Here is a 226289-nt window from a genome sequence, read left to right as displayed (position 1 = left end):
TCTTTTTTTCTATTTATACATGCTTTTGCCTGCGTTACGGCAAGCGACGACAGCATATGACAGCCCAGGCCCCTAAAGTGCTCCGCACTTAAAATAAGAAAACATTAGTTTAACAGCCCACGATGGCAGCGTCCACATGTCTTACGTAAAATAGTCTCACTATTCTACGCAAGACGTGTGGGCGCCGCCACCATGGGCTGTTAAACTAATGTTTTATTATTTTTGTATTTTGCGACATGAATTGATAACGCCATCAAACGTCGAATGTATCAATCCAACCGTGGTAAAATTGTCACTGGATTGCGATTATTCCTTCCATTCCTATACAATATCCTCATGTAAGGACAGAAGAAGGTTTTTGAAGTATATCGTAGATGGCACTACCTAAGTGTCCCTGTCATATTTAATTTAATTTATCCTCGCAAAAGGTCGGAAAACCTCTCGGAAGCAGTTGCAGTAAAACTCAAAAACGGCAGATGCGCCCGTTTGTCTGATATTTATTTGTGTTCAGGATGGTTAGTCTTACTTTAAGAGCAGAAACATGTCTTCGGCCGTCTTTAATGAAATCTGATGGCAGAAAAACACCAGTGCAGATGTCCTCATTTGAGGACATTATGCGGCAGGCGTTCTGTGTGCAGTGGCAGTGCACGAAGATTTAGAAGCAAGTTTTGAAAATCGTTTCAGATGTTAAATTGAAGCCCCTAAAAGTGTGAAGGACAAGGAAGCACTTCCATGCGCACTTTGAGTGATAATGCATCGCAACAAGATGGCTAAATATCTCCCTTGATCATGTTGTGTCCAGCTATGCTGACTGAGAGGCTGAAGGGACGACGATGCGGTACAATCACAAAGAAATATTCATAACTGAGATGCTGAGACTTTTATTCAGAGGCTTATAAAAAGCACAAGGGTGGAGTGGACCGCACAGAATCAATAGTGGCCCGATACGGGAACACAGGAGGGGCTACCATGTATTCTGTGGAAGTGGCTCAAAGGCACTGAAAAGACAATTAACCACCTTGAGTTCCGTAGCCAGGTAGCCAAAGCTCTTGCCTATTGCGGTGAAGTAGCTCAAGAACGCAAGCGTCAGGGACGTCCTAAAAAATGTCATCGTCCTGTAAAAGAAGAGGTCTGTGTATGACGTGAGCATTGAGAGATTTTATGGTGGTGATCACTTTCCAAATAACATCAAGCAGAAGTATGCCTAGCGTTGCCGCACTGCATTTTGTGGCAGCAAGCACACATAGTTCTGCAGTCAGTGCAGTGTACGACTCTGTTCTGAATCTTTCACATCTTTCCACACACGCTAATTGCAACTGAGGCAACATATATTGCACAGGGACAGCAAGGAATATCGCTGCAAAAGAAATAGCTTTGGCTGTCATATTTGTAGTGTGGTATCTATTTTATGTGGTCAGTTTTGTTTTGTTGTCACGAAAGAACGAAAAAGTCTGTTGAAGAAATAATTATCATCCTCCCTCTTTCTATGTATTTATTTCTCATTTCCTATGATTCTGTGTTTATACTTCATTACATTTTCCTTTTTTGCAACGAATTTCTTGAAGTGCAAACATGAATCCTGTGAAGCATTTCTGTAGCTTAGCTGCATGTTGTCCTCATAGGGGAACACATCATATTAACTTAATAAGAGTTGTAAAAATGTGGAAAACTTTTTTTTTTTATAGTTTGGATTATGTTTATCAATATCTGAACCAAAAAAAATTTCCTACCACTCAATATTCATGCACGAGAGGGTTAACTGGTTATGTCATAAATAGTACGTACCATATCACGGTTATCACCGTGACTCACTACCCTTGCATTTTGTAGCACCTACCACTTTCCAGAGAGTCGCAGTTCCACCCAGAAGGCGAAACACGGTTAGTCAGTTGAAGTCAGGAGCATAGCCTGAAATTTTTTTTCGGGCAGGGGGGTTCATCACCCTTTAAGTATGGTCGTGCACGAGTTTGTTGCGTGTATGCATAACACCTATGCAAAGCTGAAAATTTTCGGGGGGGGGGGGGAGGGGATGATGTCATCACATGACATCATCGTTTGGTCATATGTACCAATCCCGCACTGCAAAACCACGCGAGGCGCAGAAAGCTTGCAACGCCTACGATTCCTGAGGTGGTGCAAAACCACGTTAGGTTCAGAAAGCTTTCAATGGGGCAATAAATGCCATCGACTGCAAAGAGAATGAAGATGATGGATTTCGCCTTCTATTCGTGTTAGGCGAATGCATAAGGGACCATGCGACTTTCTTGGTCCCTTGTCCAACAGGTTACCGACACTCTTTAGAAGGCTAGAGTCACTGAAGCAGTTACATCGTTTAAGGTCATTCGTACTTGCTTCTGCCTTGGCAAACGGTTGGGACATGTATGATGCCACAAGAACTCTTGTGTGGGCCGACTAGCTTCTTATACTCACCGAAGCATCAATCACTGGAAATCTTCTGCATTCCTTCCACCTGGATGATGTGCAGGTAGTACTGAAATAACCGTGCTTGTCACCGGTAATCTGCCTTAAGGATCTTCGTAATCCAGCAAAGGTGTCCCCATAAAGGGCTGGTAATTCAAACAAGGTTTGCACTACCAGTGAGAGCAATTTTCTTCGCAGGCAGAAAGCCACGATCCTAGGCTGACAGGCCGCCGCAGTGATGAGCTGGACAAGGGTGATGGCACTCTTAAGCTTATCTTGTTACAGTAGTGAAATATGGCTTAAGAAATCATCTCGTTAGTGCTGTATTATTTTTCCTTTTCAAGTCGCAAACCAACTCACCTAACAAAACATCTTTCTATCAGCTGTGTGGAATGAAATGAAACAACCAATGAAACATGTCACATGTGCACAGGCAAACATGAGCAGATCTCGCACGATGACCACAAATACGAACTCACTGTCACAGCGCTAGCATGAACAGCATAGCCAAAGATGAGCAAACTGCTTGTGCTGCTCCCTGTTTCCAATGCGTTTCTGAAACATAAAACACTAGAGATGCAGGACAGCGCAATCAAGGCACCACCATGACAGCCCAATTCATGCTCGACTGTATCCGGTGGCCCACATTAGCTGAAGGCTGGGCTGAACTTGGGCGCTGCATGCCAGATGCTGCAGGTACAACAGAGTCTGGTCGGCAGCACGCAAGTTCTGCATAGAGCGCAACCGAGCTTGTAGCTGATGTGGGTCACCCGAGACCAGTGGCGTAGGAAGAAATTTATTTGGGGGGAGGGGGGGGGGGGGGCGTGCCCTTGATCCGACATGGGGTCCCGGCAGGTAAGTGTTGTCGAGCGTCATTTTGTGTGCTGTATCCCACGGGAGAAAAAAATTTCGGGGGGGGGGGGGGGGGGCATGGGCCCAGCTTTCCACCCTCTGGCTACGCCCCTGCCCAAGACCATACAGCACGCATACAGCCATCATCCTTCTCTGCACAGCTTCGCACGCTTTTCATGACACCCATGGCATACTGGGCGCAATAGGATCTTGTACTTATACGAAGCATTGTGAGAAAGGCAATGGCATGAAAATTTGTCAGAAGTGTCCCTACCATCAATACTGCAATAAAAAGCCAAGCTGGCAGGAACTAGTACAATCCAACACTTCTCTTTATTTTCACCATTTGCATACGACTTTCCAAGCAAACAATGATAATGAAACAAAAATGTTCAGCAGTCTAATGACACAACAGGACTAAAGAGATGGGATACAAGTCTAAACCCGGCATGGCCAAATAGTGGCCCATAGCCAGGAGAAAAAAAAAGGAAGTGTGTGTGTATATATATATTTATACTTATGAACATACATATATATGCATTTAAACTGGTATAACTAGCCCACTGGGAAATGCAGATGAACATTGGCTAATTACGATGAAAGAACCAAGAAGAGTGCAAGAGTTGTGGGAATGTGACCACAGGTAGCAGAAATGCCCTGTTCCTAGTGACAACCACATCTGACAAGGCATATTTTTCAGACTTATACAAAAGGTTAATCCTGGGATCACCTCAAAAGCATTGCAGGCACTTCTGATGGCACAGCAGCAGCAGGTCACAACAGCTTTGTTTGCTCTTAAGTCAATAGGGGCTTCCTTTTACCATCACAACACAGGACTATCAACAGTTGAAGCTAGAGTGCATCTATCATTCGACAAGCAGCACCAAAGAACCACAACATGATGGGCAACATGGAAAAAAAAAAAAAAACCTATACACAAGTACAAAGTAAGCATTAGAATCTTAATTGTCCATGAGACAGAAGAAACACCTCACTGTTTATACTCGCTATATGCATAGGGACGTGATCATAGAGGCAACAACAGGTAAAAACCAGACAGAGCACCTCGGGGCTAGAATAGTTTTAGTAATTTTCAGTCACGACTGCTCCAAGACGTGCAACCCGGCTATGGAAATGCAGATTTGTTAATCTCAATCATGACTGCTAGAAGTCAAGCGATCCAGCAATGGAATTGTAGATTTGGTAATTTCAATCATGACCGCTCTGAGCCACATGACCAGGCTGTGGAACGGCAGTTTTGTGATTTTCAATCATGACTACTCTTAACCACATATTAAAGCTCTGGAATTGTAGTTTTGGCGATTAAAGGGGAAAATAAGCTTAACTGCAACACTTGAATGAGTTGAGCGCATACGAGGACACGGACAGAAGGAAGAGACGTACACACAAGCGCCAGTGTGTGTACGTCTCTTCCTTCTGTCCGTGTCCTCGTATGCGCTCAACTCATTCAAGTATGACCAACCAACAAGCCCGCATCGCCACCCTCGTTAACTGCAACACAACACAAAAAGGGGCACAAAAATACAGATAAACAAGTTTCCATATACTACAGTAGACTACAACGTACGGAAAAATGTCAGCTCCGCCCACAGCTATCACTGTCCCTTCCATAGAGAATCTGCATAAATGCTTTGTCCAACAGTGCTTACCCATTTTCGCGACATCAAGCACTTCTCGAGTGTTTCAGATAGTTGACTTCCCAAACCAGCGACGACACATGTCTGTGTCGTCGCTGGTTTTAGGTCGGAAACTTGAACGCCCTGGTAAATTTTGTCGGGGATTCTGACATCGCTGCTCAGCCAAACGTAATGTTTTTGGTAGTAATGACGAACCTTTCACTCTTAATATGCGTAGTATTTACATCAGCCGGGAAAAGTGCTTACGGTTCAAGTGGAAAGCAGCATGCTTAGCATGACTGTCTTTTAAAGGTGAAGGGCAGGCAGGCCGCGGTTCTGTGGGCAGAGCTTAGACTTTTTCTTAGGTTGTAAATGACTACAGTCAAACCTCGTTAATACGTACCCGCTTTAAACGTACTAACGGTTAAAACGTAGTTGCGACAAATCCCCGACCGAGTCCCATAGAGCCCAATGCATTCGCTGACCGCTTAAGCCGTAGTGGTTCGCCCTATGCCTACCGGTTAGTGCGTACCCTGCGTACCGCGATAACTTTTTGTGCCATAAAATTTTACTGTGCGGCTCAACTTCCCGACGCCAGAATGTGCCGCTCTTTGTCCTTTTTGAGAAGTGCGCAGATCAGTCGATCCCCGATTCCGACTTCCGCGCGATTGCGGCGACGGCTTTGCGGTTAAGCATCGGGAAAGAATGAAGGCGAGGTGGCGGCCACCGACGAACGCGCCGACATGACTTATCGCCGACAACCTTATCACAATAAGTATCTTCAGCTATCTGCTTGGGCACGCGTGCGGCGCAGCGCTACTTTTAAGCCTACTGCACGCTTTTATTAGGCGACAACCTGAACGCGCTGGGCCGCCGATCGCTGCCGCTTCGTTGTGCGCGGCCGTCTTCAAGGTTGAAGTTGAATTAATGGCACAAATGCTCGGGCAGGGACGAAGAACTTCAGCCATGTACGAACTAGCCCGACAGCAAACGCTACTAAGCCGTCATCAGGCGTGCACCGCTGTTGCGTAGTTAGCGTTGCGGGTCGTGGGCGCCGAGAAACCTCGCTGCATTGACGCTATCACACTAAACGCACGTGTACGATACAGCAAGCGTAGCGCGGTTGTAACCGTACTGCACGCTTTTATTAGGCGACCACCCAACGCGCCTCCGTTCGCTGCCAGGACCGCTAGAGAATCGCGGAGTGCGCATCGCTTGCATGAAGCTCGTCATCGCTGCGTTAACCGAACAAGCTACTCGCCGCATCTGTGCACGATCTGGAGCGAAGTGGGTACGAACAACATTCCCACGATAAATGGGCGCGTGCGGCAAGCGGCCACGGCGTGAGCCGAGTAGGCGACGCGCTGCACGCAACTAGCCGTGAGACGATCGGCTCCACGCGGCCGTACCGCGTTTCACTGGAACTGCGTCAGTTTTCGTTTAGTGGCAGATCGCGGTTAGACGCACACACATATACCGCGGAAATCATACTGTCCGTTCTGTCGCTATGTCGGTCACTGCGTTGACCGCGTATCAGGGACCCTGCAATAGTTTCGAAATGCTCTTCGGCGTCGCCACTACGCGTTATCGGGCGGTCGTGCGAGTGTGCCAGGATCTTTTCTCCAGATTGGCAAAAAGAAAGAAAAGGCTTTGCGGTGGGTACTTTAGGCAATATTTGCTGTGGCACTCTATTTATTTGCTGGCGGCGATGGCGTACGCTAGGAGATGCAAATTTGTACTTGGTGTTTAATGCGTACTACCGTTTAGTGCGTAGTTATGCCGCGTTCCCGGCAGGTACGTATTAACGAGGTTTCACTGTATAGCACAATTGTAGCAGTTTTCTAGACCAGAACCTGACCAATTATGCATGACATGAACTTGCAACACCACAAGTGCAAGCTGAACTTTGAACACGAATAGTTTTCCGGCGATTTCCCGAATGCAAAGTTTAGTACCTAATACCATAAAACTATTGAATATTAAAAAAAAACATACAAAAGCTTCTACAGAAGAAAGAGAGCTTTCCAGCACTGTACAGTAAGGACACAGGAACCAGCAGTGTATATGGGACACATATTTACATATAGGCAAAAAGGCATAACACAGGCTACTATATTTTTTTACACAACTATATGTGCTTAAAAAATGTAGTGGCATGTAATGCTCAATCAGAACAAGTGGAATACAGGACTTATGTTAAATGTGCAACATAAAATGACCAGTCATGCAGATTTTCCCATCTTCTAAAACATGTCCACACTTAATTTTTGCAGTCTGATTACACGAAAACCTGTGCCGTTTATATACCTATAGATATACATTTCAAACTGCAGTAAGAAATTATTTTGATGCTACCGAGCAATAAAAATAGTTTGTTACAGTTATCTGTGCACTCAAAGCGATTGCAAATTACATGCTAACACACAACTTGAAGATGAATGACTGCTTTGGGAGAAACATGCCAGTATATGAGACTGGGATAAATTTTTTTTTTTTGTTGACATGACAGGACAAACATGGTGACATGCTTGCAAGGATAGAGCACAAAACAAACACAGGGTCTAAGCTATTGTTAAATGGCAAATTAAAGTAAATAAGCCATATGTCCTGAAAACAGTGTTCCAGTTTAGAATAAAACACTAAAGTTTTTAAACTCTAAATGAGCATAAAATATTACAGCACTTCCTTATACTGGTCAACGACTCAGTCTCCTGGAGACTCAAAACATAAAATAATATGACAGGCTCGACCAGAAAAGACAACAATAAACAATAGTACAAGCTCACATGACAAATGTGAAATATCAGTCGCAAGAAACAGGAGCAGTAAGAACTCGCACCAGTAGTGCAATGAGGCATTTTGTGTGGCAACAAGCGATAAATGCGGATGCACTACACTAACTCTGATGTGCTTAGTGCCGGAGAATTTCAAGCAAATGGACCTTTTGTTTCTGAAATGCTATGAAAAAAAAATTAATGATTATAGACACAAATATACTACGTTTCCTCCTGGGAAAGCCACTGAGATGCAAAAATATACGAAATCTGCTCACACAACAAGACCAACAATTCTGCATTTCAGCTTCTCATCTTAAGGATAACTCCACTTACATGCCCCGGCACATGTAGTTGGTGCAGCCATGTTCGCGCAATGCTTATACGGGGCCACGCACTGTTAGTGCAGTTACACGTGCACCAGAACAGCCCCCAAATGTGAAAATGATAGCAACTGTGATCGAGAACACAGATGAGGGATGTCAGTCCAGCAGAAAATGAAAATGGCATATTAAATATGTAATGGGTGGATAGCTTCATCTTTACATTAGCACCTCCCTTCAGTTGTCTGTGCTGCTGCCTCCACCACAGATGTCCTGGCGCTCCTTCATGACCGTCTGAATCTTCTTGAAGAAACATCGCTTTGTCGCAGGGGTCTCATCCTCCGAAATATCATCCTCATGCAAGATACGCTTGCTCACATTCTCACTGCTCTGAACCATACGGTTGATGACACGTAGATCCTACAGATGATAAATGAAAACATGACTTCAGCTCTCCTTGAGCAGCAAGACATTAAGACATACATTACACTTCAATATCTAACACCCAGCAAAGCTCATACACTTAAGTTCAGCTGGTAGAGATTATGGACTATCCTCTGAAATACTGTCCTCATAAAATACACATCTTCACATTCTCGCTGCTATGAAGCATACGGTTGATATCATGCAGCTCCTGCAGTTGGTAAATGAACATTAATGACTTAATTAATCATATTTCTATAAGTTGTAAAACACCATAATGCACATGACACTTCAATAACCAGCAATCAGCGAAGCTCCTACACTCTAATGTTCTTCTGGCAGATGTTCTTATCTTTCTTACACCCTATGCATAACAGTGCTAAAATAATGGTTACAAATTCTAATCAAACTTAACCAGGAAAAACCTCGCTAGATACAGATTCTGCTGGATAAATACAACAGCAACAAAAACAGTTATTAGTGCAGTTAACAGCTACCTTACCTTGGCTGGACTTTGGCTAAAGTGATAAGTATGGTGCTTGGGCGACACAGGATAGCAACCAGCTTTGAGCGGTGATACAAAAACTTTTCTGTTGTGTGACACCTGCCGCCGTGGCGAGTTGACCACACATTTCGCTCGAGGCAATGGCGTCAGGCCAACACTTTCATTCTGAAACAAACAACATTTTTTTACTACAAGCACACGTGCATAATCCAGTTGTTTCACAAGCTGCAATTCCGTGTTATCAGATTGCCACGCAGCAGCCATATGGATATCGCCAGAATCAAATCTCACCATTCAGTTCATTAGTTTTGCAGTGGTGGTCCAGACAGTACAAAATTTAGAGCGATTATTTAAGCAGAAAAAAAAGTTAATTTGGAGTAGATATGGAGCAGAAAAAAAAATTGTGCTTTGGAAGAATGCCATACGCTAGCTTAACCACAATATAAAAGATTTGTGTTGCGGTGAAGCACTAGTGACAAATGCGCACCTACACAGCTCCTGCAAGCGGCAGGTGTCAACGGATCACTCCAAACAGAAAAATCAACCTATTAATAAAACCTGCAACTGGCATTCAATTAAATGTATGTAAATATGTGTTCATTGCAAACAACCTTCTATTTGTGACTACCTATGTGCAAAGTACTTGTAATTGCCCCAACTTAGTATGTAAAGCCCATTGCATTCAATAATTCTTGTTACGCAAGCAAATAATTGTAAAATGCTTACATGACATGCAACAGAGAGTACACGCTCAAATATTCAACACCAACTGGACCATGTATCACGACCCCACAGACACTCTTGGGAGGCTTCACCACAATACACAATTCTCTATTGCTGTGAAGCACGTACAAGATAGAGCGAGATGGCGGTTTGATGCTGGCTGCAGCACAAGATATTTCTCGGGCTCTCAAAGTGGGTACAGCAAAGAGAACTTTAAAGTTCTGTGATCACTCGGAACTAATGCATCCCCATCCCACTATACCCTGACGAATTAATAGGAATATTGACATAGAAATTGTCTCTTTTATTCCTGTGCTGCAATAAGCAGCTACAGCCGAACCTCAGTCATAACGAACTCCGCAAAATTTGCAAAACGGTTTGTTGCAGCCAAAATGCGCTGTACAAATTTTAAGCAGGAAGTTGCTGAAGCACTAGCACGAATTGGTCAGTAGCTAGGCTGGAATGGACAGAACACTTGAATAAAAATACATTTATTGGGCCAAAAAGAACATATCCAGCGTTGCTTGTTTCTTCATGTTGATGGCATGCTCTATAATGCCTTGCTCCATGCTGTCAAGGCATGTTACGAACTTAAGCCCAGTGCCTTCCATGGTGCTGCAACAGCGTCGTACCAATGCAGCCACGGCCTTGCTAGAAGTTGGCGGCAGCATGTTTTCGGGGTCCACAGCTCCCGCCTCCAGGGCTTCCTTCCTGGGTTTCTGGCGGGTCACCTTTGCAGTAATTTTCACATCAATCAGTCTGGCAACCGCCTCTGACGCGTCGTCGTCACCAACGAAGTTATCCATCATCGGCGTGTCCGACCTGTCGCCTACAAACTGCGAAAAATTGCTCCACATTCATTAAGCTCGCAAAATTCATCAGAGCCGTCAACATCTCCAGTGGGCTCTTCAACGGCCTCAGTGCCAACAGTGAGGCCAGCATGTCGAAAGCAGTCAGCAACTGTTTCTTTCTTGACACTTTCCCAAGCGGCTTTTAACATTTTTATTGCGCTCAACAGATCAATGTTTAGTCCTTCATTCATTTGAAGTCGAACAAGAAGCCACTCAATAGGCCTTTGCACGTAGACCGCTTTAAAAGCACGAATGACGGCTTGATCTACGGGCTGGAACTTGGAGGTGGTGTTTGGCGGCAGAAACTTGAGCTCAATGTTGCTCAACGGCACGCTGGCGTAGTGTGCTAAGAAACTGTCAACAAGGAGGCACACTTTCCTGCACTGATCCCCAAGCTCTCTATCCCAGTCCCTCAACTATTTTCCGAACAGCTCACGTGTCACCCATGACCCTTTGTTCTAAGCATAGGTGACTGGGAGGTCACGTCAATTTCTCATGTAGTTTGGGGTCTAAAACTTGCCCACAACAAACAGACGAAGCTTTACTGAACCATCCATGCTTACGGCAAGCAGGACCGTGATCCAGGCTTTGTTTTGCTTCCCGCCGTGACATTTCTGCCCACGGGTATCGAGTTTGCACGGCAGCATGTGCCAGAAGAAGCCTCTTTTGTCTGCATTAAATACGTCTCTCGGCTGGTGCTTGGCAAGAATCTAAAGCCACTCTCCTTTTAGCCACATGTCCATTGCTTCGGCATTCACAGACTCGCTTTCACCCAAGATGGCTTTTCCTACGATGTCGTAGCTGTTTTAGAAACTCTGCAGCCACCTCACGCTGACATTAAAATCTTATGTATCAAGAATGAATGCGAAGTCTCTCGCCTTTTGCTGAAGCACTAGCCCCAACATCAGAATGTTACAAGCCCTGACGTCGAGAAACCAAACATTTTTCCACTTGTTCAAATGCGGCAGCTCGAATACACCGTGCGTTTGAATGCTTCCCTCCATGCTTCTTCACAATCACCTTCTTCTACTTCAGAAGTGTGCTTAACTCTTTCGGGACGGCCTCCTTGGAGCATCGATCATATAGTATGATCGACGGCTTTCCACGTGCTGCGGTTCAAATGTTTGCACGTTTTTACATGTATTGCTATCTAACGTGTAGTTCTACCACTAGACTTTCGGTTTCGGCATAGTTTGCCATTTTTCCGGAAAGCAGTGATACATCAGAGAGAGATTTCTGGGTAGCGGCAGCGAACATGGCAAACCATGGCGTTGGGCTCGCGCTAGGCCGCATAAAGAAACTGACTAGAACTGCGTGATTCCGCTGCTTCGACGGCAGATGAGCAGTGAGGAGTCCGAAGATCGACCTGGTACTTCAGAGCCAGTACTCATAGGCGAGTGTAGTTTCACATTCACTTCTCTCGTGAGTAGCGAAAGAGGCTTGCTGTTTGTTCACATTATTTTATTTCTGTTTGATAGCCTCAACAAGCTTTTAGTGAAGAGCCCATCCATCACCTTCCCAATCTTGACTATGCCAGGCCAGCCCGCACTGCTACACCTCATCCACCCCCATTCGCGAGGCACGCGCTCCACAAGCCAGAAAAAGTAGACAGGCGCAAGAATTGCAAGCTCTGTTATCAGCAGAAGAAAACCGAGCTGAAAAATGTTTTTTGCAGTACATTTAACGTACATTTGTGGTTTACTACTGTACGGAACTGTTTCGTTCAGTGGCACAAGCGTTATGGGCATGAGTACTGCGCTTGTTTTGAAGTACACCAAAAAAAGTGTTGTAGATATGTATACCAAACTTTTCAAAATAATAAAGAGGCAATGAGCCATGTTTTCTATATCTTGGATTTTTTTTTTACTGTAGTATTTTTGCTCAAGTATCTATGTTTATTCCAACTTTCTTATGTTGTCCTTGCAGCAAGTGTTCAATAGGACATTTTTTTTATTATTACTATATATAACCATTATGTGTAATATTTCGGTCTGTATGAAAGACTATTTCATTATTTTCACTTCGATGTATGTAACAGAAATATAGCGCTTTGACTTGATTAAAAAAAAAAAAACTTTCTGACACCCTTCTCCACTGCCTCTTTTTTACGTGGTCACAAAAGAGTCAACGTGCATACTTGTTTCTCCTCTTTCAACACGCCGAATAATTTCCATCTTTGTCGCATATGCCATGCAGTCCGTTTTTTCAGGTTTTCCGCCATGATAACAGCACACAACACTGCCAAGCTATCGACCACCAGACCAACACATGCTTGCAACTGGCAGACATTGGCTGTTTGTATATGGACAACACATGCTTGCAACTGATGATATTGGCTGTTTGTATATGGACTGTTTCAGTAAAGTAACTTGCACTGTGTGCCCCTATCGCTTTCATTTATGCTGTATTTATCAGTCCATCATTGTCTACACAAGCCAAAAATGGAAAAAAGAAGGAATAGAAAAGTGTTAGAGGGTTCCCTAAACGAGACAACGTGCATCAGTGGAAAGAGGAAGAAAGGAGGTGTTTCACGGAATTTGGAAATGCTGTTGTGGTGTTTTGGTGTGCTATCAAGAACATGTTACACCAAAAACACTCCGCTGCTGTTTAAACAGGCAAAAAATTGTGAACTTTGGCGTAGTTGGACCACCACTGCTTTTCTGCCATTGGTGTACAAGAAAGTTTGCCTACCTTGCTTGAATCTGGAGAGAATTTTATGGCAAATGTCGTCATTCTTTTCCTGTATATCTGCAAAATGAAACATAATACATCAGTGCTGCACTAGAAGAGAAGCAAGCAACAATGCAAAACTGAAAACCCACACCACAATGTTATAGGGACACTAAAGTGAAACACTACATCCATTAATATTGATAAGTCAATTTCCAAGAACTCTATTGTCATTAATTGCATCATCATAAGTTCATCGTAAAAAAAAAAAGAAAAAAAAATGAGGCACAAAGTTTCAGTTATTAAACTTGCACTGCAGCTTCAGCACCTGAGTTTCAGCGTGACAAGATGGATTTTAATGTCCTTTTTCGTATTTTGGTCAACTGTCTCAGCAAAATTTTATTATACTTCCTACCGTATTTACTCAAGAAATGAACGCACCCCTAACTTTAGTTGTCAACAATTTGGATTTTTTGTCACCCATGTAATAAACACACCCCCAACTTTTATCCCCTGCAGTACCGCAAATGGTCGCGCTGCAGCTTTCCCACTTCACTCGATCTGGCGGATGTCATAGCAACTGTAGCAGCAGACACATGCCGCCTTCTCACCACAGTGCTCTTCTTTCTTTCTTTATTATGCCGACCCCTCCGGTCGCTTTCCTAAGGCATCAATGCAAACTTTGCGCAATGAGAGCCCAAAATTTACAAAGCTGTGAACTAACTGGTGATCCTCTCTAAAGATACGGGGTACGGCACACACGACCCTGCTCGGTCAGTTAAAGCATGCATGTCCTGCTGCACCCGCGCAGCCTCCCATCCGGCTCCTATCTCCATGCACGACGGAGATGGCTGGGTCATTTCATCTCTGCTTGAGCGGCATTTGTTGGTAGTGCTCGTGCGCTTTCACTCACACATAGAACATACAACGTGAGGGGCGATGCTATCGATTTGGATTTTATATGGAACATGATGGTGATGCCAAAAATGTGCTTGGGGTATCCATATAATTGCTATTGCAATACAACCTGTTTGCAAATAGTGTACGTGCTTATTTACTGCAAAAGTAACCTATCTAACGCTTTTTTTTTTTTTGCATTACTGCATTTTTTGCTCATTCCAAAAAAGTTTTTGTAAATTTACTCCGCATCATAAATGCACCCCCAACTTTGCTTCAACTTATCAGGAGGGGGGGGGGGGGCACCCATTACACGAGTAAATACAGTATGTTAAGCCTCTGGCTACCTTAGAACACAACGTGATTTAGCTTCAGCGATAAAGAATTATGTATGTCCTAGCAAACACCAACAAACCTAAGATGTTACAGTAAGTTGGCACAGGAACCTCGAGGTGGTGATGGCATCTGTAATCTTTTTTCCGAGTTTTACCAGCGTATTCTTGCATAAAGAGCTGTTTTTTGGTCTAGTAAAAGAGTAATTTACTAATACAAGAGAAATAATTCTAATCTTTAGTAACACTTTTAAGTATACAGAAAACAAAGATGTGCTGCAGCATGCAGTATCGTTAACATTCAAACAACAATTACAGTGTAGAGGCTGTAATTGTTGTTGTGTGCACCTTTCTACCTGTGTCGCCATCTTTCATACTATGTTCATTATGACAAATGGAGTAACTAACAAAAGTGTCCTCAACGTCACAAGATACTGGCTGGAAAATGACTCTAAAGAGGATATAACACCAAGAAAAGCATAGAGGGCATTATTTTACTTTCTCACAGAAGTGTAGTAATCGTGAGATAAAAAGAGAATGATCTAAAGTGGACAAAAAAAAAGCTTGGTCCTGGTGGGAACCAAACCCACAACTTTTGCATTATGTGAAGGTTGCATACGCTTTAATTCACATTCCTTTCATTTCGTAACTAAACATTAACCGAAGAGCTACAAATAATGCCTCTTATGCTTTTCTTGGCTTCATTATCTGTTGGCATGACATCTTTGCGTCTAACATAAATGCCTCCCCCATCAATTCCCTTTCTTTTGTTCCTTTCATCGCAAGGGTCCAGACCCGGCAGGTTTTGTTTTTCTCCATTATTCATACTCTACTGGATTATGAAATTTAACTCTTTGCACAGGCCTACTTAATGTTTCTTTCAAACATGTCTCATAATTTAGTTTGTTTACAGACAAAAATTATGATGAAAGTTGCTGGGTTCAAATCCATTTATTCCGAGCCAGAATTTCAGCATATGCAAAGTTCTTTCTCTAGCTACTGGAAATTCACGAATACACTAAACCTAGATATAACGAACACGGATATAACAAATTATCGGCTATAACGATGTAAACGAAAAATACCCTTGGTAATAGCTACAGTGGTTTAAATGTACGCTTATAACGAATTTTTGGATATGACAAAGTTATTTTCGTGTCAAATGCAACTTTGTTATAATGAGGTTGCAGTGTATTACGACTATTATACACTAAAAAAAAGCGACCAGGCTTACTTCATTGTAAAACTTTATGATGTCACCCCGTTCATCAAACTCAAACTGCGTTGCAGTGCCGGCCAAGCGAGTTGGAGTTGGAGGCTGACTGTTGGGAAGCATCATGGGAAGTGTGCTGGATGACCGTGTGGAGCTCAATTGTTCAGTCCGTTTGTTATCTGAAATTCACATAAAACAATGGCCCACCTGGCTGAAAATTATGATCATTTTGTTTTCTGCAAGAAAATCAATTTCATATATCAGGATTCCACTATGTTTACCAGCACTCGGGGGCAACACAAACAAAATGAGCTTGTAAGCTACCTTTTGATGCCAAAAACTGAGAACAGCATCTACAAAAGTGCACTCCAAAGGCCTATTCTGCAGTGATCTGCTTCGTTCAACATTCTTACTGCTATGTCATGCTCAACGCCTTATCCCAGCAATAACAATGATGCAAACATCTGAGCCAATGACAAAGCTCAGGGCAGGGGAGAGAAAAGATAGGATAAAGATGAAATAAATCACTACAATATACAACTTGAGGTAACCATCTCAACTTTTCTGGTTTTTTTTTTTTGCATAACATATTTACTCACATGATTCGCACACTCTGCTTCCCTTATTAGATGTGAAGCATCTTATAGCGGAGTTCAATCTGGTGGTGGTGTGCGGCGTGACCACCCTTACTGCGCATGCGCAAGCCCTCTCCACTTCCCATTTCCCCTTCCCCTCTCCCTTTCTCTACTTCCCCTCTCCCATCTCCACTCCCCCTCTGAAACGCGGGCTCTACATACCGAAACGCTGCTTCGCATCGCCTCATGGTCCCCTTTAGCGGGAGATGGTGTGATTTTTTTTCTTGTTTTAAGGCTTCAAAAAGAGGGTGAGCAAGTCGCACAAAAGATTTTGCAAGCATGCCCTCAGTAATGTCTACTAAGGTCAGGGTATGCAAAATATCATGCTTACTTGATGCTAAATGAAAAATCTGCCTATTGTAACCAAGAAATTGGCTGACCAAAGGTGGCAGCGAGCGACGATAAGTGCCTAACAATAAACTTCCAACCAAGGTGGTAAACATCCCTACAAGCATGCATGCACTACCGTAAAACCTAGATAACATGTATCTGTTGGGAACACATACCATAACAACACACTAACTGCAAAGTACTATACAGTCTTTTTTCTTTCATTTTATTGAAGTGCAAGAAAGGAATGCTTAAAACTTGAATAGGTAAGAAGCAGCCACCCACCTCCATCATCTTTGTCCACTGGAACAGGTGAACTGGAGTTAGAGCCTGTGCGACTGCTGTTGTCACTATGTGTTGGATTCTTTCGTAACAGTACGCTGCGATACACCTGTGGTATAAGAAAAATTAAAGCATGCATGTCAAGCATATGCCAAGCAAAGAAGCCAAAAAAGCAAGCACTCACATGGCTCTTGTTCTGAGGCTGTTGCCGGTAACAGTGCAGAATTTCTTGAAAGCTCTTCTCTACCCGGGTCACCTAAAGAACAATAAAACATTGTCACCTTTATATCACCTTTAAATGGGCCACTCAGAGGAAACAAAACTAATTTTTACAAAGCAGCTGTACAACTGCTTATAACTTTAGTCAAATGCCATGAAAATTCCATTGTTACACCCAATAATTACTGTAACCTGGTAGCACAAAGAAACAAAAGGTGGATGGGGAAGGGGGAATAACAGAGTTGATGTTACCATAATATATCAGCACAGAACAAGTGGCATATGTGTAAAATATGACGACATACGCCATTTTTTGTAGTCTTTTGTAGACAGCCAATGTCCCTTTTCCCCTCCTCCTGGCCATCGCTGGGTTGGATTGATCCACTTGATAAGTGGCCCTAGCTTCATGCACGACAAGTTGCATGCGCAGCTTTCCTTACTATACAATTTTAATGACCAACAAATGTGCCTCAAAAACGTGCAATAAGTGGTGAATATCAGCATAGAACAAGTGGCATATGTGTAAAATATGACGACATACGCCATTTTTTGTAGTGTTTTCCCTTAACTAGGTTTCAGCTTCACACAAATGCGGCTCGCCACAGCTAAGAGCATTAGTACTTCTTCCTAACACTTTTTCTGTGCATAATGTGGAAGCCTTGACAGATTTCTTATACTAAAAAACACAAGGAAATATATTTCTAATAAAGGTACCAATCCTGCATCGAGTTTTTTTTTTTTTTTTTTTCACAATCTGCAGCCGCGATATAACAGCATTCCCAAGCCCTTTTGACGGCAAGCACGTACCATAGTCACATAGAAAAAGACATGGGGGGGGGGGGACTCTGGAATGTTTTTACTCACTCTTTCTCAGGGTTGTCGCAACGCCATAGACAGCTCTGAATGATTGCCAATAAAGTTCTTATTAAACCTATGCGATTTTGCTGGAACTCGTAATTATAAGGTGCGCAATTAAGAGATGAAATGTGCTATGCCCCATGACAGCTGGAGGCCTCTTGCCACGCTTAGTATGCTTTTCTGCATGACACCTATGTACTATGGCAAAGTTTGCTGAAGAACCATTTCACAGCATGATTGACAGTAAAACTTATGTGCGTACAACTCTTCATTTGCATGAAGAAACTGTTTAAAGGGATACTGAACAAAAATTTGAAAAAGCTACGAAAACACTTACATTCGACTCGGACGACACGACTGTTCCTGTACGCAGCGTTTATTTCAGCAGTTGGCCGTATTTTTAGTGGATTGTGAGAGCGCGGCGGCTGCATGCCACTACGCTTGTCGGCGGACGTGACGTCGAGTGCTCCAGCAAGAGGGGGGCAACCGGCACGCTCTCTCCTGCCCTGCCACTTACTTCCCTTTCTCCACCTCTCCTCTCAAGAACCGAGGGTGGCTGGTGTGGCGCTGAGCCTTGTCCTCTTTTCCCCACATAGGAAACAAAATAGCGCTTATTCCTCAAAAACCGCTACAACTACCGAGCGTGTCGCGAGAGCGCAATGATGCAAGGTGTGAGTGACAGTGGTTCCACGAGCGGTCATTGCGACTCCGAGTTCGACAGGGCTCCAAAACGGATGCGCCAAATACAACCATATGCGTGTGACCGTTCTGCTGTGTCAAGCGACAGCAAGGACGACGATCCAGACGAGCCGCCGTAGCCCAACGTGGGTCGGCAGCCGGGACCAGCAATTTACACAGTAACTCATAGTCACTATCCTCGAAGTGTTCGGAGCACAAAAAGTCACGCTTTGAAGGCACCCACGTTGGCTGCGATGGGCGCGCAGCGCGAATCCATATCCTTCGAAGCTTCGGCTCTGTTGGAAAGGTATGACAGGGCACACCCTAGCGCAGAACAGCGTTGAGGCATTCTGCGTTGTGTCAGGTGCTTCACCGTTCACATTACGTAGCAGCACACAACACAGACGGCAAATTCGTAGACGTGGGCGCAAGCTCCGCTTGAGAAAACAAATATACGGCCGAGAGCGCGGCAATGGCGTCGTTGGCTGCCGGTTGAGAACACGCACGGAGAACACCTTTCCGACCGTGAAAACACGTTTTGGCAGAGACGCGCGGCAGCGGGTGGCGGCTTGCGATGGCGATTGGTAAGCGATTTTGCTGCGAGCACGGTTGGCGAGTCACTATCCGCGGAGTTTCGCGTCACTTCCTCTCTAGTTCGCGGCGCGGCCGCTAGACGCGCCAATTCGCGAAAAATGCATTAAATTCATTATTTTCTGCTAGTCTCTGGCTGAAATGAAGGTTGTTTCAACAAATTTCAGCACCCAATCTTTCAATTGAGTCATTTATCTCGGCGGCGAAAATTTTGTTCAGTATCCCTTTAAGTGCTGCGGAGATGGGGGGGGGGGGGTCCTGTGTCTATTTGTTATAGCGAGTTCTTCACTGAGATTAAAAAAAACATGCAAGAATCATAGATAACAAAGGCCACACACAAACACGACTGCAGGGCTGCAGTGAATAAACGTAGGACCAGAAGTGCTCCACCCTTTATATCGGTGGAGAGCGGGCAGGGTCTTGTGGTCACTCCGGAAAGCTGTTGGGGTTCCTCAAGGCCTGAAAGCTTTAGAAACACTCTACCTTTTCTTTTTTTTTTCTCTCTTTTTTTATCGCAGTGGGGTTAGGGCTGTTTTTTGAGATATTTATGGTCGTGCCCATACAATTGGGGGAGTGGCAAGTACTATATCACAGTCTTATTTACCCCCTGGCTAAAGTAAATCTGGTATCTTAAAGGGGGTACTGACACAAAAATATTGGCCTCGCGTTTTTTTGCTGCAATGTGTTGCTGGGGGCCTGTCAGTCATAACACGGCACATCTTTTGGTGCAGTGCGCGACAGATAATTAATTACAGGCTCCTCATTACCGACCAGTGTCAGTTTCGGTTTCAAAAATGACAAGCCTCCAGGTGCAACTATCCCCAGCTAGTGGGTGCAGCGCTCGATCACGTCAGCACACAGAACTGTGACGCACTTCCGCGTTGTACGGGAGCAGCCACCGAGAAGTAGGCTGCTGGAGTGAACGCAGCAAAAAACCATGGCGGCTATGACATCATCATAACTTGTTGCAGCACGGTCATGTGAGGGAAGTAGCAACTTCAAAATTCATTTAAAATACCTTCCAAGCTATATTTGCTGTTGATATTTTGCAGATTATATACGCATGTTCATGGGAATCGATCCCCCAGGCTATCTCAGCCGCGAATTTTTTTGTGTCAGTACCACTTTAAAGACATGACACATAGGCACCTCTAACTATTGTCTTCCTACTTTCACTTGCTTAAAGGGACACTAAAGGCAAATAACAATTTATGTCAGAGTGAAAGCCCAATGTATGACAACTTCTAAAACGGCAATATTATCAACAGCAGTGCCCTACTTACCGAGAAATTAAGCTAAATGTGTCACATGACGAGCGCCACGAGTGGGACATTTTCGAAGTGATCCCGATGACGTAGGGAAGTCGGCTTACAATAAATCCCTAGTAATCAAACTAGCAGCAGTAAAAAAAGAACATTCCGAGCATCAAAAGACGTAATAAAATGCTGTTTGTCCGTTTCCGCTTGATTCATGGAAAACAAAACCTCCGTGGCGTTGCCATGGGGAACGGCGCGCGTGGTTCAAAGGTTCCGTTTTCGCCGAACTGTGCCTCGCCCGTCTCAGTGGTAGTTTCGAGATCGCGTACTGCCGTGCGTGTTTTGCGCGCCCGTGAAGGTCGCTCTGACAGAAAGTTCGACAAAATGCCGCATGCATGTGATATTGCCGGATGCCCGAATGGTGCACAACGCCAGTGCTGCAGCAAGGAAACCGGTGTGTCTTTTCGCTGGGTGCCGCGGAATGAACCCTTACGCTCGAAGTGGCTTAGTGTCATGCCATTGCGCCAGTGTGCTAAACAGTCAAAACCTCTGCGTGTGTGCTCGCTGCACTTTCGTACTGAGGATTACGAGACCAACCGCAACTTGGTGACGGCTTTGAATGTGCCCATCCGAGCAAGTCTTTGCCGCAGCGCCGTTGTTGCTACTGTGGGTCCCGCTACTTCCGCTCGGCTGCTACTAGTGTCGGCGGCCGCGCAGTAAAAGCGGGCAACGTTGGGCATGGCAGCAGTGACGTATGAGAGTCGTATTTTCAGGCGGGAGATTTGAAGCGCGCTAACGCGATGCGGACCACTAAAAACGTGATTTTATTTCAAAATAAGCACTTCCTTGGCACAAAAGCAGCGTTACGAGGTTTCTGGACCGCTATTTCAACAATCAACGTCGACTTAATATTTGCCTTTAGTGTCCCTTTAATTGACCCAAGCCTTCATCAGTGCCACTGCTCCCTCACTCCAGACATACTAAAGAAATGTGAGTGGTCTAATGCCTACAACATATTTCATACTGTTGTTTTCAATTATCCGTTAGCAAGCAAAGATCTTAGGATTGACACAAAGCCCCACAGAAGAAAAAAAAAAAGGGAGCTAAAAAGTTCGATTGCAGCCTTACTTTAGTGATGACATAAACTGCACACAAAATGAGCTGGTCCAAATGTCGGTCCCTCATGAGATCAATGTGGCAGACAATAGAATGCTCAAAGCATGTCCATATTTTGAGCTGTATGTCCTTCTGCAGGATTCCCAGCCTTGCACAGAGGTCTTGAAAACGCACACCTGCCAAATGGTAAACCTGGCAAAAGGAGTAAAATAAAAGACTTTAGGAGAAAAAATCTCATAAATGTTCCGTTATTCAGTTGAGACGTGCTAACAAAACAAACATTTACAAGAATGTTTTGCTTACGTCTTCATTAAATGACAGGGTACACCTTCATACACTATTAGAAGTTAACATAACCAATTAAAAACAAAGCTCAGTGTGTAAACCATGTGGTGACAACTAAAAGAGGGCATCCATGTGCATTATGAAAACTGCTCATTAAATATTCTGTGGCATTACTTGCCAGCAAATAATATCGCGGGTTTCACCTACCACGTCGCAGGTCCAATGTGAATGTCAGAAGGTCATGGTGCAGGACACGAATAGCCAGCAGCAATAAAGCAACACAAGGATTGCCATGAAATGCATAGCACATAAAATCACTATTTGAAATGTTGCCCGCAACAAAAAAGAAAGAAAGAGTGTGCGGGGAAGGACTCATTACGTAAACATTTTATGAGCTGTTTGCTACAGCATAGGTGGAAACAGAGGAGCACTGCTGGTTGAGGCAACGGAAGAAGCCATCAGCTCCTGTAATCATAATTGTCATTCGCCATTACTTCACCCATTCAATAAATTCCAGAAGTAGAACATTCCCATCGTGCTTCAGAACTTCTATTTCATAACATAAATTTCTTATGGAGTTCTGGTGAAGCGTCCTTTGAAGGAGCATTGAGAGAAAATTTTGTCTCCTTCATTCTTTATAGGATTGATAGATGTCGATCCAGTACTTTCATTATTCTTTGAGAATGCAACAAATATATCCTACTAGTAGTTCATATTCTGTATTCTTGCTCAGTCCCATTAATTTCCTTGCAAACTATATAATACTCATATTCTGTTTTAGCAGTATTGTCTTGTATTGTTGCAGTAATTTTGTACGATTCATTGACGATTTATTCATGCTTAAATTTTTTTGTATGTTTTACAAGTTTTTTTACCTTGCTGCTCAATACTGGTTTATGCACTAACTGACCGGAGGTCCCTTACAGTCTCGTATTCTGGAAAATCCTTCTGTAGCTTCGTTTACACACTACACTTTGTAGCTCAATCAACCCGATTCCTCAGAATAATTATGTAAATGTGACCAGTTTGAAACAAGTGCCAAGTGCAGTGCAACTTAGGATGTGAAAAAAAGAAAAAGATTATCCCCGTCCAAAAATCTGACCTGGTGACCCCTAGCTACCAGACAAACCCAGCACATGCACACACACACCAGGACAGTGGCACCACAATTAAAGTCAGCTCAACACTCGATATGACAAAATTGAAAAATGGGTCTTCCCCTGTATTTCCAAGAGCACTGCGCAATGAAGGGATAATTTGGCAGCTTTCCACAACACAGTCAACCTTCAACCATTAAACTAAGCTGAGCGACATGGTGTTGAATGGTTTGTGATACCACATAACTGCAACCTCTGCTATTTGTGGCATGAACAATCTCCCTTCTTCATGTCTGAAGCCATGCTTCAAATGGCACAATTTTTGAACAGGCTGCATAACAGGTGATATAATTTAATATTCATGGTTCTGCCTGATGAGGCTGTACTGATGAAACTGACAGTTAAGAAAGCAAAATAATAATAATAATAATAATAATAATAATAATAATAATAATAATAATAATAATAATAATAATAATAATAATAATAATAATAATAATAAAGTAAGACAAAGAACAATCTTAGTTTAAGCATCCTGCAGCTTCATTTGGATGCAGCCACTAGAAAAGGAATGCTCTTGCCTTAAACAAGTTGTTACCAGTTTGAATAGGTGACTTATGCAGAACACTTGGTTTAACATATCAAAATGTAACCTAGTGTTGGATACAAGGTTTGAGATTAGGCTAGTTGGTAATCCGTTTTCAACAACCAGTGCAGTAGCGGACAACGGACAAGAAAGGGAATAAAGACGAGCGCTGACTTCCAATTGAGGATTATTGAAAAACGCACATATATGTATGTCGGCATACTAAATACCGTGAGCGCACGCATAGGACGGCAAGCTCACTCAGACTCGCACTGAGTCACGAGTCTGAGTGAGTCCAGATGAGGAAAATTTGGTAAGTCTGAGTCAGAGTGAGCCCAAAGTGCGAAATATATTTCTTGTGTGAGTGTGAGTGAGCTCCACATTTTTTTGCCGAGATATGGTCCAATTGACTAACTTCAACATTGCCTTATGTCGGCCCATGTTTATAGTACTCACAGCTACTCACACATACTTCAAAGCATTAGCTTTCATACACCATTTCAATATTTATTGATCTAAGGCGCGAGTTACGGAGGAGGGGGGGGGGGGTTCTTTTGACCTTCCTCCGGCAAAATCTTTCACGGAAAGTTGTTGATAAAGATATCTTGTGTAAGTCATCTCTTTCAGTAAAATTGTTCTTACTGGATTACAACCATTGATAACTAGTATTTTAAGGTACAAGATTAAAAGGCACCAAGCAGAGCACCAATTATGAGATTTTGGTGTTAAAAAAGCATTGATGCTATGGTTGAAAAAGTTGAATATACGATAACAGACTCATGAGTACTCAGACTCGCTCAGGCTCAGATCAAGACATGAGTCTGAGTGAGTAATGTTTTGGTGAGTTTAAGTCCAAGTGAGTTCAGATGAGGAAAACTTTAGTGAGCCTGAGCTCGAGCGAGTCCAGATGAGGAAAATTTTGGTGAGTCTGAGTCCGAGTGAGCCCTAAGGACAAAATACATTTCATGAATGAGTCTGAGTGAGCTCCAAATTTTTTGCTGGCCTGTGCACGCATAGTCGCGTAAGTGTCAACAAGTTAAGCAGAAAAATTTTATGACATAACACAATACACGATATACAAATGCACAAGAAAGCAACGAAAAGCATGCCACAAAAGGTAACCATGGTACACACCTCTCACATGCTTTTCGTTGCTTTCTTCTTGTGCATTTGTATTTTGTTACATCCGATAAGATTTTTCTACTTCACTTTTTGCCGCTTGTTGCATGACCTCATGCGCATGCGCTCATGTGACGTAGTATGCTGGCATATATAGTACAGTGCATTTTTCAATAAATTCTCAGCTGGAAGTCAGCGCTTGTCTTTGTTTCCTTCTTTATCCATTGTCCGCTACTGTGCTGGTTGTTGAAGATTTTGGATACAATTTAACTGAGGCTTTCCACAGGTCATACTCATGGAACTCTTAATGCTGTAGACACCAAAAATGTAAGGTTTGATTTATCATACACTACAAAACTAATATCGGCCTACTCGAACAAAAAAAAAGCATCCTGGTAGCAAATATTTATAATCCTCAGCAGAACCTACAAGACATTTTCCCAAACATTAGTTTATCTATGCACCAGAGATTTCCAAATGACGGTGGTAGGGGAAATGCCACTCACCACTTTGACTGACCACCCACCACTTTGCATGATGATTCTTTAACAATTTGATTAATTTTTCCAGTAAAAAAAAAATTTTTTTTGCCTGCAATTCCAGGTATTCCTTTAATGTGCAGAGAAACTTAAGAAATAAATCTAAGTATGAGAAAATTGCACTTTCCAAGTGTGCTGTCAATGAAAAACGAGTCGAAAATCTGAATTCGGAAGGTTCTATCCCACTGCATTGTGTAGCTTTGTGTTAACCCAATGGAACCACCTCAGTACCTCAACAAGTTTTAGCGAGGCACAGCACTGTACTTTGCTGTACCAAATTTAATGAATTAGTGAAAGAAAAAAGGAAAAACTGGCTTCACAATTCTTCATTGTCACATATGCACAAGAAGCACTCCCACTGACTAGCCCATGCAGACTGAAATAACTGGCTGGCATTTCTATCGTTAATACGCACAAAACGCAAAATTGTTTATCGTGCCATTCAAAATGACTGAACGCTTCTACCAAAGAAAGAAAAAAGAATCTTATTTGAGTCTGCAAAGGCTAACAAAGTGAAAATGACACAGACGAAAGAAAGGAACTAACACAACAGACGAAGCACTGATGTAAAACTGAGGTCTACTGCAGAATGCAAGAAAAAATAGAGAATGTGATGTAAGGGAGCATAGGGGACAAAAAAGCAAAAAGGATTTTCAATGAAAGCTTGCATCACTTGTGCTGGTCATGTGCACAGGACAAATAATGAAGTTCTTTTTCCGTCAAGGCAATGATGGATGCCATGCTCACACACATTTGTACTTATACTAAACAATGTCCGCTGCCTAAATTATTTCTCGCTTTAACTAGGATCCATTTCTCCCCACCACCTGGCACTTATCGAATAGGGGTTCGCAATCTGCAGTGTCACACGTGCAGCAGTGAAGGGCTAAGTGCCCACTGTTCGTTTGGCGAATATTGCTGCTGTGTCCACAGAAATGGTCATTCATGCATCTGCCGGTTCGTCCGACATACTGTTTTCTGCAGGTTAGCAGGATGCTGTATATCACACACTCTGCACATTCGGTGTATTGGTGGTGATGCTTTGCCTGGCACCCAGTGTCCTTCTCGAGCGACGTGGTTTTAATGACAAGCCGGGATAGGCTCTAATAATTTGTGTTGTTATACGTCCCAAAACCACGATATGATAATGAGGGACGCCAGAGTGGAGGGCTCCGGAAATTTCGACCACCTGGGGTTCTTTAACGTGCGCCTAAATCTAAGTACACGGGCCTCAAACATTTTCGCCTCCACTGAAAATGCAGCCGCCGCAGCCGGGATTCAATACCGCGACCTTCGGGTCAGCAGTCAAGTACCATAACCACTAGACCACCGCGGCGGGGCGTGTTCATTTATAATACATAAGGAAAGACACACTAGGTGTGCATCACCTCCAACAAAGCCTGACAATGAAAAGGTTAAACATCACATGCCACTGACATTACACATCATGACATGTTGCTCAAAACAGTGCAGAGGAATTCAGACATTCCTAATACCAAGTCTACTTGAAAATTTACCAGAGAAATATCAACAACTTGCCAGAATATTTTAGAAGAAAGCCAAGGCAAAATAAGACAGTGACGTTGCATAGCATTTTACAGACTAATTAAATAAACCCACATAGACCAATTATTAACTGTACATTTTCGTAATTTAGGATGATAAGCTGTCATTTAATACCTCAAGAAGTTCAGGACAAAACAAACACCACTGAGAATATTCATCTATATGCCAATCCACAAAACTAACTTGGTACATGATTTCTCTGCAATTTGTCCACTCTTTAACTTCAAGAGAGACGTCCACTCTAACTTCAAGAGAGACCAAAGAGAAAAAATGTAATTTATTTACAACAAATTACCCTTCACATTATCAAAAAAAAAAAAAAAAAGAGACTCTTACAGAAAAAGAAAGGAGATAGGAAAGCCACAAGACATGCAAAAGCTAGAGGAGTGGCGACACCTCCTTAAAATTCCTGCACCAGCTTGCCGTAACACCAAGACATTCGGCAGCATCTATTAGGGCCTAGTTATTTTCTTTACAGATAAAGATTAACAGCACTGTACTAAAGAAGAGCCAAAAGCATGAACTTAGCAGGTTTCCAAAAATCTACAGCCTCCAAACTCAAGTATGGAAGAAATACATTAAAATGAGTGACGTTACACTGATGTGTTCGCACTAGAGTTTTGGCTCGAAATTTTAGAATCTTAGCTCTGACATTTGTTCTCCTCTTCTAATTATTCAACATATCACTGCAATATTAACCCTTTGAGGGTCGAATTTTTTCGCGAAATCCAGTCCAAAAATGTGTAATTTTTTTATTGCTGAAATAAATTCTTCAGACGATTCTATTTAAGAAAAAAATTGTCTAAAATTTTTTTTCGTGACCGTAAAGTGACAAAAAATCTGTTTTGTTGTTACATACACATGGTTTATTCGTAGTAAAATCAAGCAGAATCCTAAAAATAAAGCTTCACAGTTTTTTATGAATAAAAAGTATGCATTGTAATAAACATAGCTCACAAACATACAAAAATAAGCACACCAGAGTATGTTTCCGGTTAAAAACGCTCGTGCTCTATACACTAAAAACTTTTCAGCGTGTGATAGCCTTTGAAGCATGGCTCCCCGTGCACGCGTTTCAGATGTCGCTCCTTGATCGTCATCGGAGTCTGAACTCGTCAAAAAATCCTCGTCTGACGAACTGAAATCCAATGAATCGGATTCTGATTGGATTCTGATTCGGCACTTGGGGAATAGTCCACATCGGAAGAATCGCTGCTCGACTCACCGGCAGCAGCGCAACCGGCGCGCGCTTCCATAGCGTAAGCGAACTGCGTCAGTGAGCGCACGTGCGGAAGAAAAATATGGTTGTGCGCCTGTCCGGAAAGGAAAACGAGTGAAAAAGCTACAGTAATACTTCGTCTTATCGCCAACAAATAGTTAGTTTTTCCGAGACCCCAAAACAGGAAATGCAATCACGGCTGCGTCGTTTGTGTAATTTAGCGCCGCATGGAAACAGATGTAATCGCGCGCCGGGGTGCAATAAACGAGAGAGTAACAAGCGGTCACCCTTTGAGAGATTAGAAACCAAACAGCCATCAGCTTTGCGGGCGCAAGAAGCGAAAACCACCCGAAGGACGAAACCGAAACCAGGCCGAACCGCGTGCGCGCGTTCTGATGCGAGACTACAAGCCGCCGCGCCTCTTTGGAAAGAAAAAAAAAAAGATGGAGAGACATTGGCGCATTAAAAAAAATCACACGTATTCCCGAAGCGTGGCAGCACATTCCAAGCAAGAGAAATGGGAGAAGGCGCGCGTTTGAAACCAGAGCGCGCCGCGGGCACTCTCGGTTGCGCAAGCGATAGCCGGCGCGTGGCGCGCCATTTTGCGAAGCATAAAAAAAGTAACAACGGAGAGACATCGGCGCATGAAAAAAATTCCACGTGTTCCCGAAGCGTGGCAGCACATGCCAAGCAAGAGAAATGATCGAAAAAGGCGCGCACTTTAAACCAGCTGCACCGCGAACGCGCTCGGATGGGCAAGCGATAGGCGGCGCGGCGTTTTGGGAAGCGAAAAAAAAAATACAACGGAGAGACATCGGCGCATGAAAAAAATTCCACGTATTCCTGAAGTGTGGCAGCACAGGCCAAACAAAAGAAATGATCGAAAAAGGCGCGCGTTTTAAAAATAAACGCTACGCCGTACATGTACGACAAAAACCCTTTGGTACCAGGAAGCTTCTGCCGTACATGTACGGCGAAAACCCTGAAGGGGTTAAAGCAACAAAAAAGGAAGAAATGAAGGGACACTTTATTGGGCTGCACAGATTTAGCATTTCCGTTTGGAGACCCTTTATATAAAAGAAAGTGCATATCAACTATTTCAGCCTTCAATCAGTACCAGTCATGCTCACCTTTCGGAAAAAAAGCGCCAGAGAACCAGAACGAAGTGGCTTGTTTTCTTTGGGGATTTCAGGTGCCGATGTCACCGTAACAATGTTTGGCCTGGTGCCATCCGACGTTGGTGCTGCAGCACTCTTGCTATCTACAGTAACATACCTAGTGGTGCAGCCAGCTTGAACAGCTGGAAAGAAAAGCAAAACAGAACATAACTTCACAAATGTAATCCCTCAGAAAGCATTTTGATAGAATATATCAAGTACAGAAGCACCACGCTTACAACTCAGTCAAACCTCAAATGAAGGTTATTTCATGTCTTCACGCAGGAATGATTCCCTTTAATAGCTAATTAACTATACTTGGGGACAACACTAGACTCACACCAGCCAGGAAATACAGAACGCAATGCAAGACAGAATTTTTCAGACTGATCTAGCTCAACCATCACAATGACGACCTTATTTTGAGAGAGGTTTTTTAAAACACCATCTAAACATGATGTATAGACACTCAGATTTGTGACTATGCCACCTGTGTGGTAAACAGGGGAGGGAAGATGTTGAGGATGCCCAGGTGTCGGCTGCTATCCCCTTGAGATGAATTATGAGAAATAAATTTTTTTTTCTTTCACCAGTGCTATCGTTGGCTGCACTTGGAACATCGCATTAAATGGGGCAGTGTCTATACCAAAGTGATCATCTTTAACATTATGCAGCACACCGCAAGTTCAATTTTTATGGAACGTGTTAAATTCAACTAAAGCTCAATGTCTGATGACTTTTATTTGCCATCACTAGTCACTGAAAGCAAATTCTGTACAGCAAAAATAAATTGTTTACACAAGCGGGTACAAAGCATCTGAAGGAGATGCGAGCTGATGCTGCATTTTATGTGTTGCCGTAGCACGCTACATCATGGAATGGGTTTCACATACCACTGACGAGTGCAAGTATCTTTAGTGCACAAAAATATTCAGATGCATACAAGAAAACTGGTGGGACATGATACATCACCCTTGACCTGATACAAGCAGTGGTTTAGTTGCATTCTTGGCTGCATATCTGGCCTATTTTATGGTGTGCTCGATACCACAGTTGCTCTCTGGCAGCCAGACGAAGTGAACATACAGTTTATATGCATTCTATTGCTTGTCAAGTGTAGAGACTTCATGTAACCTCTCGCGGGATCGAATCCCGGCCATGGCGGCTGCATTTTCGATGGAGGCGAGAATGTTTGAGGCCTGTGTACTTAGATTTAGGTGCACACTAAAGAACCCCAGGTGGTCGAAATTTCAGGAGCCCTCCACTACGGCATCTCTCAAAATCATATTGTGGTTTTGAGACCTTAGACCCCAGATATTATTATATTATTATTCAAGTAACCTCGAAAGTTGATATTTGCCAAGATTCGAGTTGGAGCCTTTTTGTGCACTGAACATGCCTTTCTGCCAGATTTTGAATGCGTAAGATAGCAGCATTACTTCTGCACATATTGTACCTCACATCAAGCAATCGTGACATTGCCACAAAGATTTGCTCAGTTCACTGCAACCTAACTGGTACGGTGCAAATGTTGTTGATGGCACTTCATAGACAACTTGCAAAATTTGTTCAATCATCAAACAGGTTCGCATTATGTGATAGCTTACTCTAAGCAGGCTGTTATGAATAGGGGCAGGTGTATGCCAATGCAAGACAAATTTACTGCCAGTAATGTATAGCCAGGATTTCATTTTGGGAGGAATTTTCAGGCGTGCAACCTGCATCCAAATCATACATATGTACATAAGGCAGCCTCCAATCTTTACAGCATGGATGCTGATACCTTCATTCAAATCATGTGCTACTGGTTGGTAGCAGTTATAAATTATTAGGGGCTTTTAGCTTGTACGTATACTTCTTTATGTTACCGTGTTACCGGAAACCGGAAGGAATCTGCGCATGTACAGGCCTTTACGAAACGTAAACTACTCGCCGGATAGACTTTAGGTTTATGCCCTATCTCGCAAATCCACCTTTGTTCGTGGCTACTCGCAATATCCGCTTTGCGGAGACTCCAGCCGTTGAGTCAAAATAAGCTGAAGTGCGAGCACCAATTGCGATCACCTTGCTTCAGCCAGATTATCGAAGCTAGAGCGACCTATAATGCCGAAGCCGTAAACGTGAGAAGCCTAAAGCCCCTGACAGGCTGGACAGGTGGTGCCATCTAGCAGGGCCAATATGAACCAGGCAAGCACAAAATTGTTATTGCAGAAACATCGTGCGTTCCACTTCCAGTATTTACACTGCAGCGGCATAATTACGAATGAGATGCCCTTTTAATAATTTTTTTCACTCAAAAACACTAGGCGAAAACAAACGCGTCCATGACTGTAGTTGCACGAAGCGTCACAAGATGTCGACACCATCGTCTGGTAACCCAGTATCCCTACACCCTTTGCGTATACCGAGATACTGCACACGCTAAAAACCTCTCATATGATTTTTCCGTAGCGGTAATTCAATATTATCTACATTAAATATAGTTTGAATGCAGTCGCAATCACCATTTAGTGGTTTGTGCAAACGTAAAGGTATACGTTTACGTACGTACGCAAACGTTTACATATGGGGAGCGAAAACTTTTCTAAAACTTGCGTTCTGGTAAAACAGTAAACGCAATTCGGTATTCCGGTAACACAGTAACATTAAAAAGTATACGTACAAGCTAAAAGTCCCTATTGCTGAAAGCCCAGCAATACTCAATGATGAATGTACCCTAAAGCGACCAGAGATCAAGGCATTTTGACTAAGACAAGGAAATGGTCAGAGGAGAGGAAAACTATCAAATCCTTCACACTGTTGCACAGAGGGAGTGTTTCCTGCAGCATAATTAAGAATAGACTTGGCAAAATTAGCTACAAAATTTGGCTTGCATTAGGATAGAAAGCATAGCGAGTCGGTAGGTACATTCATCCTTGGGTGTGTGAATCGCTTCAAGGATTTTAAACGAAATAGAGCAAGTTCTCTTACCTTCCTTGCCACCTTTCATTTAAAAAGACATCGTGAAGTGCAGCACATACCCAAATATGAATATGGTTAGCCCCCAAAAAGTTATCTGAGGTAGCGTGAAGGAGTTAAAGTAAATTACTTTCCCAGGAGTTTCATTTCGTCAGCTAACACTGTCATAGGTATACTCTTTGATCAAACACGAGCAACTACTAAAAATTTTCAAATACGAATCTTGGTAGAGATTCAAAAATGAAAGCTATCAATTGATATATAAAATCTCAAATATTTGCGTGCAACTGTCATAGCACCAGAGATACTGTGCTTGACTCCTGTTGCAAAATAATGATGCCTCTAAAAGATGCCTAAGTGTTCACCATAAACACAAAATACTCTGTCAGGGGGGTATCTAGCAACCTAACACTTTCAAATCTCCCAACTATACAGTAAACATTTCCAGAGAGCTACAGAAGAATGAAAGGAAAAAAAAGGATGTAGCTATAATAACTGTTGGGGCTTTATGTCCCAAAACAACAATATGATTATGAGAGATGCTGTAGTGAAGGGCTCCAGAAATTTCAACCACCTGGGGTTCTCTTTGAAGTGCACCTAAATTTTAAGTACACGGGTCTCTAGCATTTAGCCTTTATTAAAATGTGGCCGCCGCGTCCTGTATACTGAAGTGAACAATCCCTCAGTAATGAACTTAACAAGCGTGGTGTCCGCACATGCACGCAAACATGAACACATCTCTCTCTATGACCACGAGCACTTGCCGTCACAAAGCTGGTGTGATGAATAGAATGAATATGAGTGATAAAATGCATAATCTCATTATTCCTGCTTTCACTAGACAGCAAGCCCTCAAACGAACATTAACCTAATGAGATAGCACACACGAAATGACCAGCCAACTGAGCTCATTTCAGCCTTTGCACTTACGGCTTATCTACATTTTTACAATCACTGCTGCCAATTTATGAGCCACAGCACTGGCTAGAGGAGGAAATGTTCACTCCATCTACATAAGGCCTCCAGAAAAACCTAAAGGTATCAACATTCTTTTACCACTCCGACAGAAGTGATAAGAGAAGGCAGGCAATGCATTCTGCATGTCCCTACTGGCAGAGCGGAGTCATGTGGTAGCAATCACGCCATCTCCCCCAATGACAAGCACGCAAGTGTCTGTACCTCTTGTTTTTTTTTTATTCCTAGTTTTTAGTTGCTTTGGCAGCAGAAAAAGAAATGTTTTTCCACTTATGGCCTGCTAAGAAAGGTGTATGGTTCTGTGTTAAAAGCCACTCGCAGAATAAATGACGAGAACATGCCAAAACAGCAGGTGGAAAGAACATTAATCGTTTATACACTAAAAAGTGCTCCCCACAAGGAGCTGCAGAATAGAATGTCTTTTTACTACATTCATTAACCCCCTTCTCCCTCCCTCAGATTTTGTCAAGGATAACTTCTGTGAGCTGCCAGGCTGGCTCACGCAAGGTGTGTGACACGATCAGGCAAGAGCCAAAAACTGTTCCTTTTCAACCAAAGCAATCTGTGGCAGAAGAAGAGAGATATCGCTACATTGGGAAACGGTAACAAGAAAAGTGATCTTTATTTTGCCTTTGTCGGGCACATCCATAACTAGTCACACTGCTTGTGTTTCATCATAGGCTTAATGGTGCCGCTATAGATATTTTCTAGACTTCTCACCCTCCCTTTCTTCATCATTGGCTCACAGGGCACTGCCACTGACTGTTTGGGACCAAATAAATTGCTGGTGTGACGGGACCCAACACAGAGCCGTTACCCCCTTCCATACCCTGACTTTTCCTGGTGCCTTAAAAATCTTTAATTTGCAGTTTTTCCAGGAAAGATGTCAGTAACAAAGTTAATGAATGTGTCATGCCATTAAATGACCATATGAGGCCCTATTGGTTTACACTTATGCACATTAGTTATGTTTTTGTGACATATTTCTTTTCTTATTGCTCCATCATAGCTTATCCAAAACTTATGTCTGAAAGGTAAACTAAAACAAAGATTCACTTAGCGAAATTCATTAGGAGTGAGAAGTATATACTGCTAAAACAAACTTGGCGAGACCATAGAACTAGCAATGACACAGTTTTCTTGTTAGAAGCCTTCAAACAGCACCTAAGCAGACATTGCATGTACCTGGTGGTTTTTGCTGTGATGTAGGTCTAGGCAAACCACCTTCGAGGTGTTTCAGCACTCCCTTTTTGGTATTGAAAATGGCTATTTTTGCGAGCTTTCTGTGATGCATCCAGTCACATTTGAAATGTAAATTTAGCATTGAGGCTCCTTAGCATTGATGCCATCTAACACTAGGCTATGTGCTCTAAAATTGCGTTGCACTTCATTCACAAGGCAAAAAATGAATAAACATGAAAAAAAATAACTCAGCAACATCACATTGCATACGTGATTCAATCGTGTGATAAGGCTGTACCCCAGAAAACTCTCCAGATATCAGAAACCAGCACTGTCACATACAACTGCTGCCACTGTAAGCCACTACCAATTAGCCGTTTCTGGTAACAACATAAATTAAAATTGTCTATGTGAAATCACTTTCCACTACAAGAGCTACACATGGCATTTATTTTAGAAACTAGCTCTGGGCGCTGCATTTTTCGGTTCTAAATGTTGTCCCCAGGTATAGAGTAGCTATCTGGTGACTACAGTAAAAGGAATGTAGCCGTCACGTTTATGCCAAAGTAAGGACTACCCAAATACAGATGTTTTATTCTGTTACCTTTCAGAAACCATAAAAATAGATCACCTCAAGTGTGTCCCATAAACCCACAAAGATCAATTTATTATTAATGATACACTGATTTTGTTACCTTAAAAAAACCTGATTTTAGCACCCATAATTGTACAGTGGAATCTCGTTGATACGATTCTGCATAATACGTTTTTCGGCCCAATATGTTTTTCAAGTTTTACTACCAGCCAACGTTCCCTGGAAAGAATGCATTTTTATGCCTTTAACACCATCACATTTTTGCCCAAGATTGGATAATACGGCCGCGAGCGTGGATCTTCACCAATATATCTAGAAATCAGCATTTATTCTTCGGTATACTGCATTACAACAAGCCACGACCTGCAAGTTGCAGAGCTGCTGAGAACGCAGCAGCGTCGGTCTTGTGGCGAAAAGATCACTGCCAGGCAATCTTTTCATCACAAAGCGCAGCACAAATTGCGCAGCTACTTTAATGTTCCTCAATAAAAGTGAGTTGCTGACGAAGTATGCATAATTTCCTCTTTTTTTTTTAAACCTCTTTGGTTAATAGGATTTTTGCATAATACATTTCATTTTTAGTTCCCATGAAAAACGTATCAACGAGATTTCACTGCATGTGTGTATGTATGTGTGTGTGTGTGTGTGTGTGTGTGTATATATAAAATATGCATGCCAAAGGTTTTCGATTGCACACAGTGGAGCAAACATATTACTATCAATTACCATGAGAATTACTAGCCAAAGTTATACATGTATTTTTTGTATTAATGTACTCATCATGGCCAGAAAAAAACAGCAATTTGTTTTAAATTTCTTCGATGCAGAATGTTGCTTGGGTTTTGTCAGGTTAAATATGCCAACAAAATTATTAGTAGCAGTAAAAAAGTGAGCTCAAAAGCAAACCAACATGCAGTAAAAAAACAAAAGCAAGCTCAACAGCCATAGGCTGCTTTTTAGTTATTACAAAGCAAGGCTTCCATTCATCTGTACAATAAAGGCCGCATTGAATACTGATAGTATGGTTTTTCAGATATACCGAGAAAGTTAACCCTTTGAGACGCTATGTACACAATTGTGTACACCACTTGTATTTGCTCTTTGTATTGACTAGGGGCTACGGAACAGCCAGATACATTGAGGTTTGGATGAATTGAACCTCCTGCATAATAAAATTGTCCTCATTTAACTTCATTTTGCAGTGCGCTCTTGCATACGATTATTTTTCTGAAGGTACTACCACGGTCGACGAGTCGTTCGATGTGCCGATTCCCGCAAGCCACGTATAAAGTATAATTTTTCTTTGCACAAACCTGACATAACTGAAAACGAATTCGCACTATATTTCTAGCCAGAGATTTGATTCTGTTTATGTAAAAACAAGGCATGAATAGGTTCAGAATAAATAGATATTTAATTACCAACCAATTAGGAATGATTACTATAACACGCATAAATTAACGTGTTACGACATTATTTTTGTTGCAATAGAACATCGAGTGCCTTGAAACAACGTCGCATAGATTTGGCGCATTTACAGACAGTTCTTCATAGGTGGCGTCTGAAAGGGTTAATTGAGCTTTCGTAGTTTGCCCATTTCACGACAGTAATCAACAAAACTCTTTGCTCAGGATTCAGTTTCACAGAGGTAGACCAAAAGTTGAATAATGGTAACATTGAACTCAACCGTTGCGCTCTCACTTGTCCTCATATTTTTTCTACAGCGTTTCGTTATTTATTTTGCTATCTCTCTTCCCCAAAAGCTGAACCTTTCAAGAAGCCATAATGGAACCACCATATGGCTTCCTGCACATGCCTTTCGGTCAACTGCTCCACTGAACCTACAGCAAGCACCTCTTTCCACACTGCTGTCCCACCCAGGCAGATTTCTTTAGTTGAAAAGTTATTTAAAAAAGGGAGCAAGATTTACAATAAAACATGGGATGGTTCGCATGAGCCAAGCAGACGCTGTGTAAGGCCTGTCAGAGCAGACTGTTTTCTTTCCAACCAATTAGATGCCCTTGTGACCTGTGTCTTTAAAGCTAGTGTTGAAGCATTTACAGCTGCATTTTTGCGATTGGTCAATTTTAGCCTGAAACTACCAAGTTTTTAGTCAACCTGTTCAGCAAATATGTTTCCCTTAACTGACCAAAATATCCGAGACTTGAGTGACAAACTTTAAAAGGCATTTTTTCCCTCAATACTAAATACCTCAATTGCAAAATGACAAAAAAACAAAAGCCAGAGCTTGAATACAAAACCATGACTGATTCTTGCAAACTCTTTACTATGTGAGCACGCACTATTTGCGATAGCAATGCAATAGTTTCCATCGCATCACCTTAAAATTCAAGTGGACAGAAAAGTTTGCTGTCATCCGTTCCATTTGACTATTTTCCTTAGCACAATCAATATTTTGCCAGTTTTACCAATGATTACACAGTTTTTACAAGTGTTTAAAAGTTTAATATTTCTTGTCCACATTTTTTTTAAAGTTCAATAGACTGCGAAACTTCAAGAAGTAGATAAAAGCCAAATGAATTTCTATTTATTTGCCGTAAAGTTACTATGTCAGTCAGAATGCAAAGCTCCATTATTTTTAACAATCACAAAAATTAACGCACGGAGCTTAGGCTTTAATAACAGATCATTGTACATTGTTTAGACAAGCAGGATTTCAAATGAATGCTTAGTACATGAAACTTATGCATAGGACAATAGCATCTCAAAGCTAACATAGAGCTAAATAAGCTGAAATTTTATTAGTTTTCTAGCCACTGGCTAACATCACAGCAAATTCAAGAATAGGTGTTTTGATAAACAGAAGGTTTTAGGAGACACTACAAAGATGTTAAATAAGCAAACGTTTGAGTCCACACTATGCTAGAAAAAGGATAAACAAGCAAGCAGCACAGGCATCTAGTGCCAAAATTTTCTGGCTGTGCTTTACATCTAACACAGCAAGTACAAGAATAAAATGTGTGTGACAATAACGGTCTAAAACAAATGTGCTTATGAAGTGTGCATCAAAACAATAGAGGAAACAATAACCATCTTCCCTGCACATATGTAATTTGGTCAACACATAAGATACCATAAGCAAAGTAAGGAACAGAAATGCGAGACTTGCTGTCACTAACTGTAAGCATGAATGCCAACAACAGAAACCAATGTGTGGTGTGTCCAGTTTAGCAAGGAATAAACAAAGAATGCATAGTCCCAAAAAGAACCCCCTTCCCCCCACCTCTCCCGGAAAGGCTATTTGCTTTTAGCCTACGAACAATACAAAACACCACCATGGAGTGGCACACTCACTCACAACTGCTGAGGCTCACACTCGCTGCACAGTGGTTTCAAAGACATAGGATAGAGTGCCAACGAGCGCCAAAGGTGTACGTGATTGGACGTAGATATGAAGAGGAATGAGTTACGAGTTTGCGTGGACGTAAGTATGAAGAGGTGGAACATAAAGTTAACACGGGAAGTATTTACGATGGTGACAGTGAGTGAGTGGATATGAACATGAACTTGAATGACTGCGACAATGCCAGCAGACATGAATGAATACAAACGTGGGTGCTTCTGAGTATCAGTGGATGACAGTATGATTATTAGTGGGTGCCAGTAGGTATGAATGTAAGCTACTCTTGCACAGTATATGTGGGCACAAGTGGGAGCTTAAGTGAGTGTCAATGAATGTGGGTGTGTGTGAGAATATAGCCAGTAAAACCACTGCTGAGCAGGTATGAATGAGAACCCACTTAGTGTACCAATCTACACTCAAACCACATTATAACGAAGTTACATCTCGGGACACACGCAAGCCATGCGTGTGTCCCGTTCAACTATCAGCATGCACACTTATTACCTTCATAATATTCCCCTTGAATTTGTTGACTCTTATAAATATCTAGGTGTACATATAACTACTAACTTATCTTGGAACACCAATATCGACTATGTAATTCGGAATGCTAACCAAATCCTAGGCTATTTACGCCATAACTTTTCAACTGCACCTTCATCTCTAAAAAAGCTTCTTTATACTACCCTTGTACGACCTAAATTAGAATATGCATGCGCTATTTGGGATACTACTACTGCCAAGTTGATATCTTCATTAGAACTCGTGCAAAATAATTCAGCTAGCTTCATCTTATGTAACTACAATCGAACTGAAGTGTATCTGCTATAAAAAACAATCTTTCACTCACATCACTATCTTCTCGTCGTAATGTCACGCGTCTGGTCCTTTTTCACAAACTATTCCACCATCCAACTCTCCGTAACTAACTCATTTCACAGCCGCAATACATATGCCTCGAATCGACCATCGTCACAAGATTGGTCTTGAAACGTGTCACACAAAAAGCTTCTTTCAGTCATTTATTATCCGATCATCCATTGAATGGAACCACCTTCCCGATGGCATCATATCAATTCATGATAATCAGTTGTTTAAAGCCGCTTTAACTAATATTCTATAAACTGATTCCCATTTTTTTTTCTTGTTTGCTTTTGCAACATGAGTGCTTGTTAGCCACCCAGGACTTGATTTCTTTTTTTTCTACATACATGTTTTGCAACCTTAGTGCACTATTTATTATTGTTTATCACTTGTCTGTGAACACGTTACCTGTGTTTGTTAATTTAGCTAAAACTGTATACTAACTACATGCCTTTTACTGTGATGTTCTATCTGCTTTTTGTTCTTCTGTCGTTTGTTTTCTTATTTGTAACCACTCCCCTCTTTAATGCCTTTGGCCCTGAGGGTTTCAATAAATAAATAAAAATACACGAAAATAACTTCGTTATATCTGAAAATTCGTTATAATCATATATTCCTAACATAGTAAATCTTGCAAGACCATTCTTCATTCACTTCGTTATAACCGATATTTCGTTATATTCGTGTTCGTTATATTGAGGTTTTAGTGTATTAACAATGCCAAAAGAAACAAAAAGTAGTATCAGTAAGAATGACTGTCTCTAGTGGTCAAAATGATCTGACAAGTTACAGCGGAGTTTCAAAAAAAAAAAAAAAAAAAAAAAGAAGAAGAAGAAGATTGGACACCCTACTTAAAACTTTTGTCAAGTTCTTCACGACCCATAGTAGAGACTGATGAGATGTGACCTAATGAGATGTGACCTAATGAGATGTGACCCAGTTACGGTAAGACTGTGCCATGTGGAATATTTCTAGCTGAGTTCGCTCTAACAATTAATAAAACTGCAGTAACGCTCTTGCTTGCTAATTAGTTATGTTGTGTTTTATGGTGCAAAAGCAATAGTGGCTATGTTGCATCATCTTGTTTACTAAGTTATGCATGTTAAATGCTGAGCAACAAGTCAAAGGTGCTTTTTATTTTGCGAGGACGAAATAATATTAACTGAAATGATCCAAAATATCTTGACACTTCAAGTGATATTCCCTTGGCTTCAGTAAGTATCACATCTGCAGGTATACATCAGTCCCAGAAGGCTGACACAACTAATGATACTGTTTATAATTGTGAAATGTAGAGCGCTATACAAGGAAAATCTCTGTTATTATTGTTCTGCAAGAACATTGTTTTTAATGAATAACATGCCAAACGCATAAGAACCATTTCTCTGAAAAAAATGTTTTATACAGCCCAAAGTTGGTCTACAGCTTTCATTTTTCCTTTCTGGCACGCACAATATTTCAGATAATTCTGGTATGCATATTTCTTTTTCCATAGCAGTATCTACAGTTCAGTAACAAAGTTGTGTCTAAATTAACAATATGAAGTTCCTAATACCTCAAGAATTACACGCTGCACAAGAAAAACAACAAAGTGGAACTCATGACATCAAGATACATACTGTGTAGTGTAGGTTTCAATTTACAATTCAAAAAAAAAAAAAAAAAAAAGCTACGAACACAGGATGTCTCTTTAAAAAAATTTACTGAAGGAAAAAATCAGGAGGGCAAGAAGAGCCAGTAATTATGGCTATGACATCCACAGCAATGTAAAAATAAAAAGATATGGGGAAAAATAATGACCCTACTATGAACTGATGCGTAAAGCCGAAGGGATGAGCTGCTGCACTAGAATTTGACTGTGGTGAAGGGCAGTGACCTGTAGCCTGTGCCAAGGTATGAGCACAAAGAGTTACACAGTGGAAATTAGAATTATGAGGAAGCAAATGAGTGTATGAGTGGCAATTATGAGGGACACTAAAAGAGAAACATTAATTCAGCTTAGATTGATAAATTATCCTTCCAAAACCTTTCTGTTAATTTAGAAAAATGAAACTGACAACTAAAGTAAAATATTGAGGTCACATTTACATTTTTACAACTCTGTAGTGAAAACCCAAAACAAGTACAGAGATGATGTCACAAATTAGCGTGTTATAAAGCGCGCGCGCAGCCGCTTTCAAGCAGCTGCGCGACAGAACAGCGCGAACCGCTCGCCCAAGAAGCGCGAAAAGACGAAAAAACAAGTATCAAAAGACGCCGGCGCGCCGCATCCTCCTCACCCAATCGAGCCAGGCGCAGACGACGCGATCAAACGCCCGGCAAATCCTGGATGTTTCTAGAAGGAAGGGGGGACGCATCCGCGAGTGATGCTGCCGCGATTCGAACCTACGAGAAAGCTCTCGCCCTTTCCCCAGGCTTAGCTGTACTGCACGCAGAAGAAACATCCCGACGCTTCTAGAAACCGGGGGGAGAAGGGATAAAAGCGTGCAATCGACGGTAGTGAGGTCAGTGAAGGGAGTCGACAGTCAGTGAAGGAGTGAGTCAGTCGGGCCGGTGATGGTGAAGTTACGCTATGTGTGGCTCCGTTAGCCAAAGAAGACGTGTTTATAATGGTGTGCGGTCAGTCGCTCGTCGAATTGGAAGAATCCGATGACGACACCGTGTGAGCCGTGACAAGTCACGACGACGGTTGAGCTACGACGATCAACGCTGGAGCTGGCGTGAGTGTTTCCTTGAAGAGAAGCATTCGATTACCGTCCAAGTATTGTGGACTGGATACGCCATTATCTATTCAGGACTTTAACTGTCGTTGAATAGTTGTAATGCATGCGATTGCATTCGTAGCGTGTGATCTGTTTGTTTAGCTCCCGTTGTGTAAACACCATCTGAATTATATTGTGAAGTTGTAACTGGTACCAGCCGAGTGTGCACGTGTTTGTGTTATTTGTATTGCCTTAACTGAGAACATATTTCGTTTTCGTTTGTGTTATCGACTCTCGGCTCTGACTCTGTCTTTGGACCACAACCGGCGTCCGCTGGCGCACCAAAGGGCTAACCCTAAATTGTCCGCGCTTTCGTGGTGCGTTTTCGGAGGGCCGTGACGCCAGCCCTTAGAATCCGCCCGGCGATTGCCAACCCGATTAACGGGACAAGTGACAGATGACATCACAGGTTTCAATATACTTTCTTGTATTTGGGCTATTGCGACGCAGTAAAAGTGAACAAAACTTGCAAACATGGGACTTTGGCACGTTCATAAGGTTCATACTACCGTATATTGCCGATTATAAGTCGACGTTTTTTTCATAAAATGACCTTCCAAAGTTCAGAGGTTGACCTATAATCGGAGTCGACCTATAGGCGGAATAGTGTTCGACTCTGATCGACGAAAGATCATCATCCTCGGATTTCCTGCTATTCGACGCATCGATAACATCAGCCGCAGAGGCAGCGGAGTCGCGGCAACAGCTATCTCCCAACACGCGCGCGCTGCTTCCGAAGCCGGACATTTTTGCGATCTGCCACGACGATCGCGAAACTATAGCGAAACCACGCGAGACGAAACTACAAAGCGCGTTTACAAAATACCGCCGCGCAGCATTAATGCGAACTGCTTGGGAAACACGGTCTGGAAAGCAGCATTTCAAACCTTTGATAGAGGGCAAACGATGCTCTATGAATAAGGAGGAATTTACCTTGCGATATGCCCTGCAGTTTTGTTTTCATACAATAGAAACGATTTGTTGACAAACCATAGGCGTCCGTGTGGGCTGGCAACATTTCGCGGGGAACTAAACCACATGACCAGTCACATGCGCCCACAAGCGTCTTCGAGTGTTTTTGCACACACGCCTGTTCGCCATTTCTGCATTTCGCTTCACTTGCGAGCAGTGGTGTGCACGATTTGCGACGCTGCCAAACAGACGCCAAGATGCCATCGCTACGCCGGCAACAGTACAGCGCTGCTTTCAAGAGGAAAGCGATCCTCTACGCAGAGTCGGAAAGCAACGTTGAAGCAGGGTGCAAGTTTGATGTGTTGGAAAAGTGTGTGAGGGAATGGAGAAAACAAAGGACCAAGATCTTCGCGTGCGCTGCTACACCTCGTTCCTTTCGCGGACCGAAGTCTGGACGATACCCTGCCATTGAGGAGGTGATTCGAGATTGGGTTCACGACCACCAGCCCCCGTTCCGACGGCGAGCGGCAGTAGTGGCTCACACGATGAAAATGACTGTGACTGCGTCCTTCTCTCAAGCGACGACAAGTCGTAAGCAATGTTTCACGGGCAAATAAATGTTTCCTTGCATCACTCCCTCTTCTGAAAAACTTGCTCGTGATATATGGCCGCAGCATGAGGCTGTGTTCGGAGTCAACTTTTTTTTCCCTTAGAAGGGGTTGTAAGTTGGGGGGTCGACTTATAATCGGCAATATACTGTAACAGCACCATAAATTTGGGATAGGCATACATGATAGGCATCAAAATAAGCCCCCGCCCCTATGGTTTTAGTGGAATATAAATGTTGTGTTCTATACAGTACTGCAGCAGAACACCACTAGGGCATCGAAACCACTAGGGCCAAAAACCCACCAACAGAAAATTGTAGTCATGGACATTTAGGCCATAAGCAAGTGCAAGTCCATGCATAAAGACATTGACGAAGTTCAGCCATATTCCCGAACAATCATGTTCAGATTTCTATTACGCAATATTTCGCAATGAGTGGCACCAAGCATGTCTACAGAAACAGCATTTACGCCAATGCGACAAGACAACGTGCTTCACTCTATGGCAAGAATGGCTTCCTCATAAATAAAAATGCGCCTTGCGCCAGTCATGTGAAATTTAAGCTATCGGTGAAAATGACGATCTGAGTATACTGCACCTTTTTTGGATACATGTATAATGAACTCGCAAATTTTTTAAAGAATCAAGTGTTTTAGACTTTCGATTATTCCGACTTTTTGGCTGTCCCCTTCGAGTCCACGTTATCGGTCAGCCAAACCATGCTCCAGTGTATCCTTCATTTCGATTGAAGTTTTGTATGGTAGTTTATATGTCCTGCTTCGCATATCACTGGACGTTTCTTTAGCCAATCCTAGCTCAGAAATCTTTCTTCTTTTTTTTTTTTCCAGGCTGACTCAAACAAGTGGTTCTACGAAATCCTGGTTCACTTCCTATAAAATGCTTAGCGTTAAATAGAAAATTACCAATGCTACTCGATCGAAGTGACACATGTATCGGAGCATGCTGCTCTTCGGCATGACCTCCAAGATCATTAGGTAAAGCTCGCAGCTGCACAACAGGTGCTGAAAATGCTCATAGGCAACACATTGGAATGTATGTCACATTTGCAAACCACCAGATACATGCATCGTCTCCTTAGGTGCTACTCCAAGGCTGCTAATAATAAAGCTCAGACATTTCTTATACTTTGCTCATTAATAGCCAGTTTGGCTAGTGTGAAATTCCGCTGCAGTAAACCTTTAACTAGGCCCAAGTGGACAGTCAAAATCCATATCGTGGCAAGTAAGCTGGCGTGAGAACTTCAAGGTGATATCACTACCCACCCTTCATTTTTGTTTCTTTTCTAGCTTACCAAGGCTCCTAACTTACCAAGTGAATTTTCCAGGGGCGCAGCCAAAACTTTACTGCGGGAAGGCGTGGAGAGGTGGGTGCAACCTTTCTATATGTATGCGTTCATATGCTATATTTATACACTAGACTCTCAACAATTCAAACTCGTAAGGACCTCACGATTTTCTCTGAATTACTGAAAGTTCGAATTATCAGAAGTTTTCATCAATATGACTCAGGGCAAAATACCAACTAGCGTTACGATGTTTATTGTTTCTCAAGGTTGCAGCAGCATCATACACAGCTCTGCATGATTGACAGTGAAGTTTTTAGCCAACAGTGACCATACTAGTACTCATTATTATACAATGCTTGCACATGTGCATTATTAAGGGATGAAATGTGTTGTGTCCCGCGAGTGCTGGTAGCCCCTTCTCAATCTAGGATGCTTTCCCACATGACACCAGTGTATTGCAGCGAAAGGGACCTTAAGAAGCTTTCGACAAGTGCTAGATTAAGACCAGATTATCTTGCTTGTTTTTTCCCTCTCTCTCGCTTTCTCAGTCTGCATGCGATGGTTGGTATGCACGATTTGGCCAGTTCGGCGGTTCTGTAGGCAGGTACTGTTAGTGGCGTTTATCTGGGACTGTTAGTGGCGTAAAAACGTGAAACGCAAGTGTTCGGCTAGAAGCAACAAAGGCAGCAGATCTTTCCAGGCATGGACAAGCAAAAAGTTTCGATTAAAGGACCAGTAAACGACTCTACGGTCCAAGTTGTGTGATGAAGCGATAACTGCCACAAGAAGTTTGTGAATAAGTGCTGTAATAAAAAGTTACAGGGTATAGAACAACCCACTTCGGCTGGTTTCAGTTTCTCACTCGACCATCCAGCCCTTTTAGGCAGCCAAGAGGGGTAGGCGTAGCCCGCTGTCGTGACTACGACCACTTTAGCAACGCAACGCGACATCAGCGAATAAGTCATCGGCACGCAGCCGACGACCGAGCAAGGCTTCCTCGACGCGTTCACAGCAGGGCCAAGGCGCCGTTTCATAGTGCAGAGGACCAATCGACGAAGTCAGCACAATGTAATGTAGCCCATGCGCAAGATTACGTCACTTCGCATACGAGGAGGATTCAACAGGCGCTGGAGTGGGGCGCAGGAATTGTTTTTCGAAATGGAGCGTTGGCGAGGCGTGTAGCGCTGTGTTATTCATAAAATGTGATCATCACAGCTGTCTGCATAATTGGCGAGCTTGGTTGGGAGATGTAAAAAAAAGGCCGGAGCCTGTTCACTGGCCCTTTAAAGGGACACTAAAGAGAAACAATGAATCGGTTTAGATCGATAAATTGTGCTCTGAGAACTCTAATGCCGTTAATATCGCCATCATAGGTTTATTAATAGAGGAGAAAATCAAGTCCAAAGTTTCATTTTTAAATTTCGCGCCGAAATCTCCCCGCAGTGACGTCATTGATTCCAAAGTGTACTTATCGTATTTTGGCGCCATTGGCTCGACAAAATTACCCCAAACTTTGTATGTTAAGTCTATGGCCCCCTCAGAGGACAATGTACTTCATTTTTACCGAATACGAACTACGTAGTCCCTAGTAGGCGCCTTCAAAACATGTGACGTCACGGGAAATAGTGCGGAAACTTCAAGGTGGCGTCGCCACCCACATTTTGTTTTTCGCTATTTTCTCGCTTACGAAAGCTCTGCTTGCCGTAACAATGGTACCGTTATAATCGTAATAAGATAATATACCATCGAAGATCAACTTCCGGTTTCTCTTTAGTGTCCCTTTAACCAAATTTATGCAATAGGGCAGTTTGAATTAAGTGGCTTTAAAACAAATTGAAAACATAGCAGGCCAACCAAAAATCTAAGATCTGTTTGAATTATAGAGTCTACTGTGTGTATGTGTGTATACACATACAGACATGCACATACACAAACTAAAAATTTCTGGAAAGAGCCAGAGGTTGAAACCCCCCCCACCTATGGTAGAAGCACAATGTATTTATACAGCTCAATTTATTTTTCTCTTTAGCACATTAGTATCCCTTTAGAAAAGCACCGGGCGCTTTTTCACCACATAAGGTACATCCACTTGTCACTTCGAGGCGTCCTGCCATGTCTCTTGACTAGAGATATAGCTCTTTTTTTTCATTAGTGTAAAGACCAAAGGGAAGAATAGATACATGAGTGTCTTCACCCTGATTAGCATAGCTTAGCTTTAAGGAATTAGTGCACAGCCACTCAGTCAGCTAGGAAACGCAATGTGTCATGAGAAAAGGATCGATAGGTGGGCTAGTTGATACTTCATATTCGTTCAGCGAACTGGGAGCACAGGAACGAATGGACAAGTTGTTAGTGAGTGGAACAGTATGGACAAGTTGTTAGTGAGTGCTCGTGTTATGTGGTTCTTCCTTCGTCCATTCCCGCACTCCCAGTTCGCTGAACGAATAATGGGTCATGAGCCACATGATGCCCACATTGAGAGAATGGCCACAAAATGCACTTGATACTTCTGCCATAGTACGTTCTCCATGGAAAAGTCATATTAATATGCCGAATTATATAAGTTGTGCTACTATCGAAGGACATACAGGAAACATCAAGCATTATATGCATTTCCAACAAGATGCTATGATTACACACAAAGAGAAAAAGAAGTAAAGGCACAGATCTAAGCAAGGTCACATTCTAGTGGCTGCTGTGTATATATACTTGTGTTCAATATAAACTGCAACACAATGGTCATGGTCAAAAGGCCACCAAGACCACACAAGAGCACCAATATAAAAGAAACTTGTTTATTAAATGTATACCCGAGACCAGTTCAGCAATTACAGTGGTCCATTTTTTTTCTATCCTTGCACCGCTGTGCAGTCTTGGTGGCCCTTAGACCACAGACACCATGTTGCACCTCATACTGAATGCGACTGTACAAGGTCAGTATAACGGCAGTACTACATTTCCTTTAAACCAATTAAACAGACACCAATTTCGTACTAAGAACAATATGTCAGAAGTTACTAGAACAACAGAAACAAGCGAGAATTAGTTTGTTACAAGACGCAACACACATATTTTGTACGTCAGCAACAATAACAGTTAAAGCTTCAACAAAGCACTGTTTCACTTTCGTCAGCACCCAGATTACAAGACACACAACTTGCACAGCAGAACATTGCATTAAAAAAAAAAAGCCTGCGATATGAAGCGCACTTTCCAGCACCTACACAGCATGAGCTCAGCAAAGCATTAATGCCTAAATAGTAAACAGAAGCTTCCCATTGGTTTGCTTGCATTCAAAGCACCCTCCCTGCTTTTAGTTAAATTGTCAGTTCTTTCTCACAGCTTCAAAGCTTGCTTTGCATCTCTAAATTCTAGCATAGGCGGCAAAAAAGGTACTGTGAGCTGGATCCCACATGTAACCTGCTAACAAAGGTTTTACTTTACAGCAAACAGCAGCATGGCCTGAATGGCGGCCTTGCCTGGCCCTGAATGGCGGCATTATCAATAGCTTCCACCCATTCGCTACCATGTACAAAACTATGCACTAGATTTCACGATCTACTAAACAATGTTTACTTTTGTATGGGTCACACCTTGACTAGCAGTGTCATGCAAATAAACCCTCTTGAAGGCTATCTACAACACTAAATTTTCTTGCACACATTTGATCAAAATTTTGCAGCAAGAAGTGAAAATTTGGGGTAATGGATGCAATAATAATAATAATTGATGGTGTTTTAACGTCCCAAAACTACAATATGATTATGAGAGGGGCCGTAGTGGAGGGTTCCCGGAATTCCGACCACTTGCAGTTCTTTAACGTGCACCTAAATCTAAGTACACAAGCTTCGACCATTTTCGCATCCATCGAAAATGCGGCCGCCGTGGTCGGGATTTGATCCCACTACCTGCGAATCAGCAGTCGAACCCCATAACCACTAGACCACCAGGGTGGGTGGTAATGAATGCAAATCAGATGCTTTAGTCACTCACTGCCCACTTCATTAAGGTTTCATAACAGAAAACAGTGCAGGGCAAATGGGACAAGAAGACAGACAGGACTTGGCTCTGCCTTTCTTGTCCCGTTTGCCCGCGCTGTTTCCTGCTTTGAAGCCGTGCCACAAGCTCAAGTTCAAACCCTTCTAAGTTCATTAAGGTGCCACAAATAAAATATATTCACTTGCTTCACCATGAAAAATGAGCCGTTTCGCAGGGACTGCCAGGTTTCATTCCTACATCACTATAGTCTCATCATAAGGTCAGCATACTCACAAGTACACTTACTCACTCACTCTACATTCATTTTAAGAATATTAGTGAATGATGGAGGCTATCAGTGGTTAACAGGACGAACAAAACAAGTGCCGGTTAAAACATGTGCAAGTGACCGTAAGTGTTAATGAGTACTTGTGAGTGAGAAATGGTCCGAGTATGAAGGCATGGGTATAGTCTGATGTAACGTGGATGCATACTATATACAGTGCACTTATCCTAGTGGACACTACAGTCTAGAATGACAGTGCAGTTATCATGATCAGTTGCATAGTCAACCGCTAGACCAGAATGGTGGCCTACAGCTCAGGCGCACTAAAGAGATTGCAGTGTCTCATTTTCACTAAACAAAGAAGCACCCGCTCACCGTGCACTTGTGCACATATATTGCAAAAACAGATGATCGCGTGATCGCTGCCCTCATTCAGACAGTGTTCAATGCTCCTAACTATACAGTGGGCAAAGCTTCAGCAACACTGAGATCACTGGCATGATATCTACAACTTCTACGAAAATTCCGGATAATATCCAAGCCTTGATCATGAGCAGGTGGTGGTAACTACAGCCAAACCTCGTTACAATGAAACAGGTTGTAATGAAGTATTGCACATAATAAAGCTATTGTAATTCCCCTCATAATTCCAGTAGAGATACATGTATTTGAAACCTCAGTTTAGTCAAGTAAAATTGTTGTATCAAGGGAAATAATGAGCTAAAATCGCCTCCGAAATAAAACAATCCCCACATTTTCATCCCAGCTACATAGTTTTCCACGAGTGCTACTCAAAGCTGCTGTGGCTAGGCTAACCTCCACGACTGCATTGGCCTTGGGCCCCACAAGCTGAAAAAGCCAAGCTAGTGCAGCTTTGTTCATTGGGCTATGCCTCTTGTGTATTGTTCACACAGCTTGGCTGGATCAGTAGTGAAATAGGCATGCTGGATTAACAAGCTGCTGCTTCACCAGTTTTGCGGCAATATTGACGAGAAAAGCCCAAAACGGAAGTGAAACAATAGACAGTTATAGTTTAGTGTTAGCGTGATAGAGGGGGTTAAGGGAATAGCGTTACGACGCCACAAACGTTGGTTGCGGAAAGCGTGTTTTAGTTTAGCGGGATAGCGTTTACGTGCCCAAGCCGGGACGGTGGCGCCACCTAGCGAAGGGTGAATGCGTTAAAAAAACTGAAAAGAACAAAACCGAGAATGCTTGCCTGTATCCCCGCACGCAGCAATATTACCCCTTTTTTTAGTGAAAATAAAAGTAAATAAATATGAACTAAGCACCAAAAGCGAAAATTTTCATGTTGCAGACTTGTTTACACCGATCTTCTAGATAGGCCTAGGGACTTTCGAAATGGGAAGCGATCTCAAAAACTACTCTAAGTTATCCGTAATACCGTGTCGTCGAAGCTACCTGAAGGCAAGCGAAGCCATTTCGCACAGTCGTTTGCTACGAAAGAAGTGGATCCGTCCACATCAACGCTAAATTCAATTCGAAGCGGGCGTCGAAAACCGCCGCCATGTTTTACGTACACTACGTTAACCACGCAAACACGCTAACGCTAAATCTGAAAAATAGCATGCGTATGGTAAATGCTACGGGTCAGTAAGGTACTGCGCATGCGCATTTCGGTCCCGCTATTCCGGTAAGCCCGCTATTCCGTTAAGCCCGCTAAACTATAACTGTCTAATGTCATATTGGTACAGAAGGCAATTACCATAGAAGCTGCTGCGCGGGTGATAATGATTTTTAGCTGCATAAATTGCTGTGAGCATAAAAGCAAGCGAGTGTTGCTGACTTTGACTGGGCATGAGTAGGAAAATGAACAAGTGCAGACTGGTGTGAGTGCACATGGCTGGGAGCAAGTACATATCATGTGAAAATAATGGAGACTAAGTAGGAGTAGGCGCTTATTAAGTTGTCTTATAAGCCTTCCTACAAAGAATCTAAACAGAATAGAAGTTCAGGGGTAGATGGAAGCTTCAAGTGATATAAATTGTCGAACCGGGAACAGGGGTGAGACGGCTGAAATCGATTTGGGAACAGTTTTGGGAGCAGCAAAATTTCAATTTAGGAGCAGGAGAACCTTGTTTGGGAGCAGTTAGCGGCATTTATTATATCAATTTTGGAGCTTGAAAAAACAAATTTGTAGCAACTTGGAGCACATATTTTAATCGGCTTAGAATACACATAACATTCAAACAGCCTTTGGAGAAAGCTTTTTTTAACAGATTATAGCCAGGTATGAACTACACTACCTTTTTAAAACCACGCAATTTATATAACCCGGTTAACAAGATATGAAATAGATAAAAAAAGTTTTCCCACCTAGGTTCACTTTACATTTGAAAATAAGAAAAGAAAAAACTAGGGGTGTGCAAATATTCGAAATTTCGAATATTTTTCTAATAGTGTTTGCTATTCAATTCGATTCACACTCGAATTTTACTATTCGAACTTCCCAAAAACAAATACAGTCAACATCCGATTGAAAGTGACCCATTCAGATTTTCGATACGATGTGCTTCACCGCACTACACTCTCATATTGCGGCAAAGCTCCCTTTCAAGCTCCGTTACAGTCGAACTTGGCAAAGACACAGTCAACGTCCGATTGGAAGTGGTCCCTAGATTTTCAATATGATTCACCTCATCACACCCCCGTATTGCGGCAAAGCTGCCTTTCAAGCTCCGCTATGGTCGCAAATGTATTAACTCAAGAAAACGCTGGTTCCAACATGGAGATGAAAGATGCGGCAGAGGTGGGGGCTCAATTAATGCTGTTTTGGACCTGAAATTTGGGCAGGAAGTCCGAAAAATTGGACGCCGAAGCTTTTTAGAATCCAAAATTTCAGGTGTTCTTGTACTATATCGACGTCTACGAGGCAGGTTTGGAACTCCGGACTTGAAGGGAGCACACCCTTGTCCGCCACATCAGTTGGGTTTCCACAGAAGTTAAAAGAGGAGGAGAGGCTGAGGAAATGGCATCTTTGCTTATCACGTGCAAATAAAGTCTTGTCGGCGACACTTTGGTTGCACCACACCATGTACATAAATACAATTTGGCCTCTACATTGCCTCATTCTTGATAAGATAACTATGAAACACCACCCCACCAGTGCTTCATCAACCTAGCGAAAAGAAACATTCATGTTGCTATCTCATAAGAATATGCTTAGGAATCCTCTCCATCTTTTTTTTCTGCAATTTCGCTTCGAAGTATTCGAGAAACATTCTAGAAATATTCGAAAAATATTCGATTTGATTCGCACTCACACTTCAATATTCGAATTCACTTCGCACCCAAAATTTTGTTATTCGCACAGCTCTAGAAAAAACATCACACTTCTCAAATATTAAAAAGAAGACTGATTGCACAAGAATTTTAGTCACATAGCAGTAGGTCTTTGCTTTAGATAAGCAATACCATTTAGCAAATTACTGCTTTCACTTTTTGTTGGTATGCTTATTTAGCTTTTCAAGCTTCCCCAGAGCTTCCTGTAGGTCAGTGTTCCCCTTCGTGGAGGGGGGGGGAGGGGGGGAGGAGTGCAAAGTCTGCCGCATACCGCCCATACTTCGACTAAATCTGGATTGGGGGCTGCGATGAACCTTCGCCCTCCCTGAAGGGGAACGAACCCTGCGTACGCCTATAAGCACCCCATCACAATAAAGCGCCTTCAGCTTTCTGCTCGGCCGCACGGGTGGCGTAGCGTCAAGTGTACCGCACGCTTTTAATAGGTGATAACAAAAGCGCGCTGCACCACCATTCGCTCCTTGATGTCGCCACCATGTGCTATAGGACGGTCGTACGAGAGAGCCCGAATCAGCGCTGCAGCAAACGAACAAACAAAAAAAGGCTTTGTCGTGCGCACTTGAGGCACTACTTACAGCGGCACTGCATTTATTTCCTCCTTGGCGGCATCGGCGCAAGCCAGGAGATGCAAATTTGAACTTAGTGGTTAGTCACCTACTACCGTTAATTGCGTAGTTATGCCGCGTTCACGGCAGGTATGTTGTAATGAGGAACGCATGCAGCCGGAAATATTCGCTCTATCTGCACGAAAAATATTCACCTTTGCTCATTGCGGGAGAACACACACAGCAGCGTCGACACCAAAACCGTAGCTAGCAGAGGAACAAGCTACGCACAATAAAGAAACTAAGAGTGAACAACCCCACTACGCGCTACGTATGCCACTCGATAGTTTTCGCTACGCGACAGTTCACAGTAGCGCCACAATCGGCTACCAAGAAGCAGCAAGCTAGCGGAGCGGCAGCGCATTTAGGGGGGGGGGGGGGGGGGTCACACATATTTACAACCACTCAGAGGCGATTATCACAGCACTATGGAAGCCTCCATTACAAAGGCGCGTAGAAGGAAACACTTGGGCGCATTAACGTGTTCTGCAAACGTATCCCTGGCGCGGCTTCTAAAGTTACGTTTTCCCCCGCTGAAACTGACGCGGGCTTGAAAATTCTTGCTTGTGAGGCCATTTCGGTGCAGTTCGGCGCAATTTTTGCAATTTTTGTGCTTTTGGAGCAGCTTGGCACAGGAAAACGGAACCGTATCAAAAATGCGCAATATGCGCAGCTGTCGCACCCCTGCGGGAATGTCACTGGAGCCAACATTTCACTAAGTGGACTTGTCTACGTCAGGGTTGCCCTGACAAAGACAAGTCCACTTGTCGAAACACTAGCTCTAGCAACATCCCCTGCTCAATGATTTTAATGCAATAGCAATTATATGGACACCCAAGGTGCTGCCACCGTCGTCAACAGTTGCCATGAGGTTCTGTATCAAATCCAAGGGCAATAACATTGCCTGGCGTGTCGTATGTTCTACGTGCAAGTGAAAGCGTGTGAGGGCCACCGATGATCATGGCTCAAGTGGAGAGGAAGAGCACCGGCCATCTCCGTCGTGCTAAAGGCCCATGGGGGGAGGGGGGGCTCCTGAGGTGGGGGCTACACGGCTGTGGCAGGAACTGTTAACCCAGATCGGCCAGGTGCGGTCACACACGCCCTATCTCGGACTGGGATTAGCAGACAGCTCATACCTTTGTACGTGCTGTGTTCTCACCACTGTTTTCATTAAAGCGGTGGACAATACAAACGTCACTTTCACTGCAGAGGCCATGTTCCTTGCGTAAGCGTTTTGTTGAGTCACGCCAGGTCTGATGCTAAAAGAGTTAGCTGCTAATGTTATTTCGTATAATATTCCAATTTGTTGCTATTGCATTCAATGCTTCGCAACACAGTAGGGAAAAATTTGTGCATACAGCCCACAGAAATTACTGCGTACAGTTATGTTTCGGACGCCAGATCTAGCTTGATTTTTCAGCCATACCCCATGCACAATAGTATCACTAAATATGGCAACCACGATGATGGCATCATTCAGCTAAGTTACACACCATACTCTCAGTTCTAAAAAGATTCTTTCTTGTGTTCTAAAAAGACTTCTTTCTTGTGTCCGTGTTTGCACGCCCTGTCTTTTTAGAACGAATACTTACGAACTAGCTCAGCTCTCTTATTCTAAGCTCTCAGTTGCACTGGCAAGATGGTTTCTTGGTTTCCAGAGAGTTATACAACTACTGAAAATAGATTTACATCCATGCAGCGATGTTACTAAACCGTAGCATTGGTCGCAAGAATGCAGCAAAGCAGCATTGGTTAAGTTTAGAAGGGCTAGCTTGATAGGCACAGCAGCAGTAGATGGCAGATTATCGCAGGATGTTTGTCATGGCACTCATCAGTGATCGGGCCTGAGATAATGCACAGACTACACTTAGGACCACAAAAGTGTCGAGCAGGCCTACCAAATTTATCTGTGCACTTAAAGATCAAAATGGATTTAGCCCAGAAGGGAGGCAGTTTGGGCAAATTGGTGTTGCATTACATTTTCACAAATTAATGCAACTCGAAAAGAATGATGGTACCAAGTAGATAATGGAGACAGGAAACGGGTGGCAGAACAGGTTTAGCTCACGAGCAGATGGAAAGCATGGCGTAACACAGTATAAGCCCCTTGCACTCAAGGCTTAACTTCACAGCATTGTGACAGCACACTACAGGTGAATGCAAAACATTCCTGTGACTTCAACCACCCCGGAATATTAAGTAGATTTAAACACAACAGTGAGCAAGAGCCTGTAAAAATGCTGGACTTGTAAGAAATGCTTAACTTGCATTTTTGCAAAGCATATCTCTAACGGAACTTTGAAAATAAACTGACTCGAGAGCCTCAAGTAAAGAACTAACTTTCTTTAAAATTTGTCAATGCCTGGCACTTGTGACAAAGTTTTATGCAAATTCTATTACTATTCAGATTTGCTTTGAGATTATTCCTTACTTACTATTTGCTTTGACAAAAGAAAACATATGCACAAGCTTAATAGTACATACAAATGCAAAAGGATTCCAATGTGCTGCCACTAATAGCCACAGAGCAAAAAGCCAAAAAACTAATAACAGTCTCAAGAACTGAACTGCTAGCTATAAATGAACCAGCTCCACCTAAAGGTTCAGCATACTGCACCAGCAATATCCCAGTTTTGGTAGAGAATGGGTTTTAAGCCAGAATACTGCCATTCAGGTCAAGTCCCACGGTTCCCCCAATACCCAGAGCTGCAAGACAGCAATGATACCTAGCCATAAGAAAGTGCCATGTAAGCAAATACTACAGGTTGCACGTGGGGTTCATAGGGACAGGGGCTTAAGAAAAATGCGAGGCACTCACGCTGCACCGTGATGGACACGGTGCGCGTCTGGCCCGTGGCACCCGACTCCACCCGGGGGCTCTGCTGTAAGGGGGCGCTAGCACCACCTCCTGTGCTGTTGGGTGCAAATAGCCTGCGACGCACTGCACTGCCTGGAGACTGGAACCGCTCCGCCACCGACACAGGTGAAAGTGGCACGTCTGCATCAAAGGCCGCCACGTCAAAGACACAGAGACCAGGCAAGGCCACAAACTGCCAAACTGCCTGTCCAGCGCTGATGCAGCCCCGTCCACAATGGTCTGAAGGCTGGCAGGGGAGTTCCTCACAAGATGTAACATCATTCATGCATGCCTCATAAAAAAGTTCACACAAATTTTCTAGTGAGGTTCCCTTTATTATATAGTCCCTTTTTTTCCTTCCCTATGCTAAACATACATGTGGAATCAACACAGTAGCATGCTGTTCAACAGTCACACAATAACACAAAGTAAAAACAATACCTGACAGCCAGCGCATGACATCAGTGTTCCTCTTAACCCCCTCCCACACTTTTTTTCTTGATAATTTTGTCTTGTCAGTATGATCTTACAAGAAATTGTTTCATTATGTACAAGTAAACTTTGCCCAGTAGAACAGCAGAACTGCACCAGATTTTTAACAAACAGAGCTGGTCCTATCAGTTTCACAAAGTGATCATAGATGATAGTACAATACTTATATGATGAAGTCATATCATTAAAATAATTTGTAACATAAAGCACAGACACCATTGCTCCTTTCCTCAGACAGTGAAAAAATGTTACACTTGGTTGCAACTGCAATGGCAAAGTGAAAATAGGAAAGCTGAGGCAGCCAACAGTTGCAGTTCGAGCAATGGCTACTCGTTGCATTGCTTTCAGTGATGTAAAAGACAGCTTCTTGTACTACTAGCAAAGTGTAGGCACTATATGTAAAGATTATGTTTCATTCTGCTGTGTCCATGACATTTCTTGCAATATACCTTGAAATGCTTTTAATTTGTTCTGTATGATTATTAACTGTATTACTACTACTGAAAAACTTAGAAACATTAGAAAAATGTAGAGACAAGGATCTCAATATTGGAGACAATTGCTGGCAGGCTCAGAAGAAAAATACATCCTCAGTTGAAAGCACTGAGGGGAAAAAAAAACATGAAAAAGGGGTTAAAAAGCATGGGACCAAATATAGCATTTAACAAATGACATACCACAATACAATATTGCTGTTGTAAGCAACTACACATTATCAAGGCAGATTATAAGGACTCCCTAGCAGGCAACAGACAACATGCCAAATCACAAGACCCACAGAAAGGGGTACGGTCTTCAAAACATGCCCAGAGATATTTACCCTTCCTATTTGACAGGGAAACATCCTGGTCACCTCTCAGACCTTTCAGTGGCAAATGGGCACCAGGAGTATGTGGTTCACCAATATCATTTCCATCAACCTCCTGAAATGTCTCGATCTGCCGCTGAAGCAATACCTGCGCGGCCAACACAACATTAGTACATAATATGCAACAAATACTTTGTATTTTCAAGCTTTGCCAGGCTTCCAGAAGGAAAAAAATTTAATTTGACACTGAGCTGGCTGCAACTGCACTTTACCTAATACATAAACGAATTAGCAAGGTGTGGGGTAAGCACTTAGTCCTCAAAAATAGCATTTGTGGCATTACTGCCCAAATCAGTACTTAACGCTATCTCAGAAGGCAGCCCTAACCACCTACAGTCAAACCTCATTAATACGTACCCGCTTTAAACATACTAACGGTTAAAACGTAGTTGCGACGAATCCCCGACCGAGTCCCATAGAGCCCAATGCATTCGATGACCGCTTAAGCCGTAGTGGTTCACCCTATGCCTACCGGTTAGTGCGTACCCTGCGTACCGCGATAACTTTTTGTGGCATAAAATTTTACAGCACTGCTGAAATTCTCGACAGCACAATGTGCCACCAGAGGTTTCCCGTCTTTTCAAGAAATGCGGAGATCGGTCGATCACCGATTCCAACTTCCACGCGATTGCGGCGATGCCTTTGCAGGTAAGCATCGGGAAAGAACGAAGGCGAGGCGGCGGCAACCAACAAGCGCGCCGGCATGACTTAGCGCTGATAACCTTATCATAATAAGTATCTTCAGCTATCTGCTCGGGCACGCTTGCAGCGCAGCGCTACTTTAAGCCTACTGCACACTTTTATTAGGCAACAACCTCAACGCGCTGGGCCACCGATCGCTGCCACCTCGTGCGGGGCCGTGTTCAAGTGCGCACCGCTTTGTAGAAACGAAAGCAGATCGCTGTTGCAGAGTTGAGCGTTGCGGGTCGCGGATGCCGCGAAATTTCGCTGCATTGACGCTATCACGCTAAAAGCACGCGTACGGTAGGGCCCGCTCACACTAGCGGCACGGCAGCTCGCTGTTTGTCGTTCTCAGGCTGCCGTGCACAAGCGATTTCATTTGCGCATGTCAGCCGTTCTTTGCCGTTCGGAGGATAGGCCCGAGACCCATTTTCTCGCTGTTTTCCGGCTGCCGGAGAGCTACGTGGCCAATCAGCAACGGAGGAGCGGTTACCATGACTACGGTACGCCATGTCGTCCGTTTTCGTCTTTCCGCGTCGTCTGCATCTGTCGCAGGACGCTTCGAGCTGCTTGCTTTCTGCTCCGCGTTTTTCACGCTAGAAGTGCGAATGTCGTCCGTGTCTTGCCAGGCATGGTTCCAGCAATCAATAGAGCGTTTTAGTCTGTCCGGCATTAAAAACAGAGTCGCGTACAACGAAATAAAATGTCCCCAAGCTGGTGCCAGGTCAAGTGGCGCCAGCTATGGAGGATTAGAAACAACTAACAAACGCATAATCTATGTCCTCCGAGCATTCGGAAGCACCCATCTCGACTCGCTAAGCCTACAGCATCGATTATTTGAGTATGGATCTCCAAAACGGGGCCGAATCGGCATGACTACTTTGCTGTCGAAGCTTAAGGTCAGGAATCTAAAGCAAGAGGAAGCATCAGTTCGGAGCTTACATGCTACAGAGTGCACAGCAGCCACTTGATAGATTCGAGGTGGACGACAACCGCTTTTGGCAGTGCGGCCATGTTTTTCGGAGGCTCGTCGGCAAAGCTTGCCGTACAAGTTGGACAGCTCTCGCGCGTGCGGCGACGGCGGCACGTTCTGCAGCGCCGCGCCGTTGCGGCAGGCTTGCCGCTAGCGTGAGCGGGCCAGAACAGGTACAGCAAGCGTAGCGCTGTTGTAACCATACTGCATGCTTTTATTATGCGACCACTCAACGCGCCTCTGTCCGCTGCCAGGACCGCTACAGCGTCGCGGAGGAAGCACGACATTCCGAACAAGCTACTCGCCGCATCTGTGCACAGCATGAAGCGAAGTAGGCATGGAGAACACTCCCACGTCAAATGCGCGCATGCCGTACAGCAAGCGACCCGGTAGTGACGGCGTGAGCCGAGTAAGCGACGCGCTGCACGCAACTACCCAGGAGACGATCGGCCCCACGCGGCTGTACCGCGTGTCAGTTTTTGTTTAGTAGCAGATCGTGGTACAGACGCATACACATATATCACGGAATGCAGACACTGTCCGTTCTGTCGCTATGTCGGGCACTGCGTATCCCGGATCGTGTAATAGTTTCAAAATGCCCTTTGGTGTTACGGCCACCATGCGCTATCAGGTGGTCGTGCGAGAGTGCTGGGATCTTTTCTCCACTTTGGCAAAAAGAAAGAAAAGGCTTTGCGGTGGGTACTTTAGGCAATATTTGCTGTGGCACTCCATTTATTTTTTTGCTGGCGGCGATGGCGTACGCCAGGACAGGCATATTTGTACTTGGTGGCTAATGCGTACTACTGTTTAGTGCGTAGTTATGCCGCGTTCCCGGCAGGTACGTATTAACGAGGTTTCACTGTATTATGACCAACTTTCTGGTGCATATCATTACGGAAACCTTTCAAGCATGTTTCAGTTTATGCACTGTGTAGTGAAACACTATCTATTCCTGCTTCTATTCCTTTCTTAGTCAAAACAGCGCAACATAAACACAGAAATGGACCCTTCTTGCAAGTAAACTTCTTGAAAGTCAAATTAAAGTAGCTCAGTTCAATTATAAACGGGTTTGACTTTAATAGCTTGCAGTATATCACAACAGACCTCTTTGCACATTGGTACAGGCTGTTCAGAATGCTCAATAGCATCCCACAGAGGTGAGTCATCTTTCCAAGATAGACACTCCAGGATTTGCTCCTCGATCTGCAAAACAGAGCAATAGTAAGCACCAAGTAAAAAAGACTCACTTAACACATTCATGTCTGCATCCATCCCGATGAATTGCCTGCCACCGGCAATTCCGAATTCGAATTTCCCGCTCCTGAAGTGTTCCTGGACTAATAGGGGCATCCAACAAGCAAAAGAAACACTACTCTTGCCGTTTCGCTTTTTCACTTCTCCGTCACGCAGGGGTCTTTAAAGCGCTGACAAAGTTGGCCATCATGGTGCCGATGTTTGCGCTGCACCTTCATGGAGATGGCGCCCCTTTACCGATTCCAATGCTGCATCCGTATGTGGCTCCCAAAGGGAGCCTTACGAAGTCATATAAAGTACTCTACAAATGTGAGGCCCAAAGAAACTGTGAAATTGTCCAAGCACACAGAATTACACATGACAGCACTGACAGATCTCCGTACCGTATTACGTACCAGTGCACACAGAATTTGTTTATCTCAGGGAGCTTTGAGAGAGGCAGATGTCACAGGCACTCTTAACATAGGGCGGTGAAAACCATTATCTGGTGTTGACCACAAGTTCTCTTGGTTGTAGCCTCCATGGTTGCGCTGGATGATTTTTGCCATTCCATGCAATTGGTACCAATACAGTCAAATCAGACTATTTCAAACTCGGATAAATTGAATTATCCTTTATTCAAATTATATTCAATTACAACGACGCTTTAACATTATAGCATAGGAACATCTTCAGCTACATTGAACAAAAATAGCTAGAGCACTTCATACATTGAACATCGAGCAGCGTGAAACGCGCCATACAGTTACAGTTGCCTTTCCCTCAAAAAGCTGGGTTTTCCGAATGGAAGGGGGCTTTCCCACATGCATTTGGGAGAGCAAGTGGTGTGATTAGGAGGGCAGCGTCAGACATATGCGAGTCCAAACTACCATTTGCAATCCCGCCCTTTCTGCCATGATTCCTCATCATCGTGTCCGTCCCCATGCGCAGTCGCCAGGGTCGCAGTTTGCTCTTCCACTCCCTTTGTTAACGCTGTGGCTGCGGTCAAACAGAAGAACCTGCTCTTCTCCACAAAGCTGGCGATAATCAACACAGTGAAACGTGGAGAACAGATGTCTGATATCGCTGCTGTGCACAGCATACCAAGAAGCATGCCGAGTACGATATTGAAGAAAGCTGACATTAGGGCCAAGGCGGACTATAGAGACTTCCGGCATTTGACGAGCACAGAGAGCTGCATATGAAGGTGCTAAGGCGCTGTTTACATCAATACCATATTTTCTCGCATATAACCCGCCCCACGTATAAACCACACCCCTCAACTACAAACTACACAAAAAAATCCCCGTGTATTCCCGTGAGGCCAGCTTGCTTGCATTATTGTGAAGCAGTGCCGTGAAGCGAATTGGTGCACCGAAACTCTCACTGGAATCACAGTAAATTCTTTAAAAGTTTTATACAGGATTACACTATATATATAACTAATTCCCCCACCCCCCCTTTTTTTTACGGGTTCAATATATGCAGGTTTAATTGTAGTAGAGTAAAAAGAATTTCCTCTGTAAGGTGGTGCTATGCACTTTTTTAGTATGACATGTGTTCTGCTAATGACAAAAGAAGTATTTATTGGACCACCCAAAAAGCGCTACTTTTCCAACGGAACACATTAAGGGGAGACGCTCCTCGAAAAATTTTTTCTTCAAGTATTTGTCACAGCTCAATGAAACTTTCACCATTTATAGAGTTTGAGCTCCGCTTTTGAAATCTGCTTTTATTTTTTTTTAGCTCATTTGGTTAATTTTTTGCAGACAATGCATTTGTGAAAACAGTGCATTTTTGTGCAAGCTTAGCTAACAATAGTGAGCCCCAAAAACACTAAAAAAATAGATCATATTGCTCCTAACGAATTGAGGAATTCAATAAAGCAAGAAAACATAGGGTAACGTATGTGTGTTAGCCTAGAAAAAAATTGCAATGCTGAAGTTTCAGTTTTACCATTCTCAAGGAAGAAACTTATCAAATCATCTTGCTGAATATGCTTGTGGAAAACTGTGAAAGTTGTTTCTTTGAATTGAGGACATGTTAAACTATAAGCATGCCAAATTTCATTACGATCCGACTACATAAAGGGCACAAATTTTAGTGCACAGACTCTAAAAATGCAGCAAAACGAAGAACTGAGAAAAACATGTTTGAAAGCTTGACTACGGTGGATGCTACGCTAGACTACGGTGGGGAAAAGATTTTTTTTTTCTGTACTTTCAGCAAGAAAGCCGCGTTGTCAAAGTGGGCTCTGGGAGAAGAGGGTTAGGCCTACATGCTCGCGAAAATTCAAGAGCCCGCAACGCCGCGGATCGATATGACGCATGCATGAAACTTGGGTAAATTCGCGCTTTCACGAGCCACCACGAGGGCTATTATTGTACTTTTTCTCAACTTCTAGTTGATTCTTAGCTTTGATTCTTTAATATATTAAAGAGGAGGCTTGGGGGAATACAAAACACAACAAAACACAAATTCAACTTTTTCGAAAAAAAATCGCCATTTTTCGAGGAGCATCTCCCCTTAAAGCACAGTGCAAAATTGCAATCTTACATGATTAAGGTGCTTCACCACTTCTCGCCACAAGCCCTCTTCAGCACGGATTAAAGGCTCAATGATCTTGTAGAAGTTGTAAGGCATCAAATTGAAGACTTCCAAGATCCACGGGAAATCTCTGTATAGTCAATCACATAAACACTGTAAAGGCACTAAATGCCAAAGCTCTTACTTGACGTCACAGTCACTGTGATGCAGAAAAATGCTGTGGTAAATGGAAGCAGTCCAAACTATACTAGCATTGCCACACATCAAGCTCCCTTTGAATTAGCACAGTACCTTTTGTTACATGCACATTCATGAGAAAAGCATTCAGTGAAGAAATTACTACAGTTTAACAAGTACAAGCACAGGAATGTACTGGCACAACCTACACGTAAAACACAGCTACTTCAGCTAAACCACTGCTTGCATGATCGCACATGCTCTCATTAACTCTTTCGTTATCGCGAGAAAATGGTTATTTTTCATATGTCTCGGGAAGAGAGTTTTGCCAGCTTGAAAAGTAAGTATTAAAATAGAAAAAAAATCTGAGCCGAGATAATGCTTCACCGCTCGTGCAATGCGGTGAAGCATTTCCTGGTTTCCATGAGACGCAGGTGCACTCGTGCACTTTTCGCATAAAATCTTTTTTTTATGAGAATAGCCTGCTGGTGTTCCAATATAGATGGATGGGCACGATGTGAACAACACCTATATAAATCAGATGTGCAATGAACTTCACCAGTTCATCTGGCATCACCTCTTTCCATGAGCCACCTCTCTCCACATAGGCTGCGTTCCAAAATATGCATCCAAGTATATTTATTCGTATTTTTACAGATAGCCTTAAAAAACGAACGAAATCATGTGCAGTCCTAAAACGTCTCGCGCCGCTCTGTAGTGCAGGGCTGAGATCTGCTCCGGCGGCCTTCTTGTCGTGAGGAGAAGCTTTGCAGCCGGCGCCAGCACATCGGGCCCCAGCGACGTGTTGGCCTCGCACGTAACCAGACTAGCTCTAAGATTGTGCACAAAGGTCAGCAGTACGCACGCACGGCGGAGGAGACCACTTGAGGCCATAAACGAAACCAACCCCTGAACGGCTGTGCGTGTCCCAGGCTGACGCAAAACATCGTCGCCATCAGAGCTTGAAGTTGACGTGATGTCATATTCGGACTCGAAGCTCGTCGTCACTAAATTCAGGTGCGGTGGCAAGATAGTTTCAAGCGGTGCGCGTTTCTCGCAGCGCAGGTGCACAACCATGCACGCGTGACGCCGCCGCCATAGGAGCGATTAGCGACACGGGATGTGGCCCTTTGTCTGATATAACAACAGAAGCAAAACCGAAGCTGTGGGAAACTGGCTGAAAAGGCCAAGTCCACACGTTATACATGCGGCGGACCTTCGGAAATAATTTCTGGTAGCATAAATCTTCCTCAATTCCAAACAACAGCTCTCTAGTGAGTAGCTGGTGTAAATTTAAGGCCATAATTACCGCTCAACACTGTCAGATTGCGAAGCAGACACCATAATTTGATATTTGACTTGCAAAAATTCTTTTGATTACAGAACGTTGATGTTACTGAAGCATAACCCCGAGCAACACGCATTTCTGCCAAGTTCTTCAGCCAAGCGCATTTTCCCTACAACACACGCACAGTGGTTCGCGTAAAGGTCTGTAAAAAATCACTACGTTGCTAAAACGGGCAAATTCAAACTGATTTTGAAAGTTCAGTGACGAGACTGACTAGTAGGAGGTGCTAGGCACACGAGAAACAAATTCAACATGCCATAATCGCCGATTCAAAGCATCGATAACTGGTGATCGATTTGAATAGGCGTGGTAACGAAAGAGTTAAACGGCCTTCAACCACTTTCAGTTCAAAAAATTTGCAAGGCGATCAGGGTAGTTAGTTCTTTCAAATCTCTTATGGAACACTTGGTGTTGCAGAATGCAGCCACATAAAAGTAGTGCCTTACTTCTTGCATTTCACACGCAAGGTGCAAGGCATATAAAAATACATAAGAAACCGTGTGCTGAAACAACTGCACAGGATACTACTGTAGGATGTAAAAGCAAGTTGTAAAGATGTAAAGCAAGATGTAAAGAATAATAATAATATCTGGGGTTTTACAAGCCAAAACCCTGATATGATTATAAGGCCCGTTGTAGTGTTGGCCTCCAGAAAGTATGACCATCTCATGTTCTTTAATGTGCACCGACATCACACAGTACACGGGCCTCTAGCATTTCCCCTCCAAACGAAATGCGACTGCTGCAGCTGGGATCGCACCACTGCCTTCGGGTCAGCAGCTGAGCACCGTAACCTCTGTACTACTGAGGCAGGCTTTTCTAAAGAATGAAATGGCCTTACCTAAAATGGAAGTTGCTCCATTATTCCCTCAGTGAAAACAAGAAGTACCCAAACTACCCCTGTATGTGAAAGGCAATTGATGACTGAAAAGCGCTGATCTCGTACTTGTGCACAGTAGATTTTCTGGAAGTTCCAGCTGACACACAAAATTTACACACGTTAATGTTTTGTCACTCTTATGGTCTTAAAATCGGGCCTCACTGAATAATATAAACTTGAATGAGCAGCATGCGCGCACCTGATGCTGTAACATACATGTTTTTGGCACTCTAGAGGCTCGCCTGCTTTGCAGCATTAAATGCTATCCTGATCGCCATTGCATCAGAATAGTTCAAGTAATGGGGAATTTCAAAGAATATGGATCACAAGGAGGGCAACTTCTTACGGTCCAGATAGCAACAAAACTTGAAAAAGTTGTCTGAGACAATGACAATGCATATTATGATATTATGTGTTAATAAAGTAGCTGAAGGTTTCATCTCACTACTTCTCACTGACAGTATCAGAGGCATGCTACATGCTTTCTTTCCTTAGTCAGGTGCACATTTATTTAATAAGTGCACATTATTTTCTACTACGACCATAAAAGCTCGCATTACATTCAGGGCATGTTAGAATTGTACAAATAATTAAAATGAGACAGCAGAGTATTTTGAGATCTTTGCTAAACTTACCAGTAATATTTTTTTACTTAACTGCAACACTTATCCAAGTAATCATCGAATGGCTTCATCAAAGGAGTTTATTGCCTCATGAATCAACTGCAGCAAAAATTTTTAGAATCTGTTGACTACGAGCGGAGTTACAGGGGTTTGTTGCACACTGTAAGCACTTTCTCTCTTCTCTCATCCCGATGAACGTGCTGGAAGCTAAGCAGGGAGGGATGGCACAGGGAAAGAAGTTAAGTCACACAGGCGTCATGACCTTGAGCACGTTCTTTTCGTTTTTTTTCTTCGAGCGAATGGCTTACTTTCAGCGTGTTCGCAAGCGAATGGGCACGTCACGCCATAGCAGGCTAACCACTTTGCTAGTCCATCCGCAAGGTGTGCGATTCTCTGGAATGTCAAGGACACGTGATGGGTCTTGTTGCCACTAGCTGAACAAATAAAATAGATTTTGCTTGAAGGTGTGCTTGTAATGTGTACCGTTACGTTGCGCGAACTCGACGTCTAAGTGCAGTTAAACCTGGATATAACAAAATTGACAAATTCCCGAAAAAATCCGTAACAAACAGGTTTTCGTTATATGCAGTTTTAGCACGAAAATTTGGAAAAGAAATGCACAAATTAAACAAAAAGGGAACTGAAGGCAGAGCGCACTCTAAACATTTATTTAGCGGCAAAAAACTGCTTTACTTTGCTCTATTTCTTGTTTGTAAGGGATCGCAATACTGGACGTTCGCAGGACATCAATCTAGCTCTGCTCTGTCATCGTCTGGCCTTGGCCTCCGAGATTGGCTCCGGAATCGCGACAGCGCGTTGCCCAAGCTAATCGTGGATGCCACGGTCTAACGAATCCGCGGCGCGGTGCAAGACGGCAAAGCGCATGACGAATCGACCTCCGAAGATCCATCGTTGTCTGAGACAGTTTCCCCCAGCGCCTAATCTGACATCTCCTTGGTAGTAATGGTGCAATCCTCCGCAAAACACGCACACACACACACACACACACACAAAGCTGCACGTCGTCAGGGGCTGCACCATGCACGCGCAGTGAAACAACGTACGCACGCACGGCGTCGAAAACGAAGAGCAAACGACACGGATACCACTGAATATTCGGAAAAGCGCTCTCCATATGCGGCGTGAACTCAAACCGTAACCACACGGAACTCAAGGCACAAACTCGAGGTGTTACGACATGGAGGAAGGTTTTTTTGCTTTTTAGTGGCATCACGTTAACGAAGTGCAGTTCAGAGACTACTGCAACAACTGAAGAGTGGCGTTGCCACCACAAAAGCTGTTTTTTTTTCTTAAAAAGAAAGCCGGCGTGGTTAGCGTGGTGGCACTCACGAGCGGCTGGATGAGGTTTGAGAGAGGGGGGGAAAGGCACGCCCGTGCATGCGCCCGTAGGCCTGCGGCGGCAAGAACGCCGGCTCGTGGGGAGCAGGCTCACCTCACGCTCACCCACACATACAAACGAGCGCTCACTCTCGCCTCACAGTCGCTGGGGCTTCGAGCGCGCCATGAGCAACTCCGCCGCTTCGTGCTCCGTCGGCGGGGCAGCTGCAGAAGATGCATGCAGTTCCTGCTCGTGCCAAAATGACAAAATTCGGGGCAAAATCCCTAAGTTGTCGGCAGCGAAAATTCGTTATATCAAAGGTGTCTCCCACTGCCACTTTGTTACATAGAGGTCGCACATAAGTATATGTGCTTCTATGGAGTAATGGTGGCATATACGAAAACTCCGTAATATCGAGGAATTCGTTCTATGGAGGTTTGTTATAGCCAGGTTTAACTGTACTAAGGTGTGGCATGTGTAAGATGACCGACCAACTTTGAATAATCTGACAAAGGCAAATTTCAGGATCAAAACAACAAAAGTGTACGGGTGCCCTGCTAGCACCCGTACACTTCTGGTGCCACACAAATGTTTGGGTGCCAGCCACGGCCTTTAGTCGAGATCGAATTAATCGAAGTTGGATTAATGGAAGTCAAATGCATTAACAAAGAATGAAGAAAACAATTACCGCTGTGAGTTGTAACAGAACATCACGATCTCGAGGCAGCATGCAAAAAGTGACTGCTGAAAGATGCTGTGACTTAGGTGTGCCTGTAAGGTAAAAAGAAAACAGAATTAAAACTCATTAGTGCAATGCCAAATGGCAGACTAAAATTCATGCAAATTGGTAAACTTTGATGACATATTTTGAAGTACGCAGTACACAAAAGGCATTTCTTGGCGTGACAAGCACGAGAAACATCATAAGAGCAACTGGACACACATAAATGAATGGCCTATTAATTATAGTCAGTATGAGCAAGGCTGCCACGTAACAGATTTTGCTTCTACGACACTTAGCATGGATACCTCTTCACATTGTCTGCTAGTCACGTTACATGTACACATATATTAGGCACGCATTCTTCTAAAACCTCTTCCTTGGCTAGGGCACACATTTAAGTGCATTTTTGAAAATTAACAAGGGTGGTATTTTTCGGTGATCACTTTCAGGGGTACATTCACTTGTGCAAGATTTCACGAGACTTGCACCCATAGGTTGGCAAAAAAAAACTGGAGAACACTCAGACTCTCTCTAGGAATATATTTTGTGCTTAGGGCTCACTCGGACTCAGACTCACTAAAAATTTTCCCAACCGAATTCACTCGGACTCAAACTCACCAAAATATTACTCACCCTGACTCAGACTCACGGCTCAACCTGAGCCTGAGTGAGTCGACTCATGAGTCCGTTAGCGCATAATTAGCTTTTTCAATCGTGGTGTCAATGCTCTTCAACACCGATATCTCACATAATGTGCTCTACATGGTGCCTTTTGATCTCACACTTTCAAATACGATTTGTCGGTGGTTGCAATCCAGTAAGGACATTTTTATTGAAAGACGAAGACTCACACGAGCTAGTTTTATCAAGAACCGTGTAAAAGTTCATGGGGAAGGGGGGTCAAGGCACCCCCCCCCCTATATAACTCAACCCTTTATTCAATCAATATTGAGCTGGCGCATGTATGCTAGTACACTGAGGTGTGTGTGAGTAGACGTGAGTACAAACCTGAGCCAACATAAGGATGATAGCAATGCTGAAGTTGAGTAGATAGGACCATAGGTCAGCAAGAAAAGTGGAGCTCACTCAGACTCACCAAAATTTTTCTGAATTGGACTAACTCAGATTCAGACTCACTGAAATTTTTCTTAACGGGACTCACTCGGACTCGAGCTCACCAAAATATTCCTCACCCGGACTCACTCAGACTTAGACTCACAGCTCGATCCGAGTCTGAGTGAGTCCGAGTGAGTTGACTCATGAATGAGTTTGCCGACCTACGCTTGCACCAGACGCTCGGCGTCTATGACCCACAGCAGTCTGGCACTGTGCCACCAATTGTGCTAAGCCAGTGCACCAGAAACATCGCTCACGGATGCCGACATGCCGACTCTAAAACCCGTGAAATCTCGAGAGAGTGAAAGTATCCCCGAAAGCGGTCACCAGAAAATACCACACCGGAAGCATTTGGCCTTTGTGTTAGTACAATGATTCCAGCAATGGAGCATGAACATTCACGTAACCTTGACTACTGCAATATTTGTTAGTTTAAGGAGAATTTATTTGGGTTTCTCTAGTTGTAACTTCTACTTTTGTTTATATGAAAAGCGAGTGATACAATGGTGGCAGAGCAGGATGAGGCCAAATGAGGGTTCCAGTCACTAATGTTTTTGCATATGAATTATACAATGAAGTGATGTCCAGGCTTACATAACGGCTTTGTAACATCACCTGCAAAGTGCTGCATCATTATTCGCTGGAATATAAATTTCAAATCTTAAGCAGAATGAATTTCATTTCGTTTCGTTTCTTGACGTACAATGGCCTCAGCGACAACCTAGAGCAGTACGTGTGCAGTGGAACCACATGAAGTGCACATTTGCTGACACCATACTGCCTACGTGCATGCACTTCTAATGCAATCAAAGGCTGGTTTAATTTCCATTCAATAACCTCATTCTCTTTTTACTGTGTTTCCGCCTCATAGCTTTTGCCTGTTGCGGAACATGTTGCCGCCGCTTATTTCTATTTTGTTTCTGACTCAAGAAAAAAGATTTAATAGCAAGCCTAAATGCTATAAGGTCAATGTTCAGTCTAAATGCAAGCAAACTATTTAATCAGTGGAGCTCATGAATGGACGAACTTTTTCTGCACAAGTTCTCCTGCGTAAACAGCACGTGTGATTTGCACAACGGGATTAAATCGAATTTCTAATGCAGATTCACGAGTTTGTGCACATGGTATAAACAGTCATAGGAGTTGTAGAACTGTTTGTTAAATGTGTCAAATAAACAAATTTAATCCTTTATGTGCCTTCAGTTTGACTGGTATCAAACTTTTTTGAAATACTGCACAGAACAAATGCTTTCTTAAACTGAACGCAATAAAGCCATGCAGCCAACACACATGTTATTGTTGACACATGAATGTCCTATAAATAACATATGAATAGGCTTAAAAAAACAGAAATCAATATGCGAACCGCACAGTACAAAAAAATTAGAACACAATGCCACACTAGGAAGTGCAGAGACCATAAGTGGTACTTGATTTGTCTTTTGTTTGTTTGTTTTTTACGCCACGAGTGAACACTTCCAACATTAAAATTCCAATGTCTGCTTTCACAAAACAATTGTAAAATTTTCTGTGAATCTCTGCAAAGGAAATGCATCGCCAAAGGACAAGTACCTCGCCCCCCAACGGAGACTGTACACTGGTTGTACCCCCTACACCAATAAGAAGGGGAAGAAGATTTAGCCTGCGTTTAAACTGCAACTCCAGGGAATGGGAAAAACAGAAACTCACTTGCTATTATTTGCTATATGTAGTAATTCACATATTACAGTCTCTCTCACTGATACTTGTTTGTTTCTGTTTGTTTGGGAGCAGGAACAAAGAAAATTATTATTTTTACATTACCTTCCATAATGGCACACCATTTACCTCACAAACAGGGCATTTGATTTGGTTGAATATCTGCAATGCTGTGCGTCTTCAGGGCAGAAAGGATAAAAAGCCTTTCTCCCCTGAAGTTAAGATACTGCATAAGATATGAGCATTGTAAGCAGGAGAAAAGGTTGGTCAACATTGAAGAGTTTTATTAAATGCGAAGCATTTTTTAGCTCACCTCAGGCACTTTGGCCATTTCTTTCTTTGTCTGTCTGTCTGTCTGTCTGTCTGTCTGTCTATCTATAGAACACCGCTGTTTCGTTTCCGGATGCTGCGTTTTCCTGGCTGTTATGTCGTTCTAGGCCAGCCCCGGCATAGCTCCCATAGGATCCAATGCATTGGGAACCCCGCTATTATGCTGCAACTGTGGACCGTTGCGAAGCATTGTACGCTGCGAAAACCAGCCCTCCGAGACTGCCCAGGCAGCCATGTTTACTTTTCATGCGGCTTGACTTGGTTCGCTTGGTAGCTTGACAATCGAAATGGCCGCCAGAAGCAATGAGGGCGATATCTATAAGTCCCGCCAGCAGAAACACAACCTCCGAGATCTGCAATTTTCATCTAAACGTGACGACTATGACGTTTTTCGGTGCTGAAAATTGGTTTTAACGTGATAACGTTAAAGAGCTCGTTTCGCAGAAATTCCAGCATCGGCAGTTCTGAGCGAAAAATCAGCGTTTTCCGTGACCAAAAAATTGAGAATGATGCAAATAAAATTAATAAAAATCTTCGGTTCGAGTAAGAATAAAACCGAGGCCTTCTGCGTGGCAAGAAGGTGTCCTCAACACCAGCGCGCCACGCCATTGCTTGAAACTGCTTCGGAAAAAAAACACTATATGAATGTCATGCAGTGGGAGGAGTCTCCTTAACACATCTAATATTGCTAGGCAGAAGCGTAGAATCGCGCCAGGCATCAAAACAGGTGAATTGCGCAACGCGTGGGTGTTTTAAAGGCCTGGCCATTACAAAGTGCTCATATTTAATTAGCATCAGCTGCAAAAGCATGAACAAAAGGCCCGGCCATTACGAAGTGCTCATATTTAATTAGCATCAGCTGCAAAAGCATCAACAAAGTGAGTAGCTGCGTTGGTTCGCGTGTTGCCTAACGGACACGTAGTAGGCTCTTGGCTGATTTGCAAAAGGAAGAATTATGGTGTAGTGGGCATTGCGCAACTGTACTTGCAGTAGACATTCTAGGTTAGTTTGAAACGGCCAATGTTACGCCACAGAAGTTCGTTTCCTTGCGGCATGGTTGAGGCATGCACCGAGAACTGAAGCTAGGCTAGCAGTTGAGAAGGTAATGCGCAAGAGGCCAGATTATGCCAATGCGGTCTGCTCTTGAAGGCGAAGCTCAAGCGTCCAAGTTTTCTTTTTTTTTTTTTTGTGCCCATTCAACAAAAGTACGAACTTCAAGATTAGTTTTTGTTGCCCGGAGTCTTCCTGTTTGCGTTGACTGGGTGGCGGGGTGGACTCATCGCTATCATTATTGTAGGAAATGCTTTTTGTGGCCGTAACAGCGCTGGATTTGTTGCAGAGCTTCGCGCGCAGTGACAACGTCGAAAGTGACATGGCACTGCAAGTGCTTGAGAAACGCCTTGCAATGATCGGTCGCAAGAAAATGCGCCAGGCAACGCTGCATGATTTTTTCAAGCGAAAGGTTTGAAATATAATAGTGCGCTTATCGCCACTATTCTCATTTCTGATTTTTTCCCACTTCTTGACTTTGTAGCGGGTGTTGATGCCGGTGACCGCGATAATTTTTATTTGTGTGCACATACAAATTCGTATGCAGCGGCGCACAGCGAATACGCGGCCAACATGCCTCACCACTCTTATGTTTCCCGGCTCTTACATTGTTTTTTACGGTCCCATGAAAAACGTATCAGCGGGGTTATACTGTATCTATCTATCTAGCCGTCTACGTCTGGGCGCTCTTTTGGTCATCTCCATAGCTTGTACTTCTAATATACCAAAATTGGCATAGGAGGGGATCAATGTATGATGAACACGATTCACTGGTCATGACATGAATAACGCAAAACACCTGTCGCGTACGTCATGAAACCCTTTCCGTAAGTCATGTGTGGCACATACCCGCATACCACAGTTCATGTTATGCGGGTACAGTCAACATCCGATTTTTCAGACTTCCTAGAGATCGCGAAATCGTCCAAAAAACGAATTCATGCTTTTTTTTATTCCGCTCTAAGCGGTCAAATCACCATAGCCCCGTCCGAAATAGCTTTAATGCCTCCCAGTACACTTATCAGGCACTTTTGTGCGCGCTCAGGCTCTCGCCAGTACATTCGGTACCTGCCGCGAACCCTGCTTAAGGGGAGACGTAGCACTTTGAAGCTTTTTTTTAAATTCTTGATCGATTTTGATGGAACTTGCAGAGTTTAAGAATGTTTGTGTGCTGATTTCAAATATCCAATTGCTTTTTTTCCTGTGGTAAGTAGTTTCCAGGATATCACAGACACCTACTTCCTTGTTTAAGGCCTAATTAGCTAATTAACCACAACCTGCACAGCGATGTACAATCCGCAGAATACATTGAGAATGTTTGTGGTGTGTCGTAAAGTATAAATCATTGCTCTAGGGCACTTCAGAGCAAAGTTGTGGGCTGTTGCACCCGATATAAAGAACGCCCCAATTGATACTCAAAACAAAACCTTGATTTAGAACTTTTTGTTAAGAAAGTACTATAACAAAATCTGCCTTACGACACATTGCATCTATTTATCTTAGAAGCGAAAAAGAAATCATAATGATAACCCAGACAGAACAAAAGATATCGCTCCTCCATTACAGGAAGAGCATGAAAAACTGTTTGCCGTTTGCCCTCAATTTAAAGGGCAGGATGCACGGTTCTGCTTTTTTAAAGTAAGATGTCAATAGAAGACGACGGTATGCAGCAATGAAAATTTGTAAGTAGGTGCACAATGATGTCAGGAACATGCAGAGATGGCCAGCGAAAACTAGATTTTTTTGGTTGATTTTCATTCCCTAAGTGCCATGTCCCCCCTTAACTACGTGCCGACCGCCCTTGCAAATTTGCGTCTCATGATGAGCGCCACTGATACCAGCAAAGTGCGGAATAGATTACGCCTCTTTCGCATGGAGAGTTTGGAAACGATGACGCGGAACACAAATACTACTGTGGCGGAAGAGCGGACGACTCGTCCGGCTTTCCCCGATGCGTGTGCGCACATAGCCGATCTCCGCTGATATGCAGCATTTGCAGCCGTGTGAAGCCGATTGTTTCTAGTTGTGTGCAGCACATCGCCAACTAAGCTGACGCCGTCACTGTACTGTTTCTGTACCATACACACGCATTTGTCATGAAAGGGTTCGTGATGCCCACTCCATTCCTGATTGCACACGGGCGCGACAATGGCAAGCTGTTTTCGTTCGTGAAAGCAACGCGTCTGTGCGGCGCACTTAGCGGTCTCGCGCAAAGAGGCAGCATGAATGGCGGTGCAGTGCGTTTGGGTTCTCGCCTGTTAAATGCGTGCAGTACGCATGTAGCTGCGCTAGGCCACATGCACTACCGAGCAGTTAATTGAAGATGCATATCGTAAGGGTTGTCAGCAATTAAACCGTACTGGCGCGTTTGCCACCTACTGCCATCACGCCTCCGTGCATTTCCACTGCTCATCTGTAAAGACATTGCCGCACGGCGCCATGATAGCGGGCCCTTTGAATTTCTGCTATGCTTCACCCCATACACTTCGGCATTGCGGCAAAGCTGACTTTCGGGCTCCGTTACTATCGCAAACAGATTGACTCTCGAAAGCGCTGGTTCGAACCTACGAGATGATAGACATGGCAGCAGTGGGGGCTTCAATTAATGCCTTTCAGACCTGCAGTTTGGACAGAAAGTCCAAAAAATCAGACGCCAAAGAGTTTCAGCGTCCGAAATTTCTGACTTTGACGTCTATGGGGCTGGTGATGGTGCCGCGAAAGCGTCCGAATTTTCAAGCATGTCCGGAAAATCGGAAGTACGAAAAATCGGCAGTTGACTGTATGTACCACAGGTGATTCACAGTCTCAATCAACACAATAACCGTGAACATACAAATTGAAACGCAAGGCAAGTGAGGTAGCTGAAGGCAGAACTCCCTTGAAAGACACTTGACTGCCATCCACTCGTCCACGTGGTCCGCCAGAATGACGCAGTGTTCTCTTCATTTCTTATGAGGCTAGATGATGGCCTCATGCTGATCGAGTATGACGTTATTAGATTGATTGAGAGCTGCTTTGTGACATGGGAAGAAGCTACCGCTAAGTGCCCTGACGGCATATGCCTATATTACAGCAATGTGGACATCGACCGCTGTAACACACATTGCCTCGACGCTGCAGACATGTTATGTCATCCCGCATGCAATAACATAACTGGCTATAAGAACGAGCAGGTACACAGGGATGCCCTGACCAAGGTGGCCAAGATGAACGCAAGCGACATGGGTGGCCTGCCAGCCTCAATTTGCCTGAGCATCGGCAAACTGTACATGATCATGGCCAACATCGACGTTAATGGAAACATGGGCACCTTGTGGTACATTGAGCATGACGAACACGGCAACCTCGGGCAACTGTGGCTTGAATTTCCAACGTCCACGGTAGGCATTGTCGTCCCAGCCAGAACAAAGCACATCACTACCACACACCCCTCAATAGAATTGAAATGGGTGCCCGTGGTAATGCTAACCACAACCACCAGAATATACGCCAGAAAAATACCTTGTGTAAGAGGACACAGTTTCCCCTTGTGCAAGCAAACACCATAACTCTATATAAGTCACAAAGAGCCACATACGACCAGGTAGTCTACGGATACGATAAGCTCCAACCACTGAAGTTGGTCTACAGGGCTACCAGCCTCGACGGTCTATAAACGCAAAAGGTGACTTCAGGTTCCACCGTGTCGCCGGCTCTATCAACAGACCGTCTGTTGACGACATGACCTGGCTAGCAAACAGGCCTCTAGACACTGTCTTGGACCGGGCTACCACCTTTGTTCGATGCCACGACCACAACAATGACCTCACGCTCGCTGCTCTCAACGTACAGTCTGTGCATGTGCACAACCTCAAAAAAGACGCTGTGCTCACAGAAACTGGCGTGTTAGCACTTTCTGAAACCTGGAGTGATGAGCCCACCGTGTCGTCCACAGCAAGTGGCTTCATTGCAAGTGTGGAGGCGTGGGCACATATAAGAGCATGGCGATTCGCAACTTCAACGTAGGCCGCATCCCACTTCGCCACCCGCCAGACACAACACACACACAGACAAGCAGCGAAATTGGCGAGGTCTGCGTTGCACACATCAATTACAGTAACAAAGACATTCCGTTCACCACCATCTACCTGAGAACTCGGAACCCCTTCCACACATGCACATGGGTTCGTGAAATGTACGTGCGTTCTCCACCATAACGGACAAGTATAAGCACTACATATCAGCTTACCGCGTCTGGTGTTGTTAACACCGATGTTGCTGTTGGCATTGTTACGCAACTGTAAACAACTGGTTATATAACACAAGTGTGACTACACGATATGTGTGTTCGTATACTATTTGTACATATCTTTAGCGTCATTTTGTAACGTTTCGCTCAATGTAAAAAATTACGCCACAGTCACCTTCCTGCGCATGCTTTGCATAGCATCGATTCCCACGGTACGTGGGATCTGCTGACTTTTTTTAAGGTGCATGGCCACAGCATTCTGAGCCTGTAGGCGACTATAGCATATCAATATAATAAGTAGAGACCGGATTTTAGGCAAATGCCTATTTTTTTTCCTTGCGCTCCTATCGTGCCACTTTGATATATGAGCATGAATTAGAGGTTAAGAAGGGCTTTTATAGTGTTTTTATAGTGCCTATAAACGCCTATTTTCAAAAACGGCGCCTATATGAGCACTATTTAACCTCAAATTTCCCTTTCAAGTGCAGTTTGAAACCGTTATTCATGTTACCGGGCAATATTCACCTTTTAAAACTCTACGTGATTCAACCTAGCCCTCTAGTTCAACCAACTTCGGGAAAAACAACCGCTAGCAGCAGTGAACCTGAATGGAAGCCCGTCTCAGCGTCTGCAGGCGAATGGGGAGAGAGAAATGAAGATGGGAATAAGAAAGAAGAAGGAGAGTGGCGTCCATTGCCGAGGACGCGGCGGGTGGCTTGTGCAGCCGATTGTCCAGTACGGTGTGCCCAAGGAAGTCAAGAACAGCCTTGAAGACCTGCGTGTGGTGGTGGGCAGGGAACAGGAGGTCCCTCTGTGCAGCCGCGGGAAGGTGGAGAACGAATGCGAAACCGTACAGTGCCGTCAGGGGAAAGGAGGGTTTAGATCAAAATAAATAATAATTGAGATGCACATTAGGCTATTGTTTTCTTTGTAATTTACTTCTGAAAAAGCCGCTCCGAGCTCACATGAGAAATTGTAGTTAGCCACTGGGCATTGTTGCGTGCCCAATGAAGAGCATTTTACCACAAGAATGTTTTAAATTGGTTCATTATGAGCCGAGAAACCGTGATGCGAGAAGGTGATCTTGAAACCCTTGCCACTAGCCCCGTGTATCCGCGTTGATGAGCTGTGTCGTTTCGGCATTCGTTTCTGTGGGATGGACTCCTCAGTGCGCACACGTTTGGAGAGGCTGGCTCGGATCATGTATCGTTACACCGCATCGCACAGCTAGAACTGCTGTAAGGGACGATGCACCAAAAAGGCACCAAAAAGGCGCCAAGCGTTGTCGGGGCTGTCATTGGCACGACGCGGCAATGGTGAGAACATGAACGCATGCGGAACTGCGGCAGATAAGTCTGGCATCTCGCTGCGATTAGAAGTAAAAAAAAAGATACAAAATTGCCGAAGTTGCGCTAAGCCGAGCAAAGCTTGAAACAGCGATACTGGACCATTCTGAAGACTGATCTGGTTGCTTCTAGGTTGTATCTAGGCCTAGCTAGTTGATGCAGGTTGTTTCTAGGTTGCTTCTAGGTCGTTGCAAGGTTTAGCTAGGTGATTCTGGGTTGTTTCTATGTTAATCCTCAGCGTACAGAGGTTCGAGTTAAACCAGACTGTCACAGACACGACACGGATGTCCAAACTCCCGAGACAGAACCTCGCACTGAAACCAAGCATTTGCAACTCTCAGATCTACGGCACGTTGTCGTTGACGCAGGCCTTCCATCGCTTCGGGGTCTTCTCGCAGCCGCCGTTGCCTTTCCCGTTCCCTAGTATTGTACGTACTCGGGGTCTTCGGCTCGCCGCCATCACTTCTCAGCCATTTGTTGGGCTAAATGTTACTGTCTTCATCTTTAGTTGACCAGTGGTGGGATTTACCCAATTTCTGTGGCACATACCCGTTCATCATGGTGATAGTTTTCTGATAGGCACATATCCATTTTCTGGTAGGCCGCACACATTACAGCTAGCCTGAACAGCTTCGCTGTTAAATTCGGTTTCTGTGTTTTATTATTTCTCTCAGCTTTCGTTCATTCATTAAAGCAACAGATTAAACAAATTGCACATGTCTCGAATACTTCTCGCAGCGTCACGTCCTATTGTTAGCGACATCAGAGCATCAATGTCTACGTAGGTGAGTGACGTCAGTGCCCAAATAACTACGCAGGACCACTCATTGTTGTACGTCAGCCCCTCCATCTGGTGGCGCGAGACTACGAGAAAAAGGGCAACGGCGTTCAGTTTGAAATTTCATGTCTTTCCGCAGCGCGTAGCGTCGCAAACCTTGGCAGACGTGATCGTGAGCGGCCAGTGCATCCATTACACTTGTCAGCTCGATATGCTCAAACCTGGTGAGGGGCTCTTCGGGGTGTTCACCAAGAGGGGAGAAATTGACCCTACGCGATTAGCCCCGGCCAATACAAGGAATCCCTCCCTTCCGGTCTTTTAGTGGTATGGGCATCTGCTCCTGTGCTGCCCTTCTCAGCCACGCCGAAACGAAAGAGACCCAGGAGTGTGTTGATTCGACGGTGGACACTTGACTCACCATGCCAGACAATAAAAGTAGAGACCGTGTTCTGCGAACCATGCGGGAAAAAGGACAATTTCATGACTGTGTTCAACCGTTGGCGCCTTTGTGCCATCATGAACAACAACATTTCTGACTTTCCTGTCGTAGATACGGGTCGGGCACATCTTTGTTTGAAATTATTTGAATTTATGTAAAAATTTATTGTGCCTATATTTATGATTTTGGAGGCCTAAAACGCTGATTTGCCTGCCTATTTTTGGCGCCTAAAACGCGCTTTTTTGGTGCCTAAAAATCCGGCCTCTAATAATAACTATGAAGGCATAGAATGAACATATTAGATGCAGACATCCAAGAACACTCACCGCAAGGTCTGTATTTGGCCTTTTCTGCTTCATTTCAATGTTGACAATATTTTCCAGTGCCTTGTAGAACAAGGTTTCTCCTAACTGCAGCCGTTTTCGAGCAAAGTCCATGTGTGCACTGCCACCTCGCTGGTCAGATGCAGGCTGACAGGAAAGCAAGAAAGTCAGAATGACATTAAAGATGTCACACGTGTCACCCATGTTGTTGTAAAGATGCGCTTAATGGTGTAAAAGTGACTAAAGCTATGCTGCACCAACCACACGGTGATATGATTTTGATAGTAAATGCAGCATACAGTGCAGTACTTCAAGATGATTTTAATAATCTCTCTCATCTAAACATGCTGTTGTGTTTGCATTTCTTTCTTCCCTGCCTTCTGTGTGTGTTATTGCAACAATTATAAGCGTAATTGCAAATACCACTTAGGCAAAGAATAAGTTACATTGAAGCAGAAGGAAAACACTTATTAATGTTTGCTTAATACCGTTGTTTACTCAACACCATTGTCTTGTGGTCATATCTAAATAGATCAGACAGGAAGATGTGTCAATACCAAGTTGCAAGAGCACAGAAGATCGTTAGAACCAAAAGACTGTTCGCACATGTCACAACACTGTAGCTCGTGCGGTTGCACTCCCATTTTTTGTGATGCAACTATTTTATCGAAACACTCTGATCAAACCACCAGAGAACTGATAGAGGCCTTTCACAATAGGAGATGTGGGGATAAACGTGTAAGCACCCGGCCCCCTCCATCACATTAACAGAACTAGAATTTTCATATCTCATCAGCACTCTGAGGGTGTGACTTTAGGCACTTGTTTTCTAGCCCTTTGTATATCTTATATTTTGCTTTTTCATTCTGCCCTGTGCGAGAGTAGCCAGATTATGTGACAGTTGTGACTTTTATATGTAAGCTTTCCTTTCCAATAAATCGTAGTCGCGAGTCAGCGCCTGTGTTGTTCGCGTCTTTCTTCTAGTGTCCGTGTTCGTGTGCACGCCTTATCCTGTCAAAACGAACAAGTACCAACTAGCCCAATTAGCCGTGCTACTGATCATTATTGGGCTGGATATGTTTTGACTGTTTAACATACTGCACAGTACATTTTGTGAATGCAAACTCAGTGTATGCGTTTCCACATCACAGTAACGAGTGTTTTGCAGGTGTAGTTTACACAGGCTCAAAACATCAGCTTGTTGGTGGATCCCCAAGCTACATGTAGAAAGCTTTCTTTTTTTTTCAATCAGTCAAAGAATATTAACTTCTTAAGAGGGCATACATACAGTAGACTCTCAGTAAACGGAAATCTCTTAAACGGAACTGCTGCTTAAACGGAACAACTGCATCTAACACGATTGGTTTCTTACTTGTATTCTGCACCCATTTTCATCTCTCAGTAAACGGAACTCGTGTTAAACGGAACACATTTTTCCTGGTCCCTTCAGGTTCCGTTTACTGAGAGTCTACTGTATGTGTTTGAACATGCACAAGGAGGCTCCATAGCTCAAGGCTGCAAAGGAACCTCCTTGCCACCTTGGAATCATTACAGAAAAACATTCAGTATTCAGACTGCAAGGTCCAGTATCTTATATGCCAAAATTGAAAAAAGAAAACAACGCAACTCCCCAGTCAATAGAGAAGCAAGAAGCATCTTTACTTTTCCAAAAAAAACTTGAAAGGAATGGCCAGCCCACCACATCAAACTCTGATCAACACCAATTAACACAAATGTGCGCGACTTGTACATCTCCTTACCTGAGCGTACGCAGTACAGAAGGCATCCCCCATTGACTTCACAGTCTCCAAGACACTGGCTTCCAGAGAAGGATCAAGCGTGCTGAAAAAAAAAAAATTGCATACTTTACGCTAGCTTCTAGATTCACTACAAAATCACCCAAAAATAGCCAGAGAGGGCATTCCAACACCAAAACAACATCCAACATTTTAGTAGCCCCTATGGACACAACCCTTAAGGAAGAGAAGCAGGTCACAAGGAAATTGAGAACATGCAAAATAATGTGCAAGCTAGCGCACTATATATGAGCAAATCTTAACAGAAAAACGTTTCACCAGCCCACACAAAAAGCCTGGGAACAGAATTTGCCAGTAGTTTTACTACCTGTGCTAGTGTTGCACATATATGTGCTCACAATGTGTGCTTTGCTGCAACTCTGATGCAGGCATTTCATCAGTGCTTCCTTTACACTGTGAGCAGTTCAAACACATGCTAAAACTTGCCTTAAAGTAACTAAGCTTCAAGAGTGACAAGCGCGCAACAGTACTGTAAATAATCTCCTTGCCAATTACTTCACCAAAAGTCCCTACATAGCCTCCTTTGTTGAAACATTTACCAATGCTTGTGCTACGCTTCTTTGCCACTTCTAAAAATAAAAAATAGCCAGTTGCCACAAACAAAAGAAATGCACCGTCTCTGTGCATTTAAAACTGGAAGGACAGTGAGCATGGTAAAAAGGAAATTCCTGTTTACACCACTACAGTCAGCAGTTAAACTTTCTCAGCGAAACTTTAGCACTCTACTATCTCAAATGCCCACCCACAGATTAACATGAAGCGGCCCATCTACATCTGAATATTTTTGCAATTTCTTGCTCTGGCATCACTAAAGAGTGTCACACAGATGGCAGGAGGCCCTTAAAAGCTCAATTAACTTTGAATATATGAAATCTTATTTGCTAAGTAAGACTGTCGTGTGTGTTGCCCTAAGCAACAGCGTCTACTAATGAAGCTGGGTTTTGTGGATATAGGGTGACCAAATGTCCTTTAGAAATGAAAATCGCATCCCTGCAAGGAATTCTCAGAGGTTAAAAGGTAAAATATGCATATATAGGCATAAATGACAGATACAGACATTCATTGGCACAATAAATACCAGCACTAAACCACTTCTTAACTCTTAATTTGTGCTCATAAGCCAAAAGGTAGGGGCCTGGGGCACGAGAAAAAAATGGTATTTGTCTTAATGAGGTGTCTACTCCTCTAGAAATGATAGATCTCTGAAAAATGGCTGTGTGCAGTAACGAGCGCAAGTATTACCGTTGTTATTATTTAAATTTAAAATTAGCATGCTAGATTATGAAACCTTTTACAAGATTATGTCCGCAGAGTCACCTCCCAGCACTCACATGTGGCAGGCTAGACACACATTGTACTGCCATACTGCCTTCTAGTCAAAACAAGAAACAAGTCTAAATAAAAGCAACTGACAAGATCAAAGGGACACTAAAGAGGAACTATCTAAATTCAATTGGGTAAGGCCGATACAGTAATATTCCTAAGTTACTTCCATTTATTTCACACAAATAGGTTTATTACTAAAAAAATTATGTTCAAAGCTCCTTTATTTTGTGCATTGAAGTACTAACACCAGTACAACAGTGGGAGCTGATGCATTTCAAAGCATTTTCGCATACTTTGAAATGGATCACTTCATTATCTGCTGTGTCTAACAAAAGACGGGTCCCTCGAACTGTTTCCCTTCTTTCATTCATTTCATATACTTGAGTCAGTGCACAGAAACATGATTACATAAGCACTGACACTCTATCTGGCATTACTGAACTTGCAGAAAATGATAAGCCCCGTTTTAAAATGTCACCCTAACCCTCAGATACAAGCAAAAGTAACGGCACTACAGTGCACACCTGAAGAGAGCCTGTAGTTCCTTGCTTGGTGCATTCTTGCAGCCAGCCAAAAGGGCCTGCAACTTGCTTGCACACTGAGTAGCAGTTGACACTGGGCTCCGATTGATGGCCTCACGATTGTGCAAATTGCTGCGGCCCGTCAAGGGTGTCAGGAGCTGGGGAACCTCCACCAGCTGCTGGAAGAAAACTGCTTTAGTTCCTTCTTGAAGCCAGATTTATCTCCTGAAGGTAAAGGACCATACACGCTCAAAGTATACCATCAAAACAACATAAATGGTGACAAAACCACTTGGTTCTTGTGCACATCGAGTACAGGTAGCATACTAGTCAGTACTGTCACATTATTTGGGTTTTTACATTGTACCAATGTTTGTTATACAAGTGCCAGCCCACTGTAATGTCCAAATGGCACTGCAGGTAACAGAGTATATTTTTAAAGAACAGTTATTTTTACTATCTTCCCGGTAGAGATGTTAACCCTGAATGACTCGCAATGCTGTGAAGAAAGAACTTTTTGATGTTTACTGCATTTAAGCCTGCAATCATAAATTTTTGTTTCTTCTTCTTTTTCAAAATTTTTTTTACTGTTTTCACATGTCTACAGCTGCCAAGTAATGCCCCTCTAGTTTGGCTTTGGTTGGCATGCTTGTATATACCGACATATTTAATAATGTATTTATTATTATTCAGCTATAGCACTTTGTTCATACCAACATGCAAGATTGTGAAATGCAGCATTTTTTTGTATTAACAGCAAAAAGCCATCCATTGTAAGAACATCCCATAAGCGCTATAAATTCAAACGTAAAGAGCTGCCTTCAAAATAAACACACCATGTATTGCACGATGGAAACAGAATGCCCTACCTTGACTACAATGTCAGCTTGGCACATTCGCAGCTCCCGCTGCACAGAGTCCAAGGTGTGTCGTGGTGTACCTATGCGGTCCTGTGCATTTTCATCAAGAAAGATCCGTTCATCCAGTTCACCCTCCTTGAGGACACCCTCTTCATAGGTCTTGTTGAGCTTTTTGCTGTTAAGGAGAAACTTTTAGCTAGCACACCCTCTGCAGTCTGACAAATCATGCATAAAAACAAAAAGTGCTCACATGCTGGTGTCAAAGGCTACTGGATCAAGACACAATGCCAGAGTCTTCAAGTCACCGTGCAGGATCTGGAAGTTCTTAACAATTAGTGGAGCTCAAAACAAAACAAAAAAAAAACACGTTAAAATGCCAAGCTAAAAATACATGCAGAGAAAATAAAGGATGACATATCTTTTACTATCACAAAAAAAAAAGAAAATTCATTTTGGTATTTCTAATCTCTTGCAATATTGAACAATTTCAGCTAGCTTGTTAAATCAAAGGGAGCCACAAGGACAAGACTTGAACCTGAATCAGAAGCACTGGCTTGATATGCTTTATCACTGTCATGCTTACAACATAAAAAAAAGCCTAGCCATACTATTTTATAATTTCAACCTAAATGTCTCCATACCGTAAAAAGTACAAACTAAATGAAAATCCTCCTCAAATGATAAGCATGTGGCACACCAATTGCTTCTTTTACAGCAATGCTAACACAGAAGCAATGCTAAACAGAAGTCTTAAAGGGCCCCTCACCAGGGCACATAGCAAATTTTAGTTAGACGCTGGAAGTTGTTGTGTGCCGAATGAAGAGCAGTATGCCGCAAGAATTTTTCAAATCGGTTCATTACGAGCTGAGAAAAACAACAATTTGTAGCGGCGCGAAACCATGATGCGAGGAGGCGAGTTTCAAACCCTTGCCACTCGCCGCATGTAGGCTTCGCAAGCCGAATCCCTTCCCTGCCCTCTTCACTTGGCACATACGCATGAACACGTCATGCGCATGCATGGTCACGTGTGCATGACGTGCACGAGCCAGCCCGAGCACGCGAGCGGCGTTGCACGGCCGCTACCTTTTTAACGCGATAGCGTTAAAGAGCTCGTATCGCAGAAATTCCGCCGTCAGCGTCGGCGCCGTTGGTTGTGAGCGAAAAATCATCACCTTGTCCGTGACCGAAAAATCGAAAAGGCTGCAAATAAAATAAATAATAAAAATGTTGGGTCCGAGTGAGAATCGAACCCAGGACGTCTGCGAGACAAGCAGGTGTTCTACCACACAGCCACGCCTCTGCTTGGAGTTGCACTGAAACTAACTTTCATGCTTCCCAAAAATAAGTGTCCTGTGTACAGGTGTCACAGTACGAGATGTAATATCGCAGTAGTATTGCGTGGTACAAGCGTACATTGCCATCGGGCGTCACACCATGTCAATATCATAACGACTTGGTGGTTTAAAGACAGCCACCCATTACAAAAAGCACACACATTACTGCGCGTATTCCCTTAAGACCACGTAGTGGGTGCATCGTAACTTCGAAAAAGTTTCTCACGCATAATTGCTCCTGGTTTAAAGCATGCTACCCATTACATAAGGCACACACCTTAGTGCGCGCATTCTGTTGGACACTCGTAGTGTTCGAAGTGCGCACTAGGGGCAGGATATCGCTATCGCGTTCAACTCTTAAAGGCGAAGCTTAAGCGTCCCCCAATTTTTTTTTTATGTAGCGGCTGTGGGCGTTGTGTCAGCGTTCTCTGTGGTGTACTGCCTGTTTCTGCCAGACAGGAATGAAAGTTGCGACATTTGTACGGGCACGAGAGTGGCGGTATCATGAGCCAGTGCCGCATTAGCGTTTACTTGGACGCGGTAGAATAAACGAGCATAATGAGTGCTCGAACGCGCCAGAACATTACTTTCGTTTCCAGGGCTGGCGTCTGCTCGATGCGCTAACCACGGGGACACGAACGCATGGGAAACAGAGGCACATTAACCCCGCATCTCGCTGCAATTCACGAAAAAAAAAAATGAAAAACACGCACACATTCCTTTTGTGTGTCTCATTATTTCTCTCAATTTTTATTAATCTATTCAAGCAACAAATTACACAAACCACACATGCCGTGCCAAATAATTATCACAGTGTCACGTGCTACTGTTGGCGACGTCAGAGCACAGTCGTCTACGTAGAGGAGCGACTCACAGCACTACCATCTACATAGGGCCATTTTCTCATGTACGTCATCCCCTCATTCTCTGGGCGCGCGCCCGCGAGAGGAAGGGCAAACAGCATTCACCTTGAAATTTGACCCACTCCCGCGGCGGCGCATAGCGTTGCTAATTTTGGCAGACGTGATCGTGAAATCATGTTCTCAAAACATGAAACATGAAATTAACATGAAATTCATGAAATTAACAACAATCACCACAGCACACTGCATACGGGCACTCTTAACAATAAGACGAATATAACACAGCATAAATGAAGACTTTTAGAAGGAGTTCATTTATGAATTTGGAAGGTATCCACAATATTACGTACCTTATTTGTGAACCCCAAGAAATTAACAAAAGGCTAACTTACATTGGTGCAACTGCCACGTGTATGGTAGTGTTAACAAATGCTCAGGGTGGTTGATGTACGACTACTTGTATGTTCGAAAAGTTGTACCATAATGAAGACAGGTACAAAAAAAAATCCAGATGTATTAATGAAAAAAAAAAACTTCCCAGCTGAAGAGATTTTTGTTCATGGCCAGAGAACCCTGAGCCAATGCCTTGTTGGTGTGATTGCTCTACCATCAAAGCTGACCACGAGGAACACAAATATTATCACAAGGCCAAGTTGGTGGCCAGCTTGAAACTCAGTGGCAGCGAATAAGCGAATAATTTTTCCTGTGAGCAATTGCAGTGAATGCACCATTAGTTTGGATCCATTCTCTGTATCGATACATTAAAAACCAGCCAAATGAGCAAATACGAGAACTTCAAGAAATGCAACATCAGCAAAATGAGAAAAAATGTAGCAGTGCAATGGAGGAATTGTAATGTCTCTCTGCATTTTACATCATAGAACTGACAGGGTTCATAGCAACATTGAAGAAAAAAATTCAAGGGTTTTTAAGGACTTTCAAGCACCTAACGAAGAATTTTCAAATACGTGAAACAACACTTGCTGAGATCATAGAAAAAGAAAACGCCAGCTTTTAGAGCATGAAGCACATCCTTCATTGCACACAAGCCAAAGCAGGCACTTTTTCACAATTAATAGCTAACTAAAGGAATTCTCACAGTACCTTTCTCGCTCATATTTTGTTTACACCGCTTTCTGCAGGTTTCAGTATTCTTCTGCTAGTTTGCTTAAACCGATTCACCTCACAATATGGATGTATTGCGTGAGCGTGTGTGTACGCGACACACACACAAAATGTGCATTGCCAGCCTTAGAATTTTTTAACCTTATATGAATATATATACAGTAAAAGCTCGTTAATTCGACACCCGTTAATTCGGAAATTCGGATAATTCGGACGGCTCTATTGGTCCCGGCCGAAGTGCATGTTAATCTATGGGACCAAACCTTCATTAATTCGTCAGAATTGGGCTCCGCACCGCTTAATTCGGACAAATTCTGACGTCTGCCGCTACACAAATGTGTGGTAAAGCAGCGCTGGCACCACTGGGGCGAAACCGAAACTTGAGTGACATCGCCATCGTCATCAACTAGTGGGGGCGATCGCGGCGTCACCGAACGACCGAACGTCGGCGTCTTTTTTCTTCGCTCCACTCCGACGCCATTTTCCCGTTGTGACCGTGTTTACATGTGAGGCCCGAGCATGCGGCAGTAGCCGACGGTGGCATCGACGAGGTGTCAGCCGAGTCCACCGACGGTGACTGCCCGACCTTCGATGCTGTCCTTCCCACAGATATGACCCTTCAGGACTACATCGCGATTGATAATTGTGTCGCCACGACTGGTCTCCTGCCCGATCAAGAAATTGTTAATGATGTCGCGACCTCATCGCACTTCACGGGAAGTCTCGGAGGCGCTTTTGATATTAGAGGGCGTTTGCCTGAGCACTTCCGACAGTTTGCGTGCTGTTGGCTATTTGGAAAAGTTAAGAAAAATTGTAATGTAAGCCGGAATCTGCGTGAAAACGCAGACGACCATTACAAAATACTTCAGCAAATAAAGGTATGCTTCTCCAACTTGATTTTAATGTTTTTCCTGTTCATTCGTTAATTCGGCATTCCGTTAATTCGGACATTTTTTCCGGTCCCGTGAAATCCGAATTAACGAGCTTTTACTGTAGATGGCATAATCGCTGCTAATATAACACAAAAACACAGGAAAGAAACACAAACATGACAACATGGACAGCGCTTCCAACTTACTTTATGTCATTTTAGGGGCAATTATGTCACATAGCAACTACCAACTAGGTGATGAACACGTTCATCTGATGAGCATATATGCACACACACTCACACATCTGCAAAGGGGTCGGGCACCCTTCCATCTCCCACTGCCACAAAATAAAACCCTCGTTATCCCTCTGATCAAAAGTAGGCTAGTGCGAACATAACTTTATAGGCTCAAAGTGAATGGCAATTAGTGTTGAATAATTTTGAAGTGAATTCAAATAGTAGTAGGATTTGAATTGTAGTAGGATGAAAATTACACGTGGAAAAATAATTTAAGTTTCAAAATTTCTCATACTTAGGCAATATAAGATGCTAATAAAAAGAATGACTGAAGTGCAGAAGTGTGGCTTCGCGCTGGGACGGAGTTCCCCTGACAAGGTGGTTTCTTGGCACAGCAGTCCCGTGTTGCAGTGCAACCATCTTTATGGAGGGTTACACGTGGTAAAATATGCCTATCCATTCTTTTTAAATACTTTCAAATATTAAATTAATGTCATAGCGAATTGGGACCGTGTAATATGAGCTCGATTATTCGCACAGAACTATCCAAAATGCAACTGCCAGAAATTGGCTCAACAAAAGTGTATTGACAAAATTCAGGGACATTTAAGGACCTACAAAAATTTAAGGGTTTTCAAGGCCTTGAAAATGCTATTTGAAAATTCCAGGGCTTTCAAGGGTTTCAAGGACCACTACGAACCCTGACTGAATCACCACAAGGAAAGCTGAACTGTAGGGCTTCCAGTAAACTTTTTATAGTGAGAGCATTTTTAAAAGCAAAATTTGGACTTATTCACAGATAATGGCTACTGGATGGTGAAACGTTTTGTATATTCCACAGTTTCTTTTTTCTTTTTTAGGTACACTCAAACTCAAACAAGTGCTCTTCAGTTTCAATCTGTAACCTTGATTTTTTTAAATATTTTGTGCCACTACACAGAGCTTATTTGTCACCCAAAAAACATATTCACTCTGCTTTCTATTTATCCAGCATAAAATTACGTCTCTAATAGTTCATTCAGGAATAAAAAATTTTGTATAACCTACAAGAAACAGCCATTTTCCTCCCAGTAGGAAGAGTTAATGTCATGCTGAGATGTAGGACACTGCCTGATTCAGCGAGGATAAATGAGTACTACACATTATTGCAAATAGGCTGCTCAATGACATATGGGACTGGGGATATTTCATGGTGTTAAAGAAGCTATCTTAAAACCAAATTTTATTTCTTAGATTACATTACTAAGCCAGTACGAAGCAGAGGAACCTGATGCAGTATTCATGTATACCAAACAGAGCAGCACACCACTGAATGGCTTACTCTTCAACGGTCGCCAGAATGATCTTAAACACCAAGTCTTTCTGTCCTGCCCTGTTTCTCAATATTTTGTGGGTTTGCCTCAGGTGCAGATGCAAAACTGAAGGTCAGTTTCAGTTTGGCAAATTTGCAGCATCCACGGTCAGACGCTCTTTCTTGTGTGTATGCATGTGTCTCCAAATACTTCTGGAACTATACCTTGAAAATAGCTAAAGCACCTTCACTTGCGTGCTACTTTTGAACAAATAAACATCATCGTAAAGGTTTTTTTACTGCACTGACAAACACTGACAAAGAAGATGGTGGAAGACTGGACATGCGCAGATCCGCGAACGCCCAGTTGAAGCTATCTTAAAACCAAATTTTATTTCTTAGATTACATTACTAAGCCAGTACGAAGCAGAGGAACCTGATGCAGTATTCATGCATACCAAACAGAGCAGCACACCACTGAATGGCTTACACTTCAACGGTCGCCAGAATGATCCTAAACACCAAGTCTTTCTGTCCTGCCCTGCTTCTCAATATTTTGTGGGTTTGTCTCAGGTGCAGATGCAAAACTGAAGGTCAGTTTCAGTTTGGCAAATTTGCAGCATCCATGGTCAGACGCTCTTTCGTGTGTGTATGCATGTGTCTCCAAATACTTCCGGAACTATACCTTGAAAATAGCTAAAGCACCTTCACTTGCGTGCTACTTTTGAACAAATAAACATCATCGTAAAGGTTTTTTACTGCACTAACAAACACTGACAAAGAAGAGGGTGGAAGACTGGACATGCGCAGATCTGCGAATGCCCAGTTGAAGCTATCTTAAAACCAAATTTTATTTCTTAGATTACATTACTAAGCCAGTACGAAGCAGAGGAACCTGATGCAGTATTCATGTATACCAAACAGAGCAGCACACCACTGAATGGCTTACTCTTCAACGGTCGCCAGAATGATCCTAAACACCAAGTCTTTCTGTCCTGCCCTGCTTCTCAATATTTTGTGGGTTTGTCTCAGGTGCAGATGCAAAACTGAAGGTCAGTTTCAGTTTGGCAAATTTGCAGCATCCATGGTCAGACGCTCTTTCTTGTGTGTATGCATGTGTCTCCAAATACTTCTGGAACTATACCTTGAAAATAGCTAAAGCACCTTCACTTGCGTGCTACTTTTGAACAAATAAACATCATCGTAAAGGTTTTTTACTGCACTAACAAACACGGACAAAGAAGAGGGTGGAAGACTGGACATGCGCACATCTGTGAACACACAGTCCTCCGCCTTCTTTAAAAACCTTTAAGATGAGCATCAACCAACTAAATTAGCCCGACTTGTTGCCCTACTTCAATAAACACCAATAATGAACAAAAGTGCTGTAACAGTATTTGGAAGAGAACTATGGAGGACCTGAAATTCTAGAAGAAACAGCTGAACAAATTTGCACGATAGTTTGCACAACTTCTGCTTCTAGTCCTGGTACAACTACTGAAGCAAAAGTTGTACCAGGTCTTGCATTTTTCAATTTTTCATTCAATTTTCGTTTTCACTTATGTGTTGTGCTGAACGCATGGCACATCCTCAAGTTTTGTGAGAAGGTGTAAGAAATGAGCCAGTTGGTAGACTACAAACAGCAATAGATGTCCTAATAAATATCATTGAAATTTAGGGATAATAGCTAGAGCAGACATACTCATAAACATGGTAATCTCATGAGCACTGCATTGTGTGGCAAACGTATGCGGCCCTTCGACGTGTTCATCCCCGAACTCACTTTCCAGTTTTTCTTTCCATTGCTAATTATAGTGAGGGCATGTAAAACAGTATAAATTTATATGGACGCTGAAGAGCAATGTTTTCTAGCAGTTCTGAATGGAAATTTGAGAAAATCAACTGCCAAATATCAATGAAAACGTAATAAAATGAGAAATTTCAGTCTGTTTGGCAACAAGTCCAGTTACATAATTTGCTCATGCATGCCATATGGGACATGGCAGCATTACACTTGGTGCGTGATCATGTTGAAATTAATGATAAAGAGAAGAGCAGTACATGGTAGACGCATTTAGTGTTGAGTGCAGTTCTCATTAAGCAAAAGCCTACAGCACAGTGCATAATTTTGATGGAATGCAAACATGCTGAGATTCACGAGATAATAAATTGCTTAGTCTAAATCAACAGGCCGCATAAAAGCAAGAGATGCTCACACCATGGCGGGTAACTATTTTGCATAAGTGAGCTCGCCAGAGTTTGTTCAGAAGAACACATTTCGAACTAGTCGGTTGGTCATTAAAGGTAAAAACAACGTAGGTCCTACTGGCAGATGCCTAAATAAAAGATTGTCAGCGCACAAGTATAATGTGACAGTGCGAATTTCAGGCCATCTGGGTATCCACTGCCGAGATTGTGAATGCTCGCGTAGGTTCAGTAACACAAGCATGCTGTGCAGGTATGCTGATTAAGTTACTCAAGAAATCTCGAACCTAAGAGGCAGCTACGTGAGTACCCCTTCCATAAGGAGTTACATTTGCTAACGAAAGAGGGATAATTATGGTTCTTTTTAGGTATCTGCTTAGAACCTGTGTCTATTAGGCTTTGCACCTTTTGTTGACCTTTTGTTGTTTTGATACTTGGTTTGATACTGTGGTGTCCAAACAATAAGACTTCAGTTGTTAGTCAGCACCTGTGCTTCGCGTTCCTTCATCTGTCCTTTTAAAGTGTGTGCTGTTTTTGCATTGTGATTTGTTCAGGAACCTGGTGGTCTGCACAACACCAGCAACACATGAATAACATAGATGAGTCTCTATTAGAATAAGCCTCTCCAAGTAGACTGTAACAACTGTCGCTTATGCTTCGAAGTGATTTGTTCCGAAGCGATAACCGATTATATCTTTTTCATTCAGGTTCAGTTCTAAGCAAAATTTCAGTTCAGGTACTGTTTTGAATTCAGGTTCGGTTTGGACATCCTGGTCAAAACATCACCCTTCGGCAGAACTTATGAAAGGAGAAGCGAACCCTTGAACGTGCCAACAGTTTTGGTAGTTTGCAAATTCAGATGCACGAAACAATCTGGAAAAATATCATTAAAAAAGAAAGAAAAAAGAAAAAGAAAAGGTTTCACAGCCTTTCAGCATCGCACAAAACAAGTCACAATAGAAATACGAGTTCTTCAAGGTAACTATAATACCTTAAATAACATGTTACCTTTTCTTCCATGAGCTGCTGAATAGGATGCCTGAAGTGGTGGGCCTTGAGAACGGACGCATCCTCAAAGTTGCCATCATGGCTTTTCACAAGCTCTCGTATGATTCCAACATCCTGATTGTCACTGTCTTTTTTTAGTTTATCTTGCTGCGCTGTAAAATCATGTAACACACGAAAAAATGCACGTTTTTCCAGTGGCCATTCATCCAGTAGAGCGACAGCCAAAAATTGCTTACTACCCAAGTCATTTCCACATGTTACAAACATATATGAAACAACATGCTTAGAAATACTGAGATGACAGAAGAATACTTTAGGTGAAGATTACTTGGATAAATTGTCAAATGGAACACTCAGGACGTGCTATTGTATGCCTAAACCTGGCCAGCAAACCAAATTGTCAGTAAGTACAATTAGTACTACCAATGTAATATCCCAAAATAACCGTTACAACTCTCTTACAAGTTCATCCCAGTACACATTAAAAGTGTACAGGGTCTTCAAACGAAGCATTCACGAAAAATGAAGTGTGATCATTTAGGAAACTAGCTCAAAAGCTTTTCCTACTCGTGCTAACGCAGGCTGACTTTTTCTTTTTTCAATTATAGACAAATTTACTGTAAGACATCTCTCTCCAATGTCCTGTATCAGCAAGTAAAATTCAGATGGTAAAGCTCATTTGTTCTTGCAATCCAATACAGATAGCAGTTTATTTCTTCATGAAAGGTCTTCTTTCTAGCACTAGGTCCTGCTGCTCAAAAAAAAAAAAAGAATCGGAACTTAGTCTCTGCCCTTCAGAAACATATTGTTACACAGTACGATGCATGACTTCATAGCTCGAAGTGACCTAGCAAGTTGAGTGGCCCGAATGATACGGCAACTAACGAATGAACATCACCAATACTTGTTTGATGAATGTTCTATATTACATGTACTGAAAGAAGTGAAGAAGAATAAATGGGAGAGCAGCATCACACATTGGGAATAGGAGCCTGCATAAACTCTGCAACTAGTGACCACTGTTAAGAATACAAACCTATGTATGAACTGTAAGCCTATGTAAACTATGCCATTATTCATCACTTAAAGTTAAGCTGCTTTCTTGTTTATCCTTTACTTTTTATACTTCACTAATTTTGATCTGTCACATCTAATAACCCCATGACCACAAGTAAATCACAAAATGATGGTGCAGATCGACGTGAATAAAGCAGTGAATATTACGTTAGCAGTATCAAAGATAGGCATACAAAGTACATCCCGATACAAGGGTCAAAAGTAAGGAACCAAGGAGGTTACAATAGTTGAAGACCCTGACGACAGCACTGCTACAAGTGCTTCAAGTGCCCCTTGTAGCAGTGCTGCAGCAGCACTGTTCTCAAGGCGCACTTGGATTTCTTAAAAAAAGAATTGCAAGAACATCACAAGTGGTTATTTGAATGCATTGGAGAGCGTGCAGTAAAATAAAAAAAAAGCTGCACTTGTGCTAACTATTATGTGCAAGACTAACACTCTCATTTGGCCAGTAGTTTGAGAGAAACACAAGAAACATGGTCAGCCCAAATGGATTGCTCATCTTAGCAGCTCGGGTAAGCAGACTTCAAAACTGAACTCGATAATAAGGGGGGAAAAAAGAGAAAAAAAAGCACTTTGTATACTACAGCATGAATAATCATACCTAGACTTAAATTATTGTACTGATGCTCAGCTAGCAAAAAAAAAAATAATAATAATACTTCAGCATATCTGGGGGAAAAAAATGTGTCAAAAATGCAATTCGCAAAGTGTGTGTGTGTTTTTTTTAACATATAATTTACATACAATTAAATTTAGGAGAAAAATCCTCCCACAGACAGAAACTAAAGCCCCTCCATGCGTTTTCCGCCGGCTAGGTTAAGTAGCGCCAACTCGTCCGCCCCCTCTCCCTTTACACCGGTTCCCCGCCTAGCTGAAGCTGAAGTGCCGCCATGATGTTTCTGCTGCTTTCCGGTTGATGCACCTGCCCCATGCCCGCCCATGCCCTCGCGACGCAGAAACACCGAGCGAAAACACGCTCGGCGGCAGGCAGTTTACGACGAACTTCAAAACAACAACACTTGCGAAATGGAGAAGCAAATATGTGCTTTCTCGCGTGTGCACATGCGTGCGCAGAAACAAGATGGCATGAAAAAGCGGAAGGAAGTGGCTCAAGAACTTCCTTCCGGAAGCTCCGGAACCGGAAGTGGGCGTCGTCGTCGAACAATAGATGGCGGTACTTAAAAAAGCGGCAGTAGACGCGATGGAGGGGCTTTAACAGAAACAAGAACTGATAACATGCTTCCACATGAATAGCACTAAGCGTTTGTAACAATGCATTTTTCTACGAAGAAACTAGGAGAGCGAAATTCGGCCACACAAAAATGATGACATAAGCGAATGAAAGTGCTTTTTCATCAAACCAGTCTGTTTGCCATTTGAATTTAAAAAAACACACACATACATTTCGAGTATTACAAGGATAAATATAAATAAGCTTACATAATATGCTCAATGGCAATTTTATATTTTTACCTTTCTGTGTTCACACAGGATAGAATATTCTTTTCAAGGTTTAATCTTTTTCACTGCTTGCATATTTATTTAGAAAAAGAGCTTTTCTTTTTGTGGTTCAACTAACACAACTTTTACCTTTCCTGACAATTGTATCAACTTCCACAAGCTATACCTAAAGACAACAATATGATTGTCAAACATCAGCCTACTGCTAATAATCCTTCAAAATTGGCCTTGCCCTTATCAAGGCCCCACCAATTACTGTTGATTGGATTCACAAGAGGCTCACTAATATTGACATCAAAGAGATTGCAAGAATGAACTAAGCTTACAAAACTAATAGTAATGCAGTTACAAGTTCAAGCATTATTTAGGTTGTACAGTTCTTTATTGTTCTCTGTCTCGTAAGAAAGGAAGAAAGAGAAGACTGCATTTTACAGCCATTGCAACTCACACAAGCACTAAGATGAATAATATCAAGAATTCCAAGTGATGCTGCTGTCAAAGACAAATAAAACTCATCACAGATGTACAATATGCCTGTATGCATCCACCAAGCACTGCAAGACTAACCTTCGTAAAATTTAGGATCGAGGAGGTCTGTACGCTTTGCAGCTAAGGCTGCGCAATAGCCATAGTCGATACAACACAACAAGAGGTGGTAGCAGTTGACAAGGTCACAGCAGATGGCCGAGAAACGACCTGTAAATAAAGAACAATAACGGCTGTTACGAAATTTCATGTTGCCTCTTTGTCCCATTATGACACTGGCATTTAAATGATGGCGGGAAAAAAATCTTGGAAGCAAAGTTATCGAAGCACCAGCCGGTCGTAAATATTTCACTGGACAAAGTTCCTAGATTGCAACACAAAACACACTATTGGAAACAAGAACTTGATAAGTGACGCCGCTACAGTGGCCAAGTCAGGCCCCGTTATGGGGAAAAGAGCGGGTGCATCACATGGAAAAGAAGAGTAAGAAGCCCCAGAGAGATGGAGAAAAAGAAAAAGAAAAACAGGAGTAGTTTAGTTAGGGTTCACAAAGTCAAGTCATTTGCTTCTCTCTCTTGCTCTCTTCACTATACACGTCCAATGTCTTCGTGGGAATGTTGAGTTACTTGTGTTTTAATTGGTCTTAGATATCTTCCATATTACTTCTTACACTACAGTATAATCTCAATGAAAGGAACTGTTCCTTAAACAAAACACCATTCTCACAGTTGGGCTTTGCATTCATGCAAAGCCATTTCTTTAAGGGATATTTCTTAAGGGGATAATGAGCAAAAATCAGACATCGAAATTCTACTCGGAAGACACTACTGTTCCGATAAACAGAGTTTATTCCACATATTTTTGAACAGTTGGCTGTATTTTTGGAGGACTGACAGCGTGTGGCGGCTGCAAGCTAGCGCGACTCGCGAGCTGTGACGTCACGTCACCGCGGCAAATAAAGGGTGTATGTGTGACTTCCCTTTCTCTACTTCTCCTTTACATCCCACTCTCCCCCTTCCGCAAAGGCGCTGTGACATGCCCCCTTCTTTAGGGGCTCAGGAGCGTTGTTCGCTGCCGGCGCCGTTATGGTTATTTATGAATGTAGCATAATGTTGCGTTAAAGGCAACATTATGCTACATTCATAAATTACTAGGGGTGTGCGTATTTTTGAAATTCTGAATATGAATAGAATATTTTCCTTATTCGAAGCATATTCGATTTGAAAAATGCATATTCATATTTTCCTGAATATTTAGCCACAGTCGAATGCACTGTTAAGAGGCAAATGTTCGCACAAATCTGAATGTCTGAACAAGTTACGAATCATGAGTGCTATACATCCTTCTTTTTAAAGTAAAACATAGCTAATATCTATGCATTTCCCACCTACAATAATGAAAACACAATTGCAACAAATCCCAAAACGAGCCTTGTAGAGAATCGTCTTATGCCTACTGGTCAGTGTGCCCCGCGATTCTTATTTATCGCATAAAATTTTAACTGTGCCTCTGGATTCTGTGCAAGCATTACATTGCATCCTGCTGCCTCAATTCCAAGTGAGAGGGTCTTCCCCACTTGCAAATTTTGTAACAATGCGCAGTGAGTAAGGGCTTACTTTCAGAACATATCAAGCAGTTAGCTTTTCTGTAGGGTGATTTACAATTACAGTAGACTCTCAGTAAATGGAAATCTCTTCAACGGAACTGCTGCTGAAACAGAACAGCTGCTTCTAATATGATTGGTTTCGCACTTGCATTCTGTGCCTCTCTTCATCTCTCAGTAAACGGAACTCCTCCTAAGTGGAACATGTTTTCCTGGTCCCTTCAGGTTCTGTTTAATGAGAGTCTACTGTAGTGCCTTACCAGAAGTCTCTTCAGCATGCTGCGGTCTAGTGAAATGCAGTTTTATTCACTTATTTTATAACAGTAAGAAAAGCTATTCAGAAGTGTTGACTGTCAGGCCAGTTGGCGCAGCATTGCAATGTCATTGAGCGAAAAAACAATAGAGGAGGAAAACGTGGTGGACAGGACACCGTCTGCCCCGTCCACCATATTTTCCTCACCGTTTTTTCGCTCAACAACTTCAAAAGAGAAGCTATTACTTCCTGTTTTGCTACTTTTTAACGATACACACATATTCAATATTTGATTTGATACTCGAAGACAGTTTTTGGCCTCATTCATATTAGATTCATATTCAAAAATTTCAATATTCACACATCCCTATGAATTACCACTCTGGAGTACCAAAGAGGTCATATTTGGTAGGCCAGAAGGGCAAATAAATAAAGGATGGTTGGTGCTGCACAGGATGGGAACAAACAGCATTAGAGAGTGGAAGATGATAGAACAATATACGAGGCAGTGAAGTCCAGTCTCTAGTGCTGTTTGTTCCCGTCCTAATGACATACCAACCAGGACCGTCAGGTACTCCCGTGATGCTATGTAATTCCTGCACAAGTTGCCCACGACATTAATGACTTGGATTCCATCATTTTGAGGCTAGCTAACTGCTTAAGTGCACTGGGCACAAGAATATTTCAATAATGGCTTTGGCAATTTACTACTACACAAACGTCCCTAGCTAGACAAAATTAGTCATGAACACTCCATCACAGAATCCCTCACAGACCCTGTACTGCTCTCAAACATTAAATCCCATTAACCAATGAAGTAATCGGGTGCAAAAGTTCAGTATAACTTGGCCCCTAAGTTCAATAGCAACAATCAACTTTTTACACTAGGGAAACATGAACGGCTTTTCATTAATACTCTCCCTGTGTAAACTGACAATTTTTTATTATTGACAGCATAACAGCTGTAAGATCAAATTAAAGGCACAGCCATGACACGAGAATGTTTTTTTCTCATATCAAACACCAAGGCAACAGTAAGAAAAATGCTCACCTTTGATGTACACATACAGTGTCCAGATGAAATGAAACATGTCATTTGAACTGCACTGAGCAGGTCTAGCAAAGAAAAAGCATGTTTGGTGTCACAAAAGTTGTCATACCACAGTTTGCTGATAAATGAAAACATATCATGTACTAACAGACACTACACCACCCAAAACACAAGGTTGTTACCAAGCTCACTAATCAGTTTCTTTTTTTTTTTTTCCAAGAGACTCCCTGCAACACCAGATACCCAATTAAGAAATCCCTTACTCAATGAGCAAACAAGTTATGCCACAGACATCAGTGTAGAGGTGTTACGCCATATAATGAACCAACCTAATGTACAACCACAGCCTCCAAGGTTACTGTGAAAGAAGAGGGGGTTTAAATGCCGTGTAATATCGGTAAACTCTATTTACCAGTAGGTATAAAAACCCGAAGAACGTTGAATTCCACATCAACACAGAAATTCTACCAGTGTACGCACCCTTCACGTCACCTCCACTCATTACGAAAATGCTTTTTAAAGGGGCCCTGCAACAATTTTTCAGCATGGTCAGAAAGCGCTGCTGATCGGTAGTCGAGGCTCCTGAGAACATGTGAGCCAAACATTATAGCACAGCACACGGTCTGGAAATTACAATTAATTTTCAAGGTCCACTAGAAATCGTGGCCTCTTCTTTTTACAAATGATGCGACATACCCAAGTGACTGTGCCACATACCAAAATTCATGGATATTGGCTGATTTGAGCAGTGTGAGCTGCATAGTTACCGAGGCTGCTGTGGGAGGCCGCCACATGCCCGCACGCACTAACGGTAAGCTACACGTTTGAAAAAAAAAAAAAAAAAAGTGCTGAAGGTCATGATGCGAGCGTGACGCAACTTCTTTCCTCCCTGCCAACCCTCCCAGCTCAGCTTCCAAAGCGCTCGTCAGGACGAGAGAAGAGAGAAAGCAATGACAGCGTGCGACAAATCTCTGCAACTCCGCTCGTACTTGACGGATTCTGAAAATTCTTGCGGCGGTCAATTTATGAGACAATAAACTCCTTTAATGAAGCCATTGGATGGTTACTTGGAAAAGTGTTGCAGGGCCCCTTTAGTACTTGAAATTACTGTGAAAGGTCAAAGCTCGGGATAATGCAGTCATAGGCTACTTGAATGCAAAAGCGAGAGAAATTTGGCTGGAGAATATGCTACTTAAAACTATAGCATCAACTCTTGTTATCAAAGCAAGGTCCACATAGATAGAGGAACGAAATGGTTTTCTAAGAACATACAATCTCTCTCTTCCAAAACATTAGTAATGAAAGTGAACATGAAAAAGTTCCAATAAAAAAAAGAAACAAGATGAATGTATTATGTTCACAGTGTACTACTACTAATGCGCAGCATCTAAATGTGCTAGTGTAAAGTGCAGTGATCTAAGGTCAGTAGTCTGGGAACATTAGGCCAACTAGAAAGCAATCACAGAAAAAGCAGTCAGGTTCAGGCTGTTGCTATCCCACAAATATGAGACCTTTCAACACTATATTAAAGACTGTGCTTAGAATCCCTTTGTATTGGGTAAGGAAGGCAGCCCACATGGGCTGCTTTTGCTTGTATTTGTATGCATTTATGAGTATGTGAAAGTGGGAGGGAGGGGCTTTGAATTTTGGTGGAAGGGCACATAAGTGGGACTATCTTTTGTCACAGAGGCAATCGCTGGTCACACTTTGGTCATCTGGGTGGGGCTTAAGTAGTATCGGACTATAGACGTGCTTAGGTGGAGTTAGCCAAATCTCATTACCCACACGACTGATATCCAGAGAAATGTGCTACTCTGCCCCTGCAAGTATGCCACGCCACCAGGTCACTATGTAATTCGGCATGCACAGGCAGTGACTGAAGCCCTTGCCGCAGCCAACCCAAGCCTTACAAGCTGTGAACAGAATTATAACGCCTCAAAGCTAAAGCTTGGCACCTTACAAAACAGAGTTAGTTTCGCTCCAAGCATGCACGTACACATAAACATGTACTTGCACACAAAAATACATCTTTCATACTCCTGTTCACCATATTATACTGGGGACGCATGAACTGTTTAGTCTACAGTCCCTTCCACAATATTTTAATATTCCAATACATATAATAATATTCTAATACTGATACCCCTCCGAACACTAATAATCCAGCTTGCATTTCTAGCCACACAGGTTGAAAGCAACTTGGCTAAAGTTACTGAAAATATGGTGGCAACTTCTTCATCTGATATTGATCCATCACAGAACGATGTAAAGTGAGCTGTATAGACCCTTTCGCTGCTTACAAACACAGCTGCTGTACGGCTTCCGGTTTTGTGCGCCGGCATTGCCTAGTAGCATTGGCGGGGAACACAAGCCTTAGCGAGTAGCCCGCACATTTTCAACACATTTCTCCCTATGTCTGGCCAAATATTTAAAATAAATATTCTTCTAAGCTGCGCAGGCAGCATTACAAGAGTTAGGCCTTCACTTTATGCGCCTTCCTTTTACCTGAAAGCGGAAAAAGAGTTTTTCCTTATTCTGGCACTACATAAAAAATACGCTTTCTGCTTCGGCGTTAGAGAGTGATAATTGAAGTGACCGGAAGTTTCTTGGGTGCAACACGTGTTGCTTCTATCGCAATACTGAAACCGACCGAAAAGGCGAATAAGAAATGCAGAATTGCAGAACAAAGAATGACATAAATTTTCAGAAGGTAGTTAATACCTGTGAACCCTCCGTTTCACAGCCTTGATGGAACGACGCTGAGCAGTGGTTTGGTGCTCCTTGAATACGCTGGTGAAGATCTGGACGTATTTTTCATAAATTTTTGCGGTGACACAGAAGCTCTTCTCTATAGTTTCAATGCGTTGTCGCATCCGCTCATTCAAATTAGCCATATCTGCCCACTTTTTCATCTTTGTAAAGAAATCTAGCAAGCTGTAAAGAAAGTATGGTGTTAATTAACAAACACAAGTCACAAAAAATTGTAACAAGATTGTCCTTACAATTGTTTCATTAGTGAAGGAAAGAAGATTACTTTCAAGGGCTCGTTTTTCTTTGTTAGACACAATATTAATGAGAACTAACAGACAATAATGCCAGGGAAAGGAATATTTTAAACCTTATTTGCAGGATGTTTTGACCTACAAACAACTTCAACTTTAAAGTTGCCTCGACGTCAGGCTTTTATGCAATAATGCTAGAGGATCACATTTGGCCTCTTTGGCATTTAGTTAAAATGACAAGAAGCAAGGAGTTCCACTGCAAAAATTCACTAACAAAAACTCTACCTTGGAGGACAAACTATAAGACGAACGTGCTCTCTCAGATTCTCCCGTTTTTTTAGTTCGCAATAACAGTGACACTTCGGCTTAATGCGACTTAATTAAAGGCCAAATATTAGCCCCTGTTGCCTGGACCACTGCAAAACAGTGTTATCTAAACTAGGTCAGCCAAGGCAATAAGCACCCAAGCAATCTATTCCCCTGGCTTCTAGTGGTAACTTGTGATCTATTTATCATCAGATCAAGTAAAATTAACTTGACAAAACTCACCATGCCTTAAACACAAAGCTACTGAGCCCTTTATCACCTATTTTACATTTTAAAAACCTTTAATTAGCCTGATTAAACTCAGTATAATTAGTACCGACATGACACTAAACTTTAAAACATGATGTTAATGTTTTTATTTGTTTACACAATAATAAAAAGAAAACTGGACAGTGATGCCATCCACCCAAATTTCCTGTGCAATCAGATCATTAGAGTTTCATGGGATATCACTAGTTCTGTGGAATCAGTGCTGGGCAGTATCGAAGATACATGTATCTTAGATACTATCTTAGATACTCTTGGGGTATCTTGTATCTGTATCGCGATACGTCTCGCAAGAGGTGTATCAGTATCTGTATTTCCGATACATTGAAGAATGTATCGTGTATCTAAAGATACAAGATACCGCGATCGCACCATCACCGTGCGAAACAATAAACGTTGGCTGAACGACGCTTCTCAAGCTGATGCGGCTGCCACTAAATCACCAGAATAAAACTAAAGGCAGTGACATTATTTCATCTTTCCATCATAGTTTCGCTGCGAGAATAGAGGATCAGCTCTGAGCATCCCTGTTGGCGGAGCAGAGTCACGCGGTGGCGCTCGCGTCGTCTCGATAGACAAGCGTGCGAACGTACGCCCAGCCGACCTTTTGTTTTATCGCTTTATCTTTTTAGTTGTGTCAATACCGTGACACTTGGTGTATGACATACTGCCGCTAGTAAAAACACACACACAAGAGAAACACGAACCGGACGACAAAAGCGGCAGTATGTCATACAGCAAGCAATACCAACTAGGCCAAGAAGAAGTTCTCCTCAAGTGACACTTGGCACTTAGCAACTGTCCTGTGCCGCGTACTCCAATGCGCACGGCGTCTCTCGCACACAATCTGATGCTTCTGTGCCATTAGCGAAGTTTGTCTTGCGCGGTGCTTCGTTACGAATTCTGAAGAATGCAAGCATGGGGGATTGCATTGCGTCTAGTGGCTTTCACACATCGGAGATTTGAAGGATCTCGTGGATGTAAGTTTGACTTACATGCACTAAGATTAACTTATATGCAAATAATATTCCAACAGCTATAGCACCACCGGTACCGATGGTGGATCTAACAGAACAAGCATTCACATAACAGCTATCTTGGCGTACGTTTCTCTTTCTTTTATTCAAAGAGTTTTAAAATCATAATTTGATTATTAGCAGAAGTTATTTCTTAGCTGTCCTTCTTTTACAATCCGTACATTACATATGATTCTATATAGTTTCTTTCCGGTCTCCTTTCTGCAATATGCCTTTAACGCGCTGCCAAGGTAAGCTCTCTGATTTATTCTTGCTTTTAACTGTCTGCGTCATTTCTGCTACTGTTTACATACTCCTAGTCCACTTGAATTTACTGTTATGTAAAGGCGATGTTGGGAGCAAATATATTATAATCCGGGCGCGCCTGGCGTGCACAGTAACAAAAATTCTGCTTACTACTAAGTAAAATCGTGAAATTGAGTTTCCATTATAATAACACAAATTATTAGGATTCATTTTAAGTATGCTAGCAAATGTATTCGAGAAGCATTGTTCTACCAAATGCTCCGTTTTTCTCATGAGCGTCCGAACGAGCCGTTTTACGCTATTTTCCATAGGCACTGAATTTAATTCTCATATTATTAGGGGTTACCCTCCACCGTGGTCTAGTGGTTATGGTGCTTGACTGCTGATCCGAAGGTCGCGGCGGCCGCATTACGATGGAGGGAAAATGCTAGAGGCCCGTGTGCTTATATTTAGGTTTCTATATTTGGAACCCCAGGTGGTAAAAATTTCTGGAGCCCTCCATTACAGCATCCTTCATAATCATATCGTGGTTCTGGGACGTCAAACGCAACAATTATCACTAGCTCTTGGGGCTGCTGCCTGTACCGTGTTTCTATGCTTATTCGCTGTGGCTGATACGCAACCGCTTTTCTATTTTACTTAGATATTTTTGTTTTCCTTGTTTAGACTTCCCTAAATTCTTTTACTGTTACTAATCACCAGGTAATCGGAGCTATAAGTCGCATTAGTCTGAATAGCGGTTGTGTCCTGTGGCGCTTTGTGCCACTGTACAATACGTCAGAATCGTTTGCGGCACATGTTCTTAGTGACGTACACGTCCGGTGATCCGTTATTGCGAAAACCGTAATACGTTTCGGGCAAGGTAGAACTCCACAGTGGTATTTGCACCATCGTGTGCCGGCTTCTTATTGAAGTCCTTATGATCACATGGCAACCCACTAGCTGGTCGGCAAGCAGAGCAGCGAGTCCCATCAATTACAAAAGCGACAAGCAAAAACCGCTATCAGCGATGTGTGTAAAGAGATGTGAAGTTAAGCAGCTAAAGCAATGCCATTAAATTGCTTCGGAATGAAACTAAATACCTTGAGCAAGAAGTACAAAACTTATCTTTGCCCAGCCCTGTGTGGAATGAACCACTTTCAAGCTAAAGCTATATTACATTTTGCAAGTGGTCAACGACATGAAATAATTATCGATGATTTTTGCGCAAACTTTACAAAAAGTGACTGGGAACAGAGTAAGAGCACACAAACGGCACATATGAGCGCAACATGAAATAGTCATATGATGATACTGTAGGTAGCTCAGCTTACGGGGCAACAGTTTTATGGTGTTTATTGGCGCAAGGGCCATTGGATGGCCAAAGAGTGCCAGGTGGGGTGACAGTTTTAAAAAGATCAAGACATGATTTGTTTTGCAAGCTGAATTTGCTCCCTGGGCCTATAATATTTCAAACTAACTCGTTGCTCAATCCGGCTTTCAAAGTGTACACCTGACTTCAGATATTTCAGCATTCCTTCTGTTTTCCATCTGTTACACTATACAAAAACCACAATGTACACGTTTAATCCTCAGTGACCTAAATTAATCTAGAAAATTTCGAGCAAAATTCTACTAAGTTTTGAGAAGACCAACCTAATTCTGCATATGGAGAGCAGCCTGGTGAGGGAAACACAGTTGCCTTCGATGCGTGATGTGTGGGCTACTGTGGGCACATTCCCATTCCTGCACTCAACGTAGAGCGCACATGCTATCCAATGTCGCATGTTACCCTGAAAATAAAAGTTCGTGGTTTAACTACCAAGACATTATATACGCCCAAAATTTAAAAATTAATTAAAACCACACCACTGACAAGTTCATTTTAACATATTTCAGTTGACAGCATATATTGAGGCATCCCATTGAAATGTGCCAATCATGAACATGGGTGCATCGAAGAGTAGCGCCTAATGACGCTATTCTTCTTTTCATAAGTGCGCGCACAAACGTGCATCCAAGGGTACGGCAACTTCCGCGAGCGCTGCCTCAGTTCGCAAGGTTCACACCCAAAAGACAGTCGACCTAAACGATCTTAAACGACTCGATACTGCCAGAAATTGTGGACCATTTGAACTACAAAACCACACCAATTTTGTGTCATAATTTGGGTACGTCTCAATGCTATTAATAAAAGCCGGTCACGGACATCGTATGGCGACACGCAAAAATCAAAGGACGCCGCCACCAAGCCTAAACAGAGCGAGCGTACTTGACATCACACGCCCGCAATTACGTTCACCAGTAAACAAATACTAGAGGACGTTAGACATGTATGTTACGCCACACAGCCAGTTCACAATCTGCGACTAAAGGCGGCATCAGAAAGTTTGAAAATCGGCGTCAACGATAGTTTACTGTGATCTGCGTTTGACGTGGTTAGCACGCAAAAAACCTGCCGCACGAAAACGCAATCGAGCTTTTTATTATGCCAATAGCTGCCAAACGACGGACAACCGCTGTTACCTTAACGGCCCCAACACCAACGGCAGCAACACAGCAAGATTTCTTAACATTTGTTGATTTGTAACGAAGTGGCACGAAAACCAATGTTCAAATTGTTGCTTCGAGACCGGAAAATACCAACGATCGGTACCGCTTTTACTCATTCAATTGCCCTCATCGTTAAAAGAATAAACCCTCATGCACACGATGGTAAGTACAAGGAGTGAAAGTGAAGCAAGTGCTTGTCAATAATCGCTTACCTCAAGAGTGTAGTTCATGCTGATGTTCTCGTACGTGTTCAAAGCTTGATCAGATGTGAGGCGATCCATGTTTAGGCTGGAGCAAACCTCTTGAAAACAAGCCCTGACCTCTTGATCACCTTCACTTGAGAGCCCCATGATGAAAGTTGGTTTGTTCGAGCACAAAGTTAGTTAACCACACACACGCGCGATCACACTCACAGTCAACCACCGATATGCATATGCACCCCACACTCATGCGAAAAATGTATAGTCCGGCAAATTGGCGGGAAACGCTTCACCGAGCAACAGCTCTCTTCCGCGCAAGAAAAATGTGCGGAGAAAAAATTGGGTTTAAAGCTCACATAGCGACTAGGGATCAAATATAAATATTAATCCAAGCTTACTTTTTATTGATGTAGCTGTATAAAATTACTACAAGTACACTCTTTGACAAAGACAGCTTGCTCTCGTTGATGAAAAGCATATGAAAAGAAATAGACCGCGATCCCTCCGCCCGCCACACAGCCTGACACAGCCGACACAGCGCGGCACGACTGCGTTGTGCCGACCGTTTCGCTCTTTCGCTCGACCGACTAGCCAGCTCTGGTTGGGGCATGCTCGTGTGCCGGTAAACAACGCAGAATGTTAAACAAATTTAGCAAGGTTCGCTTAGTTCATACTCTTGTTCTCGCATCTTAAAATATTACAGCGTTAGGTAGAGCAAAATGAAAAATGTATGTATGTAGTACACTTTATGCAGACAACGAGGGGCGTCAAGTCGAATACCGCTATGCCGTCCGTTGTGTGAGTCTGCGCTGCGTCGTGCGCGCCATGTGCGTCGTTACGTCGTGCGGCGTGTGACGCGTTAGCTTGGACGTGCGTCGTGCGTCTTTTTCGCGTGTATTTCGCAGCTATTTTCGCATTTAGCATCCCGCGACCGTTCCCGTTATATCCTCATATTCAAGACCCAATGTGGCGCTTTTGAATATAGTGAAAAAATGCGCCTGTTTTAGAGCGAAAAAAGAAAAAAAGAAACCCATGCCCATCTGAACGACAGCTAGCCACGGAGCATGTTGGTCAATCTTTATAATGTAATCACATTAAGTAATCTGATGACATTGGCCGACCTATGTCTCTGATTATAGTGCCTCTAAGATCGGTCTGAGTTTTAAATCGTATTGAAACTCTCGAGAGGACACCGATGACACAGCGTGCACAACCGGCCCCCACCCGTCTTTGCTTCGAGAACAGTCCGTATTTTCAAACTTCAGCCAAAACCCTGCGATGGCACATCTGGCACTGATGTTGGTATCGGCTCACTTTATTTCGCGTCAAAGGCAGTAACGAAGATCAGTTTGCGCACATGTATAATGCGATGGCATTACATTGTTACAAGCACTGTAACTGGCCTAATTGTATATGTGTGAACGAAGTGTTGGTAGTATCTAACACGCACTTACAGATACTCACCTAGAAATTATTCATTTTATAGGTCCATACTTCGTAGAAGTGCGTTTAGGCGCTAATGTTGAACAAAATTTTATTAAGCAGCGCTCAGATGCTGCTCTCTCGATAGATTTTGGGACCAAAGGCTGAGGTGAGACCTTGGTATTAATACGCTTTACCGATGTGATATGGGCGAGTTTTAACTGGTGGAGGCAGCGATATACACTTGTAATTATTATCTGAAGCAGGGCCGTAACCAAAGGGGGGTTGAGGGGGTTCTGACACTCCCCCCCCCCCCCCCCCCTCGAAATTTTTTCATGCTTTAACTTTTCGTGTGACACTAAAATACTTGCATGCCTTCACAGTGACCACCAGTTGCCAAAGTTAGCCGTTCTACACACAAACACCCCTCTAAAAAATTCCTGGGTACGGCCCTGATCTGAAGGTATACGTATAATTCATCATTGGAACTGCAAGGTGTCGAACCGGAAAAAGAAATACGGGTTCGGTTCGGGTTCGGTGAACTCCATTTCGCTCTGGTTCACTTCTGCTCCGGAGAAATAAAAGTCTGTAACAGTTCGCGAACAGGTTCGCAACACTGACCCGGTTCGGCTCAGTAGACCTATCTTCAACATGTTGCTCATTGCTATTGACTTCAATGCACAAGCTGAAATACTCCAGGCAGCAGTACTCAAGCAACTGCACTCATATAAGTTCACCAAGACTTGTACTTTGTAATTTTCCATTTATTTCCTTTTTCGTTCCCAATCATGCATTGTGCCGAGCGCATGACGCATCTGCATGCTTTGTCAAGAGGTGGAAAAAGTCAGCCCGTTGGCGGATTTTTTGAAAACACCGATTGATGTTTTTACAAAAATATCAGTTAAATTTCGAAAATAGCTATACCGCAGGCGCACTCATGGCAGTGGCGTAAATGTAGAAAAACCACAAAGGGTGACACACATCTTAACATGGCGGCCATCTCGTTTTTTTTGTTTTTTTTTTTATATAAATATGGGTTTTATTTTGTATTGTACAAAAATTAAAATTGTGCTCTGAAATAAAAATTTTAAAAACAAGCACGGGTTCACACTTTACGTAATTGCATTGCGCTACTCAGTCTTCTCAGAAACCGGTCGAATGGAAGTTGCAATTTTAATGCAGTGTTCCACAGCTGAGGGGTACTGAACACGGGTGCGCACTACAAAATTTCACGGCGTAAGAAAAATACGTACTTGTATTTTTCTTGCACCATGCTCTCTTTACTGTGAGGCTGTTTAAGCTATCGATAACTTGTGCTCCGTCGTGCAAAACTATTCGGAGTGAGTATGCGTCGTGTGCAGCAGGTGCGAGTGTCAAACGAAAACGTGAAAAGGAGACGGAAAGAAAGAGATAGAAAATAGAGAGAAATAAAGAGAGAGAGACAGAGAGACAGACAGCGTAGAAAGGAAGAGAAAAATGGAGTGAAATAAAGGGGATAAAGAAAGAAAAAAAGAAATAGAGAGAGAGAAAGATAAAGATAAAGAATTATAGAACGAGCGAGAAATAGAAAGAAGTAGATAGAGTGAGCGGGAAAGAAATAGAAAGAAACAGATACAAAAAAGAGGTACAATTAAGAAACAGAGAGAAAGAAAAATATAGAGAAACAAGAAAGGCCGCTCCGCTCTTCCTTCAGGTTTGGCACCATTAATGCGAAGCTGCCACAGTTTTTTTTTTTTTTTTTCATCAACTCTGGCAACTTTGTGACGTCCTCATTGTCTTGATGAACGTGCACCGGGGCCATGAACTGTAGGCGTTCTTTCCCCATTGTACTGCGCAGCCATGCCTTCAGTCTTCTCAGAGCACTATAAATAACAAAATCGTAGTCGAGCAATCGCATTCGTATTTCATTGTCAATAGATTCCATCAATATATTAGAATGGTCGTGCTTTACAGTGACGCTTGAAATGAAAAGCAGCTTTCACTCTTGTACTTCGTTTCTGCTCTTTGGAGGGGCTTCACATTTCAGGCTTGCTTTTACATAGAGTGCGCTACACTTAATTGTCAAGCAATACATATATAGGACGTTTGAAAGATAAATCTCAAGTCTCAGCCCCCCCTTGCGATCATCCGCCCCCAGCCTGATCACAAGGGGGCAGCATTAAATAACTTCACGTGGCAATATTAAATTCCCCTGAAGCAATATTCAGTTCTAGAAGCCGTGATTGAGCATATATATCTACGTATATAACTAAGCGAGCAATTCTTTTAATGAACGGCCAGTCTGTGTTGCACGAATGCCAACAAAGTCAGATTTTGAAGGTGATAAAATTCCATCTACAAGCGTTACAAGGTCGAGGCACTCCGAGCGCTCAATGTAGTGCGCGACTAAATATTGCCCAACAGGAAAAACGTTACTCATAAAGAGCGAGCGGTCGTGAAGAATAACGGAGGATCGCGACAACAGTGTGCTTTAAGAAGTTAGTGTCACGTCGTGGAGAGCTAAAATTACAAAATTTTCACATTTCCTTAAATTTTTCAATACTTTTGCAAATCTCGCGCGCTCGATCGATCAGAACAACAAGGATTTTGCATCTGTTCCCGGCACGAGTGTGATGTATCTGCATAGCTGCGCAGTACGTTCTCTTCACGAACTGAGCTGTCTTCTATTAATTTATATATCCGAATAAATAAATAAATAAATAAATAAATAAATAAATAAATAAATAAATAAATAAAATTGTCTTGCCCTCCTTTCGCAGGCGGGAAATAAATAGCCCAGTCGAGCACATGAGATAAGCGTCAGTGTAATGAGAAATAGTTCCATGATGTGTTAGGCGGCGCAAGTAGCTGAAGCACTACTTGGTGCACAGCTGTAATTTAATTTTCTTAGGCGCGACATTTGGGGTGATTCATAATGCACACAAATAAAAAAAAAAGAATAGCGGAGTATTTTCAGCGAACACGTACGTCGCGCATAACGCGGTTTGCCATGAGTTTTATAAATTACAATGATTCTTAAACAACAATATTCCTCCAATACTGCCTAATAAAAATTGTAATAGTAAAAAAATTCGGCAGATCCACGCCTTGCGGGAATCGGTATCATGCGAAGCTGTCAGCGAGTAGTTCTATGCTGCATTTCTTGGCCTTGGGCCAAGCGTTACGAGGTGGATCGACGTGTTTTTGTCATTGTAGTAGTTGTGTGCACATCGTGGCCTTACCAGACACGTCGACAGCACTGGCGTTTATAGGGTAACTTATGGTGTCACGTAACGTCAGCACTCACGTTAGAGCACATAAGTCTGTATTATCAAAACGAAGTGCATTTACGGTGCGATGATGTGAATATGACACGTAGCTTTCGTCAGCGTATTCATCCGGGGTCGAGCGACACATGAATTTAGCTTGGTGAATCATAGGGATACAAATGTAATGTTTATTAGACTGCTATAAAAGCGGAGCCAACACTGGAACCACAGACGTTAACTTGACATGACGCCTGTATCATAGGAGTACATATGTAGCATTTATTTCTTGGTTATAAAATTAGATAGCCCGCACCACAACCACAATTGACGTTGCACCGACATTACTCCTCCATAGGGTGTTACAGAATGCTTGGGTTCGATTCCTTCTGGGATCCTAATTTTTATTATTTCCATTCGCCGGGTCAATGCTGCCGATGTCGGTTTTTCTTAACGCTCTCGTATTTAAGTTACCAATGCCTGTTCTCGACGTTCCTGGGTAGACATAAACTGTCAATCACCTGCGGCGCATACCCGTACACCGCGGCCCGTGGTAAACGGGTATGTGCCACACGTGTCTGGAGGAAAGGGTTTGACGACGTACGCGAAAGGATTTTCAGTTTATTCGTGTCATGACCACACAGTCATGACACGAATCGTCAACCCCTCTTACCCTCCCATGCCAGTTTTGGTCTATCTAGGCGATCACTAGAGCACTGAGACGTAGGTGGCTGGATATAGATAGATAGATACGTAGATAGAAAAGCTCAAAGTGTCAAAGGGTCGCTAAGAAATTCTTCGCATTTAAAAAAAGAGAGAGAGGGAGAAAATGGGGGTGTAGGTCATGACTGCTAGCAGCGAGATAATTCTCAATGATAAGAGGCTCTAAGCTTCCCTTTTAAATGTGAAGCTCTTTTTTTTTACTATAGTCGGTTCATCAGTGACTCAAATCCTATCTGTGAATATTTCTTGACCATGCCATAAGCGTGACTGTCGATGCGACAGTCACGCTTATAGATCTACATACATATAGGAATCGGGTACATACTCTGACGAAGGTTGTGCCTAGCAGTAAGATTGATTTTCGTGCGCGTGCCCGCTTCTTTTCTTATATGTGCAACTTTTCCTTTAGATAGATAGATAGATAGATAGATAGATAGATAGATAGATAGATAGATAGATAGATAGATAGATAGATAGATAGATAGATAGATAGATAGATAGATAGATAGATAGATAGATAGATAGATAGATAGATAGATAGATAGATAGATAGATAGATAGATAGATGCACGCATGAGTGTGTAGCACCCCCAACCCTCCCGAAAGAGAATACTTTATGGCTACGTCGCTGTAGGAAGCTGCATGAAAACAAAACGATAGCAGAACCCGATGAGAGGCCATTCGAAAATGCCAACTTCTGTGGGCACATAGTTTCCTCATTTCTACATACAGGGTGTCTTTTTTTTTTTAGACAATACAGATTTTTTATAAAAATTCTATCTCAGTCAGGCTCTTGTCGTTTTAGCACATGAACTGTATGTCGAGGCGGAAATAGTTTTCCGCTGCTAAAACGACGTTGACGCGACTAATGAACAAAAATCGTTATTTAACTTTTTAATTATGGACTTAGGTGCAGTTGTATTTAACTTTTTAATTATGGACTTAGGTGCAGTTGTTTTTATTAGAAAGTTGTAGTGCATGATAATTTATGGCATACCCAGTTTTTTGGAAATCACAAAGTTGCACGTAGTTCGAGATATTCGTCATCGAATTTCAAGGGCGAAATCGAAACTGATCGCGACCGTTCTGTCATAGGATTTTTATTTTAAAAATCTGTATTGTCTAAAAAAAATACCCTGTACAAAATCGAAGTCGTAGTGTTGGGTATCCGGTTCTTGAGAGGGCAGCGAATATGGAAAATGCAGGAAAGTGGACAATCGGGCTAGTTTGTATAGCTTCATGGCTTTTTGGAAGCGCAAACACACAGCGTGTGTTTGCGCTTAAAAAAAGAAAAGAAATAGAAACTGATGGTCATTTCCGATTGCAGCGAAATCCGATAAAAGTACCAAGGCGAAACAGTAAAGCGAGTTGAACTGACAGAAAAAGGTTGGTTATGCATGATAAACTGGATGCAGTCGGGTCTTGAAAACACCCATTACTTGTCAACGCTATATGAGGGTGACATCTGCCGCGACACGAGCACGCTATGTAGCTTCTTGTAAATATTGTGAATAATTCACTTGTATTTTGCAAACGACACGGAGAAAATTGGATAATAAAAGTTTGGTCCACCGCCAATACTATCCTTGTTATGCCGCTCGTGCCACTGCGGTGCAAGGAACCAGCTGCCATTACGAAGCGGGGAGCCTCTGTCCACTGATATATGGCGGTAACTTTCCGGTATTATAATAGCTTTCTATTCGCACAGGGTTACGCAGATCCTTGGAGCAGCAGCGTCTGCGTGCCCGTTTCGGAAGCAACGCCCGCATATACTCTCACTCAGCACGGATAGCACTGTCTAAGCATTCTAAAATCAGGAAATCAGGCGACGGAGAAAGGGATGGGGTGGGAAAGAAAAAAAGTGCCGAGTGCACGGGCAAATGTCGACGTAGGGTGAATACGAGCGAAGAGATCACTGTGGCTGCTTATCTGACTGTCCGATGAGTAAGTGTCGCAGAAGTGTTAAGAGATGAATCAGCAGAGATTGGCTGTCAAATGTGACTCTTCGCCGCTGCCGATCTCATTCACCATCTCGACTCTATCTATCGGGGGGAGGGGAGTGGCAAGGGGGGCGGAGATTCCCCCCCCCCCTCCACTTTCGACAGTGGTCATTGTTGGCTGCACACTGGGAAACGAACCACTTTGGCGAAGTTTAGCTTCAATACAGCAATCTTGTCATTATATAACGAAATTTGTCCTACGCTTCTGTTGTGAGAATTGTCTCCCGCTTCTCACGACCACGCACTATAGGCTCACTGCGGTGCAAGCCACCTACGCAACGGTTTCGCTCCTTGCGCTCCAGCATTCTAAAGGAGGCTACCGCTGAGCAGGGGCGTTAGAACACTCTGTCACGATTTCATTCTGCTTTACCTGTCCTGAAATTTACATCATCGACGACACAAATACGGGTGGGGACCAGTAAACGCTTTACGGACCGATGAAACGCTCTTCCTATTTCAGGATATTCATTTTCTTTCATCGAAAAGGAATAGCATCACCGCTGCTCTATATCCAAGCTGCTGTGGGTCGATGAGAGTGCATAAGTGTTAAATGTTGATTAAGTTGGGCCGAACTGGGAGAGCTAAAAAAAATGTCGAAGCTTGCACTAAGCCGCGCAATGCTTGAAAAAGCGAAACTGGGCTATGTTGTTTCTAGGCATTTGCTAGGTGAATATTGTTTCTAGGTTGCTTTTAGGTCGTTGTTAGGCTTTAGCTAGGTGATGCTAAGTTGTTTCTACGTTGATTCTCAGCGCAGAGAGGTTCGAGTTAAACCACAGTCACATACACGACACGTACGGATGTCCAAACTGCGGAGAGAGAACCTCGCGCTGAAACCAAGCGTTCGCACCTCTCGTAGATCTACGAGCACGTCGTCGTTGGGAGTTAAAGCCTTCCATCGCTTGGGGGTCTTCTCGCAGCCGCCGTTGCCTTTCCCGTTACCTAGTATTCTCTCATTGTATACGTACTCCGGTCTTCGGCTCGCCGCCGTCGCTTCGCAGCCATTTGTTCGGCTAACTGTTGCATTCTTCATTTTTTAGTGGACCGGTGTTGAGTAGTGAGATTTACCCAACTCAATTTCTGTGGCAAATATCCGTTTATGATGATGAAGTGATGAGTAGTGGGAGTTACCCGGTTTCTGCGGAAAATACCCGTTTATGATCATCATAGTATTTTGGTTCGCCGGACATGAAACGATTTGCCAAGCAGCTTCGCTGTTAAAAAGTTTCCGCTTTAGTCTCCGATCAACCTGATTCGCCTTGGTTATCACACGGTAGCATTCAGCGAACGCGACGGCTTGCAACAATGAGAGGAATAAGGCCGGGGACTCGAGCACATTGGGAAGCCCAGCTTTCAAGCTTTCCTCGCAACTTGTTCTACTGGACAAGGAAGATCGTCAAGATCCACGGTTTTCCGGACTAAGGAGACTGAGTTTACTGCCGCGCTAGTTGGTCTTGATTCTTCTTGAATTGACTTGTACAGCGCAAAATACAACTCGGATGGCAAAGAAGCACACACGACTGGCGCTGTTTATCCCCCCCCCCCCCTCTTTCAGCAAAGGTGCGTTCACAGAATTGCATACGCGCAGGAACAGCTCAACATCGTTGTACTACAACGGAAAACATCTATTATGCTCATATGAATTCATCTCGCCAGCTGCTATAATTAGCCTCTGCCTGTGTGAGCGACGGGCAGCCTTCCTAAATTGCGTTCAGGATGATACACATTCCGGCTATTCCGAGAAAGTTTAGGTATAGTTCGCCATAGTAATGCGATGCTTAATGTGCATACGTCATTTTAACGCCGCGAGATTTCACAGATTCATTACGTCCCGTAACAAGCAGGCGATTTTATGGCACACCGAAAAATTTTTCACGAATGGCGAAGAACCCATGGTAAGGAATATGCTGCATTGAATATAGTGTGTTCTCTCATTTTTTACGCAGTCGGGCATAAGTGGTCACTACGCACACGATGATTTTCGCGTCATCTGTTGCACCGAGTTAAGAGCAGGTGTTGCGTGCATGAGCCAGAAAATTTCGACCAGTCGTAAACAGCTGACGACCAATGCGAAGGATATAATGCGGGGTCGTTAGACGTTACAATCGCCCCACATATTTTTCAACGAAAATTTGTGCTTACACTTTTAGCATAGGCGCATATTTACTTGGAGGGGCCGGAATGCCCTCCAAGCAATGTCGCAAATGCGTATACGTTGAGTGTAAAGAATGTAGTACGCCTCTAATACCTAAAATTCTTACATTTTAAGGGAAACTTGCGGTTGACAAGTCAACTACAATGTTAATAATAATAATAACAAGAATAATAATAATAGTAGTAATAATAATAATAATAATAATAATAATAATAATAATAATAATAATAATAATAATAATAATAATAGCAACAACGCACTAGAAGCACTATTTCGACTAAGAGCAAACAAGGCAAAATATAATATACGCAAACCTGAATATATGCAAGAAAGTGCAGCATTAATTAATGAAAAGTTGCACTCATTGCTACTTGCATTAAAAACGCAATTATTAGTGAACAGCTTTTAGATATTAACGGAACTTCATTTAATGATACAAATATATACTACTGGGAAGGGGGCCATGGGGACATAATTGTGTTCATGCATAAAGTTGTGTGGTTAATGTATAAAAAGTGTCGCTTGTAATACTATTACGCGCATGCATAGCATATGTATGGTTGTCCCAGTGTATGCTACATAAAACTGACTGTACTTCTTCTGTAATGTTATTAAACATAGCTAAGCAAATTGACTTTGTATATCAGAAATCACATCAATGTGAGTGCGACTGAAGTTATCTCCCTCTCTCCGTATATATGTATATATGGTGGGGTGAAATTCAATGGATCCGGTGGAAAATGCGGTAGAAAAAGAGGTCGACAAACGTGCGAAACACAAGTTTTTCTAACGTTTCGGCAGGAGGGCCTGCCTTCGTCAGAGGGAATTCGCCCTCCTACCGAAACGTCAAGAAAACTTGTGTTTCGCACGTTTGTCGACCTCTTTTTCTACACACACACACATATATATATATATATATATATATATATATATATATATATATATATATATATATATATATATATATATATATATATATATATATATATATATATATATACGAAAAATAAATGTTCATTAGTAAAAATTTTTATTGGCTGGTTTAGGTTAGTACAAAACTGCTTCACTTTTCTACATAATCCCCGTTAACTTCTTTCTAAACACTTTTCGTACCGCTGCACCAATTTCTTTAGACCCTCTGTCTAGAAGTTCGCCACCTGGAAATTCTTAGCTGTTTGAGTTGGTCGGTAAGCATTTTTAGTACCCCACTTGCACACACTATCCGATATCCTCAGTTACAATCGTGCAAATTATAGTGCGGCTGACAAGAGGAAATTCATCCGACAGACCACTAACCCTCAGTCGTCGATCTAATCGCAATTCCCGGTCCACTTGTGGAACAGTTTCGGTGGTCTGCATTCTGTCCCTTCCACTCCGTTCTTCGTCGTGCACATTTGTGCGGCCATTTGTGAAGCCACGACACCATTTTTTAACCTTTCCTTCACTCATCACCTCAGGTCCATAAGGCACAACTCCGCATAAATTTTAGAAGCTGATAATCCTTTTGCATGCAAAAATTGAATTACAGCTGGCACTTTACAACAGGCGGGAGCAACGATTTTCGCAGACATTGTCGTTTGCATTCCCCGACAAACAGGTGACTATACTTAGAAGAATAACTTCAGTGCTTTCGCGAATAATTAACAGATGGCGCTGCACAAATAAATCTTTATTGTGAAGTGTAAATATTTAAATATTAGCAAACGGCCCTTACTTTTTGAATAGCCTTCGTATGGCCGATGAAGTGCGAGATGCTAGCCCCTCCCCCCCCCCCCTCCCCATTTGCGAACAAGTTGGTACGCCACTGGCCAGCAGAATGTTCCTTTCCATTTATTCTTACAACAGAATGGAGCCGCACCATGGTATAGTAGTGCCTGAGGTTGACAGCGCACCACTCTGAGTCTGTACCACACGGCGCCTCTGCGCTGTCATGTCGCTGCTCCGGGAAGGCAAATGGCCCATTTCACCTTATATTTCCAGTTATCCCACACGCTCAGCTTTCGACGACCAAGTCACGGTGTGGCCCAAGGTTGATGTGGACGACGTCTACATTATCGAGCAGATCGATCGGCATGCCAGCAGTGATCGAGGCTAATTGTGGCGATGTCTGCAGAGAAGCACCGAGCAGGGCCCGAGGGCTGTCATGTCCATATACCAACAGCTGCGGAGCGATTGCCCCTGCAGACAATGACCATGCAGTGCAGTGGCCGGATTGTATATTAAACCTGTAGCCTAAACTGAAAAGAATGGGGGACCGTGATTCGTTTCCAAACAAAGCTTTTGCATGAAAAGGAGGCGGATGCTGTAAGACACGTATATTGTAGTGTAATCGCGTTAGCTTGGCCGGAAGCGTGGCGGATGTTTGGCTATAGTTTGTCCTGGACCGTACAGGAAACAAATGGCGGCCTTATCGTCTCGAATATAGAATCTAAGATCGCGCTCTTCTTCGTTAATTGCGTTCCTGAACTCGTGTACGCACATAGCTCCTGTCTGTCAAAACAGTATCATGACTTTCTGCTACGTCCGTCGACTCAAATTGTATGTGTAAATAGGCGGGCGACCTTTCCCTGCCGGTTTGCGCTTTCTTTTTTACAGCCACAAATTCTCGTATCCCACGCGTCTACGCCACACCTACCCACAGCGTCCTGCTGGAACACTTCACCTGAAGTGTATGACGAGTGAGTCCTGCTGAAGACAAACGCGTGGAAACAGGTGCCGGCCTACATTGCATTGCGTCACTGACGTCAACTAGTCGTCTGTCAATTTTTCTCGTTTACGCTATACACTTGGCGCCCAACGAAAACCTGTGTGAAGTGAATCGATGCGTCTTGAACTCCGGTGTTGTTGCAGACTCGCGCCGTGAGCGATGAGGAAAATTTGGCTGGGAGGTCAACTTTTCAACAATGGGAGCGTTTCTCGCGCGGGAACGTCGACCATTCTCGTGCTTCGATATTTGGCGGACTAAGTGCACGCACACTCGGCTTACTCTGCGGGGATGCCGGGAAGACGATGAATCGAGCGCGACGTGACTGCTCGGCACTGGACCAAGTGCTTGTACCTGAGTTTTCTGGGACTGTAGCAGCATTCACTACGGCGTTCGTGGCTCGGCGTCGCTGGAGGCAAGAGGCATCTCAGCATTTGCACTCTGCATGCGAGCGCGCGGTTCCGTCGCGAGAGGAGTGGACACGGAAAGAGTGACAACCAACGCCTGCGTGCCATATAAAGCGAATGGTAAGGTTGTGCAGAGGCATGGACGTGAGTGTTCACTGAATGACTTTAAGATGGAGAAGGAACTGAGAGATATCAGCGTACGAACTGTGTCAGGAGATACATATGAACAGAAGAGTATGGATTCCCCATTTTCGCAGGGGTAAAGACAACTGCGCGTTGAGGGAGGCGCGTAATAAACTATTGCTATAGTCAGTTACAGCCTAAGAATAAATACAAGCACCACCCGCTGCTCTCACTGTCCCGCCCAGAGATGATTCGCATAGACGTTCCACCCAAACACATCCCACCTGTGCACGCTTACATGACCGTCCAAAAGAGGCCGCAGCAGTGTCATCAGACTTCTCTGGAGAGTGTTGGTGGGGACCATGCAGCTTAGATACTTTGCCTGTATATCTCAATGGGAATCTCCACGGATGTATGGGTCAGCGCACAGAACAGATTTAGCTCTTGTCTTCCCCGAGAGGATCAGCACGGGATGTGACAGATAATTCAATGTTGTCCAGCGATCTTGGATAGCTACACTGTGCTTGCATTTCATTGCATCTAGGGAAGCGTACCACCCTACCTCCGTCCGCGTTTCCACATAAGTGTCATAAGAACCAACTTGAATTTGACGAAATTTTTCCGCTAGTGTTCTTTGTATTTGGGCCGGGCCGGGGGAAGGGAAGGACTGCTCAGCCCCTCAAACCTTCGAGTCACCCGAGGCATGTCGGCACTGCGTGCTGGTACCAGCAGACATACATACATACATACGTACGTACGTACATACATACATACATACATACATACATACATACATACATACATACATACATACATACATACATACATACACACACACACACATACATATACATACATATACATACATACATACATACATACATACATACATACATACATACATACATACATACATACATACATACATACATACATACATACATCACTGTAGCTTTTGGTAATGATAGTAGCCAGGAAGTAAGGAATGCAAACGTCGTACAAGTTTACGATAACCATCAGTGAACAACCCGGGACTTGCAGCCATAAAGGAGACGCGAGTTATGTATAAACATCACAGGTTCATTAATATGGGTTGCAGAAAAGCTAGCTAGCTGCAGAAGAATCCTCATTGGGCCCGGATTCAGAAAATAACATTCGCTAAAGCAGGTGCCGCCCAATCCATATACGACGACAAAGGCGGGCAGCTAAAAAAAGAAAAAGGACAAAAAGTTGTTTGGAACAAAAGACTGCATTCGCCAACGGACAAACGTCGGTAAGGCAGGCAGCGCATGTTGAAGCTTATCGTGTCAGTCGCACTTTAACACAACCCAGGAACCATATATGTTCTGCGCCTCGACCCATGAACACCTTGTTCGCGCTCCATACAGTTAGCTAATGGGAGGCACGCATCGGTGCGCGCTGTATACAAAGATGAGAAGTGTACTCAGGCGGTGCAAACAGCCCTGCGGTAAAACGATAAAAAACTGGCTTACTTTCACGGAATATATCTTGGAGCCACGATGACCCGCGCCGGCTTGGAGGTTGCGAAGTGCAGTCCCCCAGAAACACCGCTTAGAGATTTCTTTCTGCGAGTGCAACCGCATAAGGTAAGATCACTGTCCCAATGCTCCCGTGGAACGTCTGTATGCGAGTATGGGGAATTTACTCTAGAGCTACCATCAGAAAGCGGGCCGCTAGTCTGTTACGTGCAGCGCAGAAAAATTTCGGGCTTTTTGTATTGAGATGTTAGTTTTTACGGGGAAGGAGTTGGTGCTGAACTGCATTCGTGTCATTTGTGTGCATCGTTTCGTCTTTTGCATGACAGGCGTGCTTCAGCAGTTGAAACAGAAGCTACTCCTTGAAGTTGATTTGATGGATCCGGGAGTACTGCAGTACTCCCGGACCCATAAAAGATGGACAATGAGATAAACATATGGACCGAATAAGTTATAAAGTACTTATAGGGCATTATTTCAAAGCACTATTTGCATTTCATTGGTAAAAAATAATTAAGATATCTATTGTTCGCAGATAGAGAACTCGCTCTTTTATTTCTGAACGTCACACTAAAACAGCGGCCACGAGTGAGTCTTCACGGATTTTACACGGCAACATTTGCAAAGCATCATGCAGTTGCGCCTCCCGTCAGACGGTGAAAAGTACATGCCAACCACTCCCGAGGCTTTCGTGCGTGGCAATTGAAGAAGGTGACGCTCCTAAAAGAGAATAGAATGCACGACATGACCCCGTGCGCCATCCTCGGGTTCACACAGTGCGCATTTCCGAAGCAGCATTTTTCGTGTTTGAGCATAAAGAGCACATATCTACAAAATACGCGTGTTTAATGAGATGAAAGCGTTGCCTAGACAATGAATATAATGTCAATAAAAACAGATAACACATTCGAACGTATCAATTGGGCTAAACTTATGAATTATAACTCGAGACTTCCAGCGCAGTCTCTTAAACTGTCGTGGTTATGTGGTATGCATTACGTGTTACCAACTCACCGATTCTAGCTGATCGTAGGTCTATCGCGCACTTGTTCGCTATTGTTGCTTTTGGCTATGCTATCATAGTATGAGTCTGTGGGCGTACAAAGTCGGAGTGCATATCTTACGTTCGACACAAGATGTTGACGGTGTTGTATTCCAGAGCAAACAAAAGGAGGAAGAAGGTCAATTCTCGCCAAATTCCACAACGGCCTTGTGGAGTCGAACACTGAAAACAACAGGTGACCGTTGTTCTCAAAGTTCGTGAACTAATTTTCACGCCGTCTTGATCTGCTCCTCGCCAGAGACGAACACGTCCGTGGGTTGACGCTTCACGTGAGGTGGCTTAGTGATTACGCCGTTCTACTTCCCAGCACAAGGTCTCGGGTTCGTTTACCTGCCGCAAACTGATGGGGGGCGAGCAACAGAAAAGCACATGTGCTAAAATTTAGGTAGATGTTAATAAAATTGTTTGATAGCGACCTGCTGGGCAGGTAGGCGACGTTAAACCTCGCAATTCAATTTTAAGCGTCCATACATCGCTGCACCATAAGCTTCTCCTTACACTTGCATCCCGCGTTTGATGGGATACTCCCTGCTCTGAGTTCGCTGCCTGAACTTTCTCACCTGTTACTGTCTCGCTTTCAAGGCATAAAACGAAATAATTTTTGTTCCATATTTGTTATTTGTTTTTAAGGACTCTTGCAGCTTGCCGTAGGAAGTCTGAATTCGGATGGCCATTTTCGAGCGCTCTGGCGGTGCTCCAAGGTCATGTAAAAGAGCGAAAAATAGTTGCTGCTAACACAAGCGGGCTTTCCTGCGGATAAGGAAGTAGAATAATCCCTTTCATACCTGGATATTCTTGCAATACAGCTGTAAAGCTGTTTTAGGCATGTTCGTAGCACGACCCTTAAACGACCATCCGACTGTGCCATATATATCCTTGTATAACAGTGCGCATGTGCATTGGTAAGGCAAGAAACTGCCAAAAATTGGCTCTGCCCTATGCACCGTCGCAATGTACGTGGTATTTATTAGAGAGTCTTAAAAGTTTTGGAGACGCAAGGGCTTGCGTCCAAGAACCCAACGTGCACGTTCTTGGCTTTTGCTGGGACACAAGTAACTTGGGTCCGCAAGCGGGACGCAAGTCTCTCGCGTCAGCTCACCAAAGCTTTCCACTATAAAAATGAAAAAAAAAAAATGTTCCGTGACGAAAGAAGCGATTTATGCCTGTCGTCGTCTTCGAGCCTTTCGCCTCGTAGCATAATAAGGAACATGTATTACAGTCGGTCACGTGTCACGAGCGCGCGCATGCATACATATATATAGTCGACGGGCACATTTTGCATGTCGTCTCAAGCGTTCGCGCGCGATGTGTGTTGAGCAGACAGGACGCAGCGAGTGTATATATGCATATATTGCACCATTCGAGCGCTAATGGTGACTTGTTCTCCGACGCCGTGTGCCGCATGCGATGACGTGGTATAGCCATGGACCTGGACGAACTGCTGCCGGAAATCGGGGCCTTCGGGCCATATCAGAAATGGATCTACTTCCTGCTCTGCATCCCCGCCACGCTGCCATCGGTATTCACTCTCTTCAGCAGCATCTTCGTATCGGCCACTCCACGCCACTGGTGCCGTGTGCCCGAGGTGGAGGCCCTGAAGGGCCGATTCTCGCCCGAGCTGCTCGTCGCACTCAGCATCCCGCAACGAACGGAGGGTGTCTTTGAAAGCTGCCTCATGTACGACCTCAACTACACTGCGCTGGTGCATCGCGCGCTCGACGAAGGCGAGCTGCCGCAACCCAATGAGTCCTGGGCGACGAGAGCCTGCGACAATGGATGGGTCTACGACACCACCTACTACGACGACACGCTCGTGACACAGGTAAGTACGAATTATCGTCCTCCACGTTTTGGTGCGAATGAAATCTGGCTGTGGGTGCTTGTTGGTGCGCTAGTTGGTTTTGATGCATATTGAAACGACAAACAGCGCGAGAAGACATGGACATAGGGTGATACACGTGCGCAAAATCCGAGCCTTCGCGCCGTGTCAGAAATGGATCTAGTTCCTCCTTTAAATCCTCGCCAAACTGCTCTCGGTGTTAGTTGAATAACATCTTCCATCGCCAAGTTTTCTCGTAGTTCGCCTGACTGCATATGTCAGTAAACATCGCACGAGCAAAACCCGAATAGAAATCGCACCATGTAAAACAAAATATCTACCAACTATAACCCTGCATGCGATGCCGTAGACACACCCTGCATTACTTATGTAACAGCGTGCAGCATTCTTCCGCATCTTGACGTTTTAATCTGCTGCAGCAAATGGAGGAATCCTTGATTCCCAGATTTGGTTGAATCGCACGTAGCGCCGTCCGCGAAACCGTGGCCATTTATCGCTGTTTCGCGGGTGAATTTGCAAGTCCCTGGTCTACACGCTCGGGTTGCATCGAAATTTCTTTGCGTAAGCTACATTTAAAATATGTCCATTGTACTGCCAAATTGGTACCATATATAGTGACATCACCGGCAAGTACACCGCCTCTCATGCTTAACGCGAACACCCTCTACATTAAAGTTGCAGTCGGAAGCCAAGGCATGAGAATCATTACCTGTTAAAGAGGCGCCTGCTTAACGCGTCGTATTTAAAAGCTTTCTGTGGTGAAGCAGCACGAATTGAATAATAATTAGGTGTTGACGCCATGCCTGGTTGTGCGTACAGGGCTGAATTTTTTGTTTCAAAAACAGGTCTTCTAATGTATTTCAGGATATCTAACATTTTCTGCAATACTGTCCATGGTGTAGTTCGCCATTGGCTCGTCGCATTCGTTGATATATGCCCAACATCCCGATTGGTTCGCATATGCTTTCATACGAAGAGTTATGGCTTGAGTGATTTTTCCCCCCTAAACACCGGCCTTAACCTTCGAAAACATCAGCTACAGATACCGAAACATCCGCACGAGTTCAACATCCTAATTATGGACTCAAAGGGTAGAATATATTTGCTTGTCTAACGAAATCATTCATTTCATTTCTCTGCGTCTGCTTCCACTGTGGTTGCAGTTGACCCCATTGCTGACCAATGTTTGTCCATATGACGCCGTTATTGGCCGTGATGTGACATTATGCTTTGACGATGTTTCTGAGCATGGTACTCGAGACACGAAAAACTTAGACCGTGGTATTGCGAACTGTGACACTCAAGTTACGCGGATTTTACGCGTGTTTTTATGACCCGTTCAGCTTTTCATATTCACCATTAGCCATTTCCCTTTTCATCAATGTCTAACTCCATGAGAATAAAAGCCTGTGTTGATTATAGGGACCAAGTTGGCGTAATCACTTCACTGTTCACTTGTGCGGATCTCATCGAGGAGGAGGTTGATGAATAACCAACTTTATTTCCTCAATTTGGTTTAGTGAAAGATGATATCATCGAATAAATCTCGACTCAATAGGGAGATAGCCTCGGAGCGTCAGTTTCAAAAGTGTGCGAGCAATGACTTCGTGCACAGGCGTGGGCGTGCAATTAATCGATGTCGTCTCAAGCGTGGATAAATAGTTTGTTCTCATTTGTGCGCAAAGATGCAGATGAACTTTAGATGATCTAGTTCGAATCGTTGTCTTTGAGGACGCAAAGCCATGACAAAAACTTATAAGCTTCGCCTCGCCAAAATAATGCAGATGGATGTCGTCTGCGATAATGCGTGGATGGTGTCCATGGCACAATGCGCATTCTACATCGGCAGCGTGGTTGGCAACCTGCTGTTCGGCTACATTGGTGACAGGCAAGTGGTCCGATTTATTTTTAACGCAATACCGGCGTGGCCTTACACCGTAACTTTTTATGGTCCAAGTAAAGTACATTTCCCCCGAAAGGTGAAGCATTACTGCGATATAGAAGTAGGAACGTCAGCATTCTTACTGGCCTTTTTTATTGAAGCAAAAAAATTGCTTACTAATCAAATAAAGTTATATATTTGTATGTATGTATGTACTAATTAGAGAAACTCGACCGCGACCTCAGTAAACACACGCTACTCGATGAATACGAACACTGTTATTTGCAAAGCTGGTGTGATGAACAGCGCGAACAGAAGTCGGGAAATTCATCGTGTCGCCTCTCGTTTCTACAACGCCACCTGCATCCTCGCTGTAACTTTGCAACCACCGCCAGTTTTTACGACCGTCGCTGAGCAACGGCTCTGCCACTACGGCCGCACATGACTAGAAAGAGGAGACGTGCGCTTCACATATCCCCCTTTGTACATCCCGCGCTTTCTCGCCACATCCGCTACGGTGCATACACAGGTTCTCTATAAACGTCCTTCTCACTGCAGGCTCGCACTTATCTCCCTCCAAACTACGGTTCACTCAGGTCCGTCTGCTGCACCGTCCCGCCCGGCGAGCGAAGACAACGCGTACCCTCGCACGCTATCATTTGATTCCACAGTGTACCGTTTGAGGAGTGCATCTTATCGCGCTTTGACTTTTCATGGCACATTACGGCGACGATGACGGCTAATTTTCGCTTGTGCTGCTAAAATTGCTATCGCAATAAAAGAAATCGAATTGTGCCGATAGGTAACGAAAGTCGTGAGTACAACCATATGCCTTCTCAATTGTTCAATAAGAGGAGGAGAGAAAGGCTTCCTAAAAATAATTGACAAAAACACGATGAAACTTCGTTCAACAAATAGTAAAACATTAATTGTGATCTTGTAAAGGCATAAATAACCGGAAACTTCTTAGCCTTCGTAAAAAACCGAAATTTCTAATTTACCATTCCAGTATTGGGTGAAGTTGCGGAATATTCCACAAATAAATGATGTTGCCCAAACACGAATAATAATAATTGTTGGGGTTTTACGTCCCAAAGCCACGATATAATTATGAGGGACGCCGTAGCGGAGGACTCCGGAAATTTTGACCATCTCCATAGTGTTCTTTAACGTGGACCTAAATCTAAGTACACGGGCCTCGACCATTTTCGCCACCATCGAAAATGCGGCCGCCGTGGCCGGGATTCAATCCAGCGACCTGCGAGTCGGCAGGCGAGCACTATAACCACTAGGCCATCGTGGCGGTTGCTGCCCAAACACTCCAAGGGTGGCCGAAGAAATTGTGAAATAAAGTGACCTGCCGCTGTCATATTACATTTTATTTCAGTTTGTCGCTCCTATACCACGATTAGCCCATACCTCGCAGTGGGTTATGCCTTATGCTTTTCATTTAGGACCGACCATGCACCCAGTCAACTAACCCTGGCGGCGCGTGAGAGCGTGCCAGAACCTCCGCCATTCCGGCAAGCTGTCTTCCTAGTCGTTCGAGCCCCCCACTCAGAAATATGAAGAACGCCGCGGGGTTCCTCAAGCAATTTGGCACACAGGTGACTCGTACAACGGTCTCCAAACCGCGAGGTGAACGCCAAGAGCGTCCGTTTTCCACCACCTTTGTGAAGCTCGCAACCGGCCGTGCTGTCTTCCTGGCGGTGAACGCGCGGGACATCCCCAGTCGCTATCCACTCAGAGACCGCTTACAACGGGCCATCCATCTGCTTGCTCCGACCATGCGCCTGTTCCTGGATAGCGCGGCCATTACTCCACTGAGTGGGTGGGTAGTCCTGGCCAAGCACCCCACCTCTGAATCCTCCTTTGTGTCCACCGCCATGAGCAGTTTAAAATTTTTAACAGCGGTAACAGCGGGCACCGTGGACTTCCAGAAGATAGAGCCCTGCCAGGATGGACATGCTTTGTGCGAGGATCTCAATTCTCGGAGTCTGCTATTCGGGTGCCTGCTGGGACTTGATGTGGTCGCTGTCGGGGAGGACGCTGTGTCCATTTTTCGCCGGATGAAGTGCTTCTTGGACCGTGCGCATTTTCATTCTATACGCTGTCGTCATCATGCACTGCATCCACGACTGGTGTTGGACCCTTGCCATCTGCTGACACATTTCGTCATTGCTCTGAGCCTGCGGGCGTCCTGCTCCTGCTCTCCTGGCAACTCGGTCGTACGGTCGAGTACTGAGCCCCTATTTGCCAGTGTTCGACATCAACCAGTGACACTGGCCCGCAGGTGTCGATGAAGGGCATGTCCGCAATGCCTTCCAGCTGTGCTCCTTCATCGGCCTCTGCTCGTCACCTCCGGCCTTCTGCCACAACGATGTAATATTTTAGTATCTTCGAATATTGCTGAACTTTCTATACGACACGTGAATACGACGTGTCTTCATAGAGATAAATTTTTAATGTTTGTTTCAAAGAGTTTTGTGTATCTGAACGTCTCTCGAATCTAGAGACAGTTAAGAAAGCGGACGCAAAAAAAAAAAAAAAGTCAGAAGGGTCTGCAACGACTGCTCTCTCCTAGCTTCGGCAAAGGTGCAAGGTACATCGTCAAAAAAAGGATGTAAAAACACGAACGCGAAGCTAAAACGCGTAAAAGACCACCAGACGAACGGCTCGTCCACCATGGACCAAATGCGTGCGGTTGCGTGTCGTGTGCCGAAGGCCTCTAGGAAAGGGACCAATGGGGGGTCCAGAGCGCCCATCGTATCATCCGCTGCCGCAGCGAAGTTATGCGCAGTCAGTGAGCTACCACGAAGGGTAGTGCATCTACTGTACGTAGCTATAGCGTTTTTAACAGCTGTAAAGAGTTGTAGGTTAATAGACTGCTGATTGTTCTAAACCGCTAACTTTGCTTACGCTCACCTACTGGCGTCGGCACGGGTTGCAAAAGGGGCACTTGACCCCCTCCCCCCCCCAAAAAAAAAAACAGCATCAACACTTGCCCCCTTCCCCCCCAAGCCACCCCAGCGCTCCCCCGACCCCTCCACCCCCCCCCCCCCCGCCGTGATGCAACACGGCTTTGTACCCTACAAGACAAAACCTTGCCGACGCCCATGCGCTCACCATGGGGTCTGGACAGGGCCCGCGTCCACGAACAGTCTGTAACAAACTTCCAGCCAGTCGTTATGCTGAGCATATCATTAACGAAACCGGTTGGCAAATGGCAAATGGCATTTTTGAAATGAAAGATTTGTGAATTCATTCCCAAATGCGGAACGCACGGTTGAAGAGGGTATCATTCACTCAGCAACTGCAGCTGTAAGATGCGTAATAGTCCGAACACAAGTATGCTTCTAAGCAGTAGTAATAAAAAAAAATACCATTGAGGAACTCTCACTGTAAAGGAATATTATCAGTCTGCCAAGGGATTTTTCTCAGCCGGCAGGAAAGAAATAATAAGAACTCGGCCTTAGAAAGCATAAAGGAAAAAAGATACTAAATTAAGTTGAGTTCTGCTTATACGAATAAAGGAACGTTATAAGTATACAAATATTTGTCGTCTCAAAAGTTCAGCAAGAGAAAGAAGAAGAAATTGACCAAGGAAGTGTGACAAAATATAATAAAATTCAGATCTCTTTTTTTTGCGACACAGACTTGCCCTTAAGGCATAATTTGAACAAGCTGTAAAACATATTACAATGAAGTAAATAATCTGTGAAAGAAATGGGGAGAGAGAGATAGAGCAAATTTATTAGCAGGCAGAGAGGTCGGCCTGAGCTTGAGCGCTCTAGCCTGCTACTCTGCACAGGGGAAAAGGGGAAGGGGAAAAAAGAGTAATGAAGATGATGATGGGGACAGGAAGAGGTAATGCGTATGTACAATAACCACGAAACACAGTGGTCTTCTTAAAGTCTATCGTCAAGTCCTGTACTCTTGATAAAATCTATGAACGCTCTTGTAGCAGTCGGTGATGCTGTCTGGTCGGACATTGCGGACAACAGATTAGTCTCACTTAGAGTGTTCACACCGATGCCGGCCAACGTTAAAGCCAGCGTCTTCCGTTCGGACACGTACAGAGGGCAGTCGCACAATATATGGGCTAAAGTTTCATCTACTTGGCAGCGCTGACAGTTCGGGCTGTCCGCACTGCCGATAATGTGCGCGTAGCGTCGAGTGAAGGCGACGCCTAGTCGAATCCGGTGCAACAGACTGGCGTGGCGGCGCGTAATTTTAGCCGGGAGTCGAAAGGTCATGTGAGGGTCTGTTTCCCGCAAACGCCTATGCCGATGGTCTGGGTTAGACCAGTAAGTTGTCGTGAACTCTCGCATAAGCGATCTTAACAAAGAGTTCACGTCACATCGCGAATACGGAATTTTTACGAGAACGGCGCTGTTATCAGCAGCGGCTTTTGCTGCAGCATCAGCTAGCACGTTGCCTGCCAAGCCACAGTGTCCAGGTACCTATTGAAAGATGATAGAGTGACCATTCCGTTGCGTGATATCGAATGATTGTATGATTTCGGAAGCCAATACGTAATGTTGTCCTTTTCTTGAGCATGAATGAAGGGCTTGTAATGCGGATTTCGCATCAGAGAGTATTGTCCATTTGCGTGGAGCTTGGTCGGATACAAATCGAACAGCTTCTCGTATAGCAACCAATTCTGCTGCTGTTGATGAGGACTTATGGTCTAACCTGTACGGCCGGGAAATATCCAGTTGAGGGATCACAAAAGCAGCAGTCGAAACGCGCGGAGTCACAGATCCATCAGTGTATACGTGTATAGTGTCGTTGTATCGCTCAGTCAAGTAAGCCAAGGTGAGTTGCCTGAGGCCAACACAAGGAACACGTGATTTCTTCGGAATCCCAGGTACTTGAAGGTGCACCAGTGGTTTACGCAGTGTCCACAGTGGCACTTCAGGGATGACGGTTGGTGCAAAACCTACAGGAATGATACTCCTGTGAGTATTGATGCATTCTGAGTAGGCGCAGCCTGGTCGGTTTGTCTGCAGTGAAGACAGGTGGTGGTGCGCATGCCGGGTCAGCAGCCGAAGGTGAACTCGAAGAGGTTCACAAGACGTGTAAGTCTCTATAGGGTGAGTGCGTGACTCTTCAATGGTGCCTGATGTTGTAGTACATCGCGGAGGCCTAGGCATGTCCGGAGTGCTCGCGCTTGAAGGCTCTTTAACGTACGAATGCACGTTGTACGCATACGTGAAAGCACAGGTGAGCTGTAGCGTAGATATCCCACAAACAATGCCTGGTATAGCTGCAGGAGGCTTTTCTCAGAGGGGCCCCATCTTAGTCCCGCTACAACACGAAGCACGTCTATAAAGCTGACCAGTTTGGTCCGTAGCGCCGTGATATGCTTCGACCAAGATAGGTTGCGGTCAATAACAACACCTAAATATCTGTAATGTGTGACAGCAGGAATCGCTGCTCCGTCAGCGAAGATGGGATACCGCGTCATTGACTTTCTTGTGAACGCCAATGCTGCACACTTTGCCGTTGAAAGTTGCAGGCCTTGGCTGTTATTGTCGTAGCCTGTTGTAGTCTTGCTCGCATTTGTGGACGCGTTACTCCAGAGGCCCATATGCAAATATCGTCTGCATATACGCTGATTTTAACATTGTCAGGGAGCTCCGCTCCAAGACCAATGAGCGTGATGTTGAACAACGTGGGGCTGAGGACCGCGCCTTGTGGAACACCACGGTTGACGTAGTGCCTGCCGGTGTCACCATCAGCCGTCGACATGAAAATTGTACGTTCGCTGAGATAGCTGACAATCCATGCGTGAAGTCGACCCCCTACGCAAACGTCTTCAAGCGCGTCGAGAATGGCCTCATGAAGGACGTTATCGTAGGCCCCTTTTATGTCCAAAAAAATTGCGCCCACTATTCTCCGACGTTGTCTTTCCTGCTCAACAGAGGAAACTAGGTCTATAACTCCGTCTATAGATGAACGACCCCTGCGGAAACCATTCATGAAATCTGGCAAGGTGAAAGTATTCTCCAAGAGCCATTCCAGTCTTGTAAGCACCATACGTTCCATTACCTTGCCGACGCAACTGGCTAAGGCGATTGGTCTGTAGGAAGAGAGCTCGTTGGAGCACTTGCCTGGTTTCAGTAGGGCCACTATGCGGCTGCACTTCCAATTATCCGGCACTCTCGCCGTGTCCCACGTAGCATTGTAGAACGACAAAAGAGCTTTCCGTGCTTCTTGGCTGAGATGGGAGAGAGCCGAATAAGTGATGCCATCAGGTCCTGGCGCGGAGGAGTGTCGGGAGGCTGAGATCGCAGCGTCGAGCTCGTGCAAAGTGAACGGCAAGTCGAGACGTTCGTCACAGGATGGTGGTGAGGCATAATATGACGGCGATCCCGTTGAGAAGGACGAGCCTACGAGCAATCGGCAATATTCTTCTGCTATTTCCACTTCGCTCCGGCCTTGCTTTAGGGCCACACCTCGGAAAAATTTGGGGAAATTTCAGTGCTGGGCAGTATCGAAGATACATGTATCTTAGATACTATCTTAGATACTCCTTGGGTATCTTGTATCTGTATCGCGATACTTCTGGAAATATGAGTATCTGTATCTGTATTTCCGATACATTCGATAATGTATCGTGTATCTTAAGATACAAGATACTTCTATCGTAACACAACCGTGCGAAACAATAATCGCTGGCCAGTCTCCGCTTCTCAAGCTGGTATGCCACTAAGCCAGGGCAGTGACACAATTTTATTTTTCCGCCAGAGTACCCCAGTGAGGGCAGAAGATGAGAAAGACAAGCGCGCGGACGCCTACGCCCAGCCCACGTACCTTTTGTTTGTTCGATTTCTTTTCTTTTTAGTTGCGCCAATGCCGCGACAATTGCTCTTAGTCGCTGTCCTGCGCCGCGTCTATCGCGCAAATTCTGATGTTGCTACAGTGTCGTTATTGAAGATTCTCTTGCGTCTTGCGTCTTTCTCTGTAAAGAAATGTGATGCGTGCAAGACTGGGTTTCCTTTGCGTCGCGTGGATTTTACATATCAGCGATTTGAAGGATCTCGTGGACGTAAGCTTGACTTGCATGCCATGAAATAACGCATATGCAAATAAGAATGTAACAACGTTAGCACCACTGGTACTGATGCTAGATCTAAAAGAGCAAGCGTTTACCTAAGAGAAAATATCTTGGCGTACCGTATTTTTCAGTTCTTGCTACATTTACTCAAAGAATTTATGAAATCATAATTTGATTATTAGCACAAGTGCTTTCTTGGCTGTCATTTTGCATCCCTTACATTACCTGAGTCTCTGCACTGTTTTTCCGGTCTGGTCACTGCAGTATGTCTTTTGTAACGCGCTCCCAAAATAAGATCTCTGCTTTATTCTTCTGACTGTCTTCTTTATTTCCACTACTGTTTACACAGTTACACGTTGCCAAGGCGATATTGAATAGGCGATATTATATAATAATGTGGGCGTACCTTGAGTAAACAGTACAAGACATTCTGCTTACCGCTTAGGAAAATAGCGAAATTGAGTGTACATTATAATATTGGAAATCATTAGGAGCCATCTTAAAGATGTTAGGAAGGGGATTCGAGAAACGTTGTTTTACTGAATGCTCTGTTTTGCTCATGAGCGTCCCAACGAGCCGTTTCAGGCAATTTTCCATAGGCACTGAATGATCTATTGTATCAACAGGTAAGTTGACAATGCTTCATACTCATAGCTATTCAGGGCGCCGTCTGTATTGTGTTTCTGTACTCATTCAATGTGAATGTTTGATACACAACCACCTCTCTATTTTACTTATATTAGTTTTCCTGTTTTAGGCTTTCTTAAATATTTTTCGCATTACTAATCGCCACGTAATGGGAGCTATAATTGGCAATAGCGCGAATAGCGGCGGTGTCCTGCGACGTTTTGTGGAACTATACAATACGTCTGAGACGTTTCTGTGTTGCACATGTTCTCGTTGAAGAAAAATTGCTAAAAAGATTGCACGTCAGTGAGTATATCAACAAAGAATCCTTTACGCCGGCAGATAAGTAGAATATGAAAATTCATCGGGGGTTTACATCATCTACGTATACACCAGGGGTCTCAAACTGAGCTTATAGCCAGCGGGCCGCAGTCGCGAAATTTAGTTGCAAGGGCCGGGACAGTGAAGATGATGGGAGAGAGTGAACAAAATTACGTTTGAAAGGAAGCCTTTCCCATATCTCATATATAGGCCATTTTCGAAGGGGACTTGGAGTGATAATTCGAAAAACATCGATACCGATGTACAGAATGATTGATATCTGGACGCGGATTCTGAAATATAGAGTTTTTGTTCCACGGTTATGTTTCAGCACATTTTGACCACATGTTCCTCACGAAAGGAATGCTTGAGACCAGTCATGTCTGTGCAGCTCACGAACATACTTATTTAGAAAATAAAAACAAATGAGACGAAGACGGTCATGTGCGCGGGCCGGGCCGCTAGCGGAAGGTCTCAAACCCCTAGTATACGCCATGCGCCCCCCCCCCCCCCCCAAGAAAAAGAAAGAAAAATGTCGCTACCAGCGTTGTTGCTGCTGTACACCTGTTCGGATATACGGTATTGTGCAAGCTGTCTTTTACGGACAAGGTATAAGTCCGCACCGGTATTTGCGCCGTCGTGCGAAGGCTTCTTATTGAAGTTATTGTGATTATATGGCAACCTGCTAGATGGTCGGCGAGCTGTGCAAAGCAAGTACCGCTGTCAGCGAAGTGTACAAAGAGTTGTCATGTGAAGAAGCTAAAACAAACCCCAATAAGCTGTTTTGGAAGGGAACTAATGTACTTTGAGGAAGAAGGGCAAAAACTTTTGAGATACCAACAGACATTTCATTCAAGTGAAACAAAATAGGTCACAGTTAAGACATTTTCAAGCAGACATTTTCGTGCATAGGCGTTTGCTGCTACATTATATGGATCTATAATAACAAATTTGAGAATGTATCGAATTATCTTAAGATACAATTGCCAAGTATCGTATCGGATACAATTTTTGCGGCAGTATTTTGTATTTGTATCTCCAGTGCTTCTTGCCTGAGTATCTTGTATCGTATCGCGATACAATTTCAAAGTATCTTTGCCCAGCCCTGGGAAATTTACTTGTGTTCTGAACAAAATTGAAAGTTGATTTAGATTTCGTTTGCCGTTTTAGTGTTGCATAACGTTGCCAAAGCGTTCAACAGATGTCAAAGTGTTGCCAGTGCATAGACGGTTTAATGGAAAAGAACTTTAGTTATATGCCGATGTCATACTACATTCTGCTTAATTCGGTCCCTCCTCCACCCACATATCTCTTGTACTACACTATAGTGGGTCGCGCCATTTCATTTAGTACCGACCATTAACCAGTCAGCTAACCTTGGCGGCGCGTGAGAGCGTGCCAGAACCTCCGCCATTCCGGCAAGCTGTCGTTCCAGCTCCCAACTCGAAAATATGGAGAACAACGCCGCGATGTGCATCAAGCAATGTGGCACAGGGGCGACTCCCACAACAGGTTCCAAACCACAAGGTGAACGCCAGGATCGTCCGTTTTCCGCGACTTTCGTGAAGCTCGCGCCCGGCCGTGCTTTCTTCTTGGTGGTGGACACGTGGGACATCCCTGGTCGCTGTCCACTCGGAGACCGCTTACAACGGGCCGTCCACCTGCTTGCCCCGGCCATGCGCCTGTGCCTGGTGAGCGCGGCCATTAATCCGCTGAGTGGTTGCGTTGTCCTGGCCAAGAGCTCCACCTCTGAATTCTCCTTTGTGTGCACCGCTATGAGCAGTTTAAAATATTTATCTGAGGTAACAGTGGGCACCCCGGACTTCCAGAAGATAGAGCCCTGCCAGGATGGACACGTGTTGTACGAGGATCTTGTTTCACGTCGTCTGCTATTCGAGCACCTGGTGGTACTTGATGTGGTCGCTGTGAGGGAGAATGCCGTGACCAACTTTTGCCGGATGAAGTGCTCCTTGGATCGTGTTCATTTTTATCATGCCCTGCATCCACGACTTGTGTTGGACCCTTGTCATCTGCTGATACTTCTCGCCATTGCTCTGGGCCTGTGAGCGTCCTGCTCCTGTTCTCCTCACAACTCGGTCGTATACGGGCGAGCACTGGGCACCTATTTGCCAGTGTTCGACATCAACCAGTGACACTGGCCAGCAGGTGTCGATGAAGGGCATGTCCGCAATGCCTTCCAGCTGTGCTCCTTCATGGGCCCCTTGTCGTCCCCGCCGCCCCTCTACGACAACGATGAAATATTATAGTGTCTTCGAATATTTCTGAACTTTCTATACTACAACGGAATACGACGGGTCAAGATAGAGATAAATTTTTAATGATTGTTTCAAAGAGTTTTGTGTATCTGAACGGCTCTTGAACCAGTTATGAAACCAGTCAGTTCTGAAAGCGGAGGCAAAAAAACAAGTGAGATCAGGTTGCCGATGACCGCTCTCTCCTGATTTCGACAAAGGCGCAAGGTTCATTCGGAAAAGGATGAAAAAAAAAACGCGAAACAAATTAGTGATATCATGTGTAGTCAGGCAGGTCAACGCTAGCGCTTTACAGCGTGCGTTGCCCATCGGCACTTCTGTTTCGTGGTGAATGTATTGAAATTCGTGGTTTGGTTCTTTCACAGCCTTATATGTGTTACGTAGAAATCGTTCCCTGAAGAACTCATGTAGGCTGCTCGTCTGATGCAGGAGAGGAGAATAAAGTGTTCTACAAATATTAAGGTTGAGGTAAGGAAAATGGCAGGGCTTAACGAGAGCAACTACTCATGATGGGAAGTTGGGTAGTTTAGAAATTTAGAAGACGTCAGCGAGGTTAGCACAAAATCAAACCGAAACGAGCTTTCAACTAAAGTTTCAAGAAACAAAGCAATTATTGATATTTCGGGTCTATCACGGGCGCTTTGTTCGGTGTGAACAACGCGAGATGTGTCAGGTACCATAGACTGGAGGATGTCACATAATGGTTGTTCCGCCTTTGCTTTGTGACGTGCGGTGTCCATCGGGCACCCAACGAGCGACCGAGAGAATGGACGCTCTTCTGTCGTTCATACAACAGCCGAATATCATTCAGTGATGAGGTAAAGGGATATATGCCGCTCTAACAAGACGTTTAAACCTCCGTTGTTTAATCTCATGTGTGCCGCCGTTCTTATGCTAGATCATACGTTACGAATTTTTAGTTGCCATTGCGGCACCTGTCAAGTGACTTCAAGCATGGCACCTTGTACAACAAATCTAGATATATCCTCAGATCTGGCGAAGCAAAGCTGAACTTCGTATTCTAGAACGTCCCAATTCACTCAACGCTTCACCTTGACTTGAGAAAGTCGATGGAAGCGCCGTCTCTAGGCAGAACAAGTCACTGCATATCAGCGATAATCTGCAGCGATTCTTGAGGAGCGCGGTGACATTTTCAGTCGAGCAGCGGCGCTGTGCTCATCTCGGTCAAGTGAAGGGCTAACTTCGACTCGAGGCTTCTTTGAGAATACGGGGGTGATATGTACGAATATTTGACATGGTTTAAATTCCTTGTTTGCACGTGGGAGATTTTTATGCCATTCGTGCGAAAAGTTCTTAAGTGTATCACGCTCATATATATATTCACTGTACCCAGCGAAGCTTCGCACGCGTTAGTGTTTAAATTTTTGCTGTACCATGTCAGCAATAGCAGCATGCAGACAGTCCCGATTAAGTAATATTTAAGGTATCACGTTTCGAAACTGCGATCCGATTATGGCGCACGCCATAGTGTGAACTACGGATTTCGACCGCATGAGGTACGTTAAGTACGGCTAAATCTAAGCACAAGCAGCCGAATTCACTATGCTTCTCTTTCGTATAAGCGAGGTTTGCCATAGGCTGGATGTGTTCAGTAATAGTATTCAGTCCAATAGTATTCAGTCCAATTTAGAAAGAATTCAGAACATGGCTGTTCGGTTTGTCTGCTCTGATTATACCAGGAATTTGAGTGTTTCAAAAGCAAAAGAGAGGCTTGGTTGGGAACTTCTGCACAAACGAAGGGAATATCTGAGGTTGAAACTTTTTCACAACATATGTCATAACCAAACAGGACTGGTCCCCTCGCGATACTTTCACAAACCGGATTACGTTTCGAAGCGACTAGATCATGTCAATAAGATAAAGGAAATAAGCTGCCGGACTGACGCATTTAAAATGTCATTTTTTCCCAGGACGATAAGCCAGCGGAATCAGTTGTCTCCTGAAGTAGCAGAAATTACTTCACATGAAGCATACATACACTGAGCGAAATCGGGCTAAGTTGGAGCAAATGCAGCCGTTAGACCACCGGACGAATGGTTCGTCCACCATGGAATAAATGCGCGCGGTTGCGTGTCGTGTGCCGAAGCCCTCTAGGAAAGGGACTAATGGGAAGACTCAGAGCGTCCGTTGTATTGTCACCAGGCTAACAGTTAGACGCTAGAAGATACAGGGGCGAAGATACAAAACAGGGGCGTTTACTTTAAAAAATGGTTGACACCCAAAAGCGCGCGCACACAGATTAACTTCGTCAGACCGTCCAGTCGACCGGTTCAGATGCAAGAGGACAGAACTATGGAGAAAGGTGGTTGCGTGAAGAAAAATGAACAAATAATGTAGTACATGGTGCGAAGGGGTTGTGAAGGGTTTCTTATCACTCGCGGGTGTGGTACGGCTTCATCCGTACTACGTGGACAACCTCTGCGCGTGGACGTCGTTGGCTCAAACTCGGGTCAGAGCTTTGGAGCACCTCCTCGTAATTCACATCACTGAGGCAGCGCACAACTTCGTAAGGGCCAAAATAGCGTCGTAACAACTTCTCCGAGAGCCCACAATGTCGAATAGGTCTCCACACCCACACGTTGCCACCCGGTTAATAGTGGACATTCCGTCGACCCAGGTTGTAACGGCGAGCGTCAGTATCCTACTTCGTGCGAATGCGGTTCCGAGCAAGCTGGCAGGCTTCCTCACAATGAAAACAAAGAGGCCTGTGGTCCGGTGGGCGCCAGCCATCGCTATTCGTTGGTCTTGCTTCGGCGATGAACGGTGGGCTGCAAGGACGTATACCCGCGTATACTTCCCTTTTCTCAGCGGGGTGCACCACGCCGGCACTGCTGCACGGTGGAGGGCGTCGCACTGCGCTGAGGGTGAGGACAGGGGCGTCGTCTGCTACGACGGCCGCCATTACGAATCCCGCCGCAGCTCGGCAGCATGCGAAGCGCGCTACACAAAGCGCTTGCGGTGCGCGGATACGTCCGGAAATAAGTGCACGCTAGTGAGCTTTCTCTTTTTCTTTTCTTTTTTGAAGCTTGGGCAGCTTTTATTGCTGTTGTTGCCTAAATTTTTATTAAGGAAGCATGTAGTTCGCGTAACCTGACGGCCTGTGCATGTCTTATGCGCTAGGGGTAGACGTAGACTCCGGTATGTTGAAAACGAATCATCTTCCTTACGCCGGAAACGACAAAATCTAAAGCCTTACTTAATTTTCTCGTAAGCTCTGCATTCCAAATACGCAAATATACGTTTAAAGTATTCGTATACATGTCAGCAGCAGCAGCAGTATATGTATCTGGACACACACAATTTAGTTTTGCGAAGCTACCGAAGCGCGATTAAGGTGGCTCATTTTGCTAAGTTTGCAAACAGTTTACTCGTTTATTATAAATGGCATCACACATATTGTACACAGAATAAAGGGCCAGGGGGCAGTATGGTGCGAATATCCTGCTAAAATGAAATGAAAGCTTCTTTATCATTACTATTGCTGACATTTCTTGCTCACAATCTGTGGCCGCTTTGTATCGGCACTCGAGTCGTTATCAAAACGATGAATACGTTGTTGTGTAGTATGCCATAAAGCTTTGCATACGCGCAGTATCTCTGTTTTTCCTTCTTTTTTGTATCTGCAGTTTTTCTCTTTTTTTGCATGCCCCTGCATGTACATATTATCGAGTGTTTCCAATACTATTTTGAACTTTGTGCGGCAGATGCACGGCGTCGTTTATTCGTCTGTTTTGTTAATAATAATATCTGGGGTTTTACGTGCCAAAACCATGATATGATTATGAGGCACGCCGTAGTGTAGGGCTCCATGAATTTTTACCACCTGGTGTTCTTTAACCTGCACTGACATCGCAAAGTACACGGGCCTCTAGCATTTCGCCTCCACCTAAATGCGAACGCCGTGGCCGGGATCGAACCCGTGACTTTCTGGTCAGCAGCCGAGTAGCTTAACCCCTATACCACTGTGGCGGACGTATTTTTTAAGGCGAAGGCCTTAAACGCCTCATAAAACGCGAAATTTGACCGTCGGCGTCCCGCGTCTACGGCGTCAGCGTAAAGCGGTGTCAGGGAGGAGGAATGCAAAAAAAACCATCGTCATGTGAGACGTCACTATGTGACATCATCATGACTTCACAAATTTTGGCGTGATGTCACATGATGCCGTTATCGCATGACATCGTAGCTTGGTCACAAGTGGCCAGATCACGGAGGCAGTGCAAAACCAGGTGAGGTGCCACCGATCTTGGAGGTACTGCAAAACTACGCTAGGTGCGCAAAAAACAAAAAGAAGATGGCTTTCGCCTTCAAGTCGTCTTAAGTGAATGCATAAGGGACCCTGTGACTTTTTATTGCATAACCGGTTTCCATGAGGTACTCATTGTACAACTGGACTTTGTTTCTTGCATTTTTTTTACTGACATCGCGTGTCTACCGTACACAATGCTGCCCCGTCTTCTTGTTTTCATGCGTCTTCTTTCTATAGATCCTTCGCGAGTACTGTTTGTATGTGCACTCCTGTTTGATTCTTCATGGCTTATATTATAAATAAATAAATTATGCTTGCTCAAAGGATTTAAATACTGAGTGTGTGTGTGTGTGTGTGTGTGTGTGTGTGTGTGTGTGTGTGTGTGTGTGTGTGTGTGTGTGTGTGTGTGTGTGTGTGTGTGTGTGTGTGTGTGTGTGTGTGTGTGTGTGTGTGTGTGTGTGTGTGTGTGTAAACGCCTGCCGCTCCCATATCCAGTGTACAGGTCATTTATTTGAGCGCATTATCACTGCGCTGACGGAAGCAATTACACAAATAAAGTGCTCCGTGGCAGAATTTGCTATGGCCTGGCACTAGTCGCCTCGCAATGATCGTGCATCATTAAAAAAAATTGGACCATCTCCCCGAAGGGAACGCTGATGGGATGTGAAGCAGCAGCGTTGCGCACGGGTGGCGTCACGGGTTGAACGGCGCTAACGCGGGTGCTGCGGTGAGCGCTGGAAGATTCGTTTGAAGCGAAACACGGTGTAGCGTTTACTAGTGTAAACGTTTGTTTGAAACGCAGACACGGGAGGCGAGCGGGCGTTGGAGCCGGCAGCTGCGGCGCTCCGGCGAGTGAGGGAGAGAGTGACGTACGCGCGCACCTGCGAGGTATAGCGTGCGAGGGGTGCGTGACGTCAACGCCCAGCTGCGGCGTGACCTACTTGGCACCGCTCCAACACCTGCGCCGAGGGAAGCGCGTTGCCTCGCGTTTGTGCGGACGGACGGACAGCGTTACACAGGCTAGTCAAAGAGCTGCTACGCATCTAAAACAAGAACTGCGTATTGATTTAGGACAGGACGAAAGGGTAACCTTGAAACAGAGAAACAGCCAGGAATAAAGAAGATTTAACTGTACACACACATACATGGGCATCAGACAACGCAGGTGGCGTACTTAAACCACGGAAATGAATATAGAAAATAAGAACCCGCCGTGGTTTTCGAATGGTTATGGTGCTCGACTGCTGACCCGAAGGTCGCGGGATCGAATCCCGGCCGCAGCGGCCCCATTTTGATAGAGGCGAAATGCCAGAGGCCCGTGTACTTAGATTTAGGTGCACGTTAAAGAACAACAGATGGTCGAAATTTCCGGAGCCCTCCATTACGGCGTCTCTCATAAGCATATCGTGGTTTCGGGACGCAAATTCCCACATATAATTATTATTAGAGAAAAATGAAGGATATCATCTGCAAACAAACACGCATAATATATTGCATGATACACTTCACATAACAAAAAAAGAAATAGCGAAAGCAAAAATCAAAGGAAGATACAATATCAACCAAGTGCAGTAAGGAATGTTTACGAAGTAAGGTGCAGGATTCATGCACATGTGAACCAATATCTTTTAAGCATACAAATAATATCAGGGTGTCAATTTCTTACGCAAGGTTGACGCCGGCACAAGTTTTGCTTGCATGTCCATTCGAAATAGGGAATCCAAGCATAAGTTTGGGCACGACGCTCGCGCGGCCGATCTATGCGTTACGGGATAGGCGCTTCCGGCGAAGGCGGTTTGTCGCCGGATTTGGCAGCGGCGATGGCTAGAACACGTGCGCGTATGCGCTCCTCATTCGGCCCAGAGCACTGCTAGCCAGCGATAGTTACACTGTGACGCACCACAGATGCAATCCGAGAGCTCTGCGTGTGCGCGGAAGCGGGGGAGGCAGTGTTGTAGCGAAAGGAGACGCGCCGTGTATATTCCCAGTTGCGATAAGAGCAGTGGCGACTCTCGACGTTGCTTTGGAAGCCTATACCGGCTGGAAACTTGCTCTGCAATTGGATGATGTGTTCATCGGATGTCACGTTTGATTTTTTACTGTCCAAAGAAGCCTTCTTTTCGGGTCCCTTGGAAAACGATACAACTTCCAGCGTTCCTGGAACGATTGGTGCGCTGCGGCACGCAACACCCGGCAATGGTGACGGTAGTGAGCGCATGAAACTGAACGGGAAACGTGCACCGAGCTAAAAACAGCACGCGCGCCACGCACAAGCGACCGGGTGGGGGATTCAAAATGGCGGCCACACTGCCGCCAAGGCCGAGGAGGCGGCATGTGCCCTTTCAAAAGCTGACATCACTCTAAGCGGGGGCGCGCGCATCGAGGCACTCTATCCGCGTAGCTCATTTCGACGCACTGCCGCTGTTGTGGTGCCTCGTTGGGGAACGTGGACGTACTGACGTACCTCGGCGCGCACCATCTCCGCAACGGAGGGCTGCCGTACAGGTGGAGCAGTCATCTGCATCTTCTGTAGCTCCTCCTTGATAACAGCCCTGATGAGCTCTCGCAAGGCGCTGTTGTAATTGCCGAGAGTGACCGAAGTGACCTCGTTTGAATGCACTACATTGCGGCTATACTGCCTGGCAGGCTGTTGAAGGGCCCTACATGGCAGTGGCTTCATCGTGGAACTCCGCAAGTATCGCAGGCGGGTTTCGAATGAGGCCGGCAAACATTTCTTCCTTGACACCTCGCATTAGGTGGCGAACTTCCTTGGTTTCAGTCATGGCGGGGTCCGCACGCCTGAAAAGCTGATCCATGTCCTCTATGCATGTAAGTTGTCACCCTTTCGTTTGGGCCTTGAACTCTGGTCTCCATCGCGCACTCGCTCTCTCCTTCCTGTCTGCTCTGGCAAAGGCGTTGAGGAACTGCCGACGAAGCTCATCCCACGACGTTAGCGCTGCCTCATGGTTCTCAAACCACGTTTTCACGTATATCGTCGAGAGCGCGGTAGACATAGCGTAGCTTACGCTCTTGGGTCCAATCGTTCAGACACTTTGAACTTTGATTCGAGCAGAAACTTTGAACTTTGATTCTAAGGGTGCGGTCGCGATCGCTGGCGCGCGCGCTATCTCGGAAGTGTCGGCACCCATCAACGGGCGGCTCGTATACCCTTCTGCGTGCTGTGCTCCCAACACGAAGAGACTGTGCGGAAAGAGCATCTCTCCCTGGAGCGGCCGTATTCTTTTACACCAGCGTTTTATAGAGTTACGCGAGATCGGATCCAAAATAGTTAGCTGCGAGCCTCACTTCGTATAATATTACAATTTATTGCTATTGCATTTACTGGTTCGCCCTTGCGGTGATACTGTGACTTTTTTAAACAACTGTAAAGAGTTGTACGTTAAAAATTAGCGCAGCTGGCACAAAGTTGTACAAGACTGTGTCACAGCAGAGCTGGTAGGGACCCAGCTGGTCCTGGCTTCGCTAGGCTTTTTACCGTCTCACCACTCTCTTTCTTTTACCCCTTGCTATACTATACTATACATGGCTATGCTTGCGCTCTTTTTTTTCTATCTTTTTTTGTCTGTTTCTGTCTCTTTCTCTCTCTCTATTCTCTGTCTTTACATATTTTTCTCTCTTCGCTTTCTTTCTCTCTCCCTCTCTCTATGTAGTCGTTTTCTCTTCTTTTTCTCTCTTTCTTTCCCTTTCTTTCTATTTCTCTCTTTCTCTTTCTGTCGATCTCTTTCTTTTTTCTGTCTCGCGCTCTCTCTCTCTGCACTCATGCTCCCCTCCTCATTTCCCTCATCCTCACCTCACTTCCCTTTCCCGGACCCTCGATATACTATACTACACAAGGCTATGCTATGGTCTGCTAGCGTGCCTGGATATCCGAGTGGTTACGACGCTCATCTTCGATTCGTGAGTACGCGAGTTCGAATCTCGCCTCGCCAAGAAATTTCTTTGGTCAAGAATTTCCTTCTTTCTCTTTCTTTCTTTCTCCCTCTACTCGTTCTCTCGCCCATCAGAGTTATTGCCTCCCACGCCGGACAAATCAGCGCACGTATTTTGGGAGCGAAGCAGAAGAGGAAGAAGGACGAAGATGAAGAAGAGGTCGAAGAGTGCAGTGCCGGTTCATGATGATAATAATTTTCTTTTTACGACACACGGCAAACCTCGAGCATAACAGCTCTACTGTAAAAGACTTCTTATTTTTCTAACACTTCTAAATTTTGCCTATACTCTCCAGGGTCAGAACAGGGCCCGTATCCACAAAAACGTCTAATTCTTCGTAACGGAAACTTCAAGCCAGTCGTCATGCTTGGCATATTATTAACGAAATCAGTTGGCTAATGGCAGATTACGAACTCAAAAATTTGTGAATTCATCCCCAAATGCGGAACGCAGATTTGGAGATGGTATCAGTTACTCAGCAATTGTGGGCTGTAAGATGCGTATAATAGTCTAAACTCAAGTAGGCTTCTCAGCAGTACGAGTAAACAAGACAAAAAAAAAAGGAGAGTCCTTGAGGCACGCTCAAGGTAAAAAAAAAGAACATTGCCAGTCTGCTAAGTGATATTCCCTCAGACGGTAGGAAAGAAGTAATAAAACAAGGCCTTCAAAAGCAGAAAAGAAGAAGACAGAAAATTAAGTTGAGTTTTGATTATACGAATAAAGGAATGTAATTAGAATACAAAAAAAATCCTCGTCTGAAAAGTTCAGCAAGAGGAAGCAGATGAAATTGACCAAGGACGCGCGACAAGATATACTAAGATTCAGTTGAACTAGCTGTAAAACATCGCAATTACATAAATAATCTACGAAAGAAGTGGGGCACTTTCCTGGTGTTCAAGACGAATTTAAAAGTTCACTTAGATTAATTGCGCTTGTCGTTTTAGTGTTGCATGACGTTGCCGAAGCGTTCAACAGATGTCAAAGTGTTGCCAGTGCATAGACGGTTTAATGGAAAAGAACTTTAGTTATATGCCGCTGTCATACTACATTCTGCTTAATTCGGTCCCTCCTCCACCCACATATCTCTTGTACTACACTATAGTGGGTCGTGCCATTTCATTTAGTACCGACCATTAACCAGTCAGCTAACCTTGGCGGCGCGTGAGAGCGTGCCAGAACCTCCGCCATTCCGGCAAGCTGTCTTTCCAGCTCCCAACTCGAAAATATGGAGAACAACGCCGCGATGTGCATCAAGCAATGTGGCACAGGGGCGACTCCCACAACAGGTTCCAAACCACAAGGTGAACGCCAGGATCGTCCGTTTTCCGCCACTTTCGTGAAGCTCGCGCCCGGCCGTGCTTTCTTCTTGGTGGTGGACACGCGGGACATCCCTGGTCGCTGTCCACTCGGAGACCGCTTACAACGGGCCGTCCACCTGCTTGCCCCGGCCATGCGCCTGTGCCTGGTGAGCGCGGCCATTAATCCGCTGAGTGGTTGCGTTGTCCTGGCCAAGAGCTCCACCTCTGAATTCTCCTTTGTGTGCACCACTATGAGCAGTTTAAAATATTTATCTGAGGTAACAGTGGGCACCCCGGACTTCCAGAAGATAGAGCCCTGCCAGGATGGACACGTGTTGTACGAGGATCTTGTTTCACGTCGTCTGCTATTCGAGCACCTGGTGGTACTTGATGTGGTCGCTGTGAGGGAGAATGCCGTGACCAATTTTTGCCGGATGAAGTGCTCCTTCGATCGTGTTCATTTTTATCATGCCCTGCATCCACGACTTGTGTTGGACCCTTGCCATCTGCTGATACTTCTCGCCATTGCTCTGGGCCTGTGGGCGTCCTGCTCCTGTTCTCCTGCAAACTCGGTCGTATACGGGCGAGCACTGGGCGCCTATTTGCCAGTGTTCGACATCAACCAGTGACACTGGCCAGCAGGTGTCGATGAAGGGCATGTCCGCAATGCCTTCCAGCTGTGCTCCTTCATGGGCCCCTTGTCGTCCCCGCCGCCCCTCTACGACAACGATGCAAGATTATAGTGTCTCCAAATATTTCTGAACGTTCTATACTACAACTGAATACGACGGGTCAAGATAGAGATAAATTTTTAAGGATTGTTTCAAAGAAGTTTGTGTATCTGAACGCCTATCGAACCTTCCCATGAAACCCAAAACCTCTATAAAACGTCATTAAAACGTTTAAAACCTCTATAAACCTATAAATCGTTTTGTAGAGGTTTCGTGTTTCGTGGGTTGGGGTAGTCATGAAAGCGGACGCAAAAAAAAGAAAAGGGGGTGGGGGGTGGGCGGGGGAGCTTGCACTAAGGCGTGCAAAGCTCGGCAGAACGAAGCTGGTCAATGCTCAATTCTTCTGGCTAACGCCGCTTACTTTCTCTCTCTCTTTCCCTTTCTGTTTTTCTTCACTGTCTTTGTGTCGATTTCTCTCTTGTCCTTTTATGCTATGCGTTTCACTCTTTATTAGATTACCTGTCTTTCTCTCTTTCCTTCCTTTTTCTGTCTTTCCTTCCTTTCTTTCTCTTTCTATGCTTTAACCTCTTCCCTTCTCCTCACCCTCTCCGCACCCTTTCTTCCTTTTCCCACCCACTCGCTATACAATACTATACAAGGCTATATGCTATGCTTTGCTAGCGTGCCTGGATAGCGGAGTGGTTACGACGCTCGCCTTCCGGTCGTGAGTACGCCAATTTTCATTTTCAGTGGGCCAGCGGTGAGCAGTAGGAATTGCCCAATTTCTGTGGCACGTACCCATTGATGATCATGATAGTTTTTTGTGGTCATCCGTTTTACCTCATATCCAGCTTTTGTGGACACATCACAGCCAGCGCCCCTGGCGGCCCCGGCGCGAATCTAGCGCATTTTCAATGGAACTGGCGAGTTTTTCCCTAATAATTAAGTGTAGAGGGTGAATGTTGAAAAACGCAGACCACAGAGCGCTTCTGGGAACCTAAACGGACGAGAAGACTGCAGCGATCATGTTGCAGTAAGCTTCAATTTTGTTCCCAGAGCAGTTAAAGATTGTACAATGGGAGTCTATGGAAACGGCGAAAAATGGGGCCTGTTTTTCGAGACAAAAACGGTCACTGTCGTAAAACTAAGCAAGGTATGGTAATGGTCAGGAAATCACATGTAGTCCTGACAATCAGCTTTCGTTTGAAGCCAATCTCAATTTGCCGCAATTGGCATAACATTGTTCCCTAACGCGTTTTATGAAGCGCGGTCGTTCAAATGTTTGTGGTAAACTGATAAACCCTTGCTTACCACCGGCGACAAGGCATTCACCGTGGCCAAGCGAGCTAATCGCTCAAGTGCAGGACGCGGCATAGCCGCGCCGTCATAGGTTCGATTCCTGGCGACGGATCAGCATTTTTTTTTTCAGCCAGTGACTTAGTTCTGCAGCTTCGCACAGGATGTCGCCGCCGAAACAAAAAGCAGCTTTCGTTTTGGTTTCGGTTCTTGACTGTAATCTTGAGCTGCCGTTTCTTTTTTTCTCTGTATTATATGACTTTTTTAGTGTATGTTTAAACACCCCACGCGTATCACATCGTTCAGATCTACATTTGTAATTCTTACTTTGCTCTTTTATAAACGTCCTAAGGAACAGAACGCCCGATCAAGTTATGGTGAACAAAGCTCTTTCGAACTTTTCTACGCGTATCGTGGTGGAAACTTATTTCTCCCTTCTCAATGATGTCGTTACGACCTTCTCAGTTACCTACAAATCAGCAACGTAAGGGAAGCGAACTAAGCTTAGACAAGCGAGGCATAGTAATTAAATGACAAAGTTAGACGCTTTTGCAGTTGCTTTTTACTTTAGGGCTAACGCAAGTGTTTGTCGTAATCTCAACGAACGAAGGGGAATTTTTCGAGGGGTTCTTTTTTTGTTAGACACTACTAATGAAACCAACAGATAGTTAAGCCAATCAAAGAATAGGAAAAATTATTTGTTCTTTTTCAAACAGCAGTGCAATGATTTCGCCCTAACTGAAATGAAATCAAAATCGCTATCTCGACAAGCATCAGCGGACGCCTCATATACCCTTCTATATGCTGCGCTCTCAACTCGAAGAGACTGTGCGAAATCCCCTTTCCTTCCTGGAGTGGCTGTGTTCTCTTACAGCACCATTTTGTAGAGTTACGCGAGACTGCATCTGAGTTAGCTGCCTGCAGCTTTACTTCATTTGTTGCTATCGCACTCATTGCATCGTCCTTGCGGTGAAACTGGGATTTTTATTCATCTCTTGTCATATCTGTCGCCCTACGTGAACAGAAAAAAACCAGCATGCCTTCTCCTTTAAAGGGGTCATGAACCACTTTTCCAAGTAATGATCTAATGGCCTCAGTATCGGAGTGTACTGCCTCCCGAATCGATTGCCGCAAAAATTTCTCGAATCCGTCAAGAATCAGCGGAGTTACGGGGGTTTGTCGCACGCTCCCAGCGCTTTCTCTCTTTTCTCGTGCCGACGAGCGCACTGGAAGCTAGACAGGGAGGGATGGCATGGGGGAAAGAAGTTACGCCAGCGCGCGTCATGAAACGCGATCGCTCTCCCGCTGTGATTCGCTTGTGCGAGTGCGGCGCCGGCAAGTGGCGGCATTCCGCGGCAAGAAGCGCGTCTGATCCGAACGCCGCTCTCGATTTACGTCGGCTATCGGCCAATAAGCATGCTATGTCTTTGCGACGTACAGCGGACAGACTCCACGCCCACCGACGAGAGTGAGAACCGGCCTCTGTTTGAAAAGAGGGTGCCTGGGGAAACGGCAACTTCGCGCTCCGCTTGTGGCCATTACGCGGCGCGCACGACTGTAATATTTGGCAGAGCAGTTCATAGCCGTGTCAGCTTTCCGCAGGATGTGTTTTTTCAATCAGCCCAAGGGGTGCTTCATGACCCCTTTAACATCACATAGTACTGTGCGCTGCATCGGATATTGGTCCGTGTGATATGACGTGTGTGGATCAAAGCTTTCGGGAAGCCCAGGGACTGGTGCTTCCAGTTACAAAACGAAAATCCTGTGATTCAGCAGCTTTTCGCACGCACCCGCAGCCCACCTAAACGTACCGCAATAAGATGCCATTTTAAACATCTGTAAATGAAAATGTGCGCAGCATGTGCTGGTTGCGTAAGGCTGGAACTGAAAGCGGAGCTAGCGTTCGACCTAGCTTCTTCTAAGGTTTTGCTAGTAATACCAAGCTATTGCTAGAGGTGCAAAGTTTTTGCTAGTATAGTATTATAGGATATGGCTAGGCTTGGATAATCTATTCTTCTCAGGTTTCGGTCGGTTCCCCAGACTACGCACTTGTTGCGTGGTTCTGAAGGGGAAATGTCGCGTCACTAGTAGTTACGTGATGGGATCTTAGTCACGTGAGAGAGAAAGTACATCTTTATTAGAGTCCAGTGCGGACGCTGAGGTTGTCCCGCGCCACCCGGTTGTTCCGAAGTTTTTGGCGCCAACACGTCACGTCAATAGTTACCTGACGTTACGGGATTTTAGTGGCGAAACTAATTACTTGATTTTACGTGATTTTTAGTCACGTGGCTAGTTGTCACGTGATTGTAGTCACATAAGTAGATGTGCGATGTTACGTGATTTTGGTCACGCGACAATTGCAGGCCTGGTGTACAAAAAAATTGTAGTCGCTCGTTACGCAGGAAACAACAACCCATCATCGATATCACATATATTTTACGTTTACGAGAAATTCACTTTCGTTGCTCGAAAAAGCAAGCGAAGCTGCACTCGTGCACTTTTTATCACGTTTCAAATTTGTTTGGGCTTCTACGATTTTTTCTGGAATTTTTTGTATGCTTCATTTGCTATATTCTTTTTTCTTTCCTGGTGAAGAGCGCATATATATTGCTGTAAGTTTGAAAATATAGTCACTTTTAAGTTCAGCGCTGTGTGTGTTTTCCAATGTCGTCCTCGTTCCTTGCGCTGTGAAACATCGAATTATGGTCTACAGCGCATTTTTGCAAACAGAAAGCAGCTGTTTTCACTTTTGCATTCCGTTCCTGCTCTTTGGAAGGTGGGGACACTTGCAAGGAGCGTTGCAAGGAGAGTTTGACCGTAGTATCTTTATAATAGCTATCGTATCACGGGCTAGCCGCCGCGCGCTGTGGCTGAATGGGTTGATCATCCATGCTGGCTGTTTGCGCGCAATGCTGGGGCCTTTGTTCGAATCCCAATGCGGTTTTTTTCCTTTTTTTTTGTCTTTCTCAGAATTGCTTATGTTTGCCGCGGTGGTACAGCGGTTACGGTGCTCGGCTGCTGACCCAAGGTTTGACGGCGGCTCCACCATTTTTGAACAAGGCGAAAATGCTAGAAGCTCGTGTACTTGGTTTTAGATGCACGTTACGAACCTGAAGTGGTCGAAATTTCCGCAGCCCTCCTCTACGGCATGCCTCATAAACATATTATGGTTTAGGCACGTAGAACTCCAGCAATTATTATTACTAGTACAACGCTGTTGAAGATTTAGTTGCTTGTTTTTTTCGCTGGAGCATTGCAACCAAGATATTTGCTGCAATTTCGGTTTCGCTTTTGGAAATGGAGCAAGTAAACTTCTAATGTTTTATTTTTTATTACCACACAACCCATTACTTAATAACGAAGGAACCCAGATTTTAGTTAACCTCAACCGACCGGGGCCACCTAGGAGTCCAGAGGCCAGGCCCGTAGATAGGGGGTATGTCCCAAGGGCCCGTCTCCCCTCCCAAAAGTTTGACGGAGGCGGTGTTTTACTGACAAGAATAATGAGAATAGGTGTTTCTCTCAAACTGTCAAGGCCTTCAGCAAGTGCCCCCTCCCTTTACCCAACACCCCCCCCCCCCCCTCGCTGTCTGGCGCAGGCCGGCGGCGGGGAGCGGTGTGCACGGAACAGACGGCGAAACGGTAGGCAAGCAGACTCGGAAGCGAGCGCGGCCGCGCGCGCCGTTGCCATAGCAACGACGGAGAGATCTTCAACCGGCTGCTTTGCTGCTGGCTTGCGTTTCCTTTCTTGAATTCTCGGCACTCGCCACTTTCCTATGAAGAATGCTGTCTCACGCTCATAACGTGCATGCCATTTGTGACCTGGAAGTGCCGGGCGCGCGGCGATAATGCAATCGAGAGGCATGCACGATATCAGGACTGTTTTTGTGAGGCGAAACGACACCCTTTCAACACGTTCTTTAGTGTACGCTGCTTTCCTGAAAAGCATAGGTAATTTCATAGGGAATATTAGCCGATTACACACTGCCTTTGTTGCCGCAACGCCACTTCACGCCGTTGAAAGAGTAATAAGAGGGAGTAACTAAGAGGGAAGTCCAGGCATGGACACATGCATGCTGTCTTTACTGATGACTTTCCCTTAACAGGTACCCATGTTAGCAGCAATGTACAACAGGGTGAATGAAAACAGCGAGGAAGAAGACTTCAAAACTAACAAGCGCTTTTCGCTTTACAGTTCTGCTTACCGATTCAATGAGCCAAGTATTCGATGCTCACTAGATTGCCCTCCGCACTGTGTTCCCGAGCCAAGCCTAATTACGGTTCATCAAACTAATGAACAGATCAAGCTCGTCTTGCTTGTTCGCCTCAGGTTTATGACTAACGTGGTCGGTAATGCACTAATATATATATATATATATATATATATATATATATATATATATATATATATATATATATATATATATATATATATATATATATATATATATATATATATAGGCAGGCATGGTGGTGGAGTGGCCGTAGCGTTGCAAGTAGTCAAGTAGATCCTCCGTGAGAAGTCACAACGTTGTTTATTTCGACGTTTCAGCCAGAGTCTGGCCTTCATCAGGAATGAGGGTACAGTTCGTTGGTGCTCAGCTTTATGCAATCTTAAAGGAGAGAGGATACGCGGGAAAAAAAAAAACACATGAGGTAGACTCTCCCCCCCCTTCTCCGGCCGCCCCCTGTCCGCGGCCTGCATATCCTTCCCTCCATTAACGTATTGTTCCCGACCAGGCGGCGCCGCGTGGCTCCGGCGATGCGGTGTGGGGAAAAAAGGAGCTTTTTTAAGAAGTTAAGCCTTTCACTACTCAGTGCCACGTGGACGTCTCGTCCCCGAAAGGGGGGCACCGTGTATTGCCGCAAAGGCTAGCAAGCGCGGGCGCAATGTCAGTTTTGGCCCGCTCCTGGATTCCGCAGTCGGGGGCTCCTGATTGTGCACAAGGGTGCTGTGGGACATGTCATGCTTGGCACAATTGATTGGTTAGTAAGGTAGAAACCGAAACACCAGGCGGCGCCGCGCGGCTCCGGCGGTGCGGTGTGGGGAAAAAAATTACACCATCTCCCGCTAAAGGGGACCATGAGGCGATGCGAAGCCGGAGCACTTGCACGATCGCGTTCCGTTGGCGTTCGTTGGGCATGCTACCGACCTCGCGTCGTGGAACGCGAAGAGGGACGCTACGCGCGTCGTATCTTCCATCTAGCCTGGCCGTTAATTCTCACAGGGCGAGCGGGGAACGCGGTCGACAGGCGGGCGAGAGGGGGGCAGCGTAGGAGAGGATGGAGAAGGGGAGGGGACGCGCATGCGCTCGAGCTCATCGCGGCGTTGCGCAGGAGAGAATTTCGGCATGCCTAGCCCGCGTTTCAGAGGAAGAGTGGAAAGGGGGAGGGGAGAGGGAAAGTGGAGATGGGAAGGGGAGAGGGGAAGGAGGGGTGAGGGGTATGGGAGAGGGGAGGGGAGAGGGGAAGTGGAGATGGGGAGGGGAGATGGTGAGTGGAGAGGAGGTGTGTGGAGAGGGTATGCGCATGCGCAGTAAGGGTGGTCACGCCGCACACCACCACCACCACCACCACCGGATTGAGCTCCGCCTTAAGATACTTCGCATCTAAAAGGAGCTTTTTTAAGAAGTTAAGCCTTTAACTACTCAGTGCCACGTGGACGTCTCGTCCCCGAAAGGGGGGCACCGTGTATTGCCGCAAAGGCTAGCAAGCGGGCGCAATGTTAATTTTGGCCCGCTCCTGGATTCCGCAGTCGGGGGCTCCTGATTGTGTACATGGGTGCTGTGGGACATGTCATGCTTGGCACAATTGATTGGTTAGTAAGGTAGAAACCGAAACAGACGACAGCTGTACTTAGAAAGAGTAGTTACACTTGGAAGTATTTTCAGTTGTCCAGTGATCGTCGCAGCTGCAGTGCCGTGAACTCTTCAGTTATTATTGTCATTATTGTCGTTATTGTTTTCAAACGCTTTCATTGCTGCAAGTGTACCCGGATTCTCATTTATTCCTCTTTCGAGGGTGTTAAATCGGTGGATGAGGTATGACTCTCGTTGTTCACGTTCTCGGTTTGATGTAAATCCCGTTTCTAAGAGTGTTACTGATAGTTTGTCGAATGCATGGTCGGGAAGGTTGAGATGTTTTGATAGAGGTAGACTTGGGGCTGATTTCGCATGGGCTCTGTGATTATTGAAACGAATCCTAAATGGTGTTTCTGTTTGTCCGATGTACTGCTACTGCACACGTTGCATTTGAGTAGGTATACCACATTAGAGGAATCGCATGTTAGGTTTCCTCGTATGTTAATCGAAAACTTGGAGTGTGTGCTGGTTGCCTTGTCTGTTTCTCGCATCGCTTTACATACAAGACATAGTGACTTTAAACAAGGTCGGCATGAATTATTAGGGGGTGAAGTATTGATCTGGGAGTGCACAAGTGTGTCTTTGAGGTTGCGTGGTCGTCGGTAGACGACGCCAGGGCCGGATGGAAATGCGTGTTTCAGACGCTCACTTTGTTCCAGAATGTTGTAATGCCGTTTAAGGATTTTGTTTACAATGGGGAAGTTCGTGCTGTAAGTCAAGCAGAGGTTTGTCCGTTGCGGGTCTTGTTGCGGTGGCCGCTTCATAAGTAAGTCGTCACGCTTCAGTTTTCTAGCTTTTTGAACGGCGTCATCAATTGCATGTGGGGGGTATTTTTGTTTATCGAGCATAAGTTTTAGCCTCTGTGAGCTCGTGTCAAAATCAGCGTCTTTTGAGCAGATTCGCTTAAACCGGTGAGCCTGGCTGTATGGAATACTGTTTTTACAGTGGCGCGGGTGATCGCTTTGGTAATGGAGGTATTGTTGTCGATCCGTTGGTTTGCGGTATACGGTGGTAGAAAGTTTGTCTTCTTCTATCGTTACGGTAACGTCAAGAAAATTTACGGTTGCTTGCGAGTAGGTGTGTGTGAAGTGTATGTTTGGATGTACAGCGTTGTAGGTGTCGATAAAGTTGAGAAGTTCATCTTCGCTGTGGGTCCAAATAAGAAAGATGTCGTCTATGTATCTTCTGTATAAGAGTGGTTTCAAGGAACTTTGTGCAAGAAATTCGGATTCTAGCTTTCCCATAAATATGTTGGCATAATTGGGTGCCATTTTGGTGCCCATAGCGGTCCCGCTAATTTGTCGAAAATACTCTTGGTTAAATTCTTCAAAATTGGCTAGCGCGAAAATGGACAAGGACTGAGAAGGAACACTGATGTACAGGACAGGCAGCGCCTGTCCTGTACATCAGTGTTCCTTCTCAGTCCTTGTCCATTTTCGCGCTAGCCAATTTTGAAGATTATGAACCAACTAGCCCAACAACGTATACTCTTTGGTTAAATTCAAATGAATTTAATTAAAGGACCATCCTCGTCAAAGTTGCGATGGCAGAGAAATCTGGGGTGTCAGGCTGTCTATGGTCTGTGTACATGTTTTGTAATGCAGCTATGCCGTCATCGTGAGGAATGTTTGTATACAATGAGGACACATCAAAAGTAACCAAGTACGAGTTTTTCGGCACACACAGACCTGCAATGTCTCGAAGAAAATGTGTGGTGTCCTTTACGTACGACGCGAGAGTGCATGGAATGTGGCTTAATAATTTGTCCACGTACCCTGATATCGGTTCAGTTATTGTACCTATGCCTGATATGATCGGTCGACCTGGGTTACCGGGCTTATGAATTTTTGGGAGGATGTAAAAGCGACCTGGACGAGGGTATGACGCTCGCATATATATATATATATATATATATATATATATATATATATATATATATATATATATATATATATATCATTTGTGTGTGTATGTGTGTGTGTAGAGAATGCCTTGCGGGTAGTACTCACTGAAAAAAGAAAAGATGCCTTTACTAACGTTTCAGCCATGACACCGCCTACGTAGGTCAGTGTCTTGCGAAGCCCATGCCACAGCCCCAGCGCTATGGAATGCCTTTTTTCCGGTTTTTGATGTGTGCTACATGGAAGTTCATTCAATGTAGAAAGCGCCGCGCGCATGCGCCGTTGCTCGACATGCGTTCACTAGTAGTCGCGAAGGCAACGCCACCTCTCAACGTCAACTCCTTTTACTCTTTTATAAGCACAGAATAAATCAAGAATGCCTAATAACGTGCGGATTAATTTTAAACGCATTTTTGTTTCTTTAGTAAATAGCAGCGGACTGCGTACAGTATTCTGCACTTCTCATTCGTGCACTATGAAGGCTTGCCCGTCAGGCAACGCGACATGCCGTTGTGACTTTCAAAGCGCAATTCAACAATGCAAATCCTAATCATGTGGTTAAAAAAAAGCTCGTTTATGTCACTGTAATTCACAGCCAGGGTCTTGTGCCACATTTCGGTCGGTTGTCCGTCCCTTTAAGAAAGCACATCGCGAATATATATAGTGATAGAGTAAGTATTTACTCTAAAAAGGCGTGACCTCACTAATGCTCACCTCATATGTTCCACGACCCAAATATTTGTCCATAAGTAAATATTGAGAAGGTTATTGTGTATACATACTTGAATTTTCTCACTATCATGGAGGTAATTTCCGCGTCACTACAAATCTGCCCTAAATGGGGCTCTGCGCTGTACAGCGCGAGGGATTTTTAGTAAAAGATAGTGTGCCTCATGTATCTATACGCCCACCGCAATTGTACTACGCCATGAATGTTGTTCTTAATTACACGGAAAGGAGTGTCCCTTCTGAGCTACATTGGAGGTCAAGATGTGGTGCCTAATATACTCGGTGACCAAAGTTGGTTGTGAAGAGGGTGGCGAGCGGTTGTCAGTGTAGTGGTATTACTTTGCGAATGTTGTTGATGTTGTGACGTGTGATCGGTTTGCGTGTTTCGATGCTATTTAATTAAAGATTCTCGGGCATGTGCGACAGCGAAAGCTCCCCTATGGATGCAAACAAATACTCCGCTCAGTCCATCCACAACCTCCGTCCTAAAGGGGTAAATATTTTCTCCCTGGACGGAGTATATAAAACCCCATAGGGGCGTGCGCTAGAGGACGGTCCATTTACTCCCATCTCGGCTTTTTTTGTCACAGTGATAGGGTTCTGTGGAACATTGTTGATAGGGCGTCACGAGGTCACACCATTTAGGGCAGATTTAGGGCCTAATCTAAGAAAAAAAACATACATGTTATCAGACTGACAGGAATTCAATTCTTTGAGCTATTTCCACTCAGACAAAGCTGAGAGGGAATACCATGTCTAGAGGGTGTTTTCTAAACGCATGCATCTATGATAGCACTGTGCTATTGATGCGCATTAACCAGACTTCACACCTGTGTGCAGATATCCCTATCATTAAAGTCGAGGCTACATGCCAGTTATCGTGTCTTCTGAAATATTATTAATTTTTCTTAGTCGCTTTCGTGCGTATTTCTATTGCAACTTTTATGTTGCAGTAAAATTTAATATTGATTATATATTTCTTACTATCTATTTTACTATGATTTCCTTATCTACAATAGAGACAAAACTACCCGATACAGTGGAAGGGACTTTCAAGGTGGCCTACACGTTTGAGCCAAAAAAGAATCCCAACCAGGAATGTCTTCGCAGCTTTGACATTCCTATCAAGCCAGAAGATTCCAGGATTCAATACGCGGCTGATATTTTGCATCATGAAGTACAAAAAAAAAGCTCCGGTTTTGAAGACCCTCGAGCGGAGCTGTAATCATTCTATTCGACATGGGTCATTTTCCGTTGGGCTTTCAGAGGAAGAAGACTACTGCTTGAAAAGCAGTAGATATTAAGGGAAAGGGTTTCGCTAGGCTTTATCTGGCTGAAGACTGGTATTTTTCAGTCATTGCTACGAGCGAAAAACTACTAATCAAAATTCCTGTGCGCATAAACACCATTGTTCTCTTAAGGGAACCTCCTGGAAAGAGAGGGTTAAGATTTCCTTTGACACGCCTGCACATCTTCGTGGCAAAAGAAGGAGCTCCACTCACAACTGAAGAAATTTTCATATGCTGGGTGAACGAAAGAAGGGGGAATTAAATGGTTCGCTTTTCTCTGATGTGTCTTGTGACCCGTTGTTGAGCAGGTCAAATGCATTTTGTATTCTACATCAGGAGTGATACAGAATAAAGAAGTGATTTTGAGAGATTGTAGGAATAGTTACTATATTATGTTGCATTACCAATCGTTGTTGTCAGCGCAAAAAACGCCGAAATTCGCTCTTCTGAATTTCTTTGTGCTGATCAAAGTGGACGATTGGGCCAGTAGGTGATTCATGATCGACTTTGTGCTTGCTGTAGTGCAAAGTTGAAAGAGACTGCGCCTACAGAACATGAAAGGAGAGCTTCACGAGAACTTCCAGCCCATTAGGGTAACCTATTGGTGTATCTGCGCCAACAGGATTCAAGACAATCACCTGGAGCATATGAGTCAGACGACCGTGAGAAAAAAAGGGGAAAAAAAGAAAGAGAAAGAAGAAATGCAATTATGATAGATAAGTGCCTTTTTTAGCGGGATAGACGGCTGATCTAGAGATTATTACACAACACGTCAGTCGTATATGTTCTACTATACGTTCATTCCTAACAAAAAAACTAACGAAGTTCACATTTTCCGGTGTACAAGATCATCTTTCAACGACTGTATCATTTTTGCACACCCGCTTAGACGGCGCCAAGCTTGCGGTGGCAGTCACATTTCAATAAGAACTAAATGAAAACAAATAAAAACCATATTTAACTTCTTTTTTTTTTTTACTCTCATTCCTAGCGTTCTCAAACATATCCAGTTCTAATTTGAGGTAACGCAAGGAGCGAACAAGCATCACCCAAGTGGTACATCAAAGGAAATTTGGTTATTATGCAACCACAATATCCTGTTCGTACCCAAACATAATGGTTCCCGCTAGCTGAAAAAAGAAACTCGGAAAGCAGCATGCTGCTTCAATATCCCACCGGTACGGCAGCGCAAGAAACTAAACAAACAAATAAAAACACGATTCTCTTGATGCATCGCGGGCGCATCTATAACGGCCAGACATTTGGCGTGGCACGTCTAGAAAAACTGCCGATTCATTGCCAGTCGTCGCCGTCGAGATAACGCCGACACACAGCGCTCTCTTTTCTGCGCACTGAGGTGAAGCGACAGTCTCGGGGCGTGTGTACTGTTTCTTTTGATTCTCTTTTATTTAGTGCCGCGTCACTGCATACGTCATGGCGGGACTTTTGAATTCTTTAAGGTCGATACGCCACGTGGTGTCGTTCACGCGAACTAGGCCGCTGGTGTCCAGAAAAGCTGCATATGCGAGCTTTAACAGCCTCGCTGTTAAAATAGTGGGAACGCGCCACCGACGACCACCCCCTCCTCATTTCGACAAAGGCACAAGGGTCATCGTCAGGAAAAACACGTAAAAAAAAAAAACGCCAGGCCTGCGCGGACAGCGCAGCACAGTCACAGCGAAAGCTGGCAGAGCGGCATTTCTAGAGCCCGTTATAAACTCTCTTGGGGCAAGCACACGAGCAACGTACCCACTACGCCTCAAATCATAATTTTTGTGAAGTTGGGAAGCACCCACCACGACATTATTCGTCATTCTAAGGAGAACCGTGGTAGCCGCTAAACGCTTGTAAGGCATTATGTGCACTTTGTTTATGCTGTGGCTAATGATGAATTATAGAAGAGTCCTTTATAATGGGTCGGAAGCATTCAACAACCCACTCGTTGCGCAATTCGCATTGCGTGACGCCTGATTACAGAATTCGCGTTGTGTGACGCCTGCTTGTTATTTTACTCTTCTACCACGCTACATTACATATGTCAATGTGGTTCCTTCCCGACATGAAGCCTGTATAGGCCCTTTTTGCAAAGCAGTTTCAAGCACCGGCACGGCTGTGAGGTAGAATACTGGGCGCCACTGTAGAGGGCCCAGGTTCGAACCCCGTTCTATGCTGGACATTTTTTTGCCGTTTTCTTTTTTCTTATTTTGTGCGATAGCGGTTACGGACACCGGCGGCGGCGGCGGACAACTACGGCGCCAAAAACGGCCCTTGTTGGGATCTCATAACAGCTTTCGCTGTAAAACGCAAAACGAATGAGTGAGCTCATGTATAGCAAGGAAGATCAACACAAGCGCTTTACCCCGTGCTTTGTCCATCGGAACTTCTGTTTCATGATCGATCTACTGAAATGTGTGCTTTGGTTCTTCCACGGGCTTACATGTATTAAATGGGAAGCATTTCTTAGCGAACTTCTGCGACGTTGAGCGTATCTATCTATCTATCTATCTATCTATCTATCTATCTATCTATCTATCTATCTATCTATCTATCTATCTATCTATCTATCTATCTATCTATCTATCTATCTATCTATCTATCTATCTATCTATCTAGCCGCCTACGACTTAGTGCTCTCCTGGCCGTTTCGTTAACGGGACTTATATCAAAATTGGTATGGCACAACATGATTGTATGACGAGCACAAATGATAGGTCATAATAGAGCACTGCACGGGCCGATTTTTCCGGCCCGGGCCCGGCCCGGCCCGAAAACGCCATGCTCCGGCCCGCCCGAGCCCGGCCCGGTGTTCTTAAATGTGGCCCGTACCCGGCCCGGGCCCGAAAGGTTTGGGCCCGGCCCGGCCCGGCCCGTTTCAGCTAGTTATGCTTTGCGCATAAAGGAGGCACTGTCCAACCTTCGGTTATTGTGAAGATACCTGCCGCACACAAGATATTTTATAGAGAATGTTTTAGGAATTTTTGGTATATTTAGGAATTTAGGAATTAGGGATTGTTTCAGTGTCACGACTTTGACTGGTACTGTGCATACTTTCGGTGAATTACGCGCGTAACACTCTTGCGAAATGATTGCAGGGCAATATAAAATATAATTTGTCATAGCTGGCTATTTCATGTACGCACGCAGTGCTAACCACGTAATCTCATTTTTGCATTTCAAAGAACAACTACAAAATATAATACCTGCATAAAGTGGAGAAAAACGCATGGCAGAAATTTTTAGGTTGAGTCTACATCAACTGCATACGAGCTAGGGCTGTTGAGTAAAAGTAGCAAGTCTCCTGCAAACTTCATCTATTGCACAATGCAATGAAAAAAAAAAAAAAAAACGTGCTCTAGCGGCTTCTGGGAGGAATACGCCAGGCTGGGCAGCGTTACATAAATTAAAGCTGTCGTGTTGACGCCTCGGCAGGCAACTGCACCCAACCTACACTACGTTTTCGTGTTTAAAACAACAAGGTTCTTTGTCCCACCCTTCTTCCCCGAGTCACCGCCACCGCCACTCGGGGCAACGAGTGTCTCTATGGTCTGGCGCATCACCACTAGTAATGGGAAAATCAACAACGGCGTTTGCTCTGGGTTAAGAGTCGCTCCGCATCTTGCACTTAAAATGCACGAAAAACAGCTCCTGAAATATTAATGACTCGCAAGTCGTGTTGGCCAGTCTACGGGCATGCGAGCGTAGCTGCATACTCGGAATGTTTCCCTAGATACCAACGCGCACATCTTATATACACTAATCTAGGCAGTTTACCGTTGCATGGGCGTCCGGAGGGGGGTGCAAGGGGGGGCAGCTGCCCCCCCTTGGAATTCTGGATAATGATTTTCTATGCAGTAGCAGTAAGCTACACAGCTTGATTAGCACACTCCAGTCCCGCATATCCGCGTGAAACATCATTCAGGATAACCAGCCAGCTTTGCACGTTACATACTGCTATGGACTAATCTTGCCGGTCATGTCACGGCAATGAAACAAAAGCTACCTATGCTGTATGCCCCCCTCCCCCACCCTCTGCTGATGCACCCCCCTGGAAAAAGTTCTGCGGACGCCCTTGTACCGTTGCTTTCCTTACACGATACCCAAGAACGTCTTTCACTCACTATAATGGCGGAAGCTTATATTAGGCGTTTTTTGAAATCCCGAGTAGCATACCGATGGAGCAAAATTGTAGACGTCTTGTACTGTGCAATTTCTGTGCACGCCAATGCACTCCAGGTTGTTTAAATTACCCGGAGACTTCAACGACGGCGTCTCATATAGCCTGGGTCGCTTCGGGAAGTTAAACCCCACAAAATAACAAAAACAAAGCCACACAACGTACACACGCAATTATACCTATACGTATGAGACCCGGGCCTAATACGGGCCTGGCTCAGGCCCGAGCCCGACCCGAGCCCGAAGATCAAGGGCCCGAGCCCGGCCCGGGCCCGATCCAAGAACCCCTTACCCGGCCCGGCCCGGGCCCGTGCAGTGCTCTAGGTCATAACATGAAAATCGTGACATGCATGTCATGAACGGCGTGATTTACATGCCACGGTCTTAGTGCTCTTGCGGCCGTTTCGTTAACTTGATATATACCAAAATTGGTATGGCGTGACAAGATTGTATGACAAACATAACTGACGGGTCCTATCGTTCAAATCATGACACGCATGTCATGTACAGCATGATTTAGATGACATGGTCTCGGGATGCTCACGGCCGTTTAATTAGATGGATATATACCAAAATCGGTACAACGAAGCATTTCTGTACGGTGAGCATAAATGACAGGTGGTAAGATGAAAATCATGACATGCATGTCATGTACGCTATGACATGCATGCCCCGCTCATGGTGCGCTTGCGGCCGTTTCGCTATGTTGACATGTACTAAATTTGGTATTGCGTGACATGACTGTATGCAGAACATAAATCACAGGCGGTAACATGAAAATCATGACATGCATGTATCGTAGGGCATGATATACATGTCATGCTCATGGTGCGCTCGCAGCTGTTTCGCTCGCTTGATATGCACCAAAATTGGTATTGCATGACGTGACTGTACGACGGACATAAATGACAGGTGGTAACATGACAATCATGTCATGCATGTCGTGTAGGGCATGATATTGTCACGGGGTCGTGACGTCGACGAAGACAGCAGTCAGCACGTCCGAGATGAAACTGTTTATTTGGCCGAACTTGTGGCCGGGAAACTGATAGTCAAACTACAGCAATACACGCTGTACAATAATAGCGGCGAACGGGGCGTCGACCGTCGATCAACTGACAAGCAGTCAAGCGCGTCGGCTTTTGTACAGGCGCTATCGAACTTTCCAGCGATATCGCTGTTGGCGGCGTTATCTCTCGACAAAGCTGGAACATTCTCGTGCGGCGCGTAATCTGAACGGATTGTTCCAAAACAATCGCGAAGCTTCCTACACATCACGGCGAGGCTTGCGCAGCGCGTTGCCCACAGTCTTTGTGGGTGAAGCTTCAACGCATGAAATAAAAGACTCGCGGCAATGCCCCCCTCTGAAAAAGCATCGTCCCGATGCTTAAAAACAGAACATGAATACATGCAATACTAAAGAAAACAAATAAAGAAAGCGAACATTAGAGTCCTCAGGTGCGTTAACGAGCATAGTACGGTTTAAGGCGCACCACATGCACGACCTCGGGTCGAGCTCGGCGCCTCTGAGAGTTCGTGATGCCGTCGGGGACAACCTCGTAGTCGAGTGCGCCGAGACGTCGAAGTACCTTGTACGGTCCGAAGTATCGTCGAAGAAGCTTCTCGCTCAGTCCGCGTCGTCGTATTGGCGTCCAGACCCAGACACGGTCGCCGGGCTGGTATTCCACGAATCGTCGTCGAAGATTGTAGCGACGGCTGTCGGTGTGCTGCTGGGTCTTGATGCGCAGGCGGGCGAGCTGTCGTGCTTCTTCGGCGCGTTGTAGGTAGGTGGTCACGTCGATATTTTCCTCGTCGGTCACGTTTGGTAACATGGCGTCGAGCGTCGTTGCCGGGCTCCGTCCGTAGACCAACTTGTATGGCGTCGTCTGCGTCGTTTCCTGTACGGCCGTGTTGTACGCGAAGGTCACGTACGGAAGGATGGCATCCCACGTCTTGTGTTCGACGTCGACGTACATGGCCAACATGTCGGCGATGGTCTTATTTAGACGCTCGGTGAGGCCGTTGGTCTGTGGGTGGTACGCGGTGGTCCGGCGGTGGCTTGTGTGGCTGTATTCCAAGATCGCCTGAGTTAGGTCAGCCGTAAACGCCGTACCTCTGTCGGTGATGAGAACCTCTGGGGCGCCGTGTCGAAGGACGATGCTCTCAACGAAGAACTTGGCTACCTCAGCGGCACTGCCTTTGGGCAGGGCTTTTGTTTCGGCGTAGCGGGTGAGGTAGTCGGTGGCCACGACGATCCATTTATTTCCACAAGTCGACGTTGGGAACGGCCCCAGGAGGTCCATCCCGATCTGCTGGAATGGTCGCCGAGGAGGCTCGATCGGCTGAAGGAAGCCTGCTGGTCTTGTGGGCGGTGTCTTTCGTCGCTGACAGTCTCGGCACGTCCTTACGTAGCGAGTGACGTCGGCGGCAAGGCGCGGCCAGTAGTACTTTTCCTGTACTCGTGCGAGCGTGCGGGAAAGTCCGAGGTGTCCAGCCGTCGGGTCGTCGTGCAGGGCATGCAGGATTTCTGGTCGCAGTCCTGAAGGTATAACGACAAGGTAGCTGGCTCGGGCAGGAGAGAAGTTCTTCTTTACGAGGACGTTGTTTTTCAAGGAAAATGATGCCAACCCTCGCCTGAATACTTTTGGGACAACGATGGTCCTGCCCTCCAGGTATTCAACTAGACTCTTCAGCTCCGGGTCGGCTCGCTGTTGTTCGGCTAAGTCGTCGGTACTTATGGCTCCCAAGAAGCTGTCATCATCGTGGTCGTCGGGCGGTGGTGGGTCGACGGGGGCACGAGACAAGCAGTCGGCGTCGGAGTGTTTCTTTCCGGATTTGTAAACGACGGTAATGTCGAATTCTTGAAGTCGTAGGCTCCACCGTGCGAGCCGACCTGAAGGGTCCTTCAAGTTAGCTAGCCAACACAATGCATGGTGGTCGCTCACAACTTTGAAGGGCCTGCCGTAGAGGTAGGGGCGAAACTTGGATGTAGCCCAGATGATCGCTAGGCACTCCTTTTCCGTTGTGGAATAGTTCGTTTCTGCCTTTGATAGCGACCGGCTAGCATAACTGATGACCCTTTCCTGCCCGGCAGTCTTCTGCACAAGGACTGCGCCGAGTCCCACGCTGCTTGCGTCGGTGTGGATTTCCGTATCGGCGTATTCATCGAAATGCGCTAGTATCGGAGGCATCTGAAGGCGTCGTTTCAGTTCTTCAAATGCTTCGATTTGCGCCGTTTCCCACTTGAATGGCACGTCGGTCTTCGTGAGGTGAGTTAGCGGCTCGGCGATTCGTGAAAATTCCTTGACGAAGCGCCTGTAGTAGGCGCACAAGCCGAGAAAACGGCGCACGGATTTGGTGTCGCTGGGTGGCGGGAAGGCAGCGATGGCAGCTGTTTTCCGCGGGTCTGGACGAACACCATCCCTGCTGATAACGTGACCCAAAAACAAGAGCTCCTCGTACGCGAAGCGGCACTTTTCAGGCTTCAAAGTGAGGCCGGAGGTCTTGATTGTTTCAAGTACAGCTTCAAGGCGCCGGAGGTGTTCGTCGAAGCTTGAGGCAAACACAACGACGTCGTCCAAGTACACGAGGCACGTCTGCCACTTCAAGCCAGCCAGCACTGTGTCCATAACACGTTGGAATGTCGCAGGTGCCGAACAAAGACCGAAGGGCATGACCTTGAACTCGAAGAGGCCGTCTGGTGTTATAAAGGCCGTCTTTTCTCGGTCTCTCTCGTCGACTTCGATTTGCCAGTAGCCGGTCTTGAGGTCCATCGACGAAAAGTACTTCGCGTTGTGGAGTCGATCCAGGGCGTCGTCTATCCGTGGAAGAGGGTACACGTCCTTCTTCGTGATTTTGTTCAGGCGACGATAATCGACGCAGAAACGTAGGGTTCCATCCTTCTTCCTCACTAACACTACGGGAGACGCCCACGGACTCTTGGACGGCTGGATGATGTCATCGCGTAGCATTTCGTCGACTTGCTTCTTAACGGCGTCCCTTTCTCGCGTCGAAACCCGGTAGGGACTCTGACGGAGTGGTCGAGCATTTTCTTCCGTTATGATACGGTGTTTAGCAAGGGGCGTTTGCCGGACCCGTGATGACGACGAGAAACAGTCCTTATATTTCTTCAGAAGGCATCGGAGCTGATGGTGTTGGCGGGCGGGAAGGCTTGGGTTTACGTCGAAGGATGGCTCAGGCATTGCGGTTGTCGTTGTAGCTTCGTCAGAATCTGAAAAGGCAAACGCATCGCTGACAGCCAAGATTTCTTCGATGAACGCAATCGTCGTGCCCCTGCTCAGGTGTCTGTATTCTTGGCTGAAATTCGTTAGCATCACGCTTCCTTTCCCTTCATACAGCCGAGCAATGCCTCTTGCGACGCAAATGTCACGGTCTAGCAGCAAACCCTGATCGCTCTCGATGACACCTTCGATGCATTCAGCCGTTTCGGTGCCGACGGGAATTATGATGCTGGATCTAGGAGGAATGGTGACTTGATCCTCGAGCACGTTCAGGGCATGTTGACATAGGTTCGTATCCGGCGGTGTCGCTTTCTCCGACGATAGGGTTATCGACCTGGTTCTTAAGTCGATGACGGCGCCGTGGTCACTTAGGAAGTCCATTCCAAGTATCACATCCCTGGAGCAGTTTTGTAGGATTACAAAGCTCGCAGGATAAGTCCGGTTGTTCATAGTGACTCTCGCCGTGCAGACACCAATCGGCGTTATTAGATGGCCTCCAGCGGTCCGGATCTCGGGGCCTTCCCAAGCAGTCCTAACTTTCTTCAACTTTGCTGCGAACGGCCCATTGATGACGGAATAGTCGGCTCCAGTATCGACGAGAGCGGTGACGTTGTGGCCGTCGATCAGAACGTCGAGGTCGCTAGTCCGCCGTCTTGCGTTGCGGTTACGTCGCGGCGTCGGGTCACGGCTACGTCGGTTTGCACCGCTGCTTCCGCGTTGCGTCGTCAGGTCTGCTTCCGGTCGCAAAGTTTCGTCTTCAGGACGTCGACGTCGTTCGGCATGCGGCGGGGGCTCGGAACTTCGTCGCGGTGTCGTCGTCGACGGCGGAGGATCTTCAGGATTTCGTCGTTCAGCAACCGCACCTCCACCGGTTGCTGCCCTTAGTTTTCCGGATATGGGCTAGGCGACCGGCCCCGGTTTGGGCCAGTGTACTGCCGGCGGTGCGATGACATGTAGCGGCCGGGCGACGGTGAGCGGGAAGATCGTCGTTCTTGCCACTGTGTGCCTGTGAGGTAGTCGTCGATGTCGCGAGGCCGTTCGCCTGGCTGCGGGCGCGGCGCGTTGACGGGGAATCCGCGTAGCCCCATCTGACGGTACTGGCAGCGGCGGTACGTGTGGCCGGCCTCCCCGCAGTGGTAGCACAGCGGGCGGTTGTCAGGGGCGCGCCAAACGTCGGTCTTCCTTGGCGCGTAGCGCGGGGCATTGCGCTGGGCGACAGGAGGACGGTAGGGTGTCGGTGGTGGTGGCGGCGGCGGCGTCTGGCGGCGGAACTGCTGCGGCGACGCGGCGTCTTGACGTGGACGAGGAGCGGGGGCGTTGCGTCGGGCTGCTGCAGCATAGTTCATTGCTTGCAGCTGCGGCTGCGCTGCATCGGGGGTGCCCAGCGACTGCTGGATTTCCTCGCGGACCATGTCGGCGATCGAATCCACTTGAGGCTGCGCTGAAGGCAAGCAGCTTGCGCAGCTCCTCCCGCACTATCGCTCTGATGGTTTCCCGTAGGTCGTCGGTGCCTAGCGAGTGCGCTTCGGTGTGGCCTGTCGACAGGGTTGAGCGGTTGTATTGCTTCGTCCTAATCTCGAGGGATTTTTCAATTGTTGTGGCTTCCTTTAGAATTCGGTGACAGTTTTCGGTGGGTTCCGCACCAATCCTGCAAAGAGGTCTTGTTTCACTCCCCGCATAAGGAAGCGGACCTTTTTATCCTCAGGCATGGCAGCATCGGCCAGGCGGAAAAGTCGCGTCATCTCTTCCGTGTAGATAGTGACCGTCTCATTCGGTAGCTGTGCTCTTGTCTCCAGCAAAGCAGCGGCCTTTTCCTTGCGGACGATGCTCGCGAAGGTATTGAGGAACGTCGTCCGAAAGAGGTCCCAGGATTGAAGGCTCGATTCATGGTTTTCGAACCACGTTTTCGCGGCGTCTTCTAAGTAGAAGTAGACGTGGCGCAGCTGCTCCTCAGTGTCCCAATGGTTGAAGGTGGCGACTCGCTCGTACGTCTCCAGCCAGCTCTCCGGGTCTTCAAACGACGATCCACGGAAAGTCGGTGGCTCCCTTGGCTGTTGCATCACTACCGTTGTAGGTGGCAGGGGGTCTGTCATCGTCTCGGTGGTCGATGTGACGGTCTTCGGCTGCCTGGCGTTTTCGGGAAGGAGCCCGTACTCTGGTTGTAGTCCCTTCTGCCGGCGGCTGGTTCGAGGATCCGGGTTGTCCTTAGAGTCGTCTTCTTCGCGGCTTGGGCTTGGGTCAGCGCTCCGCGGTGGCGTCCGGATCATGAAGCAGCACCTCCACCAGATGTCACGGGGTCGTGACGTCGACGAAGACAGCAGTCAGCACGTCCGAGATGAAACTGTTTATTTGGCCGAACTTGTGGCCGGGAAACTGATAGTCAAACTACAGCAATACACGCTGTACAATAATAGCGGCGAACGGGCCGTCGACCGTCGATCAACTGACAAGCAGTCAAGCGCGTCGGCTTTTATACAGGCGCTATCGAACTTTCCAGCGATATCGCTGTTGGCGGCGTTATCTCTCGACAAAGCTGGAACATTCTCGTGCGGCGCGTAATCTTAACGGATTGTTCCAAAACAATCGCGAAGCTTCCTACACATCACGGCGAGGCTTGCGCAGCGCGTTGCCCACAGTCTTTGTGGGTGAAGCTTCAACGCATGAAATAAAAGACTCGCGGCAAAATACATACCATGCTCATGGTGCGCACGCGGCCGTTTCCCTAGCTTGATATACACCAAAACTGATATTGCGTGACGTGACTGTATGACGAACATAATTAATGAGAGGTCCTAACACGCAAAATCATTACATGTATGTCATGTACGGCATGATTTACATGACACTGTCTTGGTACGCTTCTGGCCGTTTTGTTAACTGGATATACACCAAAATTGGTGTGGCATGATATGAGTGCGTGATGAACATAAACGACAGGTCATGCACTGCATATACCAGATTATACGTTTCATTATATTAAAGATTGTAAATGCATGAATACAAGACAAACATGCGATTACCGTGAAGCAGATGTGATGACATAAATGACTTCATTTGCCTCAAAGACAAACAAGGCGATGTATGCTGCTCTTTTCCGACCACTTCGCATTATATCGATTCCCACAGTGCGTGGGATCTGCCGGATTTTTGTCAAAAGAAATGGTTCCTTGAAAGAACTCATGTATAGGCTGCACGTCTGTCAGGAGAAGAGAATAATGTGGTCTGCAAGGATTAAGGTTGAGGTAACAAAAATGTCAGGGCTTAATTAGTAAGAGGAACAAATCAAGATGGGATGTTGGGTAGTTTAACATTCGATAAAACGTCCTCAGCGAGGTTAGTACAACATCAAAACGAAACGAGCTTTCACATAAAGTTTGAAGAAATTAAGCAATTATTGATATTTCGGGACGGCCACGGGCACTTTGGTCGGAGTGAACGATAACGCGAGAATGTGTCAGGTGCCATAAACTGGAGGATGTCACCTAAAGGTTACCCCACGACTGCTTTATCACGTGTGGTTTCGGTCGGACACCCAACGAGCGATCGAGAAGATGGACGCTCTTCTGTCGTCCATGCAACAGCCGAATACTATTCAATGATGAGGTAAGGGGACACAAGCGGCTCCGACAAGGCGTTTAAGCCTCCGTCGTTTCACCTGATGTGCGCACTTGTGATGCTTGATCATTGGTTCCGAAATTTTAATCAGTGCAGCACCTCTCACATTTCAAGCACATTACCTTGTAGATAAACTTGGATACCCTCAGATCTGGAGAAGCATATGCACGAATATTTTATACGTCTTAAATTCCTTGTTTGCGCGTGGGAAATTTTTATGCCGTTCGTGCCAAAAGTTCTTAAAAGTACCACGCTCATATATCTTCAGTGTACGTAGTGAAGCTTCGCACTCCTTCGTGCTTCAATTTTTCCTGTAGCGTGTCAGCGTCGGCAGCATGCAGACAGTCTCGATTAACTAACATTTCAATTTCTACGCGTCGAAATTACGATCAGATTGTGACGCACGCGATAGTGTGAACTACGGAGTTTGAGCACATGAGGTGCGTTAAGTTCGGCTAAATCTAAGCCCAAGCAGCCGAATTCACTAAGCTTCTCATCCAGTAAACCAGAATTTTTTTTTTTTTTTTTTTTGGGGGGGGGGGGGTCAGCCATATTTTCTGCATGTTTCAGCGTTCGTTTGTATGTGTGCGCGTGTATATATACACATGCAAAATTGAAAACTTTCGGGGAGGGGGGAAAGGGTTTGACCCCCCCCCCCCCCTTGGCTACGCCAGCATCTGCCGCATGCGCTCTTTGCTATAGGCTGGATGTATTCAATAATAGCACGTACAGTGACAGGATTGGCTGAAAATTTCGCTTCCAAACATTCCTCGAGTAACAGTCTATTACTGAATACAGCTAAAGCTTTTTTTTCACTCAGCCCCGATCCGAAAGTGGCTGCTGCGGCCGAGATGGAATCCGCAACACCGAGCTGAGCAGCAAAACGCCGTGCACTGAGCGAAATAGGGTAAAGTTGGAGCAAATGCAGTCGTTAGACCTTTTTCATCAATGTGTCTCCATGAGAAAAATAAAAGCCTGTGTCGCATATGGGGACCAAGTTGGCGTATTGAGTTCGCGCTGTTCACTGGTGTAGGTCTCATCGAGGAGGAGAAGGAAAAGGAAACATTTTAATTTCCTTAATTTAGCTTTTTTAAATGGCTTTTTTAAGGCTCCTACAACAGAGATGATTGTTTGAAGTGTCACCATTCATATACTTAATATACATTTCTCAGAGCAGCAAAGCAGGCGATCAACCAGGCTAACTTTTCTACCATATCATTAAAGCATGTATCTTTCTAACTCTTCTCAGCACTTTAGAGACAATAAACGGCTGCAGCAAGCCACTCCGATGGCTGAGTAGAAAGTTCAAATTTATTGTTCGCATTAAAAAAAAGTGTTACGCTAACTATATTCAACACTATGATGCTCGACTGCTGAACTATGATGCTCGACGGCCGCGGCAGCCGCACTTCGATGGAGGCGGAAAGTTAGAGGACCATGTACATCGATTTAGGTGCACGTTGAAGAACACCACATGGGCAAAATTTTCGGAGCCCTCCCCTATACGGCGTCCCTCATAATCATACCGTTGTTTTGGGACTTACAACCCCAACAATTATTTGGACAAGGTATTAGCGAAAATGGTCAGCCATTGGCCGCACGAACAAACAGCTCTGGGAGTGTGGCCCCATATTAAATTATATATGTGCAAGCAGTGGCGGATGCATCAAATGCCGAGGGCCAGTGGAATGATGTAAATTATTACTCATTTGTTTATCGCTGTGTCATAATTTTTATGCGGCTTTGTGGTCAACGAAATTTCGGGACAGGCACCTTTCCCACTGCCTTTTATTTTAATATTGCAGGCAATGGATTCGCGAGCAGTTAGGAGGAAAATCTGCATATTCCAACTTTCTTTTGAAACTCTGCATGCATTTGAGCGCTAACTCGAATTCATCGCGTGTACAGGGGACGCGCCATTTCGTGTCCGCGGTTTGCGCTCTTGATGGGCTTCAGCGTCATCGACCCAGAGTGCCGCTTTTCATTGCTGAGGTTTACCCCAGCATGTCACTGCGACCTGGTTGCTAGAACGGCCACCAAATCAGAGAACTGTGGAGTTCGTCTCATATGTGTAGACGAGTCTGCATGGAGTCGACAGCTCAAAGAAAATGCGTGAATAGATTTGGCCTCACATTATAAGGGCTCGTATACACGAAACACTCACTCGTTATATCTGGGGAAAAAAAAAACTCTGCGAACTTTGAGTCTAACATTTTATTGGCGAATGTGGCTGGCCAATTTTACAAACGAGCGCTCGTAAGCGCTCTTTGTCATTGGTTGGCTGCCTTCGTTAAGCGCAAGCATGTCTATGGCACTAGGATTGCTTTTTTTGTTATTAATGCCGAGTCTAGCGCAAGAGCGTTTTGTGCACACGGGGTTCTGGGCATTAACGAAGGGCGATCTGCTCGCAGGTGGGGTCGCAAGAAGTCCTTTCTTCTTACCATCGCGGTGAGCCTGGTGGGAGGAATAGGGGCCGCCTTCCCTGTCACCTACGAGGGCTACATCGCCTGGAGAGGCGTTGTGGGCATGACCTATCCAGCCATCTTCCAGACACCGTTCATCATGAGTGAGAGCAAACTCTCACTCACAAGCACCAACCTCTCAGTAGCCGAAACGACCATTCACTCACGCCTCACGCTCTTGCAGCGATATTTATTGCATTTCGTAAAGCATTGTTGCTGTAAGTTCACTGTGGCACTACGAATAACCTTGCCGCATTACGTACGTTAAGACTTCCGCAAAGAAAAAATACATACGCGTTTAAAAAAAACAGCTTGCGGTAAGAAAAATCACGTGACTCTCCTTGAAAGCTGCTATATATGCATCGAGGTCCTTGTCAAGAGCTCCTTTGTTATCGCGCGTTTACATATGCAGAAAAAGTGGGACTTCGTTTGACGCTCCTAACGCTCCATTGATCGAAAAAGCGAGGGCGGGAGCTTTCCTTATTGGTTCTTATAAGTACGAAGCATTTGGAATATGACACTCGAACCTCACAGCAAAAAGTGGTTATGTGCGCTGTGGCATGGAAACAATCGACAAAGGACGTAAAAAGGCACTGAAAACGATAACTCGGCTGTTTTGTGTACTCGTTACTGACATAAGTGAGCGGGAACCGGTGGAAACACATTAGTGCGATCGAACCGTTACGACACCGTTAAATTTGCGGCATCACGGCGAACTATGAAGTGCCGCATCCTCGTGCAGTTAGTGTGCACGGAGATCCTGACTACATTTAATGGAATACCTATATTCACAATTGTCGTAACCGATTCACGATCAAGCGTATAAGCAAAGTGTGTCGATTGGCTCTTGCGGCGTCCGGCAGACCATTTCTTTAGCGGATGGCTTTCCCTAGCTTCGCTGTCGCTGATCGAGCCATTGGTGCGACTCGGTTATTCGCGGACTGACACTGATTGCGCGCTGCTGTGCATTTTATCTGGCTCATTCGTTGCATATATTCATTGCTGGCGTCCTCGATTTCGTGGATCTCAGTGAAGGGTAACCGTAATCAGCGGCAGGAAAGCACGAGGAATTTTTAGGGCAATATTATACACCCCCTCAACGTGTAGGCGAGTAACAGTTCGCTTATAGCTAGGTTTTTATCCAATGAAGTACATTTAGGTGTGTTAAAACAATTTAAAAGTGTGTTAAAACAATTTATGGCAAACAATTTTGATTGAGTACGAGTACAAAAAAAAACAAATATGAAATTGAATGCCGAATATTTTGTTATTTCCGAGTATAAAGGATGTAGTGTAAAATTTGCGTAGGTGCCTTAGTAAAGAAAGGCTCATTTACACTATTTGAGTGATACCGTTCACAACTGGACGTCAGATAACTGAGGAACTTCCCTACAACAAGCAACTTTCAGTTATTTAGTACACCATGACGATGAGTGTAAATTGGAACAAGGGAACAGCACATGATGCACGTATGTTAATTGAAGGAGGAGCCAAATGTACAGCATGCATGTCTGTTTAAGGAGTTGCAACCGAGACTGAACTGGTTGAAAAAAAATGCTTTTCCTGACTGTAGCCAACAAATTCATAGGTTGTCTGAAGGTGATCACGTGAATGACTGGAGGTTATCTGTGCAGACGGCGGCTTCTGCCACGCGTTCTCTGAGGGGCTGGTGCCTCTTTGCTAAGTATCTGCGCTCTCCTTCAGCATGCCATTCGAAACAGTCGTCACATTCTTTACTCCCCCCCAAACCACCAGCACGTTTCGTAGTTCTTTATATTCGTACAGAAATGAATATTCCACAATTTTCCCCGATCAGCGAACTCTCCCACCAAATATACGATAAGAACAACAGTGATTGTTGCGCATCGAACATTCGCATACACCTAAGTTATTAATTTAGCTCTTATTTATTTTTTGTAGTGTTTAAAGAGCGTTGTTGAGACCCTGAAAATGTTGCTTTATTGCAGAGACCCTGCAACGCATTCCTTAGTTAACGGTGAGTACAGCTGTGGGATTGTTGGTGCATCATTGCGTAAAGGAAACAGCGCGCACGCTAAGGCAGCGACGAAAGAAAATACCGCAGCGCTGACGGTGTAGTCCTTGCATTCGTCCCTGCTCTTGTGTGGGTGCTGTTTTCAAAGGAGCGATAACAGCGTTATACCACGGGCCTTGTGTCGGTTTTTTGTTTCTTCTGTGCTTTCGGGTGTTGGCCTTGTTTCGCGTACCTATGCAGCATCGTGGCACCCGTGTGGCGCAGGCATGGAGATCATGAGCCCCGAGAAGCGCACCTTCGCCGGCATGTTCGTGTGCGCCGTCTATGGCGTGGCGCTCATGTCTCTGGCCGGTGTGGCATACCTGCTGCGCTCCTGGTTCGCCGTGGCGGTGGCCACCTCGCTGCCCTTCGTCGTGCTGCTGGCCATGTGGTGGTGCGCGGGGTCCCCCTCTTCACTGTTTTTCTATAGCCGCGTCAACTGCCGCGCATATCGGGAGCTCTTCCGTCTGTGGTCGCCACATCTTCAGCGGCGCTCGCAGCGCGCACGAGTCTCCGGAGCCCGGCTGAAGGGACACGACATCGCGATGGACGAAGAAGCGCATTCGAGACGCGCCCTGCTTAGTTTAACGCTTTTTTGTGTTTCTTTTAGAGGTGTTTTTGGAGTGCACTATGCATTGATGCGCTTATTTGATTCTTGCGTGCGTATCGACGGCAACTTTCACTAATCGTGACGTCAACAGGCTCGTTCCAGAGTCTCCGCGGTGGCTACTCAGCCAGAACAGACTGGCCGAGGTCGAGATTCTTGTCCAGAAGATTGCCAAGAGGAATGGGAAGAAGATTCCGCCAAATTTCTTGGTGACGTTTATGGTAAGCTATTCTGGAACGTTATCTTCCAGTCTCAAGCGTTTTTACAGCAGAGCCGCTATTATCGAGGTTTGCTGTGTGTCGCAGATAGAAAATTATCATCATCATGAACCAGCACGCGCTCTCTTTGTCCTCTTCTTCATCGCCTTCCTCTTCTGCCTCGCTCCCAGAACAATTAAGTGCGCCGATCTGTCCAGCGTGGGATGCAATAACTCTGACGGGCGAGATAACGAGTGCAGAGAGAGAGGAAGAAAGATAGAGAAAGAGATGAATTCTTGGCGAGGCGCGATTCGATCCCACGTCCCCTCTATCCGAAGGCGAGCGTCGTAAACACTCGGCTATCCAGGCACGCTCACATAGCATAGCCTTGTATAGTGTGGTATAGCAAGACGGTGCGAAACGGATGTGAGAATGAGGTGGAGGGAAAGCAGGAGGTCAGAACGGGTACAGAGAGAGAGGGAGAGAGAGAGAAAGAATGAGATAGAAAGAGAAAAGGATAGAAAAAAAGGGAAGAAAGTGCGAATAGATAGAAGGCGAGAGAACGACTACAGAGAGAGAAAGAGAAAGAAAGACATAGAAAGAAAGAGAAAGAAAGTGAGAAAGAAAGGGACGAAAGACAGAAGCATATAGACTGTTTTACGGACGGGTTTCGCGCCGCCATGCTGGGCTGTTAACCTTGCCGTGTTTTATCTTGAACAACTAAGCGAAAAGTGTTACGGTGGGCGTATACACAGGAAAACTGTTGGGTTGATGTATTCGGCGTTTCCTGACTTTATCAGTTCTCGTCAGATATACAAAAATAAGAAAACATTCGTTTAACAGCCCATGATGGCGGCGCCCATATGCCTTACGTAACACAGTCTATAGAAAAACTGAGAAACAAATAGACATAGAAATAAAGAGATAGAAAGACGTAAACTAAAAAAAAAAACGATAAAGATAAAGAGAGCAAGCATATCCTATAGTGTAGCAAGGGTTGGGAAAGAGACAGGTGAGAGGGTAAAAGCCTAGCCAAGCCAGGACCAACCACCAGCTCTGTTGTGACCCAGCCTTGCGCGACTTAGTGCAAGCTGCGCTAATGCTTCGGCCAGGTGGGAGGCGGCCCTCCGCAGCTCCCTCCTGGCCGACCAACTCTGGGCCGTCCAGCAGGCCCGCGGAGCGGCCGACAGGCTTGGCCTGACGGTCCCGACGTGGGAGTCGCCCACTGCGCGCTAACGCGCGCCCTGCAGGACCTAAATAAAGTCTCACAAAACCAACCAACCAACCAACCTTACGGCCACTACAACTCCACCTGATCGACACGAGGCCAACTACGTGATCTATCAGGGGCGTAGCCAGAAATTTCTTTCGGGGGGAGGGGGGGGTTCAGCCATACTTTATGTATGTTCGTGCGTGCGTTTGTATGTGTGCGTGTATATATACGCAAGCAAAACTGAAAAATTTCGGGGGGGGGGGGGGGGGTTTGGCTACGCCCCTGTGATCTATGTCTGGCCGATATGTTCGTTTCTTAAATCAAGCTGTCCTTCAAGCTTTCTGTGATGGCCACACCTGACGCAGTTTTGAAGAACATGCGGCGGGTTTTCCATCGCAAAGATGAGGCGCGTATATGTTTGTTGGGTTTCCAAAAAACGTAACGACGTCTTCACGAGACCGGGAGAATCGAGGGCCCTTGGCGGAGGGCCAGTCCACCAGTCGCAATCGAAGTGTCCTAATGGTCGTTGCCCCCCTACAGCGGAATCCATTTCATGCGTGCAGGAACAGAAGAAAGGCCTATGCTGCGACGATACAACAACAGAAAGTGTGACGCTACGGAGACTGGCGAAGTACCCAAACCTGCTGAAAAAGGTGGTGGTGGTATGCTTCAGCTGGACAGCTAACACCATGGTATACAACGGCCTGTCGTTCGCCGTCTCGTCCATGGGCATAAGCGATTACGTGTCATTCGCCATTAGTGGTGCCGTCGAGGTGCCGGGTGTCTGTTTGGCCTGGTACTTTATGGACAGGCATGGAAGGAGACCTGTAATGCTCTTCAACATGCTGCTTGGAGGCCTCGCCTGTATCGCCATTGTCTTCGTTCCATCAGGCAAGCGTTTAAATTCAGCTCTCGCTGGAGTCTAGGTGTAGATAGTGCACTTTATCAATCATATCCCGGCCGGGGGATCAGTAGGTGAGGATCGTTTTGGTCCTGCAGCAAAGTTACTTGCTGTTAACTTTTAACTGACATTCAGCCGATAAACAGCACCTACTTCCCTCAATTCCAGCCTTCACTCGGTTATTTAAATGTTCAAGGGAGGAATTAAGGAAGGACATAAGTATCACATAATGGTGGAATTAACGCTATACAGAAACCTCGGTGATACGATCACAGCTCATACGAATTTCGGGGTGATACGAATTTTTCCTTGGTCCCGGCCAAGGCCCATTGGCCTGCAATGTAATGGAGTACGGTTGTTGCGAACCGATTTTCACCCAGCGACGTTTGATACGAACGTACGCTACCGCCCAGGTACGAAGAGGTGCTGTCCGCGCTGTCGCGGAGGACGCTCCAAGCACGTGCGAGCGCGGGAACGCAAGAGTGGGCATGCGCGCCGCACCGCCAAATGGTCAGAATCACGGTGTAAGAAAACACTTTTCTTACGGTCAGGATAAACCTTCAGAGACGCGTCACGGCCTCCGAAATTGTGTGCGCGAATCTTTGAGGCTCTTATGTGCCACCGTGTGCCTTCGCGTTTAGATTACAGGGAAAACTAGCGCCATGTTCTCTTTTTTTCTAACGCGTCGACGCGGGCTGCTGTCGTTGTGCTCTGTTTACACGTGCCTGCCTCGTGCATCAGACATCCTATGAAAGGTGGACGAGGACCGAAAAAAGGCGAGGACGGTCTTGGCGAAGGAGTCAGGCCTCACAACGTCAACTTGCGCGACCGTTGAGATCGCACTTGTGCAGGCCGTGCCGTAAATCTCCCAAAAAAACAACCCAACACCTCCGCAAAAACAAAATCATAACACAGGACCGTGGTTCTGTAATCTTGTGGCCTTGATCCATCGCGTCAAGGCACTTCTTTTGTTACTTTCGCTGCACTACTCCGGTGTCAAGCAAAATGGCATACTAAAATTTGGAAGGGGCTACTGCTGTCGCGGGTCCAGCGCACCTGGTTCATTAAATAAATGCGCGCGTACGGGCCGTACATTTACGAGCGCTGGTATGATTGCCGACATCTCAAAACTTAACTGAGAATCATTCAGGGTTTTTCCTGACGTTGCTGTGGCCCTTAAGATTAATATATGAAAATGTACGCCAGCTTTCTTTTGTCGCATGCTAATTTTCCATGCTTTCTGGTGATACGAATTTCGGATGATACGAATATTTTTGTGGTCCCGCAAGATCCGTATCCCCGAGGTTTCACTGTATATAGATCTCCATACTCCATATTTTTTTCCTTTTTTGTCTATATAATTGCCAAATACCCGATTAGCGCATGTGCTTGCAGATACCAGGCATTTATATATGTTGTCGACCCTTTAACCCTGCTGAACAGTAGTGCTAGGAGGGTGGTCTGGGAGGTTCAAACCCTCCCCCCCCCCCCAAATTTTACTACCTTGGGGATCGAATCCCGGCCGCGGCGGCCGCATTTCGACGGAGGCGAAATACTAGAGGCCCGAAATTTCCAGAGCCCTCCGCTACAGCGTCCCTAACTATCATATTGGGGTTTTTTGACGTAAAACACCAATAATTATTATTATACTACTCAGTGCGTACAGCTTCCAAGTTTGCGAATACGCGTATGTGTTCTCAGCGTGCAGGACGGCATTTTAGGGAGTGTGTATGCTTGCTTTATCATTTATTATTGTCCACAGCAATGTGTGTTCACATTTTCAAGTGCACGACACGTAATTAGTTTGGGCGAAATGCGTGCCTGTTCGTGCTGAGCACCGAGTTTCCTCTATCATTCTCACAATGAAGTCTGACTAAATTTGTTGGCTTTTTATTTCACATTTATTTACTTATTCATTTAGTAATGTATTGCAGTAGTCGGGTAACCTTCTCTGATTTGATCCCTTTTATTATATCCTACACTAAGAGAAGTGATCGCTATAATTAATGCATGCATATATTTATAAAGAATGACACATTGCTATGGTAAATTCGCAAAGCAAAAAAAAAAAAACGCACGTTTCCTCTCCCCCCCCCCCGAATTTTTTTTAAATTTTGATTGTGCATACATACACGCTCACATACAAACGCACGCACGAACATACGTAAATGGTGGTTCAGTACCACCCCCGAAAAAGTATTTCTGGCTTCGCCCCTGTCCCTCTCGTTGCAGAAATTGCATGGCCCACCGTGGCGCTGTGCAGCCTAGGAAAACTGAGCATCACAGCATCCTTCGCCACCATATACGTGTACGGAGCCGAACTGTTCCCAACTGTGCTCCGAACTTTCGCCATGGGGGTCGCTGCCATGGTTGCAAGCGTCAGTCTCATCATCACACCTCACATACTCTACATGGTATGAACATTGCAGGCACTCACCACTTCATAACGCCAACATTTTGCGTGGAATTTCTTTCTGCACCAAAACGAAATGCTTGATTCGATGCAGTCTGCATCCACCTTGCCCTCCTTTCTCTCAAGCGTTGCTTCTCGATGTAAATTTATAACTCTTCTGCCGGCTTGCAGGGTCAGATTTACGGCGTGGTCATCCCCAGCACTATTTTCGGAGTCCTGTCCGTGGCGGGGGGTTTAGCCATCCTGCTCCTACCGGAAACAATGAACGTGCGCCTGCCGCAGACCCTCAGCGAAGGAGAGGATTTCGGGAAGAACGTCCAACCGTGGTGCTGCGTTGGAAGCAGGTACGGCGACGACGAATATGTTTTTAATGCAGGCGAAATAACGAAACAGTTTTCTCCGAACTTTAACTTGGCCTACTCGGTACTTTTTTCTGCATGACACGTTTACCGTTAACGGCAATACATCACAGTGTCGGTGTGCGGGGCCGGTTGGCAAACTCTCTCGAAGAGGTAACTTCACAAGCGAACTATAAGACGCTATATCCGTCTGTGTACACGCACACGTAGTACGTACACATGTAAGCAATCCCCTCTATCCTCTCTCTGTCCTTTACTTCTTCCTCATTCACTGATGGCCGCCGTTAAGGTATCAACTGATCGAGCTAGCCAGCTACAGAGCGGCCGTCAGCGTTTCCTTCGGTTCTTTTGTACATATTTTCTCAAATAAAGTTACAACCACTTACTACTACTATTAAGAGGAAGACGAAGACAGTGGCAGAGACATGAACAATGACACGGATCGTGTCGAGCGCGCTAATTCTGCATACCGTGACTTTTCTGAAACTTTGTGCTTCTGCTGAAGGCCCGAAGCCGAGCGGATTATTTACGTGCGGCAGTACATTGCAATGATTACTCTCTTTTGACTCTGCCCCTTTATCACCTGCCACACTGACCTGCGAAGCATTTACTCTAACTCTATTATAGCTTGTATCATTGGCGTAGCCAGGGGGCCGGGGGGGGGGGGGTTCAAGCCCCCCCCCCCCCCCCGACATTTTTCAGTTTTGCATGTGTGTACATAGGAGTGCGCACGAGGGGGCAGGGGGGCGGCCGCCCCCCACTAATAACCTGAAGTGGGGTGGGGGGCGCAAAGTCCGCCCCTTACTTTGACTCAGTCGCACAAGAGCAGGGTTATGACCACGCAGATTTTTGACGATATATAATCGCGGCCGAAAGCCCCTAATGTTGTATTCCAAGAACTGTTTACTTCCCATATTTATACCCGGGAAACCAAGGATCAAAGACAGGCCATTGTGAGAAGCCCGTCATCGCTTAATTTTCATTTTTTTTTTTTTGCAAAGACAAGCATGTTGCCTTTGGACTCTACCACGAGGGGGAGGGGGGACTTCGATGAAGCTTTGCCTCCCCCCCTCCCTAATGGGGAACCCTGCGCACGCCTATGTGTGTGTATATACACGCCCACATACAAACGCGCACGCGAACATACATAAAGGATGGTTGAACCCCTTCACCCCCACCCTCGGAAAAAATTTCTGGTTACGCTACTGGCATATTCTATACTGCTACTGAGTCGCGCACGACAACTCGTCGGCCTACTTCATGGTTCAAAACAGATCAAGTGTCTGGAGAGTGGCGGCTTCAACGTATTGTACGTACATAGGCGATTCTTCGTACATACGCCGACGACCAGTGTGCTCTTCATATCCTGCGTCTTGCCTGCATCTCCTTGCGCTTTCGAATGGACCGCCGTGTATAGGCGTCCACCAGCCACCCATCACGGTTGAACCGAAGGCCGACTTCATTCTTACCTTGACGTTATTCGATGTGTTGATCCTTCTTTCTTTTTCCTCATATTAGTGTATCTCGAATCATTGTCTTCCTGGGAAAAACCAGGGCTCTCAGAACGATTGGCAGTCGAGCACGAGTACTATTTCGACGTCCCCTGCAGTCATATTAGTAAAGCATGCAGTTCAAAACGTGGCTGAGCTTCGTCCGTATACATTTGTGGCTGTGCAAGTGCGTCCGAGTGGTCAAATAAAACGAGCACAAACAAATAGACGGCAGATATGACCAGACATTTTAATTTTGGCAGTAGTTTTCAAGTGAAGATGGAACAGAAGAAAAGACACGCACATTTTTTTTTTGTTTCAGAACAGCGATAATTCACATGTCATTGGCGCGGGTTTACTTCACTAACATTTGCTATTTTGTTTCTTTCGTTGTGCCTCTAGGACGAATGAAGAGGACGGCGACAAAAGTAAACATGGACAGCAGCATCAAGAAAGATCCAATGTATGAGCGCAATAAATGTGTCATTTTATGTGCGCGCGATTTTGTCCTTTTGTGCGCTGATTCACCAAATATCATGGCTCACCAACTGACCCATCAGTACATATTAAGCAATAAATATACAGCGAAGTTTTAAAGAGTTCTCAAGTGATTCCGAGTGCCCGAGCCTCGACAGCCTCTTTCGGGGCACAGGCAACATTCTTCAAAATCTTTGGATTCTGTAGGCCGTTCACCAGTGAAGCATATCGAGTGGCTCCCCATTTTACGTGGCTTAACAAAGGAACGACGGCCACTTTTTAAAGCAGAAGCAGGCAATGAACGGGTCGTCTATAAATCCCCCCACCATCCTTCCCACATTCTCTTCAACGCTGTTTTTGTCAAAAGGAAGCATCGACCAGTCTCTTAAAATATAATTAACGGTATATCGTTACTCCAACTACAGATTTCGATCAAACCAGTGACTCCGTACAGTTGCATGTTTGCTTCTACGCAGCTAAGCGCTGCATAGCAAATGCAGCGCTCAGCTCACGCTTACCATACTCTATCTTTCTCTGTGGAACTATTCGTTAATTTTGCAAACAGGAACAAAAGTTGTATATTCCGGTTAACGCAGAAAATTGAAATAAAAATAACTACGGACAGGCTGTTAAACATGTAATTTAAATAATGACAGTTCCAGCCATGACACCAGCGTCCCGCGCAAACGGATCAACTGGGCTGACAATTAAGTTCAAATTTACGAACGGGTCACATGCATGCGCAAGGACACGATAAAAAACCGGAGTGCAATGATAAACGCTCAGCTATATAACGAACATCGACACTGTGTGTACAGAACATCTCAGCAACAATACTGCGTGCGCACTTAAGCCGTATATAACAGCTTGTAATTTGGGCGTCGCTATAGAACTGCTCCCATCCTTTTATCTTTTGCACCAGCAAAAAAGGGGGAACAATTAAGGCAAGCTTCCGAATCTCCAAAGCCGTATAACATACCGAGTTTTGTAAATGTGGCGAATACGCATTGATTTTCATTCTTGTAAGTGCAAGTCTTGCAGCATCAGCAAGAAAATGCCAAGCAGGCAGTTTCAACTTTTAACATGAGTCTTAACTTAAGAGAACGAGATTACGTGTAAAATAAGAAATGGCCCTGTGAAACCGAGTTATATTAGACTTCTGACTACGTACGCTAAGAAGGAACTGGGATGTGAATTTAATTATGCGCACACGTGCACTAGGAGAGCACTGAACAACCCCAGGCTGAGAAGCTGGCTTACAAAGAAAGCTTGCGCGTCTCCGTATAATCATATAACACCCGCTGGGAAGTTGAAATGGATTCACGCATGCTTTGTATAGGTCCATTCGTATTCGTGCAAAGGCATATGGAGACCCATATACCACCGACTAGTGTGTTCACTGCAAGTCGCCCTTCAACAACTCGCCCCATGCCGTAATGAGGCTAGGAGGCTCCATCCGCGATATATACGGCCGTGTTTAGGGAAGAACGCCATACATTTGCTTTCTAACAAGTCAGTAAAATCAGAGAGACCACTTATTTTTCCCCATTAATTGAAAGAGAACGCGCCTTACACACAGTGCGTGGTATTGCCCACCAGTATCTGCTTTGAGATGCTGCAGAGCTTCTTATTGCGAGGTTGTCGATAATCTATGGAGCACACCATTGTACTCATCACAAAGACTATACCGACTGCGCCATCACTACATCTTTTTCCTCGATTGTGACATTTGTCAGCCACCCACGATGACGTTAACATGATTGCATCGCAGTAATGCACAATTTGGGTCGAGCAAGCCGCGCAGGCTGGATTAATAAAACACTCCTTTCTTTATGTATGAACAAATTCTACATTCAATTTTTTTTTAATAAAGGAATATTACTTTCGGTGTTCCTTCTCGTGAGCTACTTTTCTCCATGCTCATTCCGTTTGTAAATTTCGCATACAACACTTCGTTAGAAAAAGTCATTTATGATAAAAGGATGCCCTCTTCGACAAGAGACTTGGGGATGCCCTCCGCTGTTGCCCAATGGACATGTCGTCGCACTGCTGAGCTCGCGATGTCATGCCAAGCATTTCGATGGCGATGGAATGCAAAAACTGCCGTGCACATGCATATAGGCGTACGCTAAGGAACTCCAAGAGGTCATAACTATTACGGAGTCCAACACTACGGCATACTTCGAAATCAGGTCGTGATTTTAACCTGCAAAACCGGACGATTTAAATTAATTGAGACTCGGGAATGCAACCCTCCTGGCTCCCCATAGCCAACCGTTAATCCAGTACTATAGAGCTAACACTCGCCAAAATTTAATGCATCTGTTACAAGTCAGACCAAACATATTAATTAAAAGAAAACGGGAAAGTGCACTTCGTTGTGACTGCGCGGAAAATAATATGTATAAAAGTTGCATTCGTTAATGGTCAGAATCATAAGCCAAAATAAAACGTTCAGGATGACTACAGTGGCCCAATAATATTTTTAAAAAAACATGAAAAACAGTGCGACCATCTGTATACATATGGAGAAGAAGACAATGGCGAAAACATACTATGCTCGAGGTTTGCATCCTGCATTGGCGAACACATCATCAGTCTTTTCGATAGGGTAACGTGGGCCTAAAGGTAGCAGATAATATCCGGTAGAGTACATATCCTTTATGCAAGAATCCGGCGCCGTATCGGTGGACGCAGACCAAAAGAAGCAGGCGTTGAAAGAGTGCACTCTCGACATTATATATACAGTACAAAACAGGGCGATGAGTATAGCACACGGTGACTGTCTGTTGGGCTTGAAGAATCCCCGGTACCACAAGAGCTGGTCCCTTTCTGCAAGCTCAGTCCAAACTTCATGAGTATTCTGAAAAAGACAGACAGACACAGAGACAGTTTAATGTTACATAAATATGTTCGACATATTTATGACGTCCCTTTCAACTAAAGCGCAATTTTCACAACTTTCAAATGTACAACACTATCTCTTAGTATAAAATCGTTTGAAATTTCATCGGACTAGCCGGGATCAATGGCAGCTGAGGGATATTAGCTGATTTTGACTCTGAATGCGTGCTGAGACCATAAAACATAGCAGTTCTTACACCATCGGATGTGCCAGCCGCGCATGAGAACTGAACCTGCGACCGTTCTTTTTTTTTTTTAATGCGAAGCATTTCTTAGCCAACCAGAGGCATTTTAACCGTTTCAATCTATCTATCTATCTATCTATCTATCTATCTATCTGGTCGCCTACGTCTGGGTGCGCTCGTGGTCGCCTCCTTAAAGCAAAGTTTGCATGTCATAGGAGGACATGAGTGCATGACGAACATGGCTGACAGGTCACGACATGAATAACCTGACATGCCTGTCGCGAACATCACTAAAGCCTTTCCGCCAGTCACGTGTGGCACATGCCCGCATACCGATATACGGCTATATGCCGCAAGTGATTCACAGCCTATATTGTCACGTGGTCGTGACGTCGACGAAGAAAGCAGTCGGCGTTTGCAGAATGAAACTGTTTATTTGGCCGAACTTGTGGCCGGGAAAATGAGAACTAGAACGACAGCAATACACGCTGTACAATGATAGCGGCGAACAGGGCGTCGTCCGTCGATCAACTGACAAGCGGCTTTTATACAGGTGCTATCGAACTTTCCAGCGATATCGCTGTTGGCGGCGTTATCTCTCGACAAAGCTGGAACATTCTCGTGCGGCGCGCAATCTTAACGGATTGTTCCAAAACAATCGCGAAGCTTCCTACACATCACGGCGAGGCCTGCGCAGCGCGTTGCCCACAGTCTTTGTGGGTGAAGCTTCAACTCATGAAATATAAGACTTGCGGCAATGCCCCCCTCTGAAAAAGCATCGTCCCGATGCTTAAAAACAGAACATGAATACATGCGATACTAAAGAAAACTAATAAAGAAAGCAAACATTAGAGTCCTCAGGTGCGTTAACGAGCATAGTACGGTTTAAGGCGCACCACATGCACGACCTCGGGTCGAGCTCGGCGCCTCTGAGAGTTCGTGATGCCGTCGGGGACAACCTCGTAGTCGAGTGCGCCGAGACGTCGAAGTACCCTGTACGGTCCGAAGTATCGTCGAAGAAGCTTCTCGCTTAGTCCGCGTCGTCGTATTGGCGTCCAGACCCAGACACGGTCGCCGGGCTGGTACTCGACGAAGCGTCGTCGAAGATTGTAGCGACGGCTGTCGGTGTGCTGCTGGGTCTTGATGCGCAGGCGGGCCAGCTGTCGAGCTTCTTCGGCACGTTGTAAGTAAGCGGCGGCGTCGACATTTTCTTCGTCGGTGACGTTGGGCAGCATGGCGTCGAGCGTCGTCGCCGGGCTCCTTCCGTAGACCAACTTGTACGGCGTCATCTGCGTCGTTTCTTGGACGGCCGTGTTGTAAGCGAAGGTCACGTACGGAAGGACGGCGTCCCACGTCTTGTGCTCAACGTCGACGTACATGGCGAGCATGTCGGCGATGGTCTTATTTAGACGCTCGGTGAGGCCATTGGTCTGCGGGTGGTAGGCGGTGGTGCGGCGGTGGCTCGTCTCGCTGTATTTTAAGATCGCCTGAGTTAGGTCCGCTGTAAAGGCGGTACCTCTGTCTGTGATGAGGACCTCTGGGGCGCCATGACGCAAGACGATGTTCTCCACGAAGAACTTGGCTACCTCCGCGGCACTGCCTTTTGCCTTTGTCTCGGCGTAGCGGGTGAGGTAGTCAGTTGCTACGACGATCCACTTGTTGCCGGAAGTCGACGTCGGGAACGGCCCCAGCAGGTCCATCCCGATTTGCTGGAACGGCCGGTGAGGTGGTTCGATTGGCTGCAGAAGTCCCGCTGGCCTAGTCGGCGGTGTCTTCCGTCGCTGGCAATCTCGGCAAGTCTTGACGTAGTGGGCGACGTCGGCAGCAAGGCGTGGCCAGTAGTACTTTTCCTGTATTCTGGCGAGCGTGCGGGAAACACCGAGGTGTCCAGCCGTCGGGTCGTCGTGTAGGGCCTGGAGGACTTCTGGTCGCAATGATGAGGGCACGACAAGAAGATAGTCCGTTCGAAGTGGCGAGAAGTTCTTTTTCAGGAGAACGCCGTTCCGTAAGAAAAACGACGACAGTCCTCGCTTGAATACCTTCGGAACAACGGCGGTCTTGCACTGGAGGTACTCCATAAGGCCCCCCAGTTCCGCGTCGGCTCGTTGCCTTTCGGCGAAGTCGTCGGCACTTATAGTTCCGAGGAAGCAGTCATCGTCGTCGTCTTGCGGCGGCGCGTCGACGGGGGCACGAGAGAGGCAGTCGGCGTCAGAGTGTTTTCGTCCGGACTTGTACACGACGGTAACGTTGAATTCTTGAAGCCTCAGACTCCATCGTGCGAGACGACCTGAAGGGTCCTTCAAGTTAGCTAGCCAACATAAGGCGTGATGGTCACTGACAACTTTGAAGGGCCTGCCATAGAGGTAGGGGCGAAACTTTGACGTAGCCCAGATGATGGCGAGGCATTCCCTTTCTGTTGTGGAATAGTTGGCTTCTGCCTTGGATAATGACCGGCTAGCATAACTGATAACCCTTTCAAGCCCGTCCGTCTTTTGCACAAGGACGGCACCGAGTCCTACGCTGCTTGCGTCGGTGTGTATTTCAGTATCGGCGCAATCGTCGAAATGCGCAAGTATGGGTGGCGTCTGCAGGCGTCGTTTAAGTTCCTCAAATGCTTGCGCTTGCTCCGGTTCCCACCTGAATTCCACGTTAGTCTTCGTGAGAAGCGTGAGTGGTTCGGCGATGCGTGAAAAGCTTTTGACGAAGCGTCTGTAATAGGCGCATAAGCCGAGAAATCGGCGGACGGCCTTCTTGTCGGTGGGAGGCGCGAAGTCGGCGATGGCCGCTGTTTTCCGCGGGTCTGGGCGCACTCCAGACTTGCTGATCACATGACCGAGAAACAGGAGCTCGTCGTATGCGAATCGGCACTTTTCTGGCTTCAGGGTCAGTCCAGAGGTCTTGATTGCTTGAAGTACTGCCTCAAGCCGCCGGAGATGCTCGTCGAAGGTCGAGGAAAACACGACGACGTCGTCCAAATACACAAGGCACGTCTGCCACTTCAATCCAGCCAGTACGGTGTCCATGACGCGCTGGAACGTCGCAGGTGCCGCGCAAAGACCGAGAGGCATGACCTTGAACTCAAAGAGGCCATCGGGTGTTATAAAAGCGGTCTTTTCTCGGTCTCTTTCATCTACTTCGATCTGCCAATAGCCGGTCTTGAGGTCCATCGACGAAAAGTACGTTGCGTTGTGAAGTCGATCCAGGGTGTCGTCTATCCGTGGGAGGGGGTACACGTCCTTCTTCGTGATTTTATTCAGGCGCCGATAATCAACGCAGAAGCGCAGTGTCCCGTCCTTCTTCTTCACTAATACCACGGGTGACGCCCACGGACTCTTTGAAGGCTGGATGATATCGTCGCGTAGCATTTCGTCGACTTGTTTCTTTATGGCCTCACGTTCTCGCGTCGAAACTCTGTAGGGGCTCTGTCGGAGTGGTCGAGAATTTTCTTCTGTTATAATGCGGTGCTTAGCAAGGGGAGTTTGTCGGACCCGCGAGGACGACGAGAAACAGTGCTTGTATTGCAGGAGCAGGGTTTTGAGCTGGTCTTGCTTGACCTTCGGAAGGCTCGGGTTGACGTCAAAATCCGGTTCGGGACCTATTCGTCGAAGCAGGTTCGGCAGCATCGAAGAGGGCGAAAGCATCGCTGGCGGCTACACATTCGTCGATGTAGGCAACCGTCGTACCCATGTTGAGGTGCCTATATTCGTGGCTGAAGTTTGTCAGCAGTACCTTTGCTTTACCGTCATGCAGCTCGGCGATACCTCTTGCGACGCAAATTTGACGATTCAGGAGTAGTTGCTGATCGCCATCGATTACGCCTTCAAGGTTTGCAGGTTTTTCAGTGTCGACGGAAATAATGACGCTGGAGCGCGGCGGAACGGTCACCTGCTCTTCTATCACATTCAGTGCATGGTTCCCTGGCGTCGGGTGGGGCGGGAGCGCTTTGTCTGAGGTTAGTGTTATCGACTCAGACCTCAGGTCGATAACGGCGCCGTGGTCACTTAGGAAGTCCATTCCGAGTATCACATCCCTGGAGCAGTTTTGTAGGATTACAAAGCTCGCAGGATAAGTGTGGTTATTGATGGTGACTCTCGCCGTGCAGACACCAATCGGTGTTATCAGGTGGCCTCCAGCTGTCCGGATTTCGGGTCCACTCCAAGCGGTCTTTACTTTCTTCAGCTTGGTGGCGAATGGCCCACTGACGACGGAATAGTCGGCTCCGGTGTCGACGAGAGCTGTGATGCTGTGGCCGTCGATAAGGACATCGAGGTCGCTAGTTCGTCGTCTTGCGTTGCGGTTAGGTCGTGGCGTCGGATCACGGCTTCGTCGATTTGTCCCGCTGTTTCTACGTTGCGTCGTCAGGTTTTCTTCGGGCCGCGAAGTTTCGTCGTGAGGGCTCCGTACGGTCTGCGTCGTGTTCTGAAGGTCTCGTCGCGTTGTCGTCGTCGGCGGCCGCGGAGGATCTTCGGCATTTCGTCGTACAGCAACCGCACCTCCATCGGTTGCTGCCCTTAGTTTCCCGGATACGGGCTAGGCGACCGGCCCCGGTTTGGGCCAGTGTACTGCCGGCGGTGCGGTGACATGTAGCGGCCGGGCGACGGCGAGCGGGAAGCTCGTCGTTCTTCCCACTGTGTTCCGGTGAGGTAGTCGTCGATGTCGCGAGGCCGTTCGCCTGGCTGCGGGCGCGGCGCGTTAACGACGAATCCGCGTAGCCCCATCTGTCGATACTGGCATCGGCGGTATGTGTGGCCGGCTTCCCCGCAGTGATAGCAGAGCGGCCGGTTGTCAGGGGCACGCCAAACGTCGGTCTTTCGGGGGGCGCAGCGTTGTCCTGTCGGCGGGCGGTATGGCGTCGGTGGTGGTGGCGGCGGTGCCTGGCGGCGGAACTGCTGCGGCGACGCGGCGTCTTGACGTGGGCGAGGGGGTGGGGCGTTGCGTCGGGCTGCAGCAGCATAGCTCATTGCTTCCGGCTGAGCCTGCGGTGCTTCGGGAATTCCAAGCGATTGCCGGACTTCCTCGCGGACAACGTCGGCGATTGAATGCACTTGATACTGCGGCGAAGGTAACAGTTTGCGCAGCTCTTCCCGCACAATCGCTCTGATGGTGTCACGCAGGTCATCAGACTGCAGTGCCTGAACCTCCCCGTAGGTTGTCGTAGGAATGCGGCGGTTGTACTGCCTAGTGCGGATTTCTAGTGCCTTTTCGATTGTGGTGGCCTCTGAAAGGAATTCCGAGACCGTCTTCGGCGGGTTGCGCACAAGTCCGGCGAAGAGTTCTTCCTTCACTCCCCGCATCAGGAAGCGAACTTTCTTTTCTTCGGACATGGCTGGATCGGCATGGCGGAATAGTCGAGTCATTTCTTCGGTGTACAGTCCGACGTTTTCATTGGGGAGCTGTACACGGGTCTCGAGAAGGGTTTCAGCCCTTTCTTTCCGGATGACGCTCGTGAAGGTGTTGAGAAATCCGGTGCGGAAGAGGTCCCATGATGTTAGCGTGGACTCTCGATTCTCGAACCAGGTCCTTGCGCCATCTTGAAGGGCGAAGTAGACATGGCGTAGCTTCTCGTCGCAGTCCCAGTTGTTGAACGTGGAGACTCGGTCGTATGCCTCCAGCCAGCTTTCTGGATCCTCGCATGGTGATCCGCGGAATGTCGGCGGCTCCCTCGGTTGATGCATGACGACCGTTGTAGGCGCCACAGCGGTTGTCATTGTGGCTGTTGTCTTCTTCGTTGTGATCCTGGTCTTGTCCGGTAGGGGTCCGTATTGTGGGGGTAGTCCTTCCAGTCTGCGGCTGGCTCGACTGCCGCTGATGGTGTCGGTGTCTTCTTCGCGACGTGGGCTGGGTTCAAGGCTTGTCGGGGGCGTCCGGAACATGAACGAGCAGCACCTCCACCAGATGTCACGTGGTCGTGACGTCGACGAAGAAAGCAGTCGGCGTTTGCAGAATGAAACTGTTTATTTGGCCGAACTTGTGGCCGGGAAAATGAGAACTAGAACGACAGCAATACACGCTGTACAATGATAGCGGCGAACAGGGCGTCGTCCGTCGATCAACTGACAAGCAGCGAAGTGCGTCGGCTTTTATACAGGTGCTGTCGAACTTTCCAGCGATATCGCTGTTGGCGGCGTTATCTCTCGACAAAGCTGGAACATTCTCGTGCGGCGCGCAATCTTAACGGATTGTTCCAAAACAATCGCGAAGCTTCCTACACATCACGGCGAGGCCTGCGCAGCGCGTTGCCCACAGTCTTTGTGGGTGAAGCTTCAACTCATGAAATATAAGACTTGCGGCAATATCAACCCAGTTAAAGCGAAAAGAGACATTCAAAGTTTTACAAGACTTCGCGTGGGTTAGACAAGCGAAATAATAAGAACAACAATTGCTGGGGTTCACACGGGTGTTCCTTGTATTTCGCTCCCATTTAATTGCGCCTCCGTTTCTGGGAATCGAACCCGCGCCCTCGAGCTTAACAGCGCTTGGCACCTTACGTCTACCAAGGCGGGTAGACACGAGAAAAACATACCGTTTGCTATCGTTAGCGATCTTAATGTAGCAGACAAACGCTGATAAACTTCCTGCGACTACCCTTCGCCAGCAACCACGCGGTACAGATCGTAAATCAATGCATTACCTCAGAGGTTGCGAAGCATCAGCTGTGGTGGTGGTGCTTGTCTAACGTCAAGTGTGGCGTTTTTTTTTTAAATTTTTTTTCCCTAAAAGAGCCAAATTCAGAGACCGAAACTGGGCTGAATTTCACGAGAACGTAAAGCACGCCTAAGTATATTTCAATTTTAAAACATTTGTCATCAAAATGGGGCAATTCTTGAGTGTAACGTGAACTCAAAAAAAGCACTTTCTAATAAAAAATGAGCCAAATCCTGCACGTGTTTGAATCAAACTGAGCCAGATCCACTAAACCAGCGCTGCGTCAACAAACGTGAGCAATTAAACAACCAACAAGAAGGTCTCATCCAATCTGTTTCATATATGTCCTAGTTGCTTTGCTGTCGTGCTTTCGTTCCACAATTACTTTCTCTTGGGCTAGTCGGCACTTACTGAAGAACATGATTTTGTAGGGCAAAACTTCAATATAAAGAGTAAGAGGCCGACTTTCCTATACTTCTCTCTGCCTCTTAGTTTTTCTTTTCGATTTTTGCGCTACAACATCATGTTCTTTCGCTCCAACACGGTATATTTGAAATGGAAGACAACTTAAATGAAGATATTGGGCTCCGATCTATTCCTTCAAGAGGATGTGATACAAAGCGGCGCAGCATCAAACCAGCGATGAAGAAGCTAAGTATAAAGACAAGAGCTGGAGCATTTTTTAAGGCCTTTAATAGATGCCAAGAACAAGAAAAAACGCTGCCTACAGTCCAGAATGGTGCGCCCGTTGCCTGGAAGGACCACTCGCTCTACAAGTCTAGTCATCGCCATTACGCCCATGCGACAAGGACGGCACCGACGAAAGCACAAGGATGGTTTTAAATTTGTCGCAAAATATTGCTACATCGTTCATTCGCTGTCATTTAGACGCCTTTTGCGTAGCCAATTCAAGCCCAAATGAAATGTTCCAATCTATAAAAGTGAAATCATAATTTTACTCCTGAATACCGACGATAGTGGGCTATATAGATTTGAGCCGCGGTTTGAGGTATTTTGGTGAGAGGAGCACAGCGGCAAAAGAGTGTTGGAGCAAACCTGACTATATTGTCACTAGCAAAAAAAACTGCATTTTTCTCAGTTTCACTTGAAGTGGACTCGGATCTTTTAGAATAAAAAAAATGCCACAGCAGCGGTTTCAGGGTTGGCTGTCGTCTTTATAACAACAATTATTTAGTACTCCTATGATTCAGTGAGCTAGTCATAGGAAGTTAGTCTAGGGTTGCTCGATCCACGCAGGAATACGGCGCAACGATGGTGCTTACACTTCGTTTCGGTAAAAGTGCCGCGTGTCCTGTAACGTGGGCACCAAAGTTGCGACGAACAATAAATTACCCTTTCCACGCCAGCGTAGTCGACGTGCCCGGTAAGCCCACAATATGCACACAACTTATGAATTTACACAAAGACGTCGATCCACATCGTAAGATATTTGCTCAACGGCAAAAAAATGAAGCATAGACAGCTACTCACTGATGCTTCAGATGAAATCGATTCCCGTCGTGCACAATGCGCGGGGATCTGCCTGATTTTTTTACAAAGTGTTTAGCGCAGAATCTACCCAAGATAAGATATCCCGAAGATATAGAATCAAGCATGCGCAAACTATGAGCTAGGAATGAATGACTCTTCTTTACTCGATAAGGATAAATAGGGAGCACTACGCACTCAAGACCACGCTTATCGATAGCTGAATATCTGATCTTTAATCTCGTCATTTTGCCTTTTTAGCCTCTGCCCAACAAAGCGCTCAGTAAATAGAAGCAAGCAACAACAGGTTCTGCATATGGGCGGTTAGCCAGTCATCGCGTCCCTTCAATTAGATTTTTTTTTCTTCACATTGTTATCGCTAAAGTGTCACTTCTCTACCAAACTGGAGTGCCAATTTGAGTGATAGCAATATATATATTTTTTTCTTTTCAAGTTCAGCAACCATAACGCTATGGCCGCACAGACCCCACCACAGTGAATAACATACGAATTATTCCAAACACACGCACTCTCTCTCACACGCACTCACGCCTAAGAAGAAACAAAATGTGTTTTTCGTGTATGTATTTTCAAGTGCGTTTGTATGTGTGCGTGTATATAACCATGTAAAATCGAAATGTTTCTAGTGTGTATGTGTGGAAGTGAAGGGGGGGGGGGGGTTGAGCTCCCCTCCCTCCCTCCCCGAACGCCCAACATTGGCTACGCCAATGACACAAGAGTCTTCCTGTTACTAAGCATTCAGAAATTTCAGGCAGAGCATAAGTGTACCTAGCAATACATCGTGCGCCGTTATACATAACGGCGTACTATGTGTTGCGATGTATGCCTTGTATGTATTACGATGCTTCATAAGACCTTGTACACTTGGGTTTAATGAAGCTAAAGTTCACAGGCTATACACCAAATTTATTTCGACCTTCTGCATGAAGCGAACAAACAGATAGGAAATATAATTAATGAACTCATAACATATTATGAGAAACTGGTTTGGGTACTCTTATCTCGTCCCGCGGCACCTTTGGATCAGTCCCCTAAAACCTCCTCCCCATCTCCTACTTTTCTTCTACCTTTCAAACCTGCTGTGTTGTTTTTCTATAAACACCTTTAGAGACTCTAGCTATACGAAACAAACACACCATCATTAGATTTTTCATCAAAGTAGTCTTCAATCCAAGAATGTGCATAAGTTAGTGCAATGTTAATGAGCGAGTGGAGCAAAGAAAGTAATACGACATAATATTTTGTTTTACCTACAGCGGAGTCTTGCGAAACGACCCTTTCCAGTTACGTAGTGTGGGGAAGCCAGACCCATGGCCAGACCCACCAACAGTAATAATCGAAAACTAAAAAAATAAAAGAGAATCTGGGCCGCGATTTTGTAACGATGCCTTCCGCTCGCCTTTATGACACTCTTATCATCCATCGTTATAGTTGCCGGGTGATCTCATAAGGCGAGGGGAGCATCGCTAACATAGGTATCGCATATACTTTCCTTCTGCAGAAACATATAAGAATACCGATGCACCTACAAAGATTGGTCCAGGAAGCCCAACCGAAGCGGGCGAAGGAGATTTTCACGGAGGGGTTTTTTAAAATGAAATTTTGTGACATTATACAAATAAATGTACTATGGTTTCAGTCAATGTACAGCACGCCTTGCTGAATCTTTCGTTCTCTTTTCTTTCGTTGCATTTCCTACCTGAACTCCGCGCGATAGTTAAATGCAGCGCAGGTCTCGCGTCTTTATAGATGCCACGCTAGAGCGGTAAATCAAATGCGTTGGATTAAAAACCCGTGTAGCAATGGAAAATTATATGTAGCGTTAAATTATATGTAGCGTGTAGCAACTGACTCGCCACCACCGTGCATTGTATCATATTGCATCAAGTCCACTGACGCCGACGAAGGTCGAGTACGTAGACTAGTGATCGACACTGGTTGTACTACATATACATCGTGCAGTATTACATTTTGTTTGACATTTGGCTCATCATAAGCGGCGGCAAGCGATAACGGACGAAAAATCGTTGTAGAAGAAATGCTACTTTCGGCATGCGTCATCGGCTACTAAATTTAATGTGCAGCTACATTATCAAATTATTTGCGCTCAAGCACTGCAAACCGCAACGCTGAAAACGATAAGTCCTTCGTTTTCTGTCGCCGTAATTGCGCAGGGATGGTTGAAGAGGCTGAAGGTCGCGCGCCCGACGCGGCCGACTCCGCTAAGATAGCGACGCGCACCGCCGGTAATTTTTACGTTCAACTAACTGCTGAACCTCCCGTGTCGGCGCTGCGAGCGCAAAACTTGTTTCTCTTTCCCGCCGGGCCGGCCCCCTTGCCACATGCCTGTTGCTTCTCCCGCCAAAACTGAAGAGCGCGGCCTGCGCGGCGAGGAGTCGCGCCGTTCCGGCAGCCGTTCGGCATTTCAAACAGTCGCTTAAAAGGGTATTTGGACTTTTACATAACTACCGTGTGTGAAAAAAATTGACAACGTCGTGGTATGCTGGTGAATCGGTGCTGTGAAGGTGCGTTAAAACAGTGTTCCTCGCGCTTCATTTGCGACAATGTTCGTAGACGTAGATAACCTTGCAAACGAGTTCTACTTGGAGGTGATTAAGACCCGAGTCTTGGTTATTATCGCTACGGATGTGGATGCTGTAGCGGCGTGCCGCATTTTGCAGCAGTTGTTTCACTCCGACAACGCACTGTACACGCTTGTTCCTGTGTCGAAGAAAGCGGCTGTGGCAGCAGCGTACCGCGATCACTGTGAAGGAATTAAGAACGTCGTCTTGCTGAATTGCGGTGCGACGTGGGACGTAATTGAAGAGTGCAAGCCTGAAGACGACGACGTAGTTTTCTACATAGCCGACAGCAATCGACCAGTGCACATTCACAATGTCTACAACACGAGTCAAGTCCGTCTCCTGATGCCATCTTTGCCGGAGGAAGGTGTGCCCGCCTACGAGGACCTCTTCAGGGAGGACGAAGATGACGACGAGGATGAAATGAGCATAGAAGAAGTCGCCGACCGGCGGAGAGAGCGACGCGAGTGGGAGGAACGCCGTAAACAGCTTCTCTTTGAATACACCGAGTTCAGCTATCATGGTAAATCAACGGCTGTCACCATGTTCGAAATGAGTTGGAAGATGACTCGAGATACGCCAGAAATTCTATGGTGGGCGATCATCGGGCAGTCAGAGCAGTACATCTCCGGAAAAATTGAACACAATCGGTACGTATGCCGTACGGATAGCGAGATAATATTGCCACCTTTTCTGTAGTTTACGAGGGATACGGGTGGGGCGGAGGAGTCATTTTACCTTGTTCTTGTTTCACAATATAAAGTTGGGATGTTTTATTATTAATTTGATGAGCCTGAGGTATTTACTTGTTTTTGTTATCACTACCTGTGCTTGTTGAAACTTTTTGCACAGTTTTGGCTAACTGGTTTTAAACAGTACTAAACAGTTGCTCATAGAGAACAGTGCTTATATTTCACTTTAAATTTACTTTCCTCTTCCCGCCCCACCCCACTTCTTCTTAATTTGCAGGTATGTGCTGGAGGCTGGGGACCTTCAGGCACATGTTTCCCGTCAAATTCAAAGAAGAACTGCTGCACTAGATCCTTTGGCAGTGCAAATATCGTTCGACCAGGAGCTGCATCTTCCTCTGTACACACATTGGTCCCTCATGGAGAGCCTACGAAACACCCCGAATATTTTTTGCAAATTTAAGTTGTGGACTCAAAAAGGCTACCGTAGACTGCAGGAGTTTCTTGCAGAACTTGGCCTACCACTTCTACAGTGCAAGCAGCAGTACGCTTCAATGGACATCAACCTCAGGAACAACGTGAAGGAGTGGATGTGCAACATGGCCGAGAAGTACGGGCTTGAAAATCTACTTTTTGCTTGCTTTACTGGCAAATGTGGCTACCGGGACCACTTCTTCGCCTCTGATGCTGCATTTGGCCTCATGGCTCTTCTTGAGTCTCCTGTAGATGATGTAACAACCAACTTCTTTAATGCACTAGATGCCCTTTCGTGGTCGAACACAGAGCTGCTGCGTAGTGGCATTCAGCTGGCAAAAGAGCGCTTGGTAGCCACCACGCAGCAGGTACACTCTTTTATGGATCTGGGCAGTATCATCTGTGCTGGGCCCTTTCTGTACAGCACTGTGCAGGAGGGTGCTCAACACAGTAAGCTCTTTGGATGGCCAAGTGGTCTCTTTCAGTTGGCCCGATGTGCACTGCAGGCCTATGTGGCCAACACCAAAAGCCGTCGCTTTGCCATCCTCCCCCTTGTGCTAGCAGCCGACTATTCAAGTGACCCTGCTTACACACTGGTAGTTGGCATCCCACCATTGTCCGAAGATTCGCCAAAGAACTTTTTTGGCCGTGCTTTTGAGCGGGCCAGCACAATGACACACTGTACATACCATGCTGATTTTTTCTGTTCACCAGCTGTTTTAGTTTACAAGCAGGATCGGGGCAAGTTTCTTGATGCTCTTGTGTCGTTGCTGGTTTGATCCATTACAACGCTGTTGCTGTGGCAGCTGCCATGTTATGGTAGTCTGTGGGCTGTACATATTGTAAGATTCCTTGTTTTGAGTTTGCAATTTTTTAAATGGACAGTGCAAGCAAAATCACAACACTAGTCTTAGCAGGTCATTTTGCCATGTTTTTAATACTATTTATTTTGTGTATATTTATAAGGGTTGCCTGTATGTTTTTATGAAATGTTCATTTGCCGCAACTTTTTTCGGCGTAATTTACTCTCATATACAAGTTTCTATTGTCTTAACCTGTCATATTACTATTGGTGAGTAATTATGATGGTATTATTCATCCTGAATATGAATTTACTTTTGTAAAATAAACAGTTCTTTTTGTAATAGTGTGTTATGCCTTGTCATGATTAAATTTACATCTATGTGCGGACATGTCGTTCAGCAGTTGTGTAAAGCGGTATGATGGTGAAATCTTTTGTTATAGTAGCAAGTAATATAGGTAGCTGTAGGGTACTTTTGTAAAGGTGTGTGTTGAAATGTAAATATAGCATAACGGAAAAAGAAAGCGGATGAAAGGACATTTTTCAGGTGGGAGTCTGACTCGCATCTGCCACAATGCTCTTGTGATGCTTTAATGTTAAGATACGGTGGTGACTGTCCTTCAATCAACGTTCTTGGGCATTTGTGTATGTTCGTGGCTTTAGCCCTGGTATTGTTAGCCAGTTCCACTCGCAGCTGATTCAGAACACCCTTTTAACAGCAGCTGTCACATAGTGGTCAAACTTGAGAGCAGACAACTGACCAATAAATCCTTGTATGTTACCTCACAGCATCAATGCTGCCAAAATCGAAGGAATTGCTGTGCATTGAGCATACTTCTGTGGCGGTGTTGCAATACCTTGAAGCAAATTTAAAAGAAAAATATTTCATGCATGAAACTGGCTTGCCTTGCGCATTAAAAACATTCACTGACCAACTCGTGAATGATACCAACCAGAGTTGCAAAGAAAGCAAATGAACTCAAGCAAAGGAACAGCCAATAAAAAAGCAGTGAAAGAATTATGTTGAGTTGTGTGCTGCTAGTGGACAGCTATATCGTTTATTGTGCTCTGAATAATGATAAGGAAAGTGTTTAAGGTTGCAAAGGGCATGTTTGGCTCCTAATAACAGTTAATGTACAGTTATTAGGAGCATAAATACTTGTAACTTACCAAATGAGTATTTTTAAGGTGAAACAAACAATACCCTGTATCTAAAATGTAGTTCAGCAAGTGCTGTTGTGATGGTAGGTGTGCTCATAAGGTCTGTCATAATGGCTGCACAACAGTCGATAATGGATATTATTATGGATGGCATGTTTTGGACTTTTGAGCCATAATGTGCCCGAACATTGGCAGCTGGCCCTATAGTTCGTAAGGATGTTTCCCTCTATATTAATATATTTTTCTCACCCAGTGACAACAGTTAAAGCTAATAATGAGCATAATGAATAAGAAGTAACTGCTACAAAATGTGAACCCGGCACAGTAAATAAGTTACATTCTTTAATCTAGTTAAACATCTTTTTTTCTTGGTAGGTTGGTGAAGCATATTGATGAAAAAAAAAACAACTGACAGGACCACTGTGAGAAGACATTGGCAGTATGGACACTGAGAACCTAATACACAATTTTGAGGCAAAGTGTCAAACAGGTTTCAGTGCTTGCTGCTCACATGTACACCCCGCCACAAAAAAGTAAATGTTAACTGTTGAAATTTGCAAGCTGGCTATTTTTGCAGTTGGGTGTACTATATATACTGAACTACAGCCTGCAGAAATTGCAGCTAAAATATGTTACGATCTTTTGGAACTGCCCACATCTTAGTTCACAGGTGACATGTGCAACTGCTATCCTAGGTACTTTCTTGGCACACAAAGTCCATTGTATAAAAATTGTGACATAACCAACTATTCATAAAACTTGGTTTATTCCCTGTTGTTGGAGAAAAAGAAATTTATGTATGGAAATTTTATGGAATTTCTTTCTTCTTCTTCATTAGGGGATTTGAAAGCATCAGACTTTTTCTTTAGTGGAATTCCTTTAAAAATGAAGTTTTAGTCCCTTTACGGAGCTTGCCATGTATGGCTCACTAACATAAATTCTGATGTTTCTTTTAGAGCTATGCTTGCTTCCTTCTTTAAGTGATATGAAAAGCTGCTTAATTTCCGATTTGTGTATAAGTATGTGAAATTTTAGAGTCCTAAATTATTTTAGTACTACAACCTACAGGTGAACAGTCCCTTTGGGTGATCATTGTCATTCACCAAGATGCCTTTCTTAATAAAGTTGTTCATTTTCTGCAAGAAGATACCATTACCAAATAAATACAACTACATTGCATTCTCAGTATACCTGAGTGCAGAGACAGGATGGAAGAGTTGCATGGTGCGGGAGAGTGCCAGCCTGCAGCAGAATGATTGCTATAGGAGTGTAGATATGCCAGTTATGTCAGGGCCAATCCTTTTGTTACCCAGCATTGAAAAGTTCTGTAATAAAGTGTGCCTTGACATCTTTATTTAATTACATGTCTAGGAGTTTGTATATGCTACAGCAGAATGGCGGCAGTTTTGTTATAATACAGTACTGTCATAATCATTTGTACACAACCTCTGTTGTATGTTGTGCTTCACAGTGTAATTTATCTGTGACTTCATCAGCTTTTTGCCTTTTATTCGTCGCTTCTTTCATAACTGTGGGTATCACGTTCAAAACGGAGCAACTTATTTTCTGCAAATGTTGGAGCTCGTGCCTTTAAACAGGATTTGTAAATTGTGCCAGAAACATGTGTTGAAAGCAAAACCTGTGTGGTATCCGAAACTCTTAGATTTTAATCAGTTTTAATCAGAATCAATTATTATAATTTCACAGGCTCTAAGGATTCTGCAAAAATAGTGAAAAATTTGTAAGCTCATGCAGCATAGCCACTTCGTGTTGCTCTCCTCAAATAAAGTGTATTACTTACTGCACAGGTGACTAAGCTTCTTCAGACTGGTGTTATATCTCATGAGGGTGTAAACTAATTACTCATTTGTAGACATAATGTATCACAGAAGGCAGTAATTCATAGTACTGAGACATCTCTTGGAGGTTTGTAAATTCCTTTATCGATAGTACACAGATGCTATTGGTCACATTTATTGTGCAGACACAAAACATGTCTGTGTGGAGCATTACAGCTGTATGCCTAAAAGCTTTCCGGAAGTTCTTTTGCCTATATAATGGACTCTGGATAAATGAATCTAACTTGAGGCAATAAAACTCCCTTAGATGAAAATGCCAGATAAATGGAACAATGTTATCAAGTTTGTTTGGCTATCCATAGAAACAAGGCAAACAAGATTTGGTCAGACATAACCAATGTTTTTGTGAATGCTGGATAAATTGAACTTTACTTTAAAATGCCACACACCTCATCAGCTTATAGAACAGGAAAAGTGACAAACGGGTAGAGTTATGATCTTACAAATGCTGAAAAAACTCCAATCAGTGAGACTTGCAGGAAAGTTAACTCAAAATAATGATGTCAGAGTTGCAATAACATTTTACAGTGAGATGATTAGGCAACTAAGGATTCCATAGACAGAATTTGGTATTTTTTTGTAGTCAGGTTGGCGCTATTCCTTCGTACACGCTGCCGTGGAATAAGAGACCTCAGGTGATGATCTGGTTATTTGCTCTGAGGAGACAGTTGAAAATGTTGGTCAAGTTCGTGGCAAAAGCCATGATTATAGCAATAAAGACATAGATAATACTATACCAGTGGTAATTACTATTTTGGACCAGGTGGTACGAAATAGTAATGTGAACCAAGAAATGCAGTTGAAAGTCTACAGTGGTAATTTGAACATGGGAGTGTTCAGAATTATTGGAAATTGTTTCACAGCATGACCATAACCTTGCACAAATGAAGTTACATTTTTAGAAACAGTCTGATACAGGGTTTTTTTTTTTTCACTGCAGTATTATTAAAATACTTGGATTGCATGTGGTTTTTTGGCCCTTTACTTAACTGAAACTTTGCATAAATGGAATATATTTTTCTGTCGATTTCTGTCGCCGCTATATAGAGCTCAATAAGCACGCCCTGCAGGTGACCCACGCACGATCGTATACAGGTGCAATCTCCAATGGTTCTGGGATCGAATCGAAACCAACAGTGACAGTCGGTTTCGGTTACGAACCACGGACGTAAACGCCCATCTTTTCTTCCCCATTCAAGTACCAAAACTTTTCTCTATTATTTTGCGAGGTGTGTCGTCACTGTGCCGCAATCATGTACACAGGGGTCCACTGTTAAAGGAAACATCGGAGCGTGTGGAGGCAGCTCGGCGCCACCGCCGGCCGTCGGCTGCAACGAGATTCGCGCAGACGCAGTGAGCATTCCTTCCTCCATGGCAGTGAGCACCGTGCCCGGTGCTCTTTCGTCGCGTCAATGGTTCGCTTCGCGACGATTCGCAGCGCGGAAGCAGACGGCAGCAGACGACGAAAGAGCACGACTCACAGCGCGCACTGCGCCTGCGCGAAACTCGTTGCAGTCCCTTTCATGTATCTCCCCCACTCTGCAGATTTCCGTATGGCTGTCGAGCTTGCGCTTGAACGCGGATATATGCATATGCTCAAGCACGCGACGGAAGTTGGAGTGCTGCCATGAATAGAAGATGGCCTCGCAGCTCGTTCTGATATGGGCGCACAACGGCAAAGGCGGATCGTGGGACGCATACGCTGTTCTGATCGTGGCGAACAGGATAAGCTGCTTCGCCGGGCGGGAGAGCGCCTGTCGCCAAGCTGCCAGACAGAATTGTGTGAACACCCGCTAACGCCTTTCTAGAAGGCAACGACCACTGATCGACCAGCTGGCCACGGAGCACACAGAAGAGCTAGCACCACTGTAATCGCTCAACACTGCAGATTTAATCGCAGAACTCTCCCAACCAACATCCACCGCTCACGAAGATGCAAGAGACAATTAACAGATTGTTGCAAACCAACACGTTTCCAAACCCAACAAGCGGCTACACAGGTCTGCTGTTCCCAACTCAACACGCGGAACAATGTCATTTTTGCGAATAGCTAACAACACTCCGACACATTGTGATAAAGTGCAATAAAAATTCACACTTGCCACTTCTATCTCCGACCCCCTACCCGCGGAGCAGTACGGGAGATGCTCTCCAGCTATCGCTTCTCGGATAAGAATGTGTTGATGGAGTGCATGAGTGCAGGACGGCCCATGGATTCCCGCAACGAGGGAACCACGCCTGCAAGATACCCTTGCTTTTTTTATAAAGATATTTTCACACGAAAGGCGCAGGCACGCGCGCGCTTCAGGTTTCCAAGTTGCATTTTCGCGCGCTCTGAGAGCCGAAATTCGTCGAGTCATATTTCCGCGAGTACTTGCATTTTTTTCTCGATACAAAACCTAAAATGGCTTTTATAGAAAGCTTGCTTCAATCTTCTAACTACGATGATCCCACTAAACACAAATGCGTAAAAGCTCTAATTTATTTTCTATTAAGCGACTAACTACACCACTCCTCATGGCCGCTACGACTGATGGCAGTCGAGTCTCCAACAGAACCGGCCTATTTCAACACTGTCATCTTTAAATATTACTTTTATATATGTACATGTGTTTGGACGGCGACAGTCGGCTGTGAAGACGGATATTCTATCGGATTTCCAGAGGAGTGGCATGGTGGCGGCAGAGATCCACAAAAAGTAAATTTCCGGTTACGCCACTGTGCCTGAACTTAAAACCTATCTTGGTTATATCGCCGCTGCTATTCTTGCGCCGCCTGGTTATCGGTGTTGCCTCAAACAAAGAAAATAATAGACACTTCTACTGCTTCTACATGGTCTCCACGCTGCAGTTATCGCAGGTGCGGAACTTATTGTACGTGTGGGCTCTTATCGTTCCCGGCACTGTCAAGCGTTTTACAAGGCACCCGAGAGGGACTCTTTGGCTGTTCTCTTTCTGCGGCGAAAAAAGAAAAAAAAAAGAGGAGGAGCTAGGCGTCTAGCTAAACAATGAAACGAAGGCCAGATTTCTTGGGCATTCGAGCCCAAGCTTGGACGCGATTGCGGCACCATTCTCTCGGTGATTTCGCCAATTTCGCTTCTTTTCACTCATGAAAAATCTACCACTTCTTTTCTAATGCAATTTCACTTTTCGGATTTAATAATCAGCCATTCACAACTCTCCACATAACATATTTCTATTGTATACGACATCGCAGCTTGCGGATTTGTAGGTGACGTGCACGGGCGTAGCCAGAAATTTTTTGGGGGGGAGGGTGGTGGATTAACCATACTTTATGCATGTTCGTGTGTGCGTTGTATGTGCGCTCATGCAAAATTGAAAAAAAAAGTTTAGGAGGTGTCCCCCCCCCCCCTCTTGCTACGCCAGTGTTGACGTCGACCCATCTTTTGTCCCTGCGGTGGGTCGTGCTTTCTGACACACGAATATTCATGGTATCGCTAAAGGATTTCCGCTCGCATTTCCAGGAGTGTAATATGCCGACCTAGCACCAGCCTTCCCTCCTGTGTTGGCGCTCAATTCTCGCTCTGGGTCACGAGGCCTTCGATAAAAATGCTAGCAGTGCAAGTATTCTAAAAGTAATGCGTTGCAACAGTCATTGGTACAGATGAAAGATTTTTGTCGTTGGAGAATTAAATAGGCCAGGATATTGCGACGATTACAGAGGTCTGAGCGGCGCCCCGACTAATCGCAGCGATCTACCGATTGTGAGCGGTCGAGGGCACGGAAGGAGTAGAATATATCGAAAGGAAGAATCGATCGTTTCCCCATAATCGCAAAAAAAGAACAGCCAAAGTCGCAAAGCTTCCCGCTCTTGCAGTGCGCGTGTCCCAATGCTCTATAGCAAGCAGAGCTATATCTAGCTTGACGATTCAAAATACAGCTTCGTTTCTTTCTTTTCTTTCTTTCTCTCTTCTGTACATTGAAACAGGGACACTCCTTATCGACATTGTTCGTTTCTCCTTACGAGGAATTTCTGATATCAAGGTAAGGAATTAGGTCGTTTAATTATTTCATGTTTTGTTTCGTGTTTGGCGTCGCTTTACTGCAGTGGTCGCAAACGAGTGGTCGGTTATGTTCTTCTGCAGTTTTTATGACTCATGCGCGTCGCCTTCGGAAGCTTGCCCTTCCCCAAGACGGATGCCGCCAGTAGCATAGCCAGAAGTTTTTTTCGGGGGAGGGGGGGGGGGGGGGGGATTCAGCCATATTTTATGTATGTTCATGAGTGCGTTTGTATATGTGCGTGTATATTTATATACGCACATGCAAAATCGAAAAACATCCGGGGGGGGGGGGGATACTACACCCCTTACCGTAAAGCTGATGCTTCACATTCCATCCTTCACTTTGCTCCATCCCGCAACTTTGTGCAGATACTGGAATGAAACATTCGAAGACCGCAGGTGTCTAAAAACATACTTTCGATCATTTATACTGGTTCAAAACGCTGCAGGAAAGACAAAACCCGATATATTACAGTACATTTACGTAAACTAGCCGTGACAACGCCTTACTGTAAGCGAAGTCTGACTTAAGCATCACATCAGCGCCTAGACCTCTCCTGCAATGTCAAACGAATTACCTTATCCGGGGGGGGGGGAAGGAGAGAAAAAGTGCACCTAGCAGCGATAGCAGGATTGAAATATTAGTATATTAATCAGATGTAGAGAAAGTAACCTTAATAAAAATAAAGGGGAAAAAAACCGTAGGAACAAATTTCGAGAAAATCGGCTCTCGGCGAAACTGGTAGCAACAGTCACATAACGGTACATATTATTTTGTGGGTGATGCAGGACGTACACTTTTGTCGTGTTATGAAATGATACCGAACATGTTCTGCGTGGTGCCGTCCTGCTGTACCGCCTCGGAGAGACCTCGAAATATACGCCAGAGTGAGACCGCCATCATACCAGTTACATCGAAAACGCTTTTTTTTTTTTTCAAATGCGTGAAGCATATACTGCAGAAATACACGCTCATCTCACGCAGATAGTGTGAAAACGCGCACCAGAGTTTAATTATTACCATCTACAGTTCTGGTAGCTCAGAATGTACAGACGGGCCCACTGTTAAAGGGAACACTTGCGTGCAGGACATGTTTGGATTTCGCTCTCTTGCAAAAAAACATAGTGGCTGAGATTTGCATAAAACTACTGGTGGTTGACAGTTCTGCCTCTTTTTGACAGACTCGTGCAGTATATGAACAATGTTTCTCTGTCCACTTGCTGTTAGAGTGCCAGCAAAATGAAAGGTGCTCATCGGAGTGTTCCCTTTAACAGTGGACCGTACTGTACCTACACCACATTCCTTGTGCCCCCGCCCCTGAAAATTTTCAAATTTGCATGTGTAATATACACACACGCACGTATATATATGTATATAATTCCAAGAATTGCAAAGCGAAGGACTTGTTTCAGTGCATGCCCTCTTTCGGACACATGTTACACGTATCTTTTAAATAAAGGCTGTGCATTTCTACCGTTTCATATGCATGGTGGCGAGAGTTACACGGGCTGTTTTCTTTTAGACAATACATAATTTCTAAAGATCGCTTGTTATTGTGCGTGAACTTGATTGTTCCAAGAGGCACACATTATACTTGTATACGAGAAAGCGAAATTCGTAATGAACTAGATTCCACTATGGTTATTTAACTCTGCGATACATATTGCAAAAGGTTATAGTTGTAGCGGGTGAGTTTGCAAGGTATGTCCACTTGGAATGAAATATGGGGGTGGCGCGGATTCTGAGATATGCGCCATCATACCAGCGGTAAAAATGCACTTTTGTTCCTTTTACACGCTGTCGTTTTGTCAATAAAATGCAAAAGTATTTGGAACGCCAATGCCACCTCCGGATGCCTTGGAAACTCACCGGCTATACAGTGAGTCAATCGAAATATGTATTACTACTTAATCAGATAGTTAATTCGTGTAATTTAGTGGTATTGGGTATTTCGCTTTCCCATGCAAGTCTATGCGCCGCAACGCGCATTTGGGGAATGTATATATCGAAACTGGTGCGACCATGAGAATTCGTGTCAATTGATGGATGCGCGCCTTGTAAGCTCACCGGCTACATTCTGTAAACTACGAGATTCTCCGTAACTTAATTAATTATGAAGCAAAGTTGCGAGCTTATAACGAGGGTGCCCTCGTACGAACGTCTCGACCCAGTCGGGATGTACGCGGGATGTTTACATTGGGGCATTGAGAGGAAGGACGTTCCTATGTGTATACGTCCACATACTGTTGTACTTTCTCGGTAGCATTACGGGCAACGAACTCCTCCATTGTATTGAATGCAGCTCCCCGAAAGAGGGCACGTAACTAGCCTCGTGACACACACGTCGGGGGTTACCCCGCCCGCGTCGCATCAGTGCCCGCCAGCCGAGATGACGAATTCAGAGTCACTTCTTCAAACGATCATTAAGGCACCCGGTGCCTCCTTTTGTCTGTACCCGGACAACGCGGACGGCATGGCACGGGAACAGAGTTTCCCTTCACGTTTTGTGAAACCATAACTGTCAGCAATGACGCACTAGTGGGCGTCTGACCTATTTTGCGCGGGTTCGGCGCGGCACTTGGCCCAGCCTCCGCAGTTGCGGCTGACAGTGCGATCGCGCGTCACGTCGCTCTACTTACTCCATCCGCCTTGAGTGGGCTGCGGTGAAGTCGGGCTGCTGCCTCCCGAGCGCGGATACAGCACGCCGGGCTGGTATTCCCGGAAGCCTGCGCAAAGAGAAGTCCAGGCGCGCGCTTCTCCCGGATGCCCGAAGGATGGCTTCTCCGCGGAATCCCACCGAGCGTTCGTAGTGCGATCCCACTTACCCGTGTCCCTCCTCTCCGCCGACGGGGGAAACGGAATCGCCTTCACCTGCAACGGGGACGACGCGCGTCCGTCAGTGCATTTCTTCTCGCGCGAGCAACGCCACGCAGGAAACGCCGCGCATAGCAGCCACAGCGGGCCGGAGGAGACCGCGAGTGAGCTCACGGCGCGCTTTCTCAAAATTACGGGGTGACGTCGCTTTTAGCCACTAAATGGCGTCCGGTGAACCCCGAGCCGCGGCGCTCGCCATCACTGCTTCATTCTGCGGACATTTACATAGGTCCCTCAGACGGCAATGTCTCTGTTTTTTTTTTTGTTTTTTTTGTCAGGTAGTGAGAGCGCCACCTCAGGTGACGCTCTCACTAAACCTGCTCTGAAGAGGCAGTCGACAATATTACAACGACGATATTATAGCTGGTGGTGAAGGTCATGATTCTATTAGTGAAGACATAAATGTTCTACTGCCCGTTACTGTGTTGGACCGGACTACAAGAGAAGCAGTTGAACGCTAGCTATGACTGCACAGAATTGAAATCCTTTCACACACGTATACGTCCCGCCGTCAAGCATGACATCGCATTTCACGTAAAACATTGCCTGTAGGAAGCTACGATACTAGAAGACGAGCTTCTTCTTCTTCTTTTTTTTTACCACAGTATACGAAAACATTCGGGCAAATTTCAAAAAAATGTGTTCATTGGTATTTTTTCCTAGTCTGTTCCTCCGAGTTTCGAGTTTCCATTAAAGGGATTAGACTGTATCTACTGTACCTAATGTGAACGTGAAGTATTCTAACCATGATACTCACTTACGAAAAGAACTAGCCTACGGTATTAGAATTTTAATCAGAGCACGTAACTATTTTAACACTCCGACTTTAATTAGATTATACTGCGCTTTTATTCACAGTCACATGAATTATTGTATCACTACATGTGGCAGTGCATACTCAACTCATTTATCTCCCATTCAGCATCTACAAAACCAAGCCATTAGAGTAATAACTTTCAGTTCATATCGCAGTAGTGCATCGTAGTTACTTTATAACTTCTATATACTTCCTATTGCTAGTTTACTTACATATCATCTTCCATTTACGCTATTTAAGTCATGGATCCATCTTATACCATCAAGTGCACATGTATTTTGTCCTGATGATCTTTCTAACACTAACTCCACTACAATTGCGACAAATGGAAATTTTTTACTACCTGCTATCCTAATTATGGACGACACACTGGTTATTTTTCTGCTTTATATATTTGTAACTCGTTACCATCCCACATAAAACACTGTTCTTCGACAGGGTTATTAATGAGGGGACTTCTTATTTACTAAACTTCTAGATTTATATTTGTTTTTAAAAGAGTGTTGTTTGGCATATAGTTTTCGTTTACCTTTCACTGATTTTATCTTGTTCTATTACAACACATGTTTTCCTGTAACATTGCTGTTATTGCTAATCAACTTAAATTTATTGGTTATCTTTGACAGGAGGTCCCCCTACAGCCTAGTGGTATCGGGCCTCCTTCCGTATATTTAATCTGTATAGTGTTTTGTACTAAAATCTGAAATAAAGTTGATTTGATTCGAGAAAAAAAGAAAAACACAAAGAGAAAACATCACTGGCGAAGTCGGGGTTGGGGGAAATAGGCTTAATCATCCCACCGCCACTCATTTTTTTTTCCCGCGCCGATTACATGTATACAGGCAACGCGCACGCACGCACACACACACGCACGCACGCGCGCGGTTGCGTATAGATTTTTTTCCCCTTCCCTAAATGAAATCCTGGCTGTGCCATTGATATGCTCGTACATATAATAGTCTCTGGACGCCTAAAGAGGGAACGGAGGGGGGGGGGGGGGGGAGGACAGGGGCGTAGCCAGAAATTTTTTTCGGGGGGGGGGGGGCACCTCCTTGATCTGAAGTGGGGGTCGGGCAGGCAAATGTGATCGAGTGTCATTTTGAGCTCTGTATGCCATGGCAAAAAAAAAAAATCGGGGGGGGGGGCACGGGCCCGCCGTGCCCCCCCTCCCCCCCTGGCTACGCCATTGGGGGGTCGGGGGGAGATGGAGGGGATAGGTAGACATGACCTTTAATGCTTCTCTAGAGAGAATGACTCTCACCACCATTCGTCGCTGTGTGAGTATAACAGGAGCCGAATAGCAGGAATTCGAGCTATCAGTTTCCGAGCTCTTACGGCGAAGACAACTCTAGCAACGCGACTGTCACAGCGGGTTCACGCGACCGACCTTGACCTACACACCAGAATCAGTGCGAAGCTCGAGCACGCCAGCAACAAGCTGCGTCGACGCACGGCGCTTCACTGCGTGCGCCTTCGAACAGAGGTAGAGCGCGCTTTCAGTGCTGTACCGCCCATCGTGAGCGTTGTTCCCGCTCCGCCAACAGAAGGGTGAACGACTCGACCATATATGCTGCGCCGCATCACTGCAAAGCCAGAACACAGCCTGATTATTGCGAGACGCAAAAGTTGGGTGCCGATGCGCTTATCGTGTATACAAACACACACACACCAGGATGTGTAAACCGAGCTCAACAAAAACCCAATGACCCCTCTCACACCTTCCTATGGGACATCAATTTCGCTGGCCATATATGAAGTTATACAGGTGCGCAATCCATATGCGTGCATGCGGAATGCTTGCTACCACCTTTTGGCGGTTCGTTAAGATGCGAGCACGCGTGCTTCTCCGATATACGCACCTTCCAGCGGTCGCTGTCCTTGGAGCTTCCGTTGTTGCTCTTCCCCGGCATCGTGCGGTCCTCGGGCGGGCTGGAAACAAGACAGCAGGCGCTCAGCTGAGTCGGAGTATAGTGGCGATGTGCCGCGTATTCACCACTGGGCGAGAGGGTCGGCGTGGTCAACTGGGCCCTCTCCTCACCAGCGAGTGGCCTCGTCACCATTTATCGGCCCTTTTTTACTTTACCTTTGTTTTTTTTATTTTTTTTTCAGCGACACTCCAAAAATAGCTCAACAATGCGTTCTTCTCCTCTCATGTATCTTTGCTGACGCATGCTCGCGCTCTTCAGCGCATTCCGTCATGCACAACAGCGTCCCCACGGATCTTACTCGTGTCTTTATCGGCCTGTAGTGCGCATTCCACATCCCTGTGTCATCTGTTATCGGCGGTATGTTTCGATAGGCTCGTTTCGCGCCTTCGACCCCCTTGCACTTCCCACCGTTGAAACGTAAACATAAACATAGAGCCCGCTGTAAAGAGTCGGTATCGCCACGTGAAACTCGTTTTCTCTTTTGGCGTAAAACGATTATCGTCGTGGGAAAATGCGCAGTTTGTGGCGTACTGTCACCAGTCGAAACTCGGCACGTTGATAAGCAACATCGAAATAACTTTTTTTTTTCTCACACCTCTCCCATCCTCCCTTTTTTTAAACCAGATTACGGCGTACGCATCATTTAACGTAAGCAAACAAATCTCAATGTTCGGATTAAATTGCGCATAATGCGAGAATATATGCGAGAATAAACATGCCGCAGTCAGCGATGTATATATGTGCAAGAGGAATAGGGCAAATCGCATATACCTGCAAAACATAGCTTCTTCTGCATGTAACGAGAAAGAGCTGGCGTAGCCAGAGGAAGACACGGTAACAGAAAGGACGCTCTTTCTGCCTCCTTACTTCGTCCATCGTCGTTTGTTAACCCCTTCAGGGTTTTCGCCGTACATGTACGGCAGAAGCTTCCTGGTACCAAAGGGTTTTCGTCGTACATGTACGGCATAGCGTTTATTTTTAAAACGCGCGCCTTTTTCGATCATTTCTCTTGTTTGGCCTGTGCTGCCACACTTCGGGAATACGTGGAATTTTTTTCATGCGCCGATGTCTCTCCGTTGTACTTTTTTTTCGCTTCCCAAAACGGCGCGCCGCCTATCGCTCTCCCATCCGAGCGCGTTCGCGGTGTAGCTGGTTTAAAGTGCGCGCCTTTTTCGATGATTTCTCTTGCTTGGCATGTGCTGCCACGCTTCGGAAATACGTGGAATTTTTTTCATGCGCCGATGTCTCTCCGTTGTTGCTTTTTTTATGCTTCGCAAAATGGCGCGCCGCGCGCCGGCTATCGCTTGCGCAACCGAGAGCACCCGCGGCGCGGTTTGGTTTCAAACGCGCACCTTCTCCCATTTATCTTGCTTGGAATGTGCTGCCACACTTCGGGAATACGCGTAATTTTTTTAATGCGCCAAAGTCTCTCCGTCTTTTTTTTTCTTTCCCAAGAAGCGCGGCGGCTTGTAGTTCCCATCAGAACGCGCGCACGCGGTCCGGCTGGTTTCGGTTTCGTCCTTCGGGTGGTTTTCGCTTCTTGCGCCCGCAAAGCTGATGGCTGTTTGGTTTCTAATCTCTCAAAGAGTGACCGCTTGTTACTCTCTCGTTTATTGCACCCCGGCGCGCGATTACATCTGTTTCCGTGCGGCGCTAAATTACACAAACGACGCCGCCGTGATTGCGTTTCCTGTTTTGGGGTCTCGGAAAAACTAACTACGTCTTGTTGGCGATAAGACGAAGTATGACTGTAGCTTTTTCACTCGTTTTGCTTTCCGTACGGGCGCACAACCATAGTTTTCTTCCGTGCGCTCACTGACGCACTTCGCTTACGCTATGGAAGCGCGCGCCGGTTGCGCTGCTGCCGGTGAGTCGAGCAGCGATTCTTCCGATGCGGAGTATTCCCCAAGTGCCGAATCAGAATCTGATTCATTGGATTTCAGTTCGTCAGACGAGGATTTTTGACGAGTTCAGACTCCGATGACGATCAGGGAGCGACATCTGAAACGCGTGCGCGGGGAGCCATGCTTCAAAGACTATCACACGCTGAAAAGTTTTTAGTGTTAGAGCACGAGCGTTTTTAACCGGAAACGTACTCAGGCGCGCTTATTTTTGTATTTTTGTGAGCTATGTTTAATACAATGCATCATTTTTATTCATAAAAAACTGTGAAGCTTTTTTTTTGAGGATTCTGCTTGATTTTACTAAGAATAAGCCATATGTATGTAACAACAAAACTGATTTTTTTGTCACTTTACGGTCACGAAAAAAAATTTTAGACAATTTTTTTCTTAAATAGAATCGTCTGAAGAATTTATTTCAGCAATAAAAAAATTACACATTTTTGGACTGGATTTCGCGAAAAAATTCGACCCTCAAAGGGTTAATTGCTCTGGCTCTCTCTGTAAATCATGCGCCAACCAGCAAGAATTTTTCTAAAATTGATAGGCACTTCAGCGAGTGAATCCTTGTGCCTTTAGCCCCGCCACGGTGGTCTAGTGGTTATGGCACTCGGCAGCTAACCCGAAGGTCGCGGGATCGAATCCCGGCCGCGGCGGCTGCATTTTCGGTGGAGGCGAAAATGTCTGAGGCCCGTCTACTGAGATTTAGGTGCACGTTAAAGAACCCCAGGTAGTCGAAATTTCCGGAGCCCTCCACTGCGGCGGCCCTCGTAAGCATATCGTGGTTTTAGGACGTTAAACCCCAGATATTAGTATTATCCTTGTGCCTTTAGGGAGACAGAACATTTCTGTTACCACTGGGATAATTACTATAGGCCAACTATTTTTTTTTCTTGGGAATCTCGCTGTTGGTACAACTCTTCCTTCTTCCCTCCACCATTTTCCCTAGAGTTAGTGTAAACACATGCTTGAAGCACAGGACGAATCAATAAAGTCCATGGGTCACACACATTCCTTTACACTGAGGAAAAAAAAATTAATCGTTCTGAAAGCTTCGCCCGTACAGATAAGGGAATGCTACAGTTGCCCAAGCGTTGTGCATGTGTCGCAGCCAAGCAGCATGCGACGGGCATGTGATGATATCGAATGCACACGTGGCACTCCCAAATGTCACGCGATGCAACGTTACGACCTATATTAGAAACATATTAGCGCTAAATAAAAACCTTGGGTGAATAGGCGCGCGCTGACTTCCGTCATAGAGCTTCACGGTCGTTGGTCGATATGGCGCAAGAGTGAATACAAAATGATGAGACAGAAACGCGGCGCGGTCGTTTCGGAAATCCTGTCAAGGTTACCAAAGCTATTCCAATATCGCGATTATGGGGCGCGGTAAATGGGCGAAAGGTGGTTTGAGAAATGGCCGCCCAAATGTGCGTTATTAGCGCTTCCAAATGCATTTGCAAGCACCGCGCGCGGTAGCCCGTTAGTTTACGTTCCTATACGCGAAGGGCACTTAGGCGCACGTATACCAATACACAATAAAACTTGACTCGCTCGATCCTCGGACGCAACTTGTGGCAACTGCAGCGGCTATTCGGTTCCGCGAGGTATGTGGACACTGTAAAATACCCTCTGTCCCACCGCGTGTGGTGTTCAAAGAGTCGCGCAAGAGCTGTCACGTTGGACTAACTCTCTTCCTAACACCGTCCTTGCAACTGTCTTCTATAGCATATCATCAGTGTATATTACACTACAGCCTATCTCCATGATGTTCCACCTCCGCTATTGATATGGCTGAAAGTGTTCTCTTATGAACAATTCGCAAGAGTTTTATTTGTGTACACAGGTCCTGCAAGTCAGTGCCGATTACCTTCTCTACATATGAGCAACACGTTTTCTTTTTAATTGCAGTAAGGGGCCATAACTCCCTCTCAAGTTTCTTTGTCATTCTCCAAGTCTCGGCTCTATGGGTAAACGAAAACGGTCAGAATAGAATAACATTCATGAGACTCGGTGAAAAAAGAAAGTTCTTGACGATATACTTGTCTCGTTTTGCGTGTTCGGATTACACTGCACCGTTTCCAAACTGCCCAGTTTGCTACTTATCCCGCTATACCTGACTTGGAAGAAACATTGCACATATATTTGTTCAATATTGTGTAGCACACAACTCTTATGCCCGCAATGTAATATGAGTGAGAAGATGCTTTGTTGGAAAACGGAGGTATACAGTGCATGCGGCAAAGGAGGCGAAATTAGTGCAATATAAAACACGCGCGCGAAACGCACAGCGTAGGCTGTATTGAAGATTCTTTGGTTTCGGTTAGCGAAACTCGTCTCGGTGCAATGTATATGCTCCGATGAAGGAGTGGGTGGACGGCCGCGAAGGCGTGACCTTCGCTTTCGCTCCATGGCTATGTGTTTGCCATTGCAATCTGCGTGCGGCGCACCCTTGCTCTTCGTGGATGTATATCAGACGAACCTTGGAACCCGCAGGGAAGGGCTGATAAACACTGCCAGGGCAATGAAGACGAGGCGCGCTCCTGCGCAGACAGCGCGTCGCGGCTCAGGCGGCACGCGGTTTGGCTCCACTGCGAGCCGCTGCATTAGTAAGCAGAAGTGCGGCAAACGACTGGGCGGTAAAGCAGTTGCGTCGGTATGTGAACCGCCTACCTCGGTATAAGACAGCATTCTACCACCTACAGTAAACATTTAATCCCAATAGATATACAATTGCTACGAGGCTTTCGTTACTGCTCATCAGAGGCGTTCCAGTAATTTAAAAGCTGAATACGTATAGCATTCAACGTAAATGTCGCAGCTGACACACGACAGATCCTTCCTAGTTGTAGCTTAGTAGTCTGGCAATCCCCTCTGAAGGAGTGGCCGACATATGCGGCGTTTTGGAAAATGCATGTTGAAGGCGCTTTTCCCTGATGTGCATGAAAGCCGGTGTATACCTCGAAACTCAAAATTCCCTACTGCGAAACCAAGCTTCTAAGTCATACTTCGTTTATTGTTCTCTGGAAAACCTGAAAGCCATTTCCGCATGTATCCTAGGGAGTCGAAATTTTATTTTGCCCACTGTCGTTTCGCGGATTAGGAACAACGTACAACTGTCATACATTTAAACAAAACAGCTTGCTGACATCCAGCGAAAGGGTGCTTTATGGTTTGCAGTGTATATATATGACAAGGAGTTTATTATTATCTGACGCTCAAATCACAGTCTGGCTTTGAAAGCAACGCGCCGATTCAGAGCTGTCATATAATCGGGGACCGGTAATCAATGGAAATATCGCCATGGCGCGTCAACATGATCTATCTATCTATCTATCTATCTATCTATCTATCTATCTATCTATCTATCTATCTATCTATCTATCTATCTATCTATCTATCTATCTATCTATCTATCTATCTATCTATCTATCTATCATATAAAAAAACAAAAAATGATTTGTAAAAGTTTACGCTCATAAATACAAATGTCACCGGATACATAGGTAAACGTTTGTTCTCTGTGTTCCTGCTCTGCCCCCTGCTGTTCCGGGCCGAAATAAGTTCCATAATTCGTTCCATAATTACAGGAACTAACCATAGCCCACATAAGGCTCTTGAATGCGTATTTGTTCTTGCAAATAATGTATGCGTACATGACATTTGGTCGGTGCTATATGTGAAACGCAAATGAGATATTCGTGGCATAGTCTGTAAATATAACAATTAAAAAACAAAGCCGGTTATCTGACAGCGCACCATGATGGTGGTACAATATTAACCAAACAAGTACGGCTGTAGTTTGTCATACTTGATCAGCGCTTGCTACACCCAGGAATAATTAGCATCAATCCATGCATGCTTTATCACGAGACCTGGGCTCACACCGGTGCTGTCTGAAATGTTTAACAGCAGGCGCGCCACTAATCGAGAATACAAGCATTATAACACACACACACACACACACACGCACGCACACACACACACACGCACACACACACACACACACACACACACACACACACACACACACACACACACACACACACACACACACACACACACACACACAGTTCGGATATGTTTTGGAAGTGGTGCCATCGTTTTAATGTGTTGAACAACACGAATTGCTCTGCGCAGCAGGCGGCTAAATGAGCACCATCCCCTACAGCATGCAGTGTGGAAACAAGGCCGAAGAGGCACAACCTCTATATTGAATAGCTATGCCGGTTTGCCATTCAATCGAGAAAGTATCGCACGCTACTCAAGAAATGTAGCCGCCGTTCTGTCCGGCCGTGTTGATGTGCCGGCGCCAGATAGTGCGAGACACGTTGCTTGTTGGGCGAGTTGGAACGAGTCAGTCATAACGTAGTTCAGCGCAAAAAACAGGCAACAGACGAGCGAGAGGACAAGGACACAGCGCATTCTTCCAACTAAAGTTTATTGGATTGCGACGCATGTATATATACACACAGGGAAAGCAAGAAAAGATAAAAGAAAAAAAACAGGAAGTAAAAACCGAAAGGTGAAAAGAAGAAAAGTGCCGATAAGTCACACACGTGTGCCAACACCGCCCCCCTTCCCATTACTCGCCAAAAACAAAAGCTCTTTGTCAGAAAGATGCAAGGAAGGCATGCTTACGCATGCCTTCCTTGCATCTTCCTTCCTCACAATGATCTGTTACATTGCGTCGAAGACGCCATAGATGACTATGGTGCTGTATCTTTTTCTGGAAAGTTGGGTATTTCCGTGGCGGGTTTTTTGGATCTTCTTACACTGTACCTTAAGTCAACCTTTTCGGCCTGGGGTGGTGATGTGTTTTTGCAACGTCAGGGCATCTGTATAGGGTCGTGCATTGCTCCGATCCTTAGCGACCTGTTCTTGGCCCGCATTTGATAGGAAACTGGAAAACCAGTTACAAGGGGCCAGCGTTGTGAAAGTTTTCCGGTATGTGGACGATTTTTTGGTTTTTCACTCGGCAGATTTGGCAGGTTGCGAACAGAATGCCATGTCTATCTTGAAGGTCTTCCAGGACGAGCTCCAACCCCTTGAGGCCACGTATGAGCTCCCTGAAGGTGACACCATCAAGTTTTTAGACTTGAGGCTGTTTTTTTCGAGACATCACACCTGTTGGCGGTATGAGCCTCGTGCTCAGAAGCCATTGCTGCCCTTCTCGTCGGGCCACTCGAAGCTGGTAAAAAGGGCAATAGCGCACTCGGCCTTGCAGAAGGCCCTGTGCAAGTCGTGTCACCACAAGGTGGATGACGCCTTTCTGGAGCAGGTGTCCCGCCTCAGGGTCGCAGGTTACACGCAGGACGTGGTGTCGTCTGTGACTGAAGGCCTGCTTAGGGATGTCAGAGACCCCAGGAGGAAGGAGGAGCGCAGAGTGAGATGGAGGGCGCAAGATAAGAAGAAGACAGCTGTGGTGCCCTATGTGCATGATGTCTCGCACAGGCTTAAGAAAATCGGGGAAAGCGCTGGCGTTCGCGTGGTTTTTTCGGCCCCTGAAAAGCTTTCGGGCTTGTGCAGTTCGACCTCTCGGGTGAAAGAAAAAAGAGGCTGCACCACGGACCATAAGCGAAAGTTCGTTCCATGCGTTCAAGGCGTTGTGTACGCCATCCCTCTGACGTGTGGTAGAAAGTACGTGGGTCAGACGGGACGTTGCCTGAACGATAGGCTCCGTGAGCACTACTACAGCGTCCAAACGACAGTATCGGGGCACCTCGGCATCCACGTGCGGGATTGTGAGTGTAGGCCCCTCTTTGAAAACACTGCGGTCCTTGCACGCAGTCGGGACCAAAGGGTGAGGGAAATCATCGAGGCTGAGGAAATTAAACGGTCTGGGGACGCATGCGTAAGCATGCCTTCCTTGCATCTTTCTGACAAAGAGCTTTTGTTTTTGGCGAGTAATGGGAAGGGGGGTGGCACACGTGTGTGACTTATCGGCACTTTTCTTCTTTTCACCTTTCGGTTTTTACTTCCTGTTTTTTTTTCTTTTATCTTTTCTTGCTTTCCCTGTGTGTATATATACATGCGTCGCAATCCAATAAACTTTAGTTGGAAGAATGCGCTGTGTCCTTGTCCTCTCGCTCGTCTGTTGCCTGTTTTTTGCGCTGAACTACGTTATGACTAGTGCGAGACGTATACGTTGCCAGCCTTAGCTGTACAAAACGACTTCGCGAGATGTAAGCAAAGCGACTTCGCGCCTGTGTTGTTTGCGTCTTTCTTATAGTGTCCGTGTTCGTGTGCGCGCCTTGTCCTGTCAAAATGAACAAGTACCAACTAGCCCAATTAGCCGTGCTAATGTAATAGCCAGGGGCGTAGCCAGGGGGGGGGGGTTCAACCCCCCCCCGAAATTTTTCAGTTTTGCTTGCGTACATATATACGTGCACATACAAACGCACGCACGAACATGCATAAAGTATAGTTGAACCCCCCCCCCCCCCCGAAAAAAATTTCTGGCTACGCCCCTGGTAATAACCCATTGATGAGGAGTCGTCAATCTGGCCGGCCCATCAGCATCCGGCATTTACGAGCCCAATGCGACGTGGTGCATATCTAATAGGCTCGTGTTCTAACTACAAACGTCCGGCGTGAATTACCTTTCATGCGAATTACCGCTATCGTGCGAGATGTGCATGCGCGAATCAACATAAAAACACAAATTAATCGAACGCGATGCTTAACAGAATTTCGTTGCGCATTAATAAAAGTTACCTCAGGGTTAATGTGAAACGCGGAAATTAAATGACAATTGGATGACGACGATGATGATGATGATGAAAACATTCCTTTATTAAAATTTAAAGAAAACGGGGAGGGTCCCCATTCCGGGACTCCTATGGCAACCACTGCGATAGCCCGGGCCCGCTGAACGAGCGCCCGACAGACCTCAGGGGCGCCTTCGCGAAGGATGCCTTCCCACTGGAGAAATCTTACTCATACTAATCTTTTAACCTACCACGCCTTATCTTGCCAGGTTGCTTAAGCAGTGATGTATTGAAGCAGACCAAGATTTTCGGCACTGGCTCAATAACTCACACAATCACTTTTATCAAGCTAGGCGAAGGAGTTTTATATAGGAGAGCCGTTGGCGTAAAGAAGGAACAGTACAGGGTCTAAGTCGCGGCTTGACTATCCTAGCCACGACACCGTTCGCACTAACGCACAGAAACGATATCGTCCGCAATAACTGGTTGATATCTGTTATCAAAATTATCTTAACAATGCAACCGTACTTTGAACAGCAAAAATAGACATATGTTGCTTCGTATGTATGCATTACAGTCGAGCGTCATCGATAGGTCGACAAATAGAGCGTCAACCTGAAAGGATAAATGAATAAGTAAACGTAGGTACGACCTCGAAAGGATGGACTCGCTGAAACGTCACCGTTGCAAGCCACGTTGATTGACAAGTTTTGCAACTCGGCATGTTCGATAAGGTTACATGGTGTTACTGTCACTGTAACAAGTGCATTCGTGTTTGCCCTGTGCATTCACTCGAAGACTAAAGGTGCTTTCTAGAGGTGCTACAAACGGCGTTTCGCTCATTTTCGTTAAAGTGCTTCAAGATTATTACGAGAGAGAGAGGAGTCTTGTTTGCTTGATGTGGCGGCTAAACAAATAAGGATGCAGGAAGAATGGTCATGGCTTCATCTCCGCAAAGTGAATGTGAAGGCATATGAAGGGTAATTTTACATAGCCATTCTGTTTCACGAAAACTGAACGTTTTCCAGTTCGATTAGATGATTCGGTGGTGGCCCCCATGCACGGGTGATGTATTCTAGCTTATAAGATTTGTAATCGATAAACGTAAGTTGTAAGAGATGGGTTCCTTGCAGGTAAGGTGTAGAACCTGCCGAAATGTATTTTTTTCTTTATTTTTTTATATAAGTTGATTGTAGCATGATGCCGGCCACGAAAGAAGTTTTTTTAAAGCGGGCAGTTTTATTCGGTTCCATCGGTAGTTTTCGTCGTCGATTACTGGTGGCAGGAGGTTGGAAAAAAAAATAATAATCGAGCAACTTAGGCTTTGTGGACTCAACGACAATAGAAAAACACAGCCTCAACTTTCTACTTATACTACCGCTGTATACTATATATACAGGTGCTGGTTAACCCCTCTGTTTTCTACGTCGTTAAACGCACCCCTCCTTTAATTAAACCGAATGTATTTATTGAGGTGTTCGGTCCGGATATTCGCTTACATTGAGAGTCATCATCGTTGTTTTCTGCACATGTTTATTCTCCCTATACACCGCGACGGTGTCAGACTATATGCTTTCCGTGCGTCCTGGCTGTTGAAGGCCGGTAGCCTACAGTGTCATATGCGACTTCTCAATGCGACCATGCGTTTGCTCAGCACGGCGACCGTGTCAGCAGCTGCTCAGAATACGCGCAAATTTGATCGCCTTATCATTACTCGCAGGACAGATGCGGGAACTTCTGAAATTAGCAGATGTATAGTATTACTAATCCACAGAGACTTCGGTCTAAAATGTCACTGCCACAACTTTTCATTATATGCAACGAAGTAGGGCTGCTTTCGTACTTTCATTGCTGCAATGCTCCTTCGTAAAACACCCGCTGTGCGTTGATGAGACCTAGGGTGCGGGTTCGATTCTCGGGCGGTCGCATTTTGATGGGGGCGAAATGCAAAGGACATCCCTGTACTTGGATTTAAGTGCATCTTAGAGAATCGCAGGTGGTCGAAATCGATCCGTAGTCCCCCACTATACGGCGCGCCTCATAATCAAATGATGGTATCGGCACGTAAAACCACAGCAATTATTATTATTATTATCCTCCGTAAAATACCATCGGCAGCGATTATTCTGTGATGGCTGGCATGTCTGGCTAGCGTGTAGTATAGTGTCGAGCTAACATTCTCGTGAAAATTCGTATGCGTCTGTATGCAGCACTTTTCATGCGTATATAACAACGAATTAAACCTATAATACGCTTCGTTTGGTCGATTCGTCCCTCTTAACAGCCCACGATTGCGGGACTGCAACTGCAACAAACGAGAAAAACGTCACCCAAGGCTAAATAAAGGCGGGAGATCGCCGCGGATCCCGTTCACTTCCGCATTTCTTGTCGCGCGTTCCGTTTCAGGATTAGGCGTATTTGCATACAGTGACGTCCGTTCCAGAAAATTTCCTTAAATAAATGAAATATGCGTTAATTAAGCAAGCTTGTGGAACTGCTCTTATCGTATCGCAATCGATTCGAGATAATAATTGTGCGAGTCATTATAAAAAAAATTGACCAACGTGTATGACCAAAAGAGTCAAACAGTATACATCCTAATGAAAAGCCTGAAGCAGCCCGTCGTCCGAGATGCTCATAACTAGTTTCAAACAAACAAACAAACAAACAAACAAACAAACAAACAAACAAACAAACAAACAAACAAACAAACAAACAAACAAACAAACAATAAAGATGACGCCATTAATTACTGCAGCGTTACGAATCCGGCCTATCTCACCCAGAAAACCAAAACTGCGCAACACAAGACACACACGAAAGGAAGGGAAAAAAAAAACACAGCGTTGTTACGAACTTCACGATGAATCACCAAATGGTCCCCCTCGACGCGTCTGCCACGTGACATCGCTTGGTACGTGCCCCAACACCGAGAATTACAATGTCCAAAACTGAGCGCATAGGCAACAGAAGGCATTGCAAGACATATGCAACAAGTTTTATAAAAGTTGATATGCAAAGCGTGCCCCTGATCAACCACGGAAAATAAACGTGAGAGTTTTACAAGCTGAAACCACCAAGTGATTATGAGGCACGGCGTAGTGGGGGACTCGGGATTGATTTTGCCATCCTGTGGGTTCATTAACGTGCACCTAAATATAAGTGAACGGGCGTATTTGTGTTTCACCTGCCCTGGTGGCTTACCCTGGCGGCGATGGCGTTACTCTGCTAAACACGGCGTGCTTCATAATCATCTCGTGGTTTTGTCATGTGAAATTCCATCTCTAATTTTTCTTTTCGTTTTCATTTCGCTTCGTCGTGGCCGAGAATGAACCCGAGACCTCGACGTCAGCAGCGAAACGCCATAGCTACCGCGGCGGGTGGGCTACAAAGCACACAAAGTGCGTGCGATTAAGAGAGAAAGAAGCAACGCTTATCAGAAGCCACTTCGCGAGGGCACACAAGCCACGCGATAATGGACCGCGCTAAACGATGCAGTGTGCGAGGTCCAGTCGCTAGGGCGCAAGGAAGTGATACACGGCAGTTATCTGTAATCTGAAAGGTCGTAAGCCTTGCTGCTTTATACTTTAACAGAATATACAAGCAGAGTTTTACAGAGTAAAAGAAAACGCGCAAGGCGCGCTTCAATAATATAATTGTTGGGGTTTTACGTCCCAAAACCGGGCTCCGGAAATTTCGACCACCCGCCGTTCTTTAACTTGCACTTAAATCTAAGCATGAAATCTAAGCATGCGGGCTTGTAGCATTTTGCCTCCATCGAAATGCTGCCGCCGCGGCTGGGTTTCGATTCCGCGACCTTCGGATCAGCAGTCGAGCATTATAACCGCGGCGGGTTGAATCGAGTTTCATACTACAGGACTAACGAGATTTGCCTGATGTTGATCTATGCGGCAGATCGCTAAATTTAGAAGCAATAACAATTATCTCGCGTTGCCCACTTTCCACTATATAGCTCAAAAATTAGTAACAAATAAGTTAACTAAGGTGACTAGCAAGCGGACAAAAGGCAAATATCGTAACAAAAAAATTAGTTTAACAACCTTCTCCGTCGACAAGCACATACGCAGAGTAAATCGGAGCAAGCTGTAAACGTAAATCACAGAAACCCCGAAGAAGAAGAAGAAGAAGAAGAAGAAGAAGAAGAAGAAAAACGACGGCGACGACAAGAAATTTGTAGCCGATAGATAAAACCCTCAACAGGGCCGTGTGAAAACACAAAGCAAACCATGTAGCTTTAGGCGCCCGCTATAAAACAACCGCTAAAAAAAACGTGCAGAATTACACCACGCTGTCTGCAACTGTTCTAGCTGCCTCAAGTTTCGGAAATGATATAGGATATGCGCCGATGTCTATTCCAAAAAGACAGGTGAAAAGCGAAAGTACAAAAAAAAAAACGTGACTCACAGAACGGCACTGTTTGTTTCTCTATGCTTGTCTTCTTTCAGCCTAAACCAATACAATCGTATTTTTGGAGGTACTCTCTGTATCAAGAGATTGTTCAAGCAACCGTGCAATACAAAGTGTATTGGCTCTTTGTTACTGAGGCACCGTGTGCGACCGCATTACCTATTAAAAGCGTACGGGAGCTTCCATAAAATACCAACTTCCGCATTATATCCCTACGCAGCGATAATAGAGTCTTTCAGCAAGTTACGGAAATACGGTACGCAAATACGGTAAGGCAGCACGGTACCGCTCCTCCTTTCCCGGTCGTTGAGCGGCCAAAGCACAACCAGCGGGAAAGGAGGAACGCTACCGTACTGCATTACCGTATTTGCGTACCGTATTTCCGTAACTTGCTAAAAGACTCTAGTGTAAGCATACCATTCGCACAGTCCTTTCAACGTTGAGAAAGGGGGAAGGAAGAACGACAGTTACAAAACGATATATCTGAATCGGCGATGCAACAGCAACACACCAAGAACAGCTGTAGTTACGACGACTCAGAGGTGGGGATGTCTGGCGATGAAAATTCATGGACTTCGCACATGATTTGGTTAAACGGGAGTCATTCCGAGGTATTCTTTCGCGAAGATAAATGAAGTCTAACAGGTTATACTTCGTGGCAGATATATATTATAAGAAGAAATCACTCTGAAGTACCAGGGATTAATGTCCTAGCCATGACAGTTTGCATCTTAAAACCTGAATGAGAAAGAAAAAGAGCGGCAATCCAAAATTTCAAGCGTCTTCTTTTTTTTTATTTATATGAGTCACATCGTTCTGCCCCGATTCCGGAGTAAAAGGTTCGGGTGAGTCCACAATGAGTGTCGTGTTAGAGGTGCAATGAAACGCAAAACTGGCATTTCTGGTTTCTTGAGCATCATTATTGCGAGCAGATTGATATTATTCGTCGGCAATTTTTTTTTTCTAACAATAGACTCGCGCAGAAAAGATGACTTTTAAGGGCTCGTTTTTCTTTGTTAGAAACAATATTAATGAGAACTAACAGACAATAATGCCAATAGTTCCTTGGCATTATTGTATGTTAGTTCTAATTAATATATACTTGCGCCTTATACAAGTTTACGGCACAAAGTATCCCATATATAGATGTGGCGGGTGTTTTCGTGGTCAGAAAATGCGACCGAAATCGTGCCGCGAATTCACATATATGCCCATTGCCCCGTGAATAGGCTTCGGCCTCATTGAAGAATAGCGTGTCACAAGTGCACATCACCGATCAGAAACAATTTCACCAGCGTATAATCACGCAAATATCGCAGTCACGGCCACAACAAGACGTGTCGTCTTGGAATGACTGCTATACAGACAACGCGTTGAAAGTACAAACACACATAATCATCGCTCCGTAGGTCATAAAGTCACTCATCTTGCACGCTCACAAACCGGGCAACACAAGAAAACCATCCGACAGCATGCACCTTCCTACACGACCGGTAGCAACCCTTTCCGAACTCCGCGCTCCCTCGCAGCCCCCATTTGTGACGAGCAGTGCCGCCGAACAGCTGGCGGACGTTTGCCGTGGGCAACGCGACGGCCAAGTGAAATAGCGCGGCTTCAGCCGGGTCTCAAGCCGTCAGAAGACATCGTCGCGAGACCGCCCGCGAGCGGCGGCGACGGCGTCCCTCTGGCCGGTGGCGGACGGACCTTACCTGAACAAAGCGGCTTCTCCTTTCCCTTTCAGTGGCTGCTCCGAGACCGCCTCGCCGTGCCCCCTTCCGCGCACTTGTCTTCGCGCGAAAAGGCCGCCACGCGTGCGAGGGCTCCCGACGGTGGCGGGGGAAGATCGACCGCCCCCTCGCCCAAGAGCAGCAGGACCAAGGTCGCGAGCGCAGAAGGATTGAGGTGAACGGCCATAGGCAGTCAGCCGCAGGAGGCGCTGCCCGAAGTCGAAGTCGCCGGTAAACCGGAATGGCGTTTCGCGCCGAGCCGTTATCATCGAAGAGCGAGCGAGCGCAGCGCGCGCGGAAGAAGCCATCATCGTTAAGACTCCGCCTCGGGATGAGTACGGGCTCGTAATGGACATTTGGCGTCTGTTGCCATGTGTGTACCGCCGCAGAAAGGAGCGACCGTTTCAACGGATCCCGGCGGCCACACCTCCCGAGATATGTGCGGCCTTGCACTGCAGCGGCATCGACGAGGCGACGACGACTAACCGCCGTCGCGCACGAGGCTCGTTTTCAAAGAAATGGTTCGAGGTTGAAGTGCGCGCAACGCGAGGATGCATTCTCTTTCAACAGATGTCGCGAGAAGGCGACTAGAAACCGTGGTCGCGTGGCACATGCTTTTCGGTTGTAATACATCCATGGGAGCCAATAGGTTCTCCGATATCCATAGTAAAAAAGAAAAAAAAATCGTACGCACGTACACGTTGAGAGAGAGGGAATCGATTGCACCTTCTCCACGGGATGCAGAACAGGCGTGAAACGCTGGTCGGGATAAAACGTAATTACATTTAATAGCATGAGGGGTGCAGAGGAGCAAGAACAAGCAGCCGTCGTAGACAAACAAGGAAGTCATTGCAGGTAGCTGCGAAATATTTGGATCAATTCTGAAATCAACTACGAGTTAAAAAAAAAAAAAGAGCGGTGTGCAACGGACACGGTGTGAACGGAGTTCAAGAAATCCAAGAGAACCTCTTGTTTTTGCAACATTTACTTCGAAGTATCCATGATTTCCATTTAAAAGCTTCAACGACGTCGGTGCTTCCTCAAAAATATGTGGACACCAAAATCATGCAATCGTTCAATAAGCGTTTTCCTTAATTCACAACTGTTGGGCGTTCAAAGAAATTACCAGACGACCACGGGCATATGCAGGATTTTGTCTTGGGGGGGGGGGGGGGGGGTTAAACCCGCGTAGCGTCGTGAGTGGGAGGGGGGGGGGGGGAACAAGTGCTGTTGTGGCTTGGCTTGGCGGAAGGGGGAGGAGCAAGCGAGTGCCCTTATTGCACCCCCATGCCGACGCCCGCGCACACGACGCTTAACGCTCATCTCATACAAGCCTCGTCAAAACATCGCTCCCATTTCAAAGAGTTCCCGAACAATTTCCCCATAATATATTTTTTTTAAGAATATGTGGACTCCTCTCCCTGCTTTTCCAGTCGCCTTTTTTTTTTTTTCGAAAGTCGTTATGGCAACGGGGTCATACACATGACGTCACCAAGACAAAAGCTGTCGATCAGCCCTTGTACAACAAACTTAAGTACTTACATCAGTTAGGATCCACATGCTAACGCCTCTTGCGGTCGCATTGAATCGTTCACCTGTGGAGCGCGGCCAGCCGATATCATCAGGTGTACCTCGTTTCGTTGCGTGTGCGGAGGTAATAGCGAGTAGCCGAAAAGCGCGCAGTCACGATAAGCAGAAGTTGACGGTGTTTGCAAACGAAAGCGCCAACGCGACATTCGGTGCTGAACTTTTACGTATTTTCCAGAGAAGCACGTGTACGTAGAGGAGAGTGCAGCGAAACCACTCACTACAGTCGAACCTCGTTGTTACGAACTTGCACCGGGATCCACAAGTTAGTTCGTTAAATCGATCCGATATTCGTTCTAACAGTAGTGATGGAAATCATCCCTTTCAAATCGGCAATCTGGCTCGCGAAGCATCCTATAGATACAAAAACGCAAGGCTTCAAGCCCAGTATAAATGCGATAATCCTTACTAGAGCACTGCACGGGCCCGGGCCGACCCGAAAGCCTGGGCCAGGCCGGGCCGTCCGAAGCGTTTTCTGGCGGGCCCGGGCTGGGCTCGGGCTTGAATGTGCGGGCCTGGGCCGGGCCCGGGCTTGAAGCCGCGGGCCGTGCCCGAGCTTGAGGCTGCGGGCCGGGCAGGACTCGGGCCTGCTCATTAAAAGGCCTAAGTCGGGCCTTCGAGCACACGCGAACGTTATGCCTCGCATGGTCTAAAGGCATTCTGTGCCAATTAGCTTGACTATATAATTATATTGTACATGGCGATAACGTTTCCGTGACGACGATAGAATATGAACGATATATATTTCATCTGCTTTTGAGGGTTGTTCACCATATATAA

At 45.2% G+C, this 226289-nt stretch overlaps 4 protein-coding genes across 5 annotated transcripts; 2 read left to right on the top strand and 2 right to left on the bottom strand.

Annotated features, from left to right (window-relative positions):
- Positions 1-3587: 3587 nt before the first annotated feature.
- On the bottom strand, positions 3588-106187 carry LOC119374909 (retinoblastoma-like protein 1). 2 transcript variants are annotated; one of them, XM_037645113.2, is made up of 25 exons: positions 105931-106187; positions 104822-104958; positions 101029-101241; positions 98308-98372; positions 95482-95610; positions 92377-92528; positions 83693-83757; positions 83452-83617; positions 82586-82758; positions 80679-80760; positions 78922-79065; positions 67575-67657; positions 62529-62649; positions 59844-59942; positions 57038-57173; positions 55687-55866; positions 29128-29297; positions 21599-21778; positions 17053-17124; positions 16872-16977; positions 15643-15800; positions 13201-13257; positions 8933-9100; positions 4793-8427; positions 3588-4626 (listed from the first exon to the last, which is right to left on the bottom strand). In XM_037645113.2, exons 1-24 carry the CDS (start codon positions 106066-106068, stop codon positions 8245-8247), a joined length of 3177 nt encoding a protein of 1058 aa, XP_037501041.1. In that variant the 5' UTR covers positions 106069-106187; the 3' UTR covers positions 3588-4626; positions 4793-8244. The 2 variants fall into 2 exon arrangements, with proteins under 2 accessions (XP_037501041.1, XP_037501048.1); XM_037645120.2 differs by lacking the exons at positions 3588-4626; positions 55687-55866 and having other exon boundaries at positions 6953-8427.
- A 12266-nt stretch (positions 106188-118453) lies between these two features.
- On the top strand, positions 118454-180720 carry LOC119374883 (organic cation transporter protein). The gene is made up of 10 exons (XM_037645090.2): positions 118454-118691; positions 122675-123075; positions 124878-124981; positions 170963-171117; positions 173271-173439; positions 173747-173873; positions 175626-175953; positions 178196-178377; positions 178548-178720; positions 180628-180720. Exons 1-10 carry the CDS (start codon positions 118610-118612, stop codon positions 180692-180694), a joined length of 1788 nt encoding a protein of 595 aa, XP_037501018.1. The 5' UTR covers positions 118454-118609; the 3' UTR covers positions 180695-180720.
- Positions 180721-183416: 2696 nt separating this feature from the next.
- On the bottom strand, positions 183417-224191 carry LOC119374900 (uncharacterized). The gene is made up of 5 exons (XM_037645106.2): positions 223905-224191; positions 209085-209154; positions 206360-206405; positions 206174-206260; positions 183417-183565 (listed from the first exon to the last, which is right to left on the bottom strand). The coding sequence occupies exons 1-5, from the start codon at positions 224189-224191 to the stop codon at positions 183555-183557; spliced, it is 501 nt and encodes a 166-aa protein (XP_037501034.1). The 3' UTR covers positions 183417-183554.
- Positions 194317-196598, top strand: LOC119374892 (cell division control protein 45 homolog). The gene is made up of 2 exons (XM_037645098.2): positions 194317-195177; positions 195497-196598. Exons 1-2 carry the CDS (start codon positions 194510-194512, stop codon positions 196467-196469), a joined length of 1641 nt encoding a protein of 546 aa, XP_037501026.1. The 5' UTR covers positions 194317-194509; the 3' UTR covers positions 196470-196598.
- Positions 224192-226289: the final 2098 nt, after the last annotated feature.

Source organism: Rhipicephalus sanguineus, chromosome 1, assembly GCF_013339695.2.
Source record: "Rhipicephalus sanguineus isolate Rsan-2018 chromosome 1, BIME_Rsan_1.4, whole genome shotgun sequence".
Lineage (NCBI taxonomy): Eukaryota > Metazoa > Arthropoda > Arachnida > Ixodida > Ixodidae > Rhipicephalus > Rhipicephalus sanguineus.
The sequence above is the reverse complement of the archived record's forward strand: the minus strand, read 5'-3'. Positions and strand labels throughout refer to the sequence as shown.

Coding starts and splice junctions, on each gene's coding strand:
- LOC119374909 (XM_037645113.2), bottom strand. CDS start 106,068: ATGGGGCTCTCAAGTGAAGGTGATCAAGAGGTCAGGGCTTGTTTTCAA. Junction 101,242..104,821: donor CTCTCCATATGCAGAATTAG/GTTGGTCTTCTC, acceptor CTTTCTTTACAG/CTTGCTAGATTTCTTTACAA. Junction 80,761..82,585: donor GAACTACAGGCTCTCTTCAG/GTGTGCACTGTA, acceptor TTTTTTTTTCAG/CACGCTTGATCCTTCTCTGG.
- LOC119374883 (XM_037645090.2), top strand. CDS start 118,610: ATGCGAGCGCGCGGTTCCGTCGCGAGAGGAGTGGACACGGAAAGAGTG. Junction 173,874..175,625: donor ATTTCTTGGTGACGTTTATG/GTAAGCTATTCT, acceptor TCATGCGTGCAG/GAACAGAAGAAAGGCCTATG. Junction 178,378..178,547: donor CACCTCACATACTCTACATG/GTATGAACATTG, acceptor GCCGGCTTGCAG/GGTCAGATTTACGGCGTGGT.
- LOC119374892 (XM_037645098.2), top strand. CDS start 194,510: ATGTTCGTAGACGTAGATAACCTTGCAAACGAGTTCTACTTGGAGGTG. Junction 195,178..195,496: donor GGAAAAATTGAACACAATCG/GTACGTATGCCG, acceptor CTTAATTTGCAG/GTATGTGCTGGAGGCTGGGG.
- LOC119374900 (XM_037645106.2), bottom strand. CDS start 224,191: ATGATAACGGCTCGGCGCGAAACGCCATTCCGGTTTACCGGCGACTTC. Junction 206,406..209,084: donor AGGACAGCGACCGCTGGAAG/GTGCGTATATCG, acceptor TCCCCGTTGCAG/GTGAAGGCGATTCCGTTTCC. Junction 206,261..206,359: donor GGCGGAGAGGAGGGACACGG/GTAAGTGGGATC, acceptor CTCTTTGCGCAG/GCTTCCGGGAATACCAGCCC.